Raw genomic sequence first — 261,865 nt, 5'->3', positions numbered from 1 at the left:
GGGAGGGGAGGGGAGGAGGGGTGAGGAGGGGAGGAGGGGTGGGGAGGGGGGGAGGGAGGGGAGGGGAGGGAGGGGAGGAGGGGGAGGGGAGGGGAGGGGGAGGGAGGGGAGGGGGGAGGGAGGGGAGGGAGGAGGGGAGGGGAGGAGGGGAGGGGATGGGAGGGGGAGGAGGGAAGGAGACGGAAGGAGACGAGAGGAGAGGAGGGGAGAGGAGGAGGGGAGGAGAGGGGAGGGGGGAGGGGAGGAGGGAAGGAGGGAAGGAGGGGAGGGGAGGGGAGGAGGAGGGGAGGGGAGGAGAGGAGAGGAGGGGAGGGGAGGGGGGGGGAGGGGAGGGGAGGAGGAGAGGAGAGGAGCAGGGGAGGGGAGGGGAGGAGGGGAGGAGAGGACAGGAGAGGAGGAAGAGGAGGAGGGGGAGGGGAGGGGGAGGGGAGGGGAAGAGAGGAGGAGGGGAGGGGAGGGGGATGTAACTTATCATGCCAATAAAGCGATTTGAATTGTGAATTGTGAATTGTGGGAGGAGAGGCGGGGTGGGGGGGGGAGGAGGAGGAGAGGAGGGGTGGGGAAGTCATCCAAGGTTTCCAAGCTTGACGCTAACCAGTAACTCCTACTAGAAACTGCATGTGCAGAAATATCAGCTAAAAATAGAGGGGTAAGATCAGGCATTGTGGTTGATGCCTTCACCAACTGAATAACCGCCTCAGACTTGAAGCAAAGCCACTTGTGTAAGCTAGCAGTCATTGGCTGGGATCTGTAACCCAGCGCCTTCAGGAAAGTGAGAAAAGGGAAGACAATTGAAAACGTTTTTTAGAAGTCTGTACTACATTATCTCAAAGTAGAAGTATCAATTTTGAGATTAAAATTAGCAGTTAAGCAGAAGAGGAGAAAAATCTCACAAAGAAAAGCGAAGTTGTGTGAATGAGAAATACTCACTGGTACTCGCTGCCGGAGTGGTAGGGAGGTGGGCTGTCGAATGTTCGCCCCGACATTTTCACCCTTTCAAATGTAAATCCTGTGATCGAATGGGGATTTCTTTTCTCTCCAAAGCCAAATTCCGTTCAAACCTTAACAAACATCAATCAAACAGCATCAGAATAACAGCAACGAAACTCCCTCCCCGCTCCCGCACAAAAAAATACCTGTCAGCAGATATTGAATAACAATTGAAATAAAAAATTAGATATAAAACCATTTTGGTCTAGTTCAGTGATATGCAAAAATAAGACAATTAAAACCTTACCCACGACTGCGCCTCTCAGAGTGTTGCGTCGTCTCAACACTTGTTGCTGCTGCTTCTCCAGCACACGCCCCGCGCCGGCCAGACCTGCCGAGGCTGGGCCCCGCCTCCGCCTCCTCTTGACTGCAAACCAGCGAGCACCTGCCGCAGCGGCACGTCAATCACTGGCAGATCCCGCCACCGCGACACTGGCCAACACAGTGAAGAATGTGGTCCCACTGGAACGTCTCACCTGATGCGCAGTTAGCAGCAGTAGTGAAAGAAGCAGATACCGAGCAACCAAATGCAGGATTCATTTATTGCACTCCCTTTAAAAAAATAATCTAAACACTGTATTCATTTGTTTTTATAGTGCGGACGTATTTTGGTCAAGACTAACACGCAAACAAACTTTTTTGTATTGTCTGTGGTCTTTTTCGGTCACATTAATTTTTTAGTTGCTCCAGAACAGGTAATTCCACATGTGACGATGTGATATTCCCCCAGCAAGAGAGAGACTACGTGTAATGCAAATGACTCAATGGTTTGGAGAGGTATCGGTAAACAGAAACTGAGAAGCTCTGAAATGCACCTGATCAGATCCGCGATGCACTCTCTGTAGAAAGTTATAATCCAGCATTATAAAGGGCGCGCGCTGTTGCTGATTCATGAACAGACCGCGCTACCTTGCCAGGGCAACCTATCTGACACCTCCTACCTCTCCCTGGACCAGGACCCCACAAATGAACATCAAGCTATCATTTTAATGAACATCAAGCCATCGTTTCCCAGACCGTCACTGATCTAAAATAACAACAGGAAATGCTGGAAAAACTCAGCAGGCCAGGCAGCATCCGTGGAGAGAGAAACAGAGTTAACGTTTCAGGTCGATGACCTTCATCTGATCTAATCTCCTCTGGAGATCTCCTTCCCCCAGGGCCTCCAACCTCAATAGTGCCCTAACTCCGCACAGTCCACTTTTACCTCCCTCCCAAGATCCACAAACAGCACTGCCCGGTAGACACATCATTTCAGCCTGTTCTTGTCCCACGGAACTTATTTCTTCCTATATTTACTTTTTTTCTCCCTTGTCCAGTTTCTTCCGACCTACATCCGCCACTTTAACAGTTTCCAGTTCCCATGTACCTAACTGTCTCCTTTACACCATGGACGTCAAGTCCCTCTACACCTTCCTTGAATGGAGACCCAAATTGTCTCCATCCATCACCACCCTCCTCCGCCTGGCTGAACTTGTTATTCCATTGAACAACTTCTCCTTTAACTCCACTCACTTGCTCCAAATAAAAGGTGTCACTATAGGAATCCGTATGGGTTCTGGCTACGCCTGCCTTTTCGTGGGATACATGGAACATTCTTTGTTCCAGTCCTACTCGGGTCCCCTCCCTCACCTCCCTCACCTCTTTTTCTGGTACATTGATGACTGAATTGGTGCCACTTTCAAAAGGAAATTAGACGAGTACATGAGAGAAAAGAGAATAGAAAGATATGCTGAATGGCTAAGATGAGGTAGATGGCATGGGAGGAGACTCTTGTGGAGTATAAACACCAGCACTAGTTGGGCTGAAAGGCCTGTTTCTGTGCTGTATATTCTGTGTAATTCTATGCTTCCTGTTTGCAACCTGAACTGGAAAATTTCATCAACTTGCTTCCAATTTCCACCCCACCTTCGCCTTCACATGGTCCATCTCCAACTCTTCCCTTCCCTACCTCAACTTCTCTATCTCCATTTCTGGGGATAGGCTGTCAACTAATATCTACTATAAGCCCACTGACTCCCACAGCTACCTTGATTACACTTCCTCCCACCCCGCTTCCTGTAAGGGCTCTATTCCATTCTCCCAGTTTCTCCATCTCCATCACATCTGTTCTGAGAATGCCACCTTCCACACCAGTACTTCTAATATGTCTTCCTTTTTCCTCAACTGAGGATTCCCCTCCACTGTGGTTGACATGGCCCTCGACAGTGTCCGTCCCATTTCCTGCACTTTTGCCCTGACCCCTCCCCCTCCCTCCAAGAACATAGGAACAAGAGTAGGCCATTCAGCCCCTCGAGCCTGTGAAGAACCATGATAGGGTTTCCCTTGTCCTCACCCTCCGCCCCACCAGTCTCCACATTCAATGGATCATCCTCTGCCATTTCCACCACCTCCAGTGCAATGCCACCACCAAACATATCTTCCCCTCCCCTTTCAGCATTCCGAAGGGACCATCACCCCCAACATCAACTCCCCTTCCCACAGCACCTTTCTGTGCAAGTGCAGGAGATGCAACACCTGCCCTTTCACCTCCTCCCTTCCCACCGTCCAGGGCCCCAAACACTCCTTCCAAGTGAATCAGCGATTTACTTGTACTTCTTTCAATCTACTATATTGTATTTGCTGTTTACGACGCAGTCCCCTCTACATTGAGAAGACCAAAGGCAGATTGGGTGATCGCTTTGATGAACACCTCCATTCAGTCCGCAAGCATAACCCTGAGCTTCTGGTTTCTTGCCATTTTAATTCTCCATCCCATTCCTACTCTGACCTCTCTGTCCTCGGCCTCCTACACTGTTCCAATAAAGCTCAGAGGAAGCTTGAGGAACAGTACCTCTTTATCTGGCTCTGTACATGCTTAAAAGCTGTTACATCTCCAGCATTTTCCAGTTCTGACAAAGGGTCATCCACCTGAAACATTAACTTTGTTTCTCTCTCCACACATGGTGCCTGACCAGCATTTTCTGTTTTTATTTTAAAACATATATTGCTTTAAAATCCAGCATTATACAATGATATATATATAGTGTGTGTGTGTATGCTAAATAGAAGGGACATCACAACGTGGTTGCTGTTTACGTGAAATAATTAACCTCAGTGATAGTTCGTATCAAAGGAGTTATGGAAGATCACATGACAGTTTCTATAATACCCAAAGAATTTGTTCTCTCGTACACTGGGGAAGCTAATGCGAATTTCGATCTATGTAGTTTAAACAAATATTATTCCAGCGCCTCGTGATCCATTAAAACTCATTAAAGAACACTTACTTCTAATAAAATTGGGCAACTGAATTACTGAAATCATTTTTAACATTTTGAATTTCTGAATGGAGTGTTTGTTTATCGTCACACTCTATCTCACATGGCCTTGTTCGCCGACAAAGTAAGTTTTTTTCTTGTAACAGCCTCAATTCCCGTTCCCAATTCATTCTCTCTCCTACTTCCTTCATATTCTTTCACAGCTCTTTTAAAAAATATATATTTCCTCTTTCTACTGAAGCCTGTGGCTGTTGTGACAAAGGTTCTCTACCCCAAATATAAACCTATCCTGTCAATCGTTGAGGAGCCTGTTGTGTATGTCCAACATTTTCTGATTTAATTTAGATTTCCAGTACTTACCGTAAAACCATGTCAGCTCTCGAACTGTTGGCGGAACCGGTTGTGCTACTCTGGGCAAGCAGTTAAACAAAGAGCCTCCTTGTACAAGGGTGGGTCCAAATCCTCACCTGAAAACTGAAAAGAACTATTCATTCTACACAATTTAAAATGTCTTTTAATGCAAACGCTTCCTCGGTGACTTCCTTCTGCGCAAACTAAATTGTTCCTCCGAAAGAAATAAAAACAGAAAATGCTGGAAATGAACAGCAGGCCAGTCGGTGCCTGCAAAGGGAAAAACAAGTTATTTCAGATATGTAACCCTTCACTGGCTCCTCAAAGGCTGAGCTCGAAAGTCAGCCAAGAGTCAAAGGTTGTCCACTCCAGGAACACGCAATCTAAAGTCGGTTTTACACTCGGATTTCAGGAGCACAGTATTGATGAGCCGGCTGTATTATCCCAGTGGCAGAGTCATAGACTCACTAGGGATTAGGTAGCTTGATTATGTATTGTAAACAAGGTGAGTGTAGTATTGTCGGAGGTGTTGTACCTCAACTGAGATGTTAAACCAAGAACCAGTGGATGTTGAAATTCCCATGTCACTATTCAAAGAAAGTGGTGTTCTGGTGTCCTAATCATCATTCTTCCCTCAACCAAAACAACCAAAAACGGAATAAATGCTGATTCGAAGACAAAAACAGAAAGCAGGTCAGAGAATCATAGAAACTTACGGCACAGAAGGAGACCATTCGGCCCATCGTGTCTGCACCGGTTGAAAAAGAGCTACCCAGTCTAATCACAGTCCCAGCTCTTGGTCCGTAGCCTTGCAGGTTACGGCACTTCCAGTGCATACCCAAGTACTTTTTAAATGTGATGGGAGTTTCTGCCTTTATCACCCTTTCAGGCAGTGCATTCCAAACCCCCACCACCCTCTGGGTGAAAACATTTCTCCTCTAATCCTTCTACCAATTACTTTAAATCTATGCCCCTGGTTATTGACCTCTCTGCTAAGGGAAATAGATCCTTCCTATCCACTCTATTTAGGCCCCTCATAATTTTAGACACCTCAATTAAGTCTCCCTTCAGCCTCCTCTGTTCCAAAGAAAACAACCCCAGCCTATCTAATCTTTCCTCATAGCTAAAATTCTCCAGTCCTGGCAACATCCTCATAAATCTCCTCTGTACCCTCGCTAGTGCAATCACATCTTTTCTGTAATGTGGTGACCAGAACTTTATGCAGTACTCTAGCTGTGGCCTAACTAGTGTTTCATACAGTTCTAACATAACCTCCCTGCTCTTCTATTTATGCCTCGGCTAATAAAGGAAAGTATCCTGTATAACTGCAGAAAATGCTGGAAAGACTCAGCAGGCCAGGCAACATCCATGGAAAGTGTCCCGTATGCCTTCTTAACCACCTTATCTAACTGTCCTGCTACCTTCAGGGATCTGTGGACTTGTACTCCAAGGTCCCTTTGTTCCTCTACACTTCTCAGTGTCCTACCATTTATTGTGTATTCCCTTGCCTTGTTATGTCGAAATGGTGTTAGGGAAATTGATGGGATTGAGGGCCAATAAATCCCCAGGGCCTGATAATCTACATCCTAGGGTACTTAAGGAAGTGGCCTAGAAATAGTAGATGCATTGCTGGTCATCTTTCAAAATTCGATAGACTCTGGAACAGTACCCATGGATTGGCGGGAGGTTAATGTTACCCCACTGTTCAAAAAGGGTGGTAGAGAGAAAACGGGGAATTATAGACCGGTAAGCCTGACATCGGTAGTGGGGAAAATGCTAGAGTCCATTATAAAAGATGTAATAGCAGAGCACTTGGAAAAAAGTGACCGGATCGGACAAAGTCAACATGGATTTACAAAAGGTAAATCGTGCTTGACGAATCTACTGGAATTTTTTGAGGATGTAACTGGTAAAATAGATAAGGGAGAACCAGTGGATGTGGTGTATTTGGATTTTCAAAAGGCTTTCGATAAGGTCCCACATAAGAGATTAGCATGTAAAATTAAGGCACATGGGATTGGGGGCAAGGTATTGACTTGGATAGAGAACTGGTTGGCAGACAGAAAGCAAAGAGTTGGAATAAACGGGTCTTTTTCCGAGTGGCAGGCAGTGACTAGTGGGGTACCGCAGGGATTGGTCCTTGGACCCCAGCTATTCACAATATATATTAATGATCTAGACAAGGGAACTAGATGTAATATCTCCAAGTTTGCAGACGACACAAAGCTGGGTGGGCGTGTGTGCTGTGAGGAGGATGCCAAGAAACTCCACAGGTTGGGTGATTGGGCAGAAGCATGGCAGATGCAATATAACGTGGATAAATGCGAGGTTATCCACTTTGGTGTCAAAAACAGGAAGGCAGATTATTATCTGAATGGCATTAGATTGGGAGAAGGGGAAGTGCAACGAGACCTGGGCGTCCTTGTGCACCAGTCGCTGAAAGTAAGCATGCAGGTGCAGCAGGCGGTTAAGAAGGCAAATGGTATGTTGGCCTTCGTAGCGAGAGGGTTTGAGTACAGGAACAAGGATGTCTTGCTGCAGTTGTACAGGGCCTTGGTGAGACCACATCTTGAGTATTGTGTGCAGTTTTGGTCGCCTTATCTGAGGAAGGATATTCTTGCCATGGAAGGAGTGCAGCGAAGATTCACCAGGCTGATACCTGGGATGGCAGGAATGACGTATGAGGAGAGATTGGGTCGATTGGGCTTATACTCGCTGGAGTTTAGAAGAATGAGAGGGGATCTCATCGAAACTTATAAAATTCTAACAGGACTAGACAAACTAGATGCAGGAAGGATGTTCCCGATGGCGGGGGAGTCCAGAACCAGGGGTCACAGTCTAAGGATAAGGGGTAAGCCATTTAGGACAGAGATGAGGAGGAATTTCTTCACCCAGAGAGTGGTGAACCTGTGGAATTCTCTGCCAAAGAAGGCAGTAGAGGCCAATTCATTAAATATATTCAAAAAGGAGTTGGATATATTTCTTAAGGCTAAAGGGATCAAGGGATATGGAGAGAAGGCAGGAACAGGGTACTGAATTTGGATGATCAGCCATGATCTTATTGAATGGCGGAGCAGGCTCGAGGGGCCGAATGGCCTACTCCTGCTCCTATCTTCTATGTTTCTATGTTAGCCCTCCCCAAATGCATTTACTCACACTTCTCCAGATTTAATTTAATTTGCCACTTTGCTGCCCATCTGTCTACAGCTATCCTCCTCACTATCAACAACAACAACTTGTATTTATATAGTGCCTTTAACATAGTAAAACGTCCCAAGGCGCTTCACAGGAGCATTAAAAGACAAAAAATTTGACACCGAGCCACATAAGGAGAAATTAGGGCAAGTGACCAAAAGCTTGGTCAAAGAGGTAGGTTTTATGGAGCATCTTAAAGGAGGAAAGAGAGGTAGTGAGGCAGAGAAGTTTAGGCAGGGAATTCCAGACCTTAGGGCCTAGGCAACAGAAGGCATGGCCAGCAAAGGTTGAGCGATTATAATCAGGGATGCTCAAGAGGGCAGAATTGAGGAGCGCAGATATCTCGGGGGGTTGTGGGTCTGAAGGAGATTACAGAGATAGGGAGGGGCGAGGCTATGGAGGGATTTGAAAACCAGGATGAGACTTTTGAAATCGAGGCATTGCTTAATGGGGAGCCAATGTAGGTCAGCGAGCACAGGGGTGATGGGTGAACGGGACTTGGTGCGAGTTAGGACACAAGCAGCCGAGTTTTGGATGACCTCAAGTTTACATGGGGTAGAATGTGGGAGGCCAGCCAGGAGTGCATTGGAATAGTCAAGTCTAGAGGTAACAAAGGCATGGATGAGGGTTTCAGCAGCAGATGAGCTGAGGCAATGGTGGAAACAGGCGATGTTACGGAGGTGGAAATAGGCGGTCTTAGTTATGCTGTGGATATGTGGTCAACCACATGGCCAATTTTTGTATCACCTGCAAACTTCTTAATCATGCTGCCTACATTGAAATCTAAATCATTGATATATACCACAAAAACAAGGGACCTAGTACTGAGGTCAGTTGACATTTCAGATTTTAACACCCTTTCACAGCATTTAAGACCTGAAATAGCAAATTCTGTTTTCCACAGGTGTTGCCTGACCACCTGAGTATTTTTTAGCTTTTTCTGTTTTTGTTTTCAGATTTCCAGCATCTGCACTATTTTATTTTATGTTTACGTGGTTATTCATTTCATTTCTGTCTTGGGATCTTGTGTGGAAAATGTCAGTTATGCTTGCCTACAAATCACTCTACTTCAAAGCAATTTATTATATATGCAGCATGTTGAGATGTTTCCTTGTCCTCTCCTTCCACCCTTGCTTTTACATTTGACAGATCATGATCCACCACCCACAACATGGTCCCATCATCAACCACATCTTCCTCTAAGGTAAGTAAGTGAGGTGGTGGGTGAGGGGAGGGATCCAGAGGGTGCAAGAACATTCAAATCTGACACCAAATAAGGTTTGCAACTTGATCCATTTATTGTGTTCAACCAAGCCTTTGTCACACACGGTATCTCTAAGCAGTAGACATACAGAGAAATAAACTATAGTTTTCCGTTTCCCCTCTGGATAGAGATGTTACCTTCTTGGATCCTTTAGATCATGGCTCTCTACAAATTGTGAAGTAAAGCTCAAGATCTTTATAGGCCTCTAGTCACACACACTGTCCTTGATGATTCATTATGGCATAACAAGTGTTATTGTGAAGACGAACCCCAGAAATACAATAGTTCCTGCAAAACTTCCGGATGTCCAATCTGTTATCATTAAGCATGTAACTAATCACCTTAGTCCCATTGTCCATTCCCTTATCTCAAGGTTATCTTGGCTGTCTCGTATCACAATGTGGCGACAAAAAGAAGACAACAGGCACAAATCACACATTCTGCACCTCAGCAGAAAATAAACAGCAGTCATCCTAGGTACAGTACAAATCTACACGCTATCTATAAGTAAAAACAAAAACCTTAATCATATGAGATTAAACCAAATCTTAATGCTACATATATATGTATATAAGAATAGATTATCTTACAAGGGGATTGCAGCCAGGTGAGGCGTAGGGAAGACCGACAGAGGAAATGTCAAAGGTATATTTGTGGGGCCCACAGGGACTGTTCCTCCTGGCCCACAAGGAAACCTATAAAAAAATGTTTTATTTACCTTCCTGGGCATTTTCTAGCCCTGATCCCATCAGCCGCCGTCTTTTACTGGCAGGGCTGGCACAGGTAAACTCTCGTTGGGATCCTAATTGTGTCATAGGACCCCAACATTTACATATCAAAGAAGCTTCTGTCTGACTGTGACGGACGTCTTACCCATGACCGGAAACAATGCGGTTAGAATAGAGGCAGGTCGGAACGCAGTAGAAATCTACTTCCACCAGAGAGGGCAGATGGGGTCTCGGTTTAATAAATAATCCAAAAGACAGCACATCAGACAGTGTAGCATTCCCTCAGTATCTGCACGGAAGTGTCAGATTAGATTATGTGCTAAAGTGTCTGGAGCGGGACTTGAATCAACAACCTTCTGATTCAGAGGTGAGAGTTCTACCATTAAGCCAAGGCTGATGCTATATACACGTAGTCACAAGAAAATTATTTACACTGTAAAAGAATAGAAGTCCATCCTATTCATATTATTTTGTCACACTACAATATCAGATTGTTTAGTACCAGATATTTATTTATTGACAAGATAAAATGGATGATTCTCCATTCAATTAACATACAGCAATTCAATACCAGCTGTTTCCACTTTGCTTACAAAAACAGATAGAGTTACTGTTGGGACTGCTGACTTTATATTTTGACAATTGTCCAAATTTCTTATTCCATTGATTTGGAAGGTGACATTAAAGGTGGATTCATAATTCTGTTTAAGAAAACATCAAATTCCAGAGCTGTTGCCTACAACCATTTTACTTATTTTTGAGAGCAGTGTTATTACAAATCACAATATATTCATGATACTTATGTTGGACCCAAATCTCCAATGATGTTCACATATTCCTTACAGAACGCGCCAGATTTTCCTCCATTAATTTCAATGGAAGGAAAATCAGGTGGATTCTGTTTCAGTCATGCGATGCTTCCTGCCACATGTTCCTTTCTGTGCTCTGCCAAGGCAATGCTCAACACCCAGGCAGTTGACTTCATACATGGTTTTCGCACTAAACATTTGAACTTTTTCTTGTACAAGTTGGAAGTCACGTTCAAACTATATTGGATCTGGTCATACCACACCATGAGTACTGCGTTCAGTTCTGGTCACCAACTCTCAAGGAAGAGCTGCGAGAGTGATCCCTCACATCAGAGGACTGAGTTGAGGAAAAACTAAAGCAGCTTGGGCTTTTCAGCCCTGAAAGGTAACCAAGAAGTGACCTTCTAGAAGTATGTAGTAAATGGGTGAACCATGACAATAAGACAAATGGGACGCAGATTGAAACTAGTAAAAGATAACGTTAAGATTAATGGCTGGAAGATTTTCATGCAGAGTAAACTTCTTGTTAGAGTAGTGGAGGCAATACCCTGGAATCTGGAATGATGGCAGGGGGAAGCGAGAGCAACTATAGGGTCTTTCCAGTTGAATGAGCTAAAATAGGCTGAATACCATATAGATCAAGAAGATCTCAAGTTTGAGTTTTGGCGTGCCCTTTATTAGTTGATTTCAGCTGGGGCATTTGAGCTTAATATACCCAGACTAGTGAAGGGAAAATTTCAACTAGATTTCCCTATCAAGATCATTATCCAGCGAGCCCTCCTAAAAACTACCTGTGATCTCCCAGTTTCTCCATCTCCGCCGTATCTGCTCCAACGATACCACCTTCCACACCAGTGCTTCCGACATGTCTTCCTTTTTCCTCAACCAAGGATTCCCCTCTACCGTGGTTGACACGGCTCTCGACCGTGTCCATTCTATCTCCCGCACTTCTGCCCTCACCCCTGCCCCTCCCTCCCGGAACCACGATAGGGTTCCCCTTGTCCTCACCTTTCACCCCACCAGCCTCCACATTCAACGGATTATCCTCCGCCATTTCCGCTACCTCCAAAGTGATCCCACCACCAAACGCACCTTCCCCTCCCCTCCCCTTTCAGCATTCCGTAGGGACCGCTCCCTCCGAGACACCCTAGTCCACTCCTCTATCACCCCCAACAGCCCTTCGCCTGGCACCTTCCCGTGCAAGCGCAGGAGATGTAACACCTGCCCCTATACCTCCCCCCTTCCCACTGTCCAGGGCCCCAAACACCCCTTCCAGGTGAAACAGTGATTTACTTGTACTTCTTGCAATCTAGTATACTGTATTCGCTGCTCACGATGCGGTCTCCTCTACATTGGGGAGACCAAACGCAGATTGGGTAACCGCTTTGCGGAACACCTCCATTCAGTCCGTAAGGGTGACCCCGAGCTTCCGGTCGCCTGTCATTTTAATTCACCGCTCCATTCCCACTCGGACCTCACCGTCCTTGGCCTCTTGCATTGTTCCACGGAAGCTCAACGTAAACTCGAGGAACAGCACCTCATCTTCCGATTAGGCACTTTGTAGCCTTCCAGACTCAATATCGAGTTCAACAATTTCAGATCATAACCTCGGCCCCTATTACATTTTTTCTTATATATTTTTTTTCCACCCCTCTGTTTTGGGTTTTTTCCCCCCCCCCTTTCCTTTTTTATTCTCTCTCCCACATGGCAGCTGTCTCTCATTCTGCCAATACACTTCACACCTAATCTGAGCCATCTTTTGTCTCCACTTGTCCTATTACCATCTCGTCTGGTTTTGAATACCTCTTTATGTCTCTTTACTTCTTTTGTTCTATCGCAGCCCTGCCTTGCGATCTGTTTAATTTCCTTTCCAGTTTTGAAAAAGGGTTCACCCGAAACGTCGACTCTAATTTCTCTCCACGGATGTTGCCTGGCCTGCTGAGTTTTTCCAGCATTTTCTGTTGTTATTTGTGATTTCTAGTGTTGGATAAGAACGTTAAGTGAATGTAATGGCGCCCCCCTCCCCCTGCCTCACTCAAGAAGAGGATTCTTGAAACCGGCACTTGCGAGGTCCCTACGGGTGTGTACACAGCTCGTACACACCTGTAGGCATCGGAAATTACGGGCCAGTGAGTCTTTACCTAGGAGCTGGACCACAGGAATCCTCCAAAGAAGATCAGTTGGTGCAGTTCCAGAAGATCAGCAACGTATTTTACAAGTATATCACAAGGTTCGTGTCAAGCATAAACACAGATGTAGACCAGTTGGGCCAAATGGCCTGTTTCTATGCTGTTGTAATTCTATCAGTAAAAAGAGAATGGTTAAAAGTGAGGTTGGATCCCTGCGAAGAGAGGACTGTTAATTTGTAAATGATCAAAAAATGGTGGAGGCACATAATAAATTCTTTTTATTATGGCAGGACTGTCGTATGAGGAGAGATTGGGTCGACTAGGCCTGTATTCACTAGAGTTTAGAAGAATGAGAGGGGATCTCATTGAAATATATAAAATTCTGACCGGGCTAGACAGACTGGATGCAGGGAGGATGTTTCCCCTGGCTGGGGGGTCTAGAACGAGGGGTCACAGTCTCAGGACATTTAGGACTGCGATGAGGAGAAATTTCTTCACTCAGAGGGTGGTGAACCTGTGGAATTTTCTACCACAGAAGGCTGTGGATGTTAGATCCGTGATTCTGAGAGTATGCTGTTTTTCAATAACTACACGGATGCTGTAACTTAACAATCAACAGGTGTTTACTGGAGTAGGGTAGTCTCAAGACTGGGGGTACAGAGGCATGCTCAAGGCTTATATACAGGTGTGGTCACTGCCGGTACTACAGTATACAAGAGCTGTAAAAGTAGTTCTCTCTTAAAGGTGCATACACTACAATTCCTCCCCTTTTAGATTAGCAGTACCCATAATATTCAAATAACAATTAACACTTTAACATGTACATTCAACAACAATAGTCCATTTATAGATTCAGTCTTTGGGGAGGCTTCCTGATCCTTTCGGGATAGCGCCTTTCCTGAGGTTCTTGTTCTTGGTGCGGAGGCGATTCTGGCCCCTTTTCGTCGGTTAGTTCATCGGTTTCCACTGCTACTGGTTTGGAGGTAGATGCTACCGGTATGTCGGGTTCATCCCCAGGTACGCAAGACATGGGGTTGACTCGTTCCTGTGACGCTAAGATCTGATCGAAGTGGCGTCTCACAATGTTCTCCCCGACATCCACTGTGTACATTAATGGCCCCTGCCTTGTGCATATCGTTCCGGGTTGCCATTTCTCTGTTCGGTAGTCACAGGCCAAGACTGGTTGTCCTACGTTGAAGCTCCTTGTCGGCTTCTCATTGATGTGCTGGAATTGTTTATCCTCAACGTTTCTTCGCACATTTGGTCTGAGCAAGTCCAGACGAGATCTCAACCTTCGGTTAAAGAACATCATGGCCGGGGTCTGGTTGGTAACTGCATGTGTCGCGTTGCGGTAGGCTAATAAGAAATTGTCCACCTTATGCTGTAGTGGAATTTCATCGTCGCACATGGCCTTTATCGCCTTCTTAAAGGTTTGTACGAACCTCTCAGCCAATCCATTTGTGGCTGGATGATACGGGGCGGATGTGTAATGCCTTACCCCATTCCTTCTCATAAATTTTCGAAACTCTTCGGACACAAACTGTGGTCCATTATCAGAGCAAATCTGCTCTGGCAAGCCGTTCCTGGCAAATATGGTCCGTAGGACTGCAATCGTTCTCTCTGTAGTGGTTGAGGACATTTTTATCACCTCAGGCCATTTCGAATGAGCATCCACTGCTATTAAGAACATTGAGTCCATGAATGGACCAGCGAAATCAATATGCACCCGTTGCCATGGAGAGGAGGGCCACTCCCATGGGTGTAGAGGGGCATGTGGTGGTGCATTTTGGACCTTCTGGCATCCTGAGCAGCTCTTGGTTAGGTCTTCGATTTGTTGATTGATTCCCGGCCACCACACATAAGCCCTAGCAAGGCTTTTCATTTTCACTCCCCCCAGATGACCTTCATGTAGCTCATTTAGCACTCTCTCCCTTAACTTGGGTGGAATCACCACTCTGGATCCACACATCACTGTCCCCTGGCATACTGACAGCTGTTCTCTTCTGGATGAGAATGCTGGCAACAGTGAGTCGCCATGCGTTGGCCATCCCCTCACCGTCAAATCATATACCCGAGACAGCGTCGGATCATTGCGGGTCTCCTTCTCTATATCTGCGTTCGTTACTGGCAATCGTTCAATTATTGACGAATAAAATATCTCGATAGGGTCCACTGCTGGTGCTTCCTCCACAGTAGGCAGTGCCAGGCGTGATAGCCCATCAGCGTTTCCATGCTGTTTCGTGCCTTTATATTCTATTTCATATTGATTCACCCCTAGAAACAGGGACCATCTTTGTAACCGTTGTGCAGTCATCACCGGAACACCCTTCTTTGGATTAAAGATGGAGAAAGGGGTTGGTGGTCAGTCAGCAAGGTGAACTTCTGTCCATGCAGATAGTGGTTGAATTTTTTTACTCCCCGTACTAGGCTGAGGGCCTCCCTGTCAATCTGGGCGTAGTTGCGCTCGGCTGAGATTAGTGACCGAGACGCAAAGGCTACTGGCCTCTCCAACCCGTCTGGGAATTTGTGCGACAGCACCGCTCCAATACCATAGGGTGATGCATCACATGCCAAACGAATTGGTAGTGCTGGGTTGAAATGGGCCAACACCTCTTTCGATGTGATCAATTCTTTGCACTTCTGGAAAGCTCGTCTACGTTCGTCATTCCACTTCCATGGTACCCCTGTTTGCAGCAGGGTGTTCAGTGGGTGTAATACCGTGGACAAATTTGGTAAGAACTTATGGTAGTAGTTTACCAGCCCGAGGAACGACCTCAGTTGTGACACATTTTCCGGTGCTGGAGCCTTGACTACTGCCTCAATCTTTTCAGGGGACTTATGTAACCCCTCTTCATCGATGACGTGCCACAATACGAGATCTGCTTCTGGAAAAACTCGCAATTGTGGTGATTAGCTCGTAGCCCATATTCCTTTAATCTGGTGAGCACCTTCTCCAAGTTGGCGAGGTAATCACTGTCATTTTCGCCCGTGACCAGGATGTCGTCCAAATAACACTGGGTCCCTGGAATCCCTTGCTGGACTTGATCCATCGCCCTTTGCCAAGTAGCCGGAGCCGATGCTACCCCGAACACCAGCCGGTTGTATTGATAGAGACCTTTATGAGTGTTGATCGTGAGGTATTGTTTCGAGGCTTCTTCTACCTCCATTTGCAAGTACGCCTGGGCTAGATCAATTTTGGTGAAGCGTTTACCTCCAGATAGCGAGGCGAAAATATCCTCAATTTGTGGAAGCGGATATTGTACCGTGTGAAGGATTGGGTTCACTGTCACCTTAAAATCCCCACAGATGCGGACCTTCTTTGGTTCCCCAGGCGTATTACTCAACGACCTCTTCATTACAGGAACGATGGGTGTAGCCCACTCGCTCCAGTCTACTTTGGACAGTACTCCTGGACGTTCCAACCCTTCCAGCTCTGCTTCGACGGCTGGTCTGATCGCATAAGGCAGTGGTCTGGCTGTAAGAAACTTTTGGCTTGCATTTTCCTCTATTTTAATCATCGCTGTTATGCCTTTTAGTGTTCCGAGTCCCTCCTGGAACACTTCTTTTGCGTCAGTTAGCATTTTTGACAGTCGTCCAGGTGTGACGTCGTCATCCTTTTTGGCCTCAACCTTCAGTGCCTGTATGGAATGCCAATCTAATTGTATCTTCCGGATCCATTCATGTCCTAGCAGTGGTGGTCCTCCATCTGGCAATACATATAAGTCCATTTTAGGTATTTCCTGGCCTTTGTATATCACTTTCACCCTCATTTTTCCTTTGGGGTAGACTTTTTGCCCCGTGTACGTCTTCAAGACAATCTCTGTAGCTTTCAAGGGTATATGTGAAAATAGCCGCTTGTAGTCCCTTTGTTTTATGACTGTTAGGGCTGATCCTGCGTCCAATTCCATTTTCACTTGGACTCCGTCTATCTTGAGTGTAACCCAGATAGCCTGGTGATCCTCCATTTTGGTTACCTTATGTAGTTTCAGACAACCCAGCTCCTTGCTTCCGGAGTCTGTGTCACTTTTCTGTTCGTCTGAACTGCTGTCCATCACCTTATGTACCTTTTTGTACTTCTCCTGTGGAGATTTCTTGCTGTTGGTTTTCTTTCCTGACCTGCAGACTCTTGCTATGTGTCTTGCTTTTCCACACTGTCTGCACACTTGGTCCTTGAACCAACAATCCTTCTGGTCGTGTGTTGTTCTGCTGCAGCGATAACACTTCCCTGTTCCATAGGACATTTCATTGGTGCCATATTCTTGCGGTCTCCGTTGTATCTCTGCAGCGCCCCTTGCGGCTGCTTCGTGTGATCCTGCCATACTGAAAGCCTTGTCCAGCGTAAGATCCTTTTCTGATAGAAGCCGTTTCTGGGTTCCTTCACTTTGAAGCCCACACACAAACTTGTCCCTTAACGTATCTGCTAGTCCCACTCCAAACTGGCAGTGTTTCGATAGCTTGCGCAGTTCCGTTAAGTACTCAGCATTGCTTTCGTCTTTGTGTTGGTTCCTTTTATGGAACTTAAATTGTTCTGCTATCAGCAGCGGTGTGGGGTTTAAGTGGTCCTGTAGGATTTCTACTATGCTTTCGAAATTCTTATTCACGGGCTTCTCTGGGGTTATTAGGTTTCGCAGTAACCCATAAGTGTTTGCACCCATGGAATTTATCAAAACCAGTGCTTTCCTAGCATCTGGCACTTCATTCGCCCTGCAGTACACCTCAATACGTTCCACATATGTCGACCAATCTTCGACTTCATTGTCGAACGTAGAGATACGGCCACTCTTCAGCATCCCTGGGTGTGATTTAACTGTCAAAAATGGCGTCTCCCGCGCTTTCCCTTCTTCTCCGCTGGCACAAAATGGCGTCTCCCGTGCTTTCCTTTCTTCCCGCGCTCGCCCTTCTTCTCCGCTGCGGCTTCTAAAAATGGCGTCTCCCGCGCTCTTCCTTCTTCTCCACGGCTCAATGCCGTCTCCCGCGCTCTCCCTTCTTCTCCCCGTGGACACTGTTCAGCCCTTGAGCCCTGGCTGTGCTTTGTGCGTTTTTTTTTTTTCCTGTGCGCCTTTCCCGTTTCCGCCGCTCGGTCCTGAACCCGGCTGCTGCTTTACCCTCTCTCTCTCCATTTTGTTTTCCCTCGACGCCGCTCGGTTTTCAACCCCCGGCTGCGCCCTGTGTGCTTCACCCTCTCTCTTACCCCGTCGACGCTGCTCGGCTTTTTCTCTGCCGTCGGTCGGCTCCAGCCGCCGCTGTCCGGGAAGGGTCTGCGCTGTACCTGTTGTCAGTCTGTTGCTGATCGTCGTGGCTGGGGAACCAAGCCCGGCTCTCCACAGCCTCCCCTGCGATGTTCACGCTCTGCCGGACGACTGGGCGGTTGCTCGTGGTCGACGCCCGTGCTTCTGGCCTCGTATTTCTTCCACTGCCCTCCCGGAGCGAATTCTCGAAGGGAAATGCAGAGTTGCAGGTAGATTCGAATCGACACTCGTCGCCACTGTTAGATCCGTGATTCTGAGAGTATGATGTTTTTCAATAACTACACGGATGCTGTAACTTAACAATGAACAGGTGTTTACTGGAGTAGGGTAGTCTCAAGACTGGGGGTACAGCGGCATGCTCAAGGATTATATACAGGTGTGGTCACTGCCGGTACTACAGTATACAGGAGCTGTAAAAGTAGTTCGCTCTTAAAGATACATACACTACAGTCATGACGTCATCACGTTTTTCCCACCAGTGGGGGATCACGTGATGAACAGTGTGACGTCATCGCGTTTACCCGCGCTATTAAAGTGATTGCGCTCTGTACATGTAAACAGTGAAAACAAAGATACAGACTCAGGCTGTAGCTAACATATTATTAAAGGGAATTATATACAATTGATTGGAGTCCCTTAGTGGCTCCGCCACATGCGCCCCCCCAGAATTGTCTTTAATAGCAAAAGTAAAACGGCGAGGGGGCCTGACAAGCCTGTCAGATCGACTTCTGTAGCCTTGAAGTGGAAGCTGATGGACAGCGGGCGAGCTGGCGGGCGGTTGCGTTTGATCTGGCATGGCGGCTGTGGGCGGTCGGCCACGTTTCGGCGGTTGTGCGATCTCGACTGGGCGGTCAAGGTCCAAGTGAGCCGGCTTCAACCAGTCAACCGAAATGTGGTCCGGTTTACCTCCGACATCGACCGAAAAAGTTTTGTCTCCCGGCTCTATCACGCGGAAAGGACCAGTGTAAGGGGGTTTGAGCAGATCCCGATGAGCGTCGTGGCGGATAAACACATAGTCGGCGTTCTTCAGCTCAGCTGGGACGTGGGAGCTCTGCAAGCCATGATGCGACGTAGGCACTGGAGCGAAACTTCTGGCCACCTCCTGGTGGCTGATGAGCTGCTGGGATGCGGACCATGGCTCTGTTGGAGTCGGAAGGAAATCCCCATGTACGCGTAGCGGCTGGCCATATACAAGCTCCGCCGAGGACGATTGAAGATCTTCTTTAGGAGCCGTACGAAGACCCAAAAGGACCCATGGAAGCCGGTCAACCCAGCCCGCGCCTTGAAGGCTGGCTCACAGTGCGGCTTTGAGCGACCTGTGGAATCGTTCGCACAGGCTGTTCGCCTGTGGATGGTAGGCAGTGGTGCGATGTAGCTTGACGCCGAGCCCCTGAGCCACAGCGTTCCAGAGCTCCGAAGAAAACTGCGGCCCACGATCAGACGAGGTGTCTGCCAGTACCCCGAAACGGGCGACCCAAGAGGAGATGAATGCCCTGGTGACGTCTGCGGAAGTGGTGGGTGACAAAGGAACCACCTACAGCCATCGAGTGGTGCGGTCCACCATTGTAAGAAGATGAGTAAACCCGTGCGAAGGTGGAAGTGGCCCCACCAGGTCCACATGCACATGATCAAACCTACGTTCCGGAACAGCGAAAGTGGCCAATGGAGCCTTGACGTGACGCTGCACCTTGGCCTTTTGGCAGACCATGCAGGTGTTGGCCCAGTCGCGAACATCCATGTGCATGCCCCGCCACACGAATTTGGACGACATCAGCCATTGCGAGGCCTTCATGCCAGGGTGCGACAACCCGTGTATGGCGTCAAAAACTTTTCGGCACCAGGCGACCGGGACGATAGGGCGAGGATCTCCTACGGAGACGTTGCAGAGTAGCGTAGTGCCCGCGGCATGGAATTTGACGTCAGCCGCTTGGAGGCTAGAGGGGTTGGTTCTGTAAGACTGGACTTCCGGATCCGAGGCTTGATCCGCAGCCATGAGGGCATAGTCGATGCCGAGCTGGACTGTATGAACGGTCGCGCGGGAGAGGCAATCCGCCACCAGGTTGTCTTTACCAGACACATGCTGAATGTCAGTGGTGAATTCTGAGATAAACGTCAACTGACGTTGTTGCTGAGCTGACCACGGTTCGGCGGTCTTGGCCATAGCGAACGTTAGTGGCTTATGGTCCACAAAAGCCGTGAACGGACGTCCCTCTAGCAAGAACCGGAAATGGCGGATGGCCAGAAAAAGGGCCAGCAACTCCCGGTCGAACGTGCTGTACTTCCGTTCGTTTCGCTGTAGTTGACGGCTGAAAAACGCCAGCGGTTGCCTTGTCACATGCACCCACTGTTCCTGCACTGCGCCGATGGCGTAGTCTGACGTGTCGGTGGTAAGGGCGATGGTGGCACCTGGCAGCGGGTGCGCCAGCATGGTTGCGTTGGCTAAGGCGCCTTTTGTGTCGACGAACGCCCGGTCCATGTTGACCGTCCAGCTAATCGGATCCTTGCCGGACTTGCCCTTGAGGGCCTCGTACAGGGGCTGCATGAGCAGAGCTGCATTAGGGACGAACCAGTGATAAAAATTTACCAGCCCTAGGAACTCCTGCACGGCCTTGACGGTCTGCGGGCGCGGGAACGAAGTAACTGCCTCCACCTTCGTTTGCAGGGGAATTGCGCCATCTGATGTGATGCGATGGCCTAAGAAATCAATCTGCTGCAGGCCGAACTGGCACTTGGCCGGGTTGGTGATCAATCCATGTTGACTGAGGCGTCTAAAGAGGGTGCGCAAATGGCAGATGTGCTCCTCTTTATTAGGGCTGACGATGAGGATGTCGTCAAGGTAGACGAATAGAAACTTGAGGTCCCGAAGCACGGAGTCCATCAGGCGCTGGAAAGCCTGTGCAGCGTTCTTCAATCCAAACGACATCCGCAGAAATTCAAACAGGCCGAATGGGGTGATGACTGCAGTTTGCGGGACGTCTTGCTGGTGTACGGGGGCCTGGTGGTGGCCACGGACAAGGTCGACTTTTGAAAAAGTGGTATTTCCCGCCAAATGGGCAGAGAAATCCTGAATATGAGGGATCGGGTACCGATCAGGAGTAGTGGCGTCGTTCAGGCGTCGGTAGTCGCCGCAAGGCCGCCATCCGCCGCCAGGTTTCGGAACAATGTGGAGAGGCGAAGACCAGGGACTATTTGACCGGCGAATAATCCCTAGCCGTGTCGAACTCCGCTTTCGCAGCCGCGAGCTTGCCAGGTTCGAGGCGCCGGGCCCGTGCGTAGACCGGGAGCCAGTGGTGGTGATGTGATGTTCGACACCATGTTTCGTGGCCGTGGAAGAGAATGTGGGTCTGGTCAGGTCTGGGAAATCTCCGAGGAGGCGAGTGAAGTCATCCGGAGGTGGGAATGCACAGGAGACCGTGCGCGACACGATGTTACCGCGGTGGCATGGGATGGAGTGAAAAGTGGCCGCATTGATCAACCGGCGGTGCCGTACATCCACCAGGAGGCCGTTGGCGCACAAAAAATCCGCCCCGAGGATGGCTTGAGAGACTTTGGCCGTGATGAAATCTCAGTAAAACCGCTGGCCGCCGAAGCACACCTGGACCCGCCATCTTCCGAAGGTCCGAATGGCCCCGCCATTAGCCGCCTCGAGGGAGGGGCTATGCCCCTGGCTTGTAGATCAAGATTTGACGCGGGTAGGATGCTACACTGCGCCCCGGTGTTGCAGAGGAAACCTCGACCAGATAGGGAGTCGGTGATGAAGAGGAGTTTTCCCAAATTACCGCGGGGCACTCGTTATAACCGGTCCTCTTTCGACAGGGTGGCTGCTGGGTTTTTTTGAGCGAAAAGCTGCAGGGAGGGCGGCAGCATCTTGCTTTCGCGCCAAAACGGGCATGGTAGAAGCACAACCCCGCAGGTTGAGGAGCTGGAGCAGCGTCTGTGGGGGATGGGCGCCTCGTGGCAGCGCAGTACTGCTGTGTCACCGCGAAGATCTTGTCCGCTTCGGCAGCCAGCTCTGCGCAGTCTGTGATTTCCGACGTGGCTAGGGCAGCCTGAACTTGCTCCGGTAGCTGGCTGAGGAATAGCACCCTGAAGAGGAAGCATTCCGGTTCGGAGCCCAGGAGCGTGAACATTTGGCTCATGAGCTCGGACGGCTTGGAGTCCTCAAGGCCGGGCATAGCGAGCAGCCGGCGGGCGCGCTCCGACTTCGTGAGCCCGAAGACCTGTAACAACCGCGCCTTTATCGTTTCATACTTGCGATCTTCTGGTGGATTACCAAGCAGGCTGACGATCCGCGAGGCTGTGGCGCTGTCGAGGGCGGAGACCACGTAATAGTAACGGGTCTGATCCGCAGCGATGTTCCCGATTGCGAACTGGGCTTCAGCCTGGATGAACCACGCGGCTGGCTGTTGCTCCCAGAACTGTGGTAGCTTCAAAGCAACGGCATTCGATTCCATGTTCAGTAACTTCTGCGAAAACCGTTTGCAAAAGTCGGGGTCACCAATGTAGGAATGTCTAGGTCCTATCCAAAAGACTGAGGTCCACTCAGGCAGTCAAATAAACAAGGTTTAATGAAAACTAACAGAGTTTAACAGATAACTACAGGAGAACATCGAATATAGGTCGAGTCAGTTCGGAGACTCCACGAGGACTGCTAGGGCGGTCCCGTTGCTGACGTCATGACGTCATCACGTTTTTCCCGCCAGTGGGGGATCACGTGATGAACGGCGTGACATCATCGCGTTTACCCGCGCTATTAAAGTGATCGCGCTCTGTACATGTAAACAGTGAAAACAAAGATACAGACTCAGGCTGTAGCTAACATATTATTAAAGGGAATTATATACAATTGATCGGAGTCCCTTAGTGGCTCTGCCACAAGTCTCTAATTAAAGATGAAGTTACAACATATCTAGACAAGAGTCAGAAGCAGCCAGCATGGACTTCAAAAGGGACGATTGTGCCTGACAAAACTCAATTCTTTGAGGAGGTATGGACTTGGTAGTGTACATGGACTTTAGGAATTTTTTTTATACCAGGTAGCACACAGGAGATTATTAAAGAACATGTATGGAATTGGGAGAGGTTAGCAAACTGGATTAAAAATTGTTTGGAAAGGAGAACATGGAGAGGAGTTAAGTCAGCCTTGGCTCTGTGACAACACACTTGCCTCCAAGTCAGAAAGCCACGAGTTGAAGCCACACCCAGGACTTGAGCACAATCTTGGCTGACACTCCAGTACAGCACTGAGGGACTGCTGCACTGTTGGAGGGGCCACCTTTTAAAGGAGACATTAAAACAATGTCCCATCTGCCCTCTCAGGTGGATGTAAAGAAAAAAAGACTTGCACATATATAGCGCTTTTTATGACCACCAGACGTCCCAAAGCGCTTTAGTCAATGAAGTACTTTTGAAAGTAGTCACTGTTGTAATGTAAGAAACGTGGCAGCCAATTTGCACACAGCAAGCTCCCACAAACAGCAATGTGATAATGACCAGATAATCTGTATTTGTTATGTTGATTGAGGGATAAATATTGGCCAGGACACCGGGGATAACTCCCCTGCTCTTCTTCGAAATAGTGCTATGGGATATTTTACATCCACCCGAGACAGCAGGCGGGCCTCAGTTTAACATCTCATCCGTAAGATGCACCTCCATCAGAAGAGCACTCCCTCAGCACTGCACTGGAGTGTCAGCCTACGTATGAGGAGAGATTGTGTTGACGTATGAGGAGAGATTGTGTCGATTGGGCTTATACTCACTGGAGTTTAGAAGATTGAGAGGGGATCTCATCGAAACCTATAAAATTCTGTCAGGCCTGGACAGACTAGATGCAGGAAGGATGTTTCTGATGGCCGGGGAGTCCAGAACCAGGGGTCATAGTCTAAGGATAAGGGGTAAGCCATTTAGGACTGAAATGAGGAGGAATTTCTTCACCCAGAGAGTGGTGAACCTATGGAATTCTCTGCCACAGAGGGCGGTGGAGGCCAATTCATTAAATATATTCAAGAGTTGGATATATTTCTTAAGGTTAAAGGGATCAAGGGATATGGGGAGAAGGCAGGGACAGTGTACTGAATTTGGATGATCAGCCATGATCTCATTGAATGGCGGAGCAGGCTCGAAGGGCCGAATGGCCTACTCCTGCTCCTATCTTCTATGTTTCTATGTTTTGTGCTCAAGTCTCGAGAGTGGGACTTGAACCCAGAACCTTCTGACTTGGAGGCAAGAGTGCTACCAACTGAGCCACAGCTGACACTAAAGATCCCATTGCACTTCTCAGAGCTGGGGATTTCCCCTGGTGTCCTGGCCAACATCTATTCCCCAACCAGTATCACAAAAACCACTTAATTGGTCAATTATCTCATTACAGTTTGTGCGACATTACTGTGCGCAAATTGGCTGCTGGGTTCCCTACATTACAACAGTCAGAGGGTACAACTAATGAAGGACACTACGTGTTATGAAGTAGTACAATTACAAATACATTGGGGCATTTTTCAATCAGAAAATTATTAAAGGATGGGACTGGGTAGGTACAAACATACTGTTTCAGTAGAGGTGTCTACAAACAAGGTTAAAGAGAGATTTAGAACAGAGACTGAGAAACCTCTTCAGAGTGGAGAGGCTGTGGATTCACTTTCAGGGTCAATGATTGAGTGGGAAACTATGTCAACATTCACATTTAGATCGGATAGGTCGATGAAAGAAAAGGAATGAAGGGAACAGGGCAGGTAAATCTGATTAGAACTATTGCTCGCATGGAAGGTAAATGCAGACACATACTGATTGTGCTCTATAACTCTGACTCTGGCCCAAAGAGAGGCCCTTCGGCCCATTGTGTCCACACCGGCCATCAAGCCCTGTCTATTCTAATTCCATTTTCCAGCACTTGGTCCATAGCGTTGTATGCTATGGCATTTCAAGTGCTCATCTAAATGCTTCTTGAATGTTGAGGGTTCCTGCCTCTACCACCCTTTCAGGCAGTGAGTTCCAGATTCCAACCACCCTCTGGGTGAAAAAGTTTTTCCTCAAATCTCCTGCCCCTTACCTTGAAATTATGCCCCCTGGTTATTGACCCCTCTACTAAGGGGAAAAGTTCCTATCTACCCTATCTATGTCCCTCATAATTTTGTACACTTCAATCAAGTCTCCCCTCAGCCTTCTCTGCTCTAAGGAAAACAACAACAGCCTGTCCAGTCTCTTCATAGCTGAAGCGCTCCAGCCCAGGTAACATCCTGGCAAATCTCCTCTGCACCCTCTCCAATGCAATCACATCCCTCCTATAGTGTGGCAACCAGAACTGCACACAGTATTCCAGCTGTGGCCTAACTAGCGTTTTGTACAGCTCCATCATAACCTCCCTGCTCTTATATTCTATGCCTCAGCTAATGAAAGCAAGTATCCCATATGTCTTTTTAACCACCTTATCTACCTATCCTGCTGCCTTCAGGGATCTATGTACATGCACACCAAGGTCCCTCTGATCCTGTCTTTCCTAGGGTCCTACCATTCATTGTATATTCCCTTGCCTCGTTAGTCCTCCCAAAATGCATCACCTCACACTTTTCAGGGTTAAATTCCATTTGCCACTGTTCTGCCCATCTAACCAACCAGTCTATATCATCCTGTAGCTTGAGGCTTCCCTCCTCGCTATTTACCACTCCACCAATTTTCGTGTCATCTGCGAACTTACTCATCATACCTCCTACATTCATATCTAAATCATTAATGTACACTACAAACAGCAAAGGACCCAGCACCGATCCCTGCAGTACACCACTGGACACAGGCTTCTAGTCACAAAAACAACCTTCGACCATCACCCTCTGCCTCCTGCCACTAAGCCAATTTTGGATCCAATGTACCAAATTGCCGTGGATCCCATGGGCTCTTACCTTCTTGACCAGTCTCCCAAATGGCCTGTTTCCAAGTTGTAACTACTACATAGAATTTACAGCACAGAACAGGCCATTCAGCCCATCAGGACCATGCCGGTATTTATGCTCCACTTGAGCATCCTCCCGCCCCTCTTCATCTAACCCCATCAACATATCCTTCTATTCCTTTCTCCCTCATGTACTTAACTTGCTTCCCCTTAAATGCATCAATGCTATTCACCTCATCTATTCCATGTGGTAGCAAGTTCCACATTCTAATCACTCTCTGGGTAAAGAAGTTTCTCCTGAATTCTTCAATTGGTTTATTACTGACTATTTTCTATTTATGACCCCTAGTTTTAGACTCCTCTTTAAATGGAAACACCTTATCTACATCTACCCCATCAAACTCCTTCATAATTTTAAAGATCTCTGTCAGGTCACCCCTCAGCCTTCTCTTTTCTACAGAAAAGAACCCCAACTTAACGTATCAAGTTATTTTATTTTCTTGCAGAAATACAAAATTGCAGTACGTATCATCAGTATTCTAAGACATTTAGTGCTATAATCCTTCATTTACATGTGGTTGACAGATTTACTGAACACATGTAATATATATTAGGAAAATAAAATTATTAACTTATAATTCCTCACATTTGAAAGTATGGACTGTAGCAGATTATATATTATTCCACTGAAATAGTGCTATTTGGCTCTGGTGCAAACCAGAACTCTGCAAAGAGTTAATTTTTCACTTGCATCCCATAACATACACCATCACAAAAATAATGATGAGGGGTGGTCTACACAAAATAAATCAATAGGAATAGATTGATATAACTAGTTAATCAGAAAACAGAACTTATTTTTTGTAAAATTTATTTACAATGTTGCACACAAAAACAATTCATTAAAAAAGCTGTAGTTACATAAATTTAATGTTACAGTACAATTCCTACACATTTTTAAAGTTAGTGTAAATATATGCTTTCACAAGCCAAACTAAATATAGTTAGTTTAGCATGAAAAGCTTAAAATGATTATCACTAGTGTTTTCAATATACAGTATTGAAGGCATGTTTTGTCACTGAAAAGCCTGAGGTGCAGCTTTTTGAACAAGGAAGAAAAAAAAATCGTAACAGTACAATGCTTTGTTTGCATGTAGGCAAATAAACAAAGCATCATTAAAATAGTACAAAAATCCCATTAACTTCTACCAATCCCTACCAAAAAATAAAAATGTACAAATTGCAATCGTTTGTTCAAATATTTCACACTGACTTGAGCCAAAGTTTCAAAACTGACACACATACATTTTCTCAGTCATAAAAACACAGGTGCCTGATGAGGTACTTTGAGAGTTGAAAATGGAAATTGCTTTGGAACTATAGAAACCATTTTTAAAAACAGTACACTAGATACAGATTAGGGAGGCCATCCATCCCTTCAGCATGTAATCTAACTGACTCTTGAACAAGTCCAAGGTTTTCAGCTTCACTAGTCTACTAGGAAGTCCATTCCAGGTGTTCATGAGTGTTTGCTTGAAGGGCTTCCTCACATCTGTACTCAACTTTCCCTTCAGCAGTTTCATTCTACATCCCCTTTTCTAGTATCCTGGCATACCTTGTAGTATTCTGGATTAGCCTCGTCTATGCCCTTCAATATCCTGTATACTTCTACAAGGTCATTTTCTCAGTAGTCCAAGGCTAAAATGTCCCAATCTTTACTCAAAACTCAATTCTTTTCTACAACACCTTTATGGCTTGAATGTTTAAGGTTTATAATTAGTAATGCCAGATCAGAGTACAAAGGTAGATAAACAAAGCAGACTAACTGTACTCTGTTTGGAATTCAACCATTAATAAAATATAGCATCTTATGTTTCATCCTCCTAGAAAATAAGCTACATTTTAATGCATCTTAAATGACAAGCTTTGGGAAGGATTCAAGAGAGGGTGGAGATCTACACAAAGCTAATTTCTATCCTTCTAGTTGTTAGTTATGCACCCAATTACATGGATTTACAAGTACCCTTTTAACAGGTTTGGCTGCAGCATTTAATACATTCAGCTTAACCAACCTAACTCAAATTTCTAAGAACTCAACAAATTCAGTACAGGACTCAGTGGCTGAGCACACTGAATAGAAGACATCATACATAATAAAGAAAAGTCTTAGTAACTTTATTCCTGTATGCAAAGGGGTTTATATAAATAATATCTTTAACTAGTACCCATTATAAATATCAAAAAGTTATACACGCACATTTACTATTTGAAACACTGATCTATATACATATGATGATGAAGGATAATACAAATTTTATTAAGTTAGAGCTGTGTAACTTAAATGCATTTTGCTTCCTAGTTTGTCTTGGACTCATTTCTGTCCTCAAGATAGGTTCAATAATCAGAAGGTGGGCTTTTGTAATTATCAACAATACAAAATAAATTCAGTTTTGTCAAATAGTAGTCAGGATTCATAGGTTATGAAGATCAAACAAAACTTGCAAGTCCTCTAAAAGTTATCATTCCAGTTCATGACTTTGTCATATTCTTGAATTCTCTGTTTGATATGAGAGAGTTTGTTTTTCAAATATTCACAACGTTCTTTTTTCTCCAAGAATGTGGGATCCTGCACAAATAAAACCACAATTAAGCATTACATCATCCACTGTTTGGTGTGTTAACAATTTTTGAAAATGCTAATCATTAAAAACTTCAAAGTTATCAAACGTGCATCAAAGCTCATTTTACAGCACGTTACAAATTCCTATTTTTCTTTGATCTTTCTCAACAGGTATATTATTGTGACCCATTTCAACAGAAGAGAAAGATGGAACGGTTATCATTTTTACACAAGTCTTCTTCTTAGGCAGTCCCTCGGAACCGAGGATGACTTGCTTCCACATTAAAAATGAGTTCGCAGGTGACTGATGAGTCCAATGCAGGACCTACAGCCTCGGTCACAGGTGGGGCAGATGGTGGTTGAAGGGGCGGGTGGGTGGGGTGCTTGGGTTGACGTGCGCTCCTTGCGCTGTCTGCGCTTGGCTTCCGCTTGCTCCCGGCGAAGAGACTCGAGGTGTTCGGCGCCTTCCCGGACGCTTCTCCTCCACTTTGTACGGTCTTGGGCCAGGGATTCCCAGGTGTCGGCGGGGATGTTACACTTTTTCAAGGAGGCTTTGAGGGTGTCCTCGAAGCGTTTCCTCTGTCCACCTGGGGCTCTCTTGCCGTGCCGGAGCTCCGAGTAGAGCGCTTGTTTTGGGAGTCTTGTATCGGGCATGCGGACAAGTGCCAAGCTTGGGATATACCCATTTTCCATTGGAGCACCTTTCTTCTGCTGTGAGCTCCATTGTTAGGCACTGACCATTACCAGAGTAATACATAGTTCTCTTGATTACCAGTTTAGTTTTCCAGCTTCCACAAGCTTGGAACTATAAACATACGAAATTGGTGGGCAGGAAAAGACCATCTGGTCCATCAAGCCTGGTCCATGCGGTCATGATGCCTGAAGCATCATGATTATACGCCCCTTACCCACCAGCAGCCATGTAATCTGGGAGAGGCAAAAAAAATAAAAACGCATGGCCAATAAAATCGCTAGCAAATTCCACCCCGACCCCCTTAGATGAGTTTCTTCTAAAAATGTCACTACTATTTTATACTCACATTTTTTTTCTTCTGATACTCATGGAAAACTTTTGTGATCCGGTCATACTCCTAATAGTTAGAAAACACAGAAGTGCATAATTAGATCTTAATCCAGGATGTCTGAATATTACACATATCATGTTGCTCAAGTTTTTTTTAATGTTGGAACTTTTATAGGTTATCCTCTTCCCCCAAATACAGCAGTTTTTTCCCCCATAAAAATGTTTTAAAAACAAAATGAATAAATCCTTGTGAAAGTTTCCTGATCGTCACTAATTTGTAAGTGGAGGGCCCAGGTGGATGCAAGCGGTGCTTCGCCATAGGGACAGAGGGGTAAACGTAAGTCACTCCAAGGTGCTCCCCTCCCCTAGTGGCTGAATCAAAAGAACTTAAGAAACAGGAGCAGGCTTAGGAGCGACGGCCCCTTGAGCCTGCTCCGGCATTTAATGAGATCATGGCTGATGATCCAAATTCATTACCCTGTCCCTGCTTTCCCCCATATCCCTTGATCCCTTTAGCCTGGCCTCAACTGCCGTGTGGCAGAGAATTCCACAGGTTCACCACTCTCTGGGTGAAGAAATTCCTCCTCATCTCTATCCTAAATGGGTTACCCCTTATCCTTAGACTGTGACCCCTGGGTCTGGACTTCCCTGCCATCGGGATCATCCTTCCTGCATCTAGTCTGTCTAGTCCTGTTAGAATTTTGTAAGTTTCAATGAGATCCCCTCTCATTCTTCTAAACGCTAGCGAATATAAGCCTAATCGACCCAATCTCCCCTCATACGTCATTCCTGCCATCCCAGGTATCAGTCCGGTGAATCTTCGCTGCACTCTCCATGGCAAGAACATCCCTCCTCAGATAAGGCGACCAAAACTGCACACAATACTCGAGGTGTGGTCTCACCAAGGCCCTGTACAACTGCAGCAAGACATCCTTGTTCCTGTACTCGAATCCTCTCGCTATGAAGGCCAACATACCATTTTTGCCTTCTTAACTGGCTGCTGCACCTGCATGCTTACCTTCAGCGACTGGTGCACAAGGACACCCAGGTCTCATTGCACTTCCCCTTTTCCCAATCCATTGCCGTTCAGATAATAATCTGCCTTCCTGTTTTTGCCACCGAAGTGGATAACCTCGCATTTATCCACATTATACTGCATTTGCCATGCATCTGCCCAATCACCCAACCTGTCCAAATTGTACTGGAGTTTCTCTGCATCCTCCTCACAGCACACACGCCCACCCAGCTTTGTGTCGTCTGCAAACTTGGAGATATTACATCTAGTTCCCTTGTCCAGATCATTTATATATATTGTGAATAGCTGGGGTCCTAGCACCGATCCCTGCGGTACCCCACTAGTCACTGCCTTCCACTCGGAAAAAGACCAGTTTATTCCAACTCTTTGCTTCCTGTCTGCCAACCAGTTCTCTATCCAAGACAGTACCTTACCCCCAATCCCATGTGCTTTAACTTTACACGCTAATCTCTTATGCGGGACCTTATCGAAAGCATTCTGAAAGTCCAAATACACCACATCCACTGGTTCTCCCTTATCTATTCTACCAGTTACATCCTCAAAAAATTCCAGTAGATTAGTCAAGCATGATTTACCTTTTGTAAATCCATGTTGAATTTGTCCGATCCTGTCACTGTTTTCCAAGTGCTCTGCTATTACATCTTTTATAATGGACTCTAGCATTTTCCCCAGTACCAATGTCAGGCTTACCGGTCTATAATTCCCCGTTTTTTCTCTACCACCCTTTTTAAATAGCGGGGTTACATTAGCTATCCTCCAATCCATGGGAACTGTTCCAGAGTCTATAGAATTTTGGAAGATGACCAGCAATGCATCTACTATTTCTTGGGCCACTTCCTTAAGTACCCTAGGATGTATATTATCAGGCCCTGGGGATTTATCGGCCTTCAATCCCATCAATTTCCCTAACACCATTTCCCGACAAATACTGATTTCATTAAATTCCTCCCTCTCATTAGACCCTATGTTCCCTGACATCTCTGGGAGGTTATTTGTGTCCTCCTTTGTGAAGACAGAACCAAAGTATGTATTTAATTGGTCTGCCATTTCTTTGTTCCCCATTATAAATTCCCCTGATTCTGGCTGCAAGGGACCTACGCTTGACTTCACCAATCTTTTTCTCTTCACATATTTATAGAAGCTTTTACAGTCAGTTTTTATGTTCCCTGCAAGCTTACTCTCATACTCTATTTCCCCCCTCTTAATTAATCCCTTTGTCCTCCTTTGCTGAATCCTAAACTGCTCCCAATCCTCAGGTTTGCTACTTTTTCTGGCCAAATTATATGTCCTCTCCTTGGATCTTATGCTGTCCCTCATTTCCCTTGTTAGCCACGGTTGAGTCAACTTTTTGTTTTATTTTTATGCCAAACAGGGATGAACAAATTCTGTAGTTCATCCATGCGATCCTTAAATGTTTACCATTGCCTATCCACCATCAACCCTTTAAGTAACGTTCCCCAATACATCCTAGCCAACTCGTGCCTCATACCATCGTAGTTTCCTTCATTTAAATTCAGGGCCCTAGTCTGAGTCAACTACTTCACTCTCCATTTTAATGAAGAATTCTATTATATTGTGATCGCTCCTCCCCAAGGGGCCTCGCACAACAAGATTGCTAATTAATCCTTTCTCATTACATAATACCCAGTCTAAGATGGCCTGATCTCTAGTTGGTTCCTCGACATATTGGTCCAGGAAACCATCCCGTATACACTAGGAATTCCTCCTCCACAGTATTGTTACTAATTTGGTTAGCCCAATCTATATGTAGATTAAAGTCACCCATGATAACTGCTGTGCCCTTATTGCACGCGTCTCTAATTTCCCATTTAATGCCATCCCTAACCTCAGCATTACTGTTTGGGGGTCTGTATCCAACTCCCACTAACATTTTCTACCCCTTGGTATTTCTCAGCTCTGCCCATACAGATTCCACATCATCAGAGCTAATATCCTTCCTTACTATTGTGTTAATCTCCTCTTTAACCAGCAATGCTACCCCACCTCCTTTTCCTTTTTTCCTGAATATTGAATACCCTGGATGTTGAATTCCCAGCCTTGGTCACTCTGGAGCCATGTCTCCGTAATCCCAATTATATCATATCTGTTTACATCTATTTGCGCAGCTAATTCATCCACCTTATTATGAATGCTCCTCGCATTAAGACACAAAGCCTTCAGGCTTGATTTTTTAACACTCTTAGTCCTTTTAGAATTCTTATTTACTGTGGCCCTGTTTGATTTACACCCTTGATTTTTCTGCCTTCCACTTTTGTTTTTCTCCTTCCTGTCTTTTGTTTCTATCCTTGCTTCCCTTTCCTCTGTCTCCTTGCACAGGTTCGCAACTCCCTATTTTAGTTGAAACCCTCCCCAACAGCACTAGCAAACACTCCCCCTAGGACATCAGTTCCGGTCCTGCTCAGGTGCAAACCGTCCAGTTTGTACTGGTCCCACATCCCCCAGAACCGGTTCCAATGTCCCAGAAATTTGAAACCCTCCCCCTTACACCATTCCTCTAGCCACATGTTCATCTGAAATATCTTTCTATTTCTACTCTGACTAGCACGTGGCACTGGTAGCAATCCTGAGATTACTACCTTTTAGGTCCTATTTTTTCATTTACCTCCTAACTCCCTATATTCAGCTTTTAGGACCTCATCCCAGTTTTCACGTATATCGTTCGTACCTATATGCACCACGACAACTGGCTGTTCACCCTCCCCCTCCAGAATGCCCTGCAGCCGCCCTGAGACATCCTTGACCCTTGCACCAGGGAGGCAACATACCATCCTGGAGTCTCGTTTGCGGCCGCAGAAATGCCCATCTATTCCCCTTACAATAGAATCCCCCATCACTATAGCTCTCTCGCTCTTTTTCCTCCCATTCTGTGCAGCAGGACCACCCATGGTGCCAGGAAGTTGGCTGCTGCTGCCTTCCCGATAAGCCATCTCCCTCACCTTCTACATCAACTCCACTTTCCTGCCCTATCCCCATATCCCTCGATTTCTTTAGTGCCCAAAATTCTATTGATCTCAGTCTTAAATATACTCATCGACTGAGCATCCACAGCTCTCTGGGGTACAGAATTCCAAAGAGTCACAACCCTCTGAGTGAAGAGATTTCTCCTCATTTCAGTCCTAATTGGCTGACCCCTTATCCTAAGACTATGAACCCTAGTTTTAGACTCTCCAGCCAGGGGAAATAGCCTCTTAACATCTACCCTGTCAAGCCCTCGAAGAATATTTTATGTTTCAATGAGATCACCTCTCATTTATCTAAATTTTAGAGAATATAGACCCATTCGACTCAATCCATCCTCTTAGGATAACTCTTTCATCCCAGGAATAAATCTAGTGAACCTTCATTGCACCCCCTCTAAGGCAAGTATATCCTTCCTTAGGTAAGGAGACCAAAACTGTACACCTTGCTCCAGGTGTGGTCTCACCAAAGCCCTTTTTAATTGCAGCAAGACTTCCTTACTCTTATACTCCAATTCCCTTGCAATAAAGGCTAACAAAGCATTTGCCTTCCTAATTGCTTACTGTATCTGCATGTCAACTTTGTGATTCGTGTACAAGAACCCCCAATTCCCTCAGAGTACCATTATTTAACTAAAAAAAATTCTGCTTTTCCATTCTTCCCACCAAAGTGGACAATTTCACAATTCCCCACATTATACTCCATTTGCCACCTTCTTGCCCAATCACTTAACCGGTCTATATCCCTTTGCAGCCTCCTCTCTATAGGTAACCATTCAGTTGGAGAATGGGATGTGGGAGGCAACATATTTTCTTTTAAAATAAAGTTTTCAGGCTCTTTTGATGGTTTATATGGCCCAGCTGCTAACCTAAGATCATCCCAAGTTCAATTGTAGGTATGTGCTAAATTATGTGATCTTAGCCAAAGTGGTGGTCAGGGGGAATATAATTAACCTTAGCACCCAGAGTTAGAAAGCAGGGAAAAACATAGTAGGAGTTGTAACCCTACAGACTTCTACAGTTGAATAGCTTGTTGACACAGTCTGCATATGCATAATGGCCTCTTGGGTAAGGTACTGGAGAGTTCCTGGCAACCGTGGAATTGTACCTAATCAAGTTGTCAGCTGTGGCTCAGCTGGTAGCAGCCTCGTCTCTGAGTCAAAAAGTTGTGGGTTCAAGTCCCACTTCAGAGACTTGAGCATTAAAATCTAGGCTGGCAGTACTGAGGGAATGCTGCACTGTCGGAGGTGCCGTCTTTTGGATGAGGCAGCCCGTCTGCCCTCTCAGGTGGACGTAAACAAACACACTGCACTATTTTGAAGACGAGCAGGGGCGTTTTCCCTGGTGTCCTAACCAATATAACCAACCCTCAAGCAACATCACTAAAAAAGTGAAAGGCGCTATATAAATGCAAGTTTTTCTTTTCTTTTAACATCTTCAGGATAGAAATGGGAGAAAATTGGCAAGCGGATAAAAATACTGAGGGTTCTCGAACATTATAAAAACACACCCAAATATAGTTACCCAGAAAAGACCTATTCTTGTATTTTAAAATACAAGTGTCTTTGTGCATTATTTATAGTGTGTAGTTTTCCTTACCCCAGATTTGATAGTCACTGAAGATTTTTGGTATAATTGGCTAATTTAAAGCTTTGTAAGCCCTGAGGTGCTTTTCAGTTTCAATCTGATTTTTTTTAAAACTTATGATGCACAAACCCAAACATTGTTTATGTACCAACTTGCCCAACTGCAATGTAATAAAAACAATCTTGCCAGATCCAAGCTATAGGTGGCCTAGAGAACCAGTTTTTGTAGTCAAGTTGACACATGCCCTTCACTAGGGTTGCCAGTTTATTGTAATTAAGTCAAGCTATTTTCATTATATAGGATTTGTGTGAAAAAGAAAAACATGATATTACCAATCAATCATTCATTTAGTTGCATAAAATGTTTAATTGTCCCATCCCCATCTTTCCTGAAAGCACTGGGTGCCAGCAGGTCCTTGGTATCTTGCCCATGCAGTCTCCATTAGTGAGCCTAGCCAATGAAAATCAGCAGGCTAATTAATCAAGGTGAAGCCAAATCCAATTCTATCCTCACCCAACAGCCACATACACACACTTTCCAGCAAGTCAGATAGAAATGTGTTACAGATCCAGTTCATTCCCTTCTCTCCCCCCCACCCCCCACCCTAGCCTGGGGACACCAACGCCAATTACAACATCCCACTACTGCCTTGGCTGGAATCAAGTAACTCAGCAGAGATAAGGGAAAAGTAAGGGGTGTGGTTCAGTACCACACAGGGCAGTGCATTTATATACTGAACCAGAGGAAACCAAAATGGTTCACACTTTTGATTTCTGAAATAATTTATTTTGTAATACAAGTCATCACTAAAAAGGATGTTAACATGTGCATTATACAGCTGGATGAAATAGATGAGAGGAGTTTAATCAAAGGTTTCACCTCTCAAAAGAGTTACTGCACACAGTGAAGTATTAAAACAAAGCGTGTATGTTTGAATAATGAAAATAAATCTCTCCTTTTACAAAATCTGTACCTTTATTCTATTATTTATTGATCCTTTACATACCCAGCCAGGAGCTTGTCAAATTTATGACAGCATTCCCTCTGCTGGATACATATGCAATTACATAACCGTTTTAGACTTAATAATAGGGCATTTATAGCTTGCCAACCTTGAAAGGAGGTCATGCTTGCAGTTATATTGCACCTTTCAGATCCTCGGGATGTCCCAACAGTCAATGTGTTACGTTTGGAATGCAGTCACTGCTGTTTTGTAGGCAAATATGGCAGAAAATTTGAGCAGTGCAAGATCTCACAAGCAGCGCAAGATCTCACAAGCAGCAATAGATAAATTAATCTGTTTGTGATGTAGGTTGAGGGATAAATAGCAGCTACGATAGTGCCATGGGATCTTTTACGTTCACGTGAACAAGGCCTCGATTTAGTGTCTTATCTGAAAGACAGACCTTGCACAACATCTCTTCTACACCTCACTCTGATGGCGAGCAGCCATGGTGTTGTGAATGGTGTCCTCCTGAAGCAGTCAACATTACCAGACATTTGAATTTGAATCAAATTCACCATGTAAAACTGCAATTACCTTTTGTAAGAAACAATATACCCTTTGTTCCAGTTGCACTTGTGAAGTTACCAAATGCCTTTTATTTTATATTGTGAATGGTCTCACTTCCGCTCAATTAAACCTAAATACTTTTAAGATATTAACCAAGGATTCCTTCCCAGATTTCATCACACAAGATGCACTAACCTGTTGGGTCCCTGCATGCTGAGGAAGTTTGCTCATCACGGCATCCATTTCACTGAATTTTTTCAAAACAGTTTGCACTTCTGCGTGAAGCTCTTTGTACTCTGCATGCTGGTCATTAAATACAGCCTTGTAACGTTCGCGTTCTTCAGGGGTTCGAATAGAAGGATATTTACTTCAAAAAAAAAATCATAATTTAAAAAAATATATAAATTTTCCCACTGCAATGCCCCGCACCTCCCCCTCCTTTTAAAACGTACCAACATTTATTAATGTATGGCTTACAGGTGTCAACAACTATCAGGTAATCTGGTCATTCATTATGTGCATGCCTAGAGTGCAAATGTCAGCAGGATCACAGTTGAGCCTGATCCATCTCTCATCAGATGTGCAAACATATGCACTTGCCAACAGGAGTCACTAGATAATAATTGGAAAATAATCATACCGCTGTGGCAAATACAAGGAAACATCAAAACAATATAAATTGATAATGTTCATGTAATGATACACCAACATTCTGGAAGTATTGGAGTTTCAGATTCTTCAGTGTATTCATTTATACCTTTTCCCCTCTTAATGTTCCTTTCAGTTGGATTATGATACCCTCAGCCGCATGGCCACTCTTGATGTAATAGCAGAGCACTTGGTAAGCAGTGACAGGATCGGACAAAGTCAACATGGATTTACAAAAGGTAAATCATGCTTGACTAATCTACTGGAATTTTTTGAGGATGTAACTGGTAAAATAGATAAGGGAGAACCAGTACATGTGGTGTATTTGGACTTTCAGAAGGCTTTCGATAAGGTCCCACATAAGGGATTAGCGTGCAAAATTAAGGCACATGGGATTGGGGGCAAGGTATTGACTTGGATAGAGAACTGGTTGGCGGACAGAAAGCAAAGAGTTGGAATAAACGGGTCGTTTTCTGAGTGGCAAGCAGTGACTAGTGGGGAACCGCAGGGATCGGTCCTAGGACCCCAGCTGTTCACAATATATATTAATGATCTGGACGAGGGAATTGGATGTAATATCTCCAAATTTGCAGAAGACACAAAGCTGGGTGGGAGGGTAAGCTGTGAGGAGGATGTCGTGAAACTCCAGTACGATTTGGACAGATTGGGTGATTGGGCAGAAACATGGCAAATGCACTATAATGTGGATAAATGTGAGGTTATCCACTTTGGTGGCAAAAACAGGAAGGCAGATTATTTGAATGGCAATAGATTGGGAGAAGGGGAAGTGCAAAGAGACCTGGGTGTTCTTGTGCACCAGTCGCTGAAGGTAAGCATGCAGGTGCAGCAGGCGGTTAAGAAGGCAAATGGTATGTTGGCCTTCGTAGCAAGAGGGTTCGAGTACAGGAACAAGGATGTCTTGCTACAGTTGTACAGGGCCTTGGTGAGACCGCACCTTGAGTATTGTGTGCAGATTTGGTCGCCTTACCTGAGGAAGGACGTTCTTGCCATGGAAGGAGTGCAGCGAAGATTCACCAGGCTGATACCTGGGATGGCAGGAATGACGTATGAGGAGAGATTGTGTCGATTGGGCTTATACTCACTGGAGTTTAGAAGATTGAGAGGGGATCTCATCGAAACCTATAAAATTCTGTCAGGCCTGGACAGACTAGATGCAGGAAGGATGTTTATGATGGCCGGGGAGTCCAGAACCAGGGGTCATAGTCTAAGGATAAGGGGTAAGCCATTTAGGACTGAAATGAGGAGGAATTTCTTCACCCAGAGAGTGGTGAACCTGTGGAATTCTCTGCCACAGAGGGCGGTGGAGGCCAGTTCATTAAGTATATTCAAGAAAGAGTTGGATATATTTCTTAAGGCTAAAGGGATCAAGGGATATGGGGAGAAGGCAGGGACAGGGTACTGAATTTGGATGATCAGCCATGATCTCATTGAATGGCGGAGCAGACTCGAAGGGCCGAATGGCCTACTCCTGCTCCTATCTTCTATGTTTCTATGTATGTTAAACATGAGCCTGAACAGTGAGTGTCAGTGGGCCACTCAACACAAAGGGACATGACAGTTGAAACAAATCATGTCCTCACCAGTATCCACCAACCACTCAAACTCAGATCTGCTAACTCCACACAGACCACAGATTTTGTCCAAGTATTGTAATTTTACTTTTTGTAGAACTTCTGTCATTAAAGTGAGGAATAGCAGTTCAACATCACATATAATAAAAGCAAGATCTACTTCTGCTCTATCCCAATATATTCAAATCCAAAAATTCAAGGGCACAAACTGCTGCAATGGCATGACATTTCCCATATTGGCCTTTCCAACCGAGATTGCCAATTTGTGGTGAGCTACAGGTAGTTTTATGCTGGGTGTCTATGTTCACTAGAAAATGAGTGAAGACTTCCAAAACACATCTCTCTTATAGCCCACTGAGAAAAGATTCAATGAGTCTGGCCTGGATTTGAGCAGTACAGTACAGCTTACAAATCCACTAAAATCACCCGGTTATATTTTGTTTTAAATGAGGATCACTGCACCCATTTTTAATTGTGAATAAAATACTTTGCATAATTCATAACTGTGCGCAAATTGGCTGCTGTGTTTCCGACATTACAACAGCGACTACACTACAAAAAGTACTTCATTGGCTGTAAAGATCTTTGGGAGGTCCAGGCGTAGTGAAAGGTGCTATATAAATGCAAGTCTGTCTAATATGTACCTCCTGGTGTGATACTGGACCATACAGTTATACCTTTATTTATGCAGTTAGGCAATCTTTAGCAGGGCAACATGGGGTACTACAATGGGCCTCAGGAGCCTTGGGCTAATGAGTCAGATAAAGCTCCTGCTTTCTATCCAATGACCCCTGCTAGAAAGGGTGTGTGAACGAGGTCACTGGATGAGGACAGAATCAGGAGTAGACTCAGATTCAGCTGTGGACGCCCTTAGTGGCTGCATACCTTGCTGACACTCACTGTTTAGATTCACACGTGAATAATTACCACATAGTACTCAAAAGATTGACGGATCCCTATAGAACGTACACTGACATGATCCAGCTCCTGCAGGATAGAAGAGAAGAACAATGGAAAAACTCACTCCCCCCCAAAAAGGGGGGAGAAGGCCAATTAGAGCAAAATGTACAAAGTGGTTTTTTTGGTATAAGGGGGAGGACTGAAGAGGAAAAATAGGTACTGAACATGTGTTACAGACCATGAACATGGGGCTCTCCTGGCATGTTCATGATATGACTGCATTATCCTGATCCATCAGGCTGCTTAAAATTAAAGACAGTGGGTGCACAAACTGTGTGCAACATTAATTATCCTGCACACTAACTTCAAGCTTAAAAACGAAACTCTGGGTAAGAAAACCAACTCTATTTATGATCAATTTCACTCATTACATACACAGTGCAGCCCCTCCTGCCAACCATGTTCAGGCAAGAACCAGTGTTCTAATAAAGCGTTTAACTTGGTAAACATATACTCACGCTATGTAGTCAGCCATCACAAGTGGTTTTGGAATGTGCCCAGCAGGAATGTATCCACTTAATACCGCTGGTTTCACTTCAACTGGTCGTAATTCTTTGTGGTTTGTGTCAGCTGACACAGATCTATCTCCTCTAACTCCCAATGCGTGCTAAAATTAAAAACAAATATACAAACATGAGTCATGCTATGTAGGAACACAGGAATGTAAAGGACTGAAAAAGATAATTGTGGCCCATCTGATTGGTTTCCAGTGTCTGGGAAATATATCCCCCCCACATTTTCATCAGGTAATCACCCAACTCTCTCAAATTTCTGATACAATCAGGTCCCCCTACCTCTCTTGGCAGTCCATTCTTGGCCTTTATTACCCTCTATGTAATAAGATCTAAACTGTCTTTTCATTTCCCACTAAGGTTGCAACTAATAAGAAAAAAAACTGCATTTGTATAGCCCCTTAGGTGGCCCCAAAGCTCTTAATAGCCAATTAAGTACTTTTGAAATGTAGCAATTGTTGTAATATAGGGAAATATAGTCACTGTTGTAACATTCCCTCGTGTAAAATCTGCGATTATGTTAAAACATATTGAGGTTTATCTTGTCTATACACTTTAGGATTTTGATTATCCTGATTAGATGTATGACAATTGGTCTGAGTACCTTTGGTTAGGTGGGGGGGAGGAAACAGGAAAAACAAAAAAAAAAGCCAGGTTCCCTGCTCCTTTCACTATCCAGCAACATCTGGCGGAAGTGCACATGTATGGGTGCCAGATGAGGATAGGATGAAGTTCCCCTGTAATGTTCCAGGGAAAAATAGCTTGCTGGCATTCACTGTTTAGGCTCACGTGACTAATGACCACTTGGACAAGGTACCACAAGGCAACTAGTGACTGTAGACCTACACCCCATCAAGAGACAGGACATTCTGGAAAGGAGAGGAGAAAGCAGTTCTTGGCATCTAAATTCCTTGTAATTTGTTTCCTCCAATCTTTTCCATGTATCCCTCTTCCGCTGAAAGCTGTGACTTATGGGAGGACATTACCATGGATTCAAATAGAACTCAGAATAATACAGCACAGGGGGCCATTCAGCCCATCATGCCTGTGCTGGCTCTTTGAAAAAGCTATCCAATGAGTGTCCCCCCCACCCCATCCCTGTAGCCCAGCATTTTTCCTTTTCAAGTATATATCCAATTCCCTTTTGAAAGTTACTATGGAATCTGCTCTCACCACCCTTTCAGGCAGTGCATTCCAGATCATAACTTAATGCGTAAAAAAAATCTCATTTTGCCAATTATCTCAAATCCTTGTGTTCCGGATACCAACCCCATCAGTGGTAACAATTTCTCCTATTTACACTATCAAAACCCCTAATAATTTTGAGCATGTATCAAATCTCCTTTTAACCTTCTCTGCTCTAAGGAGAACAATTCCCAGCTCATATAATCTCTCCATATAACTGAAGTCACTCATCCCTGGTATAATTCTGGTAAATCTCCTCTGCACCCTCTTCAAGGTCTTGACATCCTCCCTAAAGTGTATTGGCCAGTATTGGACACAATACTCCAGCGGCGACTCAACTCGAGTAACTCACTCAAGTGGCCATTCTTCTTGAGCAAGCTTGGTGTCAAGTGTGCTATGTAAACATAACACAGCTGATCCGGTCATCGCTGCTGTCCTCGTAAACCTGCACATACTTTTCATAAGGAGTCACTGGATAACAAACAGGAATAGGAACTCTGCCTGAAATTCCCCTCCAGAGCCCAGGGATGTTGAAGCCAACTACAGCACCCACACAGCTGCCATACCAGAGATCAGTCAACAAAATAGAACAGGAACTAAACCAGAGATTTTGCTGATTTGTATGACTCAGCACCAAGTTATGCAATTCATTTGCCCATAATTTTACAATTTTGAAAATGACTGACTCAGTATTTTTCTTCTTGTCCATAATGCATCTGCAAGATTCCCCCTTTCATCTCCAGATGCATATTCCCCGACATCAGCTTCAGACCCACACTTTCTTGCTAATTCCACTGTTGCACCTACCTTTCTTTACATTGCTGCTGCCTCAGACTCATGATGACAACACAACAGTGCTGGCAGGGAAAACCTATTACCTGTACCACAACACCAAAATGCTTCAACTACTGCTGTTCATAACTGCAGAGAGCTGCAGCACTTAAACATCAAATTCTCACTTCAGATTTAGAGAGTGCAATCATGAAGACATTATCCAAATATAACACTCATATTGCGTTATCTTATTTGCTTTGTATTAGTTTAACATTTTAATTTGATAAGAACTTGATCAAACCTAGTGACATGAAATCCAAGAACAAACATTAGTAAAAAAGAGAATTGTTTACTTAAGGAATGAGGATAATTATTTCAGAAGCCCTCTCTTTAAGAACGAAGAACAAGTTAAATTGCTAATACACCTTTTAGGTAATCTTTAAAAAAACAAACACCAATGAAAAATGAGAAGATATTAAGGAAATTAGTTAAAAATCTGCCAAAATTCCCAAGAAAATAAGCCTGCAGGTACATAATAGTAAACTTATGCCGTTATGCTGCCAGTCTGACTTAAGACTTTATCGAGGTGAACTTGAACAAGTGGGTTTCAGCTGTCTTTTTTTGACCTGTGGCTAATACAAACTAAAACCAGTCAGGCCATGCCCACTTTTTATTTAACATAAATTCAGGGCTGGTCATTCAAGACTGAGTGTTGGACAAGCAGTTTGACAATGCAGAGGCAGTGGAGGGGTTGAGAGAGATGGTGAAGAGGTGAATGTCATTAGTGTACATGTGGAAGCTAACACTCTGTCTGTGGATGATGTTGCTAAAGGGTAGCATGTAGCGGAGGAAGAGCCATGGATAGCTCCTTGGGGGACTCCAGAGATAATGATACTAGGATGGGAAGAGAAGCCATTGCTAGAGATTCTCTGGCTATGATCGGATAAGAGTAGAACCAAGCAACAGCTATCCCACTGAGCTGGACAATGGACAAGAGTTGTTGGAGGAGGATGGTGCAGTCGAGGAGGCATAATGTACCACTATCACAATCAGAGAATGTCATTCTTGACTTTGGTTAGGGTTGTTTTAATGATGTGATAGGGGCAGAAACCTGATTGGAGAGATTGAAATAGGGAGCTGTGGGAAAGATCGGCACAGATTAGGTGGCAACACTTTTAAAGACTTGAGAGGAAAGGGAGATTGGAGATGTAGCCGTAATTTGCAAGGGCAGAGGAATCAAGAGTGTTTTTTTAAAATTGTGGGGTGGGTGTGATCATGGCGGTTTTGAAAGGCAGCGAACAGTATGAGAGGGAACCATTTATAACATCAGCTACCAAGGAGGCCAGGAATTGAATTTTGTTGCCTATTTGAGAGAATACCTCACTGTACATGTTATCATTTTCAGTGCCCTATTGTCAGAGTACGAGCTGAAAACAAGCAAAAAGTTTAATGATTGAGCAGACACCCATATTAAGAAGGATCAATCCTAAATCTGTGGTTTAATATTTTGATAACTTGCCAAGCAGCTGTACAATACCTCCACATGACTTGATCTCTGCTCTATAAACTCAACTCAAAAGAAAAATATAAAAGAATACAGGGAAACGCAGCAAAATGGCATTAGATTAGATAGGTCCAGTTGAAGAATTCATACTAGCACAGGCATGATGAGCCAATGGCCTCCTTTGTGCTGTAATTTCTAGGATTTAACTCCTGATGGTAATTTTTGACAAAAACCGTGGTCAAGAATATGTGTCCTAATCTTTTTGTAATGAGTGCCTGAAAAGAGGTTATTGAAACAGAACAGGCACATGGGATTAGGACTACTGCTCATGTACAATGAGCACATACACCGACTGGTTGAGGCAAACAGCCTGTTCCTACGCTGTAATTCCTGTGCAATTCTACAGTTATATACTCGACAAAGAGAAAGATTGAAAGCAGAGTCTGCCACATTTTCTCACCAATTATCGGATTCCTGCTCTAATCATATGACACCAATTGGGATAGAATTGACTGGCCCCCTGGTAGCAGTTGTGAAGTGGCAGAATGTATAACTGCACAGATTAGACAAGCATGTAGAAGGCAGAGTGGTTCTAATGGGGAATTTTAACTTCCATATAGATTGGGATAAGCAGAATGCAACAATATGTCCTAGAACCAACAAAGGGGTAGGCCATATCAGATTTAATATGGAGTAATGAGCCAGATTTAGTTAACCCCCTAATGGTTTGTGAATATTTATCTAATAGCGACCATAATGTGATTGAGATCAGTGTTGTGTTTGAAAGGGAGAAACCCAAAACAGCTACTGAGATTCTAGATTTAGGCAAGGTCTACTTCAACAGGACGAGAGAGATTGTTCACAGTAAACTGGGCAAATCTGTTAATGGGTAAAATGACAGATCAGTGGGAGGTGTTCAAAAAGAATTTAAGGTGATATAGAACCAGTTTATAACCCTAAGGGGCAAAAGCTCGATTTGGCAAAAAAAGCTATGGATGACAAAAGAGGACAACATAAAACTAAAAGAAAAAGCACACAAAAATGCAAAAAATAGCACAGATCCTGCCAAATGGGAGAGATACAAAGAACAGCAAAGTGTAACAAAACTGATAGCAAGAGCTAAAAAGAGTATGAAAAGTAACTTGCAAGGGATATCAAAATCAACAATTTTTTTTTACAATTCTATTAGTAAAAAGAGGGTGGTCAAGAGCAATGTGGACCCCTTAAAAACAGTTAATGGCGATATTGTAAATGAAAATAAGGAAATGGCAGACAAGTTAAGTAATTAATTTGCATCAGTATTTACAGTAGAGGAAGGATAGTATGCCGGACATCCCAAGGAAACTAATATTGAATCAAGGACGGGGACTCACCAAAATTAAAGTAAGTAAAACAACAGCAATGAAGAAAACAATGGCACTGAAGAGTGACAAATCCCCAGGACCAGATGGTTTCCATCCCAGGGTTTAAGGAAGTAGGTGAGAAAATTGCAGATGCCCTAACTATAATCTCCAAAGTTCTCTCTGGAAAACTGCACATGCCACTCCACTATTTAAGAGAGAGGGGGAAAGCAGGGAATTATAGACCAATTAACGTGTGTCATGAATTAACTAGAGTCTATAATTAAGGATAGTGACTGAACACATTGAAATTTTTCAGTTGATCAGAGAGAGCTAGCATGAATGTGAAAGGTAGGTTATGCCTGACAAACTTGATTGAATTTTTTGAAGAGGTGACTAAAGTACAGGAAACTCTCATTTAAACGGCACCTAAATATCCGGAATTCTCTATTAACCGGCAAAATTCAAACTCCGAAAACAACACCTCAATAACCGGAAATGTTGCCGAGTCCGAGTCTCCCGCGGTGGCCGAGTTAGTTAGTCAGTGGGGGTAGTTCTCCAAACTGACACTACTCGGCTTATTGGCGCTGTCGGAAGTCCGAACACCTCAATAACAGGAGTCTGACTCTCCCGCGCTGCCGGGAGTACCCAATTACTGTATACTGCACATTTCTTGGATTTTTTAATTTTTGTTCGTTAAAAATAGCTTCGGTAGATAACCCTCTCCGTCATCTGGAATTTTTAATCAACTGACACCATCCTGGTCCCGTCAGTGCCAGATAGCAAAGAGTTTCCTGTAGTGGACAGGGGAATGTCGATGGATGTTATTTATATGGACTTCCAGAAGGCATTTGATAAAGTCCCACATGAGAGACTGTTATCCAAGGTAGAGGCCCACGGAATTGAGGGCAAATTATTGACCCGGTTCGGAAATTGGCTGAGCAGCAGGAGACAGAGAGTAGGTACTCTAATTGGCAGGATGAGACTAGGTGTCCCACAAGGATCTGAGTTGGGGGCCTCAACTATTCACTGTATTTATTAACAACTTACATGACGGGATAGAGAGCCACATATCCAAGTTTGCTGATGACACAAAGATAGGTGGCAGTGTGGATGGAAGCATAAATTACAAAGAGAAATTAATAGATTAAGTGAATGGGCAAAATTGTGGCAAATGGATTTCAATGTAGGCAAGTGTGAGGTCATCCACTTTGGACCAAAAAAGGATAGATCAGAGTACTTTCTAAATGGTGAAAAACTAGAAACACTGGAGGTCCAAAGAGACTGAGGAGTCCATGTACACTGATCATTAAAATGTCATGGACAGGTACTGAAAAATAATCAAAAGGGCTAATGGAATGCTGGCCTTTATATCTAGAGGACTAGAATACAAGGGGTTAGAAGTTATGCTACAGCTATACAAAGCCCTGGTTAGACCACACCTGGAGCACTGCACTCAGTTCTGGGCATCACACCTTAGGAAAATATATTGGCCTTGGTAGGAATGCAGCGCAAGATTTACTAGAATGATACCTGGACTCCAAAGGTTAAATTACGAGGAGAGATTACACAAACTAGGCTTGCATTCCCTGGAATTTAGAAAATTAAGGGGCGACTTGATCCAAGTTTTCAAGATATTAAGGGGAACAGATAGGGTAGATAGAGAGAAACTATTGCTGCTGGTTGCGGAGTCTAGAACATGGGGACATAATCTAAAATTTAGAGACAGGCCTTTCAGATGTGATGTTAGGCAACACGTCTACATGCTGGTAGAAGTTTGGAATTCCTCTTGGTAACATATTCATCTCGCCAGAAGTGGAATTTGTGCAGTGCCTCTTCTTCAGGGCATACAAAACCCCCAAGGCTCAATGGTACGTTTGCTCAGATGCGCACATTCGAACGGTGATGATTTCTCTCTGCCTATTAAGCGTTTGCTTTCCTGTGCAAAGTGAGAGTACTACAAATGCATTTAGTTATTGAAGGCATGGAGTGGCGAGAGACACCACAGACAGTAACTTATGGTTTTCTAATCCCGGAATGAATCGAGAACAGGCTCTACAAATCTTGACCCTTTTCAAGAACATGTATGGCTCTGAGGGAAGCTCCTCCAAAGATCCTAGATGCTACACCAAGGCACTAACTACAATGCTATGAGATCTCAACTCAAGTGTTTATGGCAAGTTTCCAATATCAGGCAAGCATCTGCATTCCCCACAGAGATATCATTGTGCATTATTCATTGATTAAGAGTACTGCAAAAGGTGTACTGTACAACTTCAAATACCAATATATTCATTCACATTTAATTTTAGAAATGGCAAGAATTTGAAGACTGTCCAAGGAACAATTTGAGGAGAAATCTAAAAAACCTAGAAACAAAATATTTTTCTGCTACAATTCAACTTGATATTACATTATAGCAGCAGAGATTATTTAATGGTTGTTTCAGCTTGAAAAGATTACAGCAAATAAACTCGATGGAAATCAGTAGGCAAACTAATGCAGGTGCATTACGCTGACTAAGAGAAATAAAAATAGGGCATAGCAATTTATAATGAAATCGATGACTTTAAAATAACATTCCTACCATTTCCTTTGATGTGCCAGCTTCTGTACTTCTCATCTAGGAAAAACATACAATTGCAAAATGTCAAAATGAGTGCAGCTGTGTGTACACATCTGCATCATTGTTCAAACATTAAATACATGAGCAGCAACCCAAAATATAGCATTGCTTGGGAATTTTAAGTCAAATTAGCATAATTAACCATCTCTTGGCAGATTCATAATGTAGTTCTTAAGATGCAGCTTTGGGGCGAGTATTTCATACTCAGCAAGTTCTTGATCTTGGCTGAGGCAACAATGGGGGAATAAAATATGCACAATTTCTCCCCAAACAATCTTGTCCCTCAATCCTTTCTGAAGGTGATGACTCATACTGGGGTACAGTTCCCCAAGCACCAGAACCTGTCTAAAGCCTGGCCTCTGCTGGTCTGTAACCAACCATTTGTGTGTGCAAGAATGGCCTGGAATTATTTGCTCTTTTAAAAAAAAAACAAGTAATATAGCATTATTATTACAGCCCCGGCAACTTGCAATAATGGAGCTCACCCTCATTGGAAACCTCAGGAATGCTGTACCATGCTGGATTTGACCCAGCACTGCACCGGTCTTCTTACCTGATCTGAAGCTTACAGCTTGTCCTAATTGTACAGACCACTTCACTAACCTGTTGCCAAGTTATTTACTGTCTAAATTAAACTGCCTTCTCATCTGATTTTAATTAAATGTTATCAATGCTTTCGGATAACATCATCCCCCAGGAATCCTCCATCATATCTTGCCTTTTGTTGTGTTGCAACTGTTTCTAAGGCCACATCACATCAACCTATGAGGTTAATTTCCTGTATCAGTGGAAATACGAACAGAACACCCTGAAAATCTGGCAACAATCTGTTGCATGATTGTAAACTAATTTTATGTATGGATTTTGCCATTGCACAAGGAACCCGAAATATTGTTGGGTCACATTTTTCTCCTAATTAGAAGTCTTACTCACATCAAATCTGGACATCGCACCCAAAGCATGGCACATAGCAAGTATTTAGTACTCAAAATCATCCCTCATTCTTTCCTAATTGGCGCAACTATTATTTGTTGAATTAACCATGCTGATTCGCTCAAAAAATGACTCCAGAATGTGATATTGGTACAAAAATTGACCACTGTGAATCACAAATAAGGAATCTGAATAAAACCAATCACACTTGTTTTTTACAGCTACTGATTTGAAAACAGTAAATAACCCAATTAAACCACTCAATTTTTTCCAGAGTAAACCACTCAATTTTTTCCAGTCATCTTGGTGACGTGTTGCTTTCTGACCTACCATACCAGACCCTATTCATTCTATAACATATCAAAATTACATTATTCTTAAAATAAACTAATAAATCTACCCCTTGTACCATATAGCTCACTGCACCTACTTCCCCCAGAGGCCTGCGCCTGTCTGGGTTCTGGGGTTGAATTCCCTTCTGCTCCCAAAGCTAGTAGTTTTTAATCGCCATTTTCTTTCTCAGCTGTCTTATGATGATTTGAGTGCACAGGCCCCTATGCAGGGCAGGAATAGGGGTATATGTGCAGTGGGTCAGAAACCAGGAAAGGTAAGAGAGAAATAAAGTGCCAAGTAGAGACAATCACTGTTAAGCTTTAACGAAATCTCAGTGACAACTTTGACTGACTTAAAAGATTTCCAGAGCTGGACAGCGAGAGAGCTCATATGAACATAAATGAAGCTGAAACATTCACTCAGTTCTCACACACTAAGGGACTCAGAAACTCCTTCAATTCTCTCACTTTTACATCAATGCTGAGGCTCCAGTTGGACAGTGCACAAGGCGAGATTCCAAGCACCACTCTCCCTTTTCACTGCAACAATGGGGAGGTATTTTGGCATATGCTAAAACAAGAACATAGAAATTTACAGCACAGGAGGCCATTTGGCCCATCGTGTCTATGCTGGCCGAAAAGAGAGCTGTCCAGCCTAATCCCACTTTCCAGATCTTAGTCCGTAGCCTTGTAGGTTACAGCACTTCAAGTGCATATCCAAGTACTTTTTAAATGCGACGAAGGCTTCTTCCATCCTCCACCCTTTCAGGCAGTGAGTTCCAGACCCTCACCACCCTCTGGGTGACAAAAGTTCTCCTCAGCTCCCCTCTAATCCTTCTACCAATTACTTTAAATCTATGCCCCCTGGTTATTGACCTCTCTGCTAAGGGAAATAGGTCCTTCCTATCCACTCTATCTAGGCCCCTCAATTTTATACACATATAGTTGGATAGCTAAAGCATGTGACCGATAAAAATGTTATTGCTTATTTTTAATATGGGGGGGGGGGGGTGGGAGAAAAAGAGTAGGTACTTTCTGCTCAAAAAATAGCTTCAACTTAAATAAAAGTTCATTACCTCATATTCTGCATATTCTTGTTGTCTCCTCGTTGCCTCGTGCCTCCACAGCTTTAGGCACACAATGGAACTAATGAGATAAAGGAACATGGTAGCAAATAGGAAGATGACGGCAGCGATTTGTCCCCCTTCTACACGGCAAAATGTAGCATTCAATGGTGTATTGAAGAGAGGATAATAGCAAAGGCCACCACGGTTCATATCATTTAAATACACTATAGCAGCAGCCAGGAGGAGAATAAACAGGACAATGTTCATGGCAAACTCAGTCAACGGCCACCAGTTGGAATCAAGCAAGATAGTGCGATAGTACATGGACATGCCCAGTACAAGTAAAATAATGGTTACTACCCATGCCAAGCCTGCAACAACAATAACAAAAGGAGTCTTTGGGCCATCATAATAGTATCCTCCTTGCAAACTGCTGGCAGCATAACTATATGGACGTGAGTAACCAAACATATTGTACCATTCATTGTCCTTATGTATGTAAGCACAGACACAGGCAAATACAGCTGCTCCAGACAGTAATTGAACTACACCCAAGATTCTCAATAAACCAGCCCATGACTTCATGTATGAGTACTTCAAGTGGTACACCTGCACCCTCTCATTGTAGCTCTGCACCGTGCGGGTATGACGATCTAATGAATCATAGGGATCTCGAGGAAGAATTGCTTCAGCTTCTTTCCGTGAGTTGTAGCTTCCTCCAGAGCCTCCATATGGATCCCTGTAAGAACTAGCAGCTGATTTCTGTTCATCTACTCTGAATCGCTCTTTAGCAGAAGGAGCTGGGGAAGCAGGTGGCGAACACTCCACTCCGTCACTAACGTAATTGATGGAAGACGGCATATTCCACGGTTGATCCTCGTTTTTACCTTTGAACAAGTTTTTCACAGAATCTGGGATAAAGCGTCTTACTGGTTTCAACTCTAGAGCAGTCACAGGCTCATCACCTTCAGCCAAATAAAATTCAGGACCAACGGGTGGCTGTAGAGGCAGAGGAGGCGGCGGCAGTGGGTCTGCACTGACTGCTAAATCACAGTCTTTGAGAGATTTGGAACCTGATGATGAAGGGAGAAAGTTGTCCTGAAGCGATGGATGCAAATGCTGGCCTTCTTGAGGGACTTGGTCATATTGGGACACTCTTTCTTGATTCCTACGAGTATCATGAGATGCTCTTGATCTCTGACCTGAAGATGCTCCCGAGGACATTGGTACGTTTGCCCTGCAAATTAACAATACCAAATTGATTTGAATTTATATGCCCATAATTAATATTGGCACTATAAAGCCAATATTAATAGTTATTTAAATTAGAAAAGCAAAAAAGTTAATAGTTGCAAAATACAAATGTATTTAAGTCTATAATGCATTTTGATAATCCACTCAGTCAGCTCTAGTGACATACATGTTTTGAAACTTCTTCCAGTTCTGTCCATTGTCTAAAATCAAACCACGGGATGCTCTAACATGCTACAAAATCTGCACCTGCAACTCCCAATGTATTTTAATACGCTATTGGGAACAGAGAGGGGGAAATGTGCTGAGGAAGCTGAGTTTGCACAGGAGGGAGACACACACAGCTGAAATAAATGGTTCCCTCTCCTTGGGGACTGTTCCCCTCCCTTTCAAAACCACCATCATCCCCCCTCCTCAAAAATCCCACACTCAACCCTTCTGTCCTTGAAAACGACAACCTCCCCTTCCTCTCCAAAGTCACGAGAGCGTTGTTGCCACCCAAAGTTGGGTCCTTCCTTCACAACTCTATATTTGAATATCTCCAATCAAGTTTCTGTCCCTGACAGCACTGAAATAGCCCTATCAAAGTCACAAATGACATCCTCTGTGGCTGTGACCATGGTGCATTTTCATTCTTACGAAGTATTACAAAGTATTTACAGTACAGAAACAGGCCATTTGGCCCAACAGGTCAAGCTGGTGTTTATGCTCCACTTGAGCCTTGTCCAAGCCCTCTTCATATAACACCAGCAACTTATCCTTCTATTCCTTTCTCCCTCATGTGCTTATCTAGCTTCCGCTTGAATGCTTCCATGCTATTCGTCTCAACTACTCCCTGTGGTAAGTAACGAGTTCCACATCCTAACCACTCTCTGGGGTAAAGAAGTTTCTCCTAAATTTCCTACTGGATTTATTAGTGACTATCTTACATTTATGGCCCCTAGTTTGGTGACCACACTATCCTCCTCCAACACAGCTCCTCCATTATTCAACTCAGTGGGAGTGCTCTTCTTAGCTTTGCTCTTAACTATCCAATTGTAGCCAGAGCATATCCAATAATGGCTTCCCTTCCTGCTCAAGCACCATTATCACTCGAGTCTTGATCTATTGTTGACTGCCTCCTCCTCTTCATCTACATGTTGCCTTTGGAAACCATCATCCAAAGTCATGGGATTAGCTTCCATTTTATCATAGAAACTTTGGAACAATATAGAATGCTGATGACACCCAGCTCTACCCTCCACGGCTTCTGCACTGTCTGGCATCCAGTCGCTGATGAGGCACAATTTCTTCCAGTTTAACATGGAGAAGCCCCTCTCTTCGGCCCTTACCCCAAACTCCGTACCCTTGCCATCGATCCATTCCCCTACCCGACCTCTATCGCACTGTTATGAAACATTGCCGTCCTATTCAACCCCAAGCTGAGCTTCTCGCCCATATCCTCTCCACTACACAGACCATTTACTGTCACATCAACCCATCTGCTACTGAAATACTCACCTATGCCATTCTAATATCCAGACTTAACTATTCCAAAGTTCGATAGCAAAATACTGCAGATGTTGGAAATCCGAAATAACAACAGAAAATGCTGGGAAAAACTCAGCAGGTCAGGCAACATCCGTGGAGAGAAATTTGAGTTGACGTTTCGGGTCGAACCCTTCTTCAAAACTGGAAAGAAAAGAAATTAGATCGAAGGCAGGGCTGCGATCGGACAAAAGAAGTGAAAGAAACAAAAGAGCTAGACGAGATGGTAATAGGCTGAGATTAGGTGTAAAGTGTACTGGCAGGGCAAGAGATAGCTGCCAGGTGTGAGAGAGAAACAAAAGGAAAGGGGGGGAGAAAGGAGTGGAAAAATTACAAGAAAAAATGTGTAATGGGGCCGAGGTTATGATCTGAAATTGTTGAACTCGATATTGAGTCCGGAAGGCTGCAGAGTGCCTAATCGGAAGATGAGGTGCTGTTCCTCGAGTTTACGTTGAGCTTCTGTGGAACAATACAAGAGGCCAAGGACGGTGAGGTCCGAGTGGGTTCTCCTGGCTGGCCGCCCATTCTCCACGCGAAAGTTCAACTCATCGAAAACTCCGCTGCCCATATTCTATCATGTACCAAGTTCTGCTCACCCATCACTTGTCTTTGCTGACTTACATTGGCTCCCGGTCCCCCAGCGCCTCAAATTAAGATTCTCATCCTCATGTCCCTTGCTGCGCCCTATCCTTGTCACCTCCTCTAGCCCTACAGCTTCTCAAAAATGTTTTTCCAACTCTGGTCCCTTGTAAATCTCCATCCTTCACCTCACCTTCAAAAACACCCCATGCTTTGGAATTCTCTCCCTAAACCCCTCTACTTCTCACCTCCACCTCCCTCTCCCCTATTAAGCCCTCCTTTTATTAATAATAATAATAATAATAAACTTTTATTGCCATTGTTAGTGCACAAGTGCAGTACAACGAAATGTAGGCTTGCGGCTCCCGAGAGTGTACATTTAGATTAAGACATTTAAACATTCAACATACATTTGGCTTGTAATACATTAACATATAAACATAACCATAATAAAGTGCATTGGCAGATGCGCAGGCTTTAGAGTTTATTTGCAGAGTTCAGTAGGATGACAGCCCTGGGAAAGAAGCTGTTCCTAAATCTGGTCGTACGGGTGCAAATGCATCACCCGTTGTAATATCTCATTCTTGGGCTCATCCCGGTTTGTCTGATTAAGCCACTGAAGCACCTTAGAACTTCTGTCCGTTAATGGTGCTACATAAACACAAGTTTTTAAAAAAATGTTAGGTGAAAATAATCAAGGGCATTATATAAATGCAAATGATTATATTAAGAAAAACTACTTAATGGCACTTAATCACAGAATTACACCCTTTCTGCCCTTGAAGTCCAGAAAGATCACCTGCTTCTAAAGCTCTACCAATGCAACCAGTAGCTAAGTGCACAACAGTATCTTAGCCTAGTACTCCATTCCCACTCTGACCTCAGCCTCCTACTCTGTTCCAATGAAGCTCAACAGAAGCTCAAGGAACAGCACCTAATCTTTTGATTATGCATTTTACAACCTCCCAAACTCAATTAATTCAACAATTCCAGATTATAACCACTGCTCCCATCCCCCCACACACACAAAAGACAGCAGGAGCTGTTAATGGTTCTGCTATTGCCATTTACAGTCCATCTGCTGTTTCTTTACTTGTCCCATTACCACCCCTATTTGCCTTGCACCACAATCCCTTGTCTTTTAATCACTCCTGCCTTCCACCCTATCACAGACCTTTTTGTTCTTTCTTCTCCTCCCCCCTTTCCCTGCTTCTGTGCTTGCTTAAAACCTGTTACATCTCTAATCTTTTCCACTTATGACAAAAAGTCATCGACCTGAAACGTTAACTGTTTCTCTCTCCACAGGTGCGGTCTGACCCGCTGAGTATTTCCATCATTTTCTGTTTTTATTCCAAATTTCTAGCATCCGCGGTGTTTCGCTTTTATCTTCGCCTATGCCAGCACCATTTGTCCTTTCTGGTGGAGCTTCTTCCACCTACCGAACCCCCACCCACGCTCCAGAAAAAGAAACAAAATCAACAAGGGGAACTTTTTGTGTGTAAACCACGGGAACAAAACTGTCCAACCACGCCCTGTGGTAAATGTGATCTAAAAAATAAGCTTGACTAGATTTAAGTTAGTGCCAAACTTTATTTAGTGGTGTTCTTTGGTTGCATTTTCTCACCAAGGGCCAAATAAAACATTGCAATCTTTTTGTCTTGTAGAATACAAAGATTACAGCGAGATGAATTAGAACAATTTAAAAATCAACGCATAGAACGCAAAAGAGAGAAAGGTTTAAAAGATAAAGATATTTCTACAGCACGGACCGCAATGAGAATCAAGAAAATTCCACCGATTCTACAGAATCATCGATACAAAGAACTTCTAACCGAAGTTTTCATGAAGTTTTATATGGCTCTTTTTTTACACAAAGCAAGTTATCAAATAAATAAAACCAAACAAAAACTAATTCAATGCACTGCCTCCCACACCCACCCGCGGAAACACAGCTCCAGGAGGTGCGGCGCAGTCCTCGGGGAGAAGCGCCTGCGCCGCCCGAATCCCCAATAAAACATCTTACAGGCCCGGAGCCTGCAGTCACCTCAGACCTCATCCCATTATAAGAATTCACCGTCCTCACCTTTACAGGTTGACCAAAAAGCGCCCTGGTCACTGCCGCCAGTCTCACCTGTCGGATCCACAGAACCGCCCGCCCCCCCCGAACAATGGCGGCAACCCTGGCACCGCGTCACCTGACCCGCTCCGCCCGCCCGCCCGCCACTGACGTCACATCGAAACCACTTCAGGTACCCGCAGCACCTCCACCTGTCCTCCCACTGGTCACCATCCTGCCACTGCTTCCTCAGACTCGGTGTAGGCGGGTGGGGTAAAGAAGAAAATAAATCGTAACAAACTAAAATCCAAATATGTTCAACAAAATCAAAATACTGCAGATGCTGGAAATCTGAAATAAAAACAGAAAATGCTGGAAGTACACAACAGCAACTTGCATTTATATAGCACCTTTAACCTAGTTAAACAGTGCAAGTTAGGCAGCATCTGTGAAGGCCTTTCGTCAGAACGTCTGGCTATGTTCATTTTTGTTAACATTCGCTCAATAAATCTCTGAAGGCGAGGGGATAAAATTAGCAATGAAAAAGGAACTCACTTCTATTTAAATCAAAATACTTAATTTTGAAGACAGTCAAACATAAGCAGAATAATTTTTAAACAATGAAATATTAAATGATGTGGTCGATTGTTTGAAAGGACAAAATGCACATTGGTGATGGATGTTATAAAGTAAATTTGGAAAGCTCAAGCACTGGGTTAGTGAGCAAAAAGTGAAAAATATTCACACTTACACATTGTTGTGAAATGTATTGGGCCAGAATTTGCAGTGGATATGATGGAAATGAACAGCAAGTTTGGGATTTTCACATGCGCTTGTGCTAAATCCTGAACCTGCGATCTGTCAAATTCCGACTTGACAGATGATCCGCACTGATGGGGAATCCTAATTGCTGGCGCAGAGTTGGGCTAGTTGTCCACCAACTGCCCAGCAATTATGCCTGAAAATTTTCGGCTGATACAAACAGACGCAGGGCCTGTTTGCACAGCGTAAGGGGATACATCCTGACAAATCCAAGTAAATTTTAAAAGCTACATGAGGCTGTAAATTGAAGCATTTTAGGATTTTATCCATGAAAGGTATTTGAAAAGTTCAGAGGAAGCGGTTGCTACATTGAAGGTGTTATTTTTTTTGCATCTATGTGGAGCATAAGCTTAAAAAAATCCATTCAGAAAGTGGAGGAAAGAAAAAAAACCTCTCATTACTTGAGCCCTCCGGGATTTAATGTGCATAAACATTTATGTTATAAATAATGAGAGACCTCTTCTATTTGCTGATTGGTGCACCGGCCCATGTGTCATAGAGTCATAGAGTTATACAGCACAGAAAGAGGCCCTTCGGCCCATCGTGTCTGCGCCGTCCATCAAGCCCTGTCCAATCTAATCCCATTTTCCAGCATTTGGTCCATAGCCTTGTATGCAATGGCATTTCAAGTGCTCATCCAAATGCTCTTGAATGTTGTGAGGGTTCCTGCCTCTACCACCCTTTCAGGCAGTGAGTTCCAGACTCCAACCACCCTCTGGGTGAAAAAGTTCCTCCTCAAATCCCCTCTAAACCTCCTGCCCCTTACCTTGAATCTATGCCCCCTTGTTATTGACCCCCCTACTAAGGGGAAAAGTTCCTTTCTATCTACCCTATCTATGCCCCTCATCATTTTGTACACCTCAATCAGGTCCCCCCTCAGCCTTCTTTGCTCCAAGGAAAACAACCCCAGCCTGTTTAGTCTTTCTTCATAGCTGAGGCGCTCCATCCCAGGTAACATCCTGGTGAATCTTCTCTGCACCCTCTCCAAAGCAATCACATCCTTCCTATAGTGAGGCGACCAGAACTGCACACAGTACTCCAGCTGTGGCCTTACCAGCGTTTTGTACAGCTCCATCATAACCTCCCTGCTCTTATATTCTATGCCTCGGCTAATGAAGGCAAGTATCCCATATGCCTTTTTAACCACCTTATCTACCTGATCCGCTGCCTTCAGGGATCTATGTACATGTACACCAAGGTCCCTCTGACCCTCTGTGCTTCCTAGGGCCCTACCACTCATTGTGTATTCCCTTGCCTTATTTGTCCATCCAAAATGCATCACCTCGCACTTTTCAGGGTTAAATTCCATTTGCCACTTTTCCGCCCATCTGACCAACCCGTTTATATCGTCCTGTAGCCTGAGGCTTTCCTCCTCGCAATTTACCACCCCACCAATTTTCGTGTCATCTGCGAACTTGCTGATCATACCTTTTACATTCTCATCCAAATCATTTATGTAGATCACAAACAGCAAGGGACCCAGCACCGATACCTGAGGTACCCCACTGGACACAGGCTTCCAGTCACAAAAGCAACCTTCGACCATCACCCTCTGCCTCCTGCCACTCAGCCAGTTTAGGATCCAACATGCCAAGGCACCCTGGATCCCATGGGCTCTTACCTTCTTGACCAGTCTCCTATGCGGGACTTTGTCAAAAGCCTTACTGAAGTCCATGTATACCACATCCACAGCATTTCCCTCATCCACACACCTTGTCACCCCCTCGAAAAATTCAATCAGATTGGTCAGACATGATTTACCCTTGACAAAGCCATGCTGACTATCCCCGATTAATCCTTGCCTCTCCAAGTGGAGACTAATTTTGTCCCTCAGAATTTTTTCCAATAATTTCCCTACCACAGATGTTAGGCTCACTGGCCTGTAATTCCCTGGTTTATCCCTGCTACCCTTCTTGAATAATGGCACTACGTTAGCTGTTCTCCAGTCCTCTGGTACATCCCCTGTGGCCAGAGAGGTTCTGAAAATTTGTGTCAGAGCCCCTGCAATCTCCTCCTTTGCCTCACACAGCAGCCTGGGATACATCTCGTCTGGGCCTGGGGATTTATCCACTTTTTGGCCTGCTAAAACCGCTAGTACCTCCTCCCTCTAATATGTTCAAGCATATCACAGTCCCCTTGCCCGATTTCTATGTCTACATCGTCTTCCTCCATAGTGAACACAGATGCAAAAAATTCATTTAAAACCCCGCCTACATCATCTGGCTCTACACACAGATTGCCACTTTGGTCCCTAATGGGCCCTACCCTTTCCCTGGTTATCCTCTTGCCCTTAATATACTTATAAAACATCTTAGGATTTTCCTTTATTTTGCTCGCCAGTGTTATTTCATGGCCCCTCCTCGCTCTCCTAATTTCTTTTTTAAGTATGCCCCTGCACTTTTTATACTCCTCTAGGACTTCCTCCGTCTTTAGTCTTTTGTAACTGCCAAAAGCCCCCCTTTTTTTCCTAATGCATTTTTGTATATCCCTTGTCATCCAAGGTTCCCTTTGCTTGCTGGTACCACCCTTGACCTTTACGGGAACATGTTGGCGTTGTACTCTCTCTATTTCCCTTCTGAAAGTCTCCCACTGCTTTGATGTGGATTTTCCTATAAGTAGCTGCTCCCAGTCCACTTTGGCCAGATCCTGCCTTATCATATTAAAATCGGCCTTCCCCCAATTTAGAACCCTTATTTCCGGGCCGTCTTTGTCTTTTTCCATGACCACCTTAAATCTCACTGTCGCCAAAATGCTCTCCTACTGACACTTCCACCACTTGCCCGGCTACATTCCCTAGAATTAGGTCCAGTACCGCCCCCTCTCTTGTAGGACTTTCTACACGCTGGCTCAAAAAGCTCTCCTGGATGCACTTTAAGAATTCTGCACCCTCTAAGCCTTTCACACTCTGACTATCCCAGTTAATATTGGGGAAGTTGAAATCCCCCACTATTATTACCCTATTATTTTCGCACTTCTCTGAGATTTGCCTACATATCTGTTCCTCTATCTCCCCCTGACTGTTTGGGGGCCTATAGTACACTCCCAGCAAAGTGCTTGCCCCTTTTTTGTTTTTAAGTTCTACCCATATGGCCTCATTAGAGGAACCCGCTAATATATCATCCCTCCTTACAGCAGTAATTGACTCCTTAATTAATATTGCAACACCCCCTCCCCTTTTACACCCCCCTCTGTCTCGCCTGAAGATTCTATACCCTGGAATATTGAGCTGCCAGTCCTGACCCTCCCTCAACCATGTCTCCGTGATAGCAACAATATCGTACTCCCATGTGTTCAACAACAACTTCAGTTCATCCACCTTATTTGCAAGACTCCTTGCATTAAAATAAATGCCTTCCAGCCTTGCCATATTCCCTTTTGCCTTCACATATTTGCTCTGCCTTCCCAGCTGACTTGTTTTTTCCTCCGTATTTGGCTGTAATTCACCCCCTACTATAGCTCCACTCTGTATCCCATCCCCCTGCCAAGTTAGTTTAAACCCCCCCCAACAGTGCTAGCAAACCTCCCCGCAAGGATATTGGTCCCCCTCTGGTTCAGGTGTAAACCGTCCGACTTGTACAAGTCCCACCTTTCCCAGAAGCAGACCCAGTGATCCAGGAAACTAAAGCCCTCCCTCCTGCACCAACTCTTTAGCCACACACACAATGCGCCCCTGGGATCCGTTGGCTACTACGCTGCCCTCTACTCCTCAGCGTCTGAGAAGAACTTTTCGTTTGGGACCTAGCAACAGGTAAGTGCGCATTTGGTTCGGATGCCAGCGGCGTAATCCTTAATTACACCACAGACCGCAAATGATTATAGTTTGATGAAAGATGATAGCTTGAAAAAATTGTGCCTGTTATGTGAGGTGCATTGCTGAAGCATCCAATTGAAATTGAATTATGCTGTATGACCTCTGGGTAGTGAGACCCAGGTTAGAATTTTGTGTTTAATAGAGTCCTCAAACTGCTATAGTGACATTGGTGGTTTACAAGAGCAAACATTTAGAATACAGTTTTGGAACCAGTAGAATTTGAACAACCCTTAGATTGAGCTCTCAAGTTTCTCAATTAGTTTGACTCAAATCATAGAAATGACAGCACAGAAAGAGCCTGTTCAAATATTTTGAAGTGGCCCAAGTGGTCAGGGTATCCCAGCGTACTTTGCTTTAGCATTTTAGCCAGAGAGCGAATGTGGAGAAAAGCTGAAGTTGAATCTTGTCTCTGTGTGAACAAAAGACAGTTTGTAAACTGATAAACACCCAGGTCAAGAGATGGCCTTTACCTAGATAAGGGAGGCGGTTGCTAAGAGTCCCATGTATCTAAAGATCTGATAACACAGGAATCTGCTCGGGCAGTAGACTTGTTGGTACCATGTGTGGCCAGTGGTGAGTTTGTATTCTGATAACAGAAGCTTACGTATTCCTAAGAGGGACATGCTTATTTCTTCAGCCAAGATAAGAGTTGAGGTCTGGAAATATGTGGCAATATGTGGCACAACCCATCCATGGTTAACACAGAATCAGGATGGGGGTGGGACTAATGACTAAGAGATAAGGACAAAGAGAGGTGTAGGAGCAGCCCAAAGTAGCCGATTAGTACATGGGTAGGATCTGTTCCCTCCAAAAGTTAGAGAATTCTCAGGACGGTTAAAAGTCCACTGCCGATCAGGTAGCTTAGAGAGCCATTTAATGTCATCTGTAGGACGGTTGTATTAGAACAATACTGTTGCTAGTCAATATATATTAAAGCTTGCTATTTGAAACCACTTGGGCCAGAATCACGCAGAAGTTATTGTTGCAGGACTAACAACCCTTTGTTGTGACAGTAACCAAAAGTTAGAAAATCCACTTTCAGAGCCTATTCTGCCCATCATGCCTGTACCAGAGCCAATGCTTCAACTGGAGCTGTCTATTCTGAATCCTATTTCCCTGCCTTTTTCTCCATGTTCCTTTATATTCTTTCCTTTTAAAATGTTTGTGCAATTCTGCTGGCAAATGGATTTCAATGTAGGCAAATGTGAGGTCATCCACTTTGGAACTAAAAAGGATAGATCAGGATACTTTCTAAATGGTGAAAAGCTAAAAACAGTGGAAATCCAAAGAGACGGGGGTCCAGGTACATCGATCATTAAAATGTCATGAACAGGTACAGAAAATAATCAAAAAGGCTAATGGAATGCTGGCCTTTATAGCTAGAGGACTAGAATACAAGGGGGTAGAAGTTATGCTGCAGCTGTACAAAGCCCTAGTTAGACCACACCTGGAGTACTGTGAGCTGTTCTGGGCACCACACCTTAGGAAGGTTATATTGGCCTTGGAGGGAGTTCAGCATAAGTTTACCAGAATGATACCTGGACTCCAAGGGTTAAATTACAAGGAGAGTTTACATAAATTAGGGTTGTATTCCCTGGAATTTAGATGGTTAAGGTGTGATCTGATCCAAGTTTTCAAGATATTAAGGGGAACAGATAGGGTAGATAGAGAGAAATTATTTCTGCTGGTTGGGGAGTCTAGGACTAGTCTAAGAATTAGAGCCAGACCATTCAGGAGTGAAATTAGGAAATGCTTCTTCAGACAAAGGGTGGTAGAAGTTTGGAAATCTCTTCTGCAAATGACAGTTGATGCTAGGTCAATTGTTAATTTTAAATCTGGGATTGATAGATTTTTGTTAACCAAGGGTATTAAGGGATATGGGCTAAAGGCGGCTATATGGAGTTAGATCACAGGTCAGCCATGATCTCATTGAATGGCGAACAGGCTCGAGGGGCTCAGTGGCCTACTCCTGTTCCTATGCTTTAGACATTGGGCCAGAAATTCGGGTCCCCACGGGACAATGCCTGCTTTTAACAAGGTAAATGGTGAATTAAGTAAAATTAAAACATTTTTTCCACAGGTTTATTATTTTTCAATACTTTAAAGAAAGGTAAGTTTATTTTTAGCCCTGTTAAAAACTGTAATTAATTTTTTCAAAAATTTAAATTATTGTTTAAAATAGTTATTTTATGTAATTTATAGTTATTTTAAAAATGTGATTTAAAAAAAAATTTATTTGAAGTTTTAGTTATGTTTTGGGGCTGATCTCTATTTCATAGATTTGACAGGTCTAATAGAGATACCCTGCTACGATTGGCTCTCCATGGCCCACATGATCCCAGGGGAGGCTTCGAACTAACAGCGCCCCTGGGATACACAAGCACTGCGCGCCGGCAGCTGGAGGAGGCCCAGGATCGGAATCCCATGTGGGCCCACAGCACAACGGCCGGCGCGCTAGGTAAGTGCAGGTCGGGAGCTTGCGACCCGCGGAAAGCCTCCGACCCGAATTTCTGGCCCAATATTGTAGTCTTAGCCTCAATGGCTACTTTTAATAATGGTGTGGAGATGCCGGAGTTGGACTGGGGTGGACAAATGTAAGAAGTCACACAACACCAGGTTATAGTCCAACAGCTTTATTTGAAATCACAAGCTTTCGGAGCGCTGCTCCTTCGTCAGGTGAAGTGGAGAAATGCATAAAGACACAGCTTATATAGTCAGAGAATCATGTCAGATGTTTACAGGTGTTGGAAACATTACCTGTAAACATCTGACATGATTCTCTGACTATATAAGCTGTGTCTTTATGCATTTCTCCACTTCACCTGACGAAGGAGCAGCGCTCCGAAAGCTTGTGATTTCAAATAAAGCTGTTGGACTATAACCTGGTGTTGTGTGACTTCTTACTTTTAATAACGCTTTGTGTGAAAAAAAATTCTCTAATTTCGTTCCAATATTTAATTGGAGGAAATTTCTGCTCATCCAATACTGGATGTCGAAAAAGCAGCACGACAACTTAAAGGCAATGGGCGGGGGTCAGGAGAGGTGGTGGTGTGGTAGAGCTCGGTGTCGTCAGTGCACATGTGGAACCTGATTTTGTGTTATCGATGAGAAATAGGAAGGGGCCAAGGATAGATCCTTGTAGGACTCCAGAGGTAACGGTGCAGGAGCAGGAAGAGAAGCCATTGCAGGTGATTCTCTGGCTACAACTGGATAGATAGGAATGGAACCAGGTGAGTGCAGTCCCACCCAGCTGGACAATGCTGGAGAGGCGTTGGAGAAGGATGATGTGGTCAACTGTTTCAAAGGCTGCAGACAGTTTGAGAAGGATGAGGAGGGATAGTTTACCATGGTCAGAGTCATGTAGGATGTCATTTGTGACTTTGATAAGCCATTCAGTGCTGTGGAATCATCAACCAGAAACAGTGGTGGAAGCAGAATCCTTAGTAGCTTTTAAAAGCAAAGTAGAAAAGATATTTGAGAAAGAAGAATTTAAAAAAGGTATGGGAAAAGCAGCAGGAGGGATAACTATTTCAGAAAGCTGGCAGTGGCACAACGAGCCACATGGCATCCGTCTGTTCTAAACATTCTATCCATCCTGCTAATCCAAAATACACCCATATACCACTGCTCCCAATCTTTCTATCCAGGTAAATACATTCCTTTAATACCATACTATAGTGATCTGGGTTGTTATGGTTGGGGTTGTCCACCGGGTGGTGCTTTAGCCAGTGCTGCTGCTAAGGTCAGGGGTTTGGCTTCCTGTTAAGGTCAGGGGTTTGCTTCCTGTCAGGTGAGCAAAGGTGGAGTGCCAGGATGCAGGCCTGATGTATGTGTTTCCCAGTTGTTAATAAAGTACTCGTGTTAATTCTAAGATATCGCCTCTTGAGTCCTTGTTCCACTTCATGGATTTATCACATTTGGCGACGAGGTATAAAAAGGACCCTGCATAAAGAAGAGAAGTCTGCCAGGATGTTTAAACTATAAAATCACGAGCTACAGTTAGCTACCAGTTGGAAGAGAGCGTGGCTGCCACGGTAGGAACGGTCTCCGCTTTTGATATTCAAGCACAAACTTGGGAGGAATACTGTGAAGTGTTGGGTTATTTTTTTCGAAGCAAATGAAATAAATGATGCCGGAAAAAGGAAAGCCATTCTGCTTAGTTCAGTGGGAAGCCAGACCTACAGCTTGATGAGGAATCTGCTCAGTCCTGAAAAGCCTGGCGACAAATCGTTTGTTGAATTAGTGGCCTTGCTAAAAGAACATTTCAACCCTAAGCCTAGTTTAATTCAAGGAACAGGAAAGAGGAAGAGAGTGTAATGGACTATGTAGTGGTGTTCCGTAAATTGGCACAAGATTGCAATTATGGGAACAACCTGAAGGAAATGCTGAGAGATAGGCTAGTTTGCGGAATAATGGACGACCGAATGCAGCGCAGATTATTATCCGAGACTGGGCTTACTTATGAAAAAGCATTGGAACTTGCTCAAGCCATAGAGACAGCGAACCGAGATGTAAAAGAAATACAGGGTTCAGACAGGGCTAATGCTATGCAAGTTGCAGGTCAGGTTGTTGTGCACAAGTTGAACATGCGTCAGAAACCACAACGTGAGCATCTGAAGGCATGTTATAGATGCAAGGGCAATCACCTGGCGAGTGAATGCCGGTTTCTGGAGGAAAAGTGCTACAAGTGTGGGAAACAAGGACACATAAAACGAGCTTGCAGGGCGAAATCACCTGTGGAGGAATCCAAACCTAAAGGGGGAGGACAGCAAAACCAAGGGAGAGAAGTGAAAAAACATGGAGCACACCACATCAGCGGGGAAGCTGAGGAAGAAGAGGACATGTTCATAATGTATGGCATGTTAGAGAACATTTCAAAAGTGGCTCCTATCACATTGCAACTGACAGTAAATGACTCTAAGGTGAACTTTGAAGTGGATACAGGGTGCGGCGTGACCATAATGAACAAGGCAGAGTACTCAAAATTGTGGAACTGTGCAAAAGTTCCAGAGTTAAAGCCTTGCTCCCTGCATCTTAAAACATATACAGGTGAATGAGTAGCGACATTAGGTACAGCTAATGTAACTGTGCAACACAGGGACACAGTGGAACAGCTACCTGTAGTTATAGTATCGGGTACTGGACCAAACCTGTTAGGTCGGGGCTGGATAAAATAACTTAAATTAGACTGGGGAGCAGTACATCAAATAGATGCGGGCAAACAGTTGACTTTGCAAGAAGTGTTGAGTGAACATGAGAATGTGTTCAAGGAGGAACTTGGCACATTTAATGGCCCCCCAGCTAAGATTTATGTAGACAAGGAGGCACCGCCAAGGTTTTTTAAACAACGACCTGTGCCTTATGCCATGAAGCCAAAGGTAGATGCTGAGCTTGACCGTCTATTGAGAGAGAACATACTGGAGCCGGTGAAATGTTCGGAATGGGCAGCTCCCATAGTACCTGTTTTAAAACCGGACAATTCGGTAAGACTCTGTGGAGATTATAAATTGACAGTCAATCGGGTGTCCAAACTAGAGCAGTATCCTATTCCCAAAACAGAGGATCTCTTTGCAAACCTGGCTGGAGGAAAGAAATTCACAAAGTTGGATATGAGTCATGCCTACTTGCAGATTACACTGGATGACGAATCAAAGAAGTATGTCACCATAAATACACACAAGGGCTTGTTTACATATAACCGCTTACCGTTTAGTGTCTCATCTAGTCCAGCTATCTTCCAGAGGACAATCGAAGGTGTACTGCAAGGGATTCCACATGTTTCCATCTATCTGGATGACATTCTGGTGACGGGAAGAACCGACCAGGAGCATCTGAGCACTCTGAGAGAGGTACTACAGAGATTGGAGAGGGCAGGGTTCCGGCTCAAGAGGAGTAAGTGCACTTTTTTGGGGAATGAGGCAGTGTTCCTGGGACACAGAGTGGATGCCACCGGGCTCCATCCACTAAAGGAGAAGGTACAAGCACTGCAGGATGCCCCTGCTCCTACAAATGTGGCTGAGTTAAAAGCTTACCTGGGACTGCTGAACTATTATAACAGGTTTTTACCAAACTTGTCAACTGTGTTAGCACCTCTTCACAAACTACTGCGCAAGGAGACACAGTGGCAGTGGGGAGAGGAGCAGGGGGTTTCATTTGAACAGTCCAAGAAACTGATGCTGTCGTCGGATGTGCTGGTTCACTACAATGCAGAGAAAGACATCATTCTCTCTTGTGACGCTTCACCTTACGGGGTGGGGGCAGTTCTTTCACACTGCATGGAAGATGGAACTGAAAGATCAATTGGGTTTATGTCCCGAACTCTAACACCAGCGGAAAAAAACTATTCCCAGTTAGACAAAGAGGGGTTAGCAGTAATGTTTTGTAGTGTCCGTGTGTAGATAAAGACACTGAAGACAGGTATTTACTAAGCAAGTCTGGGGGGGGGGGAGGGGTGGTTTCTAAAGGATATACACAATACACAGGCTTATATAGCCCAAGTGGCAATTACCGGCATTACGCACACCTGGGGCTCTTAAAGGCACATACACCATAATTGCTCCCCTTCTAGCTAACTAGTACATCATATTTTAAGTAATTATTAATTACATGTTATATGCAAAATAATATACATTGCTGTATTAATTAATTATAAGTTAGTCTCTCAGGAGGCTTCCTGACTCGGTCCGGATAACGCCTCGGGGGTGTAGTAGTTTCTGGTGGTGTAGTAGGTTCTTCTGGCAAGGCTGATTCGGCTTGAAGGCCAGTGTCGGGTTCATTGGGCTCCAGTATCACCGGATCGGAGGTAGATATGGGTATCTCTACTTCATCGTTAGATGTATAGAGTGGTGGTGTAGGTTGTCCCTTTTCGGATGACTTGATGATTTGGTCAGCATGGCGCCTTATTATGCTGTCTCCGATGTCCACGGTATACATCAGTGGTCCTAATTGTGTGCAGATAGTTCCAGGCTGCCATTTCTCGGTACGGTAGTCCCGGGCCAAAACCGGTTGGCCTATCTGGAAGGCCCTAGTTGGCCTTTCATTCATGCCCTGAAACTGCCGGTTCTCCACGTCCCTTCGGATGTTGGGCTTGACCAAATCCAGCCGGCATCTTAGGTTTCTATTGTAGAACATCATGGCGGGCGTTTGGTTAGTAACCATATGCGTTGCATTCCTATATGCAAATAAGAAGTTATCCACCTTGTGCTGAAGTTTTATGTCTTCATTACCCATGGCCTTGATGGCCTTCTTGAAGGTCTGGACAAACCTTTCAGCCAATCCATTGGTGGCGGGATGGTATGGGGCGGACGTGTAGTGCTTTAGCCCATTGTTCTTTAAGAACTTTCTGAATTCTTCGGACACAAATTGCGGTCCATTATCAGAACATATCTGCTCCGGCAGCCCATTCCTGGCAAATATGGTCCTTAATACTGTGATGGTTTTTTCCGTGGTGGTGGAGGACATCTTTATTACCTCCGGCCACTTGGAGTGTGCATCAACTGCGATTAAGAACATTGAGTCCATAAATGGACCAGCAAAGTCGATGTGCACCCTTTGCCAGGGAGATGAGGGCCACTCCCATGGATGTAGAGGGGCCTGTGGCGGAGCATTTTGGACCTTCTGGCATCCTAGGCAGCTCTTGGTCATGTCTTCGATGTCTCCATCGATACCTGGCCACCATACAAACGCCCTAGCTAGGTTCTTCATTTTCACTCCACCCAGATGCCCCTCGTGAAGCTCCTTTAGCACTTTATCCTGGAGTTTGGGTGGAATCACCACTCTGGATCCACACATCAAGGTTCCTCGGCACACTGACAGCTGTTCTCTTCTTTGCGAGAATGCTGGCAACAGTGGTTCGCCATGTGCTGGCCATCCCTTCACTGTTAAATCGTAGACCCGTGAGAGAGTAGGGTCATTTCTTGTCTCCCTTTCAATGGCAGAATTTGTCACTGGTAGACATTCCACTATGGTAGAGTGGAATATCTCTACTGGGTCTACTGTAGGTGCCTCTTCTAGCGTTGGCAACGGTAGGCGTGATAAACCGTCAGCATTCCCATGCTGTTTTGACCCTTTGTATTCAATGTTGTATTGGTGTGCCCCTAGAAAAAGGGACCACCTCTGTAGTCTTTGTGCCGTCATAATGGGAACACCTTTTTTAGGGTTGAATATGGAGATGAGGGGTTGATGGTCAGCCAGCAAGGTAAATTTTTGTCCGTGTAGGTAATGGTTGAATTTCTTCACTCCCCATGCCAGGCTGAGTGCTTCCCTGTCTATCTGGGCATAGTTACGCTCAGCTGAGTTCAATGAGCGTGACGCAAAAGCTATCGGCCGTTCCGAGCCATCAGGGAATCTATGGGACAATACCGCTCCTATGCCGTAAGGGGATGCATCGCACGCCAGTCTGATTGGTAGTGATGGGTTGTAATGAGCCAAAATTTTCTCGGATGTAATTAAGTCTTTACATTTATGGAAGGCACGTTTACAGTCTTCGTTCCATTTCCAAATCACTCCTGTCTGTAGAAGATCATTAAGAGGGTGTAGAATAGTTGATAAGTTCGGTAAAAATTTATGATAGTAATTTATTAATCCCAGGAATGACCTTAATTGTGAAACATTTTCAGGTGCTGGGGCTTTTATAACTGCTTCAATTTTTTCAGGTGACTTATGCAACCCTTCCTTATTAATTATGTGGCCACAATATGATATCTGATTTTGGAAAAATTCGCACTTGGGGCGATTTGCTCGTAGGCCCCGTTCTTTCAGCCTAGTGAGCACCTGCTCCAAATTGGCAAGGTGCTCGTTGTCATTTTCTCCTGTTATAAGGATGTCGTCTAGGTAGCATTGAGTCCCCGGAATCCCTTGCAGGACTTGCTCCATAGCTCTTTGCCAGATAGCTGGAGCTGATGCTATTCCAAAAACCAGTCGATTGTACTGGTACAGGCCTTTGTGTGTGTTTATTGTGAGATACTTTTTAGAGGTCTCCTCAACCTCCATCTGTAGATATGCCTGTGCCAAGTCAATTTTTGTGAAACGTTTCCCTCCGGATAGTGAGGCGAAAATATCTTCTATCCTCGGAAGAGGATACTGTACCATGTGAAGGACCGGGTTTACAGTCGCCTTAAAGTCCCCACAGATGCGAATTTTTTTCTGTTCCTCAGAGTTATTTTTCAATGTTTTTTTCATGACTGGAACGATGGGTGTTGCCCATTCGCTCCAATCTATTTTGGATAATACGCCTGCCTTTTCCAAATTCTTCAGCTCTGCCTCGACTGCCGGACGTATTGGCTTAAAAAATTTTGGAATTGCTGTATCTTCCACTTTTATTGAGGCGGTGATGCCTTTCAAGGTTCCTAGTTTCTCTTGAAACACTTCTTTGGCGTTGGCCAAGATGTCTTTTAATTGTTCAGGTATGATGTCATCATTGTTTTTTTCCTTACTGGTCACCGTCAGTGCCTGAATGGAGTGCCAGTCTAAACGTATCTTCCTTATCCATTCACGTCCCAACAACTGTGGACCACCATCTTGTAGAATGTATAAATACAACTTTTGTATTTCTTTGCCGTTGTATACCACAGGCACCCTTATTTTTCCTTTGGGGTAGACTTTCTGCCCCGTATATGTTTTTAAGATAATGGATGTGTCTTTTAGAGGTATATGCGAAAATAGCCTCTCGTAATCTCGTCGATTTATTACGGTTAGAGCTGATCCTGTATCAGTCGAGATGGAGAGTGAGGAAATTGAATCAGAGACTAAGGTCCAGAACTTAAATAAAGGGAATTATGAGGGTATGAGACGGGAATTGGGTAAGATTGATTGGGTGGTGTTTCTGGGGGGATTGACAGTGGATAGACAATGGCAAGCATTCAAAGATAGAATGGAAGAATTCCAGAACATGTTTATACCAGTTTGGCACAAAAATAAACCTAAAAAGGTGACTCAACCGTGGATAACGAGGGAAATTAGGGACAGCATAAAATCAAAAAAAAGGGCATATCAACTGGCAAAAAAAAGCACCAGACCGGAAGATTGGGGGCAGTACAAGATACAGCAAAAGAGGACAAAGGGATTAATCAGGAAGGGGAAAATAGAATACGAAAGTAAACTTGCAGCAAACATAAAGACAGACTGCAAAAGCTTTTATCGGTATATCAGGAGGAAAAGACTGGTAAAATCCCAAGTCGGTCCCTTGCAGTCCGATTCGGGAGAATATATAATGGAGAATAAGGAAATGGCAGACCAATTAAACTCATACTTTGGTTCTGTATTCACAAAGGAGGACACAAATAACCTCCCAGGAATATCGGCAAACATAGGGACTAATGAGAGGGAGGAGCTGACAGAAATTAGTATCTCTAGGGATATGGTGCTGGGTAAGTTGAGGGGACTGAAGGCCGACAAATCCCCGGGGCCTGATAAACTACATCCTAGGGTACTTAAGGAGGTGGCCCTGGAGATAGCAGATGCTCTAAGGATCATCTTCCGGAACTCCATTGACTCAGGAACAGTACCCGTGGATTGGAGGGTAGCTAATGTTACCCCAATATTTAAAAAGGGGGGTAGAGAGAAAGCAGGGAATTATAGACCAGTAAGCCTTACATCGGTTGTGGGCAGAATGCTAGAGTCCATTATTAAGGATAAAATAGCGGAGCACTTGACAAATGGGGAAAGGATCGGACAGAGTCAACATGGATTTACAAAGGGTAAATCGTGTTTGACTAATCTGCTGGAATTTTTTGAGGAAGTAACTGGTAAAATAGATGGGGGAGAGCCAGTGGATGTGGTGTACCTTGACTTCCAGAAAGCCTTCGATAAGGTTCCACACAAAAGATTATCATGCAAAATTAAGGCTCATGGGATTGGGGGCAAAGTATTAACGTGGATAGAGAACTGGCTGGCGGATAGAAAACAGAGAGTTGGAATAAACGGCTCGTTTTCGGAGTGGCAGGCAGTGACCAGCGGGGTGCCGCAAGGATCTGTCCTGGGACCCCAGCTGTTCACAATATATATAAATGATCTGGATCAGGGAATTGGATGCAATATTTCCAAATTCGCTGACGACACTAAACTAGGAGGAGGGGTGGGCTCTGATGAGGATGTCAGGAGGCTACAGTGCGATTTGGACAGGTTGGGGGAATGGGCGGATACGTGGCAGATGCACTATAATGTGGATAAATGCGAGGTTATCCACTTTGGGGGTAAAAACAGGAGGGTAGATTATTATCTAAACGGCAATAGATTGGGAGATGGGGAAGTGCAGAGGGACCTGGGTGTTCTTGTGCACCAGTCACTGAAGGAGAGCATGCAGGTGCAACAGGCGATTAAGAAGGCAAATGGTATGTTGGCCTTCATATCAAGGGGGTTCGAGTATAGGAATAGGGATACCTTACTACAGCTGTACAAGGTGCTGGTGAGACCGCATCTGGAGTATTGTGTACAGTTTTGGTCACCCCATCTGCGGAAGGATGTTCTTGCCATGGAAAGAGTGCAACGGCGATTCACCAGGCTGATACCTGGAATGGCGGGAATGACCTACGAAGAGAGATTAAATAGTTTGGGCTTGTACTCACTGGAGTTTAGAAGATTGAGAGGTGATCTCATCGAAACATATAAAATTATGGCAGGCCTGGACAGGCTGAATTCAGAGAGAATGTTTCCAATGGCCGGGGAGCACAGAACCAGGGGCCACAGTCTAAAAATAGTGGGCAAATCATTTAAAACAGAGATGAGGAAGAATTTCTTCACTCAAAGAGTGGTGAGCCTGTGGAATTCCCTGCCACAGAGGGCTGCGAAGGCTAATTCAATAAATATTTTCAAGAGAGAATTGGATATATTTCTGAAGGCTAAGGGGATTAAGGGTTACGGAGAAAAGGCGGGGACGGGGTACTGAACTGGTAAGATCAGCTATGATCTCAGACGAAGATCAGCCATGATCTCATTGAATGGCGGAGCAGGCTCGAAGGGCCGAATGGCCTACTCCTGTTCCTATCTCTATGTTTCTATGTTTCTAGCTCCATTTTAACTGGGGACCCTGCTATTGTGAGGGTAACCCAAATGGTTTGGTAATCCTCTTTGGGAAGTACATTATGTAATTTGAGACAGCTTAGTCTCTTGTTTCCGGAGTCGCTATCGCTATTCTGGTCTTCGGAGCTATTGTCCGTCATCATTTGTACCTTCCTGTACTTTTCTTTATTGATTTTTTGTTTTCTGTCAGTGGATTTATTTTGTCCAGATTGGCATACCCGTGCAATGTGTCCAATCTTACCACATTGCCTGCATGCTTTGCCCTTGAACCAGCAGTCCCTCTGGTTATGGGTGGATCTGCCACAGCGATAACATCTTCCGAGCTCCTGTGTCATTTTATGGGTGCCGAAGTCCTGTGTCTCTTGTTGTATCTCTGCAGCTCCTTTTGCTGCTGCTTCGTATGATACAGCCATACTGAAAGCTTTGTCCAATGTTAAATCTTTTTCAGAAAGCAGTCTTTTTTGTGTTCCTTCACTTAAGAGACCGCAAACAAATTTGTCTCGAAGATAATCCGATAGTCCTGCTCCGAATTGGCAGTACTTTGATAGCTTTCTTAATTCGGTTAGGTAATCAGCGTTACTTTCATTCTTGTGTTGATTTCTCTTGAAGAACTTGAATCGTTCCGCTATCAGCAGCGGTGTTGGGTTTAAATGCTCCTGCAGGGTATCAACAATTTCTTTAAAAGTCTTGTCCTTTGGTTTGGCTGGAGTGATTAAATTTCGTAACAGCCCGTATGTCTTCGCGCCCATTAAGTTCAGAAGTACTGAAGCTTTTTTTTCATCTGTTATTCCATTTGCAGTGCAATAAACCTCTACTCTTTCCACGTATGTGGTCCAATCTTCTATTTCGCCATCAAAAGCCTCAATATTACCAGATTTAGGCATTTCAGAAAAGATATGGCGCTTCCCGCGCTTTTTTTTTCTCTCTGTAGCAACGATATGGCGCTTCCCGCGCTTTCCCGCCGCTGCTACCGATAACAACGCTGTTTTACTGTGGTTTCCGTTTATTCACTGTTGGAGACTCGTTCCCGACGGAGGTCTAAACGCTGACCTGCTTGCCGCGCCGGCCGTCTCTCGAGTGCACCCTCCCAGTCCGTTATTGCTTGCCTCCGATTTCGCTGCCTGTCTCAGCTGTAGAGCCCGCCGCTGGAGCTCCAGCCTGACGCCCAGGAAGGATTAGCGCAGTACCTGTCACCAGCTTGGCCAGCTGGTGAAACCACAGTTTCTCTTACTTCCTTGAGTCTTCTGGACGCTGGAGGAATCGATGTCCTTGAGGTGCTGCCGAATTGCAGGTCAGTCCGTTTCCACTTCGTCGCCACTGTCATGTCCGTGTGTAGATAAAGACACTGAAGACAGGAGTTGGTTCATAGGTATTTACTAAGCAAGTCTGGGGGGGGGGTTTTCTAAAGGATATACACAATACACAGGCTTATATAGCCCAAGTGGCAATTACCGGCATTACGCACACCTGGGGCTCTTAAAGGCACATACACCATAATTGCTCTTAAAGGCACATACATCACATGTTTGGGTTACAGAGGTTCCACAAGTACATATATGGCAGGAAGTTCACCATATGCACCGATCATAAACCTCTTCTCTCTCTTTTCAATGAGATGAAAGCAGTTCCACAGATGGTGTCACCCCGGATCCAGAGGTGGGCAGTGACGTTGAGGGCATATGAGTATGTTATCATCTACAAGGCGGGCAAGTACCATGGGAACGCAGATGCCTTGAGCCGTCTTCCACTGCCAGGCACACCCATCCGTGCAGCTCCAGAGGACAGAGTTTTGATGTTGGAGGACACTGACACGGCACTTGTGACTGCAGAGCAAGTAAGAACATGGACAGGTAAAGTACCAGTACTGTCTAGAGTTCGAGAATATGTGGTGAGCGGATGGCCACAGCATCCGGAAGGGGCTGACTTCACACCCTACAGTGTCAGGAAAACAGAGCTGAGTGTGCAGGATGGTTGCGTGTTGTGGGGAGCACGAGTGATTATTCCACAGCCAGCACGACAGTCTATCCTAGAACAACTACATCAGTGTCATCCTGGGGTCTCGCGTATGAAAGCCTTGGCTAGGAGTTACTTGTGGTGGCCAAAGCTAGATGAGGAGATAGAAAATCTAGTCAAGACATGCAGCACTTGTCAGGTACACAGGAAGGCACCAGCAGTGGCTCCTCTCCACCCCTGGGAGTGGCCGGATAAACCATGGAGAAGATTGCACTTAGATTATGCGGGTCCATTCATGGGGAAGATGTTTCTCATAATCATTGATGCACATTCCAAATGGATGGATGTTTATCCTGTAAATTCTGCTTCCGCCACTACTACTATAGACTGCCTGCGTCGGAACTTCAGTAATCAAGGGCTACCGGAGATCGTGGTGAGTGACAATGCCACTTGTTTTGTGAGTACAGAGACAAAAGAGTTCTTGAGAAAAAATGGCATAGTGCAGGTGACCTCGGCTCCATATCATCCGTCCTCGAATGGACTTGCGGAGAGAGCCGTACAAACATTTAAAGAGATGATGAAAAAAAGTGCAGAAGGGAGTTTAGCAGCCAAAGTGTCACGGGTTCTGTTCAGCTACAGAATAACACCTCAATCCACCACAGGACTCTCTCCTGCTGAGATGTTATTAGGTCGTAGACTACGCTCCACTCTTGACCTTGTCCACCCAGACCTAAAAAGGAAAATGGAAAACAGACAAAACAAACAAAAAGAGAACCATGACAAAAGAACAAAGAGCCGAAGTTTTGGAGAAGGAGATGCGGTCCTTACCAGGAATTTCAGTTATGGACCAAAGTGGATTCCTGGCTTCATAGACTCCGGTATCACACAAGGTCATGTTGGGAGATGGTAGGGTAGTACGCAGACATATAGATCAGATACTTACCAGACAAGGGGAAATTGAAATGAAGGTTCCAGATGCAATGGCTGAGGACAGGTTTGCCCCCAGTTATCCAAGTGCATCTGTGGTGCCACCACCAGGGACAGAGACAATTCCACAGGAACCCATTCGTCAAGAGGAAACCATCGTTGCAGAGTCAGATACTCCGAGCACTGCTCAGGAGCAGCTGGTGGCTTCACCACAAACAAACAGGGACTTTACTGTCAGACTTTCACAAAGGACTCGCAAGCCACCAGAGAGATTGATACTGACCTGTTAGATTCGTCAAGTATGGAACATGGTGAAAGGAGACTTCTTATGTGACCCTTAGGAATGGTTGTTAAGAAATTCATACTAAAATCTTAAGGGGGGAGGGATATAGTGATCTGGGTTGTTATGGTTGGGGTTGTCCACCGGGTGGTGCTAGCTGTAGCCAATGCTTCTGCTAAGGTCAGGGGTTTGGCTTCCTGTTAAGGTCAGGGGTTTGCTTCCTGTCAGGTGAGCAAAGGTGGAATGCCAGGATGCACGCCTGATGTATGTGTTTCCCAGTTGTTAATAAAGTACTCGTGTTAATTCTAAGATATCGCCTCGAGTCCTTGTTCCACTTCATGGATTTATCACACATACAACATGGTTCTTGTCACACCTTATCAAATGCCTTCTTGATACCCATATACCAAACACTGCCCTTTGGCAAAACACTCTGATTTCCTCAAGAAATTAGTTGAGTATGACCAGCCCTTTGTAAATCTATGCTGACTATACCCAATTACCCCATACCTTTCTAAATGATCACTAATTTAATCTTGCATTATAGACTTTACACACAATCAATGTAAAACTTACTAGCCTAAAATTCTGTCTGCACTATTCCTTCTGTTTTGTGCAGAGATGTAACATTTGTCACCCTCCAGTACTTTGGATTATTTCATAACCTGAATTATACCAATGAGTGGAATAATTTTGAACATCCAATGCCAGAGCTATGAACTTGAACATTTCATAATCTGAGGAAGGTTTCGCTTTGAAATTATTTAACTTAGATTGCTGAACTATGAAAACAGGTTTAGGAGATTGAGACTTCTTTTTAGCAAAATGCAGCCTTCATTTGTTTAATCAATGAGTGTAGGTAAGTGGAGGCAGAAATTCTTCAAATAAAACTGAGAATATAGGACATGAGAGTTTATTTTCAAAATTAGGAAACTTAAATTATTTAAGAATTTGCTGATTGACTCTCCTACCCTTCTACAGACATTAATGTTTTGCTGGATTATGATTCCACACAAGCTGCTCAGCCTCTGCTACCTCACCCAAATTCCCAGACAGCTGAGTGTTGACAGGCTAATTCACCACAGGGTGGATGATATCTCAGTCAGATCCTCCTCTCACCCAGCATGCATTCATTTCCACTTTCCAGCACAAGTAATTTAGATATAATCGGAAGCAGTAAACCTGGCTTATTTTTCCCCATCCAGGTCTGAGGACACTGAGGGCAATTACTGCAGTCCCACTAGTACCCCGGGTTAATTATCAGTGCCAATCAGTGAATGAATATGGCATTCCTATCCTGTATGGGTCAGCAACACACAGGAGAACTCATCCAGTACTGGATGAGCAGAAATTTCCTCCAACTAAATATGGGGAAGACCAAAACCATTGTCTTCGGTCTCCGCCACAAAGTCTGTTCCCTTGCCACTGACTCCATCCCTCTCCCTAGCATCTGTCTGAGGCTGAACCAGACTGTTTGCAACCTTGGTGTCATATTTGACCCTGAAATGAGCTTCCAAACACGTATCTGAACCATCACCAAGACCTCCTATTTCCACCTCCGTAACATGGCCCGACTTCTCCCCTGCCTCAGCTCATCTGCTGCTGAAACACTCATCCATGCCTTTGTTAACTCTAGACTTGATTATTCCAATGAACTCCTGGCTGGCCTCCCATGTTCTACCCTCCATAAACTTGAGGTCATCCAAAACTCTGCTGCCTGTGTCCTAACTCGCACCAAGTCCCATTCACCCATCACCCCTATGCTCGCTGACCTACATTGGTTCCCGGTTAAGCAACGCCTCGATTTTAAAATTCTCATCCTGGTTTTCAAATCACTCCATGGCCTCGCCCCTCCCTATCTCTGTAATCTCCTCCGGCCCTACAACCCTCTGAGATATCTGCGCTCCTCTAATTCTGGCCTCTTGAGCATCCCTGATTTTAAATGCTCAACCATTGTTGGCTATGCCTTCAGCTGCCAAGGCCCTAAGCTCTGGAATTCCCTCCCTAAAACTCTCCACCTCTCTTCTTTACCTTTCTTTCCTCCTTGTAAGTATCAGCGCAAGTTCCAAGGACTTTTTGTATCGGACATTTTGTATGATTGTTACTGCTGATTGACCAGCAGCCTGTTTGGAGAAGATGGGAGGGGCCCAGGTGTTCGTGATGGACAGGAGATTCCAGGTGGGCCTACAAACTGATTCCGGGAGAATGTCTGAGCAGACAGAGTCCTCTGGGAAAACAAAGGAGGGCCATTGGAAACTAATGGGAAATCACTTAACCCGGGATCAGGTAAGAAGTGCAGCCCATCATCTGCCATTAACACTAGCACCTAGATGGGATAGCCCCGAAAGGGGGAAACCAGACAAAGAAGGGTGATTAAAAAGACATCACTGCAATACACAGACCTTAATGAACTTTTAGGGTATAAGAGAAGGCAGCTTTGGCCATTCTCGCTCTCTCTCGCTTGCTCTTGCCTTCACGTGCCCTCATCTCTGAACTAAGAACCAAGCACTCCATTCGAGATGGAGAGATGAAACCACCACGAGCGACAAGAGCCTCGCCTTGCTCTTCGACTGTAGGAACGAACCTCGAAACTGGGACTTGGATACTGCATTGGCGATACGGAACCAGGAGACATGTTCTACACAGGGAAGCAGCGAGCAAGAAAACGGACAATCGGGGTGAGCATTGTCCAAGCCCACGCATCCTTAAGACCACTGGTACTGTGTGAGGGGGTGTTGTGTGTCCCAACCAATCCAGAGGGGTTTAGTGGGGAGGTTCTGTGTGTATTATATAATGTATGTTCCAGGGTTTGTGGGACAAGTCCATGTTATACTCTGTATGCAACACAGTGTGATTTTAGGCGTCTTAATACGAGATAGGGGCCTGTTCGACGGGCCAAGTTGTATTGTTGTACTGTTTGTTTTACGCCACCAGGCATTTAACGTGCTGGAGGCGGGTGTGTGTGTTAACCTTATTAAACACTGTACAGTTGAGTCCGAAAAGCTTGTCTGTGTTCCAATCCTGTTCACCGTAATTCCTGTCATCTAGAACTAAGTAGGAGAGGTGATTCGAACCACCAAGGCAAACCACCTACATCCTTTAAGATGTTCCTTAAAACATACCTCTTTGACCAAGCTTTTGGTCACCTGCCCTAATATCTCCTTATGTGGCTCGGTGTCAAATCTTGTTTCATAACGCTCCTGCGAAGCGCCTTGGGACGTTTTACTACGTTAAAGGCGCTATATAAATACAAGTTATAGTTGTACCGTAGTAGTACCCAATATCAAGTACACTGAAAAATAATGGCCTGGAAATTGGATTAGGCCTAAAAATGGGCAGTGTCACGGGCCAACGTTATTTGCCTGCGCCCATTCAAAGTGGTGCAGGCAGCACGCAAAATTCGTCCTGCCTGCTCATTATAATGAATGGAGCACTGATCTCGGCGCTAAACGCACTGCTGATTGGCTTAGCGCTCAACAGGGTGGGGGGAGGGGTGGGTAAATATCAGGTGCAGTCTAATTGCCAGTAATGTTTGGCCTAGGCTCTCTCCACTACTTAACAGGGAGGTGCTTTGTTGCAGCAGTACACCTCATTGTCAGTTTGGATGAAGACATGGCTCAGCAACCAAGGGGGCGAGCATGAAGATTTTCAGATGCTGCAACGGAGGCCTTGGTCGTGGCCATACAACGTAGGCGGGCTGTCTTGCAGAAGGCTCTGGGAGGAAATAGCTACCGCTGTCATGGCCACCAGTGAAGTTCCAAGGATGTGGATCCAGTGCCGAAAAAGTTTAATGACCTCACACGGCAGATCAAGGTGAGTGAAGGCTTCAGCAAATGCCATATCCCACTATCTGCACCACAAGCCTCACACACTGCTGAATGCACCACACCCCCTTCACTCACCTACCAGCAATCTCCAGCTATCACCACCTTCGAGCAGCTACACTTGGGTTTAACGTGGTGGCTGGAAGATTGCTGGCACATCGGACTGGCACAGGATGAAGGCATTGTGACTGCTGCCAGGATAGCGGGCATTCACCATCATGATACGCTGGGCATGGTCGCACAACAAGTGCACATTGAGTGGTGGCCTTTGCAGTTATGGAACAGCTCAGGATTGGTATTTGGTGCCCGCAAAACCACGTGTGTGCAGTTGATAGTGCCCTGCAGCATGGGGAAGCCCGCTATCCTGACAAAGCCACATGTGCGCTTGTCCTGCTTCTCTCTGTTCAGAGAGAAGACAATGAAGTCCCTGCTCCTGGAATAGAGAGCCTCTGTGACCTCCCGGATGCAGCAATGGATGGCAAACCGGGAGATGTTAGCTATGTCCCCTGCTGCCGACTGGAAGGATCCGCTAGCAAAGAAATTGAGGGCCACGGTGACCTTGAGGGCCACCGGGAGAGCCGTGTTCACTGTGCTCTGAGGCTACAGGTCTGGTTGCAGGAGGTGGCAGAGTTCTGTCACCATCTCCTTGGTGAAGCGGAGCCTCCTAATACACTGCTCCTTTCTTAAGCGGCGGTAAGAGAAGTGCTCTCAGAAGACCCTAAGTGGGTAAGGCCTCTTGTAGAGAGCCCTCCTGGCCCTCCACCTCCTCCCACTGTGAGCATCTTCTCTTCGCTACCTCTGCTCCCTCTCCCAAAGATACATGGGGGCAAGGCAGACTGCAAGTAGAGCCTCCATGACTATGAACAAGTTGGTGTGAGCAGAGTCCTTTAAATGAGAATGAAGGCATTCTCCACTTGCATCAACAATCTCTGTCGCCTCAGAAACGTTAAACAAGTTTGAGTTGCAGAAAGTTACACAGAGCCAGGCAAACTGAGAAACCATGTCAGCTGCAAGTTGTTGATGATGATCCCTTTAAATAGCGCTGCTGGGGGCTCCTTCCTGCTGCTGAACACTTGGTCAGCTGGCCGTGATTAAGAAAGGGCGGTAAGTGGAGCGGCAACAGTGAACATGGCAGATCGTGTGTCAAGTGAACGTTGCACACTCATTGATGTCACGATCTGCCTCATTTCCATTTATGCAAGCGAGCGCAGGCACCGGCAGCACTGCTGAAAATGGCAGCAGCCACGGGACCCGCCGGAAGTGGGCAGAAGTGAGTCAGCCGCCATTTTTTCTTCAAAACGGGCCTTAACAGCCAGCGCTAAACCCTTGAATTTCTAGGCCAATGTGTTTCTGATTTGGCCTCCTCCTGAGGTCCCCACCATCACAGAAGCCAGTCTTCAGCCAATTCGATTCACTGCATGTGATATCAAGAAACGGCTGAGCACACTGGATACAGCAAAGGCTGTGGGCCCCGACAACATCCCAGCTGTCGTGCTGAAGACTTGTGCTCCAGAAATAGCTGTGCCTCTAACCAAGCTGTTCCAGTATAGCTACAACACAGGCATCTACCTGACAATGTGGAAAACTGCCCAGGTATGTCCGATCCACAAAAAGCAGGACAAATCCAATCTGGCCAATTACTGCCCCATCAGTCTACTCTCAATCATCAGCAAAGTGATGGAAGGTGTCATCGACAGTGCTATCAGGTGACACTTACTCACCAATAACCTGCTCACTGATGCCCAGTTTGGGTTCCGTCAGGACCACTCGGCTCCAGACCTCATGACAGCCTTGGTCCAAACATGGACAAAGGAGCTGAATTCCAGAGGTGAGAGTGACTGCCCTTGACATCAAGGCAGCATTTGACCGAGTGTGGCATCAAGGAGCCCCAGCAAAACTGAAGTCAATGGGAATCGGGGGGAAAACTCTCCACGGGCTGGAGTCATACCTAGCACAAAGGAAGATGGTTGTGGTGGATGGAGATCAATTATCACAGCCCCAGGACGTTGCTGCAGGAGTTCCTCAGGGCAGTGTCCTAGACCCAACCATCTTCAGCTGCTTCATCAATGACCTTCTCTCCAACATAAAGTCAGAAATGGGGAAGTTCGCTGATGACTGCACAATGTTCAGTGCCATTCGCAACTCCTCAGATAATGAAGCAGTCTATGCCTGCATGCAACAAGACCTGAACGACATTCAGGCTTGGGCTGATAAGTGGCTGGTAACATTCGCGCCACACAAGTGCCAGGCAATGACTATCTCCAACAAGTGAGAGTCTAACCACATCCCCTTGACATTCAACGGCATTACCATTGCCGAATCCCCCACCATCAACATCCTGAGTGTCACCATTGACCAGAAACTTAACTGGATCAGCCACATAAATACTGTGGCAACAAGAGCAGGTCAGAGGCTAGGTATTCTGCGGCGAGTGTCTCACTTCCTGACTCCCCAAAGCCTTTCCACCATCTACAAGGCACAAGTAAGGAGTGTGATGGAATACTCTCCAATAACACTCAAGAAGCTCGACACCATCCAGGACAAAGCAGCCCACTTGATTGGCACCCTATCGACCACCTTAAACATTCACTCCCTCCACCACTGGCGTACCGGGGCTGCAGTGTGTACCATCTACAAGATGCACTGCAGCAATTCACCAAGGCTTCTTTGGCAGCACCTCCCAAACCCGTGATCTATTCTACCTAGAAGGATAAGGGCAGCAGGCGCATGGGAACACCATCACCTCCAAGTTCCCCTCCAAATCACACACCATCCTGATTTGGAAGCATTATCACCAGCGATCCTTCATCGACGCTGGGTCAAAATCCTGGAACTCCCTACCTAACTGCACTGTTGGGAGTACCCTCACCACACGGACTGCAGCTGTTCAAGAAGGCAGCTCACCACCACCTTCTCAAGGGCAACTAGGGATGGGCAATAAATGCCAGCTATGCCAGTGACGCCCACATCCCAGGAACAAATAAAAAACAACATAAAGCAACCCCCACCCAGGTACTGCTTTCAGCCACTGAGCCACTAGTTCCAATTTAAAAAAATGTTATGGTTCTTCAGACAGGTAGTATTTATATTGTTGCTGGAGCAAAGGTGAAGATTTTATCTCTTGCAAGTTTTCTCACTTCTGTTCAAATTAGCCTACACTGCCAGCATTACAATTAAAGTCTTGGCACCAGTACCAAAAGGTGCAGTATTGAGAGGCACTAAAAGCTGCTGCAGGTCTCCATATGGGGGTAGTCATCTGCTAAGTACTGAGGCACACAATCAACAGTATTTTCAAAAAGTTGCTGGATACCTCTACGCAAGGCATTTCTTCATCGTTTTTCAAAGTGAGCTGTTTTCTTCAAATTCAAATATAATTTAAGAATAAGCACTCTCATATGGAAAGCGTAATTTCATAATCAGGGTATTAAAGGATATTAGTTTGTGTGAGGCATGAATGTCAAATCACACTCTGCTTCACTTACCAAACAAGAATCATTATAAATCCCCATTTTTTACTACTCAACATTCAGACAGAAATGTATATAAAAGGTGCCTGAGATAAAGATCAGTACAAACAGGAATGTGAAAGTTAGCTTCACTGAAATATTATAAACAAGTAAGAGTAAAAATTTTAAAAAGTGAACTTTTTATGGGTACAATTTGTTTCAGCAGCAAAGCATTTCAGCTTCAAGCTACGTTGCAGGACTTGACTATTTTGACTAACAAAATTTCTATAGATCTGATAAAATATTATTTTTAATACATTTACTGTAATAATCCAGTGCCTCAAACTCAAAAGTTAAATATGACTTTTATTGACCATGACAATTTTGGGGTCTTCCTAAATCATGTAAGCTGGTGTTCTTCTCAGGATAAGGGGATGCTTTAGATGGCTTAGGAGTGATCGGTAGGCTAATTTAAAGGGGAGAGAAAGAACAATGCTACAATAAAGCATCAGCACTTTATTTTCATTTTGTCAAAATCCTGGAAAAAAATATGGCTAAAGATTTTTCAAACATGCAAAAACTGTTGAAGGTAAAGCAAAACACAGTTCTGGACCCTTTCCCCTCCCAACACACACTGCTGAGGAGTACTTGCATGTATGCCTGATTCCCCTTCCCCACCCTATCCAATTTTTGCCTCTTATATTTTGCCTGCAAGTAGTGACCAATGCTGGGCTATGGTTCCACACATGTTGGCAGCCCTCATGCAGGAGCACAGATAGTGAATGTCAGTAGGGTATTAGACCATGAGGCATGTCATAGCCAAGCCTAATTCAGTCTTTTGTCAGCTCATGAATTTTCCAGCAGGGATGACTGAATAGCGATTAGTAGCAGTAACACTGCTTTCATTTTTAGCTCTATAGTCCAAGGCCACCAAAGTAAATTGCAGTGCTTCCAACAAGGTCTCAGCTGAGATAAACTAAGTCAACATAGAACCACCTTACCTTCCAATGGTAAGAGTTTAGTTTCTGCTCTTTCCAGCTAGCATGTCCGAGAAAGATGGGTGCAAATACTGGCTATGTTAATAGTTTTCCCATTACTCTCAGTTATGTACTATTTTTGGTCTTCTACATATATGCTTGGGTAAGCTGGCAATTCCTCCAAGCATACCTACAATCTTGACCACTTTCATGTCTTGTGCAAAGGTAGCTTGGCATTTAGAATCATAGAATGCTACAGCACAGGAGTAAATGAAATTGAAATTCTCACTCCACAAATGTTTGACAGCATATGAGAATGAATCAGAAAGAGAAACGTGCAAATACAGTAAAAGTTTGTTGCTGGTCATATTTTTACTATTTACATTAATAATCTAGATGTAGGTGTTGGCGGAATTTTCTGCAAGTTTACAGACGATACCAATAGATGTGCGAGAGTCAGGCCTGTAGAGGACGCTCGACTGGTCAATAACTTTTAACTTGGAAAAGTGCAGTGTTATGCATGTGGGAAAGTCAAATGTTGAACACGTATGCACCCTTCAGGGGAAAGAATTAAATCCGATAGTTAGAGAGATCTGGACTTTCTAGAGCATAGATCTCTAGAATTTCATAACCAATGCCGTGAAGTTATAGCTAGAGAAAATAGGGCATTGGACTGTATTTTCAGGACTAATAACTATAAAATAAAGCATACTATTATGTCCTTGTACAAGTTAGGCATCAGTTAGAATACTGCGTTTTGGTCTCTGCACATGGTCGGTGATATTGAGGCTTTGGTAAAGGGTCAGAAGAGGGCCACAAGATTAATTCCCAGTCTAAAGTGTCTTAGTTACCCAGATAGACTCAAGGAGCTGGGTCTCTATACTTTGGAGAAGCACAGACTTAGAGGTGATTTGATAGAGGTTTATAAGATGATGAAGAGATTAGTTTGTGTTTAAATATACAATTTATTTCAACTAAATAAGTTAGGATCAGAGTCACACTCTCAAGTTATGTATGGGCAAAACTAGGTTAAATGTTAGGAGGTTCTCTGTAATGTATATACCTTTAAGGGGGGGGAACTATCTTTTACAGCTCATGTATACTGCAGTACTGGCAGTGACCACACCTGTATATAGCCCTGAGTAGTAATCTGTACAGATCAGTTCCAGTGTGAGCCACGTTAAGTAAACACCTGTTGTACCGTTCTCCTGCAGTTTGTGTCTTATTATACACGGACACAACATTGGCGACAAGGCAAGTTCGAACCTACCTGCAACTCTGCATCACCTCCCGGGGATTCGTTCCTGGAGATCAGTGGATTGGAGGTCAAGGCCAGAGATTCGGGCGTCGACCACGGGCAACCGCCCAGTCATCCAGCAGAGACTCGAGAATTGCAGGGGAGGCTGTCAAGAGCCAGGCTTGGCTTTCCAGTCGAGGTGGTCCAGCAAAACGGGCTGGCAACAGGTAGTGCGCAGACCTTTCCCAGACAGCGGCGGGCTAGAGCCCGACCGAGCGGCACAGCAAAGGGCCGGGCAGCGTCGACGGGGGAGAGAGAGGGCAGAGCGCACAGGGCGCAGCCGGTGTTCAGGGGCCGAGCAGCGTCAAAGAGAGGGAGAGAGACGTGCAGAAACCCGCGAGGCGCCGCCATTGCCACGAGGACCGCCGAGAGCGGCGTTGGCAGCAGCGCAGGAGAAGCACGCGAAACCTACAGGGTGCCGCCATTGCCACGAGAACCGCCGGGAGCGGCGTTGGCAGCAGCGGGGGAGGAAGGAAAGCGCGGGAGACACCATTTTAAACCACACCCAAAATGCCGAAGAGTGGCAGTATCACCGCATTTGACAATGAAGTCGAAGATTGGACTACATATGTTGAACAAATAGAGGTATACTGCAAGGCAAATGAGGCGTCAGATGACAAGAAAGCATCGGTATTGTTAAATTTAATGGGTGCAAAGACGTATGGTTTATTACGAAATCTAGTAACCCCAACGAAGCCAATGGAAAAGAGTTTTGAAGACATAGTAACGATACTACAGGAACATTTAAACCCCACACCGCTGCTGATAGCAGAAAGATTCAAGTTTCACAAATGGAACCAGCATAAGGATGAAAGCAATGCTGATTATTTAACAGAACTGCGCAAACTAGCGAAACACTGCCAGTTTGGAGCGGGACTGGCAGATACCTTAAGGGACAAGTTTGTGTGTGGGCTTCAAGGTGAAGGAACCCAGAGACGGCTTTTATCTGAAAAGGGCCTTACGCTGGAAAAGGCTTTCAGCATTGCGGTATCATATGAAGCAGCAGCACGGGGCGCTGCAGAGATACAACAGAGACCGCAAGAATATGGCACAAACGAAATGTCATATGGAACAGAGAAGTGCTATCGCTGCGGCAGAACAACACACGACCAGAATGATTGCTGGTTCAAAGACAAAGTGTGCAGACAGTGTGGAAAAGTAGTACACATAGCACGAGTCCGCAGGTCGGGAAAGAAAACCAGCAATAAGAAACCTACCAAAGAAAAGTACAAGAAGGTACATAAGATGACGGAGAATAGTTCAGACGAACAAAAGAGTGATAACGACTCCAAAAGCAGGGAATTGAGTTGTCTGAAACTACATAATGTGATCACAATGGAGGATCACCGAACCATTTGGGTCACTCTCAAGATAGCAGGAGTCCAGGTAAAGATGGAATTGGACACAGGATCAGCCCTAACAGTCATAAACCGACGGGACTATGAGCGGCTAATCTCACACATACCCTTGAGAGACACAAAAATTATTTTGAAGACGTACACGGGGCAAAAAGTCTACCCCAAAGGAAAAATAAGGGTGACCGTTATATATAACGGTAAGGAAACACCAAAACTAGACCTGTATGTATTACAAGATGGAGGACCACCATTACTGGGACGTGAATGGATCTGGAAAATACAACTGGATTGGCATTCCATACAGGCACTGACTGTGGCTGACAAAAAGGATGACGACGTCACACCTGGGCGACTGTCAAAGATCCTAACTGACGTGAAAGAAATGTTCCAGCAAGGACTCGGAACACTAAAAGGCATGACAGCGACCATTAAAATTGAAGAAAACGCAAGCCCAAAATTTTTTTTAAGGCCAGACCGGTACCTTATGCGATCCGCCCAGCCGTCGAAGCAGAGCTGGAGAGTCTGGAATGTTCAGGTGTACTGTCCAAGTTAGACTGGAGCGAGTGGGCTACACCCATTGTCCCTGTGATGAAAAAGTCGTTGAGCAGCACGCCTGGGGAACCAAGGAAGGTTCGCATCTGTGGGGACTTTAAGGTAACAGTGAACCCGGTCCTTCACACCGTACAATATCCACTTCCGCGGATTGAAGATATTTTCGCCTCGCTATCTGGAGGGAAACACTTCACTAAGATTGATCTGGCCCAGGCGTATCTGCAAATGGAGGTAGAAGAAGCATCAAAAAAATACCTCACGATCAACACCCATAAAGGTCTCTACCAATACAACCGGCTGGTATTCGGGGTAGCATCAGCTCCGGCTATTTGGCAGAGGGCAATGGAACAAGTCCTGCAAGGGATCCCAGGGACCCAGTGTTATTTGGACGACATCCTGGTCACGGGCAAAAATGACAGTGATCACCTTGCCAACCTGGAGCAGGTGCTCGCTAGATTGCAGGAATATGGGCTCCGAGCTAACCGCCCCAAATGCGAGTTTTTTAGAAAACAGATCTCGTATTGTGGCCACGTTATCAATAAAGAGGGGTTACATAAGTCCCCAGAGAAGATTGAGGCAGTAGTCAAGGCTCCAGCACCGGAAAATGTGTCACAACTGAGGTCGTTCCTCGGGCTGGTAAACTACTACCATAAGTTCTTGCCAAATCTGTCTACAATACTACACCCACTGAACACCCTACTGCAAACTGGGGTGCCATGGAAGTGGAGTGACGAATGTAGACGAGCTTTCCAGAAGAGCAAAACACTAATCACATCGAAAGAGGTATTGGCCCATTAAAACCCAGCATTACCAATTCAGTTGGCATGTGATGCGTCACCCTACGGCATTGGAGCGGTGCTGTCGCACAAATTCTCGGACAGCTCAGAGAGGCCAATAGCCCTTGCGTCATGATCACTAACCTCAGCCGAGCGTAACTACGCCCAGATTGACAGGGAGGCCCTCAGCCTAGTGTGGGGAGTGAAAAAGTTCAATCACTATCTGCACAGGCAGAAATTCACCTTGCTGACGGATCACCAGCCTCTTGTCTCCATTTTTAATCCGAAGGAGGGCGTTCCAGTGATGACTGCGCAGCAACTACAAAGATGGTCACTTTTTCTAGGGGCGCACCACTATGAGATTGAATATAAGGGCACGAAACAGCATGGAAATGCTGATGGGCTATCACGCCTGCCACTGCCTACTGCGGAGGAAGCACCAGCAGTGGATCCTGTCGAAATATTCCATTCGACTATAGTTGAATACCTACCGGTAACTAACACTTGTATCAAAAAGGAAGCCCGAAATGACCCGACACTGTCTCGGGTATATGATTTGACGGTGAAGGGATGGCCAGCACATGGCGACTCACTGTTGCCAGCATTCTCGACAAGGAGAGAACAGCTGTCAGTGTGCCGGGGGACCTTGATGTGTGGGTCCAGAGTGGTAATTCCACCCAAGTTAAGGGATAGAGTGCTCAATGAGCTTCATGAGGGTCATCTGGGAGGGGTAAAAATGAAAAGCCTAGCCAGGGCTTATGTGTGGTGGCCGGGAATCGATAAACAAATCGAGGACCTGACCAAGAGTTGCTCAGGATGCCAGAAAGTCCAAAATGCATCACCACAGGCCCTTCTACACCCATGGGAGTGGCCCTCATCTCCATGGCAATGGGTGCATATTGATTTTGCTGGTCCATGCATGGACTCAATGTTTTTAATAGCCATGGATGCGCACTCAAAATGGCCTGAGGTCATCAAAATGTCCTCCACCACCACGGAGAAAACTATTGCAGTCCTACGGACCATTTTTGCCAGGAATGGCTTGCCAGAACAGATTTGCTCCGACAACGGACCACAGTTTTTGTCCGAAGAGTTCCGGAGGTTCTTGAAAAAGAATGGGGTAAGGCATTACACATCCGCCCCGTATCATCCAGCCACAAATGGATTGGCTGAGAGGTTCGTACAAACCTTTAAGAAGGCAATAAAGGCTAGGTACAATGACAACATTTCGCTACAGCACAAGGTGGACAATTTCCTGTTCGCCTACTGGAATGCGACACATGCAGTCACCAACCAGGCCCCAGCCATGATGTTCTTTAACCGAAGGTTAAGATCTCGCCTGGATTTGCTCAGACCAAACGTACGAAGAGATGTTGAGAGTAAGCAATTCCAGCACATCCATGAGAAGCCAACAAGGAGCTTCAATGTAGGGCAACCAGTCTTGGCCCGCGACTACCGAACAGAAAAATAGCAGCCAGGAACGATATGCACACGGCAGGGCCCACTAATGTACACAGTGGACGTTGGGGAGAGCATCGTGAGACGCCATGCTGACCAGATCCTAGAGTCACAGGAACAAGTCAACCCTATGCCTTGCCCATACGTACCTGGTGATGAACCCGACGTACAGGTCGCATCTACCCCAGAAACAGTAGCATCGGAAGCTGATGAACCAACGACAGGGGGCCAGAATCGCCTCCGCACCAAGAGCAAGACACTCGGGAAAGGCGCTATCCAGAAAGGATCAGGAAGCCTCCCCAAAGACTGAATATATAAATAGACTATTTTCAGCTAATGTTGCATGTTAAAAGTGTTAATTGTAATTAGTTTGATATTTAATTGTTAAATGAGTGTTATGGTACTGTTAATCTAAAAGGGGAGGAATTGTAATGTATATACCTTTAAGGGGGGGGAACTATCTTTTACAGCTCATGTATACTGCAGTACTGGCAGTGACCACACCTGTATATAGCCCTGAGTAGTAATCTGTACAGATCAGTTCCAGTGTGAGCCACGTTGAGTAAACACCCGTTGTACCGCTCTCCTGCAGTCTGTGTCTTATTATACACGGACACAACATTCTCCTTTTCCCCAGGGAAAGTGGACCCATGGAACAGGTTGCTGCTTGTGTAGCGAACGCTGAATACCTGTGTCTGGCTGGGGTAGAGATCTCCTTGGTAAAGAGGTAGGTACCTACTAAGGTTAATCAGGACCAGAGTGATCTCTGCTGAACTAGTGTTAAATCGCCTAAAGGGATTGGAGAGGAATTTTCCAGATTTTTCCCCTTCTAATTGGCTTGGATGTTTGTCTGATTTTAGGAGATTACATAGCTTCCCGATGGGGTGTGAAGTGTATGACTTGTGATGCACAAGGCATCACAACTGTATGGGACAGGCTGGATGGACCAATAGTTCTTTTCCTGCCCCATATTTTTTGTATACTGTAATAGGAAAATATTATCTGTGAACAGTTTATCAATACAAAAATGTTCAGAACTACAGAAAGTCTCAAATAATTACAATTATTGGAGATTTAAAAAAAAATTAGTCCAGAAAAAACACTGCAGTCCCGTAATAATTTTAAACAGCCCAGTTTCTGAAACATTTTTTTTTAAAGCTGCTTACAAAAAGCTATGTTTAAGTGTGCACTTCAGTTGTTAAGGTCACACAAAGTAACCAAAATGTCTTACAACTTGTAATGACCTGGACTTGGGTAATTGAGGCATAATTTCAAAGTTTGCAGATGACACGAAACTCGGAAAAATAGTAAACAGTGAGGAGAATAATAACAGACTTCAGGAGGACATAGACAGACTGGTAAAATGGGCAGACAGATGGCAGATGAAATTTAACGTTGAGAAGTGTGAAGTGATGCATTTTGGAAAGAAGAATGAGGAGAGGCAATATAAACTGGTACAATTTTAAAGGGGGTGCAGGAATAGAGACCCCTGGGGGTTTGCATACAGAAATCTTTGAAGGTGGCAGGACAAGTTGATAAGGCTGTTAAAAAAGCATATAGCATCCTGGGCTTTATAAATAGAGGCATAGAGTACAAAAGCAAGGAAGTTATGCTAAACCTTTATAAATCACTGGTTAGGCCAATTCTGGGCACACTTTAAAAAGGATGTTAAGGCCTTGGAGAGGGTGCAGAGGAGACTTACTAGAATTGTACCAGGGATGAGGGACTTCAGTTACATGGAGAGAGGAGAAAAAACTGAGATTATTCTCCTTAGAGCAGAGAAGGTTAAGGGGAGATTTAATAGAGGCATTCAAAATCATGAAGAGTTTTGATAGAGTAAATCAGGAGAAACTGTTTCCACTGGCAGAAGTAACTGGAGGACATAGATTTAAGGTAATTGGCAGAAGAACCAGACATGAGATGAGAAATGTTTTTAACGCAGCGAGTTATGATGATCTGGAATGCACTGTAGGAAAGGGTAGTGGAAGCAGATTCAATAGTAACTTTTGATGGGGAATTAGATAAAATACTTGAAGCAAAGAAAATTGCAGGGCTGTGGGGGAAAGAGCAGGGGAGTGGGACTAATTGGATAGCTCTTTCAAAGAGTCAGCACAGGTAAGATGAGCCAAATGATCTTCTGTTCTGTAAGATTCTATGAACTTAAAATTCTTTTATCCAGAAGATTGGAATCAAAAGATAATTTTTCTTTATTTTGAACAGATTCCAAAGTTGGACAGATATGATACTTTAAATATTTTTGATGTATGTGTATGTGTGTGTGGGGCAGTAAAAACAGATTAACCTCAACTACGCACCTTCTCACCATATCCCTTAATACAATGGCTCTCTGTATTTACATCTTGAACCCATTTACACTGTCTACCTCAATGGCCTTTTCTGGTCGTGAATTCCATGAATATTATCCTTTGGGTGCAAGCTCTTGGTCTTACCTTCTTGCTACTAACTTGCTCATTTTTAAAGTTATGTCCCTTGATATGTTAACTCTTTACCACAGTATGTAAATTGTCTGGAACAACTTTGTCTATTATTTCCATAATCATTGAAAAGGTTCATTCCAGTACGTTAGTTACAGACGAACAGTCTATGCAAGTCGACTTCTTAATTCTATTTTATCATGGTACAGTACCCCTCACATTGCACAGAAAGATCAGATCAGTACTTGTGGGGGTTTACAATAATAAAATGATCTAAAAAGATTACTGAATATTGTGACCATGAAAATGTGTAGACAAGGTGGATATAGTATTGATAACAATTACACTATGAAACATGAACAAAGATTAGACTATTTAGTTATTAAAAGTGATCTGCTTCAACAATGTGAGGCAATTAGAATTGTTTATTACAAACAACTGAAAATATAGTTAACCAAATGTTGCTGTGTTGAATAAAAGGTTTAATGTAATTATAAAATGGAGCAACCATATGTACCACAAACCACTAATGTTGTAAATTCTACAACCAACTAATAAAATGGCAAAGTAAGCATCATATTGCAGCATAAATAATTCAGTGTTATTAGGCTCAGATTGCTGTACAAGGACTTTATGGCCTTTTATTTCGTTTACCAAAAATCATTGTCAAGTATAAATATAAATATTATTTATATTTTGTTCCAATAACTTTATCTTCACTTCTAGGCTCTGTTTTTTGAAAAACAGTCTATAAATTTTCTATACACAGAGCACAGTTTGTAAACGGGCTCAGTAAAATTAAGGCCAAAAATCTGTATGACATCATCAGTGAAGATGAAATTAAGAGAAAACATTTTGCATACATATGAACATTTAGCAAAACTGTATGGTCAAAATCAACTTCTGTACACAGTTTGTCACAACAAATAGATTCCTTTGGTACAATAACTGAAGTAAAGGTTCTAATAAGTTTTCTGAGAAACTGCAAAGTCTCAGTAGATTTTAGTGAGCTAAGCAAAGGAGATATGAAACGGTTTCCGATGGTTCCACAGCTCTGGATGTGCTCGTGCAAACATTATTTTCACGCTTACAGAATTTCAAACACTTTTCTCGTTACTGTGGTTCCAGCAAAACTTTCATTAATGAAAACTGCTTTAGATCCACTACTTAACAGAATTTCTAGTAATCTAAAAAAATAAATATTTATAGACTCTTAAGTTAGACCAGAATAGCATTTCCGTGTTAGTCGCTATCATATTCCTCTATTAGTAATTCCTCTTCTTCTAGAAAGGATTGTGTTATGGTGGGTTGTGGTTGGCTACTTGGTAGGTCTCTTCCACCAGACTGGCTTGCAGCACTGGTCGAACACACCGTCTGAGTCTCTGGTGTTGTTGTTGCTGCCTGGTCAGGTGCTGTTAATAGCCGAGATTGGGAACAGTTGTCATCCTCATTATCTAGCTCCAGAATGCCAGGATCCTTATCAGTTAAAGTTTCCAAGGTTAGCCTGAAAAATTCCCCAAATCAGAAACATTAAGCGACAGCTTAATCATATAAATAGTGCACACGTTGTATATGACTTTACAGTACTTTACAATACTTGCAATGAGTCACTGCTAATGCAAAAGTAAAGCCTAATTCCTGCTTCCAAATGACTGGCCTCTTACCATTACATAAGAAATAGGGGCAGGAGTAGGCCATTCGGCCCCTCGAGCCTGCTCTGCCATTCAATAAGATCTTGGCCTCAACTCCACTTTCCTGCCTGTTCCCCATAACCCTCGACTCCCCTGTAGCTCAAATATCTGTCTATCTCAACCTTGAATATATTCACTGACTCAGCCTCCACAGCTCTCTCAGGTAGAAAATTCCAAAGAAGAAATTCCTCCTCATCTCCGTCTTAAATGGGCGACCCTTTATCCTGAAACTATGCCCCCTAGTAATAGATTCCCCCATGAGGGGAAACATCATCTCAGCAACTACCCTGTCAAGCCCGCTCAGACTCTTATATGTTTCAATAAGATCATCTCTCATTCTTCTAAACTCCAATGAGTATAGGCCCAATCTGCTCAACCTTTCCATCTCGGGAATCAACCTAGTGAACTTCTCTGAACAGCCTCCAATGCAAATATATCCTTCCTTAAATAAGGAGACCAAAACTGTACGCAGTACTCCAGGTGTGGTTTCACCAATGCCCTGTACAGTTGTAGCAGGGCTTCCCTACTTTTACTACTCCATCCCCCTAGCAATAAAGGCCAACATTCCATTTGCCTTCCTAATTACTTGCTGCACCTGCAAGCTAACTTTTTGTGTTTCATGTACGAGGACACCCAGATCCTTCTGTACCGCAGCATTCTGTAGTCTCTCTCCATTTAAATAATATTTTGCTTTTCTATTCTTCCTACCAAAGTGGATAACCTCACATTTTCCCAAATTACACTCCATCTGCCAAATTTTTGCCCACTCACTTAGCCTATCTATATCCCGTTGCAGACTCTGTGTCCTCCTCACAACTTGTTTTCCCACCTATCTTTGTATCGTCAGCAAATTTGGCTACAGTAGAGTCCCTTCATCCAAGTCATTAATATAGATTGTAAATAGTTGAGGACCCAGCACGGAGCCCTGTGGCACCCCACTAGTTACAGTTTGCCAACCTGAAAATGACCCATTTATCCCGACTCTGTTTTCTATTAGTTAGCCAATCCTCTATCCATGTTAATATATTACCCCCAATCCCGTGAGCTCTTATCTTGTGCAGTAAACCTTTTGTGGCACCTTTTGGAAATCCAAATACACTACATCATCTGGTTCCCCTTGATCCACCCAGCTCGTTACATTCAGAAAGAACTCTAATAACTTTGTCAAACATGATTTCCCTTTCATAAAACCACGTTGACTCTGCTTGATTTGTATTGTGATTTTCTAAATGTCCTGCTACTACTCCCTTAATAATGGATTCCAGCATTTTCCCAATGACAGATGTTAGGCTAACTGGCCTATAGTTTCCTGCTTTCTGTCTCCCTCCTTTCTTGACAGGGGCGTTACATTTGCGGTTTTCCAATCCGCTGGGACCTTTCCAGACTCTAGGGAATTTTGGAAGGTTACAACCAATGCAATGCAATATGAAGTACAGAAGTACAGGGGGCAAGTCCGAATTGCAACTGAAGGCAAAATTTACTCGCCATAACACAGACGAATCAATTTGTAAAGTTCAACTGGAAGATTTGAACCAATGCAACTGCATTATTGGCACCAATCCTCTCTACTCTAAACCATTCTTTTGGGCTGAAACAGTCTAGCTCCATAGTGCAAATCCCTTAATCTCACATTCAGATTCAGAACTTAGAGGGCTCCTCTTAAATTAATTTCCTTGGACTTCAATCCTCTTTTTTTTTAAAGCTTGCTAGCAAATTTCCTGTGGTGTTCTTCACCGTAAGCTGCTTGCAAGTGTTTATAAAGACAGGAGTGCTTTACCACACAATGCACAATGTATTATTCCCTGCTGCTAAGGCGAAATTGTATATTTTTAAGGCCAAATCTAATTATTGTTAAATAAACAGAGATTTGGGTCAATCAGAGTTCAATTGCTGTTTGGTGAGGCTTCAGGTCAGAAACAGGCAGCATTAAATGACTGCCTTTCTTTTTTATATTAAAAAAAATTCCAAATCTTCCAGTCGATGAGAGTTTCATTTTTGTTTGCTGTGTCACAGTTTAATAGTTTGGTCAGGAAAACAGGTCAGAAGTGCACAAAATTACTGGCTTCCTCCTTTTAAAAAAAAATGTAAAAATAAAAGCTTTTTTGCATTCTGTACCAAAGCTGGAGGTCAATCAAAGTTTAATTGTTGCTTCGTGAGGGAATTGTGAATACTGGTTCCAGGGCAGACGGACCCAGCGTTAAATTACTGGCTTTCTTTCTTGTTAAAAGATTGTTTTGCATCTGTAAAAAAGGTATGGAATCTGGAGCGTGATGGATAAAATGCACTTACATGTACCTTTTTATTATATTACTGGCATATTGCCTACGGCGTTACTTATAGCAAGTCAGAAGATAAAGGACAGGAGCATTATATTATGTAATAGAGTGCATTATCCTACTGGTAAAGTGAAGCTGTGACCCTTAGGTCCACAATACCTAACTGGGTTAAATAAACACACATCAGATTTTAATTGCTGTTCAGACTACTGAAACAACTCTTGGTTTGCTCGTCTTTTTTTTTTTTAAATTGTGGTTGCTAAAGTCAAATAAGAGGCTGCAGCAATTCGGACTTTGGTATTTTCTGTTGCTCGGGAGCTTCTTTATTCATTGCAAATGACTAGCTTTGTTTTTTTTATACTTTAGAAAGTGAGATAGAGAAATTCAACTGTAACACTTGAAGTGTGACAGATAATAAATTAGAAAGAAATAACAAATGAACAAACTTGCATTAATAATGCGCCTTTCATGGTCTCAAGGTTGAAAAGTGCTTCATAGCCAATGAATTATTTTGAAGCATTATCACTGTTGTCATGTGGCAGCCAATTTGGACACATCCAGGTTGCACAAACAACAATGAGAAGTTTAATTTATTTTTGGTCATTTTGATTGAGTGATAAATGTTGGGCAAGATATCAGAAGAGCTCATCTGCTTGTTTTCAAAAAGTGCCATGGGATCTTTTCCATTTAATGGTAGACAAAGCCTCAGTTTGAACGTCTTATCTGAAAGACAGCGCCTCGGACAATGCAACATTCCCTCACTGAAGTGTCAACTTAGATTAGGTGGGGGTCCCTTTAAGGCTACATGGTGTAATTGCTCTGCATTCTTGAAATTATTGTGTGGTTCGTTACAGGTCAGGGTGCAGATCAGAACCCTGGCTTTGCTTGTGGGAAGCTCCATTCAGCAGCTGGAGACATTGTAGCACTGGTATAAAAAGTGTGATACTGACATTTGTATTAGTGTTTGTTGTCTGCATTGTTGATGTACCATTTTTAATAAGATAGGTAGATGATACATGGATAGATACAGATTTTACTCTCAACACCGGCTGTCTTCTTCAAATATGTATTCCTTGAGGGTCCCCTGTCTCCGTTATTCCTAGACTGCTATTTAAGGGCAATTTCCTTCCTTTTTTCCTCTCTTGCAGCCACTGTTGCTGCTTCTCCAGCACAAAGAACTCCAGCACATATGACACAGGCCTCCCAGCACTGCTGGAGGTTCCAGTTATTGTCCACTTAATAGCTGCTGTGGGGTTGAGTCTCTGGCATATGGGGCACCCTCCCAAACCAGCTGCAGCTTTCCAGTGCCAGATACAAGGCGTGGGAGGAGGGGGGCTGCATTCTTCAGGTGCCTTCCCGTTACACTCATTATTGAACATTGATAAAATTGTGGGGGAAATCAGGGCAAATTGTTTTGCACTTTGGGACAATGTCTATGGAATATTATTGTAAAATATATACCCCATGTAAGTGTCATTGGCAGCTTTCCAAAATAGTTTTCTGTAGATTTCAATTTTTGGTTGTGAATCATTATCATCTTTATCCGTCTTTCGGATGAGACGTTAAACCGTGGCCCCATCTGCTCTCTCAGGTGGATGTAAAAGATGGCACTATTTCGAAGAAGAGCAGGGGAGTTATCTCTGGTGCCCTGGCCAATATTTATCCCTCAACCAACATAACAATAACAGATTATCTGGTCATTATTACATTGCTGTTTGTGGGAGCTTGCTGTGCACAAATTGGCTGCCGCATTTCCCACATTACATCAGTGACTCTGCTTCGAAAAGTACTTCATTGGCTTTAAAGCGCTTTGAGACGTCCGGTGGTCGTGAACGGCGCTATATAAATGCAAGTCTTTCTTTCTTATTATTAAATATAACTCTACACAAAAGAACATTGAACACATTATTCTTGGAACTGGAAGTATTAAATGTTGCCAAAGTATACATATAATAAACGTGTAAACATTTAGTGATAAGAGCAGTAAAAACACTCCCCCTTTTTAAAGTCCCTTTCTACACTGCTAATATAACTTAAACTGAAGTACATTTTAAACCAGAAATTGCAAAGTAAAAACAAACCAGAATTCCAGACTGGCCTAAGGAAATCTCCAGAATTCTGAATTAAACTCCCATGCCATAGAAATTAAAACAAAGTTCAATTTTAAACTACATATTTTTTTCCATTCAGGTCAAGCAACTAAACAAAATTTACTACAATTTTACTCATTGCCAATCTCTTATTTGCAAATAAGAGATTTAAAGTTTTTTTTAAAAGGTAGAATAATATACGGAAAACAATGGGCAACAACAACAACTTGCATTTATATACTTGGCAAGACCCGAACTGTGATGTTTGTGGGGGGGAAATTTTTACATACCTAGTAGAATATCTCTTGAAAGGAAATCTTCCCACATCTTGGATAAAATTTATTTGTGCTGTACATAAATCAGAAGAGAATTTTGTAAATGCAACACAGATGAAAATGCAACTTCATAAAACTGCAGTCACCCATTTTATTATGCAAGGAATGATTTTGCTCCTACTTGTTGCAATTTATCACCACCAAACTTTTTATTTCTCCAGTTTTCTGCTGTATTCCGTTGAAGGCACTGGGGTAGAAACTGGATAGCGCCGCCCTGCCAACGTGTACTGGGTTCAGGGAACGATCCCTGTGCAGGAACAGATGGTCCTCATTTAAATTAGACGATGAGCTGACAATGCCTGCTGCATGCAGGCAGCTTGCTGGCGAAGCAGACATCACTTTTGGGCCGCTATGATGCTGGCCTGACCGGGAGGGAGGAGGGGGGGGTGGGGGGGGTGGGGGAGATTTTGACGGGGGCGAGCGGGGGCCAGCAACAGTCTTCGGGACTGCTGTGAAGTTAGGAGGAGCACATATGGAACGGGCCCTATAACCTGTTTTAGGTTTCCAAACTTACCAAGAATAGTCATTTTTGGTTTAATTAGGGGAAACTCAATAAAACACCTTTTATGTTGGCGGGTCAGATACAATAGAAAAACAGAGGAGAAAAAATGAAGGGATAAACACATTCATGTTAGCAGCAAACGGTTTATTTTTACAAGTTTGTTAAAGCTAGAAAGTGAACCTTCCTGCCCATATATATGGCTGTACAGTCTGTATTAGACATTTTCAGTATTTATCATGCAGTTTACACAAACTATTGCCCACAATTTATTTTCTATTTAATCAATACAATATGGTGAATGTTCACCATACTGTTACCTTATTGATTCCAAATTGATTTCGAGATGAGAGGTGGAAGACAGTAGAATCTGCAGCTTTATTCCAGTACATTGGGAAATCTACTGCCCAGTTAATTAGTTGCAGGATCTTGTATTATCCTGTCTAAATCTACTTCAAATGTTTTCAACTGCATGCAAGTTTCAACATAAACATTTCATTAAATACAATCTATGCAAGCCAACAATGAGCAATCAAAAAAATATATGTATTCTCCTTCATTTGAAGATTTTGCTTCGGAAGTTACTGGTTGCGATTAAAAATAAAATTTATGCAATTTTCCCTAAATACACATACACCAACTGATATGCAATTATGTAGCTGCCTTGGTGCATATTACGGTCCTAATCTTATGCTTTCAAATTATATGGTGATACTGAAAACAAACATCTATCATTTTATTACTATTCTACATCTTACCTTGGTTTCTCATGGGGTTTGTCAGCAGAGCAAGATATGGCAATAACTGGGTCTGAAGGCAAAATGGGGCTAAACAGAAATTTGAAAAAAACCCTTTGGCTGCAAGACAGTTTTCTTTATACTGTAACACAATAGAAAGACAGACAATTTAAGTTTCAATTACCATTTTAAACAATATATAATGGCCCGGATTTTGCGGTGGCAATAAAGGTGAAACTGTCGGTGTTCACCGTCATTACCCCTCTGAAACTGACTGCAAATTCAGGATTTAGCGCATGTGCAGATAAACACGGAAATCCTGGCGTTAGTCAGTCATTTACTGCTCCGCCATAGGTTGCGTTGTGGAACTCCCTAGAGCCGGCAATCAATTGAAATCACATACAAGGATGCAAACTTCCCCTATTACGCTGGAATATTGCTTTTAAACCCCGCCCCCCCCCCCCATCCCCCGGAAAAAGTTAAGCCTTGTTGAAAGAGGTGTAACTGGGTTTTTAACCATGTATTGACAGCTGAACAACCGTTCTGGCCTGAAAACTGAATTTTATATTTGTGGAATGTCAAATTTTTCAATTAATATGATTAAGAATTACATGAGTTTTTACATAATTAAAAAAAAAGTTTTTCATGATATTTCAGCTTCTACTTTAATCTTATGTGTACCCCCAATCTTTATTTCGTACTCTGTAAAATTTATAAAAAGTAAATTAGAATCTGTGCATTTTACTTCCTGGTTTGCTCCCTATGAGAATTCGTCAATGTGATTGGCTGCTTAGCCAACTTGATGACATCACTGCAATAGCAAAATACTGCGGATGCTGGAAATCTGAAACAACAACAGAAAACGCTGGAAAAACTCAGCAGGCCAGGGCTGTATCCGTGGAGAGAGAAACAGAGTTAATGTTTCAGGTCGAAGACCCTTCGTCAGAACTGGAAAAAAAGCAGGAAAAGGGATGATTTTAAAGCAAGTGGGGGCTGGGAAAAGGGGGAGCCCCCTCTTGCTTTAAAATCTATCCCTTTTCCTGCCTTTTTTCCAGTTCTGACGAAGGGTCTTTGACCTGAAACGTTAACTCCGTTTCTCTCTCCACGGACGCTGCCCTGGCCTGCTGAGTTTTTCCAGCGTTTTCTGTTGTTAGTTTTGATGACATCACTGTTGCTGGACGCTGGAGATTTGGCACCAGATTCAAACAAAGGTTGGGAGAGCTGAAACTCACGTCACAGAGACTGCTAGATCTTCGAAGTAAGCGGCAAGCGCTGTCACTTCGCCGCTGACTGCAAATTCCAGGCCAATGTGAAGTAACATAACTAGGGAATTCATTAAAGGGAGTTGTTGTAACAGGGACATTATTTGTATCATCTGAGTCTCTCAATTGAACAACAATGTCCTATTTTAAATTATAAGGCTTAAACCAATTGCAAAAAATATGAAACACTTGATACAAGGGCCAGACAAACACTACAACTCTGCCAGAACAGAAAGTAATAATACAAACATTGTAACTTGCGTATATGTGTTTGCTGTAGGCACAAGATGCCTCTTGCTTGATGCTTCTTGCTGGCTCAATGATCTTTTGCAGCAGTCATGCTCCCACAATGAGTCCACTGCTCGACTGTACTTGTCTCATTCCCAAAAGAATTAATCTAGCTGATCAGAATTTGGATAAACCACAACCAGAATTTTATCTGAAATAGTCAGCCAAACAAATTCCACCCATACCTTTTTACTTATTGACAGCCACTGTGGTTTGTGTAAAGGTTTGAAACCAGCTCCTCCTTTGCAATTAGCCCGAGCTCGAGCTTTGTTAGCATGAATCAATCCTCGTGCAGCCACAGACGTACTATATTTCCACATAGTCGAACGATGCTAAGGAAGTCATATAGAATGGATAGATAAAATAAGTTTACTAAAACTTGGTGTAATATAGGGACTTAAACATGACCGAATTTAATTTGTGTGTAAATTAGGGTTTCGTAGAATAGTACAGCACAGGAGGCGGCGATTTGGCTCATCGAGTTTGCATCGACTCTTGTGAAAAGCAATCCAGTTAGCTGCACTCTCCCACTCTTTCCCCATATCCCTCCAATTTTTCTCTTTCAAGTATTTATCCAATTTCCTTTTGAATCTGTATCCACCACCCTATCAGGCAATGCATTCCAAATCCTAACCACTAGTTCCATAAAAAAGCTTTTCCTCATGTCGTCTCTGATTCTTTTGCCAATCATCTTAAATCTGTGTCCTATTGTTATCGACCCTTCAGCCATTGGAAACAGTTTCTCTTTATATACTCTATCTAAACGCTTCATGATTTTAAACACCTCTATCAAATCTCCCCTTAGCCTTCTCTGCTCCAAGGAGAACAAAGCCAGCTTCTCCAGTCTATCCATGTAACTGTAATCCTTCATCCCTGGAACCATTCTAGTAAATCTCTTCTGTACCCTCTCCAAAGTCTTCACATCCTTCCTAAAGTGTGGTGCCCAGAATTGGACACAATACTCCAAGCTGGGGCCGAACTAGAGTTTTATATAGGTTTAGCACAACTTCATGGCTTTTGTACTTAATGCCGCTATTTATAAAGCCCAGCATCCCACATGCTTTATTAACTGCTTTGTTAACCTGTCCTGCCACCTTCAAAGATTTGTGCACAAACACCCCCAGGTGTCTCTGTTCTTGCACACCCTTTAAAATTCTCTTGCCATCTACAAAGAATTAGAATAAAAATATTAACAAAACATAGCCAGAAGTCTACCTTCATCCACTTTTCTATTCATACATATCCCCTCTAAAGCAATGTCCCTGAGGCAAACACTTTACCTTACCTTTCTGGCAGATAAATTAAGACTACAAATCGTACTGCAACTGGTGTTAACAAACATGAGACAAAATTTCAATAAATTAAAATGCTAAAAAGATAAATAGCCAAGTCTGAACTGTGCCTCCCTGAGGGAATCTGGAAAGAAAACTGTTTTGAAGTCGAGATATTTATGTACGCTGATGAATTTTTAAAGTTATATTCTCCCCAGCTCCTATCTTTAAAGTGTCAACTCCTTGCTGGGGTATGGTTCTTTGTGAAAAGTATTTGGCAAACCATTTTTTGTTTGGGGAAAGAGAAGGGCTAAGTATCAATTCTGTCACAATGGCACCATGCAAATGATGACATGACTCAATTTAGTGCAATTCTACTAATGTGTCATTTAATTGTAAACAAATTGAAAAAAAAGGGTTGCCCCTTGTCATGTTTTAGGACTTTTGTTAGTTTTCCAGAGATAGAATTTGGAAAAGTACATTTAAATATCGGGGATTTAAAGCAAAGTGTATTAAAAAAAAGCTTTTTTTTTAAAAAAGCACCCGAGATATGGTTATAATGCTAGGCATTTAAGTTGTTTCTCCAAAGATTGAAAAAAAATAAGCAATGCATTAAGCATGTCTCAGTAATTGATAAACAGGTAACTAAAGGAGGTCATATCGAACCTTATCCAAAAATATTTTTTGAAATTTGGAAACATATTTTACTCGTTAAGGGCAACAAATGAATAAGTAATGTTCACTGGATCTGAATGCGCAGACGTAGACCAACTCCCTCCCTTATATTTCCAAAGACAGCAATTATCTGTTACGCAAGCAAATTACCTTGGTGTTGCTCATGTATCCGTTTGATACTTACATTCCAGTCTACTGTTAAGAAGTCTGCATCACTTAGATAGTCACTAGCCCGCACAATGTCCTCTATGTCACTGAAGAAATCAAGATAATTTTGGTGAAGATAAAGATTGAACAACTCCCCAGACATGTGTGAATTCGCAATCACCTCCTGAAATGCAAATTAGACAAAGAAATAAGTGCATAAAAACAATGATGTTACCCTTTCTAGTATTTTGCTCATTTTACCCATTTATTCTTGTTCAAGTCCATGTCCTTTCAGCATTATGTTCTGTGAATTGGCCAACAGACACAAGTCTCCTTAGATAGCATCTTGTCCTAAATGCCCATCACAAAACTGATATGGGAGTGCTGACCATGGTGAAGATTTGAATTCACAAACACAGAAATAATGCTGAGCACATGAATGTTTGGTACCCCTTGTTTGCTCAATGTTTCTGACCAAGATTAATCTTACCTCAGGATTGACCAGAAGTGGATCCCTCTCATGCTCAGATAAATGGATTGGTAATGGATTCAGATCCAAGTCATTAGGTGGCTCTCCTTAAAAATAAAATTGCCATTATTTATGATTGGTTTAATTCATACACTGCACTGAAATACCAATTTCAAGGCATAGTAATAAACACAAATATTTGAATAAATTGCAACAGTATACAGAAACTTAACGCGTGCAGAGGCTTTAACCGCATCTGCTCATTCAACAAGATAATCATCCACATTTATTTTAATGTAATCTGATGTTCACCATTTGTCCCTTCTTTGCCTGTATCATAACTCGCACCAAGTCACGTTCCCCATCACCCCTGTGCTTGCTGATCTACATTGACTCTCGGTCCAGCAATGTCTCGATTTTAAAATTCTCATCCTGTTTCCAAATCCCTCCATGGCCTCGCCCCTCCCACAAACTCAATACCTTTGCCGCGATTTGATTCCCTTTCCTGATCACCGTCTCCGGCTGAACTGGATTGTTCACAACCTATTTTACCCAAGCTGAGCCTCCAACCCAATATCTTCTCCACCACAAAGACCACCTTCCACCACCTCTAATATCACCCATCTCTGTCCCTGCCTCAGCCCACTACTGAAACTCATCCCTATCTTAGTCACCTCTTTCCTCAACTATTCAATGCTCTCCAAACCAGCCTCCTATCCTCCATGCTCTGTAAACTTCAGCTCATCCAAAATTTTACTGCCCATATCCTATTCTGCACCAAGTTCCACTCACCCAGCACTCTTGTCTTTGCTGACCTATAATTGGCTCCCGGTCCCCAACGCCTCCAATTTAAAATTTTCATCCTCACATTTAAATCCCTTCATGGTCTTGCCCCTCCACCAGTTACAACTCTTCCAGAACTCTCCGCTCCTCCAACTCTGGCCTCTTGTGCTTTCTCCCTCTACTATTGGTGCCTATGCCTTCATTTATCTGGGCCTCGTGCTCTGGATTTCCATCCCTAAACCCCTCTGCCTCTCCATCTTCCTCTCCTCCAAGATCCTCCTTAAAAACCGATCCTTTGACACCCCACCTAATATTTCCTTCTATGGCTCAGCATCCATTTTTGATTACGACTGAAGCGAATAGGGGTGCTTTTCTGCTCTTAATGCAAGCTGTTATTGAAAAGGTTAGGTGAAAATAATCTTGGATATTTTCAATCAAACACCACCACCTACTGGCAAAACATGGAAAAGAGCTACTGTGTAAACAAAGGTCCAATAAGGTCTCATGCCAACATATCAAAAAAATGTTGCCATCTGAAATAAACAGAAAATGCTAGAAATATATAGTAGACTTATTAATATATACAAAAAGAGAAAAGATAGGCTAAGGTTTCAGGTGTAGACCCTTAGTCAGAACTATCAAAAATCAAGGTTATTCTGATCCAGACAGTTTAGCAACTCCACTCAGCAGCAGGTGCATGAAAATTCAGTCATCAGTTTGAATGTTCAAATTTAGATTCTAATCTAAACTAGCAAAATCAAAGAAGCTAAGGGTAATTAAAATGAATATATAGAGTTGAGGACAGTAGAAAGGTCTTTTGTGCATATTTTCAAGGCATATGTTGGGAGGTGATATTACAGAGGATCAGAATATATGGTAGGTATGGTAAAAATCAATTCTTTGCATCAGTATCCACAAAAAAAGTAGGCAAATTCCAGGTTCAGTCATTTTGGCAGTAATCTATTGTATAGGTAGAGAAAGGAAGATCGTGCATTTATATAGTGCGTATTACATCCTCAGGTAGCCTTAAAGCTTTTCACAACCAATTAATTACTTTTAAAGTGCAGTCACTTGTGTAGACAAAGACTGTAGCCAATTACACAAAGCAAGTTAAATAAGATGAATGACCAGTTTAAATCTGTTTTTGGTGGTATTGGTTGAGGTCATGAAAGCAATTTACATTAAGAAAGTTAAGCTTGTGGATGCATTAATTTAGAATTTAATTGCTTTTCAGACTTGAGGTCAGAAGTCTGACTTTGTTTGCTTTAAAAAAAGTGATCGGTATGTTTATGAACAATTTGGCTTATGCCTTAAACCAGTATCTTTATTTTTGAACTGTGACACAGAAATTTGAGTGCAACAATTGTAATGTGCTAGAAAAATGTGACAAACAGGAAATGCATCTTAAATATAGGTGATCACCTGTGGCACTGCTCACAATAAGTCAGATGGTACGTTATTAGAAGAGGAGCACTGTACCATGTAATACAGTGTATTACTGTGCCGCTAAGGTGAAGCCGTGCCCTTTAAGGCTACCACGTCTAATTGACGTTAAGTTTATTCAAAGGTCAATTGCTAATAAAGCTGGTGATCAAAAACTTGATTTTGCTTTTGGGAAGCTCAAAGGTTATGGACATTGTGGCTTCAATATTTGTTTTTAATCCTGGCGGGTCTTGCTATACATTCTAAATGACCACCTTTCTTTCTTTCTACTTTAAAAAAAAAAAGACAGAAATTTGCTTTAGATAGTGTGGGACATCTTAAGTATGCCTCATGCTCTGGAATTCCCTCCCTGAACCCATTGCATCTCTGCTGCTTTGAGGCCCTCCTTAAAAATCCATCTCTTTGACCAAGCTTTTAGTCACCCCTCCTAATATATCCTTCTTTGGTTCGGTGTACATTTCTTTCCCTTATGTCTCTGTGAAGCGCTTTGGAAGTTTTTTATGTTAAAGATGCTATATAAATGCAAGTGCTTTGTGTTCCTGGACAGTTCCTTTGTTTTTTTAATACTGTTCTTTGAATGGTGACATAGAAGGTTCAGTGTGACAGACAGGAAATGCAGGCTAATCATAGTATTTTATAATAAGGTAGTTAAAAAGTTGAGTCTGTCACACTTCATAATATTACAGATGCAAAATAATCTTTAGTTGGTTTTTACCGACTCCTCAGGAAGGAACCAGTTAGCTGCTAATACACCTCAGCATATGCCTACTTAGACCAATTAGACTTTGTGGCCATAAAAGAATCCACTTTGTCAGTGGAATGAATACATTGTGCACCATGGTGTAACTGCACTGCTCTTATAAAACAGTGAATCCTGTACCAGTAACAACACCACAGGAAATCCACGAGTATATTCTAAAATTTGTTGATGGGACTAAACTCTGACTGGAGATTGATGCATTCCAACAGATCTGGACGAAAGCTGTCGAAAACTTATTCCAACTTACGTTTACAATAAATTATTTTTCCCAGAGCTCGAAACAGGAAGAGAGATTGGTCCTTGCTTCCAATGCTGGGTAGGCCACCTCCCTTTTCATATGCCTTTGAAGATTTTCCTTTATATTTTCCTCTTGAAGATGTGCTTGCTTTGATTGAAGTTTTTCCTTTACTGTTCAATGACTGATTTTGTTCCAATGGGCATCCTGAGTTGTCAAAAGATGAACATGTTTATGTGCACAATAATCTTTAGTTGGTTTTTACTGCAGTACAAATCAGAAGAAACCACTATGTAAAAGGCAACCAATTAAAACAGGGTATTGTCACTTTAAAATCTATTATTACATAGGTACCTTCAACAAGTTCCACATTTTGGGTGTGAGACACATAAAAACAATTTAAAGTGGGAGAGGTTACAGTGGAATGACTAACATTACTGTCATATAGCAACTGATACTACAACATAATGGTAAAGGTCTTGTGTACAAATTTCAATTTTACTACCTTCCTCTCCTAAACGCAATGACTGATGCTGGGGTATGGTTCCACAGGCACCAGAAGCCCTCTGGTGTCTTGACCAAGTTTTTTTTAAATTCGTTCATGGGATGTGGGAGTCGCTGGCAAAGCCAGCATTTATTGCCCATCCCTAATTGCCCTCGAGAAGGTGGTGATGAGCCGCCTTCTTGAACCGCTGCAGTCTGTGGGGTGAAGGTACTCCCACAATGCTGTTCAGGAGGGTGTTCCAGGATTTTGACCCAGCGACGATGAAGGAACTGCGATGTACTTCTAAGTCAGGATGGTGTGTGACTTGGAGGGGAACTTGGAGGTGGTGGTGTTCCCATGCGTCTGCTGCCCTTGTCCTTCTGAGTGGTAGAGGTCGCGGGTTTGGGAGGTGCTGCAGAAGAAGCCTTGGCGAGTTGCTGCAGTGCATCTTGTAGATGGTACACACTGCAGCCACGGTACGCCGGTGGTGGAGGGAGTGAATGTTTAAGGTGGTGGGTGGGGTTCCAATTAAGTGGGCTGCTTTGTCCTGGATGGTGTTGAGCTTCTTGAGTGCTGTTGGAGCTGCTCATCCAGGCAAGTGGAGAGTATTCCATCACACTCCTTACTTGTGCCTTGTAGATGGTGGAAAGGCTTTGGGGAGTCAGGAGGCGAGACACTCGCCGCAGAATGCCCAGCCTCTGACCTGCTCTTGTTGCCACAGTATTTATGTGGCTGGTCCAGTTAAGTTTCTGGTCAATGGTGACCCCCCCCAGGATATTGATGGTGGGGGATTCAGCGATGGTAATGCCATTGAATGTCAAGGGGCGGTGGTTAGACGCTCGCTTGTTGGAGATAGTCATTGCCTGACACTTGTGTGGCGCGAATGTTACTTGCCACTTATCAGCCCAAGCCTGAATGTCATCCAGGTCTTGCTGCATGCGGGCATGGACTGCTTCATTATCTGAGGAGTTGCGAATCGCACTGAACACATCCCCACTTCTGACCTTATGGTGGTGGGAAGGTCATTGATGAAGCAGCTGAAGATGGTTGGGCCTAGGACACTGCCCTGAGGAACTCCTGCAGCGATGTTCTGGGGCTGTGATGATTCAACTCCAACCACCACAACCTCTTCCTTTGTGCTAGGTATGACTCCAGCCAGTGGAGAGTTTTCCCCCCGATTCTCATTGACTTCAGTTTTACTAGGGCTCCTTGATGCCACACTCGGTCAAATGCTGCCTTGATGTCAAGGGCAATCGCTCTCACCTCACCTCTGGAATTCAGCTCTTTGGTCCATGTTTGGACTAAGACTGTAATGAGGTCTGGAGCTGAGTGGTCCTGGCGGAACCCAAACTGGGCATCACTGAGCAGCTTATTGGTGAGTAAGTGCTGCTTGATAGCACTGTCAATGACACCTTCCATCACTTTGCTGATGATTGAGAGTAGACTGATGGGGTGGTAATTGGCCGGATTGGATTTGTCCTGCTTTTTGTGGACAGGACATACCTGGACAGTTTTCCACATTGTCGGATAGATGCCAGTGTTGTAGCTGTACTGGAACAGCTTGGCTAGAGACGCGGCTAGTTCTGGAGCACAAGTCTTCAGCACGACAGCCGGGATGTTGTCGGGGCCCACAGCCTTTGCTGTATCCAGTGCGCTCAGCCGTTTCTTGATATCACGTGGAGTGAATCGAATTATCTGAAGACTGGCTTTTGTGGTGGTGGGAACCTCAGGAGGGGGCTGATATGGATCATCCACTCGGCAGTTCTGGCTGAAGATGGTTGCAAACGCTTCAGCTTTGTCTTTTGCACTCATGTGCTGGACTCCACCATCATTGAGGATGGGGATATTCATTGAGCCTCCTCCTCCTGTAAGTTGTTTAATGGTCCACCACCATTCACGACTGGATGTGGCAGGACTGCAGAGCTTTGATCTGATCCATTGATTGTGGGATCGATTAGCTCTGTCTATAGCATGCTGCTTCCGCTTTTTAGCATGCATGTAGTCCTGTGTTGCAGCTTCCCCAGATTGGCACCTCATTTTTAGGTATGCCTGGTGCTGCTCCTGACAGCTCTTCTGCACTCCCTCATTGAACCAAGGTTGGTCGCCTGGCTTGATGTTAATGGTAGAGTGAAGGATTTGCCGGGCCATGAGGTTACAGACTGTGGTGGAATACAATTCTGCTGCTGATGGCCCACAGCGCCTCATGGATGCCCAGTTTTGAGCTTCTAGATCTGTTCTGAATCTATCCCATTTAGCATGGTGGTAGTGCCACACAACACGATGGAGGGTGTCCTCAGTGTGAAGACGGGACTTCGTCTCTGCAATGACTGTGCGGTGGTCACTGCGACCAGTGCTGTCATGGACAGATGCATCTGCGACAGGTAGATTGGTGAGGACGAGGTCAAGTATGTTTTTCCCTCGCCACCTATCGCAGGCCCAGACTGGCAGCTATGTCCTTCAGGACTCAGCCAGCTCAGTCAGTAGTAGTGCTACCGAGCCACTCTTGGTGATTGACATTGAAGTTCCCCAACCAGAGTACGTTCTGTGCCCTTGCTACCCTCAGTGCTTCTTGCAAGTGGTGTTCAACATGGAGGCATACTGATTCATCAGCTGCGGGAGGGCGGTAGGAGGTTTCCTTGCCCATGCGTGACCTGAAGCCATGAGACTTCATGGGGTCTGGAGTCAATGTTGAGGACTCCCAGAGCCACTCCTTCCCGACTGTATACCACTGTGCCGCCACCCCTGGTGGGTCTGTCCTGCCAGTGGGACAGGACATACCCAGGGATGGTGATGGAGGAGTTTGGGACATTGGCTGAAAGGTATGATTCTGTGAGTATGACTATGTCAGGCTGTTGCTTGACTAGTCTGTGGTCAGCTCTCCCAATTTTGGCACAAGTCCTCAGATGTTAGTGCGGAGGACTTTGCAGGGTCGACTGGGCTGGGTGTGTCGTTGCCGTGTCCGTAGCCGGTGCCTAGGTCGATGCCAGGTGGTCCGTCCGGTTTTATTCTTAGCGGTTTTTTACAACTGAGTGGCTTGCTAGGCCATTTCAGAGGGCAGTTTGTGAAGGAATAGCCATATTCAGAAAAATACACCATCCTATGAACAGAATTCTGACTTTATTAAACATGACAAACTGGGTTTGAAAATCTAAAAGCCTCAATAATCTAAAGCTGTAAACACTATACAGGCTTTTGAGATAGGATAAGTTGTTGACACTGAAACAATAGCCCTATTGAAGCAGAGGGTTAGAGCTTCCAGAAAGTCTGAGCTTTGGAGAGAACACAATGGAATGCCCAGTTAAAAGGGTCATAAACCAACACTTCGGGAAAGAAACACATAAAATTAAAGAAACATGTGCCTTTGTAAAAATAACATCAAAAGAAACACGGAAGGCACCAGCCATTACATTGTTTTTGTGTTAAACTTGGAACACCTAGGAGACACGAAGTCTGTGGTACAACCAGCTGATGTAAATAAGAATTGCATAGATCACCCTAGTTGAGGTGTTTTTAATTTACATGTTGTAAAAAGATACAAACAGAAGACCTTCGTAAGAATGGCATCAAATAGGACCACTACTGTCATATTGTTTTTATGATAAGTTTTGAACACCTAAAGGAGAGACACGAGTCTGAATGCTGCAAGCTGAACTGACTGCAAGAATAGCAGGGGTCAACAGAAAAATGACTACAGGTAATTAGCTTACATCAGCAGAAAACTTCAAAGGATATACCACTGAAAAGAGTATAAATATAGAACTTTCAAATAGGAAGACAGAATTCGCTGGAAGGGGCAAAGCGATTCTCAGCTTCAGAAGCTCTGTAAGCCTACAACTCTGAGTCTCGGGTATCAAAGGTATTTGATTTTGGTGGATATCCTGGAATATAGACTAAAAGATGTAAAAATGTAATAACGTTAAGATTTGAGAATAAGGATCTCTGAGAATAAGAACTGTAAGCTATTTGTTTTTGGAACTGTTAAAGTTGCAATTGAATCACCAGCTATAATTACATGTCGGTTCTTTAATAAATCTATATATTTTTAGAGTTGTCTCACATAGTACTTCTGTATCAAACTCGCAAACTCAATCTCTGTACATGGTGAGGAGTTGCAGAATTCTGGGGGAGTTTTCCGGACCCTCATAATATCCGGAAGGTTACAGTCTAGTTAAACTTATTAAAAGTGCTATCTGGAGGAAGGTAACATCTTCAGGTTGTTCCTTTCCTTTAGGGAGAGATAGTCTGGATCTTTAGACCTAATTAAGCATCTTTTAGGATTCGGCTATCTCTAACTTTAGTTGAAGGTGAACGTCTGGGAATACGCCTGATCCGGGGAGGCCTGAAAAGGGCTAGGACTAGTAATTATCCCTTCAGTTTTTTTTCCTAAAAATATATTCTTAGTCTATATTCCAGGATATCCACCAAAATCAAATACCTTTGATACCTGAGACTCAAGAGTTGTAGGCTTACAAAGCCTCTGAAGCCGAGAATCACTTTGCCCCTTCCAGCAAATTCTGTCTTCCCATTTGAAAGTTCTATATTTATACTCTTTTTTCAGTGGTATATCCTTTGAAGTTTTCTGCTGATGTAAGCTAATTATCTCTAGTAATTTTTCTGTTGACCCCTGCTATTCTTAGTCAGTTCAGCTTGCAGCATTCAGACTCGTACATAAGAACATAAGAAATAGGAGCAGGAGTAGGCCAATCGGCCCCTCGAGCCTGCTCCACCATTCAATAAGATCATGGCTGATCTGATCCTAACCTCAAATCTTCTATCACTCTGCATCCACCCGAACCCATGTGATCTCCCGGGAGAGGCGAAAAACCAGATAAAGACCCAATGGCCAATTTAGGAGAAAAAAAATCTGGGAAATTCCTCTCCGACCCATCTAGGCGATCGAAATTCTTCCAGGAGATCACTCTGTCCCTATATTTTCTACTGAATCTAACAGAATTAGACACACGAAAAATAGGAGCAGGATCAGGCTACACGGCCCCTGGGCCCACTCCGCTACCCACAGGGCCATGTCCTCGTGTCTCTCCTTTCGGTGTTCAAAACTTATCATAAAAACAATATGACAGCAGTGGTTCTATTTGATGCCATTCTTATAAAGGTCTTCTGTTTGTATCTTTTTACAACATGTAAATTAAAAACACCTCAACTAGGGTGATCTATGCCATTCTTATTTACCTCAGCTGGTTGTACCACAGACTTCGTGTCACCTAGGTGTTCCAAGTTTAACACAAAAACAATGTAATGGCTGGTGCCTCCAGTGTTTCATTTGATGTTATTTTTACAAAGGCACATGTTTCTTTAATTTTGTGTTTCTTTCCCAAAGTGTTGGTTTATGACCCTTTTAACTGGGCATTCCATTGTGTTCTCTCCAAAGCTCAGACTTTCTGTAAGTTCTAACCCTCTGCTTCAATAGGGCTATTGTTTCAGTGTCAACAACTTATCTTATCTCAAAAGCCTGTATAGTGTTTACAGCTTTAGATTATTGAGGCTTTTAGATTTTCAAACCCAGTTTGTCATGTTTAATAAAGTCAGAATTCTGTTCATAGGATGGTGTATTTTTTTGAATATGGCTATTCCTTCACAAGTTAAGAGTCAACCACATTGCTGTGGGTCTGGAGTCACATATAGGCCAGACCAGGTAAGGATGGCAGTGAACCAGGTGGGTTTTTACAATAATCCGATAGTTTCATGGTCACCATTACTGATACTAGCTTTTTATTCCAGATTCCAAAATGATGAGGGGCATAGATAGGGTAGATAAAGAGGAACTTTTCCCCTTAGTAGGGGGGTCAATAACAAGGGGGCATAGATTCAGGGTAAGGGGCAGGAGATTTAGAGGGGATTTGAGGAGGAACTTCTTCACCCAGAGGGTGGTTGGAATGTGGAACTCAATGCCTGAAAGGGTGGTAGAGGCAGGAACCCTCACAACATTCAAGAAGCATTTGGATGAGCACTTGAAATGCCATTGCATACAAGGCTATGGACCAAATGCTGGAAAATGGGATTAGACTGGACAGGGATGGATGGGCGGCGCAGACACGATGGGCCGAAGGGCCTCTTTCTGTGCTGTAAAACTCTATGACTCTATTTATTTAATTAACTGAATTTAAATTCCCAAGCTGGTGGGATTTTAAACTCACTGCAGATCATTAATCCAGGCCTCTGGATTACTAGTCCAGTAACATAACCACTATGCTACCGTTCCCAGTAGTCACCAGTCTTCAAATGTGAACCTAGACAATTAGTATTGGCAGGCTATTTGACTGGAGAAATAGTCTCAGCTCAGTTTGATCCTGTTCTCATCCAATTCCCATACAGATACGTTTTCAGTGGGTGTCATTGTGAAGTGATCAGAAGCAGAACTAACTGCTTCTTATGCTCCCTAGCTCAATTAAGCTGAAACAGATTGTAGCATCCCTGTCCCTGCCCCAGCAGAGATCCATTAACCCTAAGACTGAACTGGGACTTTCCAAATATGTACGGATTAGTACCACACTGGCCAGTTCATTTACCAACAAAGCAAAGCAATTATTTAAAGACGAGCAGGGAGTTCTCCCAGGGTCCTAGCTAAATTTCATCCCAAAGCTGCCACCAAAAATCGATTGACCGGTCATTCATCTCATCTTCTAGTTTCCCATCCTGTATTACGCCTATGCTCCAACCAATTCTACTTAAATTTTGCCATTTAACTATAAATAATATAAAACAAAGTATTAAATAAAAATAAGGACAGAATGCACGACTTTAAAATGAGGGCTGAACTAAATCTGTGAATCTTGGTCAAATTATCCCTCGCTCTCTAACTCCACTTCACCTGAAGGCTATACTTGGTTTTAACTTCCCATGGGAAATCGACAATTATATATTTTTTTACATTCCACAAGTAATTAAAAGTTTTTGGTTCATAATACAGGTTGAACGTCCCGAATCCGACAACCTCGGGACCGAGGCCAAGCCGGTTTTCGTGTTTTTTCAGACTTCGGAACGTGTTTCTGATGTCCAAAGTCCGGAAATATCGCAACCTGGGCTCGGGCATTTCCGGACATCAGAAACATGTTCCGAGTCCGGAAATGCCTGGGCCCGGCTGGCGGTGGAAACAGGGTGTCTGGATTCCGGCACATTTTACAGATTCCAGATGACCCTGCCACCAATCGTCCTGGAGTCCGGATTCCAGAACTCTGGATTTTGGGCACTCAACCTGTAATACATTTTATTGTTTACAATATGCTGGGTTCCAAAATCTAAGCTAAACACAAAAATTTGTTCCAAATCTTTAGTTACCAAATATGAAAGTATTAATTTGTTACAAATTCTGTAATGTTAAAAAAACTGACTCTGTTACTAAATAGGTTACTAAATATTTACTAAGTTAAGTTAACTTATTTTAATTTTCCCGCTGTTAAATAATTACCTTTCACTGAAGTAAACTGGAGGCTGTTTATTGCACTTCGGATATCTCCTGCACTGCCTTTACAGAGCAACTCCAGTACAGTCTTGTCAGGAACAATAGTCTTCCCATCATTCTGCATATCAGGATATTAAAAAAATAATTAACTGTTCCTTTTTTGGGGTGGGGAGATTAGACATTTTTATCTAATGTACTGCCTGATTAATGTCAATAGATGGAGCCGATCGTGTAACATTAGTTGCATTACAATACATAACAGAGCAAGAGAGGTCCATTTTGAAAAAAAAATGACTTTGCAAGCACATGTTCAAAGCATGATTGTAAAGACAGAGTTGAAAAGGATATGTAAAATGTAATTCAAATAACATACATTTACGAAAGATCTATGCAAAGCACATTCAAGTAATCACTAAAGCAGTTCTGGTTAGAGATGCAGACATATTCAACCAAACTGATCCTACTTTCCTTTATAGACTGTAGAATTTGAGCATCTATAATTGTTCCTCATAGCTCATCTCCTTTACATTTGGGGTCAGGTCTGCTGTCCTTCTCTGTACCTGCCGCAATATATCTTTTTTATGGCATGCTGTCCAGAACTGAATTTAATACTCCAAGTGTGACCTGACTAGTGCACTGTAAAACCTTAGCACAATTTCTGTTCTGGCTACATAATTAAAGCATTCTATTAGCGTTTTAACTTGCTTTGCCACTTGTCCAGACACTGAAAGTGACCAGTTCACGATAACTCCCAGGGCGCCTGTCCCAGTTCAACAATGTAATTGAATTATTTATTCTCAGGTATTTATTACTGCTTAAATTTAAAGCAAGGTGTATTCTACCAAGCTGCCTCATAAAAGCATATATTATCGCTAAGAGTCTGACTCATCCATTGTTACAATATTGAACTAAGAGGCAAGCTGGAACAGACATTTTGTACTCCCCTTTTGTGAAATCCTGAAATTCTTTCCAGTGACATCGATGGAGAGTCCTGCCCTCAGTCTATTGTTCCTATTCATGATGGGGTAGTGTTTCAGTTTTGGGTGCAATTGGCGATTCCAGTACAAATTGCCCCCAAAATTGCGCACATTTTGAAAAGTGTTCCCCCCCTCTTGAGTTTCCGCTCAATCTCATTTGTATATCGCCAAATGCAAGGTCTGCCATGAACCAGCGCAATCGGGCCGCGCTTAAAAACGTAACTTTTTAAAAATTGTTGCTTTAAAAAATATTCCTTGATAAACAAGAGTGGCAACTTGGTAAAGTTTAATTAATACAGCTGAAAATGGGTTTACCACAAAAAATAAGCATTTTAAATCACAGTGTCAAGCCACCACTTCAGTAACCTGATTTTAAGTGACCGAAAATGACTTTTAAAAAAATATACAAAACTATTTTCTAGTTAGATTGGGGTACAGTAGTCAGTTCCTTAGTAAATTAAAAAACAAATTCATTCAAAACGTACCCAGAAGTTTCAGCTTAATTTTTGGAGCCTCCTCGAAGGTCTGCAAACGAGCGCAATTAGTGGAAACTCCCAATGGTAATTAATTCACCCTGGGGCATGGCCAGTTTTATGGGCGGGGCCTGCTTCTAGCACGATATTTTTAAAACTAGCGCAAAAGATCGCGGAAACCGAGATGTGAACACAATTTGCACTTGAAATTTCGCAATGTTTTGCATCAGTCATGCCGATATCGGGTGAATTGCACAGAAAAAACTAGCGCAATTGAGCAGAATCTCTAGGTCGATGTCACTAAACTTTATGCCATCACAAGAGGAATTCTGGACAAAATGTCTGCTTCCAGGCTACCTTTTAACCAGTAGCTGCCAATTATAATATACTGCAACAAAGGACAATTGAGACACAATACAGATATGTCTTTTACCACTTTTAAGATTATGGAACTGGATCATTAGAATATACTTCCCAATTAAACTTCCAATTTTGTGGGTTACTGAGTGGCACAGTGAATTAGCACATTGATCATTCACTTCTAACACCAGAGTTCAAATCCAGTCTAGGTTGCTGGGATGAAAAGAAACAAATGCTCATGTTTATATAGCTCCTTATCACACCTCTCACAAACATCACAAAGTGCTGTACATAGAATTAATTACTATGTAAAAATGCAGTGACTATTCTTATGTAGGCAAATATAGCAGCCATTTTGTGTACAGAAAAATCACTCCAAGAGCAAGGAGATGAATTACCCATTTTTGGTGTTAATGGTTAAGGACACAGAGAATTCCCTGCTCTACTTTGAATAGTAGCCACCTGAACCACCAGATTATTTAATCTCTGATTCAAAGGACAACACACCTCTCCTTCAGTACTAGAACATAGAAAAATAGGAGCAGGAGTAGGCCATTCGGAACTTCGAGCCTGCTCCGCCATTCAATGAGATCATGGCTGATCCTCTATCTCAATACCATATTTCCGCTCTCTCCCCATACCCCCCGACGCCTTTTGCGTCTAGAAATCTATCTATCTCCTTCTTAAATATATTCAGTGACTTGGCCTCCACAGCCTTCTGTGGTAGAGAATTCCACAGGTTCACCACCCTCTGAGTGAAGAAATTTCTCCTCATCTCAGTCCTAAATGTCCTACCTGTTATATCCGTGTATCTTAATGTTGTGTCCTTCAATAATCAGACAACAGACTGCAGGGAACGATCAACAGGTGTTTACTGAATGAGGGTTACTCTAGAACTAACTGTACAGATCACTACTCAGGGTTTATATACAGATGTGGTCACTGCCGGTACTACAGTATACAGGAGCTGTAAAAAGTAGTTCTCTCCCTTAAGGTATATATACATTACAATTCCTCCCCTTTTAGATTAACAGTACCATAATACTCATTTAACAATTAACATTTTTAATATACAATGTTATATGAAAATAGTCCATTCATATATTGTCTCTGGGGAGGCTTCCTGATTCTTTCTGGATAACGCCTTTCCCGAGTGTCTTGCTCTTGGTGCAGAGGTGATTCTAGCACCCTGTCGTCAGTTGATTCATCAGCTTCCAATGCTATTGTTTCTGAGGTAGACGCGACCTGTACGTCGGGTTCCTCATCAGGTACGTATGGCCGAGACATGGGGTTGACTCGTTCCTGTGACTCTAGGATCTGGTCAGCATGGCGTCTCACAATGTTCTCCCCAACATCCACTGTGTACATTAGTGGCCCCTGCCGTGTGCATATCGTTCCTGGTTGCCATTTCTCTGTTCGGTTGTCGCGGGCCAAGACTGGTTGCCCTACATTGAAGCTCCTTGTCGGCTTCTCATTGATGTGCTGGAATTGCTTACTCTCAACATCTCTTCGTACATTTGGTCTGAGCAAATCCAGACGAGATCTCAACCTTCGGTTAAAGGACATCATGGCCGGGGCCTGGTTGGTGACTGCATGTGTCGCATTTCTGTAGGCGAACAGGAAATTGTCCACCTTATGCTGCAGTGGAATGTCGTCATCGCACATGGCCTTTACTGCTTTTTTAAAGGTTTGTACGAACCTCTCAGCCAATCCATTTGTGGCTGGATGATACGGGGCGGATGTGTAATGCCTTACCCCATTCCTTTTCATAAATCTTCTAAACTCTTCGGACACAAACTGTGGTCCGTCATCAGAGCAAATCTGCTCTGGCAAGCCGTTCCTGGCAAAAATGGTCCGTAGAACTGCAATAGTTTTCTCCGTGGTGGTGGAGGACATTTTGATCACCTCAGGCCATTTCGAGTGCGCATCCAAGGCTATTAAAAACATCGAGTCCATGAATGGACCAGCAAAATCAATATGCACCCGTTGCCATGGAGATGAGGGCCACTCCCATGGGTGTAGAGGGGAATGTGGTGGTGCATTTTGGACCTTCTGGCATCCTGAGCAGCTCTTTGTCAGGTCCTCGATTTGCTGATCGATCCCCGGCCACCACATATAAGCCCTAGCAAGGCTTTTCATTTTCACCCCTCCCAGATGACCTTCGTGAAGCTCATTGAGCACTCTCTCCTTCAACTTGTGTGGATCCCGAGTGGTAATTCCACCCATCAAGGTCCCCTGGCATACTGACAGCTGTTCTCTTCTGGATGAGAATGCTGGCAACAGTGAGTCGCCATGTGCTGGCCATCCCTTCACCGTCAATCATATACCCGAGACAGTGTCGGGTCACTTCGGGTCTCATTCTCCATACCAGCGTTAGTTACTGGTAAGCGTTCAATTATAGTCAAATGAAATATTTCGACAGGATCCACTGCTGGTGCTTCCTCCGCAGTAGGCAGTGGCAGGCATGATAGCCCATCAGTGTTTCCATGCTGTTTCGTGCCCTTATACTCGATTTCATATTGGTGCGCCCCTAGAAAAAGGGACCATCTTTGTAGCCGTTGCGCAGTCATCACCGGAACGCCCTTCTTTGGATTAAAGATGGAGACAAGTGGTTGGTGGTCAGTCAGCAAGGTGAACTTCTGCCCGTGCAGATAGTGGTTGAACTTTTTCACTCCCCACACTAGGCTGAGGGCTTCCCTGTCAATCTGGGCGTAGTTACGCTCGGCTGAGGTTAGTGACCGAGACGCAAAGGCTACTGGCCTCTCCGAGCTGTCCGGGAATTTGTGCGACAGCACCGCTCCAATGCCATAGGGTGATGCATCACACGCCAACCGAATTGGTAGTGCTGGGTTGAAATGAGCCAACACCTCTTTTGATGTGATCAATGCTTTGCTCTTCTGGAAAGCTCGTTTACATTTGTCACTCCACTTCCATGGTACCCCCGTTTGCAGTAGGGTGTTCAGTGGGTGTAGTACGGTAGACAAATTCGGCAAGAACTTATGGTAGTAGTTCACCAGCCTGAGGAACGACCTCAGTTGTGACACATTTTCCGGTGCTGGAGCCTTGACTACTGCCTCAATCTTTTCAGGGGACTTATGTAACCCCTCTTCATCAATAACGTGGCCACAATACGAGATCTGCTTCTGGAAAAACTCGCATTTTTGGCGATTAGCTCGGAGCCCATATTCCTTAAATCTAGTGAGCACCTGCTCCAGGTTGGCGAGGTGATCACTGTCATTTTCGCCCGTGACCAGGATGTCGTCCAAATAACACTGGGTCCCTGGAATCCCTTGCAGGACTTGATCCATTGCCCTTTGCCAAATACCCGAACACCAGCCGGTTGTATTGGTAGAGACCTTTACGAGTGTTGATCGTGAGGTACTGTTTCGAGGCTTCTTCTATCTCCATTTGCAGGTACGCCTGGGCCAGATCAATCTTAGTGAAGCGTTTCCCTCCAGATAGCGAGGCGAAAATATCTTCAATCCGCGGAAGTGGATATTGTACAGTGTGAAGGACTGGGTTCACTGTCACCTTAAAGTCCCCACAGATGCAAACCTTCTTTGGTTCCCCAGGCGTATTGCTCAACGACCTCTTCATTACAGGAACGATGAGTGTAGCCCACTCGCTCCAGTCCACTTTGGACAGTACTCCTGAACGTTCCAAACCTTCCAGCTCTGCTTCGACGGCTGGGCGGATTGCATAAGGTACCGGTCTGGCCTTAAAAAACTTTGGGCTTGCATTTTCCTCTATTTTGATCGTCGCTGTTATGCCTTTTAGTGTTCCGAGTCCCTGCTGGAACACTTCTTGTGCGTCAGTTAGCATTTTTGACAGTCGTCCAGGTGTGACGTCGTCATCCTTTTTGGCATCTACAGTCAGTGCTTGTATGGAATGCCAATCTAGCTGTATCTTCCGGATCCATTCACGTCCTAGTAGTGGTGGTCCTCCATCTGGCAATACATATAGGTCCATTTTTGGTGTTTCCTTGCCGTTATATATAACGTTCACCCTTATTTTTCCTTTGGGGTAGACTTTTTGCCCCGTGTATGTCTTCAAGACAATCTTTGTATCTCTCAAGGGTATATGTGAGAATAGCCACTTGTAGTCCCTTCGGTTTATGACTGCTAGGGCTGATCCTGTGTCCAATTCCATTTGGACTCCTGCTATCTTGAGCGTGACCCAGATAGTTTGGTGATCCTCCGTTTTGATCACATTATGTTGTTTCAGACAACCCAGCTCCTTGCTTCCGGAGTCTGTATCACTTTTCTGTTCGTCTGAACTACTCTCCGTCACCTTATGTACCTTCTTATACTTCTCCTGTGGAAATTTCTTGCTGCTGGTTTTCTTTCCCGACCTGCAGACTCTTGCTATGTGTCCTACTTTTCCACACTGTCTGCACACTTTGTCCTTGAACCAGCAATCATTATGGTCGTGTGTTGTTCTGCCGCAGCGATTGCACTTCACTGTTCCGTATGACATTTCATTTGTGCCATATTCTTGCGGTCTCCGTTGTACCTCTGCAGCGCCCCGTGCTGCTGCTTCGTGTGATACTGCAATGCTGAAAGCCTTGTCCAGCGTAAGATCCTTTTCTGATAGAAGCCGTTTCTGGGTTCCTTCACTTTGAAGCCCACACACAAACTTGTCCCTTAACGTATCTGCTAGTCCCACTCCAAACTGGCAGTGTTTCGATAGCTTGCGCAGTTCCGTTAAATACTCAGCATTACTTTCATCTTTATGCTGGTTCCTTTTGTGAAACTTAAATCTTTCTGCTATCAGCAGCGGTGTGGGGTTTAAGTGGTCCTGTAGGATTGACACTATGTTTTCAAAATCCTTTTCTACTGGCTTCTCTGGGGTTACTAGGTTTCGTAGTAAGCCATACATTTTTGCACCCATTGAATTCAACAATACCAGCGCTTTCTTGTCATCTGGCACTTCATTCGCCTTGCAGTATACTCCTATGCGTTCGACATATGTCGTCCAATCTTCGACTTCATTGTCGAACGCTGTGATACTGCCACTCTTCGGCATTTTTGGGTGTGGTTAGACTGGCTTAAAATGGCGTCTCCCGCGCTTTCCTTTCTAAATGGCGTCTCCTGCGCTTTCCTTTCTTCCCCGCTGCGGCTTAAAATGGCGTCTCCCGCGCTGCTGCCAACGCCGCTCTCGGCGGTCCTCGTGGCAAATGGCGACGCCCTATGCGTTTCGTGTGCTGCTCCTGCGCTGCTGCCAATGCCGCTCTCTGCGGTCCTCGTGGCAATGGCAGCGCCTTGCGTTTTCCTGCGCGCCTCTCTCCCCCGTTGACGCTGCTCGGCCCTTGAACACCGGCTGCGCTCTGCTCTCTCCCGTCTCTCTCCCCCGTTGACGCCGCTCGGTCCTGAACACCGGCTGCGCCCTGTGCGCTCTGCCCTCTCTCCCCCGTCGACGCTGCTCGGCCTTTTTCTGTGCCGCTCGGTCGGGCTCTAGCCGCCGCTGTCCGGGAAGGGTCTGCGCAGTACCTGTTGCCAGCCCGTTTCGCTGGACCACCGTGACTGGAAAGCCAAGCCTGGCTCTCGACAGCATCCCCTGCGATGCTCAAATCTCCGCTGGATGACTGGGCGGTTGCCCGTGGTCGATGCCAATGTTATATCCGTGTATCTTAATGTTGTGTCCTTCAATAATCAGACAACAGACTGCAGGGAACGATTCAACAGATGTTTACTGAATGAGGGTTACTCTAGAACTAAATGTACAGATCACTACTCAGGGTTTCTATACAGGTGTGGTCACTGCCAGTACTACAGTATACAGGAGCTGTAAAAAGTAGTTCTCTCCCTTAAGGTATATATACACACATTACACTACCCTGAGACTGTAACCCCTCGTTCTAGACCGCACCCCCCCCCTCCCCAGCCAGGGGAAACATCCTCCCTGCATACAGTCTGTCTAGCCCGGTCAGAATTTTATACGTTTCAATGAGATCTCCTCTCATTCTTCTAAACCCCAGTGAATACAGGCCTAGCCGACCCAATTTCTCCTCATAAGACAGCTCTGCCATCCCAGGAATCAGTCTGGTGAACCTTCGCTGCACTCCGTCTATGGCAAGTATATCCTTTCTTAGGTAAGGAGACCAAAACTGCACACAGTACTCCAGGTGTGGTCTCACCAAGGCCCTGTATAACTGTAGTAAGGCATCCTTGCTCCTGTACTCAAATCCTCTTGCAATGAAGGCCAACATACCATTTGCCTTCCTAACTGCTTGCTGCACCTGCATGTTTGCTTTCAGTGACTGGTGTACAAGGACACCCAGGTCCCTTTGTACATCAGCATTTCCCAATCTATCACCATTTAAATAATACTCTGCCTTTCTGTTTTTCCTACCGAAGTGGATAACTTCACATTTATCCACGTTATACTGCATCTGCCATGTATTTGCCCACTCACTCAACTTGTCTAAATCGAGCCTCTTTGCATCCTCCTCACAACTCACAATCCCACCTAGTTTCATGTCATCAGCAAACTTGGAAATATTACATTTGGTTCCCTCATCCAAATCATTGATTTATATTGTGCATAGCTGGGGCCCAATCACTGATCCCCGTGGTACCCCACCAGTCACCGCTTGCCACCCCAAAAAAGACCCATTTATTCCTACTCTCTGTTTCCTGTCCGTTAACCAATTTTAATCCATGCCAGTATATTACCCGCAATCCCATGTACTTTAATTTTGCACACTAACCCCTTATGTGGGACTTTATCAAAGGCCTTGTGAAAATCCAAATACACCAATTACTATCGTGTAATGTCCTCTTAGGTTATGCACTCGGGCCTAGTTGTGGGTTTTGACCTAAGGGGAGAGTGTCACCAACAGAGCCGAGCTGACTCACCTGTCTATTTGGCTACAAGGGCCCCATGTCAAATGAGTTGGGAAACTCACTTACTAGTGGACATGGACCCATAGCACAAAACCATCCCTAATTCAAAGTCAATTTGCAATCTTGTTTATAGAGAGCTGTTGAGCAATGTAAAAATACCACCTTGATGCAGTAGCAGATGCTTCACTGAGAGTTGGGTTAAGGCAGATTATTGGGAGAGAATGGGGGAGCCTTTTTAAAAAAAAACTTCCTAAAGGCACTGTCTCATCCTGGAGTATGGTATCACAGGCATAACTGGTACCTTACACATAAGAACATAAGAAATAGGAGCAGGAGCAGGCCATTCAGCCCCTCGAGCCTGCTCCGCCATAATGAGATCATGGCTGATCCGATTTTGGCCTCAACTTCACTCTCAACTCCTCTGTTGCTCAAAAATCTGTCTATCTCAACCTTGAATATATTCAGTGACTCAGCTTCCACAGCTCTCTGGGGTAAAGAATTCCAAAGATTCACGACCCTCAGAGAAGAAATTCCTCCTCATCTCCATCTTAAATGGGCGACCCCTTATTCTGAGACTATGCCCCCTCATTCTAGATTCCCCCACGAGGGGAAACATCCTCTCTGCATCTACCCTGTCCATCCCCCTCAATCTTATATGTTTCAATAAGAGCACCTCTCATTCTTCTAAACTCCAAGGAGTATAGGCCCAACCTGCTCAACCTTTCCTCATAAGACAACCCTTCCATCCCAGCAATCAACCTAGTGAACCTTCTCTGAACTGCCTCCAATGCAACTATATCCCTCTTTAAATAAGGGGACCAAAACTGTACGCAGTACTCTAGGTGTGGTCTCACCTGTACAGTTGTAGTGAGACTTCCCTATTTTTACACTCTATCCCCCTTGCAATAAAGGCCAACATTCCATTTGCCTTCTTAATTACTTGCTGCACCTGCATGCTAACTTTTTGTGTTTCATATACGAGGACACCCAAATCCCTCTGTACCGCCGCATTCTGTAGTCTTTCTCTATTTAAATAATATTTTTCTTTTCTATTCTTCCTACCAAAGTGGATAACTTCACATTTTCCCACATTATACACCATCTGCCAAATTCTTGCCCACTCACTTAACCTAACTATATCTCTTTGCAGATTCTTTATGTCCTCCTCACCTATCTTTGTATTGTCTGCAAATCTGGCTACAATACACTCGCTTCCTTCATCCAAGTCATTAATATAGATTGTAAATAGTGGAGGCCCCAGCACTGATTCCTGTGACACCCCACGAGTTACAGATTGCCATCTTGAAAATGACCCATTTATCCTGACTCTCTGTTTTCTGTTAGTTTGCCAATCCTCTATCCAATCTAGTATATTACCCCCAACACCATGAGCTCTTATCTTATGCAGTAACCTTTTATGTGGCACCTTGTCGAATGCCCTTTGGAAATCCAAATACACTACATCGACTGGTTCCCTTTTGTCCACCCTGCTCGTTACCCCCTCAAAAGATTTGTCAAACACGATTTCCCTTTCATACAATCAAACAGAGTCAACAAGGTTTTATTATGATTTTCTAAATGCCCTGCTACTACTTTCTTAACAATGGATTTGAGCATTTTGCCAATGACAGATGTTGGGCTAACTGGCCTATAGATTCCTGCTTTCTGTCTCCCTCCTTTTTTGAATAAGGGCGTTACATTTGCGGTTTTCCAATCCGCAGGGACTTTTCCAGAGTCAAGGGAATTTTGGAAGATTACAACCAATGCATCCACTATCTCTGTAGCCACTTCTTTTAAGACCTTAGGATGCAGGCCATTAGGTCCAGGGGACTTGTCAGCCTTTAGACCCATAAGTTTGCCTAGCACTTTTTCTCTAGTGATAGTGATCATTTTAAGTTCCTCCCTCCCTTTTGCCTCTTGATTTTCTACTATTAGTGATGTTTTTAGTGTTCTCTACTGTGAAGGCAGATACAAAATATTTGTTCAATGCCTCTGCTATTTCCTTGTTTCCCATTATTATGTCCCTGGTCTCGTCCTCTAAGGGACCAATGTTTACTTTAGTTACTCTCTTCCTTTTTATATACTTGTAGAAAGTCTTACTGTCAGTTTTTATATTTCTTGCTATCTGGTCATGGCTAATGGAACAGGATTAATTAATGATCTCATAGTAAAGGATCCTCACATAAGCTATTTGCTCCATCTATTTTTTTTTAGTCATCCTTTGCTGGTTTCTAAAATGTTCCCAATCTTCTGGTCTACCACTAATCTTTGCAACATTGTATGCCTTTTCTTTCAATGCGCTAGCATCCTTAACTTCCTTGGTTAGCCATGGTTGGTTCATCCTTCTTTCTCACTGAAATATATCTTTGTTGAGTATCATGAAATATCTGTTTAAATGTCTGCCACTGCTTTTCTACCGTCTTACCTTCTAATCTATTTTCCCAGTCCACTTTAGCCAACTCTCTCCTCACCTTTGTAATTGCCTTTATTTAAGTTTAATACTCTAGTTTCAGACCCAAGTTTCTCACCTTCAAACTGAATGTGGAATTTAATCATGTTATCATCACTCTTCCCTAGAGGATCCTTTACAATGAGATTATTAATTAATCCCGTTTCATTACACATTACCAGATCTAAATAGCCTGTTCCCTGGTCGGTTCCACAACGTATTGTTCCAAGAAACTGTCCCGAATACACTCATGAACTCGTCCTCAAGGCTGCTTTTGCCAATTTGATTTGTCCAATCTATATGAAGATTAAAATCGCCCACGATTATTGCAGTACCTTTCTTACAAGCCCCCATTAAAAAAAAAAATTATAATCTGTCCTATAGTGTAGCAACTGCTAGGGGGCCTATAGACTACTCCCACCAGTGCCTTCTTTCCCTTACTATTTCTTACCTCCACCCAAATTGATTCTACATCTGGAACTTCCGAGCCAAGATCACACATGTGGTTATTCCTCATTTGAGAATCTAGATAGTGCATGTCAGCAGACTATTCATCTCCACTTTCTAGAAAGAATCACTGGACAGTGATCAGGAACAGGAACCCTGGTTAAATTCCCCCCTCCCCTTTAATCTAGTGGCACTGACTCAAACTGTAATACTTTTACCGCTATCCCAAAATTTGGGTCAATTCAGCACACATCGTAGATCAAACCCAAGTCTCTTCAGTCTTGAAGGGAAGCAACTGTGCTGTGATCTTATAGAAATATACAAAATATTAAAAAGACACGGACTAGGTTAATCCAGAGAATTACTGCTAGGTATACCAGGATACTAGAACCAAACCAAATGAGGAACATAGGTTAAAACTGATGAAAGGGAAGTTTAGGACAGCTGTCAGGAAAAACTTCTTCATGCAAAGAGTGATCAACAGTGGAATGGTCTTTTAAGTGGGCAAAAGCTTAGATGCATTCAGGAATCAGTTGACATGAAGGGGGAATATCCAAGTTCTAGGAAAAAGTTGGGGAATATAAAGCGGGAAAAAAATACCGTTTCCAAATGAGAAAATATTCAATTTTTCAATATTAATATTCCTTACTTCTATGAGGATGAAATTTGGGCAAAAGTTCTTTTATGACCACATTTGTTTTGCTGAACCACTTCCTCGCAGCAGCAGCCTGTGCTTTCAGTGCCTGTCTAGCTGCTCCTGATGACTGTCCAGTGACGCCCTGCTGTAAAGTGCATATGTCTAAGTTCTAAAGGGACGGTTAGGTTCAGCTGTGATGCTGCCAACAGTCAATCGTCTGCCAACCCTTGCCACCCAGGTTCATATAAAGAAGTCATTTTGGCAAGTTACCAAAGGGCTGCTGACACTCAAAGAAACATATTCCAAAACAAGTCCTTTCAGGGAAGAGAGGAAGAAAATTGAAAACATAACTCTATTTGTGTTAAAATAAAACTTACCCTACTGGCCTCTTGAGAAGCTATTCTACTTAGAACTTTCAACATGCTTGTGGGAGCCACAGGATTAAAACTGCCAAAAGAAAAAAGCAAATATGTTTAAGTACAATAGATTATAGCAAATTGGAAATTAAACAGAAAAATCATGATTTGGAATTCAACTTCGACAGCTTTCAGAATGCAAAAAGATTAAACTTCAATAAATAAAGATTTGATGAGCTCTCCTAATGGCTTCTTATTAGGTGCTACTGAGCCATGCAAACCAGCAAGTTCCAGGGTTCGATCTCTGGTCAAGGCTAAGTTAACTCATCTTAGCAATTAACAACGGATGAGGCGGTATAATTGGCCTCAGCACCACTCAGGCTAGGGAGAGGGATGACACAAAAATCAAGAAATTGCTACTTGTGATCTCTACCCTTGCTAAAGTGCACATATTTTGACATTGGATGAAGACAGGATCAGACTTGGCCGAGATGCCCTCCATAGTTGATTAGTCTGTTAACACCCATTGTCAAGGCCACACATGAAGAATCACCATGTGTGAAAGATTCTTGGAAGATTGCCGGCAAAAGTGAAATACTATCCTAACAGGAGTGAGCATCTTCAGGACAGGATACAAAAATTGCTCCAAACAATAGCAACTCTGGTGACTTTACAACCATTAATTTTCTGTTGCTTGTGAGTATAATGGAAATGGCCATCTTGGATCTGGTGCTATGTAATGATACAGAATGAATAAATGATCTCATAGTAAAGGATCCTCTAGGAAAGAGTGATCATAGCATGGTTGAATTCCAAATTCAGTTGGAGGGTGAGAAAGTTGTATCCCAAACCAGTGTCCTGATCTTAAACAAAGGCAATTATAATGGCATGAGGGCAGAACTGGTTAAAGTGGACTGGAAAAACAAATTAAAGGGTAAGAAAGTTGAAATGCAGTGACGGACATTTAAGGAGATATTTCATAACACTCAACAAAAATATGTTCCAGTGAGAAAGAAAGATTTTAAGAGAAGGGAGCACCACCCATGGCTAACTAAGGAAGTAAAGAATGGTATCAAATTGAAAACGAAGGCATACAATGTTGCCAAGATTGGTGGGAGACCAGAGGATTGTGAAATTTTTAAAAACCAGCAAAGGATGACTAAAACTATAACAAAGAGAGAGATGAATTATGAGAGTAAGCTGGCAAGAAACATTAAAACAGATAGCAAGAGCTTCTACAGGTATATAAAAAGGAAGAGGGTAGCTAAAGTAAATGTTGGTCCCTTAGAGAATGAGGCTGGGGAATTAATAATGGGGAACGGGGAAATGGCAGAGACTCTGAACAAATATTTTGCATCTGTCTTCACTGTAGAAGACACAAACAACATCCCAATAATGGATAATCAAGGGGCCACAGGGAGTGGGGAACTAAAGACAATCACTATCACTAAGGAAATAGTGCTCGGTAAAATAATGGGACTAAAAGACGACAAGTTCCCTGGACCAGATGGCCTGCATCCCAGGGTCTTAAAAGAAGTGGCTGCAGAGATAGTGGATGCATTGGTTCCAATATACCAAAATTCCCTGGACTCTGGAGAGGTCCCAGCAGATTGGAAAACTGCTAATGTAACACCCCTATTTAAGAAAGGAGGGAGACAGAAAGCAGGAAACTATCGACCAGTTAGCCTAACATCTGTCGTTGGGAAAATGCTGGAGTCCTTCACTAAGGAAGCAGTAACAGGGCATTTAGAAAATAATACTGCAGTCAAACAGAGTCAGCATGGTTTTAGGAAAGGGAAATCATGTTTAACAAATTTGCTGGAGTTCTTTGAGGATGTAACAAGCAGTTTGGACAAGGGTGAGCCAATGGATCTGATGTATTTGGATTTCCAGAAGGCATTCGATAAGGTGCCACATAAAAGGTTACTGCATAAGATAAGAGTTCACAGGGTTGGGGGTAATATATTAGCATGGATAGAGAATTGGCTAACTAACAGAAAGCAGAGAGTCGGGATAAATGGGTCATTTTCCGGTTGGCAAACGGTAACTAGTGGGGTGCCACAGGGATCGGTGCTGGGGCCCTAACTATTTACAATCTACATTAATGACTTGTATGAAGGGATCGAGTGTAATGTAGCCAAGTTTGCGGATGATACAAAGATGGGTGGGAAAGCAAGTTGTGCAGAGGACTCAAAGAATCTGCAAAGGGATATAGACAGGCTAGGTGAGTGGGCAAACATTTGGCAGATGGAGTATAATGTAGTAAAGTGCGAGGTTAGCCACTTTGGCAGGAAAAATAAAAAAGCAAACTATTATTTAAATGGATAGAGATTACAAAATGCTACATTTCAGAGGGACCTGGGGGTCCTTGTGCATGAAACACAAAAAGCTAGCATGCAGGTACAGCAAGTAATCAAAAAGGTAAACACCCTTCCCTCACCTTCACATGGTCCATCTCTGACTCTTCCCTTCCTTGACTTCTCCGTCTCCATTTCTGGTGATCAGCTTTCGACAAACATCCACTACAAGCCCACTGACTCCCACAGCTACCTGGACTACACTTCCTCCCACCCCGCTTCCTGTAAGGACTCTATTCCATTCTCCCAGTTTCTCTGTCTCCACCGCGTCTGTTCTGACGATGCCACCTTCCATACCAGTGCTTCCGACATGTCTTCCTTTTTCCTCAACCGAGGATTCCTCTCTACTGTGGTTGACACAGCCCTTGACTGTCCGTTCCATTTCCCGCACTTCTGCTCTCGCCCTTTCCCCTCCCTCCCAGAACCACGATAGGGTTCCCCTTGTCCTCACCTTTCACCCCACCAGCCTCCACATTCAACAGATCATCCTCCGCCATTTCCGCCACCTCCAACGTGATCCCACCACCAAACACATCTTCCCCTCCCCTTTCAGCATTCCGAAGGGACCGCTCCCTCCGCGACACCCTGGTCCACTCCTCAATCACCCCTAACAACCCCTCTCCTTCGCCTGGCACCTTCCCGTGCAAGCGCAGGAGATGCAACACATGCCCTTTTACCTCCTCCCTTCCCACTGTCCAGGGCCCCAAACACCCCTTCCAGGTGAAACAGCGATTTACTTGTACTTCTTGCAATCTAGTATACTGTATTCGCTGCTCACGATGCAGTCTCCTCTACATTGGGGAGACCAAACGCAGATTGGGCGACCGCTTTGCGGAACACCTCAGTTCAGTCCCTAAGGGTGACCCTGAGCTTCCGGTCGCCTGTCACTTTAATTCCCCGCGTCACTCCCACTCTGATCTCTGTCCTCGGCCTATTACATTGTTCCAATGAAGCTCAACGGAAGCTCGAGGAACAGCACCTCATCTTTCAATTAGGCACTTTACAGTCTGCCGGACTCAACATCGAGTTCAACAATTTCAGATAATAATCCCTGCCCCCATTTTTCATGCTGTATGATTTTTGCCACTCCCATTTGCAACATTTTATCTTTCCTGCCTCTTACAAAAGTACAGGATGTTCTTTCAATTCCTTCCTCCCCCTCCTAACCCCCCCCCCCCCCCCCGTCTCTGCACCTGCTTAATATCTGTTACATCTCCACCAGCTTTTTCCAGTTCTGATGAAGGGTCCCAGACCTGAAACGTTAACTCTGTTTCTCTCTCCATGGATGCTGCCTGGCCTGCTGAGTATTTCCAGCATTTTCTGTTGTTATTTCAGATTTCCAGCATCATCAGTATTTTGCAAAGGCAAATGGAATGTTGGCCTTTATTTCAAGGGGATTGGAGTATAAAAGCAGGGAAGTCCTGCTACAACTGTACAAGGTATTGGTGAGACCACACCTTGAGTACTGCGTACAGTTTTGGTCTCCTTATTTAAGGAAGGATATACTTGCATTGGAGGCAGTTCAGAGATGATTCACTAGGTTAATTCCAGAGATGAGAGGTTTGACTTATGAGGAAAGGTTGAGCAGGCTGGGCCTATACTCATTGGAATTTAGAAGAATGAGAGGTGATCTTATCAAAACATAAGATACTGAGGGGATGTTTCCCCTCATGGGGAAATCTAGAACTCGGGGGCACAGTCTCAGAACTGAGATGAGGAGGAACTTCTTCTCTCAGAGGGTCGTAAATTTGTGGAATTCTCTGCCCCAGAGAGCTGTGGGTCATTAAATACATTTAAAGTGGAGATAGACACATCTTTGCAAGATAAGGGAGTGAAGGGTTATGGGGAGCGGGCTGGGAAGTGGCTTTGAGTCCTAGATCAGCCATGATCTTATTGAATGGTGGAGCAGGCTCGAAGGGCCAAGTGGCCTATTCCTGCTCCTATTTCTTATGTTATGTTGTTAAATATCACGTTTTTTAAAAATTGCCAATATTTCCCATGAACAATGAGATTTAAAATAGATATAAAATAATCCAGAAATTAATTTACCTCCAGATCACAACACGCTTATTTAAAAGGTTCTGAAAAGTATTATTTTTACTGTTTTAAAAACATTAAGATCAAGAAAATTTATGTAAGGCAAAGTCAAAAGAAATACTCCCATCACCCAAACATGGATTTGGCATTAGCAACTCTATAGAATTAGTACTTGCCTGATATTAAAGATTCCCAATTCCTCCTGGATGTCTTTAGGGAAGAGTAACCGGTGGCTGCTGTCTCCACTAACACTGTCAGAAACTATGAACACCAGTGGACATCTTGCCGTCTGCACAAACTTCCTATTAAAACGTATAAAGTGCTTAACTTTTCTTTCTATGCTTTAATTTAATATATATATCAACTCAAAGAAAACACACACATTTTAATACACTTCTTCCAATACATGAGCATTACACATTTACCATCAAAATGCTTATGATACAATGTTATTTCCAGTATGGCGGCGCAGACCCGATGGGCCAAATGGCTTCCTTCTACGTTGTACTATGCTATGATTCTATAGTCAGTCATATACTATATTAAGGAACTCAGAAACTTTCAAGACCATTGTCATCAAATTAAATGGAAATAAAATATAAACATGACTTTTACTTTAAGGTTGTAAAATGTACATGAGATTCACTCGTATGGTTTTGGTTACATGAACTACTCAATGGCTTTACAGCCTTGTTTTCACCAACTACAGTTCAATAGGGAAGCTTTTCTCCTGGTCAGGGTTGCGCCCAGGATACGTGTAATTTTATTGTATCAGTAGAAAAGTAAACTTAAATTGCTGCAAATTAAAAGGAGAACATACACAATAGCGGACATGTACCCAACTTGCAGGGAAGTAAGTGATTATGTATCATTCAGCTATGTTGCGTTATAATAATTTGAGGTGGGATCTCCTTGGAAAATATGTGTGGCACTTGTACACTGCATCTTGAATGTGTGCCCTTCTGATATATAGGTATGCACGAGATGAAATGAAAGTTTCTAAGTTTGTTTACGGGCTTAGCGTAGGCGAGTAGTAAATGTAAAACAGGTTGTTAGCAACACAACTTGGGCTATCAACATGATACATTGTACTGTTGGGTAGTCTTAGCTTGCCAGATTCTTTAAAATAAGCCACAGTTTCCTGCATCTGTTCACAGAACTTGCAGATAATGAATATAGCATAGAGTCAGGCCACAAGCTCCTGCCAGGCATGGTGTAATCACAGAATCACAGAAACCCCACAGTGCAGATAGAGGCCATTTCAGCCCATCGAGCCTGCACCGACACATATCCCACCCGATCCCCGTAACCCCTACACCAACACATATCCCACCCCTATCCCCGTAACTCCACGTATTTAATCCCCCTAACACGAAGGGTCAATTTTTTATCATAGCCAATCAACCTAACCCGCACATCTTTGGACTGTGGGAGGAAACCGGAGCACCCGGAGGAAACCCACGCAAACACGGGGAGAATGTGCAAACTCCACACAGACAGTCGCCCGAGGCCGGATTCGAACCCAGGTCCCTGGCGCTGTGAGGCAACAGTGCTAACCACTATGCCACCGTGCTGCCTCTGGAAAGGATACCCTCGAGTGCCAGAAAGCGCAACCTTCCTCACAGCTACCATGCAGCAGCATCTCCGCTTCATCAGTCATGTAAGCCAAAGTCAAAAGAAATACTCCATCACTCAAACATGGATTTGGCATTAGCAACTCCGATGCTGCACTGCTCTATCACTTGCCCACCAATTTTGTTTCACGCCTCTGCATGAGGTTTTCTTTCATTTAATTTTTGCTTGGCACTGATCTGCATCTCCCCTGCCGCCACCCCCCAATGCTTTTCCATCTTCAGCCTTAACAAAGTCTTCCAAAAAGCTGAAGCACATTTTCAGCCGTTCTAAAAGTTGCAGTAATTTTTGTCCCCCATTATGTCCATTTACCTTTAAATGGTCATATCTATTTACATTTCAACTAAAATGCGATTTTGCCATTTCAGCTCCTCGGACCCCCAAATTAGGCTAGCTCCCTGCACAAGGTAAAGCCACGCAAGTAACTATGAATAATTATGCAAATCAGTTGACCCACTCACTGCGTAGTTGGTTAGTTTTGGGCTAGCAGCTAAGGATTCTAGCCAACACTTCCTGGTCTAATTCCAATTTAGTTTGCTGTATTTTCCATTTATACATTTTTCACACAGTAAATTATGATCTGTTGTCTTCTGGGAAATGGGTTGTGTTGGAGCAATTCCAGATGTTGTCCTTGTTCAGTTTGTCATGTCCCTGAGTTCAGGCCATCAAAGGGAGCAGTCCACCGCCTGCATGGGAAAACTAGTTTGAACCTGCAATAGACCTATAGAAGCTGAAGGCAAGATTAACACTACCAGGCAAGATTTGGCAGAAAGGGCACAGAGTGTTGAACCCGGTGAGGAGTTGGAGGGATACAGATGTGTTTCAGGCCTGGACTGCGTGAGCAGCTGGAAGGAAACAGCCATCGAGAAATCTAGATCATGAGAGACGATGAAGGGAAACTCTGCTGAGAGACATGGATGGTGGAAAGACTTAGAGACAAACTGCTGGAGAAAGATCTGAACTATGGAAGCAGCCACAACAAAGCTGCTTCAGAGATCTGTTTTGTTCTTTAGTAGATGGAAAAGAGGCCAGTGAAAATTGTTGTGTTTAATGTTATGTTAGCTGCAGTATTTTTCATAGTGATGCAGCCTTTTGTTTATTTGGGTGAGTTGGACAACCAGTACCTAATAACAATTGCTTTGAAGTTATTCAAAGTTTTAATGTATTTTTAAAAATAAATTAGCACACGGTAAAGAGTCAGTATTGGTAGGCGGCTAGAGGAAGTTTCTGACTTGGCACTCCCAGTTGACTGCCTTGCCAGGAGTACGCAGTAAGAAAATGACCCCTCGTGTTTTTCATTTCTATAAATTAATGCTGTCCGAATGGCAATTCTATACCAACTGCTTAGTACTTATAGAAAAGGCTGGTCAGAAAACTCTAAATGGATCAGTTTATTCTAGAAATTGTATTTCTTTTCAGTGATAAATAATTACTTTTGAAAACTTACCGTAAGATATCATGCATGCTTGAAGGTTCTCTATAAAACTGATTAGGAATATCCTATGAAGCAAGAATGAGAGTAATCAATATAACAGCATATTTAGTTTTATCTAAATGAACAGAAAGCTCTGATGTCCATTGTAAATGGTATTGAGTGATCAATATTTTGGTATTCTAGAATACTGAAAGATGGTTGCCTGTCCCTACTATACAATTACTATTTTAACTGAGTACAGAACATGCTTTTCAATTTTTAAAAATCAAGTACAAAAATGATCTTGTGTACTTCAAAAGCCATTGCTCCAAGGGTTAACTCTTCTCGCAATTAAAAAGTAAAGGAGTTCAAAAAGATTGTACTCACTTCCACAAGGATCACTTTCTTGTCTGTCTCCAGAGTATCTCCCAGCATCTGGAGTTTTTTGTATTTGTTGGCTCGTAATAAAAATTCTTGAAATAGAACAGACTGCGATTTGCTGGCGTATACCTGAAAACTTGACTCTGAAGTAAATTAAAGGATATATTTACATAGATTGGAGAAAACTGAGTTCACATAGTCAGTAAAGTTTACATATATTAAAGTAAAGGATGTATGTCATTCTACACAGTGGCATCTGAGATCTTTATGTTGGCTGGGTGATTGAGCAGCAAAACACTAAAGGTAGCACTGAATTTCTAAATTACTAATGACTTCATGGTATGTCAGCTGAAGGGCTCTTTTCCAGCTTTGACACCTGAACTGGCATGTCTTCAGGAGGAAGCCAAAAAGGGGAAGAAAACAAATTTGTCCAATAAGTAGGAGCAATATTAAAAAAGACTTATGCAAACATAAAAGATAGGGTGTGAGAAACTGAAACAAATAAATCTGCTCTACAAGAGATAGAAACAAACCTTTTAGGAATTCTGCCCAATTGCTCCATTTGAAACTGAAATTAGGACCAAAGTTAGTTCCCAAATATGATCATTACTATCCTCAGCCTGGCTCCAGGGGGTGAGCATCACAATCTTAGACAATCCTTCTTTTTAAAAAAAAAAAAAAAAAATGGGGATAAGGGAGGGGTGTGTAACCTTTCTCACTGCTCAAGCACATCAAACATTGGTGATCTCTGTATAGGTCAAATGGTCACATCAACTGCCAATTGAGGATCATGGATTGCCGAAGGAAACAAAACCATTTTCAAAATAACGATTAAGCAAAATTAAATGTTAGGAAGTCGATTGGCAAGTTGAAACAGTTCACAGTTCCTTGGCATCTGGTCTCTACTTATAGTTGTCAACTTCCTCTGCTGACTTCATATTTTTTGTTGAAAAGTGCCATGAACAATGGACCAATAATACATTTATGATCAAATGAACTAATCTAAAATGGGATATGAACTAGTTGCAATAGACTACACACTTCCATTTTGTACATAAACTATGAATTTAGAACCTATGGTGTGATGTAATCTTGCACGTAAATGACTAACCACAGCATTGTTTAAGGATTCATTTGTTTAAAAAAAATGTTTCCCTCAGTTAGAGTCATAGAGTCAGAGTTATACAGCACAGAAAGAGGCCCTTCGGCCCATCGTGTCGGCACCGGCCATCAAGCCCCGTCTATTCTAATCCCATTTTCCAGCATTTGGTCCGTAGCCTTGTATGCTATGGCGTTTCAAGTGCTCATCTAAATGCTTCTTGAATGTTGTGAGGGTTCCTGCCTCTACCGCCCTTTCAGGCAGCGAGTTCCAGATTCCAACCACCCTCTGGGTGAAGAAGTTCTTTCTCAAATCCCCTCTAAACCTCCTGCCCCTTACCTTGAATCTATGCCCTCTTGTTATTGACCCCTCTACTAAGGGGAAAAAGTTCCTTTCTATCTACCCTATCTATGCCCCTCATAATTTTGTACTCCTCAATCAGGTCCCCCCTCAGCCTTCTCTGCTCCAAGGAAAACAACCCCAGCCTGTCCAGTCTTTCTTCATAGCTGAAACGCTCCAGCCCAGGTAACATCCTGGTGAATCTCCTCTGCACCCTCTCCAAAGCAATTACATCCTTCCTATAGTGTGGCGACCAGAACTGCACACAGTATTCCAGCTGTGGCCTAACCAGCGTTTTGTACAGCTCCATCATAACCTCCCTGCTCTTATATTCTATGCCTCGGCTAATGAAGGCAAGTATCCATATGCCTTTTTAACCACCTTAGCCACCTGTTCTGCTGCCTTCAGGGATCTATGTACATGCACAGCAAGGTCCCTCTGATCCTCTGTCTTTCCTAGGGTCTTACCATTCATTGTGTATTCCCTTGCCTTGTTAGTCCCTCCAAAATGCATCACCTCACACTTTTCAGGGTTAAATTCCATTAGCCACTGTTCCGCCCATCTGACCAACCCATCTATATCGTCCTGCAGACTGAGGCTACCCTCCTCGCTATTTATCACCCCACCAATTTTCGTGTCATCTGCGAACTTACTGATCATACCTTTTACGTTCACATCCAAATCATTAATGTAGACCACAAACAGCAAGGGACCCAGCACCGATCCCTGCGGTACCCCACTGGACACAGGCTTCCAGTCACAAAAATAACCTTCGACCATCACCCTCTGCCTTTGGTAGAAGAACGAAGTTAAACAGACCAAAAGAAAAGTTCCAGTTTCAATCTTTGGTCTGAGCTGAGTTGGCTGAGAGCCTGCACTGTGGTTGTGGTGCTACAATTGGATCAGTATCTCTGAACTAATGAAAGAAATGAAGAAGAAGAAAAACCAGCCAGGGTCCCCTGTAAGAGGCTGTGCTTATATGGACATTCGGTAATAAAGGTATCAGATCCAGCTGAGAGGCCCCTGCCCCATCCCACTCCACATACACAAATGAAGAATGCCCACTTGGTCAAGATATTGAAGGGCAGACAGCGCCTGTGGAGCCATATCCCAGCAGGAAATCGGCACTCGGGCAAGGAGTGGAGAAAATTGGAGGTTGAGAAGATGAACAATGTTCTGACGGAATCTCACCAGAATAAAATCCTTTCTTCTTTATTATTATAATTATATAAACTGCATGATAACACGGGGAAAAAAACATGTTTCTTTACTCCAGAATATATGGTGTGCTTTCAGATTGTAAAACAAAATCTTCCACCTATCCCATTTACAGCTTGAATCCATTGCGACTGTCGCTGCCACTAACAAACTAAATCAGGATGAAGCAATAGCATTCAACACTAGTGTGGTCAGGATAGGATGAATGAGGTATCCAACATTGTTCAAATTTCTTCACATTCTACCAAAATCTTCTCTTACCAGTATTAAAGCAGTCTTGAAATTCATCATGGTTTTTAAATTTATTCTGTGATAAAGGGTTTGTCCATTCGAGTAGCTGAATTCCCAGCTCCTTTACAAGAACCTGTATTGTAGCAGTCTTACCAGTGCCCGCAGCACCCGTTAGTAGTAAGATGGAACCGACCTTTGATATAAAAATATAGGTAGATTCAACTAAGATTTAAGTAGCACAAAAATTTACAAAACTCTATTGCTATTACATTTCAACATCCAAATAAGACAGCAACCAAACAATACACTGTATTGCAAGGAGGATTGCCAGGTACTCCTTTTAAAAGTTAAAAATAGTTGTGATTACAGTAAACTTTTGTTTAAATGGCACTTAATCATCCGGAATTCTTCAATAACCGGCAAAATAGATAACCGGTAATCTTGCCGAATTAATCCAGCAATCATTTTGCCAAGTCAGAGTCTCCCGCGGTGGCCGAGTTAGTCAGTGGTTTTTATTTTTGTGTTAAAAATAGCCCATCTCTCTGTTATCCAGAATTTTTCATCAACCGGCATCATCCTGGTCCCGTAGGTGCCAGCTAAGAAAGAGTTTACTGTAATTTGTTTCCCAAGCTCCCCAATGGCTCAACTGGTTAGGCAGCGAGTACCTGAGCCACAAAGACTAGGTAAGTCTCAAGATTGTGTGTAGAGCTGGCTGGTCTCAGCCAGGATGGTGGTAAGGACACTACAATTGGCCTCAGTGTCCTGATATTAAGGAGGGAACAAAATTGACAAAAAAAAAGGGAATATATACTTCTCAATCTTACTTTTTTGTAAACACTTCTTTTTAAAGAGTGAATGTTGATAACATTGTGGGAACTGGTTTGCGGTGGAATGGAGCGAATAAAGTTACAGAGTCAGATAGTGATATTAAGCACAACCATTGAAAGGAAAATGTTCTTTTTAAATGCACTCACTACACATAGGCTTATAACATCCATGTGACTTGCAGTCATCAACAGTAACTAATTTATGCATACAATTAACAGTGGCGTATTTATCCTAGAATACAAGATTTACTTAAAGAATGGTCACATATCTGACTAATCTAGTTTTAGAGATGGTCACAAGAATGGTGGATAGGGGAGTTTGTATGGATGTTGTCTATACGGACATCCAGAAAGCACTTGATAAGGTTCCGTTCAAGAGATTAATAGCGTGTATGAAATTGGATGTAACCTGTGACATGGGTTGATAATTGGTTGTAAGTAGGAGACAGACAGTAAGGATAAAGGGCTTGTTCTCTGATTGGCAGGATGTGACAAGTGCTGTTCACCAGGTATCTGCACAGGGACATTAGCTTTTCACTATATATTAATGACTTGGATGATGAAAAAGAGAGTTGTATATCCAAGTTTGCAGATGACACGAAGTTAGGAGGCACAGTAAGTTGTGTGAATGGGAACAAGAAGCTACAAAGGGACATAGACAGATTAAGTGAGTAGTCAAAACTATGGCAGACGGAAATCAATGTGGGGAAGCGCAGTAATGCCAACTCTCGATTTTTAATTAAACTCTAACCCAATTCACAATCTCGCGTTTTCCTTGGAGAATGATGCTGGATGGGAGTTCAACAGCACAGCAGTACTTCGATTGGTCAGTGCGCTGCTCAGCATTGGCCACGGAGACTGGAACGCACCTTGGAAGCATGTGCAGAGATTGGAACCTTCGGTAACGGCTCTCTTTGCTGTTATCCTCGGGGATTTGTAGGGAGCAGCTCCCCTCTATCAAATGTCTGGTATTTTATGCGCGGCGGGTGGCTCGGCGTCCTTGGGGGCTGGCAAGATGGCGGCGCTCAGGGTGTGGAGTTGCTGTCAGAAAAAAGCGGCAGATTTGGGGATCGTGGGAGCCTAGGCCCAGGGTCTATCAGGCCGGTGGTGGCTGCTACGCTACCTAATTACCGGGGCTTTTCGTTTAATTCATGCTCAGGCCATCTCGCTCAGGCCATCTCACTCGGCGTCCTGAGATTCTCAGCTGATTCTAACCTCTGGAGTGTTACTGAATATGATAGTTCAAATGATGCACAAGTATTAACGTGGGGCCCATCCACTAAATCCCGAGCAGTCTCTGGAGGACCCAGGGTGGCGGGCTGAGCTGGCCCTGGTAGTGCTTTTGCCATCCAACCTGATTCGAGGTGTATAGCTTGCCCCAGTCTTCGCATTAACTTTCCTGTGGAATTGTGTCGTTTCAGGTTAGTTTCATAAACTATAAAATCAAAATAGAAAAACTGAGAGCAAAAAAAATGCATTTCGCTCTGGAATGTGAAAGTCATAATAGGGAAAATGCTTTGTTATATCTAAAAGCACAAGGGAAGCCAGTGACTTATCAAGGCATATATTATGTAGCTGTTATGGTGAGTATTAATTATAAAGTGTGTGGCAGAGATACCAGAATATTCATATTCAGCTGTCTTCAGAATGGTGGGCTACTTTCCCATAGCACTTCAATTCAAATCATGCAAATGAAAGAGCGTGGAAAGTGCTTCAAGGGTCAAAGGCATTATCAGGAATGAGATGATGCGAGTGAGAACTTGCACTCGTTCAAAGATGAAAGGAAACACTGCACACGTCGGGAATACGAATCAAAAATGGTAGAAATACATAACTATAACAACTGGGAGCTCACCACGTTGGACTGTTTCAAGAATTCCTTGGCGGTTTTGCCGAACTTATTCTGCAGCTTCGGAGCACGTGGTCTGAAGCGCTGAAGAAATACTGAGCATGCGCAGCAGGTCAGTGAGCATCTTACATAGTATTATTTTGCTCATTGAAGACGGCACAGGCTGTGATGGGAATGGTAAACAGACTATTGGGCAGACAGTGTGCTGCGGAGCAGAACTATGGCTGTCACTCCAGGGGCAGCCCACAGTGGCCTGAGCCCAAGTATCACCCACGGTCAGATCCCACATCAATATCATTAGCACTGTCACACACCTCGCTGAGTCTTTGAAAAACCAGGCATTACAAAAGCTTAGTTATTGTTTAGAATACAATAATTTTGCACTTACCGGATACTGAAAAGTCATCCACCCGAACCTCAAGAGTAACCCCCCACTAACATAGCAACGTGGTAATAAAAGGTAGGATTTTTAAAAAAAAGTTTTTTGCAAAGCATTTTCAGATGCAGTAATATAGTTTTTGTGAAGAGCTGTGGCACATTAGAGATTAAATAAAGCCACCAATGAGGTTTATAAACCAACTGTCAATCTACATTGGTTTATGTTCGAAAAGAATAGCAACTCATGATTTCTTACCAAATCTTATGACTTTTAAGAATCTGTCTCATGATTTACGAGATGGTGGGGTTGGCATTACTGGAAGTGTAAGGCCATCCACTTTGGATCGGAGAAAGATAAATCAGAAATTTTCTTAATGGCGAGAGACCAGGAGCTGTGGAGCAGCAAAGGAGTTTCGGTAATCATGCACACAAATCACTAAAAGTGAGCGCACGGGTACAAAAAATAATCAAAAAGGTTAATGGAATGTTGGCCTTTATCTCAATGGGGTTGGAATTCAAAAGTGAGGCTTCAGTTTTACAAAGCCCTGGGGTACTCCAACTCCATCTGGAGTACTGCATTTAGTCTTGGGCACCAAATCTCAGGAAAGATAGATTGGCCTTGGAAGGGTACAGTGCCGATTCACCAGAATTATATCAGGGCTTAAAGGGTTAAATTATGAGCACAGGTTGTATAAATTTTGGCTTGTACTCATTTGAGTTTAGAAGGTTGAGGGGTGATCTAATTGAGGTGTTTAAAATGATAAAGGGATTTGCTAGGTTAATACAGAGAAACTGGGTTCAGCTGTGCTGCTTCCAGTGGTGAAACAGCTAGTCAACTCTTCCTGCTAAAGCTCACACATGACGGAAGGCCAGTTGGGTGAGCAACAGGAGGGTTACAACTCCTGTAAAACAATGCCCCAGAATGAGTCATTGCTGAGGTTTATCACAGCATAATATGCCATAGTAATTAGTGATGTTATCCAGAAGTAGCATGATGTTTAAAAACACACTACTTGGAGTAAATTCAGGAGGGAGCGCGCATCGGAAACCAGGACTAAAGTTGGATTCCGGTGGGAGGAAACAGCAGTACGGAATACTTAAGTCAGGTAGGGCAGATAACCATTTGAAAATGTAATATAGTGGAAAGAAAAAAGAAACTTGCATATCTGTAGTAGCTTCAGGACATCCCAAAGTACTTCACAACCAATTAATTATTTTTGAAGTATAGTTACTCGTGTTTTGTAGACAAACATGGCAGTCAATTTGGACACAGCAAGGTACCACACACAACAATTAAATAAATGGTCATCCTGATTGAAAGATAAATATTGGCCAATACACTGGGAGAACTCCCCTGCTCTTCTTCAAATACTGCCACAAGCACTCCCTCAGCACCAGACTTTTTAGCCAAGATTATGTTCTCAAGTTCTGAGTGAGGAATGACACCACAACCTTCTGACTCAGAGGCAAGTGTGTTACCGTTGAGCAAAGCTGACACTTGGAGCCAGAGGAGAGGGGTGGGCTGTCATTCAGCCATATTTGGATCTGGCTTTCTGGGAGTGCAATTTTACCTGTAAATATCCTGTGATTTTCAGCACATTTCTCAGGACAAGTCACCAGCCTCAGTCATCTCCTCCAGAGCAGGAGAGGAGAGAAATTATATTCATATTCTGAACCATATTCTAGCGTTAAGTTAAAAATTCAATGAAGATCACAAGAAAATGAAAGAAAAACCAGTGCAGTGACTCACCTTGTGGTGGTATCCCTCTACTGTATGGGTTTTTAGCCAATTGTCAACCTCTTCAATTTTCTTCTTGTGAACTGCAAGTTCACTCTGAAACAGGAGAGAACACAAGATGACAATATTAAGAGAAACACCATCATAATATATTCAAAAGGGACCTGCAGCTTTTTTATTTAGTAATATACATGACAAACATCAAATTATGCATTAGGCCACTCAAAGACAAAAGTTACCTTGTGATGTGGTATTAGATACCTTAGCAGTATAGGGTAATGAATAACATATGAGTTGTAAAATTGAGGTGCAAAAAGAAATAGATTAAAGTCTATTTGTATTTCAGGTGTTCATTTTTCAGTGATTTTACAAAACATCAGTATCAGTGTAAAAAATGATTTAACCAAAAATGTAGCAACCTGGAAAAGGAATCAGCAGGAACTTCCAGGTCAGGAAGTTTCTGCTATGATCAAATCAAATACAAACCAGATTCTCCGAATAAGTTCCCTTATTTACACTTAGTGTAGCAATGACAGGGTTCTGACTGATGCAACGCCAAGACGTTGACTAGACTGGATTGTGAAGATTGTAGACTTTTATAAAGAACCTCAAGTACTGACTATGTACAAATTTACAAATCATTTTGAACAATTTGAACATTCTAGTGCAATGCACTGCTTTGAGCATTTGAAATCGTACTTTCCATTTATACACAGATCTGGGATATAAACCCTCGAAACAGACAGCAGGACAAACATTTGAGGCGTCAGTCGTGGCTCAGTTGGTAATACTCTCACTTCGGAGTCAGAAAGTTGTGGGTTCAAGTCCCACTCCAGAGACTTGAGCACAAAATCTAGGCCGACACTCTAGTGCAGTAGTCAGGGAGTGCTGCACTGTCAGAGGTGCCGTCTTTTGGATGAGACAAACTGAGGCCCCATCTGCCCTCTCAGGTGGACAGCACTATTCGAAGAGGAGCAGGGGACATCTCGCCGATGTCCTGGCCAATATTTATCCATCAACAAACATCACTAAAAACAGATTATCTGGTCATTACCACATTGCTGTTTGTGGAACCTTGCTGTGCATAAATTGGCTGCCGCGTTTCCTATATTACAGCAGTGAATACACTTCAAAAGTACTTGGCTGTAAAGCACTTTGGGATGTCCTGAGGTCATGAAAGGTGCTATATAAATTGAAGTCTTTCTTTATTTAACATAAGAACATAGAGTGACAAAAGGCCAATTGGCCAAATCAAACCAGTGCCTCCCACAGACCATGCAATCACAGACACTGCCACCAAATCCACTCAAGCTTCTGAGAAAGGGTCAAAGTTTTTCCCCTTCATTCTTCCCCAAAGGTAAATCAATCAAAGCTCTAGAATACCTTTCCTATCTAATTCAGCATTCTACATGATTTATCCCGACCAGTTACCATGACATTTCTATGTCCTGGCAGCTCTGGAAGCATCATGATCCAAATTTCTGTCTGTAATTATCTTTATAACCTTCAGACCTGTTCCTAATCAGTTCCTCATTTGACTTTATAAAAAACTGTTGTTTATAATAGAGTTTGAATTGGGAGACTATTCTGCATAGCTTTCACTCCGTAGGGAAAACAAATTCCTTCTAATCTTCTTGCCTGATGCTTGCTAATCTTATATTCCTGAACTCCAGGCATATGATCCCAGAATTTAGAAGCACTTCCTGTATTTAAAATTAACAGTTCAAAAATGACATCATGAATAGTGGAATGTTTCAAATAGTTTGCAAATAAGGAGGCATTAAAATTGATTCATTTACAAATGAGCATCAGCAAAGATGAGAGAAAATAGTAATTAACCTGTTTCCTATAAGAGCTGCATGGTGGTGCCAACAAGGAGTGAAAGGACACACTTTTAATTACCCCCTCTCTGAGATGTCAGTTGCAGTCTTGCTGCTGAAACTTGGAGGGAGAGTTGTTGCTAGGCTGCATCAGATGCCTCCTAGTCACTGACTGGTGAGAAGACCGGAAAGGTCTAAGAACAAATCATTTGCCAGCAGGAACTATGCGATTGAGAACATTGAGGTGGAAAACAAGAATAATTCATACCCTAGTTTGAAAAAAAAAACACATTACATTTATATCTGTTGTGTTTTGGAATTTTAAAATAATTTTTCCACGGAAAGGATTTGGATATGATTTACACTAAAGTGTGGTTTTAAGTTAAAGTGAGTTCACAAACATGTGCCGAACAAAGTGGAGACTAACATTAATCAGCTCACTCGAGAGGTAACATGCAGCCACTAAAATGGTTACCCACAACAAACTTGGACAACAGGGAATTTATTGGCCTGTATTTTCTGCCCCCCACGGGTGTGTATGCACCCGTAGGGGCCTCGCAAGTGCCGGTTTCAGGCATGCGAAGCCTGCCCTTGAGAAGGGTCTTTGCGGGTGGAGAGTTCCGCTTTCTGCAGAACCTCCGCCCGCTGAAAGCTCTTAGAAATCTTACGCCTGGTAAAAGCAGGCATAAGGCCTGCTTTTACCAGCATAAGAGTTTAAAAAAGTAAAAAAATATTCACTCATTTATAATTTAAAAATACTTCCAAAAAGTTTATTTTTAGCCCTGTAAAAAACTTCAATTATTTTTTTTCAATAAATTAATTGTTAATATTTAATTTAATGTAATTTTAACAAATTTTAAATATGTGATAAAAAAAAATTATTCAATGTTTTAGTGTGTTTTTTGAGTGATCCCCATTCATACTTTTGACAGATCTAAGTGACAACTTGCATTTATATAGCACCTTTAATGTAGTAAAATATCCTAAGGCACTTCATAGGAGCATTATCAAACAAAATTTGACAAGCGCAAGTGAGGGCTTGTGCGAGGATCACAATGTCCAATTCATGTAACAAGGGGGTCTCATTGTTACTACACCGCAGCCCCCTCCCCCGCCCGCCTTGGGTTATGTTGCTATATGTCTAGGTATTGGGAAGCGAACGTAAACTCTTGTTTGTGATGGACGTATCTTCTCTTAAGGGAGAGACTGGTACCATTAGCCCCGAGAATATCTGAAGCAGACCTGAAACTTGTAACAGCATCTTACACCTATGTGCATGGGCTGTAAAACTAAGCATTTATGACATAGTACCAGAAGAAGCAACCATAGAAAGAAAGCATGGAAATCTGTTTCCAAAATCTAGACACCTGCACTTCAAAGGAACAGATCATAGAGGTTATTACATATCACACTCGTACCTGTGTCTGAGGTCTATATTCATCCACCCAGGGTTCATTGGGATTTGAAGCCGAGTATTGTCTGCAGCGATCTAGAATCTGTTCCACTTCAGATATCTTTGTCCTTTTTCGGCTCTTTGTACTGTTTAAGGTTGAGGGCGGCAATGTTTTGTCTCTTTCTGTCCAAAGAATCTTCTGAACTCCACCACTTGACCCTGAATGGCCAGATGGTTTTCTGTCGGAAGTCACTGGTATGGTAGAGTTGCTGATACCATCAAAAGATGGATTCACCCAGTTTGTCACCTAAAATAACAATTTTAGAAGTGAGAAAAAGTCATTTACTATGCATTTATCACACACAGACCTCGAGAGCAAGATTGTTACTACCAGTTGGAATTATGTTGGGTTTACATACTACATTTTCACTGCATTATGTAATTAGTTTATTTTTTGCTTAAACTATACATATATCATGGTTCCAAAAGTAAAGCTTCCTGCTTATGGTGATATCAAGTACAGTATAATCTTCCAACGTTTTCTCAATTCGGGAATTGTTCCTTCAGATTGGAAAAATTGTGCATGTCACTCCGCTATTTAATTATAGACTGGTTAGCCTAACAGCTGTTGTCGGGAAATTACTAGAGTCTATAATTAAGGATAGAGTGACTGAACACCTAGAAATTTTCAGTTGATCGGTGAGAGCCAGCATGGATTTGTAAAGGGTAGGTCATGCCTGACGAACCTGATTGAATTTTTTGAAGAGGTGATTAAAGTAGTGGACAGGAGAATGTCTATGGATGTTATTTATATGGACCTCCAGAAGACATCTGATAAAATCCCTCATAAGAGACTGTCAGCTAAAGTTGAAAGTCATGGAATTGAAGGCAAATTATTGACCTGGTTAGGAAATTGGCTGAGCAGCAGGAGACAGAAAGTAGGGATAATGGGTAGGTACTCAAATTGGCAGGATGTGACTAGTGGTTTCCCACAAGGATCTGTGTTGGGGCCTCAACTATTCACTGTATTTATTAACGACAGATGATGGGATAGAAAGCCACATATCCAAGTTTGCCGATGACAAAAAGATAGGTGGCATTGTAAGCAGTATAGATGGAAGCATAAAATTACAAAAAAATATTAATAGATTAAGTGAATGGGCAAAACTGTGGAAAATGAGGAGAGAGAAAACAGCAAACAACAGATCGGTTAGCCTAACATCAGTAGTAGGGAAAATGCTAGAGTCTATTATAAAGGATATGATAACAGGACACTTAGAAAATATCAACAGGATTAGACAAAGTCAACATGGACTTATGTTTGACAAACCTACTGGAGTTTTTTGAGGATGTAACTGGTAGAATAGATAAGGGAGAACCAGTGGATGTAGTGTACTTGGATTTTCAGAAGGCCTTTGATAAAGTCCCACATAAGAGGTTAGTGTGCAAAATTAAAGCACATAGGATTGGGGGTAATATACTGGCATGGATTGAAAATTGGTTAACAGACAGGAAAGAAAGAGTAGGAATAAATGGGTCTTTTTTGGGGTGGCAGGCGGTGACTAGTGGGGTACCGCAGGGATCAGTGCTTGGGCCCCAGCTATTCACAATATATATCAATGATTTGGATGAGGGAACCAAATGTAATATTTCCAAGTTTGCTGATGACATGAAACTAGGTGGGATTGTGAGTTGTGAGGAGGATGCAAAGAGGCTTCAAAGCAATTTAGACAAGTTGAGTGAGTGGGCAAACACATGGCAGATGCAGTATAACGTGGATAAATGTGAAGTTATCCACTTCGGTAGGAAAAACAGAAAGGTAGAGTATTATTTAAATGGTGATAGATTGGGAAATGCTGATGTACAAAGGGACCTGGGTGTCCTTGTACACCAGTCACTGAAAGCAAACATGCAGGTGCAACAAGCAGTTAGGAAGGCAAATGGTATGTTGGCCTTCATTGCAAGAGGATTTGAGTACAGGAGCAAGGATGTCTTGCTACAGTTGTACAGGGCCTTGGTGAGACCACACCTGGAGTGCAGTTTTGGTCTCCTTACCCAAGAAAGGATATACTTGCCATAGAGTGAGTGCAGCAAAGGTTCACCAGACTGATTCCTGGGATGGCAGGACTGTCGTATGAGGAGAGATTGGGTCGACTAGGCCTGTATTCACTAGAGTTTAGAAGAATGAGAGGGGATCTCATTGAAACATATAAAATTCTGACCGAGCTAGACAAACTGGATGCAGGGAGGCTGCTTCCCCTGGCTTTGGCGGGGGGGGGGGGGGGGGCGGTCTAGAACGAGGGGTCAGTCTCAGGATACAGGGTAGAACATTTAGGACTGAGATGAGAAGAAATTTCTTCACTCAGAGGGTGGTGAACCTGTGGAATTCAGAAGGCTGTGGAGGCCAAGTCAGTGAATATATTTAAGGAGATAAACATAGAAACATAGAAGATAGGAGCAGGAGTAGGCCATTCGGCCCCTCGAGCCTGCTCCGCCATTCAATGCGATCATGGCTGATCATCCAAATTCAGTACCCGGTCCCTGCTTTCTCCCCATACCCCTTGATCCCTTTAGCCTTGAGAAATATATCCAACTCCTTCTTGAATATATTTAATGAATTGGCCTCTACTGCCTTCTGTGGTAGAGAATTCCACAGGTTCACCACTCTCTGGGTGAAGAAATTCCTCCTCATTTCTGTCCTAAATGGCCTACCCCTTATCCTTAGACTGTGGCCCCTGGTTCTGGACTCCCCGACCATCGGGAACATCCTTCCAGCATCTAGTCTGTCTAGTCCTGTTAGAATTTTATAAGTTTCAATGAGATCCCCTCTCATTCTTCTAAACTCTGGTGAATATAAGCCTAATCGACCCAATCTCTCCTCATACGTCATTCCTGCCATCCCAGGTATCAGCCTGGTGAATCTTCGCTGCACTCCCTCCATGGCAAGAACATCCTTCCTCAGATAAGGTGACCAAAACTGCACACAGTACTCAAGGTGTGGTCTCACCAAGGCCCTGTACAACTGCAGCAAGACATCCTTGTTCCTGTACTCAAACCCTCTCGCTACGAAGGCCAACATACCATTTGCCTTCTTAACCGCCTGCTGCACCTGCATGCTTACCTTCAGCGACTGGTGCACAAGGACACCCAGGTCTCGTTGCACTTCCCCTTCTCCCAATCTATTGCCATTCAGATAATAATCTGCCTTCCTGTTTTTGCCACCAAAGTGGATAACCTCGCATTTATCCACGTTATATTGCATCTGCCATGCTTCTGCCCAATCACCCAACCTGTCCAAATCATCCTGGAGTTTCTCGGCATCCTCCTCACAGCACACACGCCCACCCAGCTTTGTGTCGTCTGCAAATTTGGAGATATTACATTTAGTTCCTTTGTCTAGATCATTAATATATATTGTGACTAGCTGGGGTCCAAGGACCGATCCCTGCGGTACCCCACTAGTCACTGCCTGCCACTCGGAAAAAGACCCGTTTATTCCAACTCTTTGCTTTCTGTCTGCCAACCAGTTCTCTATCCAAGTCAATACCTTGCCCCCAATCCCATGTGCCTTAACTTTACACGCTAATCTCTTATGCGGGACCTTATCGAAAGCCTTCTGAAAGTCCAAATATACCACATCCATTGGTTCTTCCTTATCTATTTTACCAGTTACATCCTCAAAAAATTCCAGTAGATTAGTCAAGCACGATTTGCCCTTTGTAAATCCATGTTGACTTTGTCCGATTCTGTCACTGTTTTCCAAGTGCTCTGCTATTACATCTTTTATAATGGACTCTAGCATTTTCCCCACTACCGATGTCAGGCTTACCGGTCTGTAATTCCCTGTTTTCTCTCTACCACCTTTTTTGAATAGTGGGGTAACATTAGCTACCCTCCAATCCATGGGTACTGTTCCAGATTCCACTGAATGTTGGAAGATGATCAGCAATGCATCTGCTATTTCTAGGGCCACTTCCTTAAGTACCCTAGGATGATTTCTAGACACAAAAGGCATCAAGGGGTATGGGGAGAGAGCGGGAATATGGTATTGAGATAGAGGATCAGCCATGATCATATTGAATGGCGGAGCAGGTTCAAAGGGCCGAATGGCCTAATCCTGCTCCTATTTTTCTATGTTTTCTATGTTTCTAATGTAGGCAAGTGTGAGTGAGATCATCCACTTTGAACCTAAAAGGGATAGAACAGAGTACTTTCTAAATGCTGAAAAGCTAGACATAGTGGAGGCCCAAAGAGACCTGGGGGGGGAAGGGGGGTTCCCATGTACATAGATCATTAAAATGTCATGGAGAGGTACAGAAATGATAATCAAAAAGGCTAATGGACTGCTGGCCTTGATATTTAGAGGACTAGAATACAAGGGGATAGAATTTATGCTGCAGCTATACAAAACCCTGGTTAGACCACACCTGGAGCACTGTGAGCAGTTCTGGGCAGCACACCTTAGGAAGGATATATTAGCCTTGGAGGGAGTGCAGCGTAGGTTTACTAGAATGATACCTGGACTTCAAGGGTTAAATTACAAAGAGAGATTACACAAATTAGGTTTGTATTCCCTGGAAATTAGAAGGTTAAGGGCTGATTTGATCAAAGTTTTCAGGATATTATGGGGAACAGATAGGGTAGATAGCGAGAAACTATTTCTGCTGGATGGCGAGTCTAGGACGAGGGGGGGGCATAGTCTAAAAATTAGAGCCAGACCTTTCAGGAGTGAAGTTCCAAACTTCTACACGCAAAGGGTGGTAGAAGTTTGGAACTCTCTTCCGCAAATGGCAATTGATGCTCGGTGAATTGTTCATTTTAAATCTGAGATTGATAGGTTTTTGTTAACCCAAGGTATTAAGGGATATGGGGCAAAGGTGGACATATCGAGTTAGATCACCGATCAGCCATGATCTCAGTGAATGGCAGAACTGGCCCGAGGGGATAAATGGTCTACTCCTGTTCCTATGTTCATACAGTAGTCTTAAACCTTTAAATTGCAGGATACTTAGAAGCTGGAAGGTTTATTTTTACTTGACTTCTGGTAATTAAATTTTACAGCATGGGTATTTAATCAGTGTGTGCAGTTTTACAACTTATTTATTGAAAACATCTTTTAAGTTAGTGTCACAGAAATGCAAAATTTATTCTAGATAGGCCCGATGAAGAAAAATAAGCATCTCTCTCAGCCTGAATCAAGAACACTATCTCAGAGAAATGTAACTCATTAATAGATGGTAATGGTGTTAAATAGCACGCCCTTATGTGGATGGCCCAATCTGCAATAATACCATTCACTAAATACAGCCTCGCCACTATGATAAAAGTTTATTTACATTAAATTTCTTTTCCTGGGCTAAAAAGACAAATAATATCAACATGAAGAATATTAAATCAGTTTTTTGTGTTAGAAAATGGAAACTGCATCCCAAAATCATCAATTTCAAAATATACAGTCTAATATTTACTTTTAACACTGGGAATAATGAAAAAAACAATTCAGCATGCAAAGCAGAGAGTTAACTTTTTCTCATTTCTCTCTAATTTACCCTCTGCTCCCAAAAATCTTTACACGTACTGGGGTATGGTTCGGCGGCTGTCTGGTACCCCTCCCATATGGAAATTCCTTATTTGTAAGTCTGGACATGGAGTGTGAGCCATTATTTTTTTTATTTGAAGGGACTGCTCCTCAATTTCTGGCTGCAACTCAGTCCCACGCTCCTGATCTTTTGTCACCTGGTGCAGAGGGGGCCAGGCAAGTTGGAGGACTGCCTAGTGGGTGTGCTCCTGGGCGTGGCCAAGGTGGCCATCAACTGGTCTGGGATAGACATGGCCAATGGGATTGTTCGCTCCGGCTGCCCACCTCTCTTCTGCTGCTATGTCCACGCCCGGGTGTCACTGGAGAAGGAGCAGGTGGTGTCCACCGGTACGTTTGAGGCCTTTCACGACCGGTGGGCACTGGAGGGGCTAGAGTGCATAATCAACAGTGAAAATAGTATTATGATTTAATTTGATAAGTTTCCTTTGTTTTAGTTATGATTTGGGTGTTTATTGTTTGTGCCCCTTTAAAGAGGGAGTACTTTTGTTAGATTAATTTTTGATTTGATCGAGGACACTGGGGCAACCCAGTGTCATCCTGATTGGCCAATCAGAAAAGTAGACAGTGAGTGCTAACTAAGGGGCATCACAGCTGAGCCGAATGCTGTCCTCATCCAGTGTCAACACAAGACCATTTTCCAGCAGAGGTCACTGGACAGCATTGAGAAACAGGATGGCTAATTTCCGTCCCCACCGCCCCCCCCCCTAACCCAGGGATCTTAAGGCTCTGCTTGAGACCAGTGAGTGGACCCAGGCCTTCCTGCTCTCTCTGGCTCAGCATCACATGATACATTTACCTACTGAACTATCAAAGTTACATAGATTTTACAGCACAGAAACATGCCATTCAGCCAAATGTGCCGGTGTTTATGCTCCACACAAGCCGCCTCCCGCCCTACTTCATCTAACCCTAACAGCATATCCTTCTATCCCTTTCTCCCTTATGTTTAACTAGCTTCCCCTTAAATGCATGTATACGATTCACCTCAACTACTCCATGTGGTGGCAAGTTAGAGAAATGATTCATAATAGGAAGCTCTTGAATAGCAGAGTCAAAAATGTAGTGTTCCGAGCATCAAAAATAAAAGTAGTTCATGTGAAAGTGAAATAATTTACTATAATTGAAGCTTGAATTACTCTATTTAAAAAAAATTCAAGTTGCATGACCACAGAGATTAGAGACAAGAGAACAGCCTGTGTTCTCAACCCAGGTACTGTAACTGTGATATGATGCACAAACTATAATCCCAAAATACTGATTGTAAAATATATTTACCTTAGCAGAAACAACCTTTCTGCTGAGAGAAGATTTTGACATCATCAACTCTGCCGACAGTCATAAGCGAGCTACGTTCTGCACCTTCAACAATAACGTCACTTCTCACAAGTTCAGCTTCAGGAAGGAAAGAAAATGGCAAGTTTTACCTCAAATCATTTACCTCTATTGGTAGTTACGAAGTACTTTGTATTTACATAAAAAATAAATTGGCACCTTGGGGTAAGTCTTTATTTTTGCCCAGTCATTGGTAAAACAGTTAGCTTAGTGGGTAAACACATCGGCCTGGAGTTTCCGCTCGATTGAGCTTTTTTTTGGGCACAATTCCCCGATATCAGCATAACTGCGCAAGAGATTGCGGAATTTTAAACGCAAATTGCACACAGCGCAACTCGAGTTTCCACGATCTTTTGCGCTAGTTTTAAAAACATTGCCCTAGAAGCTGGCCTCGCCTACAGAACTGACTACACCCCCAGAGTGACTTAATCACCATTGGGAATTTCTGCTAATTGCGCTGTGAGGAGGCTCCAAAAATTAAGCTGCGTCTTTTGGGCGCAAAGACACTAATCAGTACATTTTGAAAGGTTTTGAATGAATTTTTAAAAAACATTTTACGAAAGGAACTGACTACTGTACCCCAATCTAATTTGAAAATAGTTTTGTATATTTTTTCAAAGTCATTTCAGTCATTTAAAATCAGGTTACTCACAAGTGGTGGATTGACAATGATTTAAAATGCTTATTCTTTGCGATAAACCCATTTTCAGCTATATTAATCGAACTTTACCAAGTTACCACTCTTAAATACATCAAGGAATATTTTTAAAAGCAAATTTATTTTAAAAAACGCTGCCCGATTGCGCTGGTCAATGGCAGATTTTGCGTTCGGCGATATGCAAATGAGTTTGAGCAGAAACTCGGGGGGGGGGGGGGGAAAAGAGAAAGAGAGAAGAAAACACTTTTCAAAACTGCCGCAATCTTGGGGGCAATTTGCGCCGCAATCGCCGATGGTGCCCATAGCGGAAAGTCTATCCCATTGTGTAGTGTGGTATTGAGGCCAGTAAGAACAATCGCTGATGTATGCCAAGTGATTTTTATCTCAATTGGGGGAACTACAATTGACCCCAATGTCCCTTACCTGGGGAAAGGGAAAGTGGCAGGGTTGGGGGGGGGGGGGGGGTAAATCAGCCATCATTTCTGTTCCTGATCACTTTCCAGTGATCCCTACTGAAAGTGTGCAGGCTCAGTTATGATGCCCTACAAATAGATGGTTAATAATCACTATAGATGATCACACATGAAGAATAGCACACTTACAGCAGGCGTCAGAACAGAAACTTTTGCTGCTTTCTCCAATCCCTTCCTAACTCAGGGATACGGAGGCCAATTGTATTGGTTGAGATCAGATCATTCAGCACAGGTCATTTAGCAGAGGTTGGCTGTTGCCTATGAAATGATATCACAGCATGTTACAAGCTTCAGAATGGAGAAGCAAAGAGATAGCAACTCAAAAACTAGAAGAAAGGTCAGCTGGAAGTCAATATATTTTACATAGATCAGGGACGGACTAACACCTAAATGTTATCCCTTTAGGAGTTTTTCTGGAGAAAAAGAAAATACAATGTAGCTCTATCCCCACAGAAGCTTTGGATCAGACCATTTGTAGGTACTGAATGCTTTACAAGCAAGAGGGATTAAGAGAATGACAGAAGGAGGTAGCATGTTATTGCAGGTTATTCCCCTATATTATCCCTTTTTAATTATTAACAATTGCCTGAAATAAAAGTATTTCCTGCTCAATATCACAATATAAAGCTTCCTAGAATACTGAGAGAAAAGCAAGGCATTACTACATGTCACACTGAATGATTTATTTTAGGCTCTGGTATTTTATTTAAGAAAATGCAGGAAGAAAATTGCAAGCCACAGATCAAAAAACCCACAATTAGCTAGCAACCATAAATTGGGCACAGGATAACAATCCAAGATTATTTGTATATAAAAGACTAAAATTAGCTAAAATTTTTATATTTTGAAAATTACCATTCTTTTCAGTGATTTAAATACTGCAAATATTTCATTTCAGAAATGCAAAAACATAAAAGGCAAATTGTTTACGAAATCCAGTTTTTCCTCCGAAGACCACGGTCTACTTATAATTTTCAGTATTGCAAGGTGCAGGTTTCAAATAAGTTCAGGCAGCTCAAAATCATCAACTGCACAGAGTCATTGAGAGCTCCACATCTGATATCAGGAGAAGCACCTTGAGGTGGCCATCTTTTACTAAGCTGAAAGCTGGAGTTTGACTGAAATCCAGCAGAAACCTTCAAAACACATGCAGGAGAGAATGCAAAAAAACACCACAAAATGTGATACGTAAGCTCAATTTCAAATCTGCAGCAACTGACCATAGGACATTTGGAGATCATAGGAGCATCATTATCTCCCAGACAACAATTTGATGGCAAGCTGGCATCACAATTCCATACAGGAAGTGGCAATAAAACCCTTTCATTTACAAATAGTTTACATTTTAGAAAGATTTATAGATACCCTTCCCACTACACCCTGTGCCTGCCAATTCTCACTGATTTACAGTCTGTCTTGCTCAGTTAGGTTCAGAAATGTAATCTATTTTGATGCATCTCACACTTAAAAAAGTAACAGTTCCATGTGATCAAATGGGTTTGTGATGTCACTCTTAGCAGATAAATCTCAATCCCAGCAAGTCCCTGGTTTCGTGACAGCTATGCCATACATCCACATGAAACTGCTGAATCTCAAAGTACAAACAGGTTTTACGCACACATAATTTTTATGTGTATATATAAACACATACATTTATATAATAGGAGAGCAAAATACTGCGGATGCTGGAAATCTGAAATAACAACAGAAAAAGCTGGAAAAACTCAACAGGCCAGGCAACATCCGTGGAGAGAAACAGAGTTAACGTTTCAGGTCGAAATCCTTCTTCAGAACAGCATCACTTTACTGCGGGGTGGAGGGGGTGAAGCCACCAAGTAGGAACTCAAAAATATTTAAGGAGGGGAACTGAACACTGTGAAAGAAGCAAGTTTTTAAACAAAACTTGTGAAGGGAGAAACAACAGGGCAAAGTGGTTTTGAAAAGAATTCCAAAGAGCAAGCACATATAGACTGAAAAAGACTGATTGTTGACGGGAGACAGCAGGGCACAAGCAGTAATCCAGAGGAGCAGAATGTGTACAGGGCTGGGACGTGCAGCTGAAAAAACAGGTGGAGAGTTTTGAAAATGAGGACACAGGCCTTTAAATTGCTACGGGAGAGGGCGGAGTTTGCCAAGCATGGGAGTGAGATGCAAGAGAAGATTCCGCCGCAGAATTTTGGACTAACTCGAGTTTGTGAAAGGTGGAAGGGAACAGGTCAACAGAAAGAGCTTTCATACAATCAATTCTTGAGGTGGTGGAGATACGGATTAGGATTTCAATAGCTCAAGGACAGACACAGTGACACGAGTGGGGAATGCTTCAAAGATGTAGAAACTTGACAAAAGTAGGGCAAACAAGCAACATCAAAATTGTCCACCGCCTACTTCAAACTGCGTGGACAGCTGAAGGAAGTCGAAGGAGCTAGAGCCTGGAGTACACAGCGGCTGATCTCAACCCTACACTGTTCCGCCTGCATTAAACTGAAGGGAATGTCTGCTCACTCAAGAATCCGATTTCGCACAGGCCGAGTGGCGGATGTTCTCAGCAGAAGGAGCCCAGTGCGCGGAGACTGGTGTGACCGGGGGTTTTAAGAAGGAAGCCTTGGCGTTCACCGAAGATAACCGGGGCACAAGCTCTCACACACACACCTACCGCTCTCTCTAACTCTCTCCCCGGATTTACAAACACCGACAGGGGCCTCCCCGCCCCTGGCACTGGGTCACGTTGCCTTCCAGTTGTCCTCACTATTGCCCGCGATTGGTCGCTGGTGGAGCGGCGCCGTTAATTGAGGAGTCGTTTCCCATTCGGATCAAACGTAAATCGGACTGGGTTAAACGTGTTGATATTTAAAAAAAATTTAAATCATTTTTGGGTTGTGCGGAAGGGCGAGCCGTGACGTAATTGGGGAGGGCCGCGGCCGAGGCCGAGTGAAGGACCCTGGGATACTGGCCGCATGCGTGTGGAGCCATGGAGAAGAAGCCGAACGTCCTGCTGACTGGTGGGTCCGGGGGCAGGGAGAGTCCGGGGGCAGGGAGAATCCGGGGCCAGGAGTAGCAGCAGAGTGTCCTGCTGATTGGTAGGTCCGGGGGCAGGAGGAGCGGAGAGCCTGCTGCTGACCTGTGGGCCCGGAGGAGGGGCGGAGAGTCTGCTGCTGACCTGGGGCAGGGGGAGCGGAGAGCCTGCTGCTGACCGGTGGGTCCGGGGGCAGGGGAGCGGGGGGCCTGCTGCTGACCGGTGGGTCCGGGGGGCAGGAGGAGCGGGGGGCCTACTGCTGACCGGTGGGTTCGGGGGGCAGGAGGAGCGGGGGGCCTACTGCTGACCGGTGGGTTCGGGGGGCAGGAGGAGCGGAGAGCCTGCTGCTGACCGGTGGGTCCGGGGGCAGGGGAGCGGGGGGCCTGCTGCTGACCGGTGGGTCCGGGGGGCAGGAGGAGCGGGGGGCCTGCTGCTGACCGGTGGGTCCGGGGGGCAGGAGGAGCGGGGGGCCTACTGCTGACCGGTGGGTTCGGGGGGCAGGAGGAGCGGGGGGCCTACTGCTGTCCGGGGGGGCAGGAGGAGCGGGCGGCCTGCTGCGGTCCGGGGGGCAGGAGGAGCGGGGGGCAGGAGGAGCGGGGGGCCTACTGCTGATCGGTGGGTCCGGGGGGCAGGAGGAGCGGGGGGCCTGCTGCTGACCGGTGGGCCCGGGGGCAGGAGGAGCGGGGGCCGCTGCTGACCGGTGGGTGGGGGTGGAAGCCAGCCCGGGGCGAAGTGGGAGCGGGGACGGGGTAGGAGCCGTATCTCCTACTCCTATTTCTTACGTTCTTGTACTTTCCCACCTAGCTTTGAATCGTCAGAAAACTTGGAAATACTACACTCGGTCCCCATGTAGATTGTGAATAGCTGAGGCCCAAGCACTGATCCTTGTGGTACCCCATTAGTTACAGCCTACCAACCCAAAAATGACCCGTTTATTCCTGCTCTCTGTTTTCTGTCCGTTAACCAATCCTCAAATCCTGCTAATATATTACCCCCAATCCCATGAGCCCTAATCATGTGCAAGAACCTCTTGTGCGGCGCCTTATTGAATGCCTTCTGAAAATCCGAATGCACCACATGTACTGATTCTCCTTTATCCTGCTAGTTATACCTTCAAAACAACTTAATAGTTTTGTCAAACACGATTTCATAAAACTGTGTTGATTCTGCCTAATCAGATTGTGATTTTCTAAGTGCCTTACCATGTCTTTAATAATAGATTCTAGCATTTTCCCCACTACTGATGTCAGGCCAACTGGCCTTTAGTTCCCTGTTTTCTTTCTCCCTCTTTTATTGGTGATGGGGTGGTAGTTTGCAAGGACAGAGGGGTTGAGGAGGAGTGTGATGGTGGCTGTTTTGAAAGGGAGGGGGACGGTATCTAAGGAGAGGGAACCATAATTGCAATGTCAACTAGCATAGGGATGAATAAGGGAAACATAGAAACAGAAGCTAGGAGCAGGAGTAGGCCATTTGGTCCCTCGAGCCTACTCCGCCATTCAATGAGATGGCTGATCATCCAAACTCCAAAAGCTGGGTGGTCAGCAGTTTAGTGGGAATGGGGTCAAGGGAGCAGGTGGTAGGTCTCATGGACAACCTCGGGTCGAAGCAGGCATGAAGGGATATATGATAGAAACTTGAAAGTCACAGTTTCTGGGCTATGGTAGAGAGGAACCTGGGGGGAGGCTTGACTTGATGGGGAAGCAGCAGAGGCAGCTGAACAAATGGTCTCAGTCTTAATGAGAAAGCACTCCATGAGCTGCTCGCACTTGTTGTTTGTGAAGTTGATGGGGAAAGGGGTTGCAGGTGACGGTTAGTAGTGAAGATGGGGACCCTATTCGGGGGGAACAACTGGCATGGGAGAGAGTAAGGGTTTTACTGGGGACAAGAGCATCAAAGGTGAAGGTTCTGGAGTGTAAACAAAAGTGTGTGAAAATCTGAAAATAGTCTTCAGTAGCATTGTTTTTATAGATTAACTTTTTGCCCAGTGGTTTAAGCCAACGCCATACAGTTAGTTGCATAAACATAGTGAGTTGTGTTTTTTGAGGGTTAACCTAGCGTATGATTGCTAATGCTGAACCTCCACACTGCTGTTTTAACAATAGGTCAAAATACTGTTTACAGGTACTCCAGGTGTTGGGAAGACCACCCTTGGTAAAGAGTTAGCTGGAAGAACTGGACTGACGTACATCAATGTGGGAGAACTGGCAAAAGAAGGTGAACCTGAGTGGAAAAGAATATCTGAAAATGTTAATTTGACAATTGCTGGAACAGAATTGAGTTATAATTTAATGTGACCAGTTTACCTCAATTTAACACTTTCAGCGATTAGAATTGTTTGCTGTCGGATTTTATGAAAATCTACATGTCCCTTAAACGGATTGGTAATACTTGGAAAGCCTAGAATTAAAAAGGATTGACGTTACTATATAATATATACTGTCAGTCTTGGTAAACACAACTATTACCTTTTTAATTTCTTGACTAATTTTCCACAAGTGAAGCTGGTATTTCAGAATATTCTTTATCATAAATTGATTTATGGCACCCCATCCACCACCTTAAACATTCACTCCGTCCACCACTGGCGTACCGTGGCTGCAGTGTGTACCATCTACAAGATGCACCACAGCAACTCGCCAAGGCTTCTTTGGCAACACCTCCCAAACCCGTGACCTCTTCCACCTAGAAGTACAAGGGCAGCAGGTGCATGGGAACACCACCACCTCCAAGTCACACACCATCCTGACTTCGAAGTATATCGCCAATCCTTCATCGTCGCTGGGTCAAAATCCTGGAACTCCCTCCCTAACAGCACTGTGGGAGTACCTTCACCACACGGTCTGCAGCAGTTCAAGAAGGTGGCTCACCACCACCTTCTCAAAGGCAACTAGGGATGGGCAATAAATACTGGCCTTGCCAGCGACGCCCACATCCCATAAACTAATTTTTTTTTTTTTTAATTAGCTCCTTGAATTCAAACAAGATATTAACCCAGTACTGAATTTTCATGAGTTGCAGCAAAGATTTTCAGCACCTAGGCAAATTGCTCTTGGTGTTTATCACTGAAAGGAATTCAATTACAGGTAGACTACCCTTTATCCGGACTTCCGAAAACCGAAACCCTCTAAAAACCGAAGGTTTTTTCGTTCAGCATAAGTCGTGCGTACGAACGAAAAAACCTTCGGTTTTTAGAGGGTTCCGGTTTCGGAAGTTCGGATAAAGGGTAAGTCGTGCGCACGACCCTCCGCCGGCCCTGACAACCGCCGACCCCCCCGACAACCGCCGACCCCCCCGCCGGCCCCGACAACCGCCGGCCCCGACAACCGCCGACCCCCCCGCCGGCCCCGACAACCGCCGATCCCCCCCGCCGCCAGCCCCGACAACCGCCGACCCCCCCGCGGACCCCGCCGGCCCCGACCCCCGCCGACCCCGACTGACTTACGCTGAGCGTCAGCGTAAGTCGTGCGCGCGACCCCCCGCGGACCCACCTTCCGAAATCCGAAATTCTCCTTTATCCGAAACTCGGCTGGTCCCGAGGTTTTCGGATAAAGGATAGTCTACCTGTATATATTTTCAGAACACTTGAGAGGACAAAGTCTTACCGTTAGCGAGATTTGCCAGATCTGCAATTCCAGGATGCTGAATGTTAGTGAAAGCGCAAGTTGATGAAAAATGTTTATACTGTCCCCATTTTGGCAGCAATTCTCACACTTCTATCAGTTTACCCAATAGATTTCCTTAATTAAGACTTAACCAAGTACATTATGTTCAGGTAAATGGATAGACATTTTGCATCTGAATACTAAAACAATGGAAAGTAATAACCACTGCTCAATGCTGTTGTGTTGCATTTTTCCATGATTTTATATTGTTTTAGATACTGGTGCAGTTGTATGTTTTGTTTGTTTGCACTATATTTACAAGAGTCTGCATTGATGTAATTAATTTATCCATAATGTTCTCTCAGAATTGGTGGTGCTGGTCAAAAGGGAGATGTATACTAATGTGTTTCTAATGTTCTTGTAAAGCTCTGTAAATGTTTTGTGGCTCAGTGGGTGCCACCCTTGCCTCTGAGTCAGAAGGTTGTGGGTTCAAGTCCTACTCCAGGGACTTGAGCACAAAAATCTAGGCTGACACTCCAGTGCAGTGTTGAGGGAGTGCTGCATTGTTGGAGGTGCTGTCTTTCAGATGAGACATTAAACTGAGGCCCCGTCTGCTCTCTCAGGTGGATGTAAAAGATCCCATGGCACTATTTCGAAGAAGAGCAGAGGAGCTATCCCTGGTGTGCTAGCCAATATTTACCCCTCAGTCAACATAACAAAAACAGATTATCTGGTCATTATCACATTGCTGTTTGTGGGAGCTTGCTGTGTGCAAATTGGCTGCCGCACCTTCCACATTAAGGGGGGCACGGTGGCATAGTGGTTAGCACTGTTGCCTCACAGCGCCAGGGACCCGGGTTCAAATCTGGTCTCGGGTGACTGTCTGTGTGGAGTTTGCACATTCTCCCTGTGTCTGCGTGGGTTTCCTCCGGGTGCTCCGGTTTCCTCCCACAGTCCAAAGATGTGCAGGTTAGGTTGATTTGGCTATGATAAATTGACCCTTAGTGTTACGGGATTAAATACATGGGGTTACAGGAATAGGGTGGGATATGTGTCGGTGCAGGCTCGATGGGCCAAAATGGCCTCTATCTGCACTGTAGATTCTGTGATTCTGTGATTACAACAGTGACTCCACTCCAAAAGTACTTCATTGGCTTTGAGACGTCCGGTGGTCGTGAAAGTAAATGTAAGTCTTTCTTTCAAAAGGTAATCTGTATGAAGGCTATGATGAGGAATACTTGTGTCCCATTCTGGATGAAGACAGGGTGAGTTTTGTTCTACAAAACCAAGACAAAATGAATTGCAAATTTTTGAGCTAATTGAATTTTTTCTTGTCTGGTTTTTGTTTTAAGAATTAATTTGTTTAATCCCTAATAACTTTAGTTTTCCCTTGAAGTTTTGGAATCTGATTTTCCAGTCCCCTCTGGCTACAGGCGTGGTGCTGGAGGACTGCTAACGTTGTACCATTGTTTAAAAAGGGATAGATCGAGTAATTACAGGCCAGTCAGCCTAACCTCGGTGGTGAGCAAATTATTGGAAAAAAAATCTGAGGGACAACATTAATCAACAAAAACAACTTGTATTTATATAGCGCCTTTAGTGTAGTATAACGTCCCAAGGCGTTGCACAGGAGCATTAAAAGACAAAGAATTTGACATCGAGCCACATAAGGAGAAATTAGGGCAGGTGACCAAAAGCTTGGTCAAAGAGGTAGGTTTTAAGGAGTGTCTTAAAGGAGGAAAGAGAGGTAGCGAGGCAGAGAGTTTTAGGCATGGAATTCCAGAGCTTAGAGCCTAGGCAACAGAAGGCATGGTTGAGCGATTTATAATCAGGGATGCTCAAGAGGCCAGAATTAGAGGAGCACAGATATCTCTTGGTGAAGGGGGGGAATGGTTGTGGGGCTGAAGGAGATTACAGAGACAGGAAGGGGTGAGGCCATGGAGGGATTTGAAAACAAGGATGAGAATTTTGAAATCGAGGCGTTGCTTAACCGGGAGTCAATGTAGGTCAGCGAGCACCGGGGTGATGGGTGAACAGGACTTGGTGCGAGTTAGGACACGGGCAGCCGAGTTTTGGATCACCTCAAGTTTATGTAGGGTAGAATGTGGGAGGCCAGCCAGGAGTGCTTTGGAATAATCAAGTCTAGAGGTTGTGGTAAACCACTGTTAACCTGTACATGCCTGTGTGGTAAACCACTGTTAACCCTGTACAAGTCCAGGCATGTCTCAGCCCCTGGCTCCACCCCTAAGCCTGGGTATAAAGGTGACTCACCACCCTTCCCCCAGGAGCTCTTAGGATGGATTCACTAGCAGAGGCATGCTCTAGTTCTTAGTCAATAAAAGCCTACTTCATTTAAGTCCATCTCGTAGTCTTTGGTATTGTTGATAGCGCATCAATTTTATTGACTAATTTTCAACATGGAGCAAATCTTGAAGCCGGAACGTTTAGACCTGGATCCTCAAGCAGCAGATGCAGCCAATAACTTTGAACACTGGCTGAGCTGTTTTGAAGCCTTCCTGGAGGCCTCCAGCACTACCGTCACTACAGATGACGCGAAACGGCTTGTCTTGAACTCACGGGTGAGCCACCGAGTCTACTCGATCATCCGAGACGCCACTACTTACACGGCCGCCATCGCGACGCTAAAGGAACAATACGTGAGGCCTGTTAACGAGGTCTACGCCAGACACCTCCTGGCTACCCGAAAACAGCGCCCCGGGGAATCGGGCGCTGAATATTTACTGGCACTGAGAGTCCTCGGCCGGGACTGTAATTGCAAAGCGGTGATGGCCAAGGAATGCACGGAAGACCTGATCCGAGACGCCTACGTAGCCGGCATCAGGTCCAACTATACTCGGCAGAGGCTGCTGGAACAGAGGGGGCTCGACCTGCAGAAGACAGTGGCCCTCGCTAACTCGTTCGACGTGGCCCTCCAGAACATGGACGCCTACCCCCCTGACCGGATGGCCACGTGGATGCCACGGGAGCAGCCATCTTGGGACCCGGTAAGGCCACAAGCCGCCAGCAGCCCAACTACAGCTGCAATGACCAGAGGCCAGAAATGCTACTTCTGCGGCCAGGCCAAGCACCCCAGACAGCAATGCCCAGCAAAGGACGCGACCTGCTCCAAATGCGGCAAGAAAGGCCACTACGCAAGAGTGTGCAAGGCGAAATCGACCCCCAATTCCAGCAGCGCCGCGTGTGAACCGTACAGGCCGCCATTTTGGACCCCACCAACCACGTGCGGGCCGCCATTTTGGACACCATCAGCCGAGGGGGGGCCGCCATCTTGGACACCATCTCGGGACCAGGCCCTCGGCGCGGGCGAATACTACAGCAACCCACCGACCTCGACGATGGCCTCCATCACCCTGGACCAATCTAGGCCCCACCAACTAGCCAGGTCCATGATGAACGTAAAGGTAAATGGCCATGCCACAAATTGCCTTTTCGACTGCGGAAGCACGGAGAGCTTCATCCACCCCGACACGGTGCGACGCTACTCCCTATCGGTTATGCGCACACGCCACCAGGTCTTTATGGCCTCAAAGTCCCATACGGCGGCTACTGTGTAGCGACTCTGACAGTGAACGGCGTGGAGTACAGAGAGTTTAAATTCCTCGTCCTGCCACAGCTCTGCGCTCCCGTACTGCTAGGATTAGACTTCCAGTGCCATCTGGAGAGCGTCACGATGGCATATGGCGGGCCCCTGCCCCCACTTACAGTCTGCAGCCAGCAGAATTTAAACACGGCGCCGCGCAAAGTATGCAGCCTGTCCACCCTGAAGGTCAAACCCCCCCCCCCAGTTGTTCGCTAACCTCGCCAAAGACTGCAAGCCAATTGCTACTAAAAGCAGGCGGTACAGTGCCCGGGGATAGGAGCTTTATTAAATCAGAAGTAGAAAGACTCCTGAGGGAAGGGATTATCGAGGGCAGCACCAGCCCATGGCGAGCCCAAGTGGTGGTAGTAAAGACCGGCGAAAAACAGCGCCTGGTTATTGATTACAGCCAGACGATCAATCGATACACGCAATTAGACGCATACCCACTTCCCCGCATAACTGACATGGTCAACCAGATAGCACAATACCGGGTATTCTCGACGATTGATCTGAAGTCGGCATACCACCAGCTCCCCATCAGGCCTGAGGACCGCCAGTACACGGCCTTCGAGGCTGACGGTCGCCTCTACCACTTCCTCCGAGTCCCCTTCGGCATCACCAACGGGGTCTCGGTCTTCCAAAGGGAGATGGACCGGATGGTTGACCAGAACGCGCTGCAGGCCACCTTCCCCTATCTAGACAACGTCACCATCTGCGGCCATGACCGGCAGGACCACGACGCCAACCTAGAAAAATTCCTCTGTACGGCCCAACGGCTGAATCTGACATACAACAGAGAAAAATGTATGTTCCGCACCGCGCGCCTCGCTATTCTTGGCTGCGTGGTGGAAAACGGAGTCATCGGCCCTGACCCCGACCGAATGCGCCCCCTCCTGGAACTACCCCCCCCCCCCCCCCCAACTGCCTAAAAGCCCTGAAGAGATGCCTAGGGTTCTTCTCTTACTACGCCCAGTGGGTGCCCAACTATGCGGACAAAGCCCGGCCCCTCATCAAGTCAACCTCCTTCCCCCTGACGGCAGAGGCCCGTGCGGCCTTCACCCTCATAAAAGAGGACATTGCGAAGGCCACAATGCACGCAGTGGATGAGTCCAACCCTTTCCAAGTGGAGAGCGATGCATCCGACTTCGCCCTAGCCGCAACCCTTAACCAGGCGGGGAGACCCGTGGCCTTCTTTTCACGGACCCTCCAGGGCCCCGAAATTCGACACTCCTCAGTCGAGAAGGAGGCCCAGGCGATAGTGGAGGCTGTACGGCACTGGAGACATTACCTGGCCGGTAAACGTTTCACCCTGCTCACTGACCAACGGTCAGTAGCATTTATGTTTAACAACAAAGGGGGAAAATCAAAAATGATAAGATATTGCGGTGGAGGATCGAGTTATCCACCTACAACTACGATATCTTATACCGGCCCGGGAAACTTAATGAGCCCCCAGACGCCCTATCCCGTGGGACATGTGCCAACGCACAAGTCGATAGGCTACGGACCCTCCACAATGATCTCTGCCACCCGGGGGTCACCAGGTTCTTCCACTTTATTAAAGCTCGCAACCTGCCTTACTCCATCGAGGAGGTCAGGACCATGACCAGGAACTGCCAGGTCTGCGCCGAATGCAAACCGCATTTTTATAGGCCAGACAGGGCACACCTGATTAAAGCCACCCGCCCCTTCGAACGTCTCAGCGTCGATTTCAAGGGGCCCCTTCCCTCCTCTGACCGCAACACGTACTTCCTCAGTATTATTGACGAGTACTCCCGTTTCCCCTTCGCCATCCCCTGCCCGGACATGACCAGCGCCACAGTCATCAGGTGCCTCAATGACCTGTTCGCCACATTTGGCTTCCCCAATTACATCCACAGCGACGGGCTCGTCGTTCATGAGCGACGAGCTGCGCCAGTACCTGCTCGAGAAGGGCATAGCCACGAGCAGGACTACCAGCTACAACCCCCGGGGTAACGGACAGGTAGAGAGGGAGAACACAACGGTGTGGAAGACCGCCATGCTCGCCCTAAAATCCAAGGGCCTCCCAATCTCCTGCTGGCAAGATGTCCTCCCCGATGCGCTCCACTCCATACGATCACTGCTCTGTACTGCCACAAACGCCACCCCTCACGAGAAGATGTTCGTCTTCCCCAGGAAATCCACCTCGGGGACATCACTACCGCCATGGCTGACGTCTCCGGGACCCGTCCTGCTCAGGAAACACGTGAGGAGCCATAAGATGGACCCCCTGGTCGAAAAGGTTCACCACCTCCACGCCAACCCACAGTACGCCTACGTGGCGTATCCTGACGGGCGGGAGGACACAGTCTCAATTCGAGACCTCGCACCCTCAGGTACCACCCGAAACACCATCGATCACCATCCACTACCTCCACCCACACCACTACCCACGACGCACCACCGGGGTGTCTACCACGAACTGACGACATGCCGGTGCCATCCCTACCCCGAGAGGACGACACGCCAGTGCTCCGTCCCACGCGAGAAGCGGCCGCGGGCAAAGAACCGCCGCAACCGGCACCACGAAGATCATTACGGCAGACAAGACCCCCGGAGAGACTTTCGTATACGAACTTTTGAAACACTTCACCCCGCCGGACTCTTTTTTTAAACGAGGGGTGAATGTGGTAAACCACTGTTAACCTGTACATGCCTGTGTGGTAAACCACTGTTAACCCTGTACAAGTCCAGGCATGTCTCAGCCCCTGGCTCCACCCCAAAGCCCGGGTATAAAGGTGACTCACCACCCTTCCCCCGGGAGCTCTTAGGATGGATTCACTAGCAGAGGCATGCTCTAGTTCTTAGTCAATAAAAGCCTACTTCATTTAAGTCCATCTCATAGTCTTTGGTATTGTTGATAGCGCATCAGAGGTAACAAAGGCATTGATGAGGGTTTCAGCAGTGGATGAGCTGAGGCAAGGGCGGAGACGTTCATGTTACGAAGGTGGAAATAGGTGTTCTTTGTTACGCTGCGGATATGTGGTCGGAAGCTCATTTCAGGGTCAAATATGACACCAAAGTTGCGACGTGTGGTTTAGCCTCAGACAGATGTTAGGGAGACGGATGGAGTCAGTGGCTAGGGAACAGAGTTTGTGGCGGGGACCAAAAACAATGGCTTCGGTCTTCCCAATATTTAATTGGAGAAAATTTCTGCTCATCCCGTCAGACAAGCAGTCAGATAATTTAGAGACCGTGGAAGGGTTGAGAGAAGTGGTAGTGAGGTAGAGTTGGGTGTCGTCAGCGTACATGTGGAAACTGATGCTGTGTTTTCGGATGATGTCGCCAAAAGGCAACATGTAGATGAGAAATAGGAGGGGGCCAAGGATAGATCCTTGGGGGACACCAGAAGTAATGATGCAGGCGTGGGAAGAGAAGCTGTTGCAGGTGATTCTCTGGCTACGATTAGATAGATAAGAATGGAACCAGGCGAGTGCAGTCCCACCCAGCTGGAGAGCCATTGGAGAAGGATGGAGTGGTCAACTGTGTCAAAGGCTGCTGACAAGTCGGGATAGTTTACCTTTGTCACAGTCACAAAGGATGGCGTTTGTCAATTGTTTTTAAATCGTCATTTAGAAAGGCATGGATTAATCGAGGACAGTCAGCATGGATTTGTTGAGGGAAAGTCGTGTCTGATTAACTTGTTTCAATTTTTTGAGGAGGTAACAAGGAGGGTCGATGAGGGTAGCGCATTTGATGTAGTCTGTATGGATTTTAGCAAGGCTTTTGACAAGGCTCCACATGGCAGATTGGTCAGAAAAGTAAATGCCCATGGGATCCAAGGGAAAGTGGCAAGTTGGATCCAAAATTGGAACAGAGGAGGCTGATGGGAGATTTAATTGAGGTGTCTAAAATTATGAGGGGCCTAGATAGAATGGATAGGAAGGACCTATTTCCCTTCGCAGAGATGTCAATAACCAGGGGGTATAGATTTAATGTAATTGGTAGATGGGTTAGAGGGGAGTTGAGTTTTTTTTTACCAGAGGTGCTGGGGGTCTGGAACTCACTGCCTGAAAGGGTGGTAGAGGCAGAAACCCTCATCGCATTTAAAAAGTACTTGGATATACATTTGAAGTGTCGTAACCTACAAGGCTACGAACCAGGAGCTAGAAAGTGGGATTAGGCTAGATAGCTCTCTTTTGGCTGCACAGGCACAATGGGCTGAATGGCCTCCTTCTGTGCAGTAAATTTCGATGATTTGATCAAGTTAATCAAGGAGCCAAGATAGTTGGACAAACGTTCAATCATCTTTACCTTATTTGTACATACTTGGACAGGGGAGAAATAAACTTCACAATCCTGAAACAAAGGCATTTTTCAGCTGTTCCCCCTCAGGTTAATATTTTTCATATTTAATGATTACCTCTCAGTATATAACTGTATAGGTTAGAGTGCAGGAGTCAAGTAAAATTCAATTTGGAGTTTAGATTTTATTCCATCACTAATTTTCTTCCTTGCCCTCCTATCAAAAATGCTGCTGTTATATTTTTTTCTGGTGAGGTTCAGCTTTTAACATTTGAATCTTTCATCAGAATAAGGATATCTTTATTTTGTTCTTGTCTTGCCATGTATGGTGACCCTATGCTGGCCATGTTTATATGGATAATGTTCTAGAGGGGACCTATAAGTCATTAATTGCTTGTAAAATACTCTTGAATAATCTATTAACATAATAATGTCCCTACTATGGTTTTAATTTTTTTCTCCCCTATTCTCTTCTGATAGTGCTACCTCGTGTTAGGCTATGGTTCTACAGCCTCCAGCAGCCCTTCAACATATCATCCAAGAAGCCGTTCTTCTGTGTGCGAGACGGTATTGGAAGGCTCTCTCAGTATGGGGGCTTCGGAGCAAATCTCATTAGTGTCCTCGCCCAAGATCCAAACTTGCATACTTTACTGCAGGAGTCACTGGATAGTGATCATGAACAGAAATTTGGCTGGTTGCAGCTGCTCCCCCCCCCCCCCCACCCCACCCCACCACCAAACGTAAAGGTATTGAGACCAATTGTAACACCACATCACAGTGCTGAACTCCGCACACGCCTTTGATTGAGCCTGGGACAACCTTGTTCTGTGTGGCTCAGACTCTGAGTGATGCATTTATCCATTAGTCCACTGATTGTTCATTAAAAAAAATCCATGTTACAAGCTGAGATTCACCAGAACAAAAGTGTTTGCTAACAGCACTTAGGAATGAGCTGGTTACAGGCCTATAGCTTCTGTTTTGAGAGAAGATTATCTGTGTGTATGTGTTTGATATATATTTGTTGTATGTTGACATTTTTTCTCCTAATGGAACAATTTGTTTTGCAGGTGGTTGATGAACTTGAGGATAAGATGAGTGAAAGTGGGATAATTGTGGATTACCATGGTTGTGACTTCTTCCCAGAGCGCTGGTTCCATATTGTGTTTGTCCTTCGTACGGATAATTCAATTTTATATGACCGATTGGAAAACAGGTACTAAAAATATTTATCTTGAAGTATCTGTTCATCTAAAATTCAGTGTACTCAAAATATTCTTTGTGCACAATCTTACTGTTTTCAATAAGTCAATTTCTCCACCGCGCCCCCCCCCCCCCCCCCCGCCCAAAAAAAATCATCCTGCTCCCTCAACAATTGAGTCAACGCCTTCAGGGAGGGGACGGGGAAAGGTTAAGTGAGAGTAATGGCAAATAGTATTGTTTCACAGACACTGGTCCTCTTCCTGTACCTTGCTTAAGTGCCCATTATTTATTTGTGAGCTTTCACTGAGTGTCAGCAGGCTTTTGAACGCAATGGAAAGCTCAGTTGAGCCCGATCTTGTTTTTAACCCAGTGTCTACATTAGTACATTTGCAGAAGATGTTGCTGGATAGCAATCAGGAGAAGGGATCCCACTTCATTTTTCCCTCTTCTATTTCGGGAGCACTGATGCCAATTATAGCACTTTTACTGTGCTTTCTGAGATTAGCTAATTCAGCACAGACCAAATCTGGGACCATCATAATCTGAACGGTTTGGAAACCGTGGCTTCACTTCCAAACTACTGGGGAAACCATTATACTTATTCAGCATGGAAGGCAGGATGGTCTAAGCTTGGATATCTCCACAATCACTACCCATGTCACTCCATCTTGGCCAACAGAATTCACTTGGTGCGGTAGATAAATATTTCTGCTGATTTTCCTCTTGCTCTGATCCAGTCAAGAACAAATGATGATTGCATACAAAGATGCCAGGCTTAAATTGGTGGCTGTACCTTCTGTTGCCTAGGCCCTAAGCTCTGGAATTCCCAGCCTAAACCTCTCCACCTCGCTACCTCTCTTTCCTCCTTTAAGACCCTCCTCAAAACCTACCTCTTTGACCAAGCTTTTGGTCGCCTGCCCTAAATTCTCCTTATGTGGCTCAGTGTCAAATTCTGTTTTATAACACACCTGTGAAACGCCTTAGGATGTTTTACTACATTAAAGGCGCTATATAAATACTTGTTATTGTTAAATGACTATCAAGTTGAGGATTCAACTCCCCTATTTGCCCTTCCCTTCCCCAGTTCACAAACAAAATTCAAACATTTGCTTCAGAACTTTTGGTCTCATCATTATCCATACAAGATCAAATCCATGTTAAACTGAGACAGTTACTCAGTAAGGTTGAATTCATTTTATTGGAGGTACGCTGAATGTGCTGTCCCGTCCCAAATCCATGCTCCTCTTTCCCGGAACTCCATGTTTGAATCCTTCCAATCAGGTTTCCCCATGCCACAATACCGAAACGGCTCTTCTCAGTCACAAATTACATCCTATGTGACGGTGACAAAGGTAAACTATCCCTCCTCGTCCTTCTCGACCTGTCTGCAGTCTTTGACGCGGTTGACCACACCGTCCTCCTGCAACGCCTCTCCACTGTCGTCCAGCTAGGTGGGACTGAACCAATGTTCCCTCTTATTTTTTCGGTGCACGGGCCCTTTAATGGGCTGTGTGGCCCATTCAAATGTTGGCACATGCGTGGTTTATCCTCATGTAAAAGCTGGTGCGTGGCCTGCGCAGGACCTCCATAACGCTGTGCTGCCGTGCGACCACGCAGTTTAATGGAAACATTGACTTGCACGTACCTGTTCCATTCTTATCTATCCAGCCGTAGCCAGAGAATCATCTGCAATGGCTTCCCTTCCCGCTCCCGCACCGTTTCTTCTTGGCTCCCTCTATTTCTCATCTACAAGCTGCCCCTCGGCGACATCATCTGAAAACACCGCTTTAGTTTCCACATGTACGCTGATGACTTCCAGGTCTACCTCGCCACCACCTCTTGACCCCTCCACTGTCTCTAAATTTAAGAAGTCACACAACACCAGGTTATAGTCCAACACCTTTATTTGAAGTCACAAGCTTTCGGAGCGCTGCTCCTTCGTCAGGTGAAGTGGAGAGATGCATAAAGACACAGCTTATATAGTCTCTCTACACAGATGCGGCCGGACCTGCTGTGATTTCCAGCAAAACATTTTTTTTTTGTCTTTTTTTGTTTTTCACAGATCCCAGCATCTGCAACATTTGACCCCTTGTGACCCCACCTCATTGTTCTTTCATAGAGTCATAGAGTTTTACAGCACAGAAAGAGGCCCTTCGGCCCATCGTGTCTGCGCCGTCCATCAATCCCTGTCCAGTCTAATCCCATTTTCCAGCATTTGGTCCATAGCCTTGTATGCAATGGCATTTCAAGTGCTCATCCAAATGCTTCTTGAATGTTGTGAGGGTTCCTGCCTCTACCACCCTTTCAGGCAGTGAGTTCCAGATTCCAACCACCCTCTGGGTGAAAAAGTTCCTCCTCAAATCCCCTCTAAATCTCCTGCCCCTTACCCTGAATCTATGCCCCCTTGTTATTGACCCCCCTACTAAGGGGAAAAGTTCCTCTTTATCTACCCTATCTATGCCCCTCATCATTTTGTACACCTCAATCAGGTCCCCCCTCAGCCTTCTTTGCTCCAAGGAAAACAACCCCAGCCTGTTTAGCCTTTCTTCATAGCTGAGGCGCTCCATCCCAGGTAACATCCTGGTGAATCTTCTCTGCACCCTCTCCAAAGCAATCACATCCTTCCTATAGTGAGGCGACCAGAACTGCACACAGTACTCCAGCTGTGGCCTTACCAGCGTTTTGTACAGCTCCATCATAACCTCCCTGCTCTTGCCTTCATTAGCCGAGGCATAGAATATAAGTATCCCATATGCCTTTTTAACCACCTTATCTACCTGTTCTGCTGCCTTCAGGGATCTATGTACATGTACACCAAGGTCCCTCTGACCCTCTGTGCTTCCTAGGGCCCTACCACTCATTGTGTATTCCCTTGCCTTATTTGTCTGTCCAAAATGCATCACCTCGCACTTTTCAGGGTTAAATTCCATTTGCCACTTTTCCGCCCATCTGACCAACCCGTTTATATCGTCCTGTAGCCTGAGGCTTTCCTCCTCGCAATTTACCACCCCACCAATTTTCGTGTCATCTGCGAACTTACTGATCATACCTTTTACATTCTCATCCAAATCATTTATGTAGATCACAAACAGCAAGGGACCCAGCACCGATCCCTGAGGTACCCCACTGGACACAGGCTTCCAGTCACAAAAGCAACCTTCGACCATCACCCTCTGCCTCCTGCCACTCAGCCAGTTTAGGATCCAACGCGCCAAGGCACCCTGGATCCCATGGGCTCTTACCTTCTTGACCAGTCTCCTATGCGGGACTTTGTCAAAAGCTTTACTGAAGTCCATGTAAACCACATCCACAGCATTTCCCTCATCCACACACCTTGTCACCCCCTCTCAAAATTCAATCAGATTGGTCAGACATGATTTACCCTTGACAAAGCCATGCTGACTATCCCCGATTAATCCCTGCCTCTCCAAGTGGTGACTAATTTTGTCCCTCAGAATTTTTTCCAATAATTTCCCTACCACAGATGTTAGGCTCACTGGCCTGTAATTCCCTGGTTTATCCCTGCTACCCTTCTTGAATAATGGTACTACGTTAGCTGTTCTCCAGTCCTCTGGTACATCCCCTGTGGCCAGAGAGGTTCTGAAAATTTGTGTCAGAGCCCCTGCAATCTCCTCCTTTGCCTCACACAACAGCCTGGGATACATCTCGTCCGAGCCTGGGGATTTATCCACTTTTTGGCCTGCTAAAACCGCTAGTACCTCCTCCCTCTCGAGGCTAATATGTTCAAGTATGTCACAGTCCCCTTGCCCGATTTCTATGTCTACATCGTCTTTCTCCATAGTGAACACAGATGCAAAAAATTCATTTAAAACCCCGCCTACATCATCTGGCTCTACACACACATTGCCACTTTGGTCCCGAATGGGCCCTACCCTTTCCCTGGTTATCCTCTTGCCCTTAATATACTTATAAAACATCTTAGGATTTTCCTTTATTTTGCTCGCCAGTGTTATTTCATGGCCCCTCCTCGCTCTCCTAATTTCTTTTTTAAGTATGCCCCTGCACTTTTTATACTTCTAGGGCTTCCTCCGTCTTTAGTCTTTTGTAATTGCCAAAAGCCTCCCTTTTTTTCCTAATGCATTTTTGTATATCCCTTGTCATCCAAGGTTCCCTTTGCTTGTTGGTCCCACCCTTGACCTTTACAGGAACATGTTGGCGTTGTACTCTCTCTATTTCCCTTCTGAAAGTCTCCCACTGTTTTGATGTGGATTTTCCTATAAGTAGCTGCTCCCAGTCCACTTTGGCCAGATCCTGCCTTATCATATTAAAATCGGCCTTCCCCCAATTTAGAACCCTTATTTCCGGGCCGTCTTTGTCTTTTTCCATGACCACCTTAAATCTCACCGAATTATGGTCACTGTCGCCAAAATGCTCTCCTACTGACACTTCCACCACTTGCCCGGCTACATTCCCTAGAATTAGGTCCAGTACCGCCCCCTCTCTTGTAGGACTTTCTACATGTTGGCTCAAAAAGCTCTCCTGGATGCACTTTAAGAATTCTGCACCCTCTAAGCCTTTCACACTCTGACTATCCCAATTAATATTGGGGAAGTTGAAATCCCCCACTATTATTACCCTATTATTTTCGCACTTCTCTGAGATTTGCCGACATGTCTGTTCCTCTATCTCCCCCTGACTGTTTGGGGGCCTATAGTACACTCCCAGCAAAGTGCTTGCCCCCTTTTTGTTTTTAAGTTCTACCCATATGGCCTCATTAGAGGAACCCGCTAGTATATCATCCCTCCTTACGGCAGTAATTGACTCCTTAATTAATATTGCAACACCCCCTCCCCTTTTACACCCCCCTCTGTCTTGCCTGAAGATTCTATACCCCGGAATATTGAGCTGCCAGTCCTGACCCTCCCTCAACCATGTCTCCGTGATAGCAACAATATTGTACTCCCATGTGTTCAACAACAACTTCAGTTCATCCACCGTATTTGCAAGACTCCTTGCATTAAAATAAATGCCTTCCAGCCCTGCCATATTCCCTTTTGCCTTCACATATTTGCTCTGCCTTCCCAGCTGACTTGTTTTTTCCTCCGTATTTGGCTGTAAATCACCCCCTACTATAGCTCCACTCTGTATCCCATCCCCCTGCCAAGTTAGTTTAAACCCCCCCACCCCCCTCCCCCCCAGCAGTGCTAGCAAACCTCCCCGCAAGGATATTGGTTCCCCTCTGGTTCAGGTGTAAACCGTCCAACTTGTACAAGTCCCACCTTTCCCAGAAGCAGACCCAGTGATCCAGGAAACTAAAGCCCTCCCTCCTGCACCATCCCTTTAGCCACGCATTCATCTGTTCTATCTTCCTATTCCTATACTCACTAGCACGTGGCACTGGGAGTAATCCAGAGATTACAACCTTTGAGGTCCTGCTCCTTAATCTTCCACCTAGCTCCCTAAATTCTTGCTGCAGGACCTCAACCCTCTTTTTACCTATGTCGTTGGTACCAATGTGGACCACGACCTCTGGCTGTTCACCCTCCCCCTCCAGAATGCCCTGCAGCCGCTCAGTGACATCCTTGACCCTGGCACCAGGGAGGCAACAAACCATCCTGGATTCACGTCTATGGCCACAGAAACGCCTATCTGTTCCCCTTACTATAGAATCCCCTACCACTATTGCTCTCCCACTCTTTTTCCTCCCTTCCTGGGCAGCAGGAGCACCCCCAGTGCCAGGAAGTTGGCTGCTGCTGCCTTCCCCTGGTGAGTCATCCCCCCCCCCCCCCCAACAGTATCCAAAGCGGTATACCTGTTTGAGAGGGGAATGGTCACAGGGGTCTCCTGCACTACCTGCCTGCTTCTATTGCTCCGCCTGGTGGTCACCCATTTCCTATCTTCCTGTGCAGCCCTACCCTGCGGTGTGACCAACTCACTAAATGTGTTATCCACGACCCTCTCAGCATCGTGAATGCTCAACAACCCATCCACCTGCAGCTCCAGCGCCTCAATGCGGTCTGCTAGTAGCTGCAGATGGATGCATCTCCGGCACACGTGGTCATCAGGGGCACCGGCAGTGTCCCTGAATTCCCACATAGAGCAAGAGGAGCATATCACGGGGCTGGGCTCTCCTGGCATGACCTTCCCTTTAATTAATTTAAATTAATTTACTATCACCAATTAAAGATATTTCTAAGGCGCTTGTATAGTCTACCAACAGTCCCTGCTATACCAGAAAAGACCCTAGTAACTATTAACTACAGAGTTAAAGTTTAAAAAAGAGAAATACTCACCAACCAATCACTTACCTGCTCCCTGGTGACGTCACACTCTGATTACTTTTTACCCCTCTCCCCGCTGCTGAGTTGGTGTGCCTCACTTCTCTGCTGCCGCCCCCGAACTGGTCGGGCCTCGGTCTTCGCGCCGGTTTTTATCCCGGCCTCACCTCTCTGCTGCCGCCCCCGAACTGGTCGGGCCTCGGTCTTCGCGCCGGTTTTTATCCCGGCCTCACCTCTCTGCTGCCGCCCCCGAACTGGTCGGGCCTCGGTCTTCGCGCCGGTTTTTATCCCGGCCTCACCTCTCTGCTGCCGCCCCCGAACTGGTCGGGCCTCGGTCTTCGCGCCGGTTTTTATCCCGGCCTCACCTCTCTGCTGCCGCCCCCGAACTGGTCGGGCCTCGGTCTTCGCGCCGGTTTTTATCCCAGCCTCACCTCTCTGCTGCCGCCCCCGAACTGGTCGGGCCTCGGTCTTCGCGCCGGTTTTTATCCCGGCCTCACCTCTCTGCTGCCGCCCCCGAACTGGTCGGGCCTCGGTCTTCGCGCCGGTTTTTATCCCGGCCTCACCTCTCTGCTGCTGCCCCCGAACTTTGATGTAATTTTTTCCTGACTGACCTGTTTGGACACCATTCACACCTTTGATTGCTGTGATTATCTCTCTGCCGAGGTGTGATAAATGGCAGTTAGAAAGATTACCTGTAAACATCTGACATTATTCTCTGACTATATAAGCTGTGTCTTTATGCATCGCAGCGCTCCGAAAGCTTGTGACTTCAAATAAAGCTGTTGGACTATAACCTGGTGTTGTATGACTTCTTACATTTGTCCACCCCAGTCCAACTCCGGCATCTCCACACCATGTCTCAATTGTCAGACTGGTTGTCCAACATTCAGAACTGGATGAGCAGAAATTTCCTCCAACTAAATATTGGGAAGACTGAAACCATTGTCTTCAATCCTAGCCACCGACTCCATCCCTCTCCCTGGCAATTTTTTGAGGCTGAACCAGACTGTTCACAACCTTCGTGTCGTATATGACCCCGAGATGAGCTTCCGACCACATCCGCGCCATCACTAAGACTGCCTATTTCCAAGTCCGTAGCATTGCCCGACTCCGCCCCTGCCTCAGCCCATTTGCTGCTGAAACCCTCAACCATGCCCTTGTTACCTCTAGACTTGACTATTCCAATGCACTCCTGGCCAGCCTCCCATGTTCTACCCTCCATAAACTTGAGGTCATCCAAAACTCTGCTGCCCGTGTCCTAACTTGCACCAAGTCCTGTTCACCCATCACCCCTGTGCTCGCTGACCTACATTGGCTCCCAGTTAAGCAATGCCTCAATTTTAAAATTCTCATTCCTGTTTTCAAATCCCTCCATGTCCTTGCCCCTCCCGATCTCTGTAATCTTCTCCAGCCCTCCAACCCTCTGAGATATCTGCTCTCCTCTTAAAATCGGGGATGCTTAACAGGCCAGAATTAATCACTCCACCATTGGTGGCCGTGCCTTCAGCTGCAAAGGCCCTAAGCTCTGGAATTCCTTCCCTAAACCCCTCCACCTCTCTCTTTTTTAAGGCGCTCCTTAAAACCTACCTCTTTGACCAAGCTTTTGGTCATCTGTCCTAATATCTCCTCATGGCTCGGTGTCAAATTTTGTTTGATAACGCTCCTGTGAAGTGCCTTGCGACATTTTACTACGTTAAAAGCACTATATAAATACAAGCTGTTGTTGTACACAGCATCTAGAGATAGATTGTGCTATCTTTTTTAAACTTTACTGTCGTGTTTCACTTTTGAACAAAGGAGTAAGTATTTCTGACAACACGTAACCATTTCAGATTTTGGTGTGAAACTGTCCTGTGGTGTTTTTACCTTCCATTACTGAATCAAAATATGTGCTCCATTCTACAAGTTTGTTCAAAGGTGTTTTTTTTCATTTTTCTCATTGCCTATAACATGTTAACATAACAAGTTTTCAGTGATCAGAAAAAGCTGTTTAATTAAATAACAATTGCCACTTTATTTTTGTTTATCTTTACTGAGGGGTTACAATGGAAAGAAGCTTCAGGACAACATACAGTGTGAGATTTTCCAGACTATATATGAAGAGGCCATGGAGTCATATCGAGAGGAGATTGTGTATCAATTACCCAGCAACACACCCGAGGACCTGGAAAAGAACTTGGAACAGATTGTACAGTGGGTTGAACAGTGGATGAAAGATAACAATTAAATGCTGGCAATTATGGATGGCCTTGTGCTTGGAAGAAAGACTCGCGCATAAATGGCAACTGTAATCTGACGAGGTAGCTGGCTTTCATTCAGCTGTCTTTATTTGTGAAAAATCACTGGTATTTTAAGCAGTGAAGGACACAAAGAACTTTAGGCTATACAAAGGTTTAATTATTTGTAAAATATTTAGGAACAAAATTCAATGGCGATCATTGAAAATATTTTGCCATTAATCCAAGATGTATATGTGAACATGGCTGAAGATGGTAAAGGATGTGAGAAAAATCACAAGTTTTCATTTACAAATTGAATTATAGTGTCTATTCTCAAAGAACTAAATAGTTTTGAGTAAATGAAAAGATTAATAAATATGGGCAACTGAGTTGAAGGCCAAGGATTGCTTGTGACTTGGAACGTGCTTGTATTGGCTGAGTGAACTTCATGGTGTCAGCTGTGGTTCAATGGGTAGCACTCTCACTTCGGAGTCGGAACGTTGTGGGTTCAAGTGCCACTCCAGAGCCTTGAGCACAAAATATAGGCTGACACTCCAGGACAGTGCTGAGGGAATGCTGCACTGTCGGAGGTGCTGTCTTTCAGATGAGATGTTAAACTGAGGTGGAAGGAATGAGGCTATAATGGAATCTGCTCTCTCAAGTGGGCATAAAAGATCCCATGCCACTATTTTGAAGAGGAGCAGGGGAGTTCTCCCTGGTATCCTGGCCAACAGTTATCTCTCAATCAACATCACTAAAACAGATTACAGTATATGGTCATTATCACATTGCTGTGGGACCTTGCTGTGTGCAAATTGGCTGCCACGTTTCCCTACATTGCAACAGTGACTACACTCTAAAAGTACTTCATTGGCTATGAAGTGCTTTGGGATGTCCTGAGGTCGTGAAAGGTGCTATTTAAATGCAAGCCTTTTTAATTGGTTCTTAACCAATACCATGAGTTGGACAATAGCACTATTCTCAAATGAGCTGGAAGAAGATGCAAGAGACCAGTTTATGGCAACTTTCACTCTAATTTTTTCCTATAGGGAGGAATTTATATTTACTTAGTACTTTCTGTGCATCATTTTGTGATTGTCACATTAAAGAATTGCATACATAAACCCATTTGTTCCCACTCTGTACCACATTGGGTACACTAATGTGATTATGTTACTGGACATGGTAATCCAAAGGCCCAGACTAATGATCCAGAGAATAATAAATTCAAATCCCACCATGGCAGAATGTGAAACCAGTTTAAGAAACTCTGGAAATAAAAAAGCTGGTATCAGATTGTTGGTTAAAAACCCAACTGGTTCACTAATTTCCTTTTTAGGGAAGGAAACCTGCCATCCTTACCTGGTCTGGCTGATATGTGACTCCAGTCCCACACCAATGTGGTTAACTGCCCTCTGAATTGGCCTAGCATGTCACTCAGTGGTATCAAACTGCTCAAGAAGGCAGACGTGCTCTCAGGACAACTACGATGGACGATAAATGCTGGCAAGTTCCCATCCTGTGAATGAATACATTTAAAAGACATGTTGTGGATCTAATCTTCATGTTCTGATATTCATAAACATTATTTCTTTATCATTGTAATTATGCCTCTGCTGCATATGTCTTCATGGCAATGAGACCAGACAGGCTTGGCCATAGCTACCTGTTCATGTTGGCAGAATGTATGATAACAGTGCAGACACCTTCATGTTACTCTATGTAGTAGCTCAGACAAGATTATAGATTTTTTTTTGTCAAAACAGACCCCTTCTAGTTAAAAATTGTAGGTGTAAGAAATTAGTTTGCATTTTCTTTTTGCAATGTTTAATTTTTCTTATAGTTGGTGCATTATTAAAGAACAGTGTCAACTGGTAAAGCATATTAGAAAACATTACTTTGTTTAAAAATGAAAAAAAGTTTCATACAAGATTGTTTACTGACACATTTCAAACTTTAAGTGAAAGATGCATTGCAAACTGCCTCAGTGGGTAAATGTGCTGACTGGTGTGATTCTAAACCGGAATAAATACACCGTCCAGGTTGCTGCAGATCGCAGGTTTAATACATGATGTATATTATCTGATGATCTCAGCAGAAGTGGTGTGAGAATGCTTGTACTCTGTTCTGCGAGCGGAGTGGGGACCACAAGTCCTGCTCCTGGACTGAGTGGCGAGGAACTGCTTCTAAACATTAGTTGGTGGCTCTGGCTATAAAGTGTAATTCGAATTTCAGATGAGGATAGAATCGGGTTGAGCTGTGCCGAATCGGGCTCGCATCTAAAAAGCATAGCTGGAAGTCCTGGAATAACTAAGCTCCAGCAGCCGTCAGTGTCTTCTGAAGAGAGAAATATTATAATTTAAAAAATTGCAGAGTCTGTAACGCAGATGATATAACTCGATAATGCAATATGAACTGAACCGTCTGCCTAAGGGCAGAATTTAGGCAATTTTTGGATCTGCTTATTCCATATGTTGCAGAAACAACCTGACTCCAAACTCCCTATTCATGAAGAGGACATAAAAAAATGTGATCACAGCTGAAATGTGTTAAACTTTGCAATGATTCTGGAGTTTAAAAAAAAATTGCAAGAGATTGGACGGGCTGCCCCAGCTGCTGAGCAGTTTCCCAGTCCTGGCAAGTTGGGAGGCTCCCAGAGGTGGGGCGGGACGTCACTCGCCGGGGAGCCGGTCACGTGAACAGGCATTTGGTATTTCCGCCATTTTCCGAGGAAGAGGCGGAAAGTTTCTTGGATTCAACAGGTGAGGAGCGAGGGATGGGTGAGAGCGGAGTGAAGCGGACGATGCTTCCTTTGATTGTGAGCCGGTCTCCAGTGACTGACTGAAGGAAAGGGAAGGGGGGGGGAGGCGATCTTCTATCCGGAGCCCTGGGGGGGGGGACTGAGCCGGCGGGTGGGAGCGGGGCCGTTCATGGCGGCCCGGCCCAGGCACTGCTGGAGCTCCGGGTTTGACCCGCTGTCAACCGCTGCTAAGGGAATCGTTGATTTCTGAAACTTAATTGTCTTTGTTTTCCAAGCTCGCAAGTGATTGAGAAAGTTCCCTGCTCCATTTCGAGCGGCTGCGCACCCACGCCAGGCTGCTGTTGCTGTGACGGTGTAGGACGGCTTCAGCCTTCATTTGTTGTCTTTAATTTTCAAGGTGTACAACCTATCGACAGTCTTTTTGTTTCGGAGCTGGACACAGACTTCCACAAGGGAAACCGAGTGCCAAGTGACTGGGGTTAGTTGTGTGTGCTGGATCTGCAGTGCCCTACTGCAGTTCTACTCCAGTGCAGTTCTGATATTTGTTTATTGAGAGTTGAGAACAGCGAAACAACATTATACTCCCTGTTCCGCCTCACCCCCCCCTTATTATAAAGATACAGCTTTTTTGTTACAGACTTGTGCAGCTGAAGTGGTGCTAACTTTTGAGGTCAGCTGTTGTTTCTGCTTCTGGCACTGAGATTGACCAGAAAAAAACACTGCAGGTCAGTGATGTAAGGTAGCCAAAATAACAACAGAAAATGCTGGAAAAACTCAGCAGGTCAGGCAACATCCGTGGAGAGAAATTTGAGTTGACGTTTCGGGTCGAGCCCTTCTTCAAAACTGGAAAGAAAATAGATCGAAGGCAGGGCTGCGATCGGACAAAAGAAGTGAAAGAAACAAAAGAGCTAGACGAGATGGTAATAGGCTGAGATTAGGTGTAAAGTGTACTGGCAGGGCAAGAGATAGCTGCCAGGTGTGAGAGAAACAAAAGGAAAGGAGGGGGGGCGGCGGGGAGGGGAAGGAGTGGAAAAATTACAAGAAAAAATGTGTAATAGGGGCCGAGGTTATGATCTGAAATTGTTGAACTCGATATTGGGAAGGCTGCAGAGTGCCTAATCGGAAGATGAGGTGCTGTTCCTCGAGTTTACGTTGAGCTTCCGTGGAACAATACAAGAGGCCAAGGACGGTGAGGTCCGAGTGGGAATGGAGCGGTGAATTAAAATGACAGGCGACCGGAAGTTCGGGGTCACCCTTACGGACTGAACGGAGGTATTCCGCAAAGCGGTCACCCAATCTGCGTTTGGTCTCCCCAATGTAGAGGAGACCGCATCGTGAGCAGCGAATACAGTATACTAGATTGCAAGGATTACAAATAAATCGCTGTTTCACCTGGAAGGGATGTTTGGGGCCCTGGACAGTGGGAAGGGGGGAGGTATAGGGGCAGGTGTTACATCTCTGCTTGCACGGGAAGGTGCCAGGCGAAGGGGAAGGGCTGTTTGGGGTGATAGAGGAGTGGACTAGGGTGTCTCGGTGGGAGCGGTCCCTACGGAATGCTGAAAGGGGAGGGGAGGGGAAGATACGTTTGGTGGTGGGATCACTTTGGAGGTAGCCAAATTGTTAACATCAGTGAATGTCAGGAGTGAGATTCACAATTGTCAAAAGGATCGTAAATTGCACAGCCTTTTAAATATAAAGACTGTTTTTCTACAGTGACCTTATTGAACTTTGTGCCCTCACATAGGTTATCTAATGCATTATTTTTGTTCTCAAATGTATAAAGAAGCAGGCTAAAAAGCACCCAGTTTTGTTGTACTGTATTTTGGCCTGTGAGTGGCCAAGGGCTGTTTGGGAAGAACGTTAACTTTATCTTAACTTTCAAGTTCTTTGTGGAGAGATAAATATCAAGCTTGGAAAGTTTACCCCCAAAAGGAAGCTCCAAATTACCTGCATTACATCTGTTTTGAAGACAAGGTTATGCTAAGAGGTGTTCTGTACACAAATAGAGATCCAGATGAACCTCTGCAGAACTGAGATAACAGGAACGTAATTTGTGTTTATTGACTGCTGGAAGAGACATCTGACTATTGCAATAAACAAGTGAACCAGAATAGAAAAGAGGTAAATTCAAAGGAATTTAGAAGGACGAAAGCAGAACATGATTGAAGCGAAGTAGAATCATAGAATGGTTACAGCATGGAAGATGGCCATTTGGCCCGACAAGTCCGTGCCGACTCTCAGCTAGTTCCACTCCCCTGCCCTTTTCCCGTAGCCCTGCAAATGTTTTTCTTTCAGATACTTATCCAACTCCCTTTTGAAAGATAAGATTGAGTCTGCCTCTTCAGGCAGTGCATTCCAGATCTTAACCACTCGCTGCGTAAAATAGTTATTTCTTATGTCGCCTTTGGTTCTTTTGCTAATCACCTTAAATCTGTGTCCTCTGGTTCTTGACCCTTCTGCCAATGGGAACAGTTTCTCTCTACTCTGTCCAGACCCCTCATGATTTTGAACACCTCTATCAAACCTCCCCTCAATCTTCTCTGCTCCAAGGAGAACAACCCCAGCTTCTCCAGTCTATCAATGTAATTGAAGTCCCTCATTCCTGGAATCATTCTCGTAAATCTTTTCTGCACCTTCTCTAAGGCCTTCACATCCTTCCTAAAGTGTGGTGCCCAGAATTGAACACAGTACTCCACTTGGTGCCGAACCAGTGTTTTATACAGGTTCATCATCATTTCCACACTTTTGTACTCTATACCTCTATTTATGAAACCCAGGATCCCGTAAGCCTTTTTAACTGCTTTCTCAACCTGCCCTGCCACCTTCAACGATTTGTGCACATATACCCCCAAAGTCTCTCTGTTCGTGCAGCCCCTTTAGGATTGTACCCTTTAGTTTATATGTCCTTTCCTCATTCTACCAAAATGTATCACTTCACACTTTTCTGCATTAAATTTCATCTGGCACATGTCTGCCCATTTCAACAGCTTGTCTATGTCTTCCTGAAGTCTATCACTCTCCTCCTCACTGTTCACTATACTTCTGAGTTTTGTCGTCTGCAAATTTTGAAATTGTGCCCTGTACATCCACGTCCAAGTCATTAATTAATATATATCAAGAAAAGCAGTGGTCCTAGAACTGACCCCTGGGGAACACCACTGTGTACCTTCCTCCAGTCCGAAAAACAACCGTTCACCACTACTATCTGTTTCCTGTCACTAAACCAATTCCGTATCCATGCTGTCACTGTCCCTTTTATTCCATGGGCTTCAACTTTGCTGGTGAGCCTATTATGTGGCGCTTTGTCGAACGCCTTTTGGAAATCCATGTACACTACGTCAACCGCATTACCCTCATCAACCCTCTGTTACCTCATCAGAAAACTCGATCAAGTTGGTTAAAGACGATTTTCCTTTAACAAATCCATGCTGGCTTTCCTTAATTAATCCACACGTATACAAGTGATTGTTAATCTTGTCCCTGATTACTGTTTCTAAAAGCTTCCTCACTACTGAAGTTAAACTGACTGGCCCGTAGTTGCTGGGTTTATCTTTACGCCCTTTTTTGAACAATGGTGTAACATTTGCAGTTCTCCAGTCCTCTGGCACCACCCCAGTATCTATGGAGGATTGGAATATTATGGGCAGTACCTTCGCGATTTCCGCCCTCAATTCCCTCAGCATCCAAGGATACAGCCCATCCGCTCCTGGTGACTTATCTACTTTAAGTACAGCCAGCCTTTCTAATACCTATTCTTTATTAATTTTTATACTATCAAGTGTCTCCACTACCTCCTCCTTCACAATGTCTATGGTAGCATCCTCTTCCTTGGTGAAGACAGATGCGAAGTACTCATTTAGTACCTCAGCCATACCCTCTGCCTCCTTTTTGGTCCCTAATCAGCCCCACCCCTCCTTATTACCCTTTTACTATTTATATGCCTATAGAAGACTTTTGCATTACTTTTTATGTTGGCTGCCATTCTATTCTCATACTCTCTCTTTGCCCCTCTTATTTTCTTTTTCACTTCTCCTCTGACCTTTCTGTATATAGCTTGATTCTCAGATGTATTTGCAACCTGACATCCGTCATACGCACTCTTTTTCTGCTTCTTCATATTGGCTATCTGTTTAGTCATCCCGGAAGCTCTGACTTTAGTTGTCCTACCTTTCCCCCCCCTCTAGGTACATTCCCACGACTGTACCCAAACTAGTTCCTCTTTAAAGGCAGCCCATTGTTCCACTACAATTTTGCCTACCAATCTTTGATTCCAGTTTACCCGGGCTAGATTCCACTGAAATTGGCTTTCCCTCAGTTAAACATTCTTGCTCTAGATTGCTCCCTGTCCTTTTCCATAGCTAATCTAAACCTTATGATACTATGATCACTGTTCCCTAAATGTTCACCTACTGACACCTAATGTCAAGGCTCCAGAGCAGAGTAGAGTTTTGGGTAAAAATAAGCAGAGTGGGTCAGGAAGGGACAGAGAGTAACAAAGGTAATAAGGCATCAGTGACTAAGATGACATCAGGGAAAAATAGAAAAAAGTCAAAGCTAAAGGCACTATATCTGAATGCACGAAGCATTCGCAACAGAACAGATGAATTAATAGCGCAGATAGAAATTAACAGGTTTGATCTAATAGACATTCTGGAGACGTGGTTGCAAAGTGGCCAAGGTTGGGAACTAAATATTCCAGGATACTTAACTTTTTAGAAGAGATAGGCAAAATGGAAAAGGAGGAGGGGTAGACCTGATGATAAAGGATGGGATAAAGACAGTAGTGAGAAAGGATCTTAGCTCAGAAAATCAAGAAGTAGAATCAGTTTGGGTGGAGCTAAGAAACAGCAAGGGGCAGAAAACATTGGATTTATGAAAGGAAAATCGTGTTTGATGAATCTGTTGAGTTTTTTGAGGTTGTAACTAGCAGAATAGATAAGGGGGAACCAGTGGATGTGGTGTATTTGGATTTTCAGAAGGCATTCAATAAGGTGCCACACAAGGTTATTAAACAAAATTAGGGCTTATGGGATTGGGGGTAATATACTTGCATGGATTGAGGATTGGTTAACAAACAGTAGGAAAAACTGGTCATTTTTGGATTGACAGGCTGTAACTAGTGGGGTACCGCAAGGATCAGTGCTTGGGCCTCAGCTATTCACTTGATTTTGATGAGGGGACCAAATGTAATATATCAAAGTTTGCTGCTGATACAAAGCTGGGCGGGAATAAGTTGTGAGGAGGATGCAAGGAGACTTCAAGGGGATATAGATAAGCTAAGTGAGTGGGCAAGAACATGGCAAATGGAATATAATGTGGAGAAATGTGAAGTTATCCACTTTGGTAGGAAAAATAGAAAAGCAGAGTTTTTTTAAATGGTGAGACATTGGGAAATGTTGGTGTTCAGAGGGACCTGGGTGTCCTTCTACATGAATCACTGAAAGTTAACATGCAGTTGCTGTAAGCAATTAGGAAAGCAAATGGTATGTTGGCCTTAATTACAAGAGGATTTGAGTATAAGAGTAAAGATATCTTACTGCAATTATTGTAGGGCCCTGTTGAGACCACACCTGGAGTATTGTGTACAGTTTTGGTCTCCTTACCTAAGGAAGGATATACTTTCCATAGAGGGAATGTAACATTGGCAGAAGACTGGTTCCTGGGATGGGGGGATTGTCCTATGAGGCGAGATTGAGTAGACTAGGCCTATATTCTTTAGAGTTTAGAAGGAGAGATGATCTCATTGAAACATACAAAATTCTTACAGGGCTTGACAGGGTAGATGCAGAGAGGATGTTTCCCCTGGCTGGGGAGTCTAGAACCAGGGGTTACAGTTTCCGAATAAGGGATCGGCCATTTAGGACTGCGATGAGGAGAAATTTCTTCACTCAGAGGGTGGTGAATCTTTGGAATTCTCTACCCTAAAGGACTGTGGAGGCTCAGTTGTTGAGTATATTCAAGACAGAGATCGATAGATTTTTGGATGTTAAGGGAATCAAGGGATATGGGGATAGTGCAGGAAAGTAGAGTTGAGATAGAAGATCAGCCATGATCTTATTGAATGGCGGAGCAGGCTCGAAGGGCCAAATGGCCTACTCCTGCTCCTATTTCTTATGCTCCACTTGACGTACCTCATTCCCCAGAACCAAATCCAGCAATGCCTCCTCCCTCGTCAGGCCGGAAACATACTGACCAAGAAAGTTCTCCTGAACACACTTCAGAAATTTTTCCCCTTCTCTGCCCTTTACACTTACAATCCCAGTCTATATTAGGATAGTTGAAGTCCCCCATTATTACTACTCTAGTTCTTGCACCTCTCTGTAATTTCTCTGCAAATTTGCACCTCCATATTTTTCCCTCTAGTTGGTGGCCTATAGAATACACCTAGTAGTGTAATGGCAGTTCTATTATTTCTTAACTGTAGCCATTTAGATTCTGTCCTTGACCTCTCCAGCACTAACATTCTCCTTAATGAATACTGCCACACCACTTCCTATCTTTCCTTCCCTGTCTGTCCTGAACACCTTATAATCAGGAATATTTAATACCCAGTCCTGCCCTTTATTGAGCCAGGTCTGCGTTATTGCCACAACATCATATTCCCATGTGGCTATTTGTGCCTGCAGCTCACTTGCCTTGTTTACTATGCTTCGTGCGTTCACATACATACACTAAACCTATCTTGGACCATCCTGTATTCTCTCTTCGTTGGACCCCACCTAATACCTTACTATTTCTTTCTTTACTGCTCTCTGTCTCTTCCAATCCTTTGAGCACTTTATTTCCCCTTTCTAATGTTACATCCTGGTGCCCATCCCACTGCCAAATTAGTTTAAACCCTCCCCAACAGCACTAACAAACCTCCCCGCGAGGATATTAGTTCCAGCCCTGTTGAGGTGCAACCTGTCCAGCCTGCACAAGTCCCACCTCCCCCAGAACTGGTCCCAATGCCCCAGGAATCTGTAGCCCTCCCTCCTGCACCATCTCTCCAGTCACGCATTCATCTGCTCTATCCTCCTATTTCTATACTCACTTGCATGTGGCACCGGGAGTAATCCGGAGATTACTACCTTTTGAGATCCTGCTTTTTAATCTCTTCCCTAGCTACCTAAAATCTGCCTGCAGGACCTCATCCCTTTTTCTAGCTATGTCATTGGTACCAATATGGACCACGACCTCTGCCTGTTCACCCCTTCCCCCCCCCCCCCCCCTCAGAATGTTTTGCAGCCGTTCAGTTACATCCTTGACCCTGGCACCAGGGAGGCAACATACCATCCTGGAGCCACGTCTGCGGCTGCAGAAACGCCTGTCTGCTCCCCTAACTATCGAATCCCCTACCACTATTGCTCTTCCACTCTTCTTCCTCCTCCCCTGTACAGCTGAGCCACCTGTTGTGCTATGGACTTTGCTCTGGCTGTACTCCCTCAACAGTACTCTGAACCGAATGCTGGTTGGAGAGCAAGATGCACTCTGGACTCCTGCACTACCTGCCTGGTGGTCCTCTTCTGTCTGGCGGTCATCCATTCCCTGTCTACCTGTGCACGCCTTATCTGTGTGGTGACCACCCCCTGAAACATGCTATCCACTAAGCTCCCAGCCTCACGGATGCACCGCAGTGACGCCAGCTGCTGCTCCAGCTCCGAAACCCGGAGCTCAAGCTCCTCCAGCTGACGACACTTCCCGCACACGTGGTTGTCTAGGACACGGGAAGCATCCTGGATTTCCCACATGACACAGGATGTGCATTCCGTGGGACTGAGCTGCCCTGCCATGCCTCTATTTAATAGACTATTAACTAACATATTAATAACTTGAATCAGATACATCTTAGTCTTAAGTTTCTATAACAGTTACTAATTTAATATAGTATTAACTGTTACTAATCTCCAAGTTTCTGCTTAATTCCTAGCCAGCTATGTAACCCCGGCCCCTAACTTGAAGAGCAAAAAAAAATGTGACCGTTACCAACCAATCAGTTACCAGCTATCCTGTGATATCACTCCTGGATTTATTTTCTTTTTTTTCCTCTCTCTCTCCTCTCTGTTCCTGACCAGGTTTGCTGCACTGCGAGCCTGGGGCTTCTCTCCGCCGCTCCTTATATCCGGCTCTCCTCTCTGTTCCTGACCAGGTTCGCTGCTCTGCCTCAGCCCATCTGTGAAGTACTTCCAAGTGGAGCTAGAAATTATGTTTGGATTTCTCTCTGCCACCATCCTCCTCTTCCACCCCTTCCCAAGCAGTGTGAGGCTTTTTGAGAAGAAATAAGCATTAAATCTGTGTGACTGTTCGCAACCTTGTTTGACCTGGAACTGAGCTTCCGACTCCATGTACTCTCAAGACTGCCTACTTCCACCTCTGTAATATCACCCATCTCCGCTCCTGCCTCAGCCCATCTGCTGAAACCCTCATGCTTTGTCACCACCAGACTTGATTATTCGAATGCTCTCCTAACCATTCTCCACCCTCTCTAAAGTTCAGCTCATTCAGAACTCTGCCACCCCTATCCTATCCTTGGCCAAGCATCCATTTTTAAAATTACACTTCTGTGAAGTGCCTTGGGATGTTTTTTTTTTACATCAAAGGCACTATGAAATTTCAAGTTGTTACAAATGCTACTTGTCTCATCACTTGCACAGAAAGATAAAATACACACAGTTTCCAATGAAAAGACAGCCGAATGTCTTTTCAGAGAAAAAAAAATGTCCAATCAATATATCTATCTATCTGATCCACTGATCTAGTCAGTGTTGAATGGCTCCTGATCCTGCAACATCTCCAGTTTAAAATTCTCATCTTTGTGTCCAAATCCCATTATGGCCTCGCTCCTTCCTATCTCTAACCTCCTCCAGCCCTAAAACTCTCAAGATCTTTACATTCCTCCAACGTTCCCACTTGTGAATCCCTGACTTCCTTTGCTCCACCATTGACGACGGTGCGTTCAACCGCCTCGGCCCTAAGCTCTGGAATTCCCTCCCTAAAATTCTCCACCTCCACAACTCCTTAAAACCTACCTCTGACCAAGCTTTTGTTTACCTGTTCTAATATCTCCTCCTTTGACTCGGTGTCAATTTTTGTCTGATTATGCTCCTGTGAAGCGCATTGGGATATTTTGCTATGTTAAAGGTGCTAAAAGTTTTTCTGCTTGTGCTTTGGAATATGAATGTATGATTATTATTGCAAAGCCTAGAAGCCTTAGTCCTGTACACTCTGGACCAGACCAACAAATTAGGCCAATCACCTCTGCCCCAGGACGTCACTGCAGGCGATCCTCGGGGCAGTGTCCTAGGCCCAACCATCTTCAGCTGCTTTAGCAATGACCTTCCTTCCATCATAAGGTCAGAAGTGGGGATGTTCACTGATGACTGCACAGTGTTCAGCGCCATTCACAACTCCTCAGCTAATGAAGCAGTCCATGCCCGCATGCAGCAAGACTGGGACAACATTCAGGCTTGGGCTGTTAAATGGCAAGTAACATTCGCGCCACGTAAGTGCCAGGTAATGACTATCTCCAACAAGCGAGAGTCTGACCACCTCCCGTCATTCAATGGCATTACCATCACCAAATTCCTCCACCATCAACATCCTGCGGTAGAGGTCACCATTGACCATAAACTTAACTGGACCAGCCACATAAATACCATGGCTATAAGAGCAGGTCAGAGGCTAGGTATTCTGCGGCGAGTGTCTCACCACCTGACTCCCCAAAGCCTTTCCACCATCTACAAGGCACAAGTCAGGAGTGTGATGGAATACTCTCCACTTGCCTGGATGTGTGCCGCTCCAACAACACTCGAAGCTCGACACCATCCAGGACAAAGCCACCACTAGATTGGCATACCATCCACCACCTTAAACATTCACTCCCTACACCACCGGCGTACTGTGGCAGCAGTGTGTACCATCTAAAAGATGCACTGCAGTAACTTGCCAAGGCTTCTTGGGCGGCACCTCCCAAACCCGTGACATCTACCACCTAGAAGGACAAGGGCAGCAGGCACATGGGAAAACAATCACCTCCAAGTCGCACACCATCATGACTTGGAAATATATTGCCGTTCCTTCATCGTCGCTGGGTCAAAATCCTGGAACTCGCTCCCGAACAGCACCATGGGAGTACCTTCACCACACGGACTGCAGCGGTTTGAGAAGGCAGCTCACCACCACCTTCTCAAGGGCAATTAGGGATGGGCAATAAATGCTGGCTTTGCCAGCGACGCCCACATCCCAGGAACGAATTTTAAAAAAGTTGTTGACTGATCAGAAAATTCAGTGGCTGAAGTTTTAACGTCAAGAGGCGGTGCTCTGATTCTACAGTAATTGGCCTTTTCAGTTTTCCATGGTCTGCTACTCGATTTTTAAACAATGAAATCACCCATCATGATAACCTTAGTTTCCTCTGCCTCTTGATCAGCCAAAGGCTTTTGCTCATCCTTATTCATTAAAGTATTAGTCATTCCTTGTTCAAAGTCTAGCTTAAACATAACTCAATTTTGTTGTCATAGTTAATGGAGTAGATATTTATAGCAAAAATAAAAAATGCGAAGCAGGTTAGTCACTATCTGAAGGAGAAAGATAGATTAACAGTTAAAGTGTTACCCTTCAGAAGATTTCTTTAATTTTTTTTACTCAACCTTTACCTCCTTGTCTGGTTATGTAAAGACTAATCTTCCTGTGTAATTTTTTTCTATCTGGAAAAAGTTTTCCAGTTACAGGTACCAGCAAAGGTACTTCCCTCTCCTGTAGACGTTTTTATGACTCACTCATTGAAGTAAATAGTCCTGTTTATTAGCCCCACCATCACCTTTTTTGCCTGAAATTTAACTAGTTTATCTTTGTGTTCCTCCTTTAGTACCTTAGATTACCATGCTATTTTTTTTGTTCCTATTTGCAATACCACAAGTAGTTTTATTGCCTTTCCCCTCAGGAGTTTTTTTTTTCCAACACTTGATTTTTCTGCATCTCATCTATAAAGTTACTGATAGAAGACTGACATTCTGTTTGTTTTTGCTAGATCTATGAAATACTGAGTTTTACAGAAACCCAGTTGTTTTCTGTTCACATGCAAACAGGTTTTGCCAGTGAATTACATCATATGCAAAGGTAGGATAACACGCTGTCTGCTGGGATATGGATGCCGAATGTTCTGTTTTCAAAGGGTTGAAACTTGCATATGGCTCTGATATTAAACTTGACTATTTCTGAATCATGAATGTTAGGAGAGCATTGATATTTTAATATTTGTAGCACTACAGGAGCAGGAATTTAGTAGAGTTTGAAGCCAGTAAGAATTGTCTCATCGTTTTGTTACAACTGGTTGAATTTCTGTCAGTGATATTTCTATTGAAGAAACTTTGCTCCATTTCATCAGCTCACCTGGGTTATGCATTTAACATTTGGTCATTTTAGTGCTTGTTTTTTGCAGTGTTGCAATTGTGTTGGGTAGATATTGGCTGTGATGAAGGGCATTACAGTGGGAGTCAGTAAAATCATAGCATAAGAATGGCTTTAAGATTATTGGACACTCCCTATGGAAAGGGCATTTTGAAGGACAAGGAATATGTTGCATTGCTTCGTAGAATGAGTCTCATCAACAACAGTTTGCATCTATAGAGAGTACCTATTAACATAGCAAAACATCCTAAAATGCTTTAGAGAGGTGCAATCAAAAATGGATGTTTACCCAAAGAAGGAGTGGTGACCAAAAGCTTGGTCAAAGAGGTAGGCTTTCAGGAGTGTTTTAAAGGAGAAGGTGGGGAGGCAGATGGGTTTACGAAGTAACTTCGAGAGCACGGGGCCTAGGCAGCTGAAGGCACGGCCATCAATGGTTGGGCCAATGGAAGGAGGGATGTATCAGAGACCAGTTAGAGGAATGGAGGGTTTTGTAGGACGGGGGGGTTACAGAAATAGCGAGGGGCAAAACCATGGAGGGATTTGACCAAGAGGATGAAAATTTTAAATTTGAAGTGTTGAACTGAGCCATCTATGGTAGCAGGAAAAGAATAAGAAATTAACTGAACAGATACCCACAGAAGAGGAACAAAAGCAACACTCACACTTTGCTCAATTGACCGCAAAATATCTGCGGCAACAAAACCAAGGAGCTATCGGAAGCCGATGTAGGTCAGCGAGCAAAGGAGTGATGCGAGCGGGACTTGTGCGGGTTAGGAGAAACATAAACATAGAAGATAGGAGCAGGAGTAGGCCATTCGGCCCCTCGAGCCTGCTCCGCCATTCAATGAGATCATGGCTGATCATCCAAATTCAGTACCCTGTCCCTGCCTTCACCCCATATCCCTTGATCCCTTTAGCCTTAAGAAATATATCCAACTCCTTCTTGAATATATTTAATGAATTGAAGGAGAATTTTGGATGAGCTGAAATTTACGGAGGATGGAGAATGGGATGTTGGCAGGAGAATATTGGAATAGTTGAGTCTGGAGGTAACAAAGATAGGGATGAGTGTGAGGCACGGGTGGAAGTGGGCAATGTTGGAGGAGGTCATTGTGATAAAACTATTGGGCGATTGGAAGCTCTCAAATTAATTTAAACCATTAATATTCGATTTCTAGCACTCTTATTTTGCCCCATTTCTTTATATTTTATTTAAATACTGACCTAACTTGAAGGAGTTGAATTAATATATCTATTGTATATTAAAATCGCTGAGTGGGTTGCAACATTCCATTTCGAAATGCACTGAAAAGCCCAATGCCACACTCTCTTGGTGGGAAGATGTATTATAAAAGTTTCAGCATATACCTGCAGTTCCTCTCTTTCTTGTAGGTGGCAATGTAATTGGCATTTCAGTGCTTAATGCCTATAATGTAATGTTGGGTGCAAAGCCCTCCCCATCACTCTGTTTTAATAGTGAAACTCCATCCAGCCCCAGTACACAGGTATCAGTTGTTAAAGGATGCTGTGCTATTGCAGTCTTAATACAATCCACCTTTTTCAGTAAGGGTGATAGTAGTGGGGTAAAAAAATCCTTGTCTGAACAGCAACTAAGTGCTGAAAAAACATTCTCCAAAAGTGGACTGGTATCTTGAATGCTGTCATAATCTACCATAAACGGCATGCCTTTCTCCCCCTCCCATCCAACAGACTTCACACTAAAGTAGATCGCTGTACCATTCCATTCTTTTCCTCTCATTATGGATTGTCCTTAGTGGAATCATTTTTAATGCACTAATTCACAGTTCATGCTGTTCACCTGCCTTGACTACATAAATGACAACCTTGGTAGCCGCCCCCCCCCCCCCCCCCATCCCAACTGAGCACCAAGAGTTTCTCACCCCTTTTCTTGGGAGAATACAAATTTGGGGATGGGACAAACAGGCAGCCCCCTCCCAATTAATCTGAAAGCTGGGGCTCGAGTGGAACCTGTCCTGGTCCCCCTCCCTATCCTGCTTCCCCCTCCCCAGTCCAATTATCTCCCCTGCACCCTAACCCTGCTTGTCCTGAATACTGCACTTGGTCTTGACTCCTGGTGTCATAGAGTCATAGAGTAATACAGCACGGATAGAGGCCCTTCGTCCCATCGTGTCCGCGCCGGCCATCAAGCCCTGTCTAATCTAATCCCATATTCCAGCATTTGATCCGTAGCCTTGTATGCTATGGCATTTCAAGTGCTCATCCAAATGCTTCTTAAATGTTGTGAGGGTTTCTGCCTCCACAACCCTTTCAGGCAGTGAGTTCCAGACTCCAACCACCCTCTGGGTGAAAAAGTTCTTTCTCAAATCCCCTCTAAACCTCCCGCCCTTTACCTTGAATCTATGCCCCCTAGTTATTGACCCCTCTACTAAGGGAAAAAGCTCCTCAGCATCCATCCTATCTATGCCCCTCATAATTTTGTACACCTCAATCATGTCCCCCCCCTCAGCCTCCTCTGCTCCAAGGAAAACAAACCCAATCTGCCCAGTCTCTCTTCATAGCTGAAGCGCTCCAGCCCTGGTAACATCCTGGTGAACCTCCTCTGCACCCTCTCTAACGCGATCACATCCTTCCTGTAGTGTGGCGACCAGAACTGCACACAATTTACAATTTTTTTTTTTTTTTTTTACAATTTAAATCGCTTTATTGGCATGATAAGTTACATCTTATGTTGCCAAAGCATCAAAATACATTTATGGTTCAGCACATAAATGCAGTTCTATTCATACAGTGTATAAACAGGTATATCCCTGAGTGTATAAATATACATTCGCATTGTTTATATATATTTTTTTCTTAGCTTACTGGTTGTCCCTCTGTTCATGGCAAGCTGCAACATAGTGCGCCGCCAGCGTTACACAGCTTCTCTCCTCTCCCAGTAGGAATGGGAGTTTTTGGTTGTCATTCAGATTTCTGAAATCAGGGCATATTTGTGAGAATTTTTGGTAGAAATTCTCCCTGATGCCCTGATATTTTCCACAAGCTGTGAGGAAGTGCATCTCTGTCTCCACCACTCCCTGACTGCAGTGAGAGCATATCCTGTCCTCTCTTGGCAGCCTGGTCTGCCTGTGTCTGCCTTTTTCGATCGCTAGGCTATGTTCGCTAAGTCTGTACCTTGTCAAGGTTCTTCTCAGTTTGTTATCCTTTACCATGGTCAGGTAATCAGCTATGTTGTATTGTCTGTTTAGGGCCAAGTAGCAATTGAGTTTGCTTTGGGTTTTTGTTGTTTCTGCCCAATATGTCAGATATTTTTCCTTTTGCTTAGCGACGATTGTGTTGGGTCGAATTCTTTGTGTTACCCTGTCACTGTCCTGGGGCTGGTTATTGTTAGTATTGTTAGTAGTTACTTCACTGAGTCCCAGGACTAGTTGACTGAGGGTATTCTTCTTTATGGTCAGCTCTTGGCATTTCAGGGCGTCGTAGTGATAGCATTGGGGATTGCTCATTTGTAGGTGATTCCAAAATTTGGTGGCTCTTTTTTGGATAGTGATTATTAATGGATATTGGCCTAGTTCCGCCCTGCATGCATTGTTTACTGTTTTCCTTTGAGTCCGGAGGATACTTTTACAGAATTCTGCATGTAGGATCTCAATTGGGTGTTTGTCCCATTTTGCAAATTCTTGTTGAGTTAGCGGTCCCCATACCTCACTGCCATAGAGTGCAATTGGTTCAATTACTGATTTGAAAATTTTGAGCCAAATGCTAATTGGGATTTCTATTTGGATTGATTTTTTGATGGCATAGAAAGCCCTTCTTGCTTTCTCTTTCAGTTCATTCACAGCCAGTTTGAAGTTTCCCGTAGAACTGATTTTTAAGCCCAAGTATGTGTAGTTAGTGGTTTGTTCAATTTTGGTTGTTCCTACTGTGAAATTTATTTTGGGTCCCTGATGTTTGGATCTTTGCTGGAACACAAGGACTTTGGTTTTTTGGGGATTTATTGTCAGGGCCCAAGTCTGGCAGTACCACTCCAGCAGGTCCAGGTTTTGCTGTAGCCCCTCTTTAGTAGGTGACAGCAGAACCAGGTCGTCTGCATAGAGGAGGAATTTAACCTTGGATTCATATAGGGTGAGGCCGGGTGCTGTAGATTGTTCAAGTAGTTTTGCCAATCCATTTATGTAAATATTAAAGAGTGTCGGTGAGATTGGCGAGCCCTGCGTCACCCCCCGCCCCTGTGGGAAGTATTTTGTTTGTTTGTCTCCAATTTTAACTGCACATTTGTTGTTTGTATACATTGATTTAATTACATCATATGTTTTCCCTCCTACCCCACTTTCGATAAGTTTCAGGAATAAACCGTCATGCCAGATGGAGTCGAAAGCCTTCTGGAAATCTACAAAGCATGCGTAGATTTTGCTTTTGTTATTGTGAACGTGTTTGTCAATTAGGGTCTGTAGGGTGAAGATATGATCGGATGTTCTATAGTTTGGCAGGAATCCAATTTGGCTTTTACTCAAGACATTGTGCTCCTCAAGGAAGTTTATAAGTCTTTTGTTTATGATGCTACAGAATACCTTCCCCAGGTTACTGTTTACACAGATGCCTCGATAGTTGTTTGGGTCGATTTTGTCCCCACTTTTGTATATGGGCGTTATGAGTCCTTTGTTCCAGATATCAGGGAAATAACCGACACTCAGAACCAAGTTGAAGAGTTTTAGGATAGCCAGTTTCATTTTGTTGTCTGTGTGTTTAATCATCTCGTTTAGTATGCCGTCTGTCCCGCAGGCTTTTCCTGGTCGCAGGTCCTTGAGTTTTTCAAGAAGTTCTTTTTCTGTTATTATGGCGTCCAGCGGGTTTTGGTTATCTTTTATGGCCATTTCTAGCTTTTCCAGTTTTTTGCATATTTGGTGTTGCTCTGGTCTTAGTGTTTTTTTCTGGTATAATTTTTCAAAGTGGTTTACCCATGTGTCCCCATTTTGAATGGCCAAATCGTCGTGTTGTTTTTTGTGTAGTGTTTTCAAGTTTTCCCAGAAACAATTGGAATCAATGGATTCCTCCATGGAGCTGAGTGTATTCTTAATATATTGCTCTTTTTTGGTTCTGAGTGTGTTTCTGTATTGTGTTAGTGTCTGACAATAAGTAAGGCGTAGTTCCTCGTTTTCTGGATGTCTGTGTTTTTGGTTTGATATTTTTCTAAGTTTTTTCCTCATGTTATGGCAATCTCGGTCAAACCATTTTTCATAGTTTTTTGTTTTGGGTTTGTTCTTGCGAGCTTTCAAGTTTGCATTTGTTGCCAAATTATCAAAAATATTGTTTAGTTTACTAACTGCCCGGTTTACGCCTTCTTTATTGTGAGTGTATATGTTATCCAGAAAGGTGTCTAAGAGAGCTTGAGTTGATGCATTGCTAATTGTTTTCTGGTATTTTTCCGTGTCGTTTTTGGCCCATCTGTACGATTTTTTGGTGTTGTACAGTTTACTGGGTTGTGTTTCTATGTTGTTTGTTTCTGTCTTTTTGAGGAACATAGTAATTTGACTGTGATCTGACAGTGTTGTTTGTGGTTTGACTGTGAATGCTCTGAAAGAGGATGGGTCTAAGTCTGTAATCATATAGTCTACTGTGCTGCAGCCAAGAGGTGAGCAATAGGTCGATCTTCCTAGGAGGTCTCCTATGAACCTACCATTGACAATGTACAGACCCAGGTTTCGACAGAGCTGTAGTAGCTGTTTTCCGTTGGTATTTGACTGCTTGTCGCAGTTATGCCTGTATGGAAGGGAAGGGATGTCAAAGTGGTTATTCCCGAATACGTAATTGTTTCCCTGATTATTGGTGAAGTCTGGTTCTTTGCCCGTTCTTGAATTGAGGTCCCCACAGATCAACACGTTCCCCTGGGCCTGGTATTGGATAATTTCCCCCTCCATGTTGGAGAAGGTGTCCTCTTTAAAGTACGGGGAATCGATTGGAGGGATATAAAGTGCGCAAATGTAAACATCTTGGGTGTTTGAGATAATCTCCCTCTCAAGTTTGAGCCACATATGGTTTTCGCCCTTTTTTATAAATTTGATGTAATTCTTAAGTTCTGTTTTAAACCAGATCAGTATGCCTCCGGAGTCTCTGCCTTGGGTTACACTTGGTAATTTATTGGAGGGCACCACCAGCTCAGTGTACCCTTGGGGACAGCCAGTGTGTCCTTTTCCTTTATACCAAGTTTCCTGTAAAATGATAATATCTAGGTCTTTAGTTTCATCTATGAACTCTGGGGTCCTACTTTTCACTTCTCGCAGTGAAGAGCGTAGACCTTGGATATTCCAGGTCGAAATATATAAGGATTTCATGTTAAGTTTGATCTTTTACTATGATAGGTTAAAGAGTGGTACGTGTTTGTCGTGTCTAAGTGTGGGAAAAAAAAGATCACATCAGTTGTCTACAAAAGTTAATACAATTTGGTTACAGTTCTTTCTATTAATTAGTCCTTGATCCATAAGGCGGAAGTAGATGCTGCTGCACATCTGCTTATTGTCTCTTAATGGATTGTTTCTGTCTGAGGTATTGCGTACGTCCTGTGCATCTCTCCCTCTGTCTGGCTGGGAGCAGTCCTATTCCCCTGTGGGACAGGAGTGGTGCAGTTCTGACATTGTTGTTTTGCATGGGGATCCTCTCTGGTCTCGGTTGGTGTGTTGGTGGTCCTTGTAGTGTTCCTGATATGTACCCCGCTGATCTCTGGTGGTCGGGGGGGGGTCCTCTTGGAGTCTGGGTATGGACCCGGTTAAAAGCGACGTCCTTCAGGGCTTTAGCAAGGATCGATATTCTTTGCCTTTGGATGTGGACGTGGTCGTAAAGACATTCCTCATCGAGGGTGGGGTGTTGGGCCAGGTGTACGTTGTGGTTTGATTCGCAGTCTCTTGCTATGCTGGCATTTATCTCATGAATTGTGTTGTTGTTGAAGTCTGTTCTCGGCAATATTGTGGAAACAGTGATTCTAGTGTTTGGAAATGTACTGCTTGCTTTCCTAATCATTGCTCTGAGCGATGTTGCTACTTCTTTCTGTTGGGTCTTTAGGTCATTTGTGCCCGTGTGTATTATTATGTGTTGGGGGGAGCCTAATCTGGCTTTGGTCAGCCATCCCATGGCTCTGTTTGTTGTTGGGCACCAGATCTTTTCTACTTTACTTCTAGGGAATAGCTTTTTCTCCCATAGAAATTTCCCATTTGAGTCTATGAGTATTACGACGTCAGCCTTGTTTGTGTTTACTGTCTGGTGGCTTTCGCTTGGACTCATAGTGTGTGTGCTGGGCTGGGGTGTCTGGTGTGTGCGTACCTCTTGTGAGCGGCCCGCTTGTGGTTCCACGGTGGTGGGGGAAGATTGCGAATCAGTATGCTGGTCGGTCTGTGTGGCACCCCTTGTATTGTGTGTCTGTTGCTTTTGTTCCGTGTGGGAGTGCAGCCGTTCCGTCCGGCTCTGCCTTGTCTTATCTCTAGCCTCTGGTTGCTGGTCTAATGGTGTTATCTCTCCTCTATGGCTCTCTTCTTTTTCCTGCAGCTCTTTCACCTGATTCCTAAGTAGATTCACCTGGTTCTCAAGTAGCTTCAGCTCTCTCTTGTGTCTCTCCCTCTCCTGATTTTGATAGTCATTCATTTTGAGGAAGTCCTCTCTAAGTTTAACCACCTCTATCTCTAATTGATTAAATTTATCTTTTGGTTGTATCTGGCTGTGTGATCCCGGGGTATGTGCCTGGTCGGCCCTGGAAGGCTCACTCACTTCCTGGCTAGGCTGGTCGGCCCTGGAGGGCTCACTCACTTCCTGGCTATGCTGCTCTTCTCTTGGTGAGCTGGGAATGGTAGGGGGACTATGTGTGGCTTCCTCCCTGGTAGTTATGCTGGGGTTTGTCAGTTGTATCGTGTGGCTGTGGTTCCCCGGGGTTGGTGTCTGGTTTGAACTGTGTGGCTCGTTCACCTCCTGACCAGGCAGATTTTCTCCTGGTAAGTTGTCAATGTTGGGGGGAGTGCGGGCCACTCTGGGGCTGTTCCTTCCCCCCTTAGTTAATTTTTTCAGTGTCCTGAAGGCCGTTGCAAATTTGTCGAGGTTGCCTTGCACTAATATTGTCCCGGTATTGTACGCGTTGACCGTCGTAGTTGAACTGTCTCCTGGTGTGTTAATTTTCATTATGGACCCATTTGCGGTATTTTCTAGCTTAACATTGGTATAGTGTGATTTTATTGCTGTGATCCAAGCCACTGGCTGATCTGAGTAGAAAATGAGGTTACTTTTTGTCCCATTGTTGTAACAGTCAGCAAAAAGTGTTTCTGGTTTTTCTCTCATCTGCTCATGCTTGATCGCTTTTATAGCTTTTTTTGCGGTGTTGGGGGGAATCTGGAAGCGGGGCTGTTGTGGATCTTCTGATTCGCTCATTTTTGGTAAAGTATTGTTGATCTTAGAATAAGCTTTTCTGGGGCCCCGGGTTTGGTGTTTCCCTCTCCCTGTTCGCGAACTTTCCCGGTCCCCCTCTCCGACCCCGTGGTCCCTGGGCCTCGGCTTCTGGGTTCACCCTTCTCAGGTCTGGGTCTGTGAGCCGCTGTTTCCCGGTGCCTTCGGGCTGTTCCCCTCCCCCTCAGAGGTCTCTGTGCCTCTGTCTCGGCCTGGCTCCTCGGGCCTTTCCCTGGCTTCAGTCTCCCTCCCTGGGCCCTGTACTCACAGTCTTGGTTTGCTTCTGGAAGCCTTCTGGTTGCTCCCCTTCTCCTCAGAGGTCTCTGGGCCTGGCTCCTCGGGCCTTTCCCGGGCTTTCTAGCCCAGCCGCCGCTCGGGTTGTGCCTCGTTCGCCGTTCGGGTGCTGGACTGCGGTCGTCGCTCGGGTGCTGGACTGCGGCCGTCGCTCGGGTGCTGGACTGCGGTCGTCGCTCGGGTGCTGGACTGCGGCCGCCGATCGGGCCGTGTCTCGTTCGCCGCTCGGGCTCCCCGAGTCACCTCGTTCCGGCTGCCGCTGCGTCTCCGTGCAGCCTCCCCGATTCGCCTCGTTTCCCGAAGCGGCCTCCCCGAGTCTCCTCGCTCCGGCTGCTGCTGCGTCTCCGTGCGGCCTTCGCGCCTCGGTTCCCGATGCGGCCGAGTCACCTTGCTTCTGCTGCTGCTGTGGCCCCGTTTGTTTTTTTTTCCCTTATTTCTTTTTTTTTTCTTTGGCTTTTTTTTTCTAGTTTCCTCTGGTTTTTTTTCCTTTGGTGGTCTTTTCCTTCCTTACTTAATCTAGACTAAACTAAACTTAAACTTAACTAAACAAACTAAACTAACTTAACTAGAACTAGATTTAACTTTAAAACCTTTTTAAACTTGAAATGAACCTTTTTTTTCCCCACTTTAAACACTAAAAACACTAAAAATTCAGCAGCCCATCTTCAGCGTGTGTATTCACTCTGTCTGGCTGTCTGCCAGTATTCCAGCTGTGGCCTAACCAGTGTTTTATACAGCTCCATCATAGCCTCCTTGCTCTTATATTCAATGCCTCGGCTAATGAAGGCAAGTATCCCATATGCCTTTTTTACCACCTTATCCACCTGTTCCGCCGCCTTCAGGGATCTGTGTACTTGCACACCCAGATCCCTCTGACCCTCCGTCTTGCCTAGGGTCTTTCCATTCATTGTGTATTCCCTTGCCTTGTTAGTCCCCCCAAAGTGCATCACCTCGCACTTTTCCGGGTTAAATTCCATTTGCCACTGTTCCGCCCATCTGACCAACCCATCTATATCGTCCTGCAGACTGAGGCTACCCTCCTCGCTATTTACCACCCTACCAATTTTTGTATCATCCGCGAACTTACTGATCATACCTTTTACATTCATATCCAAGTCATTAATGTAGACCACAAACAGCAAGGGACCCGTGTGCAGGGACATGGGAGATCAAAGGGTACGTTTGAAATGTAGAGGGTCTGGATTTTCCTGCAGGCCGAATGGGCTTACTGCTGATGCAAATGCCATAGTTATCAACCATGTTAGTGATTTTACATATTGGCAGTAATTACAGCGTTTTTAAATATGCTGATTTGTCCCCAGCTATATTCTGGCAACATAATGTCTAATGGGGCAGTAATTCCTCCCCAAACGCGTGAGTACAGAAGGGGTACTCACGCGTCTGGCCGGAGGAAATGCCAGTTTTCAGCATGCACAGCGCATGCGCTGAAAACCGGCATTTCCTCTCCTCTCACCCAAGAGTTGAAGAGGCTAGCGCGTGCGTCTTGGATTTCCTCTGTTTTGGGGGATTTGCGCATGTGTAAAGGCCTCCAGTCTTTACGCTTGTAAAAAGCACACGTAAGTATTTATTTTTACAGGTAAGTGGTGTTTTAGTGCAATTTAGAATTTTTTTTCCACAGGTTTATTATTTTAAAGAATCTACAATAAGGTAAGTTTAGTTTTAGACCCTTTTTATTCAACATTTATTTTTTTCAAAAAAAAAATTATTGTTTAAATTTTTTAAAACTTATTTATACTTAATTTAAAGATTGGGATGTTTTTAAAAATTTTATTTAAAGTTTAAGTAGTGTTTTGGGGTGCAGTACTTCTCATGAGTTTGACAGTTCTTACTCTCAAACTTATGAATGAAGTTTCCCCTCCCCTGATTGGCTGAACAGTGCTCACCTGATCCCAGCCGGCACATCGCACTAACTACGCCGCTGGGTCAGGTTAGCACAGCGTGCCGACATCAGAACCTGGCCACTGACAGGAAATCCACTGCGGGCCAGGTTTCAGATGTTGGCGTGCAGGGTGAGTGCACATCGGGGGCTTGCACGCGCGGCAAGCCCCCGACACCAAGTTCTGGGCCATTATGTTGACTCATGCCTACTGGGTGAGCCTGAAAGTTCAGACTTTTTTGTGACTTGTTCCACAGTCAGAGAGCATGTCAGCATGTATTGTCAATATTCTCATTGATAATGGCCACTTGGGTGAGGTACCAGAAGGTGACTGCTACCTGTTGAAATGTCCTCCATGGAGGGAATCAATGCCATCAGAAGAGAGGAGATAAACTAAAATAATTGGGCAGTGCAGTGATGAAGGCTGGTTTCCGTCAGTATCCCTGCTTTGAAAATGGAAGCAAAGCAAAAATTGGGAGGCAGTGAAACTCTGCTGACTTGCCCTAGTTAACCTAAATGATCTATGCAAGTGGTGCTTCATTACTGCCAATATGAATGCTAAGTGCCAAAAGGTTTTACCTAGCAGAGGCTGGAAAAGCCTTTGCAAATGAGGTAGCGATGCCTGGAAAAGATCCCTGAGCACCTTGGGTTGAAATGCTTCCACTTGCTGGATTCCAGGTGAGGACAGGATTAGGCTCAGCAATGATGTTCCTTATAGGCTCTCCACAGGACTAATAGCCTACCATTTTCTATCGAGACTTACTCATGATGAGTAACCACTTGGGTGAAGTACCAGAGGATGATCACTGCCCGTGGAACTTGGAAAGAAGTCGATCGAGCTGGCTTTCCTGTGCCCTGGCATTGGGCAGGCAGAGTGCATCTCGGTTGTGGCTGATTTTACTTTCCCTGGCTATTGACATGACCCGGGAGTTCCCCTGGTGCTGGCCAATCGCCTGGAAGGGCCTTGTGCTGGAAAACGGGAGTAAAATGGAGTGCATCAATGGGCTTGGCTGCCAGCCTTGGGGCCTTTTATTTGCTTTGGGAGAACAGCAACCAGAGGCATATGGACTTGAAAATCAATGTTTGTCTATTGAAAAAGAAATGGACGAATATCTTACGGCTGTGTTGCCAGGAATACGCAGAGGACCTCATCTCAGGGATCACTGGCACAAGGCCCAATGTTGTCTTCTTTAAGCACCCTTAAAATTAAACGCTCAACCAATGGGAGGAGAGGAAATTGAGACGAGAGATGGGAAACATCCCTTACTTAGCATGATTGGGCCTGCTGCTGTTGCAGGCTGAGCTCAGCCTCCCAGGGAAGCCCCAGAAATCCCTTGACACTTTCAGGTTTATCAATCTTCCAAGCTAGGTTACCAGAATAACCCCATCTCTTGTATTTTGTGCCAGAAGAAAATATTTAAACCGGTCCAATTTGAAGCATAGCTCTTGACTGCTGATTATAGAGCTGCAAGGAAAGACCCGCACCAAGTGACTTAATTTTTGCAAATTGCTTTATTTTAAATATGTTTGTTTTCTCAGTGTGCTGGTTTTGTTTCTGCACAGATAATTGGGCAGCTAGACCTGTGCAACTCTACTAATGTCTGAAAGACATAGAACACAGAAGGAGAATGTGCAAGAGGAAGATGATATGTCAAGTGGAGACTTGGGTGATGGGCTTTGCAGGAAACCTGGTGGAATTTATGAACAGAAACAAGGTTCCATTGCTGAGACCACAAGATCAAGAAAAGGATCAGATGTCAATGACTCTGTTTCTAGTAGAAGTGTAAATGAGGATGAAAAGAATGGGATTTCGTGTTTCCGTTGGACCAAATACGGCAGCCTCTACAATTCATTCCATAAATTAACGACTCTTGATGGGACAATTAACAGGCGGCTGAGCAGTACTGGTAAATCTCATTAGGATTATGATACTTGTGCACGTTACAAGCAGTGAAGATTAGATTTGATAAATTGTGGAACTTCAATGTCTGTAACAAAGTTTTAAATATTACATTATTGAATGAAAGCACAGAACTTTAGATAGATTGATCATTAGTATTTTTAAACCTGACTGATTTTACCTTGATTGAAAACTGCAGTAATCTTGGTAGATATTGTGCTCCTTAACTTAAGTGAAATAGTTCTACATCCCCAACCTTTTATAGTGATTTCAATTGTTCTAAAGATTAGAGTTAAAAAATACTGTTATTACGGGATGGAATGTAAGGTACAGAGATGTGAAAAGCATATATATGTACGCATGTACCGATCATGAAAATTCTTTTGGCATTATGATGGATGAATCCATGAAAAAACACACTGCTTTCCTGCAGTAAAAAATGCAACTTGAATTAGCAGGTGGACAGAGTACAAATCAAAGATTGTTCTGTTGTTTTCAAGATTGTGAAGGAGATTAATGATCATCTAAGTAAGTTGTGCACAATGGCACTGGGTTTAAATTCACAAGTTTCAAAATTAGGAAGGTAGAAGTAAGATGGAAATTGAACAGAACTTTTTCACCCAAAGATTATTAATCGTAGAATAAGTTATCAGGGAACTCTACTGAAGCAGAATATTTAAATGAGTTTGAAAGCCAATTGGGCATGTTTTTGGAGAGAGAAGGATTGAGGGGTATGGTGAGAAGGCAAGTAGATGGGGTAGATCTGTTTTTTAAAAAAAAAGACAGGCCTCTTGGACCTAATGAACTTTCTCTATTCCTAAAAGAGCCCAACATGATTCGTCTCCACCTCATGTACCCATTAATGCTATTCACCTCCATAGTAAATTATTCCACAATTAAATTTTGGGTAAAAGCCCTTTCTGACATCCCTTCTTACTAGTAACGTGTTTTTACCTTGGGTCCCCGAGTATTTGAACCCTTCACTCCAGTCTGAATGCAATTGGAGAAACAATTCTCTTGTTTGCACTCTTCGGCAGCACCTCTCAAACCCACAACCTCTTCCACCTAGAAGGACAAGGGCAGCAGGCGCATGGGAACACCATCTCCAAGTTCCCCTCCAAGTCACACATTTAGAAGTATATCACCGATCCTTCATTGTCGCTGGGTCAAAATCTTGAAACTCCCTACCTAACAACACTAGGAGTACCTTCACCACACGGACTGCAGCGATTCAAGAAGGCGGGCCACCACCACCTTCTCAAGGGCAATTAGGGATGGCCAATAAATGCTGGCCTTGCCAGCGACGCCCACATCCCATAAACAATTTTTTTTTTTAAACCCTGCCCTCCCCGCCCCCCACTCCCAGTAAAGTTTGGAATGACAGTACATTGAATGCATTGTCAAATAAAGGGAAGTATCTGCTAACTTTGATTTCTCAAAAATAATCAGCTGGCAATAAAATACAAATTAGGTGTGCGCGGTTATACAGGATTATGCTTTCGATCTTTTTTGAAGATTGGAGTTCTGTTAATTATCTTCCAGTACAAGCATATTTACACATTTCATGGAAATTACACTTTACAGTACGACTGCAAAAAGACCAACCAAAATATGTATAACCAACTATCCCTTTTACTAGAAGGATTTGAAAATCATCTGACCATTAATTTAAAAAAATTAAAACATTTATATAACACCTTTCACAACCTCAGGATGTCCCAAAGTGCTTTACTGCCAATGAAGTACCTTTTGAAGTGTAGTAAGTATTTTTTAATATAGGAAATGTGGCAGCCAACTTGCACACAGCAAGGTCTCACAAACAGAAATGAATAAATGACCAACTCACTGTTTTTAAATGTTGGCCAGGACAATATCACATATTTAGCTAAAGTTGAGTGCTAAAACATTTTTTTTCTTTGCTTTAAATAATGGAAATGTGATGCATTAAGTTTCTGAAACATACATTGTCTCTGTAGATTCACAAGTTGAAATGTCAAATGAAGAGCTAAAGCTGAGGCTTCAGGAAGTTGCGGAGGTAATTTTTCAGTTGTGAATGGTAGATTTTCTCTGAATATTTGTATAGATTAAATCTTTATGCCAAAAGACCACTGGGTTCTTGTAGTGAGCAAACTATAAGTACGAAGGCAAACTTGTAAAATGCACTGAAGATGAGGCTGTAATCAAAATTAATGAGTACAAAAATTAAACATATTTTACATCAGTAAAAAAAAGTAATTTGCTCCAACTTTTTTTTTTACTCTATTCAAGTTTAACAATTTAAAAACAAAAGATGTTGGAGAAATCAACTGTGCATGTTAAGTGGTTGCTTAGAAGTGTCCTGAGTTTGGTGTTCATGAAAATCTGATCTAAAATTATCTACGTTTTAAAGTTCCTCTGTTGAGGCCAGATTAGTACTTTTATTTTTTGAATTAAACAGATGCTGGTGTGAAGATGATCAACCTGGATTTACTTCATACCGTTGTGATTTCTAGGTTTAAAACATGGAGAGGAAATCATTTATTAAAGCTTTATTAACTGCCAAATGTAAAAAAGATTACCAACCTTTCCAGTGACATGTATTCTTTGTTATGAACAGTTACATTTATGGTCATTCACAAAAATACAGAATCATATTTTTGTACAAAGTGTATGTTCACATATACATCCCATCATAGTATTGTATCTATCCTATTGTAACATGAATAGTGGTGCATAAAACTTTCCTCAATGGTTGTATGTGCACTGATTATATAGATCACGCTAAGAACTGTTACTGAAACACCAATCCAGCTTTTGATAGCTTTGTTTCAAATGTAATTTTGATTTATTTCAACCACTGTAGTTTTGTGACTAATTGAATGTTTTTATTGTGCAGGAAGCGGAGCTTCTACGTTGTGAGCTTGAAGTGACGCAACAGCAACTTGAGGGAAAATATGAAGCATTAAAAATACTACAGAGCATGGTGAGCTGCATGTTAATGTTACTAATTTCAGATAAATACAGTTCTCCAGTGTTTATGGGCTTCTGCTGATTAGTCAGGACTCATGCAGTGGAAGGGAAAGCCTGAAGTGACTCTATAGTCCTACTGCACCCATAACTGATAACTTGGCATCAGAGAGTTCAGCTCCAGCTGGAGTACTGTGTCCAATTCTGGGCACCACACTTTAGGAAGGACGTGAAGGCTTTGGAGAGGGTGCAGAAGCGATTTACTAGAATGATTCTAGGGATGAGGGATTACAGTTACGTGGATAGACTGAGAAACTGGGGTTATTCTCCTTTTAGAGCAGAGAAGGCTAAGAGGAGATTTGATAGAGGTGTTTAAAATCATTGAAGGGTGTACATAAAGTAAACAAAGAGAAACTGTTTCCAATGGCTGAAGGGTTGATAACCAGAGGAAACAGATTCAAGGTGATTGGGAAAACTTTTTTCTACAACGACTGGTTAGAATCTGGAATGCATTGCCTGATCAGGTGATGGAAATGGATTCAATAGCCTTCAAAGGGGAATTGGATAAATACTTAGAGAAAAAATTGCAGGGATATGGGGAAAGAGCGGGAGAGTGGGGCTAACTGGATTGCTCTTTGAAACAGCTAGCGCAGACTCAATGGGCCGAATGGCTCCTTCTGTGCTGTACTATTCTATGAATAGTTTGGTTCTGGTTGAAATATCATTCTGGCTAACTTTCAAAACATTGTTGCTATATTATGTAGTAAACTTTTTATTAAAGCGTTTGTCTATGTTGTGATAAGTATATATGGGGCCAGATTTTCTGACCCCCACAGGTGCGTACGAGGTGTGTACGCACCCATAGGGGCCTCGCAAGTGCCGGTTTCAGGCATGTGAAGCGCATGGGCTAAAACCCGGCACTTGTGATCTGTCGGGCGAAGGGCCTCCACGGGCAGAGAGTGCTGCTTTCTGCACAACTTCCGCCCGCTGAAAACCTTTAAAAATCTTGCGCCTGGTAAAAGCGCAAGCCCTGCTTTTACCAGCATAAGAGTTTTTAAAAAAATTAAAATTTTCACTCATTTATAATTTTAAAAATACTTTTGAAAAAGGTAAGTTTATTTTTAGTCCTGTAAAAAACCTTAATTATTTTTTGTTTAAAATATTTAATTTAATGTAATTTTAACTAATTTTAAATGTGATTTAAAAAAAAAAAAATTATTTAATGTTTAACTTTTTAAATGTGATCCTCATTCATACTTTAACACATCTGTGCATAGAAACCTGTCAAAAGTGTGAAGGGGGATTCCCTTCTTTGATTGGTTCCCCATGGCCCATGTGATCCATGGGGTGCTTGCGAACCGTATGCGTCCCTGGGATACCTGGGCCTCTGCGCATTTCGTAGAGCAGAGGCCCAGGATCGCAAGCCTCGGGACCTACGGAGCCAGCAGGTAAGTGCGTAGATTTTTTTCCAATCGTAGGTATCCGCACGCAGGAAGCCTCCGATTGGAAATTCAGGGCCATAATTTTTAGATTTGAGGGTAGAAGAAAAAAATTCAATTGAAGATTTCTATAAATAGTTGGATAGCTACTGTTTTGAAGCCGAATATTGAAGCTTCAACGGTGACTACTCTTAGCTTGGTAGCATTGATAGCACAGGAAGTTGGGGGTGGAACGGCAGTATATGTCCAAGTCAGGATGGTGTATGACTTGGAGGGGAACTTGGAAGTGATGATGTTCCCAAGACATTTCTGCCCTTCTCGGTGGCAGGGAAAGGAGGTATTGTTGAAGTAACGTTGGTAAGTTAATGCATTGCATCTTGTAGACCGTACATACTGTGTCCAGTGTGCCATTGATGGAGAGAATGAATATTGACTCCAGGGGCACCAGTGAAGCGAACTGACCTGTCTTCAAGCTTGTCGAACTTCTTCAGTGTTGTTGAAGCTACACCCATCTAGCCGCGAGGTGAATATTCAATCTCGCTCCTGATGTAAGCCGTGGAGATGCTTTTGAGGGTTCAAGGGCAACGTTCCCCTCACCCCCATGGTGCATGGGCATTGATCGGGAGGTCCCGCACAGGCTACTCACCAGCTGTTTTTGCTGGAAAAAATACCGTGCATACAAAGCCGCGTAGCAAAGTTAAAAGGGACCGTGCACGGAGAAAAAAAAATTAGAGGGAACATTGGATAGCTAGCTGGCTTCAAGACAAATCAGAGAGTGGGGTACCCAGCTTCTGCCCTGCTCTTTTAGCTATGGCATTGATGTGGTTGGCCTAGTTAAGCTTTTTGTCAGTGGTGACCCCCGAGATATTGATGGGGGATTCGACAATGGTGGTACTGTTAAAATTCAGTGGAAGGTGGCTGGGCTTTCTCTTGTTTGAAATGGTCATCAACCAGCACTTGTGTGTCACGAATGTTACCTATCACTTGCCAGCCCAAGCCTGGATGTTATCCAGGTCCTGCATTGGCTGGCATCGGCTGTTTCATTATCAGAGGAATTGTGAATGGATAAAGAATATTTTTCTAAACTGTGGCATAAGGTGGGTAGTGGTGTTCCACAAGGATCAGTGCTGGGAGTACTGCTGTTCATAATTTATATCAACGATTTGGACTTTGGAATCAAAAACACAATTTCTAAATTTGTGGATGACACCAAATTTTTTGGGGGGGCGGGGGGAGGAGATGGTCAATACTGAGGAGGACGGCAACAAATTATAGGAGGACATTACAAATTTACACAATAGGCATATAATTGGCAAATGACATTCAAAACAGATAAATGTGAGTTATTCCATTTTGGTAGGAAGAATAGGAAGGTCACTTATTACTTGGCGGGTGCGAGTCGAGGTGGGGTAGAGGAACTAAGGGATCTCGGAGTACAAATACACCTCACTAAAAGTTGCAACACAGGTTAGCAAGGCCAGAAACAAAGTAAACCAAGCACTAAGGTTTATTTCTCATCACCATTGCAGGGGGTACCGTTATGTCTCGCCATTCACTGCAACTCACTAAGGCACTTCCAAAGGTGCACACAAATCTGTCCAAGAATGCAAAGTGTTGAAAATAAAGGTTTCAATGTTTGACAGCACATTAACAGAAATGCGAGGGTATACATATCTGGAGAGGATCAACAGGCTGAGTCTCTTTTTCTCGTGGAAAAAAGAAGGCTGAGGGGTGACCTAATAGAGGTCTTTAAAATTGTGAAAGGTTTTGATAGAGTAGATACAGAGAGACTGTTTCCACTTGTGGGGAAGGGCATAACTAGAGGCCATCAATATAAGATAGTCACCAAGAAATCCAATGGGAATTCAGAAGAAACTTCTTTACCCAAAGTGTGGTGAGAATGTGGAACTCGCTACCACAGGGAGTGGTTGAAGTGAAAAAGTATAGATGCATTTAAGGGGAGGCTAGCCAAGCATATGAGGGAGAAGGGAATAGAGGGTTATGCTGATAGATTTAGATGATGAAAGACGGGAGGAGGCTCGAGTAGAGCATTAATGCCGGCATGGACTGGTTGGGTCGAATGGCCTGTTTCTGTGCTGTATATCCTATGTAATCGTCCACCCTCCATAAACTTTAACTCATCCAAAACTCTGCTGCTCGGATCTTAACTAGCACTAAGTACTGTTCACCCATCACCCATGTGCTCGCTGAACAATGTTCCCTCTACTTTTTTTTGTCCGCGGTCTCCTCAACTGGCTGCGTGACCCACTCAAAATTTCGCGCATGTGCGGTTTCACCCATGTAAATGCCAGTGAGTGGTCTACACGGGACTTTCAGACCGCTGCGCAGATTAACGGGAACATTGTCGTTGACCTACCATGGCTTCAGGTCCAACAGCGCCATGATTTAACCTTATTTTCAAATCCCTCCATGGCCTTGCCCCTCCCTATCTCTGTAACCTCCTCCAATATCGCTGCACTCCTCCAATTCTGGTCTCTTGCTCATCCCCGATTTTAATAGCTCTGCCATTGGCAGCCGGGCCTTCAACTGTCTGGGCCCTAGGCTCTGGAATTCCCTCCCTAAGCCTCTCCACCTCTCTCCTCCTTAAAACCTACCTCTTTTTGGTCACCTGTGCTAATAGCTACAAAAGCAAAATACTGTAGATGCTGGAAATCTAAAAAATAAAAACAGAAAATGCTGGAAATACTCAGCAGATCAGGCAGTATATATATATATATGTAGATATATAATAGTTAGTTTCAGGTCGATGACCTTTTGTCCTAATATCGCCTTGTGTGGCTGTGCCAAATTTTATTTAACACTCCTGTGAAGCGCCTTGGGATATTTTACTATTGCATCTAGGAACTGTAATGATCAATATCGTTGCAGTATTTTGTTAGTATGTAGCCCAAGACTATGACAAAATATATTATTAAATATGAGGCTACATCCACATAGAGAACTTAAATGTCTACATAGCTTCCCAAGGAACCAAGGCACTGTCTACTGCAATATTGAGTTATGCAGGTTTACTCTAGGCTGTACTGAGTAAGTTGGAGTAACTTTTGGGGTGCTGCAATGAACCTCTACAGCCTTGGATAAGGGAGGAGAAAAATGAGCTATCTGGTAACCCCTATTGTAGGTGTGGCTATGTAGTGAGAATAACATTGGATTCAGCGGTGATGACCTCTACAGTTGATTAGCATGGTGACACACTTTGAAGAATGGCCACTTGGGCAAAGTACCAGAAGGCCCCCAGTGCTCATGTAATTATACCTCCGCAAAGGTAAGTGCCTTCACGAATGAAGCATATTTCTTTTAAAAATTGTTACACTGTGGATAGGTATTCAGCAAGGAACAATACACATGGTCTGGATTCAATGTGGTTAACTGTTCTAGATTGGGCTCTTCTAACGACTTGATGACAATTTCCATAACCAGGTTGTGGTCTCTTGTGAACTGAAACTATCTGTATCCTTGGCCATATTTGCTTTCATGTAGCCTAGGTCTAAAGGTTTAGCTTGGTTGTAGTAAATTACTTACAGGATGCCCACCATGTTTTCTTGTTCCCCCAAATGATTGACCATATCGTACTGCTATATGACATGGAAGAAAACAAGTCAAGGTCAAGAGTCAGGAATGCTGATGGCTGTCAGAGAGAGGATTAACGGAGAAAATAAACCACAAACCTTTTTTTTGGTAACACTGGAAGAAAGTTGTGGTTATGATGTAGGAAGGTAATTTTGACCAGGCAATGAATAGGATGTAAAAGAATAAAAAGGTGTGAAAATAATGGAGTAAGTAATTTAAAAGGCAAGGAAAAGATTTCCATATATTCAGCATTTGAGATTTTTGCCCTTTTTATTGTAGTGACAAAGAGTATCTGCATTACTCAACTACATGTATCAGCTGCACATAAAACAAAGGGAATTTCATAAAGATGTCGCAGAGACATAGCTGGCTGATGCTAATTTATTAGTTAACCTATTTAAAACCATATAAAAGTAGAGACAATTTCTTCTGTCTATAGTGTAACAGCATTTTAAATGTTCTACTGTTAATTTGGCAAGTTTTTCTTTCAAAGTGCTATATGTAGAAAATAATACACTGCATACATTTTATGTACTTACATTTTACTCTATTTACCAGGCTGTGCATGATAAAGCCACAGCACATACAAAGGCTTTACTTCAAAAAACAGGAGAACGAAACAAGATTTTAGAGAAGGTAACTATAGATAAATTCAAATGTATTATTTTCCAATTCCTCTTCATTATTGTAAAACATTTAAAAAACATTTTCATTTCAATATAAAGAGCAATTTTTGACTGTGGTCCAACCAAGCACAGAATAACTTGCTTTAAAATCTATTCTATTTCCTGCTTTTTTCAAGTTCTGACGAAAGGTCTTCGACCTGAAACATTAACTGTTTCTCTCTCCACGGATGCTGCCTGGCCTGCTGAGTTTTTCCAGCGTTTTCTGTTGTTATATAGAATAATAGAATGGTTACAGCACGGAAGAAGGCTATTTGGCCCGTCGAGCCTGTGCCGGCTCTCTGCAAGAGCAATTCAGCTAGTCCCACTCCCCCACCCTTTCTCCGTAGCCCTGCAAATGTTTTTCTTCAGGTACTTATCCAACTCCCTTTAGAAAATCGTGATTGAGTGTGCCTCCACCACCCTTTCAGGCAGTGCATTCCAGATCCTAACCACTCACTGCGTAAAAAAGTTTTTTCTTATGTTGCCTTTGGTTCTTTTGCAAATCACCTTAAATCTGTGTCCTTTGGTTCTTGACCCTTCTGCCAATGGGAACAGTTTCTCTCTATCAACTCTGTATAGACCTTCATGATTTTGATCACCTCTATCAAATCTCCTCTCAATCTTCTCTGCTCCAAGGAGAACAACCCCAGCTTCTCCAGTTTATCCATGTTACTGAAGTCCCTCAACCCTGGAATCATTCTTGTAAATCTTTTCTGCACCCTCTCTAAGGCCTTCACATCCTTCCTAAAGTGCAATGCCCAGAATTGAGCACAATACTCCAGTTGAGGCCGAACCAGTGTTTTATACAGGTTCTTCATAATTTCCATGCTTTTGTACTCTATACCTCATGAAGCCCAGGATCCCGTAAGTTTTTTTAACTGCTTTCTCAACCTGCCCTGCCACCTTCAACGATTTGTGCATATATACCCCCAGGTCTCTGTCCATACACCCCCTTTAGGATTGTACCCTTTAGTTTATATTTCCTCTCTTCATTCTTTTTACCAAAATGCATCATTTCACACTTTTCTGCATTAAATTTCTTCTGCCACGTGTCTGCCCATCCAGGGAGTTGGATAAGTACCTGAAAGAAAAACATTTGCAGGGCCACAGGGAAAGGGCAGGGGAGGTGCTCTTGCAGAGAGCTGGCATGGACCGAATGGCTGCCTTCCGTGCTGTAACCATTCTATGATTCTAATGCACCTTAGGTTGGCACTGGAAAATAAGTATGTAATAGTTTGTTGCCCTTTTACAGGAAGTGAATGTATTACAGTGGGAAAATGACTTCAAACAAGATAAATTTAAGAATTTGGAACAGTCCTGGATTGGAAGATATGATCGGTTAGTGGACTTATCATGAATACAAAAGAATGCAACAAATTTTTAGTGATAATTCATTGTTTTGGAGCCCTATAGTAAAAGTGTAGTGACCATGTGCGACATTGACATGGTATAACCTCTCAGAAACATTAAAGGTTTTGTAATAAATCCTGCCGAGTTTCTGCTTCCCTTAGTGACTGCTAATAATGCTTATTTCACTGTGCATCCTGACTGCAGTGCCTGTGGGAGGAATATATCGCCAGATCAGGCTGCTTGCACGGTGGGCAATGCAAGTGGGCAGGTGGGTTTGAGGCTGCTTGTTTAACCCTGGGTTTTTGATTACCACGTCCTCTTGCAGTGCTTCCATTCACTCCATGTCCTGGGTATTCATCATGAATGCTATGAATTTATTTTTTGTTTCTTCTCCTGTATCTCCTCTCATTTGGTTCCTTATTCCTCTGGGGGTTTTGTTGGTAGCCCGTAGAGTGAATTCCATATTGGGTGTAGGGTAATGGAGATGTAATGGCTCAAGCTTTGTGCTTGGATCTGCTCAGCCAGCTGGCTGCAGAGTGCACAAGTTCTGATTCATTAGGGCGTCTGCTGGGGTTAGAAAACGCGTGTTGCAATTCTCACTTGTGTTGTAGTGTCTGATAGCCTTGCACTTATTCACTGTCTTTCTCCATGAATGTAAGAAGTCACACAACACCAGGTTATAGTCCAACAGTTTTATTTGAAATCACAAGCTTTCGGAGCGCTGCTCCTTCGTCGGGTGAAGTGGAGAGATGCATAAAGACACAGCTTATATAGTCAGAGAATAATGCCAGATGATTACAGGTAATCTTTCTAACTGCCATTTATCACACCTCGGCAGAGAGATAATCACAGCAATCAAAGGTGTGAATGGTGTCCAAACAGGTCAGTCAGGAAAACATTACATCAAAGAACAATGAGGTGGGGTCACAAGGGGTCAAATGTTGCAGATGCTGGGGTCTGTCGCGACACTACAGACTTCTTACAGAAACTCAGCACCCACGGACCAGTTGAACCAGGAACACTCCTCGCCACGATGGACGTCTCGGCACTCTACACCAGTATCCCCCACGATGACGGCATCGCTGCAACAGCCTCAGTACTCAACACCAACAACAGCCAATCTCCAGACGCCATTCTACAACTCATCCGCTTCATCCTTGACCACAATGTCTTCACCTTCGACAATCAGTTCTTTACCCAAACACACGGAATAGCCATGGGGACCAAATTCGCACCCCAATACGCCAACATCTTCATGCACAAGTTCGAGCAAGACTTCTTCGATGCACAGGACCTCCAACCAACGCTATACACCAGATACATCGACGACATTTTCTTCCTATGGACCCACGGCGAAGAATCACTGAAAAGACTACACGATAACATCAACAAGTTCCATCCCACCATCAAACTCACCATGGACTACTCCTCAGAATCGGTTTCATTCTTGGACACACGAATCTCCATCAAAGACGGACACCTCAGCACTTCACTCTACCGCAAACCCACGGACAACCTCAGGATGCTCCACTTCTCCAGCTTCCACCCTAACCACGTTAAAGAAGCCATCCCCTATGGACAAGCCCTGCGAATATACAGGATCTGCTCAGACGAGGAGGAATGCGATGGACACCTACAGACGCTGAAAGATGCCCTCGTAAGAACTGGATATGACGCTCGACTCATCGATCGACAGTTCCGACGGGCCACAGCAAAAAATCGCATAGACCTCCTCAGAAGACAAACGGGGGACACAACCAACAGAGTACCCTTTGTCGTCCAGTACTTCCCCGGAGCGGAGAAACTACGCCATGTTCTTCGCAGCCTTCAACATGTCATCGATGACGACGAACACCTCGCTAAGGCCATCCCCACGCCTCCACTACTCGCCTTCAAACAGCCGCCTAACCTCAAACAGACCATCGTTCGCAGCAAATTACCCAGCTTTCAGGAGAACAGCGACCACGACACCACACAACTCTGCCACGGCAACCTCTGCAAGACATGCCAGATCATCAACACAGATACCATCATCACACGTGAGGACACCACCCACCAGGTACATGGTACGTACTCATGTGACTCGGCCAACGTTGTCTACCTCATACGTTGCAGAAAAGGATGCCCCGGAGCATGGTACATCGGCGAGACCATGCAGACACTGTGACAACGGACACCGCGCAACAATCGCCAGGCAGGAGTGTTCCCTCCCAGTCGGGGAACACTTCAGCAGTCGAGGACATTCAGCCTCCGATCTTCGGGTAAGCATTCTCCAAGGCGGCCTTTGAGACACACGACAACACAAAATCGTAGAGCAGAAACTGATAGCCAAGTTCCGCACCCATGAGGACGGCCTCAACCGGGATCTTGGGTTCATGTCCCGCTACATGTAACCCCACCTGACGTAGGGTCATCCAGACTCGAGTCGTCGTTGGCTTGTTCTCTCTACACAGATGCAGCCGGACCTGCTGTGAAGGAGCAGCGCTCCGAAAGCTTGTGATTTCAAATAAAACTGTTGGACTATAACCTGGTGTTGTGTGACTTCTTACATTTGTCCACCCCAGTCCAACACTGGCATCTCCACACCATGGCTACTTTCTCCATGAAGTAACATCGTGCAAAAGTTTGTCTGCAATATGTCAAATCAAGCATATATGTCTCTTATCAAGTGTGTAGTGATCACTGTATGAGTCCATAGCAATAGATTGTTTGTTGTTTCGAGTTCCTATGTTCATGGGAGGGTGGGCTGTGGCCAGGGCAAAGATGCCTTTCTTTTTCCCTCGTTAGTTGCTCTTGGATCTCCCCACCCCAATCACTCGACTTACAACTATCTTTGAACCGTTCTGATTGAGCTGTTGGGTGCTCTTTCCCACTTAATTTCCTGTCTCCCTCTCCCCCTCCTACCGGTTGGTATCCAGTGTCATTCTGTTCCGTCTGGAACTTTGTCTTTCACTTGTCCCAAATTTGGTGCGGGGGGAATCTTTGGGCTGCCAACTCTTTTCCCTGGATTGTAGGAGTCTGCTGTGATGCCGTTGGCCTGTCCAACATTTCAGTGTTCTTGAGGTTTTGAGGTTATTTGTGGGTCACTGGAGGTGTTCTGTATGCTTTTTCTTAATCTTTTGATGGGCTGGTGTTGCTATGTGGGTACAGGGTGGATTTTCTATCATGGGGGAGGGGTGGTTCTGGGTATGTTTTTCCAATTTAGTAAAGACAAGGCTGCATCTGGGATCTTAAGTGGGGTGGGGGAGAGAGATGGGTGCCTAATGTTAGAATTTTCAATCTTGCAGTATAGAGCATTCTGTACTGAACACTCGCTTTTCGGAGGGCCAGCTTGATGTTGTCGAAGGCCTTGCATTTCCAGTTCTGGGGACATGTCATGGAGGCACAGATCTCTCTTGGTCTTTGCTCAAGACATTATCAGTTTTAGTCTGGAAGTTGTGCATGCACCACAAAGGCTCTAGGATGTTACAGGTATGGGCATGGGGGCTAGTGTTTCATGGGCCCTGTCCAGTGCCAGGTCCACTTTGTCATCCAAGGCCATGAGGGATCCGGAGATGATCTGGATGAAGGGTACAAGCTGTTTTTCCCCCAGACCTTCTGAAATCATCTACCCTTTCTGGTAGTTGAGACCCACCTTCTGAAATCTTCTACCCTTTCTGGCTGTTGAGACTCCCTTCTTATACCCTTGCTCTCATTCAAAACCTATGGAGTCTTACTGAATCAATCACTAGCTTACACCCAATTCCCCAAAATCCAATCATAACGATGCCATGTCCACAGCACCACTCGTGTCCTGGTCTTATGAGCCTTGCGTCATCATCTGTTTTTGACCATCAAGACTTGTATCTGGCGCAGTTATAGCAACACAAAACATGGCAGCACAAAAGAACATGTCTCCACACTAAAGATACTGCACCCTTGATGGTCCTGTGAAAAGGCCTATGTTTTTGGCTCACTGCTAGACATCATAACATTCCAACATGGTTGCAACCACAACTGACCTTGGTTCCCACAGCTAGCTCCTTACTGTTGGCTAATATCCAACTTTTGTTAATTCACCTAACAGCTTCCCTATTCGGCCATAGTTGTCCTTTTTTTCACCCCAGGCGTCTGAGTCACGGCTTACTCACAGACTTTAATTATAAGCAAAAGGGTTACATGTCTAAAATAATTCAGGTTACCATTGCATACAGTTGATGATTACAGACTTTTACATTTAAATCTTAAACACGATTATAAATCCATTACTGCTGATTATTAATTCACAAAAGATAGAAAAGAAGTATTCTAAAAAAAATCTAATCCATGATAATCTTAGTGTGATGTTCCTGATTGTCTCGTCATCTATTTTTGTGGACATTTCTAGGTCCTTTAGCAGTTGAATTATCTGAGCCTGCAGAGTTATTATCTCTGCTATTCAGAGTCTCAGAATTCTTATTCTGGATGGCTACCAGGAAACTTTCATTGAGTTTTCTACTTACTGCTTATAATTTCATGTGGCTAGGTCTGATCTGCCTGAGCTTTGGGACTGGTCAGATGGACTGCAATAGTCACTTGCAGTTCTGTACATCCCTGTGTTCCTATACTGCTGGTTGATCAAACAGCAGATATTTGGATTTGGTTGGAGTCATGTATTCAGTTTGTGGTTATCGTAATATTATAATGTAACTATTTTAATTTAGTTGGACTTACTCTTTTTGGGTTTAGGTGTCAAATAATTATCCATGATCATTTGAAGGCCCTTTACTATAAATTCTATTTCCTTAGTAAGTGTTTACATAAGAACACTGCAGACTTCAGTTTTCCTTTTCTTCACAGAATGTGCATTGAAAATGCTGAACTTGCAACAACTTTGGAGGCAAGAGATGCTGGGATTCGGGATCTCAAATCAGAAAATACTAGTAAGTTTAGTGTGTTGTAGTGTGACAGGATGAAGGAGCTCTTCATCCCATCAGTCTGGGATAGATTCAGATTCAAATCCCAGAGATGAAAGGAATGTTAAAAATCTGGTTGAGTAAGTAACCGCAAATGTAATAGTTTTCAGATGTTTTTTTCTTTTTACCCCCTCTAAATTTTCTCCCTCCCACTCATCCTAAACCTCCACCACTACCAACTCATTGCTGTGGTGAGATTTCACTGGGCTGATTGACCTGAAGTACCTTGGCCAGTATTCATGCGAGTCTTGACATTGAGTGTTGGCAGACTATTTGACTTCAGGGTGTATTACAGCAAAGCCTGCTCCTATTCGCACCGATAAATTTCCAGCAGGGGTTGCAAGATAGCTATCTGAAGCAGGGACCTTGATTGTTTATTTTTTCCCCATCCCTAATCCAGGAGCACTGAGGTCAATTGTAGCGACTCTACCATCATTTCAGCTGAGACGTAATAAACTAGCGATTGAACTTGAAACCTCCTGGTTTGGATAGTCCAGCTATTAACTTGCTGAGCCAACAGGGGATCCCCTAGGAACATTTTTGAACCCACTGTATTTTTTCTCTCTTGCTCAAATTACCATTATTCATTTTTGGGCCTTGACTGTGCGTATCGGCAGACTATTCAGTAACCCGCTCCAGCCAAATTCCTGCTTGCGCCCTCTCCAGATACCCATAGATGCACTTCCAGCAGGGGTCATTGGAAAGTGATTAGGAGTGAGTTCCTTTGCCAGTTTTTTCCTCCCGAACCCAAGCACTGAGCTCAGTTGCAGCAATAGCCTCCCAGTTGGATCAACTCAGTTAGCAGACTAGGGATCAGATTTACCATCTTCCCTGATCTGTAGTATTTGTTTTTTAATTTCCTTTTCCCACCTATATGCTCTTTTGCACTCTATCTTTCGAGATATTGACCTCTTTTTCTGGAGTATGGATCATGACCTCTGATACCTTGCCCGAATAATTGATTAGTGCGTCAACATTGATGGTGAGTTTTGGCAGGCTCTTGGATTGCGTGGGCATGATAACCAAGCCCATATATCACCCCTCCTCTCCCTAGTGCAGCGTACTGAAGCCAATTCTAGTACCCTTTCTGCTGTTCTAGGTGAGATCTTGAAACAGTACAAAAGAGAGAGAAAACCAAGATTTTCCTGGTCTGTATGTTGCAGCTATTTACTGGCTGAACCTGCTGAGGGATCAACATTTAGTGTTCTAATTCCATCCATTGTATTTGTCATTCGATGATATAAAGCCGAATAAGGGTGTGCCTGTTAGTATCTGATTTACTTTTAAACTGTTGATTTCTAATGTAATATATCCAGGTGCAAATACAATAGAAGTTGGCTTGAAACTGAATTTCTTTTTTTGACATCTAGCTATTTTAGAAGTTTACAGAACAAGAAGTCTCGCTCTGTCTGCATTATATATTTTGTATCCCTCCTTTAATATACCCACACCATGTATCATTCCCTAGCTGAAAAGGTGGGCATGCCATATGGTCTCAGACTTCCACTATGCTATTCTGTAACTTACTGTTGGAAGCTTTGCAATAGGAGCCTGAGGTCACATACGCTCTTCAATTTTCCCTCCTTTGCTGTGGGCTCCTGGCCTTTGGTGCCTTGTGATGGCCTCACAAAGCATCCTTGCACTGAGACACACTCTGTTGCATCAGTAACATACTGTGCCCTCAAACCCCTTGTGCGCCTGAAAGAGTTTGGAATATCAATTAAATTTTGACAGGAAAATATTCTGATCTAACATTACCTTCACCAGTTAACCAATTGCATTTTATCCCAATCAGATTAGGGAATTAGCATAGCAACTTGGACTTTTCTACTTTTCACTCGGAGCAATCAAATGACAGCAGCTTTATAGTCCATTAGAGCAGCTCCTTGCAAAAACAAAACGCAGTATCTGTACTTGCATTGATCATTTTCTTTTTATTATAAACAAAACATATGTTGATATAATCTGATTTAAAAGACTATCGCAGTGGCCAGATTTGGAAACATTGAAAGCTGATTTGTGTCATCCTCTTGGTAGTATCAAATGGTTACTGTGACCCTTCAAATATTTATATTTGTTTTGTTTTCTTAGTTTTGAACCAGCAGTGTTCAGAACTACTTGCAATGCTTGATGTAAAGGATCAACACACTTTCCAAAGAACGTTGCCGACAAACAAGAATGGCTTCACTGAGGTTACAGCACTGGAGGTAAAAATCCTAGAAACCCCTTTACTTACTGTTTTCTATCTCTGTTTTCATTCTACGTTTACTTTGATGTAAAACAATACAGGTTGATTAGTAATAACAGAAAACGCTGGAAAAACTCAGCAGGCCAGGCAACATCCGTGGAGAGAAACAGAGTTAACGTCAACAGAGTCATCCCCTCCCCCAGTTCCCAGCCCCCAAACTTGCTTTTTAATCTGTTTCATTTCCTGCTTTTTTCTCAGTTTTGACGAAGGGTCTTCGACCTGAAACGTTGACTCTGTTTCTCTCTTCATGGATGTTGCCTGGCCTGCTGAGTTTTTCCAGTGTTTTCTGTTGTTATTTTGGATTTCCAGCATCTGCAGTATTTTGCTATCGTATTAGAGGTTGATCAGTACATTGGTTATCAAATTGAAAAGGTACAGATTTATTTAGAGGCATTGTACTGCATTTCTTGATGCTCTAGTTGTGTGACGAAACTTTGCTTTGCCCTTCTATGGTGCACTCAATTTTGGGTATGCTATTAGAAATAGAGATCCTCGGAGAAAGAGAACAAGGTAAAAAATCAAGGTGGGAATTGTTCACTTGAGACTCCTTCTGATCACCAGTTCAAGAGTAGTATTAGCAGAGATTTGGGACCACATTGAGTGCCAAGCCCTGAGGCAGAGGCTGATAACAGTGATGAAGACTGAATTGTTTGGGGGTGGGGTAGGGGGGGGGGAAGCATTAAAAGGGAGGGAAAGCAAAACCTGCTGGCTTGTCAAATTTTCACTTTAGGAATGCATCCTGCTCTTCACATAGTGCCATGGGATCTTTTGTGCCCATTCAGGCAGACAGACGAGGCCTTGATTTAACATTTCATCTGAAAGGTGGCACCTACAACGATTTAGCACTCACTAATATCAGCCTAGATTATGTGCTTAAATGCTGGGTTGGGGCTTGAACCCACAACCTTCTGACTCAGAAGGGTGCTACCAACTGGTCAAACTGATGGTCTGTAGTGTATGTGCCTTTTAAGAGCCCCATGTGTACTGTAATGCCGGTAATGGCCACTCGGGCTATATAAGCCTGTATATTGTGTTGTATCAGTTAGTTCCCCTCCAGACTTTGTTTAGTAAACACCTATGAAACCAACTCCTGTCTTCAGTGTCTCTATCAACACACAGACACAACAGTCCCGGTCATGAAGAAAACATTGAATAATGATAAATCTGAAGAACAGAGAAAAATTCGCATCTGTGGGGACGTCAAGGTGACTGTAAACCTGGTCCTTCACACGGTACAGTATCCTCTTCCGAGGATGGAAGATATTTTCGCCTCACTATCCGGAGGGAAACATTTCACCAAAATTGACTTGGCACAGGCATATCTACAGATGGAAGTTGAAGAGGCCTCTTAAAAAGTATCTCACGATAAACACACACAAAGGCCTGTACCAGTACAATCGACTGGTTTTCGGAGTAGCATCAGCTCCAGCTATCTGGCAAAGAGCTATGGAGCAAGTCCTGCAAGGGATTCCGGGGACTCAATGTTACCTAGACGACATCCTTGTAACAGGAGAAAACGACAACGAGCACCTTGCCAATTTGGAGCAGGTGCTCACTAGGCTGAGAGAACGGGGCCTACGAGCAAATCGCCCCAAGTGCGAATTTTTCCAGAAACAAGTATCATATTGTGGCCATATAATTAACGAGGAAGGGTTGCATAAGTCACCTGAAAAAATTGAAGCAGTCATAAAAGCCCCAGCACCTGAAAATGTCTCACAATTAAGGTCGTTCCTGGGATTAATAAATTACTATCATAAATTTTTACCGAACTTATCAACTCTTCTGCACCCTCTTAATGAACTGCTACAAACAGGAGTAATTTGGAAATGGAGCGAAGACTGTAAACGTGCCTTCCATAAATGCAAAGACTTAATCACGTCCAAAGAAGTTTTGGCTCATTACAACCCATCACTGCCAATCAGACTGGCGTGCGATGCATCCCCTTACGGCGTAGGAGCAGTATTATCGCATAAATTCCCTGATGGCTCGGAACGGCCGATAGCTTTTGCGTCACGCTCATTGAACTCAGCTGAGCGTAACTATGCCCAAATCGACAGGGAAGCACTCAGCCTGGTATGGGGAGTGAAGAAATTCAACCATTACCTACACGGACAAAAATTTACCTTGTTGACTGACCATCAACCCCTCATCTCCATATTCAACCCTAAAAAGGGTGTTCCCATTATGACAGCGCAAAGGCTACAGAGGTGGTCCCTTTTTCTAGGGGCACACCAATACAACATAGAATACAAAGGATCAAAACAGCATGGGAATGCTGACGGGTTATCGCGCCTACCGTTGCCAACGGCAGAAGAAGCACCTACCGTAGACCCAGTGGAGATTTTCCACTCTACCATAGTCGAATGTCTACCAGTAACAAATTCTGCCATTGAAAGGGAAACTAGAAATGACCCGACCCCCTCACGAGTCTACGATTTAACAGTGAAGGGATGGCCAGCACATGGCGAACCACTGTTGCCAGCATTCTCGCAAAGAAGAGAACAGCTGTCAGTGTGCCGAGGAACCTTGATGTGTGGATCCAGAGTGGTGATTCCACCCAAACTCCAGGATAAAGTTCTAAAGGAGCTTCACGAGGGGCATCTGGGTGGAGTGAAAATGAAGAACCTAGCCAGGGCGTTTGTATGGTGGCCAGGTATCGATGGCGACATCGAAGACATGACCAAGAGCTGCCTAGGATGCCAGAAGGTCCAAAACGCTCCACCCCAAGCCCCTCTACATCCATGGGAGTGGCCCTCATCTCCCTGGCAAAGGGTACACATCGACTTTGCTGGTCCATTTGTTCTTAATCGCGGTTGATGCACACTCCAAGTGGCCGGAGGTAATAAAGATGTCCTCCACCACCACGGAAAAAACCATCACAGTATTAAGGACCATATTTGCCAGGAATGGGCTGCCGGAACAGATCTGTTCTGATAATGGACCGCAATTTGTGTCCGAAGAATTCAGGAAGTTCTTAAAAAACAATGGGGTTAAGCACTACACGTCCGCCCCATACCATCCCGCCACCAATGGATTGGCTGAAAGGTTTGTCCAGACCTTCAAGAAAGCCATGGGTAATGAAGACATAAAACTTCAGCACAAGGTGGATAACTTCTTGTTCGCATACAGGAATGCAACACATATGGTTACAAACCAAACTCCCGCCATGATGTTCTTCAGTAGAAGCCTAAGATGCCGGCTGGATTTGATCCAAGCCCAACATCAGAAGGGACGTGGAGAACCGGCAATTTCAAAGCATGAATGAAAGGCCAACTAGAACCTTCCAGATAGGTCAACAAGTTTTGGCCCGGGACTACCGTACCGAGAAATGGCAGCCTGGAACTATCTGCACACGACTAGGACCGCTGATGTATACCGTGGACATCGGAGAAAGCATAATAAGGCGCCATGCTGACCAGATCATAGAGTCATCCGAAAAGGGACAACCTACACCACAACTCTATACGCCTAACGATGAAGTAGAGATACCCATATCTACCTCCGATCCGGTGATACTGGAACCCGATGAACCCGACACTGGCATTCAAGCCGAATCAGCCTTGCCAAAAGAACCTACTACACCACCAGAAACTACTGCACCACCGAGGCGTTATCCGGACCGAGTCAGGAAGCCTCCAGAGAGACTGACTTATAATTAATTAACTGCAGCAATGTGTGGATTCTTGTAACATGTAATTAATAATTACTTCAAATATAATGTACTGGTTGGCTAAAAGGGGAGGAATTGTAGTATATGTGCCTTTAAGAGCCCCATGTGTACTGTAATGCCGGTAATGGCCACTCGGGCTATATAAGCCTGTATATTGTGTTGTATCTGTTAGTTCCCCTCCAGACTTTGTTTAGTAAACACCTATGAAACCAACTCCTGTCTTCAGTGTCTCTATCAACACACAGAAACAACATGGTCCAGGAAATATTTTCCCAGGTGTGACTTGTCCCTTTGGTCAATACTGATGTGACCATTTCTGTTTTGTGTGAATTTGGTTACAAACTATGGGGGGGGTGGTTCTGTGTCACTGTAAACAAACTGCTAACCTTCTGCATTTGGGAGCCCAACATTAGATCAGTTGGAGCTTGTGAACTGCTAGAAGAATGCAGTAGTTATAAATTATTTGGAATTTTTTAGACAAACATTTGGCGATTATAGTTCAGCTGACTGTACCACTCCATTAATCCAGATTCCTGTTGTTTTCCTTCAGCTGGGAGTGCTTGGAGCATGTCACTGTAATGGCACTGGAGCGGGGCCCTGTGCTTGTGCCAGAACGGCAGCTGCTACACGGAAACAGCTACTGCAGCTGAAGCAAGAGGTTTGTTACTTGTGAAGTTTGTTGTTAGGATAAAAATAGTTTCAAAGGTTTTAAATCTAGATCAGTCGTATATCAGTAAAAGTTTCTTCTGCCATTGTGACACTTGAGGTTCATAATGTAGTTGTTTTTACTATATTAGACTGTGTGAATCCTTAAAAAAAAAAAACGGAATGTTTAAACTTTATTGACGAGCTTATTCTAGGCCTAAAATCCTCCTTAAACAAAGATGTGTCTAAGAGTCCTAGGCGGTGAATTTCCTTGGTGCTTCTCCCACTGCGCTACCATAACTTCGGAAGTTAAGCTGAAACTACATTTACACGTAGAAACGGGGTTTCTGCCAAACCTTCGGCAAAGTTATGGTGGCACAAGCCCTGAGGAAATTCATTCCCTTAATATTCTCACTCCGCTCTCCCGTTTTAATTAGTGTGAGACTGGGAAACAATATATCTAATGAGTGCAAAGAAGAGCTAGGACACCTCGGTTTAGTTCATGAATCAAGTGGCTTCAGTGTTTATACTTGGCCTTTTCTTCAATTCTTCTAAATTCAACATAGCAGATTAGAGAGATTAGCAGATTTTGCTAGACTGGCTACTGCAGTGCTCTTTTTTTAAGTAAAACACATTCTTGGCTTCTGGAGAGGGTATTATACTTTTTTATTCGTTCATGGGATGTGGGTGTTGCTGGCAAGGCCAGCATTTATTGCCCATTCCTAACTGAGTTGGCATCTGATCCAGTGGGCTGTAGAAAGGATGAAGATCATCTTCATGGAAGCTGTATAAGCCAGCAAGGTGTGCTGCACAGATAGAAGGCTGAATTAAGCAGTTTGATGGGACGAAGTAGCACCTGGACTGTATTGCTAAAATAATAGCACGATGACAGACATAATGGTATTCATGCTGCATTCCTAAAAGTTGCTATACCCAAAAGGGGTAGTGATAATGGTCTTGGAGATGAGTGCTGCAAACCACCGACTCACCTTGGATCTGCCTCTCTGGTGGTTTCTATCCACAAGAAGGGGGACTTGGTGATATTTGTATTTCTTGAGGTGGTTTAGGTCAATGCAATGCATATATTGCATACATTGGAACTCTGCAGTGTAAGCATAAAGCTACAAACTAGGTTTAGTTTTCATGAAAAATATATGGAACAGGTTATGCCTTTGCACAAGATCTTAAAAGGTCATTAAGCTCAGGAAATCCACTTGCATTTCTCTTCGACTGTTGAAAAGCTTTGACTTGCTGGCTCATTAAGAAGCTGGGAGTTACAGGAGTACATGCCTGAGTCTTAGATTTTATCTAGTGTGTGCACTTTAGTTCCAAGCCTCCCTGAGCATGCCTTTCAAAATATCTCCATCATAATCCATCCTACATGATGAATTCATCAATAAATTAATGACAAAAGGGATGGCCTCAGAGTGGCTATTCCAAGGATATCTGAAAGAATTGTGACTCTTTATGCAGGTGATAATGAGTTAATGGACTTCATAGAGCAACAGATTAAGATATGGCTGTGCCTTCAAGTGCAGTATTATGGCTGTGCATGACTTAAGAGGGGATCGCAAACGTATAAATTAGAATTTACAAGGGCCATCTGTCAGTTCTTGGAGGGTGCAGAGGAGAATGGTACCAGTGATGAAAGATTTAGTTATATAGAGAAACTGGGGTGGTTCTCCTTGGAGAAGGTTAAAGAGAGATTTGTTAGAGATGTTCAAAATCGATAAGGAAAAACTGTTTCCAGCAGCAGAAGGGTCGGTAACCAGAGAACTCCGATTTAAGAACCAGAGGCGACATGAAGAAAATTTAAAAATTACGCAGCGAGTCGTTATGATCTGGAATGCACTGCCTGAAAGGGTGATGGAAACAGATTCAATGATAACTTTCAAAATGGAATTGGATAAATAATTGAAAAGGGAAAAAATTGCTGGACTATGGGGAAAGAGCAAGGGAGTGGTACTAACTGGATAGCTCTTTCAAAGAGTTGGCACAGGCACGATGGGCCAAATGGCCTCCTGTACCATATCATCCAACTTTTTAGCTTGAGTTATTTGGCACTGTGCTGAGAAGGAGGTTTTTTTTTATTCGTTCCTGGGATGTGAACGTCACTGGCAAGGCCAGCATTTATTGCCCATTCCTAATTGCCCTCGAGAAGGTGGCAGTGGTGAGCTGCCTCGAACCGCTGCAGTCCATGTGGTGAAGGTACTCCCATAGTGCTGTTGGGGAAGGGAGTTCCAGGATTTTGACCCAGCGACAATGAAGGAACGGCGATCTATTTCCAAGTCAGAATGGTGTGTGACTTGGAGGATTACTTGGAGGTGATGGTGTTCCCATGCGCCTGCTGCCCTTGTCCTTCTAGGTGGTAGAGGTCACGGGTTTGGGAGGTGCTTCGAAGAAGTCTTGGTGAGTTGTTGCAGTGCATCTTGTAGATGGTGCACACTGCAGCCACCGTGTGCCGGTGGTGGAGGGAGTGAACGTTGAAGGGGCTGGGGTGCCAATCAAACAGGCTGCTTTGTCTTATCTCTGTTCAATGGATGGTAGCATAGTGGTTTTTACTGGACTAGTAATCCAGAGGCCTGGACTAATGATCCGGAGACATAAGTTAAAATCCCACCATGGCAGCTGGGGAATTTAAATTCAGTTAATTAAATAAATCTGGAATAAAAAGCCAATAATGTCCTTACCTGATCTGGCCTAAGTGACTCCAGACCCACAACAATGTGATTGACTCTTAACTGCCCACTAGTAATCCACTCAGTTGTATCAAACCGTGACGAAAAATAATAAGAATAAAACCAGACGGACCATCCGGCATCGACCTAGGTGCAATGGATTCGGACACGACAAAGGTACACCCAGCCCAGTCGACCCTGCAAAGTCCTCCTCACTAACGTTTGGAGACTTGGGCCAAAATTGAGTGCTGTCCCACAGACTAGTCAAGCACCAGCCTGACATAGTCATACTCACAGAATCATAGGTTCAGCCAACTTCCCGGACTCCTCCATTACCATCCCTGGGTATGTCCTGTCCCACTGGCCGGCAGGACAGACATACTAGAGGTAGTGGTACAGGGGTATACTGTCTGGAGCGAGTGACCCTGGATCCTCAACATTGACTCGGGACCCCATAAAGTCTCATGGCTTCAGATCAAGCATGGGTAAGGAAACCTCCTGCTAATTACCACCTACTGCCCACCCTCAGCTGATGAATCCATACTCCTCCATGTTGAACACCATTTGGAATAAGCACTGAGGGTAGCAAGGGGACAGAACGTACTCTGAGTGGGGGACTTCAAATGTCCATTACCAAGAGCGGCTCGTTAGCACTAATACTGACCGAGTTGGTCAGGTCCTGAAGGACATAGCTGCCCAACTGGGCCTGTGGCAGGTGGTGAACCAACGCGAGAGGAAAAACCCACTTGATCTCGTCCTCACCAATCTACCTGTTGCAGATGCATCTGTCCATATTAGTATTGGTAGAAGTGACCACCGCACAGTCTTTGTGGAGATAACGTCCCGTCTTCACACTGAGGACACCCTCCATAGTGTTGTGTGGCACTACCACCGTGCTAAATGGGATAGATTCAAAACAGATCTAGCAGCTCAAAACTGGGCATCCATGAGGTGCTGTGGGCCATTAGCAGCAGCAGAACTGTATTGCACCGCAATCTGTAACCTCATGGCCTGGCATATTCCTCACTCCACCATTACCATCAAGCCAGGGGACCTACCCTGGTTCAGTGAGGAGTGTAGAAGAGCATGCCAGGAGCACCACCAGGCATACCTAAAAATGAGGTGCCAACCTGGTGAAGCTACAACACGGGACGACATGCACGCTAAACAGCGGAAACAGCATGCTATAGACAGTGACTGGTGGTGGACAGCATGCTATAGACAGTTGTGAATGGTGGTGGACAATTAAACCACTAACTGGAGGAGGTAGGCTTCATGAGCATCCTCGATGATGGCGGAGCCCAGCACGTAAGTGCAAAAGATAAGGCTGGAGCATTCGCAACCATCTTCAACCAGAAGTGCCGAGTGGATGATCCATCTCGACCTCCTCCTGAGGTCCCCACCATCAGCCAGTCTTCAGTCAATTGAATTCACTCCACGTGATATCAAGAAATGGCTGAGTGCACTGGACACATCAAAGGCTATGGTCCTGACAACATCCCAGCTGTAGTGCTGAAGACCTGTGCTGCAGAAATAGTTGCACCTCTAGCCAAGCTGGTCCAATACAACCACAACACGGCTATCTACCCGACAAAGTGGAAAATCGCACAGGTATGTCCTGTCCATAAAAAGCAGGACAAATCTAATCCAGCCAATTATTGCCTCCTCATTCTACTCTCAATCATCAGCGAAGTGATGGAAGGTGTCGTCGACAGCGCTATCAAGCGGCACTTACTCACCAATAACCTGCTCACATGCTCAGTTTGGGTTCCGCCAGGGCCATTTGGCTCCATACCACATTACAGTCTTGGTCCAAACATGGACAAAAGCACTGAATTCCAGGCGTGAGGTAGGCTTCATGAGGTCCGAAGTGGGGATGTTCACTGATAATTGCACAGTGTTCAGTTCCAATCGCCAACTCCTCAGATAATGAAGCAGTCTATGCCTGCATGCAAATGTGACACCATTGTTCAAAGGGTGTAAGGACAATCCCAGTAACTACAGGCCGGTCAGTTTAACATCAGTGGTGGGTAAAGTTTTAGAAACAATAATCAAGGAAAAAATTAACAGGCACCTGGAGAGGTTTAAGCTATTTAAGGAGAGCCAACACAGATTTCTAAAAGGCAGATTGTGTTTGACTAATCTAATTAAATTTTTTGATGAAGTAACAGAGAGGATTGATGAGGGAAATGCAATGGATGTTGTCTACATGGGTTTTCGGAAGGCGTTTGACAAAGTACCACATGGAAGGCTGGTTAACAAAATTGAGGCTCGTGGAATAGGTGGGCCAGTGGCAGCTTGGATAAGGAATTGGCTTAAGGACAGAAAACAGCGAGTTGTGGTAAATGGCTGTTTTTCAGACTGGTGGATGTTATAGTGGTGTTCCCCAAGGGTCAGTGCTAGGGCCACTGCTTTTTTTGATATATATAAATGACCTGAATATCGGAATACAGAGTAGAATTTCGAAATTTGCCTATGACACCAAACTTGAAGGTGTGGCAAATTGTGATGATAATCAACTGCAACAGGACATAGAAAGGCTAGCAGAATGGGCAGACAAGTGGCAGATGGAATTTAATAGAGAAGTGTGAGGTGTTGCATTTTGGCAGAAGGAACAGGGAGAGGCAATATACACTTAATGGTACAGTTTTAAAGAGTGTGCAGGGACAGAGGGACCTGGGAGTTGATGTGTGTAGGTCCCTGAAGGTGGCAGGACATATTGAGAGAGTGTGGTTAACAAAGCATATGGGATCTTGGGCTTCATAAATAGAGGTATTGAGTACAAAAGTAGAGAAGTTATGCTGAACCTTTATAAAGTGCTGGTTAGGCCACAACTGGAGTATTGCGTCCAGTTCTGGTCACCACACTTTAGGAAGAATGTGAAGGCCCTTGAGAGGTTGCAGAGGAGATTTACCAGAATGGTTCTGGAGATGGGGGATCTTAGCTACAAGGACAGGTTGGAGAAGCTGGATTTGTTTTCATTGGAGCAAAGGAGGTTGAGGGGTGATTTGATAGAGGTGTACAAGATTATGACAGGTTTGGATAGGCTAGACGGGGAAAGGCTGATCCCACTAGTTGATGGTACAAGGACTAGGGGACACAGATTTCAGGTTTTGGGCAAGAGATACAGGGGGGATGTGAGGAAAAAAAAATTTATGCAGCAAGTGGTGATGACCTGGAATTCACTGCCGACGGAAGTGGTGGAAGCAAAGACACTCAGTGTCTACAAGGGGAGACTGGATAGGCACTTGAGGGAAATAAACTTGCAGGGCTACGGGAATAGAGCGGGGGAATGGGACTGACTGGATTGCTCTACAGAGAGTCGGCACGGACACGATTGACCGAATGGCCTCCTTCTGTGCCGTTATGACACTCTGACCTGGACAACATTCAGGCTTGGGCTGATAAGTGGCAAGTAACATTTGTGCCACACAAGTGCCCCGGCAATGACCATCTCCAAGAGCAAGTCCAGCCACCTCCTCTTGCCATTCAATGGCATTACCATCGTCGAATTCCCCCACCATCAACGTCCTGGGGTGTCACCATTGACCAGAAACTTAACTGGGCTGACCACATAAATACTGTGACTACAAGAGCAGGCCAGGGGCTGGGTATACTGCAACAAGTGATTACCTGACTCCCCAAAGCCTTTCCACCATCTACAAGGCACAAGTCAGGAGTGTGATGTAATACTCACAATTTGCCTGGATGAGTGCGGCTCCAACAACACTCAAGAAGCTCGACACCATCCAGGACAAAGCAGCCCGCTTGATTAGCACCTCATCCACCACCTTAAACATTCACTCCCTCCACCACCGGCGCAACATAGCTGCAGTGTGTACCATCTAGAAGATGCACAGCAGCAACTCGCCAAGACTTCTTCAGCAGCACCTCCCAAATCCGGGACCTCTACCACCTAGAAGTACAAGGGCAGCAGGCGCATGGGAACACCACCACCTGCAAGTTCCCCTCCAAGGCACACACCATCCTGACTTGGAAATATATTGCTGTTCCTTCATCGTCGTTGGGTCAAAATCCTGGAACTTCCTCCCTAACAGCACTGTGGGAGTACCTTCACCACATGGACTGCGGCGGTTCAAGAAGGCGGCTCACCACCACCTTCTCGAGGGCAATTAGGAATGGGTAATAAATGCTGGCCTTGCGAGCAACGCCCACATCCCGTGAATTAATTTTTTTTAAATGTCCGCAAAGTCTCAATTCTGTTTAAGTTTGCAGTTATAAGGTATGTATGCAAATGTTCTACTTCATGGTTTGTAGCCCCTGATATGTATGAGACAGTAAGGCTTCCTTCCTTCACTGTGCAATATCCAGGACAAAGCTGGGAGGTGGATTTGTGGCAGAATAAAAGTTTCAATCTGTTCCTCAGCAAAGTGGTCACATTTCTTTTCCTAGGCCCCTTATGTGAAGACCCATATTAAGCAGTTGGTGATTAGTAAAGTTGCTATATGGCATTGTACTTGGATGTCCTGACATCAAGGTGGCTGGCATGTTTTTAAACTGGCCCGCATAGTTCCACAACTTGAACACAGATGCCTGTCAAATTACAGATATGCAAATTCTGAGGTATAACATGATCGCTTCAAAGTGCCACCTGGAGGTTGGGTATGTGATGTGTGGCCAAGATTTTTTGTCTACCTCAACTATAGGAAAGCTGCAAAGTAAATGGCATTTCTAAACACCAACCATTCTTTAATTTGCTTTCTCGTTGTCATGACTTTGACAAAAGTCCCAGATGTAATTTAGGAACTTATCAACAAAGTTATTTTTTCATGTGTAATTTTGAATCATTAGTTTGATCTTCAGAGAAAGCAAGAGGAAGAGGCCTACGTAATGGCTGATGCTTTTAGAATTGCTTTTGAACATCAATTGAAAAGGACAAATGACCAAACTCTCCGAATTACTGAAGTGGAAAAACTGCACAGAAAAGATCTCAAGAAAGGACTTGTGTGGAAACGACCCAAAGAAGGTAAATCCTCAGTGTTTGACCTGTTGAGATGTCGAGTTATGTTCTGTTGAATAGTGCATCTGTTTCTTATATTAACTGTATGTGCAAATCTGTGTGTCAAGTTCAACTATAAATTATTTCAAACTCAACTATTTTTTGAGCATTCCACAGGATCAATGTGTTCCTAATAAGAACATAAATATAAGCAGGAGTAGGCCATTTGGCCCTTCGAGCCTGCTCCACATTCAGTAAGATCATGGTTGATCTTCTACCTTGTCTCCACTTTCCTACACTATCCCCATATCCCTTGATTCCCTTAATATTCAAAAATCTATCGATCTCTGTCTTAAATATATTCAATGACTGAGCCTCCACAGCCCTCTGGGGTAGAGAATTCCAAAGATTCACCACCCTCTGAGTGAAGAAATTTCTCCTCATCTCGGACCTAAATGGCCGACCCCTTATTCTGAGACTGTGACCCCTGGTTCTAGACTACCTAGCCAGGGGAAACATTCTCCCTGCATCTACCCTGTCAAGTCCTGTAAGAATGTTGTATGTTTCAATGAGATCACCTTTCCTTCTTCTAAATTCTAGAGAATATAGGCCCAGTCTACTCAAACTCTCCTCATAGGACAATCCCCCCATCCCAGGAACCAGTCTGGTGAACCTTTGTTGCACTCCTTCTATGTCAAGTATATCCTTCTTTGAGTAAGGAGACCAAAACTGTACACACTATTCCAGGTGTGCTCTCACCAGGGCCCTATATAATTGCAGTAAGATGTTGTTACTCTTATTCTCAAATCCTCTTGTAATAAAGGCTTTCCTAATTGCTTGCTGTACCTGCATGTTAACTTTCAGTGGTTTGTGTACAAGGACACCCAGGTCCCTCTGAACACCATTTAAAAATACTCTGCTTTTCTATTTTTCCTACCAAAGTGGATAACTTCACATTTCTCCACATTATATTCTATTTGCCATGTTCTTGCCCACTCACTTAGCCTGTCTATATTCCCTTGAAGCCTCCTTGCATCTTACTTACCCACCCAGCTTTGTATCATCAGCAAATTTGGATATATTACATTTGGTCCTCTCATCCAAATCATTGATATAGATTGTGAATAACTGAGGTCCAAGCACTGATCCTTGCGGTACCCCACTAGTTACAGCTTGCCAACCCAAAAATGACCCGTTTATTCCTACACTCTGTTTTCTGTCCATTAACAAATCCTCAATCCAATATATTACCCCCAATCCCATGAGCCCTAATTTTGTTTAATAACCTCTTGTGTGGCACCTTATCGAATGCCTTCTGAAAATCCAAATATGCCACATCCACTGGTTCCCCCTTATCTATTCTGCTAGTTACAACCTCAAAAAACTCAACAGATTCATCAAACACGATTTCCATTTCATATTCTACTATACTAATACTGATCTAGCACTAATTCCTGATCTAACTGTGGAATCTGTAGTGATTTTGAATTGTTTTCCACACCATTCCAGATCCTGTTTACAAAACAAAAGTGATTCGTACAACGCTCGGACAAAGGTTGAAGGGCCTGCTCAATTCCTCAGCAGACTGTAAGAAACTGGAAGTCTTGGAGGACCCGCAGGAGGTGCTGAGGATACTTATAGACTTGGTCTGTGCTGCTTCTAATATATTACCCCATAATGATTAACTTTTGGGGGGAGGGTGGATTCTATAGAATCTTGCATCAAACATTCATGTGTTACTTCAGTGTTTGTGAAATGGTATGCTCTGTTCACTCAATATAGTCTATAACAAGATTACTAAAATAATTTGTGTTGCCTACACAGATGTTGCAGTACAAAGTATCGTGCTGTTTTCTTTCTTCAGTGCCCTCTCCTAAGAAGTAAATAGCTGTGATATTTCATTATTTCAGAATTGTATCCACCTTTCTCTACCAAAATAAGATTGAACAGGATTATTTAAAACAAATACCGTTAGGAAATCTATGGTTATCCATTTTTTAAAATTACGAAACTGTAATTAGCATTAGCTAATTTATAGCATGTGGAAAATTGGTGTAAAGCACAACAGTTTTTTGCAATGGTGTTATATATTTTGCCTAGGAATAGGGACTTGGCTACAATGAGATCTTATCTTGGCATAAGTGTTTTATTATGACGTTATTGCTCAATAGCATGAAGCTCATTGCTCTGAAATCATTTTGGCAGCAATAAAGTGGTCAGAAAAAGTGTAAATGAAATTTAACACAGATCAATCTAAGGTACTACATATAGGAATGCTGTTAATATAACCAAGGATTAAGCTTTTAATAGATTTGACACTCAAAATGTCCAACCAATGCAGAACAGCAATCAACAAAGCCACTAGAGTGTTGCACTATATAGTCAAAACCGTAGAATACAAGGCAGAGTAAGTCATGAATAAACCGTAGTGTGTTCTGGCCAGATCACACCTTAAGCACTATATCCCATTCTGATCATTGAGACACAAGGGAGACAATGCAGAGAATAGCCATGTGGATAATCCCAGTGTTAAAGGTCTCCGTTTTGAGAAAAGACTAGAAAAACTTGGGCTGTTCAGCCTTGCATTGAAGCATCAACCTATATTATGTGCGCAATCTTAAAGTAGGGCTTGAATCCACAACCTGACTTGGATGAGAGTGGTACGACTGAATCAAGTTGAGTGATTAACATGTGAAATGGACTTCTAGATACTGTAATAGAAGTGAAAACCCTGGAATTATTTAAAAATCAATTGGAGCCCTTTAGGGTCATTCTGGATGGATAAACTAAAGCCTTCCTCATTAATAATCGTCTTGTGAAATGTGTTGCCATAAATGAATATTTGACTGGCTTGAGTATTCATTGGATATTCGCACTTTTTTTATACTATTAATTATAACTGATTAACTAGGATTCTAAATGTGTTAATTTCTTTCCATTGACAGTTAAATGATAAAGAGGAGGCTCTGGCACATCAACGGAAGGTTAGCTATATGTTGGCCCGAAGTGTTGAGGAACAAGAACGAAATAACTCGAGAAAGGACACTCCAATTGTTGACAGTTCTGAAGTTTATCACTGTCAAAAAAGATGGCATGAGTTCAAAAATATTTCTTTCCCATCAGCTGATCAAAACCAAAGTGAACACAGAACGGTTTTCAAGACAAATTCTTCCCCTCAGTTTACTTCAGACAGTTGAGAATTAAAAAAAAAATCAGAACACTGATTTTTGTGGCAAGAAGTAATGTCACTGAAGCAAAGCAAGCAAATGAAAACTTCAGACTTTTAATGACTTTTAATAAAAAGTCAAAGGCAATCCTTCAGAAGCAACATGATATCTATTGTTCAAATTAAGTTGTATGTAATCTTTTTAAAAAATTACTTTAATTTAAGTCACATTTAATTTCCCTCTTACTGAAATGTTAGTCCAATTTATTTACATAGTTTATTTTGCCTCACAAAATTAGTATGTGAGTGACTGACCAAATCTAATTATATTACAGCATATAATGTACAACTGTTTATGGATGGTATGGTGTTTAGCACTTTAATATTTCTTGACTCTTAACTTACTCTGACCTTGTTGAGGTTATATGACAATTATGTGCAAACTGACTGACAGTGCTCTGGCCAGATCACACCTTGAGCACTGTTTCCAGTTCTGGTCATTGAGACACAAGGGAGACAATGCAGAGAATAGCCATGTGGATGATCCCAGTCTTAAAGGTCTCCGTTATGAGAAAAGACTAGAGAAACTTGGGCTCTTCAGCCTGGAAAGAAGGTGCCTTGAGAGGTGATTTTTGCAGAGGTATGCAACATTGTAAAGGGTAAATCTGTGAAATTATTTCAAATGAAGTTGCAAGTGTAGGGCAAAGGTAAAAAGCAAATTTAAAATTGATGTCAGAAAATCTTTCTTCAAATGAAAGAAAGAAGTTGCATTTTTATAGCACCTTTCATGCTACATCCTAAAATACTTTGCAATCAATTACTTTTAAAGCGTATACAGTGTTATGTAAGTGCAGTCAATTTGCACACAGCAAGGTCCCACAAACAGCAATCGGATAAATGACCAGTTAATGTATTTTTGGTATTGGGTGAAGGAAGCATGTTGGCTAGCACATGGGGAGAACGCCCCTGCTCTACATCAAATTGAGCTGTGGGATCTTCTTTGTCCACCTTAACCTTGTCTGAAATAGCCTTATTTGTCATAACCTCAACAAGGAATTTGATTTGAGAAAATGGTACAATATAGAATTTTTCTGACTTAAAAAAAAAATGAAGTTATGGTCTTCTCTTGCCTGGATGTAATGTGATAAATTGTACTTGTCACAGAGGTCACCAAGTCATGGGAGAATATTGGCGTTGGCAAGTATATTTTTTTTTAATTACTTCAGATTAAATAGATATTTTACTTAATCTGTGATTTTGGGAGTGGGGGAAATACACCACTACATGAAAAATCCATTCTCAACATTCCTTTACTGTTGGCTTAACTCTTATTCTCCCCCCCCCCCCCCCCCCGCCACACACACATACACACACATTAAAATAACATCAAATTAAAGAGGTGGTGCTGGAGAATAGGCCGTGGTTAGGCATGAGTCCTACTCAAATTTAATCTTCCTAGTGCCATCATTTTGCATCATGTAATATTTCCTGCCCTATACCTCACGATTCTGATGCTGTGAGACTGCTTGATAACAGGCAAGAGACAGAAAGGTTAAGTTTGTCAAGATGAGAACACTCAAAATAGCAGAAAGGATTATTACAATTAAATGATCAAAGAAAAAGATGGCTGATATGCAACCTAATTATAATTGGCTAGTAACTGTGTGTCAGCCCACTGTCTTGCTTGTCTTTCTCCTACATTAATAACGAGGTGTACATTTTGAAGTGACAGATTAAATGTGTGGAACTATCTTGATGAAACATTTGTTTCTTTTTAATTCCTTTCTTCATTATCATGTTCCTAGAAAGAGTTTTTAAAGGTTTGAATTTGTTGATCACCACATGAACGATTTTATATTCTGCAGTTAACTTTCTTGGAAGTATTGCCTCTGTTGGTCTGGAAATTGATGTTGTCTGTGATGCTCAACAAATTCTACTGACAGGCAGATTCAACAACAGTAGAGGAAGGAATTTAAGCTAAAGAGAACATAGAATGTGGGGAAAAAACTTTCTATCAGTTCTGCATTTTGTTCGACTGCTAATTCCAGTCCCGCAACATTGGCCTCTACATTACCCCCCGCCTACAAACCCTCATCAATGTCGTCTTCACCTATAAACGTTACTTCTCATGCTGTCCTTGCCAGCCACTCAACATCAACCTCTAAATTCCAAATTGTCAAAACCATCACTCGCATCTGGTCTCACGTGAAATCCTACTCATCCATCACCTCGCCCTTACTAACCTACACTGGCACTCTAGCTCCCAATGGATTGAATTTAAAATCATTGTCCTCATCTATAAATCCCTCTGAACTTTCTCCACCCTACCTCTACAACCTCTCCAACCTTGTGATCCCTCCCATGACCACTGGTCATCTGACTCTGGTCTTTTGTGCATCTTCCTCCCCCCACCTCCATTTCATCTTTGGTGACAGCCTTCAGGTAGCATTGCCCTACTCGTTGGAACTCCCTATCCACACCCTCCCACCTCTATGATAGTCATAACGGCACACAAGGAGGCCATTTGGCCCAACTAGTCTGTGCCGGCTCTCTGGAGCAATCCAATCAGTCCCACTGCCCCGCTCTATCCCTGTAGCCCTGCAAGTTTATTTCCCTCAAGTGCCTATCCAGTCTCCCCTTGAAAACGTCGTGTCTCCACTTCCACCATTTCCGTCGGCAGCGAATTCCAGGTCGTCGCCACTCGCTGCGTTAAAAAAAAGTTTTTCCCTCACGTCTCCCGTGTATCTCTTGCCCAAAACCTGAAATCTGTGTCCCCTAGTCCTTGTACCATCGACTAGTGGGAACAGCCTTTCCCCGTCTAGCCTATCCAAACCTGTCATAATCTTGTACACCTCTATCAAATCATCCCTCAACCTCCTTTGCTCTAATGAAAACAAAACCAGCTTCTCCAACTTGTCCTTGTAGCTAAGGTCCCCCATTCCTGGAACCATTCTGGTAAATCTCCTCTGCACCCTCTCCAGGACCTTCACATCCTTCCTAAAGTGTGGTGACCAGAACTGGACGCAATACTCCAGTTGTGGCCTAACCAGCGTTTATAAAGGTTCAGCATAACTTCTCTACTTTTGTACTCAATACCTCTATTTATGAAGCCCAAGATCCCATATGCTTTGTTAACCACACACTCAATATGTCCTGCCACCTTCAGGGACCTATACACATTAACTGCCAGGTCCCTCTGTCCCTGCACACTCTTTAAAACTGTACCATTAAATGTATATTGCCTCTCCCTGTTCCTTCAGCCAAAAAGCATCACCTCGCACGTCTCTATTAAATTCCGTCTGCCCATTCTGCTAGCCTTTCTATGTCCTGTTGCAGTCGATTGATATCACAGTTTGCCACACCCCCAAGTTTGGTGTCATCAGCAAATTTAGAAATTCTACTCTATTCCAATATCCAGGTCATAAATAAATATCTCAAAAAAAGCAGTGGCCCCAGCACTGACCCTTGGGGAACAACCACTGTCTACCATCCTCCAGTCTGAAAAACAGCCATTTACCACAACTTGCTGTTTTCTGTCCTTAAGCCAATTCCTTATCCAAGCTGCCACTGACCCACCTATTCCATGAACCTCAATTTAGTTAACCAGTCTTCTATGTAGTATGCCTTCTGAAAAACCATGTAGACAAGATCCATTGCATTCGCTTCATCAATCCTCTCTGTTACTTCCATCAAAAAATTCAATTAGATTAGTCAAACATGATCTGCCTTTTACAAATCCATGTTGGCTTTCCTTAATTAGCTTAAACCTCTCCAAATGCCTGTTAATTTTTTCCTTGATTATTGTTTCTAAAACTTTATGCACCACAGATTAAACTGACCGGTCTGTAGTTACTAGGATTGTTCCAATACCCTTGAACAATGGTGTCACATTTGCTATTTTCCAATCTTCAGACACCTCCCCTGCATCTAGGGAAGATTGGAAAATTATGGCAAGCCCTTCCGCTATCCCCTCCCCCAATTCCCTCACAACCTGGGATGCAAGCCATCTGAACCAGGCGACTTGACCCAGCCTTTCTAGTATATCCTGTCTATCAATTTCCGCCCCTTCCATCGCTTCTACCTTTTCCACTTCTACCGATATTTTGTCAGCATTCACCTCCTTAGTAAACACCGATACAAAGTACTTCTGTATTCTAGCCTTGTCCTGCACCTCTAAGCATATATCACTTTCTTTGTCTCTAATAGGCCTCACCCCGCCTCTTTCTACCCGCTTACTGTTTACATGTCAGTAGAAGATTTTTGGGTTCCCTTTTATGTTAACCGCCATTCTACTCTCATATTCTCCCTTTCCCAATCTTATTTTCATCTTCACATCCCCTCTCAACTTATTGTATTTGGTCTGGTTCACCCTTGAAAAATTCATCTGACATGCATCATACACCGTTTTTTTTTGTTTCATCATCATCTTTATCTCCCACGTCATCCAAGGAGCCCTTGCTTTGGTTCCCTTACCCTTCCCTCTTGTTGGAATGTACCTAGCCTGTACTTAGAACATCTCCTCCTTAAAGATCACCCATTGTTTCGTTAGTTTTTCCTGTCGGCCTTTGGTTCCATTTTATCCTGGCTAGATCCTTTTGCATCCCATTGAAGTTAGCCCTATTCCAGTTTAGAAGTTCCACTCTAGATTGTTCCTTGCTCCTCTCCATTGCTAATCTAAATCTTGATACGATGATCACTTGTACCCAAGTGTTCTCCCACAGACACTTCGTTGACCTGGCCCACCTCATTCCCCAGCACCAGATCCAGCAATGCCTCCTTCCTAGTTGGGCCAAGAAAATATTGGTCAAGGAAATTCTCCTGAACACATTTCAGAAATTCCTCTCCCTCCTTTCTGATGCGCTATCAATTACTCATAAAAGACTGAGAGTTAGAAGAGTAACTAAAGGCTTTTATTAACAACAGAATGGAGGTCTGCCTCGAGTGGTCGACCGGTCCAGGATACAAGGGCTGGGGAGCAGTCACCTTTATACTAGGACCTGTGGGAGGAGTCAGCCGAGGCATGTCCAGGCATGTACACAGTGGAATACAAACAGGACAAACAGGAATACAAACAGTGGTTTACCACATTCACCCCTTGTTTAAAATTGAGTCCGGCGGGGTGAAGTGTATTAAAAGTTAGTGTATTGGAGTCTCTCCGGAGGTCTTGTCTGCCGCTGTGATCGGCGTGGCGACGGCAGGGGTAGTGAAGCTTCCGGCGTCGAGTCCAGCGTAGGCTGTGGCACAGGCGTGTCGTCCTCGTAGATGTCGAGCGGGTCGCGGGGCCCAGGCCTGCCGTCTGCTGGGGCTGGATATCGGATCGTGGGGGGGGGGGGGTGGTAGTGGGTTACTGTGGTCCCCGAGGGTGCAAGGTCTCTTATGGAGACTGTGTCCTCCCGCCCGTCCGGGTATGCGATGTAAGCATACTGGGGGTTGGCGTGGAGGAGGTCGACCCTCTCGACCAGGGGGTCCGTTTTATGGGTCCTCACGTGTCTTCTCAGTAGGACCGGCCCTGGGGACGTCAGCCATGGCGGTAGCGATGTCCCTGATGTGGACTTCCTTGGGAAGACAAACATTTTCTCATGAGGGGTGGCGTTAGTGGCAGTGCAGAGCAGTGACCGAATAGAGTGGAGCGCATCGGGGAGCACATCCTGCCAGCGGGAGGTTGGAAGGCCCCTAGACTTTAAGGCTAGCAGGACGGCCTTCCAAACTGTCGCATTTTCTCTTTCCACCTGTCCGTTCCCCCGGGGGTTGTAACTGGTGGTCCTGCTTGTGGCAATACCCCTAGTTAGCAGGTACTGACGGAGTTCGTCGCTCATAAACGATGAGCCCCGGTCGCTATGGATATAGCTGGGGAAGCCGAACAGGGTGAAGAGGTTGTTCAGACATTTAATGACCGTGGCACTGGTCATGTCCGGGCAGGGGAAGGCGAACGGGAAACGGGAGTACTCATCAATAATATTGAGGAAGTACACATTGCGGTCGGAGGAGGGGAGAGGCCCTTTAAAATCAACGCTAAGGGGCGAGTGGCTTTTATCAGGTGGGCCCTGTCTGGTCTATAAAAGTGTGGTTTGCACTCAGCGCAGACTTGGCAGTTCCTGGTCATGGTCCTGACCTCCTCAATAGAGTAAGGCAGGTTGCGGGCCTTGATGAGGTGGAAGAACCTGGTGACCCCCGGGTGGCAGAGGTCATTGTGGAGGACCCGTAGTCTATCGATCTGCGCGCTGGCGCAGGTGCCACGCGATAGCGCATCCGGGGGTTCATTTAGCTTCCCTGGCCGGTACAAGATCTCGTAGTTGTAGGTGGAAAGTTCGATTCTCCACCTCAAGATCTTGTCATTTTTGATTTTGCCCCTCTGCTTGTTGTTAAACATAAAAGCAACTGAACGCTGGTCAGTGAGCAGGGTAAATCGTTTTCCGGCCAGGTAGTGCCTCCAATGACGCACAGCCTCCACAATCGCCTGGGCCTCCTTCTCAACAGCGGAGTGTCTGGTCTCCGGGCCTTGGAGGGTTCGTGAAAAGAAGGCCACGGGTCTCCCCGCCTGATTGAGGGTAGCGGCCAGGGCAAAGTCGGACGCGTCGCTTTCCACCTGGAAGGGGATGGATTCGTCCACTGCGTGCATGGTGGCTTTGGCAATGTCCTCCTTGATACGGTGGAAGGCTAAGCGGGCCTCTGCCGTCAAGGGGAAAGAGGTGGACTTGATCAGCGGACGGGCCTTGTCCGCATAGTAGGGGACCCACTGGGCGTAATAGGAGAAAAACCCTAGGCACCTCTTCAGGGCCTTGAGGCAGTGGGGCAGTGGAAGTTCCATAAGGGGACGCATCCGGTCGGGGTCGGGGCCGATGACTCCGTGTTCCACAACACAGCCAAGGATGGCGAGGCGGTTTGTGCGGAATATGCACTTCTCCTTGTTATATGTCAGGTTTAGGAGTTGGGCGGTGCGGAGGAATTTTTCGAGGTTTGCGTCATGGTCCTGCAAGTCACGGCCGCAGATGGTCACATTGTCCAGATATGGGAAAGTGGCCTGCAACGCATTTTGATCTACCATCCGGTCCATCTCCCTTTGGAAGATGGAGACCCCGTTGGTGACGCCAAAGGGAACCCTAAGGAAGTGATAGAGGCGGCCGTTTGCCTCAAAGGCAGTGTACTGGCGGTCCTCAGGGCGGATGGGGAGCTGGTGGTACGCTGATTTCAGGTCAATGGTCGAGAAGACGCGGTACTGCGCGATCTGGTTGACCATATCAGCTATACGGGGGAGTGGGTAGGCGTCCAGCAGGGTGTAGCGATTTATTGTCTGGCTGTAGTCGATGACCAGGCGCTGCTTCTCGCTGGTCTTAACGACCACAACCTGGGCTCGCCAGGGGCTGGTGCTGCCCTCAATAATCCCTTCTTTCAGGAGCCGCTCCACTTCGGTTTTAATGAAAACCCTGTCCCCGGCACTGTATCGCCTGCTCTTTGTGGCGATGGGCTTACAGTCGGGGGTGAGGTTAGCAAACAGTGGTGGGGGGGTGACTCTGAGTGTGGAGAGGTTGCACCTGGTGCGCGGCGGGCAATTTGGAAGCTGCTGGCTGCGGACTGTGAGTGGGGGTAGGGGTCCACCGTACGCCATCGTAACACTTTTAAGGTGGCACTGAAAATCTAACCCCAGCAGGACGGCAGCGCAGAGGTCAGGCAGGACCAGAAGTTTAAAATGATCGTACACGGTCCCGTCTACTACGAGTGTCACCACGCAGTAGCCGCCGATGTCCGCCGACTGGGACTCGGAGGCCATAGAAATCCGCTGTTGCGCAGGCAGGACTGGGAGAGAGCAACGCCGCACCGTGTCGGGGTGGATGAAGCTCTCCGTGCTCCCAGAGTCAAAAAGGCAGATTGTATCGTGACCATTTACCTTAATGTCCATTGTGGAACTGGCCAGTTGGTGCGGTCTCGCTTGGTCCAGTGTAACGGATGCCAGCGTAGGGGTCGGTGTGTCGCTGCGGGTATCAGATGAGGCGGTGTCGGGGGCCTGCTGCGTCCCGGCTGTCGTCCAAGATGGCGGCGTCCATGATCCCCATGTGGCTGGAGGCGTCCAAAATGGCTGCTGTACCGGTGATTCGCACACGGCCGGGGAGGTCCAAAATGGCGGCCCGCATGGCCCACACGCGGCGCTGCTGGGGTTCGGGGTGGCTTTGGCCCTGCAGACGCTAGCGTAGTGTCCCTTCTTCCCGCAGCCCGAGCAGATCGCGTTTTTCGCCGGGCAGCGCGCTCTGGGGTGTTTTGCCTGGCCACAGAAGTAGCATTTCTGGCCTTGGGACACTGCTGCGGTAGTTGGGCCGTTGTTGGGGTGTGGCTGGGGTGGCACGGCGCTATGAGGCGGTCCTACCGTGTCCCAGGCTGTCATTCCCCGCGGCGTCCACGGTGCAGAGGAGTAGGCATCCATGCCCTGGTAGGCTGCATCCAACGATAGTGCGAGTTCAGAGGCCTTGTTGAGGTCGAGGTTACTCTGCTCCAACAGTCGCTGTCGTGTGTAATTGGATCTGTGGCCCGCTACAAAAGCGTCCCGGATAAGTTCCTCTGTGTACACGGCGGCCTTTACATCCTTACAACCACAGGCCCGGCCAAGCACAGACAGTGCCTGAAGGTATTCCACGGTCGATTCCCCAGGTTGTTGTTTACGACTCCCCAGGAGGTGCCTGGCGTACACTTCGTTCACTGGGCGCGTGTACTGGTCCTTCAGGAGCTTGATAGCGTCCGCGTACGAGGTCGCGTCTTGGATGACCGAGTACACTCGGTGGTTCACTTTGGAGGTCAGGACATCCAGTTTGTCCTCGTCCGATTTGATTGCTTCGGAGGCGGTCAGGAATTTTTCGAAACACTTAAGCCAGTGAGTAAACTTGGTGGATGAGTCCGCCTCCCGATGATCTAAGTCCAGGCATGCTGGTGTGAGGATCTTCTCCATTATAAAAATGTTGTTAATAAAATTGATGCGCTATCAATTACTCATAAAAGACTGAGAGTTAGAAGAGTAACTAAAGGCTTTTATTAACAACAGAATGGAGGTCTGCCTCGAGTGGTCGACCGGTCCAGGATACAAGGGCTGGGGAGCAGTCACCTTTATACTAGGACCTGTGGGAGGAGTCAGCCAAGGCATGTCCAGGCATATACACAGTGGAATACAAACAGGACAAACAGGAATACAAACAGTGGTTTACCACACTTTCCCTTTACCCTAGCATTATCCCAATTGATATTTGGGTAATTAAAGTTTCCCAATATCACCACTCTATAGCTCTTGGATATCTCTACGATTTCCCTGCAGATTTGCTCCTCTACCTCCCCCTCACTATTTGGAGGCCTGTAGAATACCCCCAATAGCGTGATCATTCCCTTTGCTCCTCAACTCTAACCAAATGGATTCTGTCCTTGTCCCCTCAAGAACATCCTCCCTTTCCAACACTACAATGTCTTCCTTGATCAGCACTGCCACCCCACCTCCTCTTTTCCTTCCCTATCTTTTCTGAACACCTTGTACCCTTGAATATTAATAGAATCACAGAGTTATACAGCACAGAAAGAAGCCCTTCAGCCCATCGTGTCTGCGCTGGCCATCAAGCCCTGTCTATTCTAATCCCATTTTCCAGCACTTGGTCCGTAATCTTGTATGTTATGGCGTTTCAAGTGCTCATCTAAATGCTTCTTGAATGTTGTGAGGGTTCCTGCCTCTACCACCCTTTCAGGCAGTGAGTTCCAGATTCCAACCACCCTCTGGGTGAAAAAGCTTTTCTTCAAATCCCCTCTAAACCTCCTGCCCCTTAACTTGAAACTATGCCCCCTGGTTATTGACTCCTCTACTAAGGGGAAAAGTTCCTTTCTATCTACGCCCCTCATAATTTTGTACACCTCAATCAGGTCCCCCCTCAGCCTTCTCTGCTCTAAGGAAAACAACCCCAGCCTGTCCAGTCTCTCTTCATAGCTGACGCGCTCCAGCCCAGGTAACATCCTGGTGAATCTCCTCTGCACCCTCTCCAATGCAGTCACATCCTTCCTATAGTGTGGTGACCAGAACTGCGCACAGTATTCCAGCTGTGGCCTAACTAGCATTTTGTACAGCTCCATCATAACCTCCCTGCTCTTATATTCTATGCCTCGGTTAATGAAGGCAAGTATCCCATATGCCTTTTTAACCACCTTATCTACCTGTCCTGCTGCCTTCAGGGATCTATGTACATGCGCACTAAGGTCCCTCTGATCCTCTGTCCTTCCTAGGGTCCTACCATTCATTGTGTATTCCCTTGCCTTGTTAGTCCTCCCAAAATGCATCACCTCACACTTTTCAGGGTTAAGTTCCATTTGCTACTGTTCTGCCCATCTGACCAACCCGTCTATATCGTCCTGTAGCCTGAGGCTTCCCTCCTCGCTATTTACCACTCCACCAATTTTCATGTCATCTGAGAACTTGCTGATCATACCTCCTACATTCATATCTAAATCATTAATGTACACAGCAAGGGACCCAGTACCGATCCTTGCGGTACACCACTGGACACAGGCTTCCAGTCACAAAAACAACCTTCGACCATCACCCTCTGCCTCCTGCCACTAAGCCAATTTTGGATCCAATGTGCCAAATTACCCTGGATCCCATGGGCTCTTACCTTCTTGACCAGTCTCCCATGCGGGACTTTGTCAACAGGCTTACTGAAGTCCATGTAGACTACATCAACTGCACTACCCTCATCCACACACCTAGTCACCCCCTTGAAAAATTTAATCAAATTGGTTAGCCATGATCTCCCCCTGACAAAGCCATGCTGACTATCCTTGATTAATCCTTGCCTCTCCAAGTGGAGACTAATTCTGTCCCTCAGAATTTTTTCCAATAATTTCCCTACCACTGATGTTAGGTTCACTGGCCTGTAATTCCCTTGTTTATCCCTACTGCCCTTCTTGAATAATGGTACAACGTTAGCAGTCCTCTGGCACCTCCCCTGTGGCCAGAGAGATTCTGAAAATTTGTGTCAGAGCCCCTGCAATCTCCTCCCTTGCCTCACACAGCAGCCTGGGATACATCTCGTCTGGGCTTGGGGATTTATCCACTTTTAAGCCCCCTAAAACCGCTAGTACCTCCTCCCCCTCCATGCTAATTTGTTCAAGTATATCACAATTCCCCTGCCTGATTTCTATGCCTACATCGTCCTTCTCCATAGTGAACACAGGTGCAAAATATTCATTTAAAACCTCACCTACATCTTGCGGCTCTACACACAGATTGCCACTTTGGTCCCTAATGGGCCCTACTCTTTCCCTGGTTATCCTCTTGCCCTTAATATACTTAGAAAAAACACCTTGGGATTTTCCTTTATTTTGCCCGCCAGTGTTTTTTCATGCCCCCTCTTCGCTCTCCTAATTTCTTTTTTAAGTAACTCCCTGCACTTGCTATACTCCTCTAGGGCTTCCACTGCTTTTAGTCCTTTGTATCTGCCAAAAGCCTCCCTTTTTTTCCTAATCCATTCTTGTATATCACTTGACATCCAGGGTTCCCTGGACTTGTTGGTCCCACCCTTGACCTTTACGGGAACATGTTGGCGCTGTACTCTATTTCCTTTCTGAATGATTCCCACTGCTCTGATGTGGATTTTCCGACAAGTAGCTGATCCCAGTCCACTTTGGCCAGATCCTGCCTTATATTAAAATCGGCCTTCCCCCAATTTAGAACCTTTATTTCCGGCCCATCTTTGTCCTTTTCCATGACTACCTTAAATCTCACCGAATTGTGGTCACTGTCACCAAAATGCTTTCCTACTGACACTTCTACCACTTGCCCGGCTACATTCCCTAGAATTAGGTCCAGTACCGTCCCCTCTCTTGTAGAACATTCTACATGTTGGCTCAAAAAGCTCTCCTGGATGCACTTTAAGAATTACGCACCCTCTAAGCCTTTCACGTTCTGACTATCCCAGTTAATATTGGGGAAGTTGAAATCCCCTACTATTATTACCCTATTATTTCTACACTTCCTGAGATTTGCCAACATATCTGTTCCTCTATCTCCCCCTGACTGGGGGCCTATAGTACACTCCCAGCAAAGTGCTTGCCCCCTTTTTGTTTTTAAGTTCTACCCATATGGCCTCATTAGAGGAACCTGCTGAGATATCATCCTTACTGCAGTAATTGACTCCTTGATTAATATTGCGCCCCGCCCCCCCTCCGTCTCGCCTGAAGATTCTATAACCTGGAATATTGAGCTGCCAGTCCTGCCCCTCCCTCAACCATATCTCTGTGATAGCAACAATATCATACTCCCATGTGTTCATCAACACCTTCAATTCATCTGCCTTACTCGCAAGACTCCTTGTATTAAAATAAATGTCATCCAGCCTTGCCATACTCCCTTGTGTCATTACATATTTGCTCTGCCTTCCAGACTGACTTGTTTTTTCCTCTATATTTGGTTGTGCATCACCCCCTACTATAGCTCCACTCCATATCCCATCCCCCTGCCAAGTTAGTTTAAACCCCCCCCCCCCCAACAGCACTAGCAAACCTCCCCGCAAGGATGTTGGTCCCGTTCCAGTTCAGGTGCAACCCGTCCGACTTGTACAGGTCCCACCTTCCCCAGAAAGAGACCCAGTGATCCAGGAAACTAAAGCCCTCCCTCCTGCATCAACTCTTTAGCTACACATTCATCTGCTCTATCCTCCTATTCCTATACTCACTAGCACGTGGCACCGGGAGTAATCCAGAGATGACAACCTTTTGAGGTCCTGCTTTTTAATCTACCTAGCTCCCTAAATTCTTGTTGCAGGACCTCATCCCTCTTTCTACCTATGTCGTTGGTACCAATGTGAACCATGACCTCTGACTGTTCGCCCTCCCCCTTCAGAATGCCCTGCAGCCGTTCAGTGACATCCTTGATACTGGCACCAGGGAGGCAACATACCATCCCGGAGTCACATCTGCGGCCGTAGAACTACCTGTCTGCACCCCTCACTATTGAGTCTCCTACCACTACTGCCCTTCCACTCTTACTCCTCCCCCCCCTTGTGCAGCTGAGCCACCCACAGTGCCGTGAACTTGGCTCTGGCTGCACTCCCCAGAGGAACTGTCACTCTCGCCGTTTTCCAACACAGAAAAACGGTTGTTGAGTGAGATGCACTCTGGGGCTTTCCTGACTACCTGCTTGCCCCTCTTCTTCTGACTGGTGGTCTCCCATTCCTTCTCTGACTGCACTTTCTTAAACTGTAGGGTGACCACGTCTAAAAACATGCTATCCACGTAACTGTCAGCCTCGCGGATACACCGCAGTGCCTCCAGCTGACGCTCGAGCTCCGAAAACCAGATCTCAAGTTGGCCAAACCGTTGGCATTTACTGCACATGTGGTCATCCTGACTGCAAGAAGTGTCTAGGGATTCCCACATGCTGCAGGCTGTGCAACGCACGAGACTGAGGTCCCCTGTCATACTTTTAATTAAAAAACTCTTACCTCAAATTTAAACTCTCGGATTCTCGCTCTCCCGAACTACCTTAACTGTGAACTACCTTAAAAGAAATAGACTTAAAGTTGAAGAGAAAAAAAAAGCACTCACCCACTACTCACCAATCAGCTTCTTCCCCTGCGCCGGCGTTACTTTGGAACATGTATATCTTTTAATCTACACCAAGGCACTTAAATTTAGACACCCAAGTTTGGAAAAAAGCGAGAAATACTCACCAACCAACCACTTACCTGTTTTCTGGTGACGTCACACTTCGATTACTTTTTACTTCTTTACACTCACTGGTCCTTTGTATCTCAGCGCTCTCCTGGGGCTCCCGCGCGCTGAAGTCTCGCGCTCTCCAGCCGCTCCCGCTGCTTTTACTGCCGCTGAAGTCTCGCGCTCTCCAGCCGCTCCTGCTGCTTTTACTGCCGCCGAAGTCTCGCGCTCTCCAGCCGCTCCCGCTGTTTTAACTGCCGCCGAAGTCTCGCGCTCTCCAGCCGCTCCCGCTGCTTTTACTGCCGCCGAGGTCTCGCGCTCTCCAGCCACTCCCGCTGCTTTTACTGCCGCCGAAGTCTCGCGCTCTCCTGGGCTCCAGCTGCTTTTGCTGCCGCCGAGGTCTCGCACTCTCCAGCCGCTCCCGCTGCTTTACCTACTGCCGAAGTCTCGCGCTCTCCAGCCGCTCCCGCTGCTTTTACTGCCGCCGAAGTCTCGCGCTTTCCAGCCGCTCCCGCTGTTTTAACTGCCGCCGAAGTCTCGCGCTCTCCAGCCGCTCCCGCTGCTTTTACTGCCGCCGAAGTCTCGCGCTCTCCTGGGCTCCCGCTGCTTTTGCTGCCGCCGAAGTCTCGCGCTCTCCAGCCGCTCCCGCTGCTTTACCTACTGCCGAAGTCTTGCACTCTCCAGCCGCTCCCGCTGCTTTTACTGCCGCCGAAGTCTCGCGCTCTCCAGCCGCTCCTGCTGCTTTAACTGCCGCCGAAGTCTCCCGCTCTCCAGCCGCTCCCGCTGCTTTAACTACTGCCGAAGTCAAGTGCCCAGTCCTCGCCGTTTTTAAGCCACGTTTCCGTTATTGCCACAACATCATATTGCCACATGGCTAATTGTGCTTTTGCTCACCAACCTTATTCACCACACTTTGTTTGTTTACGTACATGCTTTCTAAACCCATTTTTGAATTTGTCGTAGTCTTTCTTAGTCTGCTATCTAATATGGTATTACTACCGGCTCTAGTACTATCTTTTGTACTGTCCAACACACACTCTTTTATGTACCTTATTCCTCTTTTCTACTCCTATATGCTGGTGCCCATCTCTCTGCCAAGCTAGTTTAAACCCTCCCCAACAGTAGTAACAAAGCTCCCTGCGAGAATATTGGTCCCGGCTCTGTTGAGGTGTAACCTGTCCGGCTTGTACAGGTCCCAACTTCCCAGAAACTGTCCCAATCCTCAGGAATCTAAAGCCCTCCCTCCTGCACCATCTCTCCAGCCACGCATTCATCTGTTCTATCCTCATATTCCTGTACTCACTAGCATGTGGCACTGGGGGTAATCTGGAGATTACTACCTTTGAGGTCCTGCTTTTTAATTTCTCTCCTAACTCCCTAAACTCTGCGTGCTGCACCTCATCCCTCTTTCTGCCTATATCGTTGGTACTGATATGGACAACAACCTCTGGCTGTTCACCCTCCACCCCCCTCAGAGTGTCCTGCAGCCGATCAGTGACATCCTTGACCTTGGCACCAGGGAGGCAACATACCATCCTAGAGTCTATGGCCGCAGAAACGCCTGTCTGCTCCCTTAACTATCGAATCCCCTACCACTATTGCTCTTCCAATCTTTTTCCTCCCCCTCTGTGCAGCTGAGCCACCCATGGTGCCATGGACGTGACTCTGGCTGCCCTCCCCAGAGGAACCATCTTCACCTTTTTAAAAACCTTCTCCGAACAAATCTTTCTGACCAAGCTTTTAGTCATCTCTCCTAACCTTGCTGCAAAGGCTGAGCATCTGCTCCTTTTCTCCTCTGTGAAGTACCTTGGGACACTTACATTATAGGTGCTATACATTCTTCTACATGAAAGGCCTTTGCTTTGTTCTACTCTTACCTATGCAATCGTGCTACAGCATCTCTTCCCACCCCAGAACCATCATGTCAGAAGTACCCCAAGATTCCATTATTGTGGTACACATTTTGAGGCTAACTTTGTAGAACTGTCTTGAAACATTTTTGTTTCTTTTAAATTCCCTTCCTCGTTCGAATTTATCTTTCTAGGACGATGATAATGATTTGATTAATCACCATGAACGGTTTTGTATACTGCAATTACTGTTTCATGAAAATATTGCCTCTGTTGGTCTGGAAATTGATGTGGGTTGTGATTCACAACAAATTCTACTGACAGGCAGGTTCAACAACAGTAGAGGAAGGAATTTAAGCTAAAGAGAACAAAGCGTTTTTTTTTCTCCCACATTTCTTTTCATCAATTCTGCACGTAACTTCCAGCTAGATTGGTGTTTCCAGCTCCTCTAGTTTTTAGTTGTGATACTCCGAAAATTGGTATAAAGATGCCTTATTTGGTTGTGTTTTCCCCTCCCCAGTTCAGCTGCATTTTTTGTCACATGCCTTTGTTAATTCACCATCTCGCTTAACTTCTTTTAAGCTTCACTATACCAGCTTTTTCTTCCCCCTTGTGCTAAAGTCTTGCATTTTTCCTCTTGGCTTACTAGTTTAAATCTGCCATATTTTAATAATCAATTTTAATAAATTGTAGAAATATTTATGAATCCATTAACCATGCAGTGAATATCTCCTTTGTTTCCCCGAACCATCCTGCTCGTCTGATGTCTAGTTGACTGGGGAGCATAGTCTGCTTGTACTGTGAACAATATCCTGCAGTGCTGTTGAGTCAATTGGTACTTTTAAAATATAAAATACACCAGGAAAATTACTTTGTTCACCATGTTTTGAAATTTCTGATCAAACCCAGCAACTATAAGCATGTGAAATGTTTATACTTGATCTGTGAAGAAACAGTCAGGAGTAAAATTATAAATTATTATAGGCTTGATGGCTTTCGCATTCTGCTGCAGAGGTAAAAGAGCTGGATTAAGTAGTGTAAACACTGAGCTAGCTCATCAATGGAAAAAAAGAAAGACTTGCATTTATATAGCGCCTTTCATGACCATTGGACATCCCAAAGTGCTTTACAGCCAATGGAGTACTTCTGAAGTGTAGTCACTGTTGTGATGCTGGTCAACGGGAGTTCAAACTCAAACAGCACCAAGATCACAGCAGCTTTTCTCCTTCCAAACGTGGACTGTGGCTGGAGAGAACATGTTGAGGGTGACATACTTGTGGTTACACGTGGTGCAAGCAATTTGAATTGAATAATTAAAATAGCACACAATATTAATGGGTATTGAATTAAGTACAATTTTATACTCCCTCCCCTGTAGCATTTTGGTTGTTTTCATGGCTTCTCCCTTTTCCCGTGGAACATAGTGTGAAGTAGTGGAAGGATTGGCAGGCTGATGGAGGGTAGGGAAGCACAGTGGTTATGTTACTGGATTAGTAAGCTGGAGGTCTGGACTAATCCGGACACCACGGCAGCTGAGGAATCTACTGGTGACCATGAAACTACCGGATTGTTGCAAAAACCCATCTGGTTCACTAATGTCCTTCAGGGAAGGAAATCTGCTGTCCTTACCAGGTCTGGCCTACATGTGACTCCAGAACCACAGCAATGTGGTTGACTCTTAACTGCCCTCTGAAATGGCCTACCAAATCGCCACAAAGAAGTATACGAAGAATAAAACTGGATGGACCACCAGACATTGACCTTGGCACCGGACACAACAAAGGCACACCCAGCCCAGTTGACCCTGCAAAGTCCTCCTCACTAACATTTGGGGACTTGTGCAAAAAATTGGGAGAGCTGTCTCACAGATAAGTCAAGCAACAGCCTGACATAGTCATACTCACAGAATCCTCCCTTCAGCCAACGTCTTAGACTCCTCCAGCATCATCCCTGGTTATGTCCTGTCCCACCAGCCGGACAGACCCAGACTGTGGTATACAATTGGGAGGGAGTGGTCCTGGGAGTCAACAATATTGACTCCGGACTCTCATGCCATCAGGTCAAACATGGGCAATGAAACCTCCTGCTGATTACCACCTACTGCCCTCCCTCAAGCAAGTTATTAAGTGGAACAGATAGGGTAGATAGAAACTATTTCCACTGGTTAGGGAGTCCAGGACTAGGGCATAGTCTTAAAAATTAGAGCCAGGCCTTTCAGGAGTGAAATTAGGAAACACTTCTACACACAAAGGGTGGTAGAAGTTTGGAACACTCTTCTGCAAACGGCAATTGATGCTAGATCAATTGTTAATTTTATATCTGATATTGATAGATTTTTGTTAATCAAAGGTATTAAGGGATATGGAGTTAGGTCGCAGATCAGCTATGATCTCACGAAATGGCGGAACAGGTTTGAGGGACTAAATGGCCTACTCCTGTTCCTATGTTCCTGGGTGGGGGACTTCAATGTCCATCACCAAGAGTGGCTCGGTAGCACCAATACTGACCGAGCTGGCCGAGTCCTGAAGGACATAGCTGCCAGGCTTTGCCTGTGGCAGGTGGCAAGAGAACCAATACGAGGGAAAAACCTACTTGACCTCGTCCTCACTAATCTACCTGTCGCAGATGCATCTGTCCATGACAGTATTGGTAGGAGTGACCACCGCACAGTCCTTGGGGAGACAAAGTCCCACCTTCACACTAAGGACACCCTCCATCGTGTTGTGTGGCACTACCACCACGCTAAATGGGAAAGATTCAGAACAGATCTAGCAGCTCAAAACTGGGCATCCATGTGGGCCATCAGCAGCAGCAGAAATGTATTGCACCACAATCTGTAAACTCTTCACTCTACCATTACCATCAAGCCAGGGAACCAACCTTGGTTCAAGGAGGAATGTCGAAGAGCATGCCAGAAGCGGCACCAGGCGTACTTAAAAATGAAATGTCAACCTGGTGAAGCTACAACACAGAACTACATACATGCTAAACAACGGAAACAGCATGCTATAGACGGAGCTAAGCGATCCCACAACCAACGGCTCAGATCAAAGCTCTGCAGTCCTGCCACATCCAGTCGTGAATGGTGGTGGAGAATTAAACTAATGGGAGGAGAAGGAGCCATGAACATCCCCATACTCAATGATGGCGAAGCCCAGCACGTGAGTGCAAAAGACAAGGCTGAAGCGTTTGCAACCATCTTTAGCCAGAAGTGCTGAGTGGATGATCCATCTCAGCCTCCTTCCATCACAGAAGCCAGTTTTCAGCCTTTCGATTCACTCCACGTGATATTAAACAGCTGAGCGCACTGGATATAGCAAAGTCTATGGGCCCCGAAAAACATCCCGGCTGTCATGCTGAAGACTTGTGCTCCAGTACTAGCCACGCCTATAGCCAAGCTGTTCCAGTACAGCTACAACACCAGCATCTACCCGACAATGTGGAAAATTGTCCACGTATGTCCTGTCCACAAAAAGCAGGACAAATCCAAACCAGCCAATTACTGCCCCATCACTCTACTCTCGATCATCAGCTACAAGAGCAGGTCAGAGGCTGGGTATTCTGCAGCGAGTGTCTCACCTCCTGATTCCCCAAAGCCTTTCCACCATCTACAAGGCACAAGTCAGGAGTGTGATGGAATACTCTCCACTTGCCTGGATGAGTGCAGCTCCAACAACACTCAAGAAGCTGGACATCATCCAGGACAAAGCAGCCCGCTTAATTGGCACCCCATCCACCACCTTAAACATTCACTCCCTCCACCACCAGTGCACCATGGCTGCAGTGTGTACCATCTACAAGATGCACTGCAGTAACTTGCCAATGCTTCTTCGACACCATCTCCCAAACCCGTGACCTCTACCACATAGAAGGACAGGGGCAGCAGGCACATGAGAACACCATCACCTCCAAGTTCCCCTCCAAGTCACACACCATCCTGACTTAGAAATATATTGCCGTTCCTTCATTGTCGCTGGGTCAAAATCCTGGAACTCCCTCCCTAACAGCACTGTGGGAGTACCTTCACCACACGGACTGCAGCGGTTCAAGAAGGTGACTCACCATCACCTTCTCGAGGGCAATAAATGCTGGCCTTGCCAGCGACGTCCACATCTCATGAACGAATAAAAAAATTAACAGTTTGACAGGCTATATCATGAAAGCTCCTTCCATGGCTGCAACCATCATTATACCAACCAATAGGGTGGTTAGTCCTATACAGCAGGATTTTATGAGCTTCCCACACCCAAACAATGATGGGAGGGCCACTCACACCCACCGGACATGAGTATCCCCACTGGATGTCAAACCAGAATTCAGAGCTGGAGCTCTGGTCTCTACTTGCTGGGACCATATGGAGCAGGGTTCAAACCCTGCACCTTCTGGCTATGGTCTGAATGCTACCACTAAGTCAAAGACTCCCTCCATAGCATTTTGTTAACACTACATTAAATAAGCCTGCCGACAATACTGAGTATTTGGTGCTGATCTTAAATTCAACAACCTCTTCAGGAATATCAATCTTAATGCAGAATTAATACTGGATTTGGGAAAAGATAGAAAGAGGAGGGCTGTAAAAACAACGTAGCCATTACATTGCAATGACAATTTACATTAGCATAAGGATATCCACTTGCCTCCCAGCTTAGAAGGACAAGAAAACATTGATTAGGACTACTTTATCCACACATTCTAGCAATAGCATGTGGAAAAATGCAGCACCAAGTGATGCTGGTTTTAAACTCATGAAAATGAAATGTACACTAGACACTTAAAAACAGTTTCTAATGTTACAAGCTCGATTTACTGTACTTTGAAGGTGTAACCACTTACACACAACTGCCATTAGATGGGGCAAGAGTGATAGTTCATCATTCTTTTGGGTAGTTTCATATCTGCATTATCATATTTAACATACTAAAAATTGCTTTTAATTATAAAATGCTACTGCTGTACACTTAATTCACAGGGAATATAAAAGTAATTGAAAAAAAACACTTTATCTTGGAGCTACCGCCTTCAGTAGTTTATGTTCCATGCACCAATAACTACCCACAATACCTTTGTTATGTACTATAAAAAAAACTTGCATTTATTGAGTGCCTTTAACATAGAAAAATGTGTCAAATTGCTTTACAGAGGCACAAGTAAAAAACAGATGCTAAGCCAAAGCAGATATTAGGAAGAACAAAAAAGATAGCTCCAGAGGTGGGGTTTAAGGAGGATCTTAAAGGTGGAGATGAACCCTTTGCATCAAAAACTTATTCTTGACATCCGTCCTGAGCTTGCCATTTACTATTTTGTACCTATATTCCCTTATCCCACAGACATGGTTTAACTTGAAATAGTGCTCTAGATTAACAGTTTTCTATTCCACTTAGTATCTTGTAATCCTCTATAAGATCCATCCTTATTCACTTGCTTTCAGCTAAAAAATGTAAGTTCTTCATAACCCACTCTTCTGATACTAGGAACCAATTTTGTAGCCCTTCTCTGCACCACTTAAATGTTTATTTTGTACCTTGATGACTAGAACTGAACACGGCACTCAAAGAGCCTGACCAGAGCACTGTACAAGTTCAGCATGATGCCCTCACACATACTTCACCAATTTGGCATTCTGTTTGCTTTGTTGATTGTTGTTCTGCAAAGATTGAACATGGTAAGTGATGATTCTATTATTACTCCCAAACTCTTTCAATCTCTTCCCTAGCCCATTCAACACCATTCACTTAGCATGTATATCCCCCTAATTGTTTTCTTTCGATGTGTAACACTTTCCATTTATCTCCAAGGAATTTCATTTGCCATACTTCTGCCCACTTGCAAATTTTGCCTAGATTTTTCTATAGTTCTTTGGCTGTTTCATCAAACTCGACTGCCACCCCCACCCCCACATTTTAGCAACACCTGTGAATTTGACCGACCTATTTAGTGATCCCACTGCAAAGTGCAACGTGCATGTGTGTCGATGTGCATAGGTGAAGCCAAGATCAACTTTACATGTGAAAAATGACCTCTTTGACAAGGTAACTGTGGAACTGTACCCTAAAAAGAAGTCAGTGCCTTCAAGAGAGGTAGTGAGTGGAATTTTTTGAGCAAATGGATGAGAGAAAAATGTTGATTGGACTGATGAAGCTACTACTCCTGTTTAAGAAATATGTAGGCTGACATTTCCTGTTCTGTTACCTATTTCAGAGCAGAGAAGATTAACGGGAGATGCAATAGATGTGTTAAAAATTATGAAGGGTTTTGATAGAGTAAATAAGGAGAAACTGTTTTCACTGGCAGGAAGGTTGGTAACCAGAGGACATAGGTTTAAGATAATTGGCAAAAGAACCAGAGGGGAGATGAGGAAACAAATTGGTGGAAGCAGATTCAATAGTAACTTTCAAAAGGGATTTGGATATATACTTGAAAAGGAAATTGTTGTAGGGATATAGGTAAAGAGCAGGGGATTGGGACTCTTTCAAAGAGCTGGCATAGGCTTGATGGGCTTAATAGCTTCCTACTGCGCTGTATAATTCTACGATAACAAAAGCCACCTACTTCCACCTCCGTATCATTGCCTGGCTCCATCCCTGCCTCAGCCAATCTACTGCAGAAACCCTCATTCATGACTTTGTGACCTCTAGACTCGATTATTCCATTGCTTTACTGGCCGGCCTCCCATTCTCTACCTTGCATAAACTTCAGCTCAACCAAAACTCTTGTGACCATATCCTATCCCGCACCAAGTCCTGCTCACCCATCAGCTCTGTTCTTGCTGACCTACATTGGCTCCTACTTCCCAAACATCTCAAATTTAAAATGTTCATACTCGTGTTTAAATCCCCTCACAACCCCTATCTATCTCTGTAGCCTCCTCAAATACTACAATCTCCACAAATTCTGTTTTTCTGACTCTTACCTTTTGTGTATCCCTCTTCCTTCACTCCACCATTGGTGGCCATGTCTTTAGTTGTCTCGGCCCTAAAGGAGAGAGAGAGAAAACAGGGAACTACAGGCCAGTTAGCCTGACATCAGTCATCGGGAAAATACTGGAATCCATTGGCCCAGAAATTCGGGTCGGAGGCTTCCCGCGGGTGCAAGCCCCCGACCTGCACTTACCTAGCACACCTGCCGTTGTGTTGTGGGCCCGCGTGGGATTCCGATCCTGGGCTTCCTCCAGCTGCCGGCGCGCAGTGCTTGCGTATCTCGGGGTGCAGTTAGTTCATCCCCTGGGATCACGTGGGCCATGGAGAGCCAATCGTAGCAGGGGATCTCCATTCATAAATTTGACAGGAAGACCTGTCAAATCTATGAATAGAGATTGGCCCCAAAACCTAACTAAAACTTTAAAAAAAAAAAAATTTTTAATCACATTTTTAAAATAACTATAAATTACATAAAATAACTATTTTAAACAATAATTTAAATTTTTGAAAAAATTAATTACAGTTTTTAACGGGGCTAAAAATAAACTTACCTTTCTTTAAAGTATTTAAAAATAATAAACCTGTGGAAAAAATGTTTTAATTTTACTTAATTCACCACTTACCTTGTTAAAAGCAGGCCTTGCGCCTGCTTTTTAAACACGCAGCTGCTAGAGACTTACCCTCCCGGAGAAACCTGTAAAAAAATCAGAAATTTCAGGTATATGCACTGCCTCTCTGGCGCACGCGCTTGATCTGTGAATCCCTTCCTTCAAGGGAACGGAAGTTCCGGTTTCCAGCGCATGCGCAGTGCATGCATAAAACCGGCACTTTCGTTGGCCCTACACATGAGTACACAGCGCGTACTCACCCATGGGGACCCGAATTTCTGGCCCATTATTAAGGAAGTGGTAACAGGGCACTTAGAAAATCATAATATGATTAGGCAGAGTCAACATGGTTTTATGAAAGAGAAATCATGTTTGACAAATTTATTAGAGTTTTTTGAGGATGTAACTAGCAGTGTAGATAAAGGGGAACCAGTGGATGTAGTATACTTGGATTTCCAAAAGGCATTCGATAAGATGCCTCATAAAAGGTTGTTACACAAGATAAGGGCTCATGAGATTGGGGGTTATGTATTAGCATGGATAGAGGATTGGTTAATGGACAGAAGGCAGAGAGTTGGGATAAACGGGTCATTTTCAGAGTGGCAGGCTGTAACTAGTGGGGTGTCGCAAGGATCAGTGCTTGGGCTTCAGCTATTTACAATCTATATTAATGACTTAAATGAAGGAACAGAGTGTAATGTATCCAAGTTTGCTGATGATTCAAAGCTAGGTGAGAAAGTAAGCTGTGAGGAGGACACAAAGAGCCTGCAAAGGAATATAGACAGGTTAAGTGAGTGGGCAATAAGGTGGTAGATGGAGTATAATGTGGGGAAATGTGAGGTTATTCACTTTGGTAGGAAGAATAGAAAAACAGAATATCTTTTAAATGGTGAGAAACTATTAAATGTTGGTGTTCAGAGTTGATTTGGGTGTCCTTGTATATGAAACACAGCAGGTTAACATGCAGGTACAGCAATTAATTAGGAAGGCAAATGGAATGTTGGCCTTTATTACTTGGGGTTAGAGTACAAGAGTAAGGAAGTCTTGCTACAATTGTACAGGGCTTTGGTGAGACCACACCTGGAGTATTGTGTACAGTTTTGGTCTCCTTATCTAAGGAAGGATATACAGTACTTGCCTTAGAGGCTGTTCAACGAAGGTTAACTAAACTAATCCCTGGGATGAGAGGGTTGTCCTATGAGGAGAGATTGAGTAGATTAGGCCTAGGACGTGATTACTGCCAACGACATAAAGTAGTTGCACATGTGCAATTCCAGTGGTTTTTTGGTCGTTCTCAGGTATTGTGAGGTCTGTAATGTGACCTGAAGGTGATATTAGGATGTCATCAACTTGTGAGAGTTTTATTGTACTCTCGCCAAGTGTGTTTATCGCTATCAGCTCCTTTGTGGCGAATGGTCATTTTTCATATTTGGGACCTGACATTTACGCGCAGAATGCTTCTGCGCAAATTCCGTTAGCTTCCGGTTCGTTGGCAGGAGTTACTCCATTAGGCCTATACTCTTTGGAATTTAGAAGAATGAGAGTAGATCTCATTGAAACATATAAGATTCTGAGGGGGATTAACAGGATAGATGCTGAGAGGTTGTTTCCCATTGTTGGAGATTCCAGAACTAGGGGGCATAGTCTCAGAATAAGTGGTTGGCCTTTTAAGATTAAGACGAGGAGGAACTTGTTTGCTCAGAGGGTTGTGAATCTTTGGAATTCTCTGCCCCAAAGGGCTGTGGATGCTGAATCATCGAGTATATTCAAGGTTGAGATCAATAGATTTTTGGACTCTAAGGGAATCAAGGGATATGAGGATAGGGCAGGAAGGTGGTGCTGAGGTCAAAGATCAGCCAAACTGGATGGTTTGCACCTGGGCAGAACCAGGACTGATGTCCTAGGGGGAGTGTTTGCTAGTGCTGTGGGGGAGGGTTTAAACTAAAATGGCAGGGGGTTGGGAACCTGTGCAGGGAGACAGAGGAAAGGGAAACAAGGATAGAAGCAAAAGACAGGAAGGAGAAAAGCAAAAGTGGCAGTCAGGAAAATCAAGGGTTTAAATCAAACATGGCCACAGTAAATAATAATTCTAAAAGGTCTAAGAGTGTTAAAATAACAAGCC

General features: G+C 44.3%; 5 protein-coding genes across 15 annotated transcripts in view; 2 read left to right on the top strand and 3 right to left on the bottom strand.

Moving 5' to 3' along the window:
* The window catches only part of oclnb (occludin b), a 63,870-nt gene extending 58,854 nt beyond the window's left edge, over nt 1–5,016 (bottom strand). The window contains exons 1-2 of one of the 2 annotated variants that reach the window (XM_085989854.1): nt 4,611–5,016; nt 931–1,061 (exon numbers count right to left, since the gene is read on the bottom strand). In XM_085989854.1, coding sequence (XP_085845980.1) covers nt 931–986 — 56 coding nt within the window. In that variant the 5' untranslated portion in view covers nt 987–1,061; nt 4,611–5,016. Of the gene's footprint in view, nt 1–930; nt 1,062–1,237; nt 1,516–4,610 lie in introns of those variants that run through there. The other variant, XM_085989846.1, reaches the window with a different exon arrangement.
* Nucleotides 5,017–26,723: 21,707 nt separating this feature from the next.
* Nucleotides 26,724–55,656, bottom strand: marveld2b (MARVEL domain containing 2b). Its single transcript, XM_085989834.1, has 7 exons — nt 55,535–55,656; nt 50,104–51,331; nt 47,724–47,759; nt 40,280–40,428; nt 36,817–36,988; nt 29,524–29,574; nt 26,724–28,489 (listed from the first exon to the last, which is right to left on the bottom strand). The coding sequence occupies exons 2-7, from the start codon at nt 51,316–51,318 to the stop codon at nt 28,373–28,375; spliced, it is 1,740 nt and encodes a 579-aa protein (XP_085845960.1). The 5' UTR covers nt 51,319–51,331; nt 55,535–55,656; the 3' UTR covers nt 26,724–28,372.
* Nucleotides 55,657–91,902: 36,246 nt separating this feature from the next.
* Nucleotides 91,903–156,370, bottom strand: rad17 (RAD17 checkpoint clamp loader component). Of its 5 annotated transcripts, none has more exons than XM_085989734.1 (18): nt 156,279–156,370; nt 153,755–153,883; nt 152,438–152,554; nt 145,589–145,870; nt 142,363–142,446; nt 137,589–137,751; nt 134,678–134,814; nt 134,324–134,376; nt 131,421–131,546; nt 126,872–126,941; nt 114,313–114,424; nt 106,415–106,609; nt 103,203–103,288; nt 102,750–102,896; nt 100,805–100,951; nt 99,091–99,211; nt 97,789–97,846; nt 91,903–92,945 (listed from the first exon to the last, which is right to left on the bottom strand). In XM_085989734.1, the coding sequence occupies exons 3-18, from the start codon at nt 152,480–152,482 to the stop codon at nt 92,684–92,686; spliced, it is 2,088 nt and encodes a 695-aa protein (XP_085845860.1). In that variant the 5' UTR covers nt 152,483–152,554; nt 153,755–153,883; nt 156,279–156,370; the 3' UTR covers nt 91,903–92,683. The 5 variants fall into 5 exon arrangements, with proteins under 5 accessions (XP_085845860.1, XP_085845869.1, XP_085845852.1 ...); XM_085989743.1 differs by lacking the exon at nt 156,279–156,370 and adding an exon at nt 156,128–156,269; XM_085989726.1 differs by lacking the exon at nt 153,755–153,883 and having other exon boundaries at nt 156,279–156,366.
* A 127-nt stretch (nt 156,371–156,497) lies between these two features.
* Nucleotides 156,498–177,786, top strand: ak6 (adenylate kinase 6). Its single transcript, XM_085989822.1, has 5 exons — nt 156,498–156,624; nt 158,760–158,852; nt 161,447–161,505; nt 169,175–169,320; nt 177,584–177,786. The coding sequence occupies exons 1-5, from the start codon at nt 156,594–156,596 to the stop codon at nt 177,771–177,773; spliced, it is 519 nt and encodes a 172-aa protein (XP_085845948.1). The 5' UTR covers nt 156,498–156,593; the 3' UTR covers nt 177,774–177,786.
* A 2,646-nt stretch (nt 177,787–180,432) lies between these two features.
* ccdc125 (coiled-coil domain containing 125) lies at nt 180,433–238,458 on the top strand. 6 transcript variants are annotated; one of them, XM_085989780.1, is made up of 13 exons: nt 180,453–180,527; nt 191,535–191,623; nt 204,069–204,412; nt 206,382–206,440; nt 207,281–207,367; nt 212,940–213,017; nt 214,281–214,384; nt 219,215–219,297; nt 221,422–221,537; nt 225,799–225,906; nt 233,384–233,558; nt 235,041–235,177; nt 236,477–238,458. In XM_085989780.1, exons 3-13 carry the CDS (start codon nt 204,103–204,105, stop codon nt 236,726–236,728), a joined length of 1,509 nt encoding a protein of 502 aa, XP_085845906.1. In that variant the 5' UTR covers nt 180,453–180,527; nt 191,535–191,623; nt 204,069–204,102; the 3' UTR covers nt 236,729–238,458. The 6 variants fall into 6 exon arrangements, with proteins under 6 accessions (XP_085845932.1, XP_085845922.1, XP_085845940.1 ...); XM_085989806.1 differs by lacking the exon at nt 191,535–191,623 and having other exon boundaries at nt 180,433–180,527; nt 214,299–214,384; XM_085989796.1 differs by lacking the exon at nt 191,535–191,623 and having other exon boundaries at nt 180,433–180,527; nt 233,396–233,558.
* The last annotated feature ends 23,407 nt before the right edge of the window (nt 238,459–261,865 follow it).

This window comes from Somniosus microcephalus, chromosome 1, assembly GCF_052327205.1.
Source record: "Somniosus microcephalus isolate GS21.2 chromosome 1, FLI_Smic_1.0, whole genome shotgun sequence".
NCBI lineage: Eukaryota > Metazoa > Chordata > Chondrichthyes > Squaliformes > Somniosidae > Somniosus > Somniosus microcephalus.
The sequence above is the reverse complement of the archived record's forward strand: the minus strand, read 5'-3'. Positions and strand labels throughout refer to the sequence as shown.

Bases quoted from the DNA above. Each gene is read 5' to 3' on its own strand.
- marveld2b (XM_085989834.1), bottom strand. From the start codon at position 51,318: ATGTCCTCGGGAGCATCTTCAGGTCAGAGATCAAGAGCATCTCATGAT. The intron at 40,429-47,723 runs GTAGGAATGTTA...TTTTAATTTTAG, and splicing joins CTGGCACATCAAAGGAAATG to CACGCATTGGGAGTTAGAGG. The intron at 29,575-36,816 runs GTTAGTGCATCT...TCTAACTATTAG, and splicing joins AGCATGCAGGGACCCAACAG to GAGTATGACCGGATCACAAA.
- rad17 (XM_085989734.1), bottom strand. From the start codon at position 152,482: ATGATGTCAAAATCTTCTCTCAGCAGAAAGGTTGTTTCTGCTAAG. The intron at 103,289-106,414 runs GTAAGTTGGAAT...TTTATTTTTAAG, and splicing joins AAAAATAATTTATTGTAAAC to GAGAGCCACCTAATGACTTG. The intron at 97,847-99,090 runs GTAAGATGTAGA...ATTTATGTACAG, and splicing joins AAACCCCATGAGAAACCAAG to CACAAATAAATTTTATCCAA.
- ak6 (XM_085989822.1), top strand. From the start codon at position 156,594: ATGGAGAAGAAGCCGAACGTCCTGCTGACTG. The intron at 156,625-158,759 runs GTGGGTCCGGGG...TACTGTTTACAG, and splicing joins GCCGAACGTCCTGCTGACTG to GTACTCCAGGTGTTGGGAAG. The intron at 158,853-161,446 runs GTGAACCTGAGT...TTCTTTCAAAAG, and splicing joins GGGAGAACTGGCAAAAGAAG to GTAATCTGTATGAAGGCTAT.
- ccdc125 (XM_085989769.1), top strand. From the start codon at position 204,103: ATGTCTGAAAGACATAGAACACAGAAGGAGAATGTGCAAGAGGAAGAT. The intron at 213,018-214,280 runs GTAACTATAGAT...AGTATGTAATAG, and splicing joins GAAACAAGATTTTAGAGAAG to TTTGTTGCCCTTTTACAGGA. The intron at 235,178-236,476 runs GTCTGTGCTGCT...TTCCATTGACAG, and splicing joins TGAGGATACTTATAGACTTG to TTAAATGATAAAGAGGAGGC.